General features: G+C 37.5%; 4 protein-coding genes and 2 pseudogenes across 12 annotated transcripts in view; 4 read left to right on the plus strand and 2 right to left on the minus strand.

The window, feature by feature from the left end:
• Window positions 1-24,213: 24,213 nt before the first annotated feature.
• Window positions 24,214-56,006, minus strand: ZMAT3 (zinc finger matrin-type 3). 4 transcript variants are annotated; one of them, XM_068546270.1, is made up of 8 exons: window positions 55,798-56,006; window positions 55,533-55,622; window positions 54,263-54,349; window positions 51,971-52,297; window positions 36,172-36,291; window positions 33,280-33,446; window positions 33,061-33,161; window positions 24,214-31,130 (listed from the first exon to the last, which is right to left on the minus strand). In XM_068546270.1, the coding sequence occupies exons 4-8, from the start codon at window positions 52,238-52,240 to the stop codon at window positions 30,922-30,924; spliced, it is 867 nt and encodes a 288-aa protein (XP_068402371.1). In that variant the 5' UTR covers window positions 52,241-52,297; window positions 54,263-54,349; window positions 55,533-55,622; window positions 55,798-56,006; the 3' UTR covers window positions 24,214-30,921. The 4 variants fall into 4 exon arrangements, with proteins under 4 accessions (XP_068402371.1, XP_068402368.1, XP_068402369.1 ...); XM_068546267.1 differs by having other exon boundaries at window positions 24,214-31,133; XM_068546268.1 differs by lacking the exon at window positions 54,263-54,349 and having other exon boundaries at window positions 24,214-31,133.
• Window positions 56,007-94,904: 38,898 nt separating this feature from the next.
• PIK3CA (phosphatidylinositol-4,5-bisphosphate 3-kinase catalytic subunit alpha) lies at window positions 94,905-196,972 on the plus strand. 2 transcript variants are annotated; one of them, XM_068546272.1, is made up of 22 exons: window positions 94,905-95,374; window positions 153,165-153,283; window positions 162,742-163,169; window positions 163,706-163,915; window positions 166,799-167,049; window positions 168,784-169,029; window positions 169,756-169,841; window positions 173,827-173,932; window positions 174,411-174,563; window positions 174,660-174,794; window positions 180,433-180,557; window positions 181,462-181,543; window positions 182,375-182,539; window positions 182,757-182,860; window positions 184,326-184,497; window positions 186,632-186,738; window positions 187,253-187,374; window positions 188,211-188,289; window positions 191,491-191,661; window positions 192,273-192,390; window positions 192,796-192,947; window positions 193,766-196,972. In XM_068546272.1, exons 3-22 carry the CDS (start codon window positions 162,818-162,820, stop codon window positions 194,034-194,036), a joined length of 3,207 nt encoding a protein of 1,068 aa, XP_068402373.1. In that variant the 5' UTR covers window positions 94,905-95,374; window positions 153,165-153,283; window positions 162,742-162,817; the 3' UTR covers window positions 194,037-196,972. The 2 variants fall into 2 exon arrangements, with proteins under 2 accessions (XP_068402373.1, XP_068402372.1); XM_068546271.1 differs by lacking the exon at window positions 153,165-153,283.
• LOC137766846 (U6 spliceosomal RNA) lies at window positions 149,881-149,976 on the plus strand (annotated as a pseudogene).
• Window positions 196,973-198,096: 1,124 nt separating the features above from the next.
• KCNMB3 (potassium calcium-activated channel subfamily M regulatory beta subunit 3) lies at window positions 198,097-221,098 on the minus strand. The gene is given in 5 exon segments (XM_068545643.1): window positions 198,097-199,866; window positions 204,238-204,368; window positions 204,371-204,435; window positions 207,713-207,904; window positions 220,992-221,098. Coding segments are annotated over 5 exon segments (663 nt in total). The 3' UTR covers window positions 198,097-199,698.
• A 44,122-nt stretch (window positions 221,099-265,220) lies between these two features.
• LOC137765632 (protein CEBPZOS pseudogene) lies at window positions 265,221-265,456 on the plus strand (annotated as a pseudogene).
• A 13,513-nt stretch (window positions 265,457-278,969) lies between these two features.
• The window catches only part of ZNF639 (zinc finger protein 639), a 12,964-nt gene continuing 3,575 nt past the window's right edge, over window positions 278,970-288,358 (plus strand). The window contains exons 1-6 of one of the 5 annotated variants that reach the window (XM_068546275.1): window positions 278,970-279,217; window positions 279,584-279,686; window positions 280,004-280,090; window positions 282,939-283,011; window positions 283,652-283,720; window positions 284,849-284,959. In XM_068546275.1, the coding sequence (XP_068402376.1) occupies window positions 283,663-283,720; window positions 284,849-284,959 (169 nt within the window). In that variant the 5' untranslated portion in view covers window positions 278,970-279,217; window positions 279,584-279,686; window positions 280,004-280,090; window positions 282,939-283,011; window positions 283,652-283,662. The other 4 variants (XM_068546273.1, XM_068546274.1, XM_068546278.1 and 1 more) reach the window with 4 other exon arrangements.

Here is a 288,358-nt window from a genome sequence, read left to right on the forward strand (position 1 = left end):
GCCCTGGTCTGGGAAGATCCCACATGCCGCAGAGCAACTAAGCCCGTGTGCCACAACTACTGAGCCTGCGCGTCTGGAGCCTGTGCTCCGCAACGGGAGAGGCCGCGACAGTGAGAGGCCCGCGCACCGCGATGAAGAGTGGCCCCCGCTCGCCACAGCTGGAGAAAGCCCTCGCACAGAAACGAAGACCAACACAGCCAAAAATAAATAAATAAATTTTTTTTTTTTTTTAATGGGGAGACAAAATAGAAACTAAGAGGGCTATTTGATTATCCTTCACCCAGTTCTCTTCACTTAATGCCCTTTGTCTAACCCCTATAGGCATTTGAATTTGTGATCTTCCCTTTTCGTTCCTAGATTAAAACCAAATAATCTCTTGAAATAGAAATAATTCAAGATTGTGGGGCTCTTGCTTATCAGGTTGGCCTATGCCAGAAGGTAGTCCAGAAGCTGTCCAAAAGTCAATTGATTGCATAGTATAGTGGTTACATGCCTAGATCCTAGAGCCAGATTACTTGAGTTCAAATCCTGACTTTGCCACTATAGATTTTGTGACCTTGGGCAAATTACTTAAAGTCTCTGAGATTCAGTTGTCCTGCCTGTAAAATGGGGATAATAATAGCATCCACCTTGTAAGGTCATTTGAGGGTGAAATTAAGTGCTCAGAACTGTGCCGGGTAAGTGGTAAATGCTATATACATCTTTGCTATTATTCTTATAGAAAAGCAACCACCCCTATAAGCACTCCCACATTGTCGAGTGTCAGTGGAAACAATCATGCTTTGTAAAATTAATCTATCCCCAGGACACATATAAACATTTTTATGAAATTATGGCTACACAATTAAAATTGGTTAGAGAACAAAGCAATTATCTAATAAATTGAACTAATGTAGACAGTTAATTTGCCTGGATAATTCAGGTCCTAATTTTTTTCACCTTTCAAAGCAACTAGTAGAGCTTGGATCCTGAAATGTCTAAATATCTACATCAAATCTCCAAATTACTCACTTTGCCTACATATTCCTAGTTGGTTTGTTTTTTAAGTAACTTGTTTAAAAATAATAACAATTATGTCTTCAACAAAAAGTTGAAGTTCTACAAATATTAATGTCCCATCTAAGTACAAGTCCCTTGAGCTCCCTACTCTAGCTCTGAATTTTTCCTTTCTGAAAGGAGGTGCTTACAACTCAACTTCCTTCCCATTGTCCTCAGAACCTCTGCTTGGACAGTTAGAGATTTATGGTAATCTGAGGCAAGGAAAGGAAAGGAAAGTAAAAATGTACCTAATTCAAAGGAATACACAAAGCATCATTTATAGTTTAACAAAAATAGACCAAAGGCAGCTGTTAGATTCCAATATATGCATTCCATTAATGCAGTAAGGGGAAAATATAAGGGCATGAATACCACTGAATAACACAGAGTGAGTCTTAATTATCTGTCCTGGAAGCAACCTATTCGCTGAAACATTGCCCAGCAAGACAGTGAGATCCCTGCACTTCAGCCCTAACTAGAACATGAAATCTGTAGTCCCAGGAAGGACCCATCCTAGGCCATTCTGGTTAAGGCTCTTCTTTCAACTTCAGAGTAATTTATGATGTCCACTGGAGACTCCCAGGGCAAAACTAGACATTATGTTGGTGGATTTGATCAACCAAATCAAAATAGCTACATCAAAATGTAAAAGATTTTTTTAAATTACCAAGTAATGTGTGCTACAAACATTCCTCATCTTTACCCCAATCCTGGAGTTCAGGGATAGAGGGTCAGCTTCAGGAATGATACGTCTCACATGACAAGGAATTTTCTTTTCCTGCAAGTTTAATGTTCTCAGAAAATGACCAACTTGGATGTTCTAGACGCTCTCATAGAAATAGAGAGGACGCTACAAAGGGCCGGTTTCAAGTTTCAAATGGGGCCACTTACGAAGACGTTAATAAAGCAATGAATACCAGGTTCTGACCATACAATAAGTATTTTAAAAGTCCAGGGGTCAAATCTGGAGCTAACTTTTCCTGCCCCATCTGTCCAACAGCTCCTCCCTGCTTTCAAACTCACTTTGCCTTCACTAAATTAATTATTTCATAAAACGGAATTAAGCACTGCCAGGTGAAACAATTTGGACTCCTGGAAAAGAGGCAAAATATATTCTCCTGCAAAGTGTTCATCTAGAGAATCAAACTACCCACAACACTATAAAACACAGACAAACAATATATATGCATGAGCAGAGCAATTTAAGGGCCCCATGTATTTTTGGATCAATGCAAGCTTTGGACCAAGCAAGACTGAGGGAAAAGAACAGTGAACTAAAAGGTCAAAGAATGGGCTGTAATCCTGAACGCTTACACAACACGCACTGCCTGTGTAACCCTGCACAGAACATGGTTCCTCTCTGGCACCAGTGAGTGAAGTGACCAGATTAGATAGAAAAGTTCCCTTTTAAGGAAATTAATTTTACAATTTTCTTTGAAAGTAACTTATCATGTGTTTTCTAATTATTTTCTTTTCTGAGATGTCTTTATATTCTCACTTTTTGCCTTGTTTTACATTACATTTCATTATTTTGTGGTTCTGTTAGCTTGATAATTTATACTTTCCAAAAGTAGCCTTTTAGTGAATGCCTTAGATTCTACACATACCTCTGATTTTTTTTAAAAAATTATAAATAGATGATCTGAAGTCACTTTCTTTCATACTGAAGTACCCCAGCAAGTGTGCTGCTAAAAATAACTTTCAATTTTCCCAAAAGACATTACTATTTTCAAATAATATTTATAAATGATATACAGAAGTGGTTAAAATTTTTTTCTTTATATATAGATATCCAATTGTTGTAGTACCATCTTTGAAATCACTTTTATTTCTCTATTAAAGTACCTTGGTACATTTGTTGAAAATAAATTGAACATGTATGCATGAAAAAAAAAAAAAAAAGAAAGAAAAGTTCCCTTTCGGCTCTGACTAGGACTTAATACGAAGAATACCAAAGACCTTCAAAAGGCTTGTTGCTGTATTCCATAATGGTATGGTTTAAATTATCAGGAAAATCCTGAGCTTTTCAGTTCAGTGGTGTTATCTTATAACAGGCTTTGTCCAAGATATCATAAACTGAGCCTTTAAATACACACAGAGCGTAGAGTAAAGAACCAGTTAGTATAAAGTAGAATTAAACATGGAAACTCCCTAGGGGCATAATCTATGAAAGAAAGTAGACAGTATGTTTAAAACTACAAATCTCCCCCAGAAAAAAAATACACAAACATGCATTTTGCATACAATTTTAGAAGACTCACTGACCCTTAGAAAGTTTTGAGAAAAACTGGAATCTGAACATGAGAAATTAAGGGGACAGAGGAGGGTGACCTAATGAGGGCTACCTAGCCAGTGTGGGAGAAGGGTATTCATGTGATACTTTGCTTAAAGTCTAAATGCGTTGTATTTGACAGCTACTTTATAATATAAAAAGCTTATTATGACTAGTCTTCAGCTAGAAGGCAAATACGGCAGTTTTAGTCACATTCCAGCTTTTGAAAACGTTAACATAATATTTTCATTCATTCATCCCGAAAAGGAAACGCTGTTCATTTTCATTCAAAGACCAGTTTCCTTTTCATTCTTAAAAAAAATAAATAAATCTGACAAAAGGCATGATGAGATGCCCTCTTCTGTTTCTAAACAGGTAATGCAGGGTTACTGAGTCCAAGCAATTTTTGGAGGATTTCATATTAAACTGTGAACACAGCAGGATTTTAAAATCCTAAAGTACTCTATTGACCTCCAGCAATTGGAATATCTCCTCATGCAGCAGAAGTTCCTCTTTGCCAATTAAAGAGTCCTCATTCCTCTCTGTGTAATAGTATACCCTGTTCCTGGCTGAGAAGAAAATAAAATTAACCTTGGGCTGGCGGCCGTGTGCCTGATTTCCCTGGGCGAGTGAATGAGCTCACCAAATGTATAAATAATGTGCCCAAGTCCCCTTGTTGCTCAGTTTTTTTATATTCACTGCCCACAGCCTTGAGCACAATTCCAAACTGTTAATGTGTTAAATATTTTCATTAGGGCTTGATTCCAGTTGCTGAAAAACCAATAAGATAACAGTAAACCCAGAAGGGCAGCCCAAACTTCCTGTTCTTTGTTGGCAGAGTTTTGCTGTGCAACTTGCAAAGTTTGACAAATTATGCAAAGAACCAAATGTAAAAGGACAGTTCCGAGATCCACATCGAGGTGCTGGAGCACAGTTGTTTTAGTGGAACTGCTTCTGGGCCGCTGCCAGTAGCATCTGGGCAGGAAGGAAATGCAAATTAAAAGGAAAAATTAGGCCATTTTAGAGCAAAGCCATTTTTCAGCAAACACTCAGTGCTAACACTAAAGAATAAAGAAGGCATTATGTAGTTTTAAATTGAATTGATTGATTCTTTTCCTGGGTTCTTCTAAACTGCTTCTTTCCCTCTTCCTTGGAGGCACTGAGGGGTTTTGATAAGAGCAGCGGCTGTTCTCATCCTTGGTACTTCATACAACCTCTTCTCATCTCATTCAACTACAGAAAGTGAGTTTGTCCTTATGTAAGATGTGTAACCTTTGCTGAAATCAAAGCTATTCGCTTTTTTTTTTTTTTTTTTTTGTCTTTTAATCATCTTCAAAACTAAACAAATAACTCTAATCTAGAAAACTAGACTTTGGAATCAGAAGTGAATTTTAGACACCTCTCTACTACTTACCAGTCCTTTGAACTTGAGATTCCTTGTAAGATTCAGAAATAGATCTGTTTCCTGTTACACTGTCAAGTGGCTGTTGAGATAAAATGAGATTATATATGGAAATTCACTTTAACACTATTCTTTGCCCTTTATATTTATTAACTCATTTAATCCTCGCAACAGCTTTACAAAGTGAAGACTATTTTATTCCTATGTTACAGATAAGAAAACTGAGATAGAGAAATTAAGTATTTTGCCTAAGTCCTCCCAGCTACTAATGTCAGAATCTCTGACACTCAGACCCCGGTAGTCTGGCTCAGACTTTTTACAACTACGCACACCGCCTTCCAGTACGGATGTCAAGGGTTGTCATTCATTCATTTATTCAGCAGATATTTATTGGCCATCTACCATGTGCCACACACTCTTTGATTATAACTGAAAAATGATCAGATCAATGAGATTTTTATTACTTTTCATTTTCACTTTCTTCACCCTACAGAAAATGAACAAAACACAGAAGGAGAAGAAGAAAGAACCCATCACTGAGACCCTTTTCAAGATAGTCTCCTAGAACCTCACGATGCTACCGTTCCGAGGCTCTCCTCGGAGGCGCAAACTCAGTTACTGCTGATAAGAGGGGCTGCGGGTGGGGGAGACAATGGTGCACAGCAGACAGCCTCCCCCTCCGCAGCAGGTGCAGAGGGGGGAAGGCCACAGAAGCACAGGCAAGCTAAATCGGGACCAGGATTTCCTGCTCACTGAACAGCAGAATCACTAAGCAGCAAACCCCAGAGCCCCACTAATCTTCAGCCTGCTTCACTACGTTCTAGAAGATCCAGGGAGACAACGTGAACCGGGAACACACTTGCTGGACGGAAAGCGCTTACGGTGTTAGATGTAATGACCCGGCGACCTGTAGTGAGTGACCCCCACCTCAGCAAGGACTCCAAAATTGGCAGCTCTGTACAGGAGACATAGATGTAGTATTTAATTTGTAAAATGAGGGAAAGGAGATTCAAGTCCCAGAATTTACTTATAACCATCTAGAAAAAAAAATCATTAGAAAACGGATAATTAATAGTTTTAACGCTAATAAGGCTTTCTCTTCCAAAGTAATCAAGAACGTCAAATAAGTTTAGCTTCATTAGTCAATCACCTTCCCCTGTAGTAAGTTATCATTGCTATTATTTACCCTACTTTTAAGAAAGGGAAAATTTAAATGATCAAGAATAAATAGGATTGTGATATTGTGACATAATAAGAGATATATTTGGACTTCATCCCTGATTACTGGCACAGAGTTCCTAAAACCCTTCTAATTTCCTAAGTCGTAGGGGTGAGAGGAGTGTCTTTTGCTGTTCATGATAAGCCCCTTTCGACCCCACCTGAGTTTATGCTAATGAGGTGACACTCAGCGGACTGCTAGATACTTTCAGGATGGGGCTGGTAACCAGAGTAACCAACAGTGTGATTAGAAGGTTGCAACTTTCAGCCCCACCCCTGACCTCCAAGGCAAAGAGAGGGACTGGAAATTGAGTTAATCACCAATGGCCAATGATTTAATCAGTCATACCTACATAATAGAACCTCCATAGAAACCCTAACCAACAGCGTTTAGAGAGCTTCTGGGTTGGTGAATGCATCCATGTGCCAAGATGGGGGCCTATCCCAAATTCCATGAGGACAGAAGCTCCTGCGCCCTTTCAATCTCACCCTATATACTTCTTCATCTGGCTGTTCATTTGCATCCTTCATAATATCCTTTATAATAAACCAATAATAGTAAGTAAAATGTTTTCCTTAGTCCTCTGAGCTGTTAAGCTCAGGACTAAGTGTGGGTTCTAAGACCCACACTTGAGCCCCTCCTCAGGCAAATTATCGAGCCTGAGGAGGGGCTCAGGGGAACCTCCAATTTGTAGCCAAGTCAGACAGAAGTGTGGTTTACCTGAGGGCCCACTACGTGCAATTGGCTTCTGAAGTGAGGGGCAGTGTTATGGGACTGAGTCCTTAACCTCAGGGTTCTCTAACTCTGGGTAGTTATTGTCAAATTGAATTCAATTGTAGGACAGCCCTACTGGAGTCCACAGAGAATTGGAGAATTGCTTGGTGTGGAAAACCTACACATTTGGTGCCAGAATTGTTGGCAGTAAAAACAGTTAATAGCAGAGACATTTAGGCATTCCTACAGGAAGCTACAAAGTGTCACCTGCCAGGAAAAAGATTCTCCTATCAGGGAACATGCACACTTTCTTCACTTGAAAATGTCGATTCCTTTTTGAAAATGCTGGCTAAGTATGGGCTCTGTCCTCTCCCATAATCTGCCCTTCTGATGAATATTAACAGTATTAACTTGGAAAGTGCAACATCCCTCTCTCACCATACTTTTTGCCCCATCTTCTAGGACATGTAGGAAGAGAAGGATCTTGGAGACCGTTGTTGTCAATCAGTTCTCTATCACACTACACACACACACACACACACAGAGTGTGTGAGTGCATATACACCAACCTGACGCTGAACAAGCTGGTAATCTTCAAAGACACAGGTGGAATGCGTAAGAGGTGCACTAAGTTCACAGAGGCCAGTCAAGCGGTCCAAGGGTAACCCTGGGCCCCGGAGTTAAGACATTTACTCAAAACAACACATCAAAATCATCTCAGAAAAGTGAAAGAGTAGACAGAAATAACTACAGATATTTTTCAAAAGCAAACTGAGGGGTTAAAGGTGTGGGTGATTATAAAATGGAGAAGAGTGAGGCTTCATTGTCAGTGGTGCTTTTCTGCTGAGGAGGGCCGTCATTTAAGAAGCAGAAGGAAAACAGAAAGCATCCATGACACTGTGATGCCTGGAAACTTTTCAAATTCAGCTTTAGATAGAGGTTTGGGGTCCGAAGGAGGCTCAACATATCAAGAGGGATTTAGGTCTCATCTTTAAAAAGCACCTGAAAAGAGAGAGCAGTTAACACACTGGTAACCAAGGGTTAACAAAAGAAGATGTGAATTCTGTAGATTTTTGGAACACACATTTTTCCAAAGGCAGAAGAACCAATTAAATGACATAGGATCACAGATTCCTGGAAAATGTTTTAGAGATGTAGACCCTTGTTCCACTCCATGTGATTCTGTAGCCTTTGACTGAAAATTTTTCTTTGTTCATTGGGATGAAATTTGCCTCCATATAACTCACATTTACTGATCCTAGGAGTAGTGAGAATAAGTCTCTGTGACAGTTCTTTAAAAATGAAGGCAGTTATCAATCCCTCTCCAAGCCTGCTCTTCTCCAAACCAAATAGCTACAGTTCCCTTTGAAAGCCAGATGACATGGCTCCTAGGGTCTCTCAAAACCCTAGGAGCTGCCAATGCAGAGGACACGGGTTCGAGCCCTGGTCTGGGAAGATCCCACATGCCGCGGAGCAATTGGGCCTGTGAGCCACAATTACTGAGCCTGCGCGTCTGGAGCCTGTGCTCCGCAACAAGAGAGGCCGCGACAGTGAGAGGCCCGCGCACCGCGATGAAGAGTGGCCCCCGCTTGCCGCAACTAGAGAAAGCCCTCGCACAGAAACGAAGACCCAACGCAGCCAAAAATAAATAAATTAATTAATTAATTAAAAACAAAACAAAACAAAAAACCCTAGGAGCTCTGTTTTGGCGTCAAACTTCGGGGCCTAAGAATCACCTGGAATGCTTGTAAAGATGAGAGGAAGCCTGCCAGCCACACCCCACCCCCATGTTCTGTTGTAGTCAGAATATCTAGGATGGGACCTGAATCAGAATGTTTAGGTCTCCCTTCCTGATGCAGGTGGCCTAAGACCCACACTTGAGAAACTGCTAGTATATTCTTGCCACATTAAAGTGTGATGTCACAAACTGGATGTGGCACTTCAAACTCCCTCCTACTAATTCAAGGTCGAGTGAAACAATAACCCTCTCTGATCTGGACACACAAGCCTATTTTCAAAGCCTCACCTCTTTTGGATAAAATATTTTGTCAATTCTGTCCTTTGGGAATATAACTACAAAACACATTAACTTTAATGTCTAAGTGAATATGTTTTATATGACCCAAATCATAACTGTGGAAGTTGTATTTGGAGTTTTATTATGATGGGAGCAGATATAATTCAAAAACAGTCTTTTCAGTCCTGACCCTGGTCCTGCCTGACAGGAAAGATCCTGACAGCCTAAGAGTATTCTTACACACTGATCTCTTTTTAGTTGAAACGTTTTTACTATTATTATAGCCTTTGGAGAATTATTTACTATTCTAAAACTCAATCATTTGATGTGCCTATTCTTACTTTTGATCCGAGACCACCCGGTCAGTATTCTTCATAAGTCCCCAGTGTCATAGGATCTGTGAACAATTATAAGAGCTCCTTCTCGGAAAAACAAAGGACAGAACAGACTCCATTTTCAGTTGGGGATAAATGGGTGGAGACACAATGTCCTACCCAGCAGAACAGTGAAGTGGAAAGTAGCAACTCCCGGTTCAGGTATGAATCAGGAACAAGGCATGAAGCAACGTCCTGGCCATACATCTGATATGCCCAGTAGGAGCGAGGCCTGCCCGTGAACAGAGACAAGTCCCCATATCAGATTTCAGGTGTGACAAGAGAATAGAGGCTTCTCTTGTCCCTGATCTAAACAGAGAAACTTTGAAAGAAACTAGTGTAAGAGCCAGACTGGTTCAGACACCCCAAAAGAATTATGTTTATGAAAATAAAACAGAAGATACCGATTATCCATGTTTACAAAATAGTTCAGAGAGGTGCCATCAGCCAGTTTCCCCTACTAGTAACAATTTATATAACTACAGTACACTATCAAAATCAAGAAATTAACATGGGTACAATCCACAGACCTTATTCAGATTTCACCTGCTTTATATGTGCTCCTTTGTATGTGTTTCTATCTGGGTATATAGTTCTCTGCAATTTTATCACATATGGAGATTCATGTAATATTATAATATTATGATATATTATCATGATATTATGATACCATATCATACCATAATAATATTATCATGCTTTAAATTGGAACATGATGATTTATTTTTTAAGCTTCCATGTTGTTGGTGAAGTTATTGAACTAGTATTGTAATGAAGTTCAACCTCACTATTAATCAAAGAAATCCTGTGTAAAATTTTAAAATACTCTTTTTTCCTTTTAAATCAGCAAATTTTCCTAACTGATAATATTCAACGTTAGAGTATAGTAAGTCTGGCGTTCTCATGGTCTGCTTCTAGGAGTCAAAATCAGTACAACTGTTCTGGAAACAAATATATATCAAGGGCCTTTTAATTTTTTTCTCCTTCTGATCTAGCAACTCCCCTTCTAAAAATATATACTAAGAAAATAATCAGATTATTGGACAGTTATCAGGAAAATATGTTTACGTAATGTTATCTACACTAGTGAAAAACTGAAAACAGACTAAATGTCACAAAAAGGCCATTGAAGCAACGCTATGTTATACAATGATTAAAAGTGGTGGGGCTTCCCTTGTGGCACAGGGGTTAAGAATCCGCCTGCCAACGCAGGGGACACGAGTTCGAGCCCTGGTCAGTGAAGATCCCACATGCTGCGGAGCAACTAAGCCTGTGCACCACAACTACTGAAGCCCGCGCCTAGAGCCTGTACTCCGAAACAAGAGAAGCCACCGCAATGAGAAGCCCGCGCACTGCAGTGAAGAGTAGCCCCCGCTCATCGCAACTAGAGAAAGCCCGCGCACAGCAACAAAGACCCAAGGCAGCCAAAAATAAATAAAAATAAAATAAATAAATTTATTTTTTAAAAAGTGGTGCTTTTCAGGGGCTTATAGCCGAAAGAGAATCCCTATAATAAAATATTAAGTAGAAATAGTAGCTATAACTCATAGCTCACATTAGTTTTGTGGAGATGTATTTTTAGAGCACTGGGCTTCTGCTTCTGGGAAGGTGGGGAGGGTGTACTTTTCTCTAGTCCTCCTGCTAAGTAAAATGTTATATGTAAGACAATCATAGGAATAATCAGAAAGGTGGAGAAAGGAAGGCAGAATGGCTAGGGACCTCAAGATGCAAGGAATGATATGGTCGTGAGTACCCTGGATTTTCTGTTTGCCTCATATATCCCAGACTTGTACAATAGCTAAGGAAGCCAGCTACTCAGCAAATAAGTGCAGATTTTTAAAAAGCTCTGACAAAAGCCTGCTGTCTCTAGCCAAAGGACTAGGAGAGGGGGAGCCAAGCAAGATAGTAAACGTTTAGACAAAAACAGCTATACTCTAGGCAAATACCACAGAAAAACCTGTGGTTCCCAACCCCACCCATGCCAGCAAAGGCTGAGTGGGGAGCTAGACTTCCACCCTCACCAGGCACCCCAACACCCCTGCCAGGGTTGCATCTGAGAAGGCCAAGTAGAGAACCTGGACTTGCATTCCCATCAGCCAGTAATGAGCTCCCACTCTAGCAGTGTCATTGGAGATCACATGGGAGCCTGGACTTCCATCTCCACTTAGTGCCCCCTGACATCCCCAGTGGCATGGATCAGAGGAGGCCTACTGATGAGTCAGGATCCTCACCACTGCCCAGCAGTGATGAGGCCACTCTCCCCTCAGGGTGTCAGTTGAGGCTATCTGGGGAGCAATAACAAGGCACTCCAACCCCTTCCAGCCAGGCAGGTGTCAGTGGAGGCCAAATGGGGAGCCAGAATTCCCACCCCTGAAAGGCAGTAATAAAGAGCCTCCTCTTGAATGTCAATAGATGCCAAGTGGGAAACCTGAACTTCCAGCCTCACTTGGCTGTCACAATGTTCTGCCGCCATTTCCCTGCTGGAGCAGGGCTTCAGGAATCCAGCTGATACAGAAGGTTTAACTAAGATGCAAGGTCTCATAACAAAATACTACCCAAATGTCCAGATTTTGATAGAAAGTCATCTGTCATACTAAGAAACAGGAAGATCTCAAATGGAATAAAAAAAGACAATTAATAGATGCCAACATTGAGATGACAGAATTATCTGACAAACATTTTAAATTATCACAAAAATGTTCAATGAGCAATAATTAACACACTTGAAACAAATGAAAAAAATTGAAAGCCTCAACAAAGAAATAGAAGATATAAAGAAGAGTGAAATGGAAATTTTAGAAATGAAAAATACAATAACCAAAATAAAAAACTCAGTGAATGGGCTCAAGAGCAGAATGAAAGGGACAGAGGAAAGAATCAGTGAAATAGAAGATAGAACGATAGAAATTACCCAACCTGAACAACCAGAAAGAAATGTATACTTTTAAGAAATGAACGTAGCCTCAGGGCCTCGCGGGATGATAACAACAGATTGAACATTCGTGTCATCAGAATTCTAAAAAGGGAGGAGAAAGAGGAAGGGGCTGAGAAAGGACTCAAAGAAATAATGGTGAAAACTTCCCAAATTTGGCAGAAAACATAAACCTACAGATTCAGTTTGGGAGAAAATCCCAAATAAGGAAATCCAAAGAAATCCATACCAAAACACATTATAGTCAAACCTCTGAAAATGAAGGACAAAGAAAAACTCTTAAAAGCAGTAAGAGAGAAATGACATGCCATCCATAGGAACAAGCTATTTGAATGAAAGTGTATTGCTCATTCGAAAGCACAGAGGCCAGAAGGAAGTGGCACAACATTTTTCAAGTGCTGAAAGAAAGAACTGTCAACTCGGAATCCTATATCTAGCAAAAATAACCTTTAGGAAGGAAGAGAAAAACAGTACATTCCCAGATGAATGAAAACTATGAGAATCTGTCACCAGCATACCTACCCTAAAAGAATAGCTAAAGAAAGTTCTCGAAACAAAAAGGAAATGATAATAGTAGGAACCTTGGAAATACAAGGACCAAAAATATGGGTAAATACAATAGACTTTCCTTCTGCTCTTCAGTTTTCTAAATTATGTTTGAGAGTTGAAGCAAAAATTATTACACTGTCTGACATGGTTCTAAATGTATGTGGAGGAAATAGTTAAGACAATTATAAGGAGGCAAGGGTAAAGGAAAGTAACAGGGGTAAGGTTTCTACACTTCATTTGAAATAGTAAAAGGACAACACTAGTAAACGGTGACGTTAGGTATACATAATGTAATACCTAGAGCAACCATTTAAAATGTTATAAAAACAGATACCACCAAAACACTATAGATAAATCAAAATGAAGTCTAAACAATGTTCAAGTAACCCCCAGGAGGGTAGGAAAAAGAAAACAGAAACAAAAAGCAGAGAGAACAGAAAACAAAAAATAAAATAAAATGGCAGTTTTAAGTCCTAACATATCAATAATTACATGGAAATGGTTTAAATACAATAATTAAAAGACACAGGTTGGCAGAGTGGATTAAAAATCATGACATAACTATATGATGTCTATGAGAAACTCACTTTATTTTCATTTTTTTACTTTTTCTTTTTTTATTGGGCTATAGTTGTTTTACGTTGTGTTAAGAAACTCATTTTAAACATAGCAATATAAGCATGTTGAAAGTAAAAGGATGGAAAATGGTGTACCATGAAAACATTCATTTAAAAAGCAGTAGTGGCTATATGAATATCCGATAAACAAGTCTTCAGAGCAAAGAAAATTACTAGAGACATTATGTAATAATAAAGGGATCAATCCACCAAGCAGATATAGCAGTCCTAAATTTAGATACACCAAATAATAAAGTTCAAAATATGTGATGCAAAAATGATGAAACTGAAAGGAGAAATAGACAAATTCACAATTACAGTCGAAGACTTCAACACTCCTTTCTCAACAATTACCAGAACAACTAGATAGAAAATCAGCAAGGATATAGAACTCAAAAACTTATCAATCAACATGATCTACTAATTCATAGAATATTCCATGCAACAGCAGAATACATATTTTTTTCAAGTTCCCAAAGAATATATTCCAAAATAGACCATATTCTGTGCCATAAAACAAACCTCGACAAATTTTTAAAAATTGAAATCAAGCAGGGAATTCCCTGACAGTCCAGTGGTTAGCAGTCCGTGCTTTCACTGCCAAGGGTGTGGGTTTGATCCCTGCTCAGGGAACTAAGATCCCACAAGCCATGCAGCACAGCCAAAAAAAAAAAAAAAAAGAAATCAGGCATCATTCTTTGACCACAGGGGAATCAAACTAGAAGTCAAAAATAGGAAAATCTAAAAAAAAAAAAAAAAAAAAAGGAAAATCTCCAAACGTTTGGAAGTTAAGCAACACGCTCATCACTCTTAAATCATCCACGTCAAAGAGGAAGTCTCAAGGGAAATTTTAAAAAATATATTAAACTGAATAAAGTGAAAACACCACACATTAGCACTAAAGCTGTGCTGAGAGTGAAATTTACAGTGCTAAATGCATAATTAGATACAAAGAAAAATCTTGAATTGATAATCCAAGCACTTGCCTCAACATTCTAGAAAAAGAAGAGCAAAATAAACGCAAAGCAAGCCTAAGGAAGGAAATACTAAAGAGAAGAGATCAGTGAAATTGAAAACAGAAAAACAATAGAGAAAAATCAATCGAACGCAGAAGTAATTCTCTGAAAAGATCAATAAAACCAACGAATCTCTAGCAAGACTGACAAAGATTAAAAAGAGAAAAGACACATATTACAAATAAAATGGAGCTAGCACTACAGATTCTGCAGCCAACAAAAGGATGATAAGGGAATACTATGCATTTGAAATAGTACATATAACAAACATTGACAGTTTAGGCAAACTCAACCAAGTATCGAGATTTTGCTAGGTTACTCATTTTAATAATAATCCCAGCAATAAGTTAATTGAAGCTTGAAAACAATACTTTCTTTTCATTTTCTTATCTTTTAAAACAAAAACATTCCCTCTAAACCACTGTGGGCACTGCCCCCCAATCAGGTTCACCATAGGTACTTGTTCAAAATGCAGATTTCTGGGTTCAAGCCCAGGTTTACTTAATCCAGACCGCTGAAGGTGGGGCTAAAGAACCAGCACCCCAGGGATTCTAGTGCACACTGAAGCTTGAGAACTCCAGCCTCACCTCAAGAAGCCCTGAGGTGAAAACAGCCTGATTGGTTTCAGAATGTTACCTTTTATTCTTCATTCTTGTTCTATCTTTTGTTACCATCCCGTGAGTGGAAAATAATTGCCACAACTAAAGGGCTTTTAGCCTTGCTCCGTAAAGCAAAGATGATGATGCAAACAAGATTTTCACAAAACTAAATATGGAAAAACCAGCCTCAATGGGAAAATGCAATTTCCCTTTCCCACATTATTTTTCCCATTACTTTACCCATATATGCATCCACACTTTTGGTTGTTTGCTTTGTTTACTTCGATTTAGGCTCCTGACTAAATTTGTTAAATGTAGTTAAGTTGAGTGTTACATCCCTGAATCAGGCGTATCATCCTTCCATCACTCCATGCAGCTATATTCCTGCCTGTGTTGTGGTGAATCAGTTGTGCATGTCTTCACAGGATGGTTATGAGATAATGGAAAGATTCCCACAGACATCAAGCATGTGACATTTATTTAATGGCAAGGATGTGAAAACTTTGAAGATGGTTGTGTAAAGCAGGCAATAACACAAATAGAAGCAAAACTTCCCAGGTCCCCACACATTCCACAGGGAGATGCACGGCTGTGGATAAACCACCCTTCTGGGCATGAGAACTTGCTGGGCAGGAGACATCTTTTCCATTCTCCTGGAGACTGGTGCCACTCTGTTCTGGAAACCACCCAGACTATGCCAGACTACAAAACACCCCCAAATCCTTCTTAGGTGTTTACAGCAATTCTGGGGAAAGCAAAGGTACTTTTTCCAGCAGCATGTTCCCCTATGTTCTGGACAGTCTGAGGTCCATTCCTGTATCATTTCCAAAATATGTCAGAGCCTCAAGCACTGTGGTTTCTGGAAGTGCCACGAGGAAAACCAACAACAGAGGAATGGTGCCATTTGGCAAAAGTCGAAGTTTAGTTGCCAAGAACTTGACAATGTTCTAAGAGGCAGGCACAGTGTTACTCATATTTTAGGAGCTTTTGAAAAACAAGACCAAGACCAATTTACTCTTCCTTCTTTTTCTCACTTTCTAATCAAATTCAAACAGGGTCACCACCTCCTACAATCACACTAGCTGGCTTTGTCTCCTGCTCCATTGAGAAAATTTAGGTCAACTAACATGACCCATCTCAGCTTTCTTTTCCCTAAGTATGTATTTTCTACATTAGCTTCCCTTAAGAAACCATAAGACATAGTGGTAACGAGCATGAACTTTGAAACCAGACTACCTAGCAATCTGACTACGTACCAGCTGTGTGATCTTGAGTAGTTACTTAACCTTTCTGTGCCTCAATTTTCTAATCTGTAAAATGGGGATAATAATAATACATACCTCACAGGATACAAGAGTCCTTGTGAGGAAGAAAGGCTTACACTTGTTAAATACTTTGAAAACACTCAGAACGTGCCAGGCACATAGTAGATAGTTTTTTGGCTATCATTACTCCTATCTCAGAGAATGAAGAATCCTTCACCTTTTAGAGGTGAGCACCTGCATCTGCACCCCTGATGCCCTTCCCATCATCTCCAACAAGAGCGGGCTCCATCAGTGTCTTCTTCCTCTATCTGCAATCTCTCCCTCTCTCCTAGCTCTTTCTCCTCAGCCTTTAAAGATGCTCGAGCGTGGAGGAGTTAGGTCAGGGTCCACAGAGGAATCTAAACTGAAGCTGGCCTTGAAGGCTGAGTAGGAATTTGCTGATGCAAGGAGGGGAGCAGGGAATCGGCATAGGGCTGCAGGAGTGGGGTTTTAAGCAAAGGAAACAGCACTAGCAAAGGGCTTTGATGTTGCATTGGAGTGCCTGAGGACTTGCTCTGGGTGGTCATGGTGTAGAATACCTGGAGTGAGTCGCTAAAGGAGAGTCTCTAGGACAGGGTCACAACTGCAAAGGCCTGCAGAACCAGGAAGGTAAACTGAACGAGTCAAGTGGGCTGGTTAAGAAAATTGGGAATGGAGGAGGTCTTAGCCTCGGTGCCCACCAAGCAGAGCCTGCGACAGGGGCTTAAATACAAGCAGTTTATCTTAAGGAGGTCTTCCCAAAGAATGAGAGTGAGGGACTGGAAAGAGTGAAAACGAGGAGAGAAAACCAATCCAAGGGTGAAGGTGATCTGGTTACTGCGGGTGGAAAACTGCAGCTCTGTTCCACTGGGGACTCTCCAGGAGCTATGGAGAATTACTACATGGAACACAGCTTGCAATTATTCCCCCAAGACATAAAAATAGGGCGTATTTATCAGCTGGTTCTTGATCCTCATCACCAAAGGGCTGCCACATAGGTTATTAACACCTTGACGCTTACAGGTTTGCACCTATAACAGAAAGGTTAGAGTTCCTTCCTGCTTTCCATCCTGCAGCAGCAGAGGAGCTGTGGGGCAGAGAGCAGGCTTGTAGTTCCAGAAGCCCCAGAGGAGTACAGAAATACTGCCCAATATGGCCAGAAATCCAAATTTTTATGGTAAATCCATTGGCTTTACTCTCTTGGGAACTAATTCTAATTTTTCTAAAACACTGTGGGGCCAGAGAAAATATATCTGCAAGACAAATTCAGCCTTAGGCTGCTGGTTTGTGAGCTCTGCTTTAAGAAGACTTTGATTTAATTCTATGACAATAGGGAAGCAGTGAAGGTTTTAAAGGCAAAGAATGACATGGCCAGATTTGACTTAGGCTCCTTCCTCAACTCAGATGCTTGGCTTTTACTCTTCAGGGCATCAGTCTATGAATTCCAAAAGTGGCAACTAGGGCTTCCCTGGTGGCGCAGTGGTTGAGAGTCTGCCTGCCAATGCAGGGGACATGGGTTCGAGCCCTTGTCTGGGAGGATCCCACGTGCCGCGGAGCGACTAAGCCCGTGAGCCACAATTGCTGAGCCTGCGTGTCTGGAGCCTGTGCTCCGCAACAAGAGAGGCTGCAAAAGGGAGAGGCCCGCACACCGCGATGAAGAGTGGCCCCCGCTTGCCGCAACTAGAGAAAGCCCTCGCACAGAAACGAAGACCAAAAACAACCAAAAATAAATATTAATTAATTAATTAATTAATTTTTTTTAAAAAAAAAGCGGCAACCACCTGTGATAGGGCAATTACAAGGTAGCACATAAATCCAGCACGGGCCACAGTTTTTCTAACTGGCAGTGACTCTGTAGAGTCCTTGAACCCAAAGATGAATTCCTGTTTTCCTCGCCAGCTACCAAGTGATCAAATGGTGATCACACGCAAAGAAACATGAAGCTGCTCATTCTCTTTCCTCGGTCCACTAAGAAGGACTTGGCAGGAGGGCATGTGGATGAAGTATACGGCGGCATCAGGCAACAGCCATTCTGAGAGTGCCCATCTGCAGAACACAATGAGCATTTCCTAAGGCCTTTGCTTAGGAACCCATTGGGGGGATACTGTGCTGCCAGCAATCAAAGAGAATTCCTAAGGAACAAATTTCATCATCCTCCTGCACAGGTGGAGGAAGGGAACAGAGGAAAAACAGCACCACACTCAGCAAATGAAAATCCCCCAGGCTGCTGACTGCGAGCCACTGGCACCAGAGGAAAGCAATAGTGAGTCCTCATGCAGAAATAGAGGCACAGTTCTCGTCCCAGGGAAAGGTTTTGCCTTATATAGTTTTATCCGTCCAAAACAGGAAACATATAACTAAGGTGTCGCTGCTTGCCTTTTAAAACACAATTCTGCTACAGCAGTGAACTCTTCAGCTTTGGTCACTTGTTTTAATTCTCTAGAGTGTATTTTTAAGCTGTAACGGGGGTGAATAAATTCATATCTAGTGTAACACATGGAAGAATTTAGCAAATCTGGGATAGAGATGAGAACATATGGTTAAATAAGAAGCATTATAACAGATACTAAAAGTAAAGGGCTTAGAAAACTTCTCCAGTAAAACATAAAAGCTACATACTTAGAGATACAGTGAAATAGGTTGGAAGGATGCACATGATGCTAGTAGTACGAGTTACCCCTAGGAAGGGAAAAGTGGGGTTGGGGAAATGGGGATTTTAAGGAGCATTTTCCCTTTTCAAAAGTGTTGGAATATTTGACAGTGAAAATGTTTGTAGGTCTACTTACGTGATTAAACATGAACTTAAGTAATGGGAAAAAACAAATTTCTGAGAAAGTTCCTTCAGGTCACACAAATACACTTCAAAATAGCTGATCCAGTTGTGATTTAATGCTCTGTTCTACAACTTATTTGCAAAAACGCAGCGTAACTGGATAGGTGAATAATTATTCCCAAGACTCCACTGAAGGTCAGAAATTTTTCCAATTTTAGTGTTGGGCGGAAAAGCCCACATCACTAAAGGGACAATGTCCCAAGTTCTCTTTCTTTGGGAAGCGGCAGTTTTTATGCACTCAAATCCTATGCTCTGTCCAGTAAGTGGGTGGCAGCTTCCCCCAGGAAGGGCCCCAGACTGGATGCTGAAAGTGGAGTGCTTCACAGCCCGCTGAGCACAAAGCGCAGAGCCTCCGCGTCCTGCAGTGCGTTCTTTCTTAGGACTAACGTATTCTGACTTTCTGTCAAACTGCACTTTTTCACTCAAAATTTCAAAGTTTTCTTAAGCGGAAAGGAAATTTTGCAACAAATTTTAAGAGGGATAACATTAATAAAGTGCTCTTTAGAAGATTATCTGATATATAGTTAGTGCCTTACAAGTGTGAGTTAAGCAAATTAAACTCTATGGACTAAGAACTAATTGTACTTAAAATAGGACAAAGCATTTGCTCAAGTGTTTTGAAAATTTCCTGCATTAGAAGTTCCATCATAATATCTACCTGTCTGCTCTAGCCCTTTGTTGGTAAAACTGCCCTTTCTAAAGAGGCATCCCAGTAAAAGCTAAGCGACACACACAATGCAGCCATGGCTGTTTTGGTCCAAGCAGTCATTCTAAATCTTGGCTACATATTAGAATCACCTAAGAAGCTTTAGAAGTCCCTGGAGACTCAGGCACATCCTAGAGCAATTAAATCAATTAAATCAAAATCTTTGGGGCATGACCCAGGCATAAGTTTGCTGTTATTGTTATTGCTGTTGGCTTTAACTCCCCAGGGGATTCAACTGTGGGACTAAGTTTGAGGACAACTGCTCAAACTTTAATATGCCTACAAATCCCCTGGGGATCTTGCATAAAGATAGGTTCTAATTCAGTAGGTCTGGAGTGGAGTCTGGGATGCTGCATTTGTAACAAGTTCTGAGGTGATGAAGCAAGGATCCAGTTTCTAGAGTCTATGGAGATAAATTTTTAAAATCCACTGCAGTATTGTTTTTGAAAAGGAAATATTGAAAAACCACCTAGATGTTCATCAGCAAAAGGATGAATTCAGACAGTGGGACACTATATAGTATTTAAAATGAATGAATTATAGCTAAATGTATATTGATAAAGCTCAAAAACAATGATGAGAAAAAACGAAAAATAGAGATATCTGCATATTGTGATGCCATTTATATTAATTTTGAAAGCATAAACAATACTATATATTGTTTATGGTACATATGATATTAATATAGTAATGTACGTGGAATAATAAATACCAAGTTCAAGATGAGGGTTTATCTGGGGAGAGATGAGATTAGAATTGGGAAAATGTGCACAGTGGGCTTCAGCTGAATCTGTACTTCAAAATATCAGAATAAAATATGGCAAAATGTTAGGATTTGATAGTGCTGGCAAGCTTTGTGATGAGTATATGTACGTCTGTTTGGTTTTCCTCTATATTGCATATATGAAATAATTCATAATTTTAAAAGTTTAAAATTTTTGTACACCCATGTTCATAGCAGCATTATTCACAATAGCCAAAAGGTAGAAGCAGCCCAAATGTCCATCAACAGATGAATGGATAAACCAAATGCAGTATATACATACAATGAAATATTATTTGGCCTATAAAGGAAAGGAATTCTGACACATGCTACAACATGGACGAACCTTGAGGACATTATGCTAAATGAAATAAGACAGTCACAAGAAGACAAATACTGTATGATTCCACTTACATGTGGTACCAAGAATAGTCAAATTCATAAAGACAGAGAGTAGAATGGTGATTGCCATACTCAGGGTGGGGTGGGGGGTGGGAAAGAGTGTTTTTTAATGAGTTAAAGAGTTTCAGTTTAGGAAGAAGAAAACAGTTCTGGAGTTGGAGGTTGGTGATAGTTGCACAACAATGTGAATATACTTAATGCCACTGAACTGTAGACTTAAAAATGGTTAAAATGATACATTTTGTTATGTATATTTTACTACGATTTTTAAAGGTTTTTAAACTTAAACAAATCACAAGAATATATACATCCATCAGTAGAGGACCAATCAAAGAAATTTTGGAAATTATACAAGGGAACACCACACTGTCAAAAAGAATGAGATCCACATGTGTTGGTATAGAATGACTGCCAAGGCACATTGGTCACTGGAAAAAGTGTATGAAATGCCACCATTCATATTGCATAGAATATCTCTGGGAAAATAGCTAAGAAACTGGTAACTGTGATTGCCTCTCGGGAAGGAAACAGGGAAGCATGAGTTCAGGGGTGAGATCAAGACTTATCTATTCAAAAAACTCAACTGATTTTTAAATGATCAATTCTCTAAATTATCCATACTACTAAGAGGGATGAAAATAAATAACTGGAATTCACACCTAATACCCCAATTCTGAGTAACTGAATTTTAGAGAGGTTAAGTGACATGCCCAAGAGCACACAGGTGACAGAACTGGAACCAGTTATCTTAGTATGTACTTTTTCTAAACGTTTGAAATATTTAATAAAAGACTTAAAAATATGTCTCTTTATGTACTGCTAGCTTACTGAGGCAGAAAACATTATGTTCTCCAAAATAAATTATGTTTGAGAAAACCTCAGTATTATCTAGTTTAGTTTGTATATTGTCAGTATGATTTACACATGTCTGTTAACATTTGTCCCTGTATATAATTTTTAAAATTTTCAACAATCTTCTTTGATGAAAGATTTTTCTAGTCCTTTCCTTCTAGTTTGGGACTTTTGTTGACCATTTTAATGTAGTTTCCATGTTTGTTGTTCACATACCCAAAAATGTATGGATAATGGATTCTTTAAAGCAAAATAGACATTTTTAAAACATCACAAAAAAATCATAGACCCATAGGCATATATATACAGACATATACATACATATGTATCCTGAATCCAGATCCGCCACTTTTCCCACTCTGTACACTTTAGCAGCTAAAGCTGTAAAAGAATACACTCCTCAGTATCTCCCAAAGACATATCTGCCTCTGTTTTATTTACGGATAAAAAGTCCTTTCCACCACTAGGTGTCTTTTAGCCAAAGATCCTGCTTCAAAGGTAGTGTACCAACCACATTCAAACTGCTAACTGCAAGATTTAGAGAGTCCACAGGGTGGCACTAGATACCTTTGGTCAAAGTCCATAACCTGGTAAGCTGTTTCCAGAAAACAAGGATAGAGAAGAGCCTCTAGCATCAGCAAAGATTAAAAAATTGAGGCTAATATGAAAGATATCTTGTTCCTGTCTGGAGGGATGGCTGCCAGCCAAAACACATTTGAAGCTCCAATTACATACTTAAAAACTTATCCAAAATGCCAAGCAGAAGTTATAGACTGCCCGTGGTGGAGCATATTTCTTCCAGTGGCAAATTTCCATCTGTTCCTTTGGACATACTTCATTACAAGTATTTGATCATCTTAAACATATTTCCATCTTTCCATCTACTCCCCCCAATACACATCTCTCTCTCTCTCTCTCTCTCTCTCTCACACACACACACACACACACACACTATGGAGTGTATTTTCAGGTGACTTGTTTTCTGATACAGGGTAAGAACACATAATCACATCTCTATTAAATAATATTTATACTTCAAAATAGTTACCTATCTTTATCTTTTTCTAAGTTCCCAATTTTCAACAGTTTATGAATGTCTCACAAATAGGAATAAGACTTGGTGGGCTAAGTTTCAACTCAGATGATAAAAATCTTAAAACTTATCACAAAAAGATCTATTTCTGATCTTAACAATCTTGTATCAATTTATAACAGACTGGGAAAGTTCAGTGTTAGTCTTTTCCATGTAGGCAATTTTAAAAGATAACACCCCATGCTTGACCTTGAATAGATTTTCAGCAAACACCTAAGCCTCAGAAATGCCTGAAGAAAGAAAATCTGACAAGCTCAAGTGGTTTAAACCTCTATTTTTATGCCCATTATCGTGGCTTTCTTTTAAGCTAAAAATCTCTTGAAGATGATTTAATAAAATGTGCCGATGCCTTGAGTATTTTACAACAGAGACAGATTCAATGCAATCTGTTCACTTCATTCAGAAACATTTTTTCTGTGCAGACACAAGAATTTTTCCCACGACAGTAAGCGTATGTGTCTTGCATCCCCATTTAAAAAACCACAACAGCACCTTCCAGGCCTATAATCTTCTTTGTAAAATAAGCATTCAAATTCAAAAGCACATTGCATACAGTTAACCAGAGTGCTTAAAAGACCATACCCCAATAATATATTGTTTATATAAGCTGATTATATTTGCAAGAGTATTTTATATGTAAGATACACAAAAGATTAGCAGGCATATATGCCTTCTAATGTGTGTTTATTTCCAGAAGCAGCAGTTATGGTCCCGCTAAGCAACTTTTCTCAGAATTTGAAGGAAAGATAAACTTTAAAATACATCAACAAAATTTAGAACTCGCTTCAGTCCCAGGCGAACTCCAGCGATGGGGGAAAGGGGTAGGTAGTGTGGGCAGCTGGGTCAATTCTACTGCAAGCCTAAGTAGCTGACAATACTCTGCATGAGTTCAAGAAGCAGGTGGCAGAGTACGTGCAGACTGATGAATGGTGAATCTACAGCCATCAACCATCTGCATCAAAAATAACACCTCAGCACCTCAGTGCTGACCGTGTACCTTCTTTCCTTGATCTCCAACTCATAAGCAAATGATTTGCAGACAAGACTCAGAAACTCTTTTATTAAATTGAACACAAAATGACTGTTATAATAACGTCAAGCCTTTATCAGAAATCAATACATAAGTGAGGATACACAGCCAAAATGAGCCATCAACATAAGCAGTGTAAATTTTAAATAACTTTCAGATTTCTCTATCCAATATGCTGAAGAAAATAAAACCAAAAGAGCAATTTCAGTTTCACAATTCACAGTTGAGTGGTTTTAATCCCATGACACTTTTGTCATTTATGTAGCCTCAGAACACAAACAGATTTCCGAAGTGGTGACTGGCACATAGCATATACAGCATATACAGATGTTAAACCCCTGTATGACATTTAGGGAAAATTGTAGGAAACAATCCCAATTTCATACAGTTTTGGCTGGCATTTTTTAGCTATATCCTTTACCAGAGACATTGTCCTAGTGAAATAGTAAAAGCAGTTTTAAAAGTTTGCCATGCCATTAAATGAAGGGTTCTAAAGTCTCCGTTGGTTTTCCACAATTTTATTCTCTATTTTAAAACAATGACTGCGCTAAAATGCAACATTAACAGTGAAAGCAAAATCAGTTTTGCTTCTGGATCTAGAGCATACATCCAAGAGAGGCAACTTATTGTCCTAGCAGATACATGAAATGCTTTAGAGCAGGGTCTGACATACTCTAGTAAGGCATTTCAAAGCAGACACACCATACCCAAAGTAAATTATTACGGCAGCCGAGGATACCACAAGGTGAACACCAATTGATACAGAATAACATGAAATTCTTACAAAATGACACACTAATTTACAAAACCACAGAAAGGTGCTCAGTTACCAAAAGAAGGCAAAACAATGACCAGCCACTCTGAAAGAGTTTTGTTCCCATAAATGCCAGATTTTTCAGAGTAGAAATAAACTGCTTTATATGTGCTTTGCCCTAGGGTAATATCGTTCATCCAGACACATGGGGTTACTTTTCCTTAAAAAAATATATCATGTAGAGAATATACATATAATCAGCGATATAGAACATTTATTTTCACTAGTGAGGGGGTCACTTAAGCACTTACATAGAAAGAGTTATGAATGAATCAAGAAGGTTATATAATGCAAAAGGAAATCTGATAAAACCTGTATTGTTAGTGAGATTTTTAGCAGTTGCATTGACTTAATGAGGAACTGACCATGGAAAAATCTTGACGTTCAAAGAATTGTGAAATGTCTAAAAATGAAAGTCTAATTAGTAAAAATACATATTTTCATTTTAAGGGCCCCAAAGGAAGTGTTACTTTGAAAGCCATGAATTTTATCAAGCAAGCACAGCACATGCATCAGGAGTACTGACGTTTCAGTTCTGACTTACCCGCTGAATCTTCATGACCTGCAATAAGTCACTTAAATTCTTCCGATTTGGTCCACAAAAAAATTGGCGTAAAAATAAAGGCGTATGTCAAAACTTTTCCCTAAACAGTACTAGAGTAAAGCTGAAGATGGTTACTAAGGCTCACAATTTCAACAACTCATCGTACAGTACAGTCATTTTTAATCCTGCTAATTATGGCTAAGAGAAAGCATGGGCAATTACAATTCTCAGGGAAGTCAAAGGCTTTAGATAAATTAGTGGTTTCTACTTTCTAAACTACTCAATCTGTTCCTGTAGAGTTGATTAAAACAGCTAATAGTCTATGGGGTTGACTCTTTACTCCTCTCTACTTTCTGGTAGAACATGTGAAAGTAGTAAAAGAAGTGATACCATGGAGAAAAGCAGCAGATTGAAATGAGGTATAAGCTGATTTAATAAACCCCAATCAGTAATTTACAGTTTTCTAAAGAAGCTGCATAGTTCAGCAAAAATACATCATAAGAGGAGGGGTAAAGAAAAAATTCTTGTCATGAAGCTTTAAAATGTATGACAATTAGCATTTAAAACGACCAACACCAGAAAACTTCAGTTTGAAAAGGAGTCGTCTTCCCTCACTCTAAGCACGTACAGAAACTGAAAGGGGAAAGCTAAAGTCCACAGGAGAAAAGGACATATGTTAATTGGCTCAGGTTTTCAACTTCATACACAGCTTTTTAAAAGATGTTAATATGCAGACAAATATTAAACTACAGTTAATGCCACCTATGCCGAAGTGTTTAAGGGAACTGTCTGAAATTTACATTAAAATGTGTGTTTTTTAAAAGTCCATTGTTTGATGGATAAATAGAGGGATAGACAGATATGCAGTAATACAAGTACTGGAAAATGTTGATGGTAGAATCTAGTGGTAGTGTATTGTAAAATTCTTCAACTCTATGTTTAAAATTTTTCATAATGTCAAGAAAAATGTTAATATTTCTACAACAAAATTAATTTAGCAGTGTGTTTTAAAGACTCAAAGTACTCAGGCAAGTTAAAATTTTAAATTAATTGAAGTAAGGAAAATTTTGCTTTAAAATACCTTGAACCTGATTTGTGAAGATGCCTGTTTTTAATGTAGAGATGAACTAGCACAATTAATAAGTATTGTGAAGACAGTCTCTCCACACACTTCATTTGCAAATACATAATTCTATCCTCTCTACAGTATTAGATAAGTTTGAAAAAGACACTGGAATAAAGTTTTTCCAGACTTCAATATCAAACTCTCCCAATCCACCACACTACTATTCACTAAATATAAATGTAACACAGATCAAGGTGACAAAAAAAGATCAATGACTGTTGCCAGCCTGGGACAACTGGATTCATTTTCAGCATGTATGGTTCCTGATCAATAATGATACAGTCTTACTCAATATCAAATTGAGATTGCATAAAGAAAAAAAAAAAAAGATGTAGAACACAGAATGCACATAAAGCTTTGTTATTCCAAGCTCCTGTTTTATGAATCGTGATTAATGGCAATAATTCTATCATCTCTCCTCTCTGTGAAATGCTAAAACTTGCTAAAGGCACTCATATTCTGGGCTTATCAAAGACAGGGTCACATGGTACCATAAGCCAGTATTTTTTTTGGTAGCTACCCAGAAAGGGAGTTGATAAATGATCCTCCCATTCATAACAAGAAGGCAAAGTCAAACAGCTATCAGTAGAAATGTCATATGAGAAGCTATTTACACAGCTATTTGTCCATTCAGTTAGATTGATAGTAATAGCTCACAATGGCAGGGGTCCACCACCAAAAAACTAAAGCAACAACAAAACATTCTTTATTATGCCTGAAGCTCCTGAAGGGTGATTTGGCTGGTTAAAAAAAAAAAAAAAAAAAAAGTTGGTAAGGTGGAGTATTTTTAAAATATTTGTTCAAAAGCCTGCATTAAACTTTTGCCTATACTGACAAAACATTTCTCTATCTCTAAAGCAGCTCTGTTGTCTTTAGTACATGTCCCACCAAGTTTTTTTAGAAGGTACTTCCAGCCTATGTTCTGACACTGAGGAAACAAAACAGATTAGGTTCCAAATCCATCACTCCTAGGCCTCTCTGTAGAGGATATTATGCAGAACAGTTACCTGTCTCCCCTGACACGAGCAAGACTCGTTTCACATGGGTCACTGGATAGTCCTCAAACGGTCGTTGCTCATAATCCCAGCCAATTCAGGAGTGAAGGAATCATTAATCCCACCACTAATCCTTCGAGTCTATCTACAGAGGAAGATTTAACCAGATATAGATATATACATATATCCTTTTATCCTTTTTCAAAGTGTAGATAGTGTAGCTACAAGCAAGCACACCAGTACTGGAGAACAGCTCTGTAAAATAAAGTGGAAGATCTCATGCTTTACTTTTAGCTGTTTAAGTAAGAGGGACATGGGGATGATCTCTGATAGCCATGATTCTTCATTCAACCTCAGGGTTTCAAAAACTCTAAATGGTTTTCTAAGTTTACCAACGAATGAAAAGGGGCAATAGGGAGGAGGAGTTGGAGGCGGAACTTTTTCTAAATGAATGGTATAAAACAAGTATTCACCTTGCAGAATTCAGTGCAATAAGAGACAAGCAGACAAACGTCATAAACAACATGCACATATTTACAAGTTGTAGTACGTGATATACAAAGACAAGACCAACAAAGTGTTTTCAATGTGGGGTCCAAAGGATTACATGGCATGCTTGGTTCTGTAGCTGAACATTTTTGAAAAAACACTTCGAAGGCATAAGCAATCCAACCTTTTAATTGGAACACCAAAATTTTTCCTTCACAACTTCTTGCCCTCAGTATCTTAGAAGAGTTTCTAATTGTTATCTTCGAACACTGATTTTTGAATGACAACTTACACAAAGATATTCACAGAGAAAAGAGACTTTGATGCTCTGAGTTCTTCTTGCAGATGATTACTGGAATCTACTTATTTGACTAAAGGTTTTCCATTGGTTAGGGCTCTGTCCGTCCTTATGTACAGAATATAAAAAGATACTAACATGATTCCTGGGGAGCACAGGGTGCAAATTCTAAAGCACAATAAAGAGCAGGGCTCGATTTCACTAAATGAAACCAAATGAGTATCACTGACTGCAGTAGTAACAACAGCCTTCTTTGACAGGGGAAAAAAAAACACTGTCTGTAAGGAATGCATGAGTATGAGAAATTGTACCATGAAGAGATGTATTTATTTAGGCATTTCCTTTCTGACACCTCTGTCACCCTTTGTTTCACCTATGGAACACAGGAGAATACTGCAAGGTAACAAGTTCAAAACATAACCCACTGTCACAGAGATGTGTGATTTTTTTTGGACGTGTCTGTAACCTTTATAAATGATCATAGAAGTTATTTATCAACTTCCTAGAGTTTGGAAATTAAGGAGCAAACCCAGCTATTGTAGGCAATATGGTATCTAAAGTGTCATATAAAACAAACACATCACTCTTTTTTAGTGCAAAGAAATATAACAAGTAAGAATTAACACTATAAATCTAACTTTTTTCTTTAAAAGAAAATGCGTTTATGGATTCATAACATCCATTAAGGGCACTGAGAGATGAGAAACCTGAATATGCAAGGCCAGGAAAAACATTAAGGCCTTAAGTCCACTGCTGTTATATATATATAATGAAATTGTTATGTGGGGAGAGTAGAGGGAATCCTTCCTTTAATTTTATTTGTAAAGGAAAAACCGAAAGTGGATGCATGCCACTTTTATAAAATGTAAATTCTTATCCACAATCTTTTACTGTTATCTAAGGATTCAATGAAATCTTCTCTATGGTATCACATAAAGCTATATGTACATAGTTTTATACATATATGTGTGTGTATATATATATATAAATATATATATATATACACACACATACCTATACATGTGTATACGTATATATAGTCACACATACAGAGAGAGAGGGGGAAAAAATGAGATTTTTAAATAATCACAGAACCATGTGGCCAGAACTGTCATATTAAAATCTACCAAAAAATTATACTTAGCAGCAAAATGAGTAACCTACTGACCAATAAGATAAGCTCTAAACTGCCCTAAAATAATCAATTATACTTTATAGATTACTACAAAAAGGGTTATTATACTAAGAGTCACAGGTCTAGACAGAACCTCAACAGAATATTATTCCATTCTTCTGTTTCTGGAAGAAAATAAAATTACTAAGCAATTTTACTTTTCAAAAAACCACCACTTCAACAGAAGGGCAACTTGGTGGTGTACCAGAGGTTAATCACAAAACTTAATTTTAAATATGGGTCTAGCATTTAAAAATTGTTCAGAAGTACTAAAGGAGAGGAATGATGATAATTTTCCTTCTCCTCATCTCTTTGCCTACAGAATTTTCAAGGAAAAATAGGAGTTTTATTTTTAATTAATAATATAAGCAATCAAAAGTGAATTTACCATAGTGCAAAGATACTGCTCAATACAAACTACCTGGTGAACATGGCCTTTCAAAAGAAGTATGGATGAGCACCAGTCTTATGCATGTAAATATAGTAAATAGGTAAAATATGGTTAATGAAAGTTCATAGAATCCTCCATTATTTAATCTAGATATAACACTAGAGCTTCTCATTTTAAAAACAAAGAACAAAAATAATAATACTGTTGAAATTATCAGATATGAAAGTAATCTATAATATATTTTTATTATCTTCAAGGAAGCTAGATTATAAAGAATAATGCCAAAGTTCAGGTATTTTTCTATTGGAAATGATGATACTAAAATTTGATTAACTTTTTAAAAAAATTCTTCTCTATCTCAGAAATAGTAAAGGTGTGGTATTTTTCAGGACAGTCAACAAAGTAGCAAGACAAAGAAGAATGTAAGTAAAACGTAAGGATCTGTTTACCTAAAAAGTCTACCAAAACAAACATCAAGGGATCTGAACTTACAGTTGAGACCATCATATAAGTACATGTTATTATCATCAAGTAACTCTAAATTGAAATATCAAACACATTTCATTTCCTAAAACCAACTGAAGAAAATGTATTTTTTTTTTTTAAATCACATCTATTCTAAACTCATTGGATATTCAAATGTGGGGCTTGGAAAACCCACAACATAGCTGGGGCATGAAAATGAGCTTATTGGATAAGCTAATTCAACTGGTGGAAAAAAAGAGGCGGGAAGAAGGTGAATTTAAATTTGTGAAATTCACAACCAGAAATGAAGTTTCACTGTTTGGAAGTACACAAGCACATTAGAACTGTCTGAATCCAAGAAAACCTGCATTTCAATAATTGGAGGACTTGATAAAGAGAAAAACTGTCCTGGGAAGGACTCTAATGCAGTTTTACATAGTATATCCTACTGACAATGCATTGAGTTGAGGTGGTGATTCCAAAGAAGCCTTGGGAAACTAAAATCTTTGCTTACCTGTTTTTACTATGATCTGAAGCAAGAACTCAATAAAATTATTTATTTAGCAGTACATAACACTAAAACTGCAAAAAAAGATGAAGCTTTTAAATAGTTAAAGCTCTAAGTGGTCAGGCTACTAGTTGACCAGAACTTGGTCAAGATAAAAAGTTATTTCTCATGGGGTAGGTAGGTCACAGGCTTTAAGCAGCTCAACACAACTGACCTGAAAAAGTATCATGACTTAAGCACGTTCTCTTCCTTCCCCAGTTTTGACACCTCGTGGTACCACTGCAGGTTACGTGTATTAACATTAAGCAGAGGAATGTACTCATATCAAAAGAACCACAAAGCAGAACATGTTGACAGAAGGCAAACAACAGGCAGGACAAGCTGCTCTATCTGAATATGACAATCACTATACATATCCCAGATTCTCCATCTCATTCCTGTACCGCTGTTCAGACACCTTGCTTTTATGTTGCTTGCTCTCTAAATGCTGCCGGAATTCCATTTCTTCGCCGGCCCCAACATTACACATGGAGCAGTAAAACTGGCCACTTGGAGTAACGCACATGGCCAGATCACGTGGAATTCTCTGCCGAGAGCGGGGATTGAAGTAAGGACCTGCTAAAGCAAGAGGCAAAAGTAATGTATTCACTTCAACATACTAAGTGAATGGTGGTCTGACCAATTATCACTGTAATTTGTAATTCTAAGCTCAAAGTATAAAATTCACAGATTCCTAGCTTTAAAAGAATGTAAAGTTAATGGGTTTTTTAAATTACAATTTTATACAGATTCAATCTAAAAGGCTAAAATGATTCCTCCAACTATCGTCAGAAATGTTACTGTAGAGCCAGACCCAAACTCTAAATGGCAATGTCTCTAAAAAGTAAATATAATTTAAAAAATACTTTCATTTCCAAGCATTATATCAAAATCTGTATAATTATGCTAATTCTTTAATCCAAAAATTCTACTTCTAAGAATTATACTAAGAAAATGTTGAGAATTTTTGCATAGAGATTTATGAGCAAGGACATTTATTTCATCAGAGTTTATAAAAGCTTTTTTGGGAGGGTGAGGGGAAAGGAAAGATCCAAAAATATAACTCGAAAAATCATGGTAATGAATACAATGAAAAACTATACAGTCACTAAAAACAATGTTATAGAAAACTCTTTAGTAACAATATTTGATTATAATATGCTATTAAGTAAAATAAGAATATCACAAAATATGATTACATTTCCATTTTACAGAAGTAACATACACAAAGAATTGGAATGACGTATACAAAAATAGTGGAATTATTGATAATTTTTTTCTTTACGTAACTGACTTATTGAGTTGGAGCATTAGCTCAATAATTTTCTGCTTTTCCTTTCTACTACAATAATAAACATTTAAGGCTTTTCTCAAAATGTTACTTTAACTGCATGCTACAAATATTGATGTATTTTTATTACTATCTGGGTCTAAGAATTCTCCATCACCAGTATGATTTCTTCTTTGGCCCATGAGTTATTTAGAAATGTTTAAAAACTTCCAAACACATAAAAATTTTGTTTACTTTTTTATATTTTTATTATTGACATCTCATTTAATTGTACTCTGATCAGAGAACATAAGTCTAAACCACCTTCTACCCTAAAGTTTTTTTTATCTAATATTAAGATAGCTATCTGAGCTTCCTTCATTTCAGCTGAATATTTTTTACCTAATCTTAAAATCTTTGTCTTTTAACTGGGACTTTAGTAAGTTTACATTTATTGCAATTACTGATATATGTTTAGATTTTCATTGTGCTTTCTATATGTCCCTTTTTTCTATGCTTCTCTTGCCTTTCCAATTAGCTTTTTGTTGTTGTTTGTTTTACTTTTCACATGAGTGACCTCTGCTCATATGTGTATGCATTGGAGGCTGGGGTAGGTAAAGGATGAGGGACTGCTCAGTCCTACTCTCCCTACTGAAGGTAATCAGAAAATGCAGTAAATATTCCTATAAACTAGTAATTCTGAACTGAAGGTATATATCAGAATCACTGCTGAAGCATTTTCAAAACACACATATGTCTGAGTACCACTCTAAATTTACTGATTGAAAATCTCTAAGTCATGGTTCAGCCATGTGTATTTTACAAAAACTCCCCAGATAATCTGAGTCACTACCCTGGTTAAACACCACTGCTATAATTTTTATTTTTCCCAATAAATGGGGATTTAATATGGTGCAACTTTAAACCAAATAGCCCATTTTTATAATGCATTTAAATGTCTCAGCTGACAAATACCAGAAGAAACATAAAGGTACTGTGATAAGAGACCTTAAAACATAGACTTGGTTTAAAATCAAAATAAATAATACACTAAATAGGAAATAAATAAATAAATAAGACCTGAAATAAACACCAGCTTGAAAAACCACTAGACCAATTCCACAAAACAACAGCTAACCCCAAATTCTCAGGGCTATCTATTACCATTAAAGGAAATAAAAATAGAGAAGACCATTTGCAGAACATAGTGAAGGTATGTGGAAATCCACAGAATACCTGAATTATTCTGTACTGCATACATATTTCTCCTATTAGGCATCATCTTATATTCATTCCCTTCTTTCCGGGTCCGCCGTTGACCAACCTCTGAGGATTCTCTGGAGAAGAGAAATTTTAAAAGAGTGAGACTTCTAAACAAGGATCCCTTTCAACTCTTTTCTCTCTAGAGACATTCTCACATAACACGCTGGCCTAAGAGAAAACAGCAATACCTACGAGAATGAGTTACTCTGAGCTTCCGCCAGCCGCAGCCTCTTGGCATGATTCTTCCCTTGATAGTGAGCCTGGGCCACAGCCGGAGAACTGAAGGAGGCATCACAGAGCTTACAGTAATCATTCTCTGTGGCCAGAATCACTCTGCCTCCTGGCTTAAAGGAGCTCATCTGACAGCAAAGATACGAGAAACAAGGTTTTAAAATGTGCACTTTATTCTCTTCTTCTCCTCAAAGTTCCTTCCTTCTAAGAGTTGAAAAATAACCGAACGTTATGGCATGACCACGAACACTCAGCTTTATAAGGACAGGAAATAATTCATTCCAGAAAGAAAAAGAAAAAAGAAAAAATGGCTGGGAGACAATCATTGTTTTGCATTACAATCACCTGTGTACCAAACTGATGAATGCCTCATTGCTATCTCCATTGAAGAAATTTTAGAAAAGAAGTTTAAAAACCCAATATGGAAGATTTAGGGCAGTACAGGTAAGGCCTAAAATCACATTACCAGAAAGAATGAAGTCCTCCCAGAATCCATCAACAAGTATTTACTGAATGCCTACTGTTTATAGGGCTTGCTACCTAATGCAAAAGTGATATACAGACATGTATTTAGAAAATGAGCCCCTGTCCTCAGAGTCTATAAATTAGCTACAGATATAATATAATTAGGGGGGAAATAACCAGCAGATCCAGACAATTGTATTCAGGTTGGGAAACAGTGAGTTAAGGGAAACCTAACACAGTGCCTGGAAAATAGTGTGAACTCAGTAAGTATTGCTGGGTTAACAAAACATGACACATTAGATTTTGGCTAAAGAAGAATAAAATATACAATAAAGAATCTGGAAAGCATATCATATCAGGACCAGCTGAAGGAAATAGCACTGTTTCACCTGGAAGGGAAGATTTTTCCGGGGACAGGATAACTGTTTTCAAAAATCACAAAGGGCTATGCTATGAAAGAAGCCTAAGGCTGTTTTCCCAGGAGGGTGGAGCCAGCTGAAAACAGTCCCTAACAGGAAGCAGCTGTCCATTTTTAGAGCAGACTTCAGGTATTAGCACTGAGACAACTACTCAGCCTGAAGATCTCTCTGCGTATTTTCCTGTCCTCTGATTCTGTTTTTAACATATCTCATTTTCCCCACAAATTCATGAGGACAGAGGAACAGCTGATATTGCTATCTACACTGTAAGTACTGAAAAACTGACACTCAGAAAAGTAAAATTATACCATGGTGTTTAGGAGTAAAGGTCTAAGATCAAGAGAAATCATTGCTCCACCACTTTATAAAATTTGTAACACGATGGACAAGTTACTTAGTTTACCTGGGCTTTTAATAAACTTCTGGGTGAAACCAATGCTGCTGGCCCATGGATCATACTTTGAGAAATAAGGTCAATACCTCTGAGTTGTTGCAAGCATTAAATGAAGTCAGGACCCAGGCCAGGAATGAGGCAAGGGAGGCACTTGCCATGGGCACACAATTTAAGGGAGCATCAAAAAACTCAGCAATCAGGATTAAAAATACTTAATGGGGGGCTTCCCTTGTGGCACAGCAGTTAAGAATCTGTCTGCCACTGCAGGGGACACGGGTTTGAGCCCTAGTCCGGGAAGATCATACATGCTGTGGAGCAGCTAAGCCTGAATGCCACAACTACTGAGCCTGTGCTCTAGAGCCCACGAGCCACAACTACTGAGCCCACGAGCCACAGCTACTGAAGCCCGCGTGCCTAGAGCCCGTGCTCCGCAACAAGAGAGGCCACCGCAATGAGAAGCCTGCACACCGCAACGAAGAGTAGCCCCTGCTCACTCCAACTAGAGAAAGCCCGCGTGTGGCAACGAAGACCCAAAATTAATAAATAGAAATTTAAAAAAATAAATAAATAGAATAAAAAAAATACTTAATGGAATATTTTTACCAATCAAACTTACTGCAAAAAAATCAATGAGGAACAAAATATCAAAATTTAAAAAAAAAGACAGGATCAGCAACAGTGCCATGTCAAGCCACATTGCTGCTTATGGCAAAAGGAAAATTAATAATACTTATCCTGTCTTTAAGTTTTTGACATTTTGTTCACCATTGACTTTTTCACGTTAATTTTGAATTTTTAAAATATCACATTATTTATCTTGATTACTGAGTATTTTGGATCCCTCTTAAATTCTGTGCCTAAGTCAACTGCATCCCTCATCTCACCCTAGGCCCAGCTCTGAATGAAGTAATGCATGAAAAGCGCTTAGCAGAGTACCTGGCATAGTAAGTACTCAATTAAAGTGATTATTATTTATTATTATTTATGACCTATAGAAAAATAATACTTCAAAGACAGAGTAGCATCCATATTTCAGAGGCTATTAAAGTACAGGAATATCTTGCCTCAAAGCACCTGATCTATCTCCCAAAGAGTGAAAGGAACTTGGCTCTCAAGTGTGTGTCATGATACCAAAGTCCAGAAAGAGTTTATACAGGCTCTCTGCATAGAGGTAAGAAAAGGGCAGCCTCAAGAAACTGATCTTGCTGGAAGGCAAAATATAAAGTCAATGGGATTAACTGCAATAGAGATATAAATGTTTAAAAATCTCTCATTCAGGGCTTCGCCTAGACATTCAGAGCCATTTAACCCAGAATTTTGAGAAATGCATAGAGAAGGACTCATGAAATAATTTTGTTTCATCATTTCATGCACCAAAGCCAATGAGAAATCTTGGGATTCATGGATTTTTGCATGCATTAAATCCAGCACCACGGAGTTCAAGGAGTTAAAAGCACTAAGTAGGACCTTTTAGGAATACTTGCTCAACTGTACCTTGATGGGCACATAGACAACAAATTTTATCCATGACCATCTGTGCATAGGACAGCTCCCACCTTGACACACGTGTCTCACCTGCGGAGGGACTGGAACAGCTGGAGTAGCCACAGGTTCCACTGCGTTGCTCATTCTGGCAGGAGGAGGACAGCTGTTTGCTGCATAGTAATTTCGGAGTTTCTTACCATGATTTTTACCCTAGATGTAAAATGAAATGAGAAATCACTGTGAGGAAAATTTGTCAAATTGAGTTAATGTATTCACTGAAAAATAAATAAATAAATAAATTTTATTCTTTCAGAGATATGCAGCAGTGGGATAAACAGACCACTAGCTAGATTTGATTATTACACCTTAAAGCAGAAGAGTCTACTCTTTGATTCTAACAGAATGATTTTTTTTAACATCTTTATTGAAGTATAATTGCTTTACAATGGTGTGTTAGTTTCTGCTTTATAACAAAGTGAATCAGTTATACATATACATATGTTCCCATATCTCTTCCCTCTTGCATCTCCCTCCCTCCCACCCTCCCTATCCCACCCCTCTAGGTGGTCACAAAGCACCGAGCTGATCTCCCTGTGCTATGCGGCTGCTTCCCACTAGCTATCTATTTTACATTTGGTAGTGTATATATGTCCATGCCACTCTCTCACTTTGTCACATCTTACCCTTCTCCCTCCCCATATCCTCAAGTCCCTTCTCTAGTAGGTCTGTGTCTTTATTCCCGTCTTGCCACTAGGTTCTTCATGCTCTTTTTTTTTTTTTTCCTTAGATTCCATATATATGTGTTAGCATACTGTATTTAACAGAATGATTAAATTTATCTGGGAACGATAAGAGAACAAAGCCAAAAGACATTAATTTCCTATATATTTCTGGAAAAGCACCACACTTTCCAGATCTGTGTCCTCTCCCAACTTGTTGCCATTCATATGCCACCGCCTAAATATGAATTTTATGACACTCTGATCTAATCTACTTTATAAGTCAGTAATGAAATGGATAATCCAATTAGTTTTACAAAAATAGCACTTGCAGAGCATCTTTTTACTTACAAAGAACTCTCATATGCATTAGCTCATTTGCCACTCACAAAAATCCTGTAAGAGGAATTTGTTAATGTTATCCACATGTGACAGCTGAGAAACTGCAATCCAGAGAGTGTGGGGAACTTGCCCCCAACACCTTCAGGAGGCCTAGCAATGAGGCCGGAGCTTGAGGCAGGCCTTCTGAATCCAAAGCAAGGCCCTTTTTCAGTACAGCATGACGGCTTCAGGATACACTGTGAACCTCTATTAAAATGGCTTTCCTCCCTCATGTTTCATTTAATTTATTATTCACAAGTTTATGGCTGAGCTGATACAAACTGGTGGGAAAGGTCAGTGGTCTAAAAGCATTCTAAATGAGGGTAAAACCGTATATTATTCTTTAAACTGCACTGTAAAATCCAAACCTGTAGACAAATATTTATTCACCATCTACTACATGCTAAGCCCTAGAAATAAATAGGACTAGCATATGGTCTAGAGGAGGAGACAGATATGTAAGCAGTTAAAGGAATGAGCTAAGTTCCACTTTTTGGCCACTGGAATGCTGTAAAGGTGCTTTTACCGTGGTCACAGTGATCTCCAGGAGTCAAATACAACAGTCACGTCTGTGCCATCATTATGCTCTAACTCTAAGAAGCACCATACTATTCATACTCCCTCCTTCTATTGTCTTCTATGACTACCTCTTACCTCCCTACCTCTCATTCTCTAAATGCTGCAGCGTCCAATGCACTACCCTCAGCCCTCTTTTATCTCCATCTATACGCAAACTCTAGGTTGTTTTACCCAGTCTCACAGCTTTAAAATATAATCAATAAGTTGGTGACTCCCAAAATTACCTATCTCCATCCCTGTTATGGGCTGATTGCTTGTGTCCCTCCAAAATTCCTATTTTGAAATCTAATCCCAATGGGATGGTATCTGGAGGTGGGACCTTTGGGAGGTAATTAGGTCATGAGGGTAAAGCCTAATTAGTGCCCTTTAAAGAAGAGGCCAGAGAGCTCCCCGGCCCTCTTTTCACCATGTAAGGATATAAGGAGATATCCTTATATCCTTACATATAAGGATATAAGGCTGTCTGCAATCTGGAAGAGGACTTCGCCAGAACCCACGCGTGCCAGCTCTCCGATCTCAGACTTCCAGCCTTTAGAACTGTGAGAAATAAATGTTTGTTGTTTAAGCCACCCAGCCTATGTAATTTTAAAGCAGCCCCAACAGACTAAGACAATCCCTGAGCTTCAGAGCCATATACCCAACTGCCTTCGTGCGATCCACACATTGCATTCTTAAGAGGCATATCCAACTTAAAACATCTAAAACATAAATTTGGGTTCCCTCCCCACCAAAGAACTTTCTCATCAGTGCCACCACCACTATTCATCCACATGTCAGTAAATGGCACTACTCTCCACCCAGTTACTCAAGAAAAGCCGAGGGGTCCTTTTCTTGAGTCCATCCCTCCTTAAAGCCAACACATGCAATCCATCGGCAAGTCTTGTCAGCCTACCTCCAAAATATATTTCCTAAGTCATTCCATTTCTTTCCATGGACACTCAAATGCCACAGTAATCCAAGCTACCAACTTTTTTCACTTGTAGTGGGCAGCACCTCCCAATGGTCTCTGCTCTACACTCTCATCCCCCTAGCATTCTCCTCATATAAGCCATACTGACAACTCTAGACATAAATCACATCTTGTCACCTCTCACTTAAAATCTTCCAATGGCCTCCCACTACACATAAACTAAAATCCACAACTCTTACCTGTAGGTCCTATTTGATCTGGTCCTGTCTCTTTTCGGATTTGATTTCACACAGCACCCCTTCCTCCTCATCACGTTCCTGCCTCACAGCCCGTCATGCTGTTCCTTAAACATGCCAAACAGATGGACTCTAGGGCCTTTGTACTCGCTATTCCTTCTGCTTAGAATGTTCTTTCCAATCTCTGCATGGCTGGCTCCTTCTTATCTTTCAGGTCCCAACTCAAACAGCATCTCACTCAACCTGAGGTGTCACCCCCATCGCCCAAACCCCACTCCCCACACACACTCTCCGTCACACCGCCACACTGTCTGCTTTCACTTTATCATAGTGCTACTCATCACTATCCGAAATAATGTTTGCTTATATTTGTCTCTTTCCTACCCTCTGGAATGTAGACTCCTTGAAAATAAGGGCCTTGTCTGTCTTGTATAGCCCCAATTTCTAGAACAGTTTCTAACATATAGCAGGCAATCAATAAATATTTGTTAGATAAATGAATCACTATTATAGTGGAGATAAGGAACAAACTGCTAGGAGAACACAGAGAAGGAATGGCTTACTTCTGCCTGAGTGTGTCAGGGAAAGCTTCCCTGAAAAGGGGACATGTGAGTTATCTTTTAAAATAAGCAAGTTTACTAGGCAGGTAGGGAGTGAGGGGAAAGAAAATTGGGAAAGAGGAAATAGTGTGAGCAAAGGCCCAGTCTGCTGGAGAGATGGTCTTCAGGATCCTTTGGAAAAGAGGTAGGAGTTGATATACACAGGGAGCTAATTATTCGTGGCTTTGTCCATGATACAGAACTCAGACTTCAGAGGCAGTAGGGGGCCCTCTGAACGACTTTAAGCAAAGCAGTTACATGACTGGATTGCATTTGATAAAGATCATAGGAAATGTGAAGATAGAGAAGAGAGCCAAAGACAAAGCCCTAGGATGATACAATATAGTGCAGTAGAGAATGAGGATCCAGAAAAATGAGATTGAGAATGCCTGGTTTATGAAGTAAAATGAAAACTCAGAGAAGTGTGGCATTATGGAAGTCTAGAACAAGGTGTTTCAAAAGAAGAGTCTAGGTATATACATTATTAACCCAGGAACTTTTACTTCCAGATATCACAAAACAGAAACACACATATAAGGAGGTACCTATAATAAATGTTCCCAGAAGGACGGTTTGTAACCACTGAAAAGTGGAAACAACTTAAGTGTCCAACTACAGGATAATGGATAAACTGTTCATACAATGTAACACTTACTACAGGATAATGGATAAACTGTTCATACAATGTAACACTATACTGTAGTGAAAGTACACATCCTAGGCCGTGCGTGTCAACATAAATGATTCTCATAACAAAATGCTGAATAAAAAGAACATGTTGGAAAAGAAGATATGTAAGAATAATCACTTTAATCTGGGGGTTAAAATATGAAAACCACTACATTTTTTATAGGAAGATACATATGTAGCAAAAGTACAAAAAAGTGTGGGGCGGGGACAATAAACACCAACTTAGTATAGTGGCTACATCTGGGAGCATAGGAGCAGCTACTGTTGGGAAAGGACACAGCTTCAATTGAATTGATAATTTTCAATCTTGAAGCTAAATGGCAAATACACATGTTCATTATATTATTTTAAATACTTTCTATGTCTGAGGGGCTTCAAAATGATTTTAAAACACCAATAACAAAAAAAGGAGTGGTTCACCAGGTCAGGACAGAGAAGTAATACTTGGATTTGAAAAGACACAGGTCAAGAATAACTTTGGTAAGAACCACTTCAGTAGAGTAGCAGGGGATAAAAGGTCATATGAAGTGGCTTAGAGAGAGAATGGGAGATGTGAAAATGGAGACAACCAATATAGGCAGCTATACAGAAGAGTTCTACCATGACAGGAAGCAGAGAAATAGGGTACAGAGTTAGAAGGGGAAATGGGTCAACAGAAGATTTTCTTTAAGATGGCTTAGGCTTGTTTGCATGACAACAGGAGGAAGTCAATAAAAACAAAAGAACAGATGATGCAGGAGCTACAGCATAGCTATAGAAGCATAGCCCATAAAAAGGCAGAAGAAGATGAGGTGCACAGGACTACGGGAGGGATCAACTTCAGATAGTGTCAAGCATTTTATTTCCAAAGCAGTATCCACAGTAGTATTCGAGCAGATATTGCATCCATACATAACGACAATAATGGCAATTAACAATTTTGAGCACTTATGTGACAGGCAGTATATAAACACTTCATAAATATTATCTCATTTAACCTTCATAAAATCCCTATCAAGTAGGTATAATTATTATCCCTATTTTACATATGAGGAAACTAAGTTCAGAGAGTTAAAAATTTGCCCAAGAGCTTTCAGATACCTAGGTAGAGGCTGCCCAGATTTGCATTTCTACATATATCCTCTATGAACAATATAGAACAATAAGAAAAACAAATAAAACTGCACAAAAACCATGTCCTCCATACAACTAGAAGCCACAGAATGCCCAGACTCCAAAATAACTGTAAGTGAAAAAGAAAAAACATCAAATCCCAGGGAGTAATCACTCATGCTCCTGCCATAAGCCTTCACAGTAAGCAAGAGCAGTCCAACAAAAACTGAAGGACAGAGAAAAGAGGGAGCTAGCAGTAGGCCTAAAATTGCTTTATAACCACTACCAGAAAAAGTAAATCCCTTAATTTTATAAATACTAAAACATGATCCAGTCACTGACTGCTGGAGAGGGACTTAAATGTACACATGATCTGAAGTGGGTATCTTCAAAGTGGCTTCTAGAGTAGAAAAAAGGCAAAAAGGAAGGGAGAGGCACCCTTTGGCAACTGGCAGGTGAAGGGGAAAAGAAGCAAAACAGGAAAAGTTAGCGTCCTTCAGGCCAAAACAGAACAAAGCAAAAATCAGAGGACATGCAAACACTCTCCTGACCACTGTAAAAAAAAAAAAAAAACTCACAAATTATTAAAGAACTGGACTTTGATACAGTGATAGAAGAGGTTGCCATTGAATTAAGAATCTCATAAACTACCCAAAATCCACATAATGAATAGACAAAAACAAATCAATTCTATACAAAGTTACTACCAAAAAAATCAATACATCTCAGCAAATGAAACACCCCTCAAAAAAAAAAAAAAACCAGAAGAAAACAACACTCCAAACTGAATTAAATATAGTATTCAAACAAAACTTTGAGGATATAAAAAATCACCTTGAATCAGGAATTCAAAATGTACAAAGAAAAACGGGCAAAACGTAATGAGAAATGAAAAGAAGGAAAATTAAACTCAGGAAAGAAAAATATAATTATGTCAAAAATGCGGAGTAAATACAAGTGTCAAAGAAGAATAGACTCAAATGAAAATGTAATAAGAGGCATTGAAGAAAGACAGAAAAGCAGTCAAGAAAATAAAAATGATACAAAGAAAAAATTTTAATGGGTCAGAGAGGAAGCAATGGAAGTGAAGACAAGTAAAGAAGGAATAACTTATGTAAAACTGGAGTCCCTGAAGAAGAAAAGCAAAACAATCAAACAGAACTAATATTTGAGGGACTTCCCTGGTGGTCCAGTAGTTAAGACTCCGCACTTCCAGTGCCGGGGGTGCAGGTTCAATCCCTGGGTGGTGAACTGAGGTCCCACATGCCACTCAGCATGGCCAAAAAAAAAAAAGAAAAACTAGTATTTGAAACTGTAATTGTCCAAAATTGTCTAAAATTGTCCAAAAGTAAATGAAGATCTGAATCTACATACTGCAAAGGCATACCAGGTATCTGAACAATCAAATCTGGGGTAGATCTTTTAAAAGGTATGAGACTTCAAAGAAAAAGAAAAAAGTCCTCAAGCTCTCCAGGCAAAAAGATCAAATAACTTACAAAGGCAAAAGAATTAGAAAGGCATCCACAATATGCGAAACAAGACAATAACGGAGCAGCAGTTTTAAAAAAATAAAGTGTGAAACAAGGATTTTATGTCCAGCCAACTCTTCCTGTATCAAGTGTCAAGACTATAGAAAAACATTTTTAAATATATAAGACCTTAGGAATTCAATACTTAAAAGTCACTCTTGAGAAATCTATTAGAGCTTCATTCAACAAAGAAATGACTGGGAAAACTTCAGCAAAAGGGCTGATGGTAAGTATTTTCATATGTCTCATTGTATCAAAGACTAAATAAAAGGTGAAGATGAGGGTGAAAGATCAATGTTCAAATATTATACATTATGATACAATGGAAATAAGGCAAAAAAAATGGGAAGAAAAAGGAAAGAGGAAAGTAGAATAAGCTATTGATTCTGCAATAGGCAACTGTTGGGATACCATTTAAAACTGACAAACCAGACAGTAAAACATTAAATAACCAAACAGGCTGGTAAAATCATTTTAAATAGTATAAACAATAAGAGAATGAAAATGGACTACAAAGGATGGTATGGTGTGACACTTTTCTAAATATACCTTTATGTATGATTCTGACTTTTAGAACTATGTTAACATTTTACAGACTTAGAAAAAGAATCAAAGCCAACAAGAATTGGGGAAGACCCAAAATGAAATACATACAAACAGAAATAAGCCTAACTATATGAAAAAATAAATAACATAACCACACTGAAGGCGAAGTGAAGAAAAAAACTATTCACATATTCACATAGTCTCAAAGTATCTCCCCCATGATACTTATTAAGCACAAAAAGAAAAATAGTAACTTTACGAAGGACAAAGCTAGCAGGTAGCACCTTTATAAACTAAGTAACTTTGTAAAACAGTACTTTAACTACACACTGTAATGCTAAAGACAAAAAGAACAATGCACAAATATTTCCTTCTCATTAGTAGGCTTGTTTTTCAAAAGGACATAGATTATCAATCCCTGAACTACTTTATGTGTACTGTGAGTGAGTGTGTGTCTGTGTTGTGAATAATGAAAGTCCAGGTTTCTCACTATCAAAGAAAGGAGTTAAACATTAAGATAAGATGGAAAGCTGGAATGAACACTGTCATGTTGTATTGAAATTTTAAGCATCAGCCTGAACTCAGTTTTCAATATGTGTACATACAGATAAATACAAATGTATGTATACATACATGTATATTACTAGCTCTGTCATGAGAAGATCTAGTAGCAATGACACTCCAGTACCAAAGGGCACACCTAACACTTAGATTTTGGTTTCTAAATACCATTCTCCAATAAAAGAAACCTCCTTGAAGAAATGGTTGGCATGGGGAAGGTACAACAAAATCCTGGAGTATTTTGTATTGTCAGAAAGTAAGGAACTATGCAAAAAATTATGGAGACATATCAAAAGAACATAAGCAGCAGCCCGAAGGGACACACACTGGTCAAATGTGAGACAGTTAAAACATCAAAATAAATTATAGTAAATGTTTATATCCCTGGAATAAAATAATAATCCATAGTGATATTAATTAATTAATTAACTAATTAAGAAGAAAAAAGTCCTTCTTTAAAGTAAAATTCTAACTATAAATGTAGAAAGAATGATTAAAACAGAAAAATCACCATTCGGCAAACACCACAGTAATAATCGTTGCAGGGAAAAATCATCAATAGATGCTAAAATCACTGAGTAAAAATATAATGAGAAATATTCACGTAGCCTCAAAGTACCCCCCCATATGATACTTATTAAACATGAGAAGAAAAATAATAACTTTACAAAGGAGAACCCTGGCAGGCACCACATTAACCAGTGATCAAAGTTAACAGCACCAGTGATGCAAAATATTCACATCATGTCCTTCCCAATATGAGGAACTGGGAAGGACACAACCTTGGTCCTGTGGTATTCCTGTCCAAAAAACCACATAACCTGAATTTAATCATGAGAAAACAACAAACAAACCCAAAATGGGACATTCTACAAAACAACTCTTCAAAAACTGCAAGATGGTAAAGAGCATAGAAAAACGTAAGTCAACCAGATTAAAGAATACATAACAACTACATGCAAAATTTTATCCTGGATTGGATCCTGGAATCAGAAAAAGTACATTAGTAGACAATTGGTGAAATGTAAACAGTCTGTGGATTAGATAATATTGTTGTTATCAGTGTTGATTTCCTGATTTTGCTAATTGCACTGCAGTTACATAAAATATCAAATTTGGAGAATCTGATGAGGTGCATGTAGAAATTTTTTAGAAGCGTTTTGTAAGTTAAAAGTTACTCAAATTAAAAAGTTAATAAAATAAAATAAAACTTGCCCAAAGCCACAAGTAAATGCCAGAGCTGGGAACACTCTTGTTACAGACCCCATACCAACATGCTCCACTGCACCTTAGGACAACTAAACACAATTAAAGACTAACTCAGGTACCAGGAACTGTCCTAAATGTCTTAAACATACTAACTTGCAGGTATTATAAGTATCATCATTATCATCATCATCTTCATGAGGCATAGAAAAATGAGGAAATATTTCCAATATCATACATCTAGTAAGTAGTAAGACTACAACTTGAACACTAGTCTAACCCCAAAGTCCATGATTTCATGTTCTTAACTAATATCCTATAAAACAGATGCTAGAAAAGAAAACAATAAGAAATCAAGAGATCCTTACAAATTAAAGATATGATTGTCAAAATAAAAAAAAATCAACATAGCATTAGAATTTAAGAATATCTCTCAGAAATTAAAGAAATAAGAGAGAAGAGATAAGTAGTATGAAGAATCAATCCAGCTAATCCAAGATAGAGCTAACAGAATTACTGGGGAAAAAAAAAGAGAGAAAATAGAGAGAAGAATATTATCAAGGAAATAATATCAAAGAAAATTCCCCAGAGTTCAAGAGAAACAGGAGTATGCAAACTGAAAGGATCCACTAGTGCTGACAGGGACAAATGAATAAAGACCCAGACCTAGACACATCCATCATTGTGAAATTTCAGATACCAAGGATAAAAAGGAAAGCCTAAAAACTTCCAGAAAAAAAAAACTCCAAATTAAAGTGGGTCACCCACAAGAATAAGAACCTGAATAAGATTTCTCTTCAGCAACACTAGGAAGACAAAAAAACAAAACAAATCAAAACAATACACACACATACACAAACACAAAAAAATGCAGTATAGCCTTTAACATTCTTAGGAAAATAATTTTCAGCCTGGAACTGAACTGTCAAATATGAAGATATAATACAGACATTTTTAGAAACACAAAGGCTCAGAAAAATTTATTTCCCATTCATTACTCCATCACTTTTTTATTTTTATTTTTTGATGTGGACCATTTTTAAAGTCTTTATTGAACTTGTTACAGTATTGTTTCTGTTTTATGTTTTGGTTTTTTGGCTGCAAGGCATGTGGGATCTTAGCTCCCCGACCAGGGATCAAACCCGCACCCCCTGCATTGGAAGGTGAAGTCTTAACCAGTGGACCTCCAGGGAAGTCCCTCCCTCGCTTTAAAGAGAGAGATGTGTTGTAATATAAATTTATATTTATCCTTTCTTCCTTCAAGTAAGGTGAAGATGTACTCCAACAAACAAGATTAAAAAAAAAAAAGAAAACATGTATATTTAGAAATAGTAGCCTAAGCCATAGAGTAATGAAGAGAAGTTCAAAATTAACAGCTGTGCAGCAAAGCCAGAGGGCAACCAGTTGAGACTGGAGCAAGAAGATAGAGGGATCTGGAAGGCGGGGTGGGGGGTGGGGTGGCAGGGAGGATCCCACACAATAGACAGAGTGATCAAGAGTTGGAGGGGAAAATGAGGATATGATAAAAATACATTATGTAAGAAAAAGAAAGGAGAAAAGAAAAGCAATGAAAAACTATAGGGAATACAAAAATCTACAAAATGAAGTCATGATCCAAATGTAAAATATCTAGTCCAAATTAGAACAGGAAATCAGTGGGTTTCATGAAGATAAGTGAAATGGACTGTAAACAATAAACAGAAAGATTAAGAAACTAGTAGATTTTTTTAAGGCATAAGATTCTTCGCTGTATATTTTTTAAAAGTGTGAGAAACACAAAGAAAAACAAAAAGCTATTTCAAAGTTATAATCCACATATGAAGCAAACTAAAATGGACATGATTTTGCATAACTGGTGACTTAAAAGAAAGGGCTACCCATCTGAACACCTCTTTTAAGTAGCATGGAATCATGACATTGGAAACAAGGAGAAAGAAACAGCTTTGCAGTGAATATTTCCGTACTGTTAATAATGCAAAAGCTGAATATCAATTTTCAACAGTCGGAATCAACCTGCAAATATGAAGCATGGGAAACTTAATTTGATTATAAACAAAAATGTGATAAACCTTGATAGTGTCAAAATAAAACTACAGCCAACCCAAGATGGGAGGTAGAAAGAAGAATGGAGAAGAAAGAAAAGGTAGGGGATGGATAAGGAAGGGAGAACCGGTGATTACTGCTTTTCATTACAAGTACTTTGTTCTATAGGCATTATTTTGCGAAAAATATCTTTTAATGTTTTAAGGAGAAAGCTGTTACCAGTGCAAATGCTACAAAGAGGTCAAGTGAGAAAGAGCTAGATTTGGCCTGTTAAATCACGGATGATCTTGAAAAGACCATTTCTCTAGAATATTGGAATGGAAACCAGAGTACGGTGGGCTGGGAAATGAATGGGAAATGAAGACCTGAAGAGGACAAGTATACCCAGCAGAACTCTAAGGACAGGAGAGAAGAAAAGAAAGGTTGCTAACAAGAAGAATTAAAAAGAAAGGGAAGGTTGTTGTTGCTATTTTTATTTACATGGGGAAAAAACCTGAGCATGTTTTTAATTTGACTAAGGTAAAGAAGAGATGACAGGTGATGAAATCCAGAGTACAGGATGAGGAATCAGCCTTGTACAGAAGAAGGGATATCTATTCTTCTGAAATACAAAGAAATGAGGTAGGGATGGATTCAGTTTGGGAGGCAGAAAGGTGGTGAGATCCAGCTAACAGGATCACAAAGAGCTTCTATCCACGAATGAAGTGTATTTTGACCATTCTCAGTACACTGCAAGTTCCTATGAAAAACAATCAGATGGGAAATTTTTGAAAACATAAAAATTAGCTGAAATTAGAGATTATGCTATCCAAAGCTGGGTGATCAATGTGAAAATGTATGTGCCAAAATCAGTACTTTAAATTTGGGGATAACATCAGTTGCATTCTCTTTATTATGAATTAAGATCACTACCTTCAGTATTACAATTCTAGAGCTACTTTTTCCCCGTGTTCTATCTCTCTTTCTTTCTTTTTTTTTTTTTTATTTTTTGGCTGCATTGGGTCTTCGTTGCTGTGCGCGGGCTTTCTCTAGTTGTGGCGAGCAGGGGCTACTCTTCATTGAGGTGCGCAGGCTTCTCATTGCGGTGGCTTGTCTTTGTTGCAGAACACAGGCTCTAGGCACGCGGGCTTCAGTAGTTGTGGCACACGGGCTCAGCAGTTGTGACTTGTGGGCTCTAGAGCACAGGCTCAGTAGTTGTGGCACACGGGCTTAGTTGCTCCACAGCAATGTGGGATCTTCCAGGACCAGGGCTCGACCCTGTGTCCCCTGCATTGGCAGGCGGATTCTTAACTACTGCACCACCAGGGAAGTCCCTGTCTCTCTTTCAAATTAACCTGATTACTATGATAGGTTATTATTTGGCTACTAAATATTACAAATAGAAATCTATGTTTATGACAGATTTTAAAAATTTACCTTGAGTAACTAGTTCTTTTTCAAAAGAGTACAGGAATTAACAGAAAAAAAAAATGGTTGACTTTATTTTAAAATGTAGATGCTTTAGCAAAATTTATCCATGCTTTTCGCTTTCTAAATTTCTGTTAATGACCTTCCATCCTAAAGTGGTTCTTCCTCTGGGCATTTATGCTGCTGAAACAGTGTTATGTTACTCCATGCCAGGCTTACCCTAAGTAATCTGAAGCCTGCAGACAAATTTTAATAAAATGAAGACATGTTTTTCCTCCAAAGATTTTACTTTAAATTATAACTAAAGCCATAATTTTGAGACCACAAAAATATGTACCCTCATTAAAAATAAAACAACAGCTAAGGGTATCTTGAAGCAAGCTGACTGGGTTAAAAAGTCCTGGGAATAAAACTAAATCTGTGATGACCACTGATACTCATGGGTCATTGCTAAGGCAGCCCCAACTTAAGAACACAAGGATGGCAGGGAAAGATCGCAGTGAGCTTAAAGGGAAGTATTTATTGAGTGGTTTCCATTGTGTGTCCTGGATTACTGGAACATGATATGGTCAGACTCTAGTGTAACACCACTCAAACCAGACTAGAGGTTGTTTACAATACCCTGGGCAATTTGAAACTCTGAGATTTCAACAATGGCATCAACTAACTAAAACATTTTGAGTAATGTAATCAACTGTGATTTATTACCTCACATGAATGTGTTTCTAGCTTATAAATAAGCTACCACTGACCCCTTTTATCTCACACATAATTGAAATAATGAATTTGTAGTCTTGGTATCACTCTGTATTAAAAATTACAAAGCAAGTTTTTAGAGTCGAAATAAAACTTTACTCCCACCATCTCATCAGCCATTAGCTTTATTAGTCTACAATCATTGCCATTCTGCCTATTTCTGGTTCGCAATAAGACTTACTTATTAGTCTTACTCTTGTCTTTAGCAGCCTTTTAAAATCACAGCCTATTCATGTACCCTTGGTGTAGTCTTTGATGCATCTTTCAGGCCAACATTTCTATGCTTTCCTTCTATGTTGGTTCACCCACCTCTAGGTTGTGTTCATGTTCTGATTGTTTATTATTCTGATTTACTCTTTGATCCACACTCTCTCATCCTGACATTTCTATCTCGTTGAAATCCAGATTTCACATCTAAATTAGCTTTCGTCTATGCTATACTAATGAAATTGCTCTGTACTTGTATATATCAACTACTTTGCTTTGTTTCTCTGCAGAAAACTTCTTCTTCTTTAAGAATTACCAGTGACATTGGTTTCATTAAAATCTTTGCTTCTAAGCTCTTAGGAACCGGCTTTTATTACACCCGAACTTTTCATTTTCCATTAGGTTCCACTCTCTTGATACCTGCTTGCTTCTTCTCTACTCTAACCCTCCTTAGTTTTTGGCTGCTTAAATTGTTTCTATGACAGTCTGTCCTTTTCCTCCAACTTTTCCACTTAAAAATTCTGATTATTGAGAAATTTATCTAAAACTTACTTCCATTTTCTTCTATTTTCTAATTTATATATTCACTGTATCACTGAGGGAGCTGAAATTAAGTATATATTACTCGTCAGCTAAAAAGTTCAGAGCGCACACACACACAAATGTAGAAGAAAAGAAAAAACCTAAATAAATGTTGATTCTCTTTCTTATCTAGTTTAAGCCTTAGAATCCAATGACCCTGCTCAAACTGAATTCTCTCTATGCATAACCAGAAGCATCCATCACTGTCTATAAAGTCACAAAGTGATATTAGGAGAAAAAAAGGCAGGAGGTGTATGCACAATCCATGCACACATATTAGAATTACACATTGCCCGAGAGTTTTCCCTCCTAAAAGTAAACAACTCTTCTGTAAAGAGTAATTATATGTTTGTATGACACACAAGTGGGTTTGCTCCCAAGTTAATGGTTTACTAGGGGCTTTACACAGCTAAAAATCAAAACTTTAGAACACAGGCTTGATTTTTCATAGTGAGTCGTAGGCCATAAAACCGAATATTCCACAGGAACAAATGAAGACAAAAACTAGCACTGTGTCTTGGATTTGAGATAGATCATCCATCCTAACAGACTCCAACTGAATGGCAAAACAGGCAAAGGAAGACCCTGTATAAAACCATCATCGAGGGGAGTGGTACACAGAGAGAATAAGAGTAGGGGTTGGGGAAAAGGAAAAAAATGTAAACTAAAACCAGAAGAGGCCTTTATGAACCAATAATGACACGTGCCAAGATTTGGGCGATAATCAACTCAACTTTTTGCACCAGAGGGCAAAACAAACCCAAACAACGGGAACTCCAGAGAAGTAACATATGTTTTCCCCTAAATCTCAGAGAAAACAATTCACCACCAAAATGTTTCTGATGTACAATCACAAAGTGACACAATTATCAGTCTTCAAGATCAAAACAAAACAAAAAAGACTTACACCCAGAGTAAATAAAAACTTTAAGTTGGAGAAAGTTATAGAGGCACAATAGAAGAAACATCTTTGTAACAGTCATCTTTCTACCATACTGTCTTATTATTTTAGATATTCATGCAGAGAATAGATAGTCAAATCAATGATGACCCAGAAGATACACTTTCATTCAATAGCTTGGCCTCAATTGCTTCTTTGAGCTCTTTTCTCAAAAAAAGGATATAATTTTATATACAGAGAACAATCTAGAATAAAAAGAAATACTGTACTCTTTCTAGCCAAAATTTAATTTTCCATTTGTTCTTAGGTAATAACATCCTTTAAAATTGTCCTTTCCACTAGTTATTCTACATGGAGGTGGAAGCTTTACATCTTAGAAATAAGTAACAGCTCATACTAAAGGCTAAAAGGAGTCAGAGTATGATTATTAAAAATGAAGAACAGGGCTCAATACTGCAATGTCATTTTATTCTCACTACAGAAAGATACCTGTGTTTTCCTTAGCAGTGACAGAGGCCAACAGGAAAAGCATAAGATTCATAGACAGAGAATACCCTGAACTGATACAAACTGTATTAGCTAGAAGAGAATATTTATAAAACTAATTCTTCTAAACAATTTTGACACTGGATTGAGTTTGGTACACCATGTTTCAAACAGCTGTTCTCCTTAGGATCACAGGTTCAAACGCGCATAGACGATTTACATTTAACAACTGGTAAGCAATCAAATGCCACACAGCTAAGTGTAGGAGGTTGAGAGAGACGCCATTCTATGAAAAGTGATGCTTTCTTTTAAAGTAGGAACATTGTGCTTTTAGCCAAACAAATACTTAGCCATCTTATAATTCCAGGCACAACTGGTCATTTCAGAGACAACTCTGAATTGGGCAGAGCCCTGAAATGTTCTCCCACTAAATGCCTGATTTTTCTTTTCCTCCCTTACCTGATAATGAGCCTGGGCTTGCTGTGCTGAGTTCAAGGTGACATTGCAGAGCTTGCAGTACAGGGGCTTACATAGCTCCTCCAGGGCAGTGTCTTGCTCCCCTCCCTTAGGTAACTCTTCTTCCCCTGCCAGAGGCAAGGAAGCCTCCTGCCCAAAAGGCTTCTGCGGCGGAAGCGGCAAGGTTCCTGTAGACCTGGCGACCACTGACATAGGAGGAGAGGATGAGGGCCGCTTAGGCAGAGGAAGCCCGGCGTGTTGCAAGAGGATCATTGGGTAGGAAAGACTTGGGCATAATCCAGTGGGTGACGAGAAGTCGGGTCTTCAGATCTGAATCAACAGCAAAAAAATACTTGAAAATGTGTCCTCTGCGATATGACGTGTAAATGACCACACCATCTGCCCCTTCCTCTACTTCTCCAAACCATCTTTAGGACTCCTTTCCTTTTACCTCATCCAGCAGACTGCCCCTGTGTGTTAATCCACACTGACACAGTGCTCTTCCACTGAGAACAGCTTTATAGATCTGGCTTGATTTTGCTTGGCACAGCTCCAAATGCAGTCCCTCTGGCCCAGGAACATTACTAACAGTATTGCATCCGTGGCTAATTAAATCTAAAAATCACATGGCTGAAATGGACATCAAAGGTCACCCAGTCCAGACCCCTTCCCTCAGGCACACTTAAACACTCCTGATGATAATAATGCATAGACAAAAAAAAAAAAAACACCACCAGCAAAGAACCTTAGCAAATATCTCCTTTCCGTGCAAACTAGTCTCTCTATCCAAATGATATCAAAAAGAATGAAATAAAGAGTGTCACTGCTCAGATTACTGCAAGCACTTCTAGAACTAGCTAAAATATCAAGGAACTCTGGGAAAAAAATCTGAGTTACCATGTGACAAAAATAAATAAAAGTGTACCTTCTGATCAACTAGTAATATTTAAATAATTGAGCCAATGACTCCTCAGAGCAGAGGCTGCAAGCAGACAACCTATACGCCACATGCAGTCACAGATGTGCTCTGTTTGGAATATACAGTGTTTTGTTTTGCTTTCATTTTTAAATTGAATTAAAGTCAACATTGAAAAATCAAGATTTGTGGCTCCTCTTGATAAAAGGGTGATCTGGCAACACTTGGTCCATGGTCCTACATGGGCAATAATTAGCTAGTTAGTGCTGAGAGGCACTGTCCTGGGGTAGCCAAGCTTGCATTCTCTAGGCCACCTCAGTCCCCACTCAGCCTGCTCCCCGCAGGCTTGAGTTTAAGACCCCACCTCATACAGGCTTAGACGGTATTCATGAGTCCACTATAAAATCAGAGTATTTTCTCTCCCTCTAGAGGTAAATTACCTACATGAAATAGTGTATCAAGTAAATGTCCAATGGCGTACTGAATCACACTACCACAAGCCCCAATATAATTCTAGTTCCTCAGTCTTTCGACTACTTGCTTTCCCCTTCTTATTAAATAACTGATAGTCTCTATTCTGTTTCCCTCAGAAAAGACCCAGTATGTTCCAATCCCACTTCAATTTTATCGATACGATTTCTCCGGCCTCCCACCCAGATGGCAACTTCTAACCCTGAGTATCTCAAAATGAACCACAGTATGCACTTTGAGTTCCCACGATTCTAATTAACCCAAATTAAAATCCTTATTTCAAAATCCTCTATTCTTTTCACTCTCAATACTATTAAAACCTCTTTTCTTGGTCAATAGAATATGGCTATTTTAAGCTGCTGAAATTTTCCACCTGCAATAGAAATGTGTACATTTTATGACAATAATAGATTTACTAAAATTAACCAAGAACATTTTGAAAAGTTAAAAGTCTCTCTTACCACATTTAATAAGTACATACACATGGAAATTGCAACCAAGTAACAGCTTTTATACTAAATTCAGGGTCTTGGGGCAGCAAAGGACATCAGTGCAATGGGAAAATAATATAGTAAAGGACAAAGTACATAAATTATTAGTCATAGTACTTAACAATACTTCTCATTAAACATGATATTTAGAAAAACAACAATATTATTTTATTCTCAAGCAGAAGTATGCTGTCCATGTCTCTGAGAATATTTTTTTAAAAAGCAATACAGATTTAGAACATTTAAAAAGTCAGGGTCTCTATAACCATATTATTTCTCTCAATTAAATCAAAGACATTCAGAAAGCAAAGGCAGACATGGATATTTTGAAAAGGGAAACTAAGGAGACAAAGACCACTTTTTTTAAGTTCAACTACCTAATTATAATAATTCATAAAATTAAAAAACTACACATACCACCTGTACAGAGGCATACTGATACCAAAGTGCCAACGACAAGCTGCCAGTTCAGAAGAGAAATGGTGGAGGAGGGTGTCAAAACATCTGGATAAAGGAAATCAGCAATATAAACAGAAAATCAAATGCTACCAAATGCCTAGACATGTCTGGACTTGTTTTATGAAAGTTTACTCCCACTTGAGGAAATACCATCATGTGTCTCCCCCAGTGTTGTCTACAGGTTTCCATCAAAATAAAGGCCTGATAAAACCCCCTGAATTGAAGAAAAAATTCTCACCAAGTACAGACTTACCCATCATTGCATCTTACCTTTATAATGTTTAAAGAACAGCTAGATAGTCCAAAATTCTTTCTTGTAATATTTAACAATCGAAACAATGTCAACTCCCCCCAAAAGCATCTGTGCATGACAATTACATCAGGTATTTCTATACTTGCAAAAAAAAAAAAAAAAACTAGCGTAAAATAAAAATCTAAAAGAAATACTAAAACGAAGACTTCAGTGAAAGCAGGAATGGTGGAATATAAAGAGACTCAAAGCACTTGCGACTCAGATCTGCTCAACTACCGCATTAGATTAAAAGAAACTAACTTGATAGCTGATGTAAATAAAATATTCCTCGGATCATAAAAGCCATTCAATTTGATGCTTGAAGTGGCATAAATGAAGGTTTTATGGTGGTTAATATCCCGGTTGGGAAGGGGTTGAGGGGACAATAAAGAAAATCAAAGCCTCAGTGTACCCTATTTAAAGAAAACGAATGATCATATAGCATAGTTTTCATGATCGGACTGGGGCCTACTCTTCACTTACTGTATTAAAGGCAACCACTTTCTCATTTGGAGAAATCTTCTTAGGAAAGGGAACACAATAAAGGAACAGGTTACTGGCACCTCAGCAAACTAGGGAAGTCTGTAATTGGGAATTCTGGAAACGAGGGAAAGACGGTGAGCATTATTCAAAGGTCATCAGAACGCAGCGAGAAGGAATGAGAGAGAGGAAAATAGAAAAATAATCAGTTGAGGTAAGGTATATCACATAAGGAAGACCCAAAAGAACGGAAGAATCTGGGGGGAGAAGAGGCCTTGGTGGACTGGCGAATGTTTTCTAGGCTCAGCTATGACGGTTCCTAATCCTAGGGAACCTTTCACGTTATTTTAATCAAAGCTACATATACTTCAGCATCGCCCACATATACCTTACATTCTTAAAATGTGCATGCATACACACGAGCGCGCACGCACATACATACACATACACACGCACCTCAATCCCGTAAGGATGCCATCACGAAAGATGGAATCCCCGGTCTCCCACGGGGCGGGGGCAAGCGCGAGGGCCAAGGCAGCTGCACGCCTAAAATGATCCAAACAGTACACGTGAAATGCTTATAAACAAACAGATAAATAAACGCAGCGCAAGCCTGTCACGTGGAGGGCAGGTGGAACGACGGCACCGGAAAGGAACTCCTTGTCCCGTCGCTCCTGTGCTCTTCCTAAATGCCCCAAGGCTCGCGATCGCCCACACTTACCGGAACCCCCGGAACGCGCCGGGAGTCTGGGCGCCGCGTCTGCTCGGGACGCCCGCCGCCGTCTGTCCTACGCACCCCGCTCGGCCCGGTTCAACTCCGGCTCCCTCCCCGCAACTTTCTCGCTGGTCCCGCCGAGCCCCCTCCGCAGCTAAAGGCTGACTGTCAAAAGTCAGTCCAACCGGACCCACAGGGAAACAGCTGCAGGAAGTGACTGCGGAACCGGGAGGCGGCGGAGGAGGAGACTGAAGGCGCCGGCCCGGCGTCGCCAGTGCGCATGTGCCTGGTGGAGCAGGCCCCGTGGCGGCGGCAACTACAGCGGCGGCGGAGGCTCCAGCCCCGGGCTGGTGGGGCGCGCGCCCGGCAGGTGCGGGGACTGTGAGCGCAGGGGCGCTGAGCAGGAGCGGCGAACCAAGGCACGAGTCAGAGGGGGGATGCACCATCGCGAGTCCTAAGACCTGTTCATCATATAACCTGGAAAGTTGATCCAGAGCAGAAACCTGGGCAGAGTTTTTGCAACTTTCATCTGCTGTCATTGAGATCCAAACCTTTTTCATTCCAGCCCCACCCTCAGTCCGCTGATTGCCGGCTAAGGCGGCAGAGTGGAGTGGCCAAAATATCCAGGATCTTTTAACCTGCTGCGACAGACCTTTAAATTGCACCTTTCCCCAGGAAGGAGGAAGACTAGTGCGGCTGCCTACTCAGTGGTCTCCAATCACACAAGAAAACACGGAGGCAGAGGGAGAGAGAGAGAGAGACAGACACAGACAGGCAGACAGACTTGCCCTCTCCCCAGCATCAAAGTGGGCAAGGGATAGACAAGACCTTCTCTTGCGCGCGCGCGCGCGCACACACACACACACGCACGCACACACAGACGCACACACACACACACACACCAGCCTCGCCTGCAAAACAGGAAAGGCTAGGAAGAGACTGGCTAAGGCCAAAATGTCACATCCTCTCATAGTCAACCTCCACACTTTCAGGGTTGACATTGAGAGATGAGCTGAGAAAATTCCAGCTCTAAAATTCTGTTAACTTGTAAATTATCCCATAGGAATATTTCGGGGGGGGGGAGGCATGTAAACTATGCATAACATAAATTTACCATTTTCACCATTTTAAGTGTTCAGTTCAGTGCCATTAAGTACATTCACAACGTTGTGTACTTATTTTTTAATCATTAATTAAAATGTCAAGGAGACCTACTTATAGAAAGATGTGCCCTAGTAGTAGGCAAACTACTGCAGGAAATTAAAGCTGTTTCTTTGGTTGAAACACACCATCCAATGCTACCACCAACACACCAAACTGACTGTTTTCTAGAAATGACTTAATAAATACATTGACTGTTTAGCAATCACACCCACAGCTAGTGTACACAGGCCATTTGGGGAGAGTAATCCATCATGCTTAGGTAGAAAACAAATTGTTTTTCTGAACTAATTTTCTGTTTGTATATACATACTTTATATGTCAAGTTTTTAAATGGCCACATTGTTTTTAAGTAATCTGGTTTGATTCTTCCATATGAAACTGTCCAGTTTCCCCAACACCATTTATTGAAGAGGCTGTCTTTTCCGCATTGTATATTCTTGCCTCTTTTGTCATCGATTAATTGACTATATAAGTATGAGTTTATTTCTGGGGTCTCTATCCTGTTTCATTGATCTGTCTGTTTTTTTGCCAGTACCATGCTGCTTTGATTACTGTAGTTTTGTAGTATAGTCTGAAGACAGGGAGCATGATGCCTGCAGCTCTGTTCTTCTTTCTCAAGATTGTTTTGGCTGCTCAGGGTCTTTGTGTTTCCATACAAATTTAGAATTATTTGTTCTAGTTTGTGAAAATGCCATTGGTATTTTGATAGGGATTGCATTAAATCTGTAGGTTGCCAGGGGTATTATTGTCATTTTAACAATACTGATTCTTCCAATCCATGAACACAGTATATCTTTCCATCTGTCTGTGTCATCTTCAATTTCTTTCATCAGTGTCATAGTTTTCTGAGTACAGGTCTTTTACCTCATTAGGTAGGTTTATTCCTAGGCATTTTATCCTTTTTGATATTATGGTAAATGGAATCGTTTCCTTAATTTCTCTTTCTGATAGTTTGTTGTTAGTGTATAAAATTGCAACAGATTCCTGTATAATAATTTTGTATCCTGCAACTTTACCAAATTCATTGATGAGTTCCAATAGTTCTTTGGTGGCATCTTTAGGATTTTCTATGTATAGTATTGTGTCATCTGCAAACAGTGACAGTTTTACTTCTTCCTTTCCAATTTGGATTCCTTTTATTTCCTTTTCTTCTCTGATGGCTGTGGCTAGGGTTTCCAGTACTATGTTGAATAAAAGTGGCAAGAGTGGACATTCTTGTCTTGTTCCTGATCTTAGAGGAAATGCTTTCAGCTTTTCACCATTGAGTATGATGTTGGCTATAGGTTTGTCATATATGGCCCTTATTATATTGAGGTATATGCCCTCTGTACCCACTTTGTTGAGAGTTTTTTATCATAAATGGATATTGAATTTTGTCAAATGCTTTTTCTGCATCTGTGGGGTGATCATGTGATTTTTATCCTCCCTTTTGTTAATGTGGTGTATCATGTTGATTGATTTACAAATACTGAACCATCCTTGCATCCCTAGGATAAATCCCACTATATCAAGGTACATGATACTTTTAACATATTGCTGAATTTCGTTTGCTAATATTTTGTTGAGGATTTTTGCATCTACATTCTGTGATATTGGCCTATAATTTTCTTTTCTTGCAGTGTCCTTGGCTGATTTTAGTATCAGCGTGAAGCTGACTTTGCAGAGTAAGTTCAGAAGCATTCCTTCCTCTTCAATTTTTTGGAATAGTCTGAAAAGGACAGAATTTCTTTAAATGTTTGGCAGAATTCATCTGTGAAGCTGTCTAGTCCTGGACTTTTTTTGTTTGGAGTTTTTTAGATTACTAATTTAATTTCATTGCTGGTAATTGGTCTGTTCATATTTTCTATTTCTTCCTGATTCAGTCTTTGGAAATTGTGCATTTCTAGGAATTTATCCATTCTTTCTACATTGTCCATTTTATTGGCATGTGTTTGTTTGTAGTGATCTTTTATGTAATTCTGTGGTGTTAGTTGTAACCTCTTTCATTTATGATTTTACTTATTTAATTTTTAATTGTTTTCTTGATGAGTCTGGCAAAAGCATTATCAATTTTGTTTATCTTTTCGGGACTTCTCTGGTGGCTCAGTGGTTAAGAATCCGCCTGCCAATGCAGGGGACACGGGTTTGATCCCTGGTTCGAGAAGATCCCACACGCCGCGGAGCAACTAAGCCCTTGTGTCACAACTACTGAGCCTGCGCTCTAGAGCCTGTGAGCCACAACTACTGAGCCCACGTGCCACAACTACTGAAGCCCACATGCCTAGAGCCCATGCTCCACAACAAGAGAAGCCACCACAACAAGAAGTCTGGGCACCGCAACAAAGAGTAGCCCCCACTCGCCGCAACTAGAGAAAGCCCATGCGCAGCAACGAAGACCCAATGCAGCCAAAAATAAATAAATAAATTTTTTAAAAATGTTTTATCTTTTCAAAAGTAAGCTCTTAGTTAAATTGATCTTTTCTGTTTTTTAAGTCTCTATTTCATTTACTTCTGTTCTGATCTATATTATTTCTTTCCTTCTACTAACTTTTGGTTTTGTTTGTTCTTCTTTTTCTAGTTCCATTAGGTGTAAGGTTTTGTTATCCACTTCATGTGAATGCAAATGTTCATGATCCTCTTTCCTCACTGGCATGGAAAAGAGTTTATTTACCAAAATCAGTGACCACAAATAATGTACCTGAAGCCACATTCATCTGTTCTAACAAAAATACTACACCCAGCATGACTACTGCAGTGAGGCTATTACTTGAGGTAGTCTACAGTTATTCTGCAGGATCTATATGGCTTCTGCAGAGGCCAGTGCAGTGGATTAAATCGAGATTATCATCTTTGCATCTTTTAGATATTTAAGGGATGCACTCCACTGTCTTCTCTGGGATGCAACATTGTTTTTGATTTACTATTTTGGCTAGGGGTGAGGGTGAGAAGTTTCAAAGGCTTCCACTTAGTTTTCCCTGGTATGGTATTTCTTACCTCACAAACCAAGACCCATTATGGGGCTATGACACGCTTGACATAACCAAGAATATCATTCCCAATTTAGCAACATGAAAATGAACACCAGGTGGGTCTGCAGTCTAATGGACCAATGGGAACTCACACTTTGATCAGGACTCTATTCATTACCTGCCCCACCATGTGCTTCCAAACTAATAGGGCATATTATGGACTGAATGTTGGTGTCCCTTAAAAATTCATATATTGAAGACCTAGCCTCCAGTGTAGCTGTATTTGGAAATGAGTCTTGTAAAGACATAAGTAATTAAGTAATTAAGGTTAAGTGAGATCATAAGGGTGGGGACTTGATCCAATAGGACTGGTGCCCTTATAAGAAGAGACAACAGAGAGTTCATTCTTTCTCTCTTCACATGTGCACATAGAAGACGTCATGTGAGCATACAGGGAGATGGTGACCACCTACAAGTGAAGAGAAGAGGCCTCAGAATAAAACCTACCTTGACATCACCTTGATCTTGGACTTCCCAACCTCCAGAACTGTGAGAAATAAATTTCTGTTGTTTAATCCATCCAGTCTGTAGTATTTTGTTATGGCAACCCAAGCAGACTAATATAGGGGGCATTATGACACTTTGGGTTTCTGTTATCAATGTCAACTTATTTCCTGCAGCATCTAATAGTCTTCAACATGTCTGGACAGTTCCCTTTCCTCAGTGAACAGAACTGTCACCTGAATAAATGGCCATAGGTCCCTTAGGGCAAAGACTGAGGCTACCATCAGGGCATGTACTTCCTGTGGTATTTCAGAGAACTTCCTCTTGGGAATCTAGCTACCTCTTCATGTAGCAGGTTCTGAACCTGAGCACTGACTCTGGTCTGGGCAAGGGATCATCTCTTTTCAAATTAAGGTAAAATTTACATAGCACAAAATTCATCATTTTAACCACTTTAGAGTGTACAATTTAGTGATTTTTAGTACATTCACAGTGTTGTACAATTATCACCCCTATCTAATTCCAAAACATTTTATTACCTCTAAAAAGAAAATCTGTACCTATTACATAGTTGTCACTATTCTCTATCTCACCAACCCCCCACCAGCCCCTGACAACTACTAATCTACTTTCTATCTCTATGGATTTGCCTATTCTAGACATTTCATATAAACAGAATCATATGTCACCTTTAATCTTTACTTTTTAATGGAAGATAACCCTCAGTTTCCTGCTCATCCATTGCCACTTTCTTTTGATTATATGTAGTAAACAGCACCCTCATTGCCTGCTCATCTCTTTTGTCTCTAGGGATGCCATGCTCTGTTAACCATCTTCACAACGCTATGTGGTTCAAGCCTGCCTCTATGAACCGAATGTTTGTGTCCCCACAAAAGCCATACATTTAAAGCCTTAATCCACAATGTGATGATATTTGGAGGTGGAGCCTTTGGGGAGTAACTAAATTCAGATGAGATCATGATGGTAGTACCTCCATGATGAGATTAGCATCCTTGTAAGAAGAGGTGGGGACCAGAGCTTCTTCTCTCTACCATGTGAGGATACAGCAAGAAGGCTGCTGTTTATAAACCAGGGCGAGGGCCCTCACCAGAAACCACCACACGTGCTGGCAACTTGATCTCTGACTTTCAGCCTCCAGACCTGTGAGAAATAAATTTCTGCTGCGTAAGCCACCGAATGTATGATATTTGTTATAACAGCCCAAGCTGACTAAGACAGCTGCCATTCCAGCCCCTCTGGACATTACAATAATTGCAACCCCCTGGCTTCTGGCAGATAAGCATCACCCTCTGGCCTCTATAACTTTGGGGTCCCATTGTTCCCATTGCTATCATGAGCCAAGCTCTGTGACAACTTCTCCTTCCATCGGTTATAACCTACAAAGGAGAGCCACCAGTGACCTTGTTAGTTATTCCCCTCTCACTTATGCACTCATGATGGTCTTGGTAATGATATGTCCTCTGGGTCTTGGGCTATAATTCCCTGGTGGGTTTTCTGGTGGTGCATAATATAAAAATTTTGGCATGCCCAATCCCTAAGCCTTTTAATCCCTTCTTCCACCATCAGTCATGGTAGTTCAGGCATTTAAATTTCATTCAGCCTGGGCCATTGCTTTCTCCAAGCTTCTAAGAGTCATCCTAGCTCTGAGTTTGCACCATCCTCTGGCATCCTTGTCAGGATGTTAAATCTCATATCCCAAGAAAGTGGCCCCAAGTCAATAACCTCTTCCTTAACCAGTCTTAAATTTTAGTCACTTTGATCAAGAACCTTCCCTGGCTCCTGTCAGTACATGCTGACCCATTTTTGCAGCTCCTTTGGGGTATGGTCACTTTCTTTCCATGTCCAGTCCAGCATGTCCTTGGATGGGTTATGTTGTGACTTAATCTTAGTTATTGGCCTGGAAGCCAGAAGAGGAAGCAAGGACAGATCTTGAGGGAGTCTCCATTGCTTTGCAGAAGAGCGTCCTCTGTAGTGTCTTCCCCCATGGAGAACAGAAGATAGGAGTACTAGCTCTTAATACAGAGGGGCGGGATATCTCTGCAGGCTCTGACGGTTCAGAGGAATCTGGGATTCAAAATCTTTGAGGTTATCCACACAAATATCCTCATCCCATACATCAGGGACCCGAGTTTTCCAACCAAAGCCCTCACCTTGACATAGAAGTCCTGCCTTAGCTAAGAAGTCAATTGTCTTTGAAGACCGGTGACTCAAACTAAGTACTGAGTATGGTTTTCAGCAATTTCTGTTCTCTCATTGCAGGAGATAAAGGCCTTTTGTAATTACCAAGGAGGTCTTACGACCTTCACACTTAGTTTTCAAAGGTTTGTTAAATGCCCTCAACATTTCTTTAGCCCCCTGTAAAGCATCAATGCAACTTACTTAATATCAGTCAGCAAATTTCATGTCATTGTTTTCATTGTTCACCCACTACCACCCTGGCACTTTTCAAAAGCTTGAATTATTGTACCAGTCAAGGCATTCTCCACCAGAACATTTTCCCAAATCATCATTGGTGAAAGTGTAAACAACTTGGCTGCCATCTTGTGCTAGAAACTATCTTTGCCACACATACCACTTGGGATGCCAGCCAAATGGTGAATGATCCAGTTCATAATCTTCACTGCTGGTGCCTTACTGCGTCACTTCAGGTCCTTGAGTAAGCAGACACTAAGGTAGTATTAGGAGTGCAAGAGTTTTATTGGAGGGTGAGATCTATCAAAGTTAGAGGGAATAAAGCAGGATTAGGCAGGAAAAGTCATCAAAAACCAATGCAGAGGGGCTTCCCTGGTGGCGCAGTGGTTAGGAACCTGCCTGCCAATGCAGGGAACACGGGTTCGAGCCCTGGTCCAGGAAGATCCCACATGCCGTGGAACAACTAAGCCCGTGCGCCACAGCTACTGAGCCTGCGCTCTGGAGCCTGCGAGCCACAGCTGCTGAGCCCACGTGCTGCAGCTGCTGAAGCCCGCACGGCCTGGAGCCCGTGCTCCGCAACGGGAGAAGTCACTGCAATGGGAAGCCTACGCACCGCAACGAAGAGTGGCCCCCGCTCACCGCAACTAGAGAAAGCCCGCGCGCAGCAACGAAGACCCAATGCAACCAAATATAACTAATAAATTAATTAATAAAAAAAAAAAACATTGTAGATCTGACAGTCTTGGCATACCCAGTGGGGATCTCCAGAATAAAAAAAGTCTATTAGAACTCTTGTATCCTACTTTATATGTTTGTTTGAATATAGAAACAATGTTTTGAATTAGTCACTGCTAGGGAAAATTTTAGTAAAAGCATGTCTTGTGGTAAATTGACAGAATTCTGTAACAGTGAATACCAGTTTGAAAAATTGGATTCAAGCAAGCTCCTACCAAACATATTTTCAATTTCTTGTCAATTTTCTCTATTCTCTTGAGATAACAATATTTTGGAGACCCAGAACCCCATAAATGTGTAGGTAGAGATAACAAGAGGTTTGTTTGTATGTGTTTGTTTTTACTACATTTCGAGCTATGAAGGGAAATCATCAAGAGGAGGCACTCAGAATGTAGCTACTAAGATAAGTGGGTGCAAGCAGAAACATCAGGCTAATGTTAGACATTCTGTAAGAACAAGTCACTAGTAACATAAGAAAGACTGATAGGCTCCTTAATCCAGGGTCAGTATATTTTACAATTTGGGGATTACTTGTCAAAAGACATTTTCAATGAAGAAAGTGAGATTTTTACCATTAAAGCTATAATTTTCAATCACATGTATATTTAACAGTCTCAAATGGTTCATGATCCTCAAGATCAACCTTCTTCTTCAATCCTCAAGATCTACCCTCAAAGTTCATTTTTCATTGAAGCAACACTATTGTTTTAAGTAAAAACATTCACAATTTATCATTTTTATCATCCTGTGAAATGTTCTCAACGAATTCTACAGTATTAGCTAATAAATTCAGGAGATAAGCACCTCCCAACTTTATATGTGATAGATTTCACCACATTTATTAATTTTTTCAGTTTCTATTCTGTTCACTAAAAACTCATCATCTTGTTGAAAATATTTTTGTTTGTACTTTGCAAATAAACATGAATTCACAAATATTCTCATTGTAAACAATAGTAAACAAAAATCAATGAGAAGCTAGATCAATAATGTTTGTCATCAACATGTTTGCACACATGTTTTGAGCATATAAAAATGTGCCCTTCAACAGTATAGTTCAGAAAGGTCAATTGTTTCAGCTTGGATACCAATTTTTGAGGCAAAACATATTTTAGCTAAATCTACAGTACCAAATCTTCTCCAGACTTTCTCCCATTCACTAGCATCATTGGCCACAAGAATTCTGAAAATAATTTCAAAGGCAGCTTTAATTATTTCATTTTTGTTTAAAATTTTTAGTGATATTCTTCATAATTTGTGTGGTTGGTTTTTAAAAACCACTGAAAGATGGGTCATTTTATGTAGGTACTCTGACTTTATCCCCATAAGTCACGCTAAGGTTCAAGCTATTTTGCACCTCCATAATAATAAGACTCATGCTTGAAGAAGCACCAATGGTAGAGTCCTGTACTCCTCACCAAATATACATGTGCTACTCCACATTTCCTTAGACACTTGCAGTTAGATAAGCCTGTGTGACTAGCTTTGGGTTGGGAAAGAAAATAATGTGTGTCATTTCTAACTCAAAGCTTTTAAGAGCCAGTATGTGATCTTCCAATCTGGAAGCCAGGTTTTGAGATAACAGTCACAATATGGAAGCAAACTAGATTCTTGAGTCCCTGTTTGGAACAGAGCTGCCCTGATGAGCAACTGGACCCACAATTGACTGGTCAAGTGAAAAATAGCCACTGTACTATTAAGCCACTAAGATTTTGAGGTTAATTTGTTAACCTAGCATAACCTAGCATCTGAGTACACTCTACAATTTTTGATTACTGCTGACTCTCCCTACTGTGATTGGAGTAATGTTAATTCTTTTATTTTCTGCCAGTGAGGTAGTCTTCAGGTAAAATGCCACTCGCTCACAACCTTTGATCATTTCAGTTATTTTCTTTATTCAAGTATGAACAATTTACATATTCATAGGTTTTAAGCTTATATTGTACATCAAAATTTTCATTTGCCACTACCCATGGGTGGCCCTAGTTGAAAATACAATTTTAAATGTATAATATTACATTTTTAAGAGGAAAAAGAGAGGCATTACAGTAATTTTTAAAGCAGAATTTCAGGTATATTTGTATTACAAGGGAACTCACCGCCAAGGAAAGTAAAACTAAGTAAAGATTCATATTTATAAACAAAAGATTTAATTATGGGAAATTATGTTAGGAAGTTGAGCTGATTTGTGAGAAAATTATTTTCTACAATCTAAATCATATATAAACAAATACACAAACAAATGTATGCAGGGGTTTGAAAAGAGGCTACCTTTTCAAAATACTAAACGTGTGAGCCTCCGCAGGGTGACTGAAAAATCACATGGTCTAGATCTAGGGGGCAGAGGATGAATAATAGAGTGGAAGTGGGTTCACAGCAAAAATGTACCCAATTGGGAGGGGGCAAAGGGGCAAATAAACGAGGTTTCCTTAATGATACAAAAGTCCAAATTTCCCAGTAATTCCCGGTATATAAAAATATTAAAACGTATAAAAATTGAACAAATGTAAAACATAAAACTGGTAAAAGACATAAAAACACAAGATAACTACTGATTTTTCTTGTGGACTTATGTGACAAAATGTTTTAATAAAAAATATTCACAACTTTCCCCCAAAATCTTCACATAAATTTAATGCTTCAGAAAGATGGGACATGTTAATTCTTTGGTTTTAAGTATCCCCAGTACACTGATATATATCATCCCAGGGACAGAATTACCTCAATTTGAGAAACATCACTCCAATTTCCCTAAAGATTGTCCTTATATTACGCTAGTACATCTGAACACTTTCAATTTTGAGTGTGTAGATTTTTCATATCAGTGCTTTCACTTAGTGATATTTTGTTTCTATGCCACCAGTTTACATTAAGGGGTACCAGATAGTTCAGGTTGCTACAATAGAATATCATAGCCTGGGTAGATTAAACAACAGAAATTTATTTCTCGCAGTTCTGGAGGCTGGGAAATCCAAGATCGAAGTGCTGGCATATTCAGTGTCTGGTGAAAGCACTCTCTTCCTGATTGGCATATGGCCATCTTCTTGCTGTACCATCACGTGGCAGAAAGAGAGAGAGAGGGAGAGAGAGAAAAGGAGAGAAAGCGAACGCTCTTAAGTCTCTTCCTATGAGGACACAAAATTCCCACGGTGAGGACCCCGCCCCCCATGACCTCATGACCTCATCTAAATTTAATTACCTCCCCAAAGCCTCACTTCCCAATATCATATAACATATATATGATAAAATTTGGAACATAAAAAAGATATTCATATGTAACTCATACTAGAGCTCTTTTAGATATATTGTTGAGAGCATTTTCTATGATTTCATATAATGTTCTCTTTATGCAGTTCCATGAAATAAATTAAATTTCTTTCATATCTCAGTCTGGAGGAGGGGATAGGAAACAATTTTCTTTTTCCCACAAAACTGCTTCGTTTTTTAAATTAATAATGCTGAATCTTTTAATTGGATTGTGGTGAAGCCGTTTGCCAAGACGGCCCCCAGTGATCCCCAATGATTACATTCTTGAGTAGTTGCATCTCACAATGTAATAGGGTTGGTCTGTGTGACCAACAAAATACTACAGAAGTAATTGTATGTCATTTCCAAAACTAGATCACAGAAGGCAACATGGCTTCCTCTCTTGCCTTCTCGCTTAAATCAGTCACTCTGGGAAATCCAGCTGTCATATCATAAGGACACCCAGGCAGCCCTGTGGAGAGGCATGGTGAAAAATCAACGCCTTCTGCCAACAGCCAGCCAAGAACCAAGACCATCAGCCTGAGCCAACAGCCATGTGATGAACTATCTTGGAAATGGATCCTGCAGCCCCAGCTGACATCTTAACTTCAGCCTTAGGAGAGACCTTGAGCCAAAAGCAGCCAGCTACACCCCTCCTAGATTCCTGACCCTCAGAGATAATAAATGTTTGCTATTTTAAACAGCTAGGTTTTGAGGTAATTTGTTATACAGTAATAGATCATTTATCAATCTGCTTCCCTCTTTCTTTTGACTGTTAGGAATCCTAGATTCAAATATGAGACTCACCTCTAAAATTTATACAGGACTCTCAGCATGTATGTTTGTGTTCTAACATTATTTCCTTATTTTTATTTTTCCCTTATCTCAATTTCCTCTTCTAGTTATATACTTTTATTACAATATATGCTAAAGCCACCTCAAATAGTTTTTATGGGAATAAGGCAAAGTATTTTTTATGACAAAATGAAGAAAAATAACCAGAGGAGGATAACGAGATATAAGTAAAGAAGTTACTATTCCATGCTAGGCCTAAGTTTAAAGCTTTCTTCAACATGGAAGAAACAAAGCTATTATCTGAGGCTTTCTTGAAGGATTTGAATGTAAGTTCTAGATAGGAAAAAATAAAAATATTCAACAGAAGTATAAGCTATTTGAAATGAAGTTTATGCTTTTATCCTCTGAGTAGGGATTCTGAACCACTACTCCACAAAGATAATTTCACCAGTCTGCTAGAAAATAAAAATAAGGGCAATGCAGTCAATTTTCCATTAAATTAAATTTATTTAACTTAAATTCGGCTGTTTATATTGAGATTATGTTCTTTCTAATCTTGATGTATCTTCTTTTAGAATATGGTAATGATAGTGTATTGTGGGTTTTTTTAAATGTTCTTAATCACACAACTTCCCCATTTCTCCTAATATTTATGTGTTTTTGTTTCATTGTATCTTATTAAATGTTCCCTGTGCATGAAACCACTAAGTGCAGAAACCACTGCTCCTAGAGAAGTATTGAGGGATGGTGGTGGAGGCGGCAGGGCAGTGCACAGGTCTCAAGGCAAGGCCATGTTTGAGGGAGAAAAACATACATACTTTCAGTATACACTTTGTTTTCATAACACGAACTCCAGACAAAAAAGCTCAACCAACGTGCACCTCAGGCCCTCCCCCCACCCCAACCTGGTTGAGCTTCAGTGTTCCAGAGCAGTAGATAGACAGCTTCCTACTTTTGCCCCTTGGCCTGTGGAGATAATACAAGAGATTACACAACACTTTTGCTCACTTAACATTACCTACAGTCTGAAGAATGTCTCCAGATAATATGTGTACAGTAAGTCCCCTACATATGAATGAGTTCCATTCCAAGAGCACATTTGTAAGTCCAATTTGATGTAAATCCAACAAAGTTAGCCTAGGTACCCAACTAACACAATTGGCTATATAGTACCGTACTGTAATAGGCTTACAATGCTTTTCACACAAATAACACATAAAAAACAAACACACAAAAATAAAGAAAACATTTTTAATCTTACAGTACGGTACCTTGAAAAGTACATTAGTACAGTACAACAGCTGGCATACAGGGGCTGGCATCGAGTGAACAGGCAAGAAGAGTTACTGACTGGAAGAGGGAGAGGAGGTGGGAGATGGTAGAGCTGAAGGATCATTAACAATAGGAGACGGAGGGCAAGCTGCAAGTTCACTCACGCCTGATGTTGATGGCACAGGTTCTGGCTCCTTGCTGGATTCAATTCTATCTACCCTCTTGAAAAACGATCCAGTGATGTCTGGGTAGTAGCTGTTTTTCTCATTGTAGATGACATGGTAGCACTGGATTGTATTCTGAATGACTGCTGCAAACTTTGTGTAGTGTTCTATGCTTGGGTCCTGTGCCTCAAAAACTAACAGTGCCTCCTCTGATAAAGAAAATCCCCTTGCCATTTCCTGCATCATGAATCTGTTCGGTTCTTCAGTTACTTCTTCCTCTTGTCTCTCTTTGCCCTTTCTCTGGGCCTCCAATTCCATCAGGTCTTCATTAGTAAGCTGCACAATGTAAGTACACAAAAGCACAACCACTTGCAGAGGATGCATGCACGTGACAATGTACGCGAGACATGTGAACTAACGTATGTGATTGGATGTGAAAAGGCACGTTCGCATCTTTGAAAGTTTGCAACTTGTAGGGGACTTGTACTATGTTTCAAATGCATAGAACTGCTAGGCATAACTAATCAAATTCTATTAAAAGTGGTCTAAATTTATGGCAGGTTTTTATATATGTGTCATCTTCTAATTACTAGATACAAAAATATAATTTCAATGAGATGGGCATCATAAATTTTTTAATGTTTTTAACAAGGGGCCCTTGCAATAGTGGGAAACTGGTGCTAAACAAATGTTTTTGAATAGGTTAGAGGGGCTTGAAAGCAGAATATAGAAAAGAAAGAAGTGCTTGAATCTTCTTTCCCATAATACAAGCTCCTGGGAAAAGTTCTTAACAGTGATAAACTCTCAATCTGACACATAACTTTTTATTTTTTTCATAAGGTTAAGTGATTCCTTGCTGCTATCCCCAAATGAAGTAAAATTGCCTCACTTTTAAAAAAAAGGTGAAATTCTTTCTTTTTTCAGATTATCTGAAGAATGTGTTCAAGTCTAATATCCTATTTATGAGATAATAATAAGACCAATTCCATAAACCACCCTAGAAAATCAGTAATTTCTTCATGAAAAAGAGCTCTAGTTTCCACAAGTAATATAAGCAGATGGCTACAGCCTGCAACTTGTCATAGAGGAGTCAAGATATTCTGCATCTCCTATGTGTTTTGAATATTTAAACATGCTTCCAGTACTTACTGTACCTTCCATTCCATTTTCTCTCCCCTCAGCTTTAGGTTTCTTTGTGATAAACTGCATATTGTAAACCTACATCTTTCCCAATACTGGATATTGAATCCTTTTAATAATAGAAACATGTTCAGACTTAATCTTCTGGATTTTTTTAAATTGTGAGAGGATGAGGATATGTCTGAAACAATTCTGCTACCTTTTAGCAGATGGAATTAAGAGAAGAATGGCAACCAGTTAACTTTCCTTATTGCTCCAAAAATTCTTTCACTATAATCCCCCACCCTTCAGGAATGGTTTTCTAATCAAGGTTTGCATTCCCCTCAAAACTGGAGAATAAATAAAGCTCAGCAAAGTAAATAGCAAGAAAAATCACTGCATCTTAGAGACTGAAAGATAAAAACAAAACAAAAATCTAAACTCAAGGCTTGAATTTATAACAGAGGAAAGTAAGGCCCATGTGTCTTGATTCACGTCACACCACCACTTCCAACAGGAGCCAGAATTAGAATTCAGGTCTCCTGGCATCGGCTTAGAGTTTCTTCTATTTAGGAATTCATGGTGTTGATGGTACAACTGGATAGAGAATTGGGGAAAAGGAGAAAGATAAAATATTCTAATAAATCATTCCAATTCTAATTTGGTACTTCTCAGAGGAAACTTCAAGGGCCCCTAAGCCTGGAAAGGCAGGATGTCCTCCTTCCGGAGTCTCTTCCATCACAGCAAGTACTGGCTTCAAAAACAACTTAATTTTACATTTGCCTTGAAAGTCGTGATGATGTCATGGCTGACCTACCCAGCCAACTCTCCTTCAGGACCACATGTTTTCTAAAAATGAAATAAAAACCAAAGCAGTATTTTCCTCTGCACAGAATAAAAAAGAAAGGGGATGGGGTGGAGGGAGAAAGAGAGAATGACACTGTGATAGGCATATGACAAATTAAAGCCAGTGAATAAATTAAATGGCATTTTCTGACCTTAATTTACTTAGGGTTTTTTTAATTATCAAGAAATGATAAGATACACATCATTTTAAACATTAAAAATCATCAAAAGGAAAACATTAATGAACTTTCAGCAGATGGAGTACATGAACCCAGGAGAGAGCAACATTGGACAGAGGGTATTCCAAATTGCACTACATCCACTGCACTACCTCCTAGTGTTAATTTTTAAAATTATATGAGTTACCTTTTGTACCCACAATTCCTTGAATTTTATATCAGGTTCTTTCACTGACTTAGCTTTAATCCCACTGTTGGTGGTATTGTAAATTGAGACAGCCACTATGCAAAACAGTATGGAGGACCTTCAAAAAATTAAAAATAGAACTACCATATGATCCAGCAATTCCACTCCTGGGAGTATATCCAAAGGAAACAAAAGACACTAATTCAAAAAGATACCTGCTCCCCCACATTCATAGCAGCATTATTTACAACAGCCAAGACGTGGAAACAGCCTAAGTGTCCACTGATGGATGAATGGATAAAGAAGTTGTGAGATATGTAACGAGGAAATCCTACAATTTGTGACAACATGCATGGACCATGAAGGCATTATACTAAGTGAAAAAAGTCAGAGAGAGAAAGACAAATACTGTACGATCTCACTTATATGTGGTATCTTCAAGAAACAAACAAACAAAAAACCCAAACTCCTAGAAAAAGAGATCAGACTTTGATAACCATAGGTGGAGGGTATGGGGAAGGGGAATTGGAGGAAGGTGGTCAAAATGTACAAACTTCCAGTTATAAGATAAATAAGTACTAGTGATGTAATATACAACAGGATGACTATAGCTAACACTGCTGTTCAATTTATAGGACTGTTGTTTAGACAATAAATCCTAAGAGTTCTCATCACAGCAGATTTTTTTCTTTTCTTCTTTCTTTCCTTTTTATTGTATTTATATGGGAAGATGGATGTTAGCTGAACTTATTGTGGTAATTATTTCACAATATTTTAGATTAAACCATCATGCTGTATGCCTTAAACTTACACACTGATGTATGTCAATTAGTTTTCAATAAAACTGGGGGAAAAATTACAACATCAACTTTATTACACTAGATGGCAGCAAATAATTAGAAGGGCCAAATAAAACATTTGAGTATCACATAAATATTGAAGCGCTGGAGTGAGTAGAGACAGAATGGTAATATTTGAGAAAGAAAAACAAAACCTGGCTGACTCATAAACATTCTTTAAGATTTATCATTTACTTATTCTTTCATTCAACATTAACAAATTATTAAACAAAAATTTAGACTACTACAAAGTACTATGGGAGTACTTCCTCTATGCTGATTCTATAATTCTTAGATACCACACGAGGACTTACTTTGTTGCTCTTGTACAAAGAGCTATGTTTTGGTGTTTGAAGACTCCCCATTTACTGTATAGCTTTGATACATAGTGGGTTCTCAGATTTTACATTCAGTTACTTACTAGTTTCCAGTCACAACATGCACTCTCATACCTCTGTAGTTTTTCATATGTTGTTCTCTATATCTGGAATTATGCCCAACTCCCCACCACACACACACACACACACACACACACACACACACACACACACCACCCCTTTCAAGTGCTTTCTCTTTGCCTGGCCTTCAGTGACTATCATAAGCATATCAGAGCTCACTCTTCTAAGTTCCCACAGCATCCTGAGAATGCCTACAATAGTGGGGAGTTCTGTGTTATATTTGACTGTCTTCTCCACTAGACTATGAGCAGTGTGTCACATTTTTATATAGTCACCACCCAGCACAGCTTCTCTTACAGAGGAGGACTTCTGTAAAATTTTGTTGAGTGATTTAGCTGTGTTACAGGAAATCAAGCTTCTGTGTTAGAGGTCTGCTTATGACTAACACATGTAAGTGCCAATATCTTATAATTTGTTGTGGTACCATAAGGATAAGACTTGTAAAAGTGGTCAGTAGACCAGAATTCCCTCCAAAACAGATTCAAGGTTCATGATGACACATTGTTACATAATACTAATACAGGCACATGTCCAAGATATTGCACGTTCGGTTCTAGACCATCTCAATAAAGCGAGTATCACAATAAAGTGAGTCACATGAACTTCTTGGTTTCCCAGTACATATAAAAGTTTAGTTTACATGTAATGCTATATTACGAGTGCAATAGCATTATGTCTAAAAAAGCATATATATCTTAATTTAAAAATACTTTATTGCTAAAAATTGGTAAGCATCATCTGAGCCTTCAGTGAGTAGTAATCTTTGTGCTGGTGGAGGGTCTTGCCTTGATGTTCTGATGGCTGCTGACTGATCAGGGTGGTGATCGCTGAAGTTTGGGGCGGCTGGGGCAATTTCTTAAAATAAGACAACAGTGAAGTGTGCCACGTCTATTGACTCTTCCTTTCACAAATGATTTCTCTGTAGCATGAAGTGCTGTTTGATAGCATTTTACCCACAGTAGAGCTTCTTTCAAAATTGGACAATCCTTTCAAAGCCTGCCACTGCTTTATCAACTAAGTTTACATAATATTCTAAATTCTTTGTTGTCATTTCAACAATCTTCACAGTATTTTCACCCGGAGTAGACTCCATCACAAGAAACCACTTTCTTTGCTTATCCATAAAAGGCAGCTCCTCATGCTTATAGTTTTATCATGACATTGCAGCAATGCAGTCACATTATTAGGCTCCACTTCTAATTCTAGTTTTCTCACTATTTTCACCACATCTGCAATTAAATCCTCCTCTAAAGTATTGAACCCCTCAAAGTCGTCCATAAGGATCGGAATCAACTTCTTCCGAACTCCTACTAATGTTGATATGTTGACCTCTTCCGATGAATCTCAAATGTTCTTAATGGTATCTAGAATGATAAATCCTTTCCAGAAGATTTTCTATTTACTTTGCTCAGATTCATCAGAGGAATCACTATCTATGGCAGTTATAGCCTTTAAAAAATATATTTCTTTTTAAAAAAAATTATTTATTTTATTTATTTATTTTTGGCTGCGTTGGGTCTTCATTTCTGCACGCGGGCTTTCTCTAGTTGTGGCAAGTGGGGGCTACTCTTCATTGGCGGTGCGCGGGCTTCTTATTGCGGTGGCTTCTCTTATTGTGGAGCACGGGCTCTAGGTGCGGGTTTCAGTAGTTGCAGCACACAGGCTCAGTAGTTGAGGCATGTGGGCCCTTGAGCCCGCGGGCTTCAGTAATTGCGGTGGGTGGGCTCAGTAGTTGTGGCTTGCAGGCTCTAGAGTGCAGGCTCAGTAGTTGTGGTGCACGGGCTTAGTTGCTCATGACATGTGGGATCTTCCTGGACCAGGGATCAAACCCGTGTCCCCTGCATTAGCAAGCAGATTCTTAACCACTGTGCCACCAGGGAAGTCCCTGAAAAATATATTTCTTAAATAATAAGACTTGAGCGCTTCCCTGGTGGTACAGTGGTTAAGAATCCGCCTGCCAATGCAGGGAACACGGGTTCAAGCCCTGGTCTGGGAAGATACTACATGCCACAGAGCAACTAAGCCCGTGCACCACAACTACTGATCCTGAGCTCTAGAGCCTGTGAGCCACAACTACTGAAGCCTGCACACCACAACTACTAAAGCCCACGCACCTAGAGCCCATGCTCCACAACAAGAGAAGCCACTGCAGTGAGAAGCTGCGCACCACAACAGAGTAGCCCCTGCCGGCCGCAACTAAAGAAAGCCCGCGCACAGCATCGGAGATCCAACACAGCCAAAAATATATACATAAATTTATAAAACAATAATAATAATAAGACTTAAAAGCTGAAATTACTCCTTAATCCATGGGCTGCAGAATGGATGCTGTGTTATCAGACATGGAAACATTACTCTGTTGCACATCTCCATTGGAGCTCTTGGGTAATCAGGTGCATTGTCAATGAGCAGTATTATTTTGAAAGAAATCTTTTTTTCTGAAGAGCAGGTTACAACAGTGGTCTTAAAATATTCAGTAAATCATGTTGTAAACAGATGTGCTGTCATCCAGGCTTTGTTGTTCCATATATAGAGCACAGGCAGATTATATTTATCATAATTCTTAAGGGCCCTAGGATTTGGGGAATGGTAAATGAGCACTGGCTTCAACTTAAAGTTACCAGCTGCATAGCCTCTAACAAGAGAATCACTGTGTTCTTGGAAGCTTTGAAGCCAGGCATTGACTTCTCCTCTCAAGCTATGAAAATCCTAAATGGCATAGTCTTCCAATATAAAGCTGTTTTATCTACATTGAAAATCTGTTTAGAATAGCCACCTTCACGGATCTTCTGGATAACTTGCTACAGCTTCTGCATCAGCACTTGAGGCTTCACCTTGCACTTTTATGTTATGGAGGTGGACCCTTAAACCTCTTCTAGATTCAAACTTTTCCTTTGCAGCTTCCTTACCTCTCTCAGCCTTCATAGAATTGAAGAGAGTTAGGGCCTTGCTCTGGATTAAGCTTTGACTTAAGGGAGTGTTGTGGCTGGTTTGATCTTCTATCCAGACTGCTAAAACTTTCCACATATCAGCAATAAGACTATTTTACTTTCTTATCATGCATGTGTTCACCGGAGTAGCACTTTTAATTTCCTTCAAGAACTTTTTCACAACTTGGCTAACTGGCACAAGAGGCCTAGCTTTTGGCCTATCCTGACTATCAACATGCCTCTCTCACTAAGCTTAATCATTTCTAGCTTTTGATATAGAGTGAGAAACATGCAACTCTTCCTTTCACTTGAGCACTTAGAGGCCATTGTAGGGTTATTAATTGGCCTAATTTCAATATTATTGTGTCTTAGGGAATAGAGAGGCCTGAGGAGAGGGAGAGAGACTAGGGAATGGCCAGTCCATGGAACAGTCAGAATACATACAACATTTATCCATTAAGTTTGTCGTCTTATATGGGCATGGTTCGTGGTGCCCCAAAACAATTACAGTAGTATCATCGAAGATCACTGATCACAGATCACCACAACAAATATAATAATAATAATAAATTTTGAAATATTGTGAAAATTACCAAAATGTGACACTGAGACACGGAGTGAGCCAATGCTATTGGAAAAATAGCGCCAATAGACTTGCTTGACACAGAGTTGTCACAAACCTTCAATTTGTAAAAAATGCAATGCCTGCAAAGTGCAATAAAATGATATATGCCTGTAATAAGGAGAAATATGAGGTGGAGAAAGAGAAGCAGAAAAGGAAGAAAAGAACGAGAAGAGAAGAAAGGAGAGAAGAAGGGGAAGCAGATGGAGAATAAGAGGAAAAAAGGGAACAGGGTGCCAGGTGCTCTTCTAAGCAACTTATCTCATTAAATCTTTATAATACCCCAGGGTAGGGTCTATTATTATTCCCATTTGACAAAAGAGGCTCTTAACATATGAAAAACATACTCAAGGTGACAGACAGTAGGTGATGGAGTCTACAATGATTCCATTGACCTTTAGTTTTGTCTGAAACCTACCATCAGACTAACTCAACACTCAATCCACTAGTTATACAAACAATATGTAGGTTTTCTTAACACAGCCTTATAACACCTTGGTTTATCTATCATACAGCTTTAGGAATAGAAGAATTCAATTCAAGCAAAACAGTAAAGAGGCACCACTGAGTACTTCTAACCTACACTATATTAGAAATCTTTGCCAAAGATGCTGTGGATTAAGGAATCTGAGTACTGATGATAGTTGATGATATCATGAGCAAAACAAACAAACACCTCTAAAATACATTCATACATCTCTTTCTCTTACAGGCTATTTAAGTTTTTCCTTTTACTTTGTTTTTCTTGATTCCTGTAGCAGATGTTAGCTGTTTGTTTGCCTCCTCTCCTGTGACCTCATGTCCAGAATCTGTACCCCCTTCTATCTCTTTGGTTTTTTTGTCAACTATCCTGAATCCAAAAAAAAGAAATTCAAAGGAATTAGAGACAATGTAGTAAGGAAAAGAAAACTTAAAATAAGCAAATAAAGATTACTAATATCCTATGAAATGACAGAAGATAGGGCATCTGAAACAAGAACAGGATGCTATAAAAAGAAACATTCAGAGGCAAGATATGTTAGTTATCTACTGCTGCATGACAAATTATCCCCAAACTAAGCAACTTACAACAAACATTTACTATCTTACACAGTTTCTGTGGGTCATGAATCTGGGAGGAAATTAGCAGCATGGTCTGGCTCAGAGTCTCTCATGAGATTGCAGTCAAGCTGTCAGCTGGGGCTGCAGTTTTCTGAAGACTTGACAGGGGCTGGAAGATTCACATGACTCATTATATAGCTGTTGGCAGGAGACCTTAGTTTCTCACTACATGGAACTCTCTGTAACACTATTGTGTGTTCTCACAACATGGCAACTGGCTTCCCCCAGAACAAGTAATCCAAAGAAAGAGCAATAAGAAAGCCACATTGCCCTTTATGACCTGGTATGCAAAAATCACACACTCTCACTTGCACTTTTTTTTATAATCATTAGAAGCAAGTCACTAAGTCTAGCCCATACTCAAAGGGAGGATAATTAGGCTTTCCTTTTAGATGGGTGCATCAAAGAATTTGTGGAAATACTTTAACCCACCACACAAGAAGAAAAATAGCTCTAGGAAATTATAAATATGATCAAAGCATGACCATCAAAATAAAAATTTAGTAGGCACATTAAAAGGTAAAGTTAAGAAAAGTTGACAAAAAGTCAGAGATGGTTACTCTCAGAAAAATGGTAAGAAAAACACAGTTTTAATCCAGATGCTCAAATTCCCAAATAATTGGAATTTCAGGAAGAGAAAACAAAGAAAATAAAAGGGGAAATAATTAAATTAAAAATTTTCCCCGAATTGAAAGACACATCTCTAACTTCTTAAAAGAACTTCCCCACTGCCTAGCACAAAGCGTGAAAAATGACCCAAACCAAAACATGATAACACTAGAAATAAAAAGGAGATCCTAAAATCTTCCAGAGTGGATTATTTTTTTAAATTACAAGTTTCCAAGCACTACCCTTCTGGTAATCAAATTCAATACATTTGCATGGGACCAAAAATCTTTATAGTTCCCCAAGTGTTTTTAAAAATTAGTCAAGGGACTTCCCTGGTGGCATATTGGTTGAGAATCTGCCTGCCAATTCAGGGGACACGGGTTTGAGCCCTGATCCAGGAAGATCCTACATGCCGCGGGGCAACTAAACCTGTGCACCATAGCTACTGAGCCTGTGCTCTAGAGCCCGCGAGCCACAACTACTGAAGCCCGTGAGCCACAACTACTGAAGCTGTGTGCCACAACTACTGAAGCCTGTGTGCCACAACTACTGAAGCCCCGTGCCTAGAGCCTATGCTCTACAACAAGAGAAGCCACCGCAATGAGAAGCCCACGCACTGCAACGAACAGTAGCCCCCACTCGCCGCAACTAGAGAAAGCCCACATGCAGCAACGAAGACCCAAAGCAGCCAAAAATAAATAAGTAAAATAAATAAATTTATAAAAAATAAAAAAATAAAAATTAGTCAAGTTTGGAAACCATTGGTTTAAAGAGTTCTGAGGAGAGCGAGGTAAACATTTTCATATTGAAGTATCACTTTTCTAAAATTGTTGGACATATTTTTCCAATATTCTGCTATAAATAAATCCACTTTTTTGGGGTGCAGTGGTTAAGAATCCACCTGCCAATGCAGGGGACACGGGTATGAGCCCTGGTCCGGGAAGGTCCCACATGCCGCAGAGCAACTAAGCCCGTGCACCACAACTACTGAGCCTGCACTCTAGAGCCCGTAAGCCACAACTACTGAGCCCACGTGCCACAACTACGGAAGCCCGCAAGCCTAGAGCCTGTGCTCCACAACAAGAGAAACCACTGCAATGAGAAGCCCACGCACCACAACGAAGAATAGCCCCGCTCACCGCAACTAGAGAAAGCCCGCACGCAGCAACGAAGACCCAACGCAGCCAAAAATAAATAAATAAATAAACAAAATAAATAAATCCACTTTTTTTTGTGGGTGGCAGAATTATCCTCATTTTATAGAATCATAGTGGAAAGAGGAAAGAAGAATTTCTAAAGCACACCTTAAACTAAATTTTAGTTCCATGTAACTTCTCAGATTTATACACAAGGAATGGAAACCTATTTTCTAACAGCATTAAAGAAAGAATAAAAGGAAATGACTTAAACTACAGCAAAATAGCCTTAGGGTAAGGAAGTTTCCTGACATTGAGATTTGTCAAACACTAACATGGGTTTCTAGGGATGTTATGAAATATTCACCTTGGAGAGTTTTTAGAAAATGTTTCCCATCGGTCTGAGTTTAGAGAATAAGCCTGAAGGAAAGAAGATGGTTGAGAAGATTAAATATATTTGTTTACTCAGTAAGTTCTTGTTGAACTACTGCTAAGTGTCTGGCACTGTGCTAGGTGTTGGTGGGTATTTTAAGACAGCATTTTCAAATTTATTTGATCATGGAATACTTCTCAAATGAAAGTTTGTGAATAGGTCTCCATCAAAAGGAACTTCTAACATATAATGCTTATTTGCATAAAAAGAAAACAGAAAAAAAACTCACAGATTAACTGCTACAAGAAAATAAAAAGTAATAATTATTAACAAAATTTACCAAGCTTAATAAAACAGCTTTCATTTCATATTCTTGTTATAAAATGATACACATTTATTAATTACATTTATACACACTTACATAAAAATATCAACTATACTTTTTCAGAACTTGCAGTTCATCAAAGTGATCAGTACAAGATACAAATCTGTTCTATAATCAATTAGAAATGTAATGGGGGTAGTTGGAGTAGGGGGTTATTCCACAGAGCAATCAAAAAGATGAAATATCTATCAGTACAATTACAGGAAACAGGACACAGACAAGCTTTATAAGAAGAACCTGAGAGTAATTTACTGAAACATATCAAAGAACCCTTGAATAAATGGAGAATGGAAGATTCAGTATTGTAGAAATATCAGTTCCTCTCAAATTAACCTATAGATTCAATGTAATTTTATATAAATTTCCGTGTGTGGACGGGTAGGTGAGTTAGTATAACATGGAAACTGATTGTAAGTTCATCAGGAAGAATAAATACATTAAAATGGACAGAAACGGATGGCACATTGATCATAGATGTTTAGTTCCTCTTCTTCCAGTCCCACCTAAAAATGACATTAAATGGATTCTTGAAAAAGATAAATAAACTCCCAGGGAAAAGGAGGACCATGGCAAACGATATCAGCAAATTTTGGGAAGATGGAAAACAAATAGAAATGATAACAGAAAAGAAGAGGATGCAATAAGGTAAGATGCCTATCAAAGAGAAGCATGTTGATTTACCTCACTGAATCCCTGACAAGCTCAAAATATGGATGAGTCAAACCCTAGTTGTGAGGATGAGAGGCAGGGATGAAAACAGAGAAATTCGTCAAAAGTTTGCATGCAGAATGACTGGAATAACAGGTTCTCTCCTCAATTCAGCACAGCCAAATCACTATCCTCTCTGAAGAAACTGAAATCAGAAAGTCTCTGTGCTTAGACAAAACAGGCACAGCAAAGAGTAGGAGAGAAGTACGTTGTAAAAACCTGAATTCTGAGTGGTGAGGAGCCAGGATCCTTCCTTCATCCTAGGAATCCCAATGATCAGACACATATCTCACAAGCAGAAGACTAGAGGATCTTTTTTTAAAAAGAAACTGAGCGGCTCTGGGACAATTACTTACTAGCATCTAATACTAATGTCTAGGGATTCTAACAGCTGAATCACCCTACCGTGAAGCCTACCACTCAGCCTTTTTAGTACCTCATTCTAAAATACAAATGGACAGTCTGGGTCACCAAACATTTGAGGAAAGTCTCTAACATGTAATACTGAAACAAACAAAACAGGGGTGGAGAGTGAGTGAGGGGGAAGGAACCCCAATCCAGAAGCAAGAAAATATACAAATGAAAACATCCAGACATTTTGTTATGCTCATTGGCTGGGTACAGGGAAAACATTTTTTTAAAGGACAGGATTTTATTTTAAGTAACAATCAGAGAATAAGAAATAGCTCTGGAAATTTTGGAACATAATCATAAAAACTAAAAATTCAATAGAGGGATCAGATTGATATGTTCCAGATGGTACAGCAAAGGAAAGGTTAAAGAGACAGACTATAGTGCAGATAATATTAACAAAAACCAAAAGAAGAATGATACAGGAGGTATAAATATATGACTAAAAAGAATTCCAAAAGAAGAAAATGGAAGAAAGAAAACAATCAAAAGTTTTCCAAAGGACAAGAATTCCCGGATTAAAAGAATCTACTGAGTACCTAGGAATATGAATAAAGAAAAACTACACCAGTATCATTAAACCCTAGTACCAAAAATCATAAAATTATGGTACACTTAGAATAGAGAGTTTAGAATTCTCAGAGAGAAAAACAGATCACTTAAAAGTAAATGCGGACTTCCCTGGTGGTGCAGTGTCTAAGAATCCGCCTGCCAATGCAGGGGACACGGGTTCGAGCCCTGGTCCGGGAAGATCCCACATGCCGTGGAGCAACTAAGCCTATGTGCCACAACTACTGAAGCCCACGCGCCTAGAGCCCATGCTCCACAACAAGAGAAGCTACCGCAATGAGAAGCCCGCGCACTGCAACAGAGTAGCCCCCGCTCTCCGCAACTGGAGAAACCCCGCGCGCAGCAACAAAGTCCCAACGTAGCCGAAAGTCAATTAATTAATTAATTTTTAAAAAGTAAATGCAACAATTAATTTAGATCATTTTAAAATGGTGACAATTGAGTCAGGCAAGAATCGACAAAAATTCTAAAACTGGTAGGTGAAGTAATTTGAGAACAGAATAATTATATAGTCAAGAATTTCCACATACTTTATTTATTAATTATAAAAGGAAAAATAGTAAGTTATAGTGGAGCAATTTGACAGATACCATTTTAACCAAGTGATCAAAGTTAGTATTACATGGTGGTTGCCAAGGGGAAGCGGGGGTTGGGGGAGGGATGGAGTGGGAGGCTGGGGTTAGCAGATGTGAGCTTTTATATAGAGAATGGATAAACAACAAGGTCCTACTGTATAGCACAGAGAACTATACTCAATATCCTATGATAAACCATAATGGAGAAGAATATAAAAAAAGAATGTGTATATATATATATGTATGTATGTATAACTGAATCACTGCTGTTCAGCGGTAATTAACACAACATTGTAGAACAACTATACTTCAATAAAAAAAGTTAATATCACAAATAATAGGGCAAATTGACATCATGTACCTCCTGATAAAATGTACTGAAAAGAACACAACAACATTTATGCAGTATTCCTGCCAAAAATGTATAACCTGAATCTAAGCATGACAAAACATCAGACAACCCCAAATTGAGGGACATTCTACAAAATAACTGGCCTGTTTTTTTCAAAAACGTCAATGACATAAAAGACAAAGAAAGTCTGAGGAACTGTTCAATATTACAGAGACATAAAAACTTGGAAACTGAATGCAGTGCATGACCCTGGATTGGATCCTGGTCATTTTTTAAATGTTTCAAAGGACATTATTAGGATAAATGGTGAACTTTTAATAAAATCTGTGGATGAAAGTATTATAACAAAGTTAAATTTCCAGATTTTTATAATTTCACTATTGTTATTTAAGTGAATGTCTTTGTTCTTATGAAATACACACTTGAATATTTAATGGTAAAGGGATGTGTTCTGTGAAATTTACTCACAAATGGCTCCAAAAAGATGGGGATTAGAATGGTATCTAATTTCATGATAGCAACATAGTTACAAGCCAATGGAGCAATGCTCCTAAAATTCATAGGGAACATGATTTCCCTCCCAGAATACTACACTCAGCTGTATTATCAGTTTTCTATTGCTATAGAGCAAATTACCGTAATCTCAGTCACCCATTTATTATCTCATAGTTTCTGTGGGTTAGAAGTCTGAGCAGCGTAGTTGGGTTTCTTGTTCAGGGTCTTACAAAGCTGCAGTGTCAGCTAAAGATGTGCTGTCATCTGGAACTTAAAGTCCTCTTCCAATCTCATCTGAGTTGTTGGCAGAAGTCAGTTCCTTGAAGCTGTATGACAGAAGACCTTGTTTTCTTGCTGTCAGCCTGGGACTGTTCTCAGCTGCTAATGGCTTCCCCTCATGTCATTGCCATATGGCTCCCTCCTCTCCCAACATAGCAATTTGCTTCGTCTTCAAGGCCAACAGGAGAACATCTCTCTGATGCTTTACCTTCTCTTTAAGGATTCACCTAATAACGTAAGAGCCAGTCAGGATAATCCCTCTTTTTATTAACTCAGAGTCAACTTATTAGTAAGTTATTCATGGACTAATACCCCATCATATGTACTAGTACCATCCACACTCAATAGAAGTGTATTATGCATCAGGGAAAGGAAATCTTGAGGACCATGTTAGAATTTGGCCTGCCACATCCAGCTAAACCTTCATTTCGAGTTTGCGAAAATCTGGTTTTCAACCCCAGCATCACATTAGAATCTCCTGGAGAACTATTAAATCCTAGTATCAGAATTCTCATTTAGTTGGTTTGAGGCAGGGTCTGAGAAGATTTTGCTTTTAAGCCTCTCCCATGTAATTCCAATATGCAATCAGGGTCGAAAACCACTAGAATACAATGAAAACCTTTTCAGATATACGAGCTCTCAAAGAATCTACTTCCCATTCACCCTTTCTCAGGAAGCTACTGGAGGAGCACTCCTGTGAAATGAGGAGGTAATCAAGGAAGAGGAAAGCACAGGATCCAGAAAATGACTCTAAAATAGGGAATAGCAGAGGGATGTCCCAGACGACAGACTGCAGGAGCCTAGGAAGTAACCATTCTGGACTGGAACAGGAGGATGAAGGGCTCCAGGATGAGGGTCTCTGAGAAAACACAAGTGGAATTAATAGACTAGCTGATATTTCTGAGCATTGGATGAAAAGAACTAGTATTAGGCACATGACAGAATTGATATGTAATTGGAAAAAATAGTAAGAATAGGTACATAGAAAAATACACATTTGATACATGATGCAATTATTTTCTTAAGGAAAATTAAAAGCTTTTCAAGACAGAAAAGCACACACTACTTAGCTATGAAGTTAACAATATTAATGTAGTCATAATGTAAATACTGATCCTTAACTGAAAATTATAATTACACTGAGTCTATAAAAGGAGGGGAAGCAAGGGTGTATATGTGTCTATGTAAAAGAGCTAAATCAAGAAATTGCAAAATAGACCTTTAATACAAATTATAGGATAGAAGGAATGGGGAACTACTGTTTCCTATATAATCTTTTCAGTATTATATTTTTTAACTATGTGCATGTATTAACTGTGTTAAAATTTTTAAAAAAAGAGCAAAAGGAAGCTCATGAATAATAATGTTAAAAGAAAATAAATTGATAATGGAATGTCAGTTTTTACTCAACAGATTAGAAAAGTTAAAAATTCTTACATGATAAATTGCTACAAAAGATAAGGGGAAATTCACAACTGGTAGGATGGTAAATTGGAATAGCAACTGGGGAAAGCAATTTAGCAGTTCAACAAAATTGAAAACATGGGCACACTACTACCTAGAAATTCACATTCATGCATGAGCCATACAAGGATATCCAATGCAGTATTGCTTGTAATTTGGAAAAATTGGAAATAACCTGACCATTGATTGGCATATCACTAAAATGCATTGGTTCATTCAATAAATATTTATTGAGTGGCTGCTATGTGCCAAGCACTGTTCTGACAACTGGAAACATAGCAGTTACTAATACACACAAAAATCCTTGCCTTCATGTAGTTTACATTCTTGTAGAAGGAGATATATAATAAACAAACAAAGAAGTACATAATATGTTTGATGGTAATAGGAGCTATGGAGAAAAACAAAGCTGGGAAGGGCTAACAGGAGCCCTGGGAGAGAGTGTGTGTGTGTGATTTTTAAAAGGATGGTCAAGGAAATCCATACTGACATTTGAATAAAGATTTGAAAGAAGTAAGCAAGCAAGCCAAGTGAATACAGGAGTTGGGAGTGGAGAGAAGAGTGTGCCAGGCCTTTAAAATAAATAAACTAGATCAACATATACCAACATAGATAGATCTCAAAAAGATAAAGTTGAGTACAAAAAGGCTAAAAATGTACCAAAACACTATTTTTTAAAATAATTTTAAAATAATAATACTATTTCTTGTTCCTAGATATAGGTAGGTAAAGTATGAAAATGCAGAACTTTAGAATAAAACTAAGAAGGAAAAATACCAAATTAAAAATAGTGGTTCATTCTGGGGAAGAAAGGATTAGAAGGCAGCTTGGGTATGGGGTCAGATAATACTTAGCTTTACTGCAATATTTTATTTATTTGATGTGAAACAATAAATTTCACTCAGACATAACAGACTGTTAGATAATTGTTAATTCTGGGTAGAAGGAAAATGGGTGTTATATAATTTTTTGTATTTTTCTGAATTTAAAATTTCTCAAAAAGATTAGCCGATACATTTTTTAAAATTATTTATTTATTTATTTGGTTGCACCAGGTCTTAGTTGCGGCAGGTGGGCTCCTTAGTTGGGGCATGCATGTGGGATATAGTTCCCTGAACAGGGATCGAACCCCAGCCCGCTGCACTGGGAGCATGGAGTCTTAACCACTGTGACACCGGGGAAGTCGCTAGCCAATACATTTCTGAAGAGAATAATGAGAGCAAAATTGATCTATCAGATATCAAAATGAATAATAAAGCTACCATGATTCAAATACTGCCATGCTAGAATAGTCAGAGAGATTAATGGAACCGAGTAAAGTTCAGAAATAGATTCAGAGGTATACAGGAATTTATTACATGATAAATATGGCATTTCAAGTAAGTGAAAAGACTAGAAAAATGGCAAAGAGGTAGAATAAGTCATTTACTAAAGAAGATGAATCTCAGTCTTCATCCAAGTTGTGTGTATCAGCAGTTTGTTCTTTTTTACTGCTGAGTAGTATTACATGTCATGGGTGTACCAGTTTCTTTAACTATTCATTTATTGAAGGACATCTAAGGTAGTTGTAATTTTTGGCTATTTTGTAAAATAATTTTTGTGTGTATATATATCAGGGAAAAAAGACTAGAAGATGTATACCAAAGTAAAAATAACCATCTTTTACCTTTTGGGAGACTTAATTTTTTTCCTTTAAACATTTCTTTAATGTTATTTTTGTTTGTTTGTTTGTTTGTTTTTTGACCATGCTGCATGGCAGGCATGTGGGATCTTAGTTCCCAGACCAGGGATCAAACCCGTGCCCCCTGCAGTGGAAGCACAGTGTCTTAACCACTGGACCGCCAGGGAAGTCCTATTGTCATGTATTATTTTTAAAGAGTAAAAATAACTTTTGAGTGAAGCAGCTTTTATAAAATTACATTTGCCAACATTTAAATGAGAACAGTGGTTTTTGCCTTATTATCATATAACACCCACTAACTATTAGGATGATGTCATTGAAATGGATACTCTTACTACAAAATCAAATCTCTTTCTACAATTTGTTTTTATTGCAGCACAATGTAAAATTTTTGTTTCACATGAGAATCGTACACCAAAGTGAAGAAGAAAATGAACTGCACATTTTTCAACATTCAGGTATCCCTGAGTTAGGGTGCACTGAAAATCACTTAGCTATATTAAAAGATTTATTTTACCCAACATTGAAATGTCCCTTCTATTAGAACCTCATGACCCTACCCTTCTAACACCCTGATATTTAACTAATATAAGGGGTTCCAAACACAAATATTCCTGTTGTTTCTTAGGCAGAAATATTTTAACAAAATAGTATGTAAATCCGTAGACTATACAATGGCACTGAAAATATATTTGGCAACCACAGAATTAGTTTTAACCATAGCTATTGAGTATAAGAAAATTGTTCTTTCTTGTGGTCTACATGCAAAATTTTTTTAACAATGTTGAATTTTTTAAAATGCAGTAAAACTGATTATTTTTCCTTTAAGAGCTGTTTCTCCCAATTGAACTTCATAAAAATACCTGCAAGGTATATTAGTAGCTATGCTCCCTGAGGTAAAGACAAAGATTTGAAATGAATGGGAAAATACAGGTTCTTAGCAGAGAAATAGAAATCATAAAAAAGAGCCAATTAGAAAATTAAAAATTGAAAAATACAATATCTGAAATTTTAAAATTCCCTTGGTGGGCTCAAAAGCAGAAATGGATATAAAAGATAAAAGTAAGTGCACTGGAAGACAGATCAATAGAAATTATCCAATGCAAACAAGAGACAGAAAAAAGACTGAAACAATGAACAGAGCCTTAGAGAGATGGAGGACAATATCAAAACGTCTTAACATTCTCGTCATTGGATTCCCAGAAACGGAGAAGGAAATTGGGCAGGAAAATACATGAAGAAACAACTGCTGAAAACTTCCCAAATTTAGTGAATTATATAAATTTTCAAATTCAGGCCCTCAGCAAACCCAAACAGAATAAACTCAAAGAAAAACAAAACAAAACAAACAAACAAACAAAAAACCCTCAACACATAATCAAACCATTGGAACAAAAAATGTCAAAACTTGAAATAATCTAGAGAGAATTTTCAAGACAAATTACATACAGGGAAAAAACTATTTGAATGATCATAGATAGGGAAGAGAGTAGAACAACATCTTTAAAGCCATAGGGGAAAAATCCTGTTAACTCAGAATTCTATGACCAGTGAATATATCCCTTAGGAATAAAAACAAAATAAAAATATTCTCGAATGAAGGAAAACTAAGAGACTGTGTCAACAGCAGACTTGCTCTAAAAGAAATACTAATTGAAATTCTTTAGGCTAAAAGGAAATGATACCAGAAGGAAACATGGGTTTTCAGGTATGAAAGAAGACAAATGGAAATGGAAAATGGATGTGTAAACTTAAAAGATTAGTTTTTTCCACTTAGGTTCTCTAAAATATGTACAGGAATACCTTAGAGATATTGCAGATTCAGTTCCAGACCACCTCAATAAAGCAAATATCACAATAAAGCAAGTCAAATAATTTTTTTGGTTTCCCAGTGCATATAAAAGTTATGTTTACACTATATTGTAGTCTATTAAATGTGCAATAGCATTATGTCAAAAAATGTAAATAACTTAATTTTAAAATACTTTTTTGCTAAAAAATGCTAACCATTATCTGAGCCTTCAACAAGTCATAGTAGTAACAAGAAAGATCACTTATCACAGATCAACAGAGCAAATATAGTAATATTGAAAAAGTTTGAAATATCATGAGAATTACCAAAATGTGACACAGAGACATGAAGTAAGCAAATGTTGTTGTAAAAATGGCACCAATATACGTGTTTGACTCAGGGTTGTCACAAACCTTCAATTTGCAAAAAAAATGAAATGTCTGCAAAGTGCAATAAAGTGAAACATGATAAAATAAGGTATGCCTGTATAACTGTTGAAAGCAAAAATTATAAAATTGTCTAATGGGGTTTCCATATATATCAATATAATACATATACCAACTATACCATAAAGGTCAGTGAGTGGTAGGGAGAGGGACCTATATGGCTGCAAGGTGTCTTTCCACATTTTACTTGAAGTGATGTAATACACTCAGTAGACTGTGAAAGTTTATGTATATATATTGTAAGCCATAGAGCAACTATAAAAAAATATGAAGATATAACCAAAAAGATAATACATAAATTAATTAAAATGTAATATTAAAATACTCAAATAATCTGCAAGAAGGCAGGAAAGTAGGAACAAAAAAAATTTTTTTTAAAAACATGAGGAACCAACAGAAAATAAATAATAAAATAGTAGGCCTAAAGGCAATCATATCAATAACTACATTAAATGTAAATAATCTAAACACAGTGATTAAAAAAAGAGAACATCATATTGGATTAAAAAAGAGAGACCTCAGACTTCCCTGGTGGTCCAGTGGTTAAGAATTCGCCTTCCAAAGCAGGGGACGTGGGTTCGATCCCTGGTCAGGGAACTAAGATCCCACATGCAGCAGGGCAACCAAGCCCGTGCACTGCAACTACTGAGTCTGCACACCACAACTATAGAGAAGCCCACATGCCGCAATGAAGAGCCTATGCACCACAACTAAGACCTGATGCAGCCAAAAATAAATAAATAAGTAAATAAACATTTAAATATAAAAAAATAAAAAACAGAGACCTATGTATTGTCTACAAGTAACCCATTTTAAATATAACAATATAGATAGATAAATAAAAAGATAGGAAAATATATATCATACAAATACTAATTAAAGAAAGGTGGAGTAACTACATTAATATTAGAAAAAGTAGATTTCAGAACAGGGATATCACAAGGGACAAAGACAGTACATAATGATAAAAAGAGGCAATTCATCAAAAACACATAACTCTAAATGTGTTTACAGCTAACAAGAGAGCTTCAAGATACGTAAAGCAAAAATACACAGGAACGAAAGGAAATATAGACAAGTCCACAATTATAGTTGGAGACATCAATGCTCCTCTCCCAGAAATCGATAGAACTACAGGAGAAAACCAGTAAGGATATAGAAGATCTAACATTATCAACCAACTTGATATGATTAACATAGAACATTCCACCCAATAACACACATGAAATGTTCTATTATAGGGGCACATAGGACATTTACCAAGATATTCTGGAGCAAAATAAACCTTAACAAATGGAAAACAACTGAAAACTTAAAAGTATGTTTTCTGGGACTTCCCTGGTGGCACAGTGGTTAAGAATCTGTCTGCCATGAATTCTATCAAACATTTAGAGAAGAGCTAACACCTATCCTTCTAAAACTCTTCCAAAATATAGCAGAGGGAAGAACACTCCCAAACTCATTCTACGAGGCCAGCATCACCCTGATACCAAAACCAGACAAAGATGTCACAAAAAAAGAAAACTACAGACCAACATCACTGAAGAACATAGATGCAAAAATCCTCAACAAAATACTAGCAAACAGAATCCACCAGCACATTAAAAGGATCATAAAACATGATCAAGTGGGGTTTATCCCAGGAATGCAAGGATTCTTAAATATATGCAAATCAATCAATGTGATAAACCATATTAACAAATTGAAAGAGAAAAACCATATGATCATCTCAATAGATGCAGAAAAAGCTTTTTTTTTAAAACATCTTTATTGGAGTATAACTGCTTTACAATGGTGTGTTAGTTTCTGCATTATAACAAAGTGAATCAGCTATACATATACATATATCCCCATATCGCCTCCCTCTTGCATCTACCTCCCACCAGAAAAAGCTTTTGACAAAATTCAACACCCATTTATGATAAAAACTCTCCAAAAAGTAGGCATAGAGGGAACTTACCTCAACATAATGAAGGCCATATATGACAAACCCACAGACAACATCATTGCCAATGGTGAAAAACTGAAAACATTTCCTCTAAAATCAGGAACAAGAAAAGGATGTCCACTCTCACCCCTATTATTCAACATAGTTCTGGAAGTTTTAGCCACAGCAATCAGAGAAGAAAAAGAAATAAAAGGAATGCAAATCGGAAAAGAAGAAGTAAAACTGTCACTGTTTGCAGATGCCATGATACTACACATAGAGAATCCTAAAGATGCTACCAGAAAACTACTAGAGCTAATCAATGAATTTGGTAAACTAGCAGGATACAAAATTATGCACAGAAATCTCTTGCATTCCTATACACTAACGATGAAAAATCTGAAAGAGAAATTAAGGAAACACTCCCATTTACCATTGTAACAAATAGAATAAAATACCTAGGAATAAACCTACCTAAGGAGACAAAAGATCTGTATGCAGAAAACTATAAGACACTGATGAAAGAAATTAAAGATGATACCAACAGATGGAGAGATACACCATGTTCTTGGATTGGAAGAATCAACATTGTGAAAATGACTATACTACCCAAAGCAATCTTCAGATTCAATGCAATCCCTATCAAACTACCAATGGCATTTTTCACAGACCTAGAACAAAAAATTTCACAATTTCTATGGAAACACAAAAGACCCCAAATAGCCAACACAACCCTGAGAAAGAAAAACGGAGCTGGAGGACAGGCTCCCTGACTTCAGACTATACTACAAAGCTACAGCAATCAAGACAATATGGTACTGGCATAAAAACAGAAATATAAATCAATGGAACAGGACAGAAAGCCCAGAAATAAACCCACACACATACGGTCACCTTATCTTTGATAAAAGAGGCAAGAATATACAATGGAGAAAAGACAACCTCTTCAATAAGTGGTGCTGGGAAAAGTGGAGAGCTACATGGAAAAGAATGAAATTAGAACATTTCAAACACCATACACAGAAATAAACTCAAAATGGATGAAAGACCTAAATGTAAGGCCAGACACTATAAAACTCTTAGAGGAAAACATAGGCAGAACACTCTATGACATAAATCACAGCAAGATCCTTTGTGACCCACCTCCTAGAGAAATGGAAATAAAAACAAAACTAAACAAATGGGACCTAATGAAACTTAAAAGCTTTGGCACAGCAAAGGAAACTATAAACAAGACGAAAGGACAACCCTCAGAATGGGAGAAAATATTTGCAAATGAAGCAACTGACAAAGGATTGATCTCCAAAATATACAAGCAGCTCATGCAGTTCAATATCAAAAAAAAAAAAACCCAATCCAAAAAAGGGCAGAAGATCTAAATAGACATTTCTCCAAAGAAGATATACAGATTGCCAACAGACACATGAAAGGATGCTCAACATCACTAATCATTAGAGAAATGCAAATCAAAACTACAATGAGGTATCACCTCACACCAGTCAGAATGGCCATCATCAAAAAATCTACAAACAATAAATGCTGGAAAGGGTATGGAGAAAAGGGAACCCTCTTCCACTGTTGGTGGGAATGTAAATTGATACAGCCACTATGGAGAACAGTATGGAGGTTCCTTTAAAAACTAAAAATAGAACTACCATATGACCCAGCAATCCCACTACTGGGCATATACCCTGAGAAAAACATAATTGTGGTACATGACTCCTCCAAAAGGAGTCATGTACCACAATGTTCATTGCAGCTCTATTTACAATAGCCAGGTCATGGAAGCAACCTAAGTGTCCAACGACAGATGAATGGATAAAGAAGATGCAGCACATATATACAATGGAATATTACTCAGCCATAAAAAGAAATGAAATTGAGTTATTTGTAGCGAGGTGGATGGACCCAGAGACTGTCATATAGAGTGAAGTACGTCAGAAAGAGAAAAACTAATACTGTATGCTAACCCATATATATGGAATCTAAAAAAAAAAAAAAAAAAGGTTCTGAAGAACGTAGGGTAAGGACAGGAATAAAGATGCAGACATAGAGAATGCACTTGAGGACACGGGGAGGGGGAAGGGTAAGCTGGGACGAAGTGAGAGAGTGGTATGATATACACTACCAAATGTAAAACAGATAGCTAATGGGAAGCAGCCGCATAGCACAGGGAGATCAGCTGGGTGCTTTGTGACCACCTAGAGGGGTGGGATAGGGAGGGTGGAAGGGAGACACAAGAGGGAGGGGATATTGGGGTATATGTATATGTATAGCTGATTCACTTTGCTATACAGCAGAAACTAACACACCATTGTAAAGCAATTATACTCCAATAAAGATGTTAAAAAAAAAAAGTATGTTTGAGACAACTTCAAACTTCCATACTTTCTGGATTAAAGTCAAGGCAGAACAGCCTGAGACTGCCTGAAAAGCCTGCTTCCATTTCCAACATCCTATCTTTGTGAAGCAGGGTTTTCTGCAGTGACAGCAACCAAAACGAGATTATGGAGTTGACTGGACATAAGCAACACACTTCGGGTGTCACTGTCTCCCATCACCCCCAGATGGGACCATCTAGTTGCAAGAAAACAAGCTCAGGGCCTCCCACTGATTCTGCATTATGGTGAGTTGTATAATTATTTCATTATATATTGCAATGTAATAATAATAGAAATAAAGTGTACAGTAAATGTTATGCGCTTGAATCACCCTGAAACCATCCCCCCCCACCCCGGTCCATGGAAAAATTGTCTTCCATGAAACCCGTCCCTGGTGCCAAAAAGGTTGGGGACTGCTGATACAGATGCCTAACATATTCTAAACACTGAATTACAGTGCAAACACCTTCGGAAGCAAGATAAAACACATGACAGATCAATGGTCACCAAATAAACCAAATACATCAGTCGTGAATTGGGCAGTAAATGCTAATCCTGCACCTCTGAGTAATCATACATTCAAGTACCAGTTATGGCATTTTCTGCTGTGACACATGGTTTCTTAAAGGCAGATTATCACATAACAAAAATCATATAGAGTAATTAGCATTTTTCTATTAAAATTAATTTTAGAAAAATTATATACCTAGCATAATTTTTCCCAACTAAGGACTATCTATTAATATCTCACTAAACTCTGGGCCTGGAAACACAATATGGGAAATGCTGCCTTAAGCTTGCTTTTTTTTTTTTAAATTACCTTCTTTTGAGTAACACAGTGTTCTGAAAGTGCTGAAAAACACTGGTTCAAGAAAAATATTTATAAACTTAGACCCCTGAAATGTGAGATAAAAACCAGAGCTTAAGAAAAGAGAGAAAGCACAGGCTATACAGAAACAGAAATACAGTCAAATGAAACTATGACCACATATAGGAATGGATCTTATTTAAGATTGGGTATGGATGTGTGCTCCAGCAAAAACTGGTTATTGGTTAGCTTTTTGCTCTGGATGACAAGTTGGACTGTAACATCTCTAGAGTGGGTCACTTCCAAAGTTCAAGGGAGAGCCCTAGTTTGAGGACTTGTATCACAGATTTCTACTAATCACCGTTCCTACGCCTTTTCAATACAATGAAAGGCCACTAGGGGGAGAAACACGCAGAAAAGCGCATCCTTATCAGCAGTGATCTCAAAAGGCAACAGATCCTATTACTCTCAGAGAGGTTTCTATGGTACGCAGAACCAAAACACCTTGCATCTAATCTGCAACCGAAATGGTTTTTCTTAAGTCTCCGTGGGCACTACGCGAAAAAAGCACGTATTCTGAATAGTCAGAAATGAATCCTACAAGCTGACTCAAATCTGAAAAAAAAGGACATTTCAAAAGGTCTCCCCGAGTGAGTCAAAGAATTGCGGTGGGATGTGGCAGTGCATTCCTCTTTCCGGATGGGCTATAACTTAACCTTACGTTGGCAGAAGGACGCGTAGCAACGTTTTGTAAAAGGCCTTGTTTCTAGTATTGATATCCAATTCTGGTTAGCCACTGACAGAGGCGGTTAGCCACCACATCCCCTTCCCTCGCCCCTAAACGAGAGGAAATCTCATTTCCTCTACGGGCGTAAAAGTGAACGGACCCGCTTCCTCCCAATCCTCCTTTCTGTATCTCTCGCTCGTACAAACAGATGTACGACACATATGCCGCCATAGGATGACGAAACAGCCTCACTACTGCAAAAGACAACAGCATTAAATACCAGCGCGCCAGAAAAGCACCCATAACGCCACCCCAACTTCAGGCACAACACCAAAGCGCAAGCGCACTGGCACACTGTTACCGGATTTGCCCACTTCCCACTCCTGGTCTCCGCAGTTTCACTTCCCCTCATTTGCACATCTGCTTCCGGGCCATAGTAGGCTCGGCCCCTCCTCAGCTCTTACCCTCCTCTACCCGAGGAGGGGGGAGTCGAGGGGGTGGGGAAGAGTTCGTTGTTTGTTTACACGATGTGAGCGGAAAAAGAGACCAATAAAGTTTATTCTGGAAACAAAAGGAAAAAAACAGGGGTGACAGAGAAAGGAGACGGGGGCGGGGGCGTGTGGCTGGGGCTAGCGAGGAGAGGCAACGAGAAGGAGAAAGCGGCAGTTCCGGTGCCGCCGCTGCGGCCGCTGAGGTCTCGGGCTGCTGCCGCCGGGCCGCTGGGGCTGGGGCCGCCGGCGAGGCAGGGCTCGGGCCCGGCCGGGCAGCTCCGGAGCGGCGGGGGAGAGGGGCCGGGAGGCGGGGGCTGTGCCGCCCGCTCTCCTCTCCCTCGGCGCCGCCGCCGCCGCCGCCGCCGCCGCCGCCGCCCGCGGGGCTGGGACCCGATGCGGTTAGAGCCGCGGAGCCTCGAGGAGCCCCAAGCGTGAGTAGAACGCGGACTGGCCGGGAGCGGGCGCGGTCGGGATGGGGCCGGGTGGGTGCTCGTCTTGGGCTGGGGCTGCCTGCCGGTCGTTTCTCCCAGCGTCGGCCCTCATCGGAGTTCGCCTGCGATCGCTGCTCCCTCTCCCCCGCCTGCTGCTGGCCTCACCCAGATGTAGAGGCGAGGGTTCGCCGCTCCCTCTTTTCTCCCTCTGGCCGCCGCCTCGCTCCTCGTTTCCTTCCTCTCCCATTTTTGGGGATGGGGCGGCTAGGACTGAGGAAGTGCGCCCAGGGCCGTCGCTCCGGCCGCGGTGGCTCGGTCCCCCGCGCCCTTGCACATCCACCCGGCCCGCGAGCACCGCGGCGTGAGGGATCCCGGCGCCGAGCCGCGAGCTGTTCCTGAGGGGCTGTCACGCCCGAGGACTCCGGCCCCGCCAGCCCGGCGACCCTGCGTTTGCCTCATACTGGGTTTAAATCGCCCGGCTGGGGCTTGGAAGGAAAACCTCCCCCCACCCCGCAGTTCTCCTCCCACCCTTCCTCTCGAAGTTGTTTTTTTCGTCTTAACCGAGACAGTCAAACGTATTGGATCTTTCATTCATAGACCTGAGACGTTGTCTCGTGATTTGTGCCTTTACTAATTCTGTTATGTGGTGCCTGCTTCATAGCTCCTAAGTGGCTCGGAAAGGTAGGGTAGCGCCCAGGATTGGGCTGTGTAAACACCAGACGTTCGGCCAGTGTGTTTTGATCGCGGCTTGAGGGGTTTATTTTAGGATGCAAAAGGAATAGTGGTGATGGTGGCTAGTTACCAGACTTAGGAATCGAAAGCTCTTTTCTTGGATGTCAGTAATTGGGGAGCTGTTTACGTAGTTATATAAAGGGTAAGGGGAGCGCAACAAGAGGGGCCTCTGTAAAAACAACCTACATATTCTTTAGTGAAGTAGAGTTGTGATTTTGTTTGGTGAAGCTTCCTCATTCCAGCACTGCGCCTTTGTGCACATGCAGGACATGGGTTTGCGAGACGATGTTTTGAATCGTAGTTTGTGAGGCCTGGGAGAACCCCTAGAAAACTTGGGTAGGTGAACTCCTGGTAACTCAAGTCGTCGGTAGTTACTGCGGCCACATTTGAACCACTGTGGGCAGTACTGATCGCATGTTTTCCTGATCAGAAGATGGGTTCTCTAGGTATTTGCTTACATTGCACCGTACAAAATTTATTTGCTGAATTGCGTGTTGTTAAGGAAAGACCTGCAAAATACTTAAGGTACCATGTTGCTAATTTAATTTGTATAAATCAGAACACGTCTTTATTAATGGACTCCAGAAGCAATTGCAGTGTAAGAATTTGTTAATATATCTGTGTATTCAAGTTTTAACATTTTTTAACTGAAGCATTGAATTCTGGTTGACAGCATAGATCTCTATCTAAACATCACATGTTCTGGAAAATTTTAATTATCAGATTAACTGTTCTGCAGTGTCATCAGCCAAAATTATCTGAAGAGGGCCAAGTGTGTGTGTGTGTGTGTGTGTGTGTGTGTTGGTGTTTTGTTTGGTTTTCTAAGTTTTCTCATTTCACGTTTTTGGATAAAATTAAATTTCATCCATGACTTTTTTCAAAAGTTTCTTGTGGGTTTTTCATCATTGTAAAATAGAGTGCTTTCCTATTAAAATCACAAAATAGGTCATTGAAAGAAGTGATAGCACATCGTAATGGTAATAGCATCATGAAATGAAAGTGAATGAATATTAGCTTAATAGTTTATCATTGACTATGAATATAAAGTTTGAAAGGCATTCCTATCAGTTTCAGTTGAAGAGTTAGAAATGAACCACATATAAATGCAGAACAGTGTTTTTGTATGTCTAAAGTTTTTTGTTTTCAATTTTAAGTAAATTGGGTAGAGCATTAAAGAGATATCACTAAATACAAATGCTGTACTTACACCCAAAAATTACTGCATGAAAGTGTATATTCTCATGGGCAAGATATATGTGAAAGGGAGACTATAAAAGAGCAGTGGCTTTGCCTTGCTCTGGATGGAACAGCCCTTCTTGAGGCAGAGCTTCCTTCCTGTCAGGGGAAGATCCTCTCCATCCCAAATAAGTATTCCCTTAAAAAAAAAAAAGTAAATTTATAAATTAAATACATATATGATAAGGTAGATCATACATTTCCTAAAACAGTTTACTTTGTGTATAGCTTTCCTTATTAGTGCCCTTTACTGAATAAAGAATTTTTAACATTAGCTATTACCATTTAAAGGGCATTTGCTCTGTTGATCTGTTTATTTGAAAAGGGCTAACTTAATCCCGTTTGATCTCTTTAGAAACTAAAATAGTATTAAAAGGATCAGTTCTCTATTTTATTATTTAAATATCTTGAACTTCAAGGTAGGGGTGATTCTTTAAATGAAATGTGTTTCTTAAGCATCATAAAAGATTTTATCTCTGGTGAAAATATTTATAATCTTTAAAATTGTGCAACTTTAGAAGCATAAATCTTGGAAAACCATGGTTTATATTTTATTAGCATAGTTATTGAGCTGTTTTATTAAATATATTTATCTTGAGCTACACAACAGCCCTGTAGAGAAGGCAGTATTACTGTCTCTGAGAAATGACATTTTAATCTAAGGTCAGACAGGTGTCAGGTGACAACTCATTGACAAAACTAATGCTTTGTGACTCCTTTCATTTTATCATGCTACCTCTAACCTGCTCCAGCCTGCTTTTTAATAGGTAAAGAAACTAGGGCCCAGAGATACTAAGATCACCTTTTCCCTTATTTGCAGTAATAAATGTATATGTTTAATTCCCCATATAGCTTAAACAGTGGTTTTTGATCCTGGCCACATATTAGAATCATCTAGTTAGCTTTTTAAAAATATCAGTGCCGGGGTCTCATTCCTAGAGATTCTGATTTAATTGGTCTAAGAGGGAGCCCAAACATCTGTTTATTTATTTTTAAGTTCCCCAGGTAATTCTAATAGACACGATTGTAAAGCCCTTGCTTTCGAAGACCTGTATGATTTGTTTCTTGCTTCTCTCTCTAGGTTCATCTCTTCCTCCTCCTCCTCCGGCTCCCTTGGCCTTTTCCTGCTTGATGTGCAAATGCTGTTTGCTTTTCCTGAAACATTTGCATATTTCATACCCTTTCCTTAACTGGCTGACTCCTACTCATCTTTCATATCAACTCCTTTGAATAGTCTAGTCTGGGTTAGGTGCCCTTGCTTCCTGTTCCCATAATATCTTGTACTCCTCTGTCATAGCATTGACTTACTGCATTGGTAATTGCCAATTTATTTGTTGGTATCCTCCACCAAGATGTAAATCATGAGAAGGATAGGGGCTCTATCTTATATACAGTTGTATTCTCATTGCCAAGCACAGTAGCCAGTACATAATAGGCAGTTATTCACTGAATAAATAAATATATTGACAACAGACTTCTTTACAACATGTAATAATTTATAAATGCCAATTAAGCTTTTATTCTTGCCAAACACATTTATTATTTTTGGTCACTAAAAATATACATCCCTGCACCTGCCACACATATGAATTTTATTTGGAGACAGTTGAGATGTTCTAAATTAAATATAAATTATATCAAGAGTGATACTCAACCCCAAACACACACACACACACACAAATAATTATACACAGAACTGTGCTGGAAATCAGGAGATATGAATTCAAATCCCAGCCTCATCACAAGTGTGTGACCTTGGGCAAGTCTCAATCTTTTTGGACCTCAGTTTCCTTATCTGTAACATAGAGGAATTGTACTGAATGTTCTACATGGTACTCAGTGATCTTGCCTTAAAATCCTATGAGTACTAAAAATATTGACTTTGGAAAATCTGAACCTGCTTGGATCAAAACCTGGCTTCTATACTTACTGGCAGGATTACTTTGGACAGATTTCCTAATGTGTATAATGGGAGTAATTACTACTCAGCAGAGTTGTTGTTGTTGTTGTTGAATTAAATGAGATAATATAGATCCAAGAAAGTTTTTGTCCTGGATCAGATGTTTAATACATGTTCATTTCATTTCCCCTTAAAAGGTGTTAGATCTCATGATTGGACTTATCTGAGATATGAAAAAAGGCACAGTTTATGTAATAAATCCTGTTTTCCACTTTGCTGACTGCTAGCTTTACAGGTGTGACTAGGGACCAAACACCACGGTGGCTTTTAGTTTCATTTTCTTAGAACCTTATTCCACTGTCAAACATCCAGGTGTTAGTCATCCTGCTTGGGAAAGAATTATGCCTAGAAGTTTGAACCACGACGGGATAGCAAGTGTCAAGCTATCTATACATCCATAATACATAATATGGAGGAAGGGAGAATCTAAACTGATGACCTTATGCCATCTCCAAAGATAAGTAAAATCAGACTTGACCATTCCAAAAGAATGGACAGATTAAAACTAAGGATGATTTACAAAAGAAGACCCAGAGATTTTGGTGAAATCTCTGTTTGCCAGACCTTAAAATTCAGGAACATTTATTTAGTAATTTCTAGGAGATACAGGGAGTATACCTCTGCTCAGGACCAATTTCAGAATATTGTTCTCAATATCAGATGTGGTTACAGATATCAGTTAGCAGACTAAAGTTATTGATATCTTTCTCTATTTGGGAGCCATGTATCTTAATTTTATATGGTTATTTTAACCTTCATTTATTTGGTAATAGAGAGTTACCTTACACACAATGTAATAGTATCTCTGCTGAAGTTTCTGGATACCAGTCTTATTTTTGTGTAAAGCAAATTGACTTGTCTGAGTTCTCCCTTAAGTTTATGTTTAAAGAGAAATTTATTATCTTTTTAGAAAAAGTACTGTAATAAAAATTAAGAATAGCGGGTAGGAGAAACTGAAGTCTTAAGGGTGTAAAAAAAGAAGCATGGGGCAACACACAGTGGAGTCTGAGGATTCGACTTAAAGGCTGGAGATTTCCATCATTCAGAAAGGTTATTCAACCTTAGATATACTGATAATGTTTTATAGACATTTATATTATTCACATTTAATCCTTTATTAACATGAATCAATTGATGCTGGTTAAGGAATTTTTAGATGTTCTCTATCCCTCTCCTCAGCTATACAGTTTGGGGAGTTTAAAGTTAAAATGCTTCAATAAAAAGTTTATAAACTTGTAGTAAAAGTGGTGGCTTAGAGTTTTTTCTTCAAGTTTAATATTTCTTACAGTGGAACTGTTTTTAGTATGGATTATGGTGCTGTGGTCTGGATGGCTGAAAGACTAAATTCCAATCCCAAACTGCTACTTTGTATTTGTGTAAGGGGGAGAGGAGACAGACTATATCACATCTTTGCCTCTCTTTCTGCAATGATACAATAGGAATTATAATATGTTGCTTGCTAATAATTCATATAATTGAGGTAATTCAAATGATCCAAATTGCATAAAATTATTCATGGGAAAATGTATACATATTAATCATTATTTTAAATTTATACCTAGTACAAGAATAACATGTTTCATATTTGGTCTGACAATTAAACACTCATTTCTTCTGTATCATTTTGCTAGTTAGCTTGATAGTTTATCTGAATTGCACTCATTTATAAGAGGTTAAGTTTTAGTAACTTTTAGTATATAATTGGAATTGTTACAAAGGAGTCTCTGTATCAGGGCCAGCATTGCCATTTGAAATAAGTGTGGGATTTAAAAAAAAAAAAAGTAAGAATATTTACAGGCCATACTTATCTGCTACACTTCAGATTTTAAATATTTGTGTAGTGGAAGCCAAAGAAGTCAGTGTTGTGATGTGAAAAAAGCTACATAAGGATAGAATCATTCTGTTCTGATCATAACTCTCTTGCCAAACTCACCAAGAGTTAGTAAGATTCAGTGTAGAGATACATCTTATAAAGTACTGTAGAGATTTAAAGCAATATTATGAAGATAATTTTAAGCATAAATTTTTTAACAGGAGGAGACCATGTTTGTGTTCATTCTTATATCCTCAGCACATAGCATAGTACCCAAAAGTAGGTGATCAGTAAGTGATATTTTTGCAGTAGAATCATAATTGGGAATCAAAACACTTTTCTTATCTTTCTATCAGTTAGTAGCTATATATTTTAAACTATCTGAAAACTATATAAATTGCTGTGCCAGTCGTAGTTGATCATTTACTGAGTATAGATTTGAAGTAGGTAGGAAACACATTTCTATAAGTTGTTAACTAGTGCATATTTCTACTGATGTTTGTAGACATTTTTAACAAAGATTGATAGATTAGGAGAAGCTGTGTCCTAAAAGAACATTGGGTCAAGAGTCTGAAAATCTAGGTTCTATATTGAACTGTTAACTAGCTCTTTGGCGTTAGATCTTGACCTTTTAGCACTTTTCTTTACCTGCAAAATTTCTAAGGTTCTTTACAATTCCAAAATTCTATGAGATTCCTAGCATTTTAAAGTCTGCTCCTTTTTTTTTTTTTAATTTTTTAATTTATTTTTTTGGCTGTGTTGGGTCTTTGTTGCTGCACGTGGGCTTTCTCTAGTTGCGGCGAGTGGGGGCTACTCTTCGTTGCGGTGCACGGGCTTCTCATTGCAGTGGCTTCTTTTGTTGTGGAGCACAGGCCCTAGGCGCACGGGCTTCAGTAGTTGCGGCACAAGGGCTCAGTAGTTGTGGATCGCGGGCTCTAGAGCGCAGGCTCAGTAGATGTGGCGCAGGGGCTTAGGTGCTCCGTGGCATGTGGGATCTTCCCGGACCAGGGATTGAGCCCGTGTCCCCTGCATTGGCAGGCGGATTCTTAACCACTACGCCACCAGGGAAGTCCTAAAGCCTATTTCTGATTTCAGGGAAGAGTAAGTTAAGCCATTCCCTAGAGGGAAGATGGTCCTATCTCAGTTTGTTGTATCTTCAGAAGCAAAAATCTTTTTTTCTGCCTTTTTATAAATTCGCACATATTTGAAGGCCCTTTGTGAAATTCTGTGACAGAGAAAAGCTGCCATCAGAAAAGAATGGACTGGAAAGATTTTCTTTCTTTCTTTCTGAAACCTTCAGTGACTTTGGAGGATCAAAGTTGTACAGGCATGGCCATTTTGGTTACTGGCAAAGGTATTGCCAGTAAGCGACTGACAGGCATTGAGAGTAGATCATCCATTGCACACCAGTTGCCAGGGTTAAGAAGGCCAAAAAACCTGTCACAGCACCCTTAATAGCCATTGGCAACCATCTTTACTTTAGTTAAAGACTTCTAGGAAAATATGTTCCATACTTTCCTTTTGTAACCCATCCCACTAGATGGTTTTCAGAAAATATGTTCTAATCTTAGAAACATAATTCCAGAGGCATAGTAACCCTCTTTTTTCTAGATGTATCCTCTGTTGTGCAGACAAATATATGAAAAGATGACAAAAATAATTGTCCTTGTCAGAAAGCAATGGTGTGTATGCTATTGATTTGTTGTTTCTATGAATATTCAAATTACCTTCAACTTTTGAATAGTTTTTAACCAGCAAACTGTTCAGGTAATGAGATATTATTTAGAGTTATTTTGAGTATGTACTCATTTTTCAACAAGCTAAGCAGATTTCTGTGGCTTTTCTTTGACAGATCATGCTTTTCCAAGTACTTTTCTGATGGACTAACTGCAGGTCTAGACCTGAAAGTACTATTGCATTTTGAAACAATTGGCTGCCTTTAGCCTAAAAGCAAGTGAATTGTGTATGTGTGTTTTGAGTTTTTCCTTAGGAGGTTAACTTCTTGACAAGTACAAAAACCTTGGAGTTTTCTGCTAAATAAGCTGCTCTTCTGGAATATAGATTTATGGGGCATGTTACCAAAAGAAAAGCAGCATTAATGGGAAAAATTGTCGGGAAAATGATTGAAATTAGGCACAACTATAAAGTCGATCTGAAATCAAATCATATATGACAGCAAAGAAAGGAAAAATTATATTTTCACACTGTCATTTTTATATTTATTGTAAACATTAGTAGTAACATCATTTTAAAGTTATTTTTCCTATAAAGATTTCCTTAAAATCTAATGGCTATTATTTGCAATTGAGGCCTTGATAGGCAGCATCTTTCAGTATTTATGAAAGTGATATTTGTACTCTTTTTCTCTAACTATATACCAGTTGTAAAAGTTGAACATGACTTTATCAAAGCAGTTTCTGTACTAGTCTTGATAATTACAATGGTAGTAAAATTCAAAGCAATTTATAATATTAGTGATTTTATGGTTCAGAGACTGGTAGTTTGTTTTCACTAGAAGTGACCAACTTTCAAATTTCTTAGTGATATTGTAGGACTTAAGATTTCCTCAAAATCACTGTGAATAATTTTGACAATTTCTATGAAGTGAAATGGCTCTTTTTGCAGCCATGTGTTGTTCACAGACACTACTAATACACAGCTAAATGATCTACTAATGAACAACGACTAAAGCACAGCTAAACGTATCATGCGATGGTGTTTTGTTGAGTTTAAATATCAGATATATAAATTTGTTATGTACATTCCTCCTTCAAATAATTTTTTTCCCCAGCCAAAATGGGATCAAGTAATCTGACAATGGTATGGAATATTTGAAGTCAGAACAGTCTTAGAAAATCCACAAAATATGGTCAGTGTATGTAGGCTTCTTTAATTTTTCTTTTCCTAAATATATGTCACAATGGTTAAGAGCATGTGCTCCCAAGCCAGACTGTCAAAATTTCTAGTTTTGTAATTGAGGGCAAATTATTTAACCTGTCTGGGTTAAATATTCTCTGGGTTAATACGTATTTTCTCATTTGTAGAAAAGGGATAATAGCAATACTACATCATAATATTATAATGAAGGTTAAATGCCGAATACATGAAAGCATTTAGAACAGTGCCTAGTACGTTGTAAGCACTTAATAAATATCTGTATGCTACTTGAGAGCACTAACCATGTCATATTCATCGATTTATTTGGGGGCTTTAACATTTTGTAGTGAATTGAATCCTGTCCATTTTGAGGATTTACTAATGAATCCTTTCTCTGGAGAGTGAACAGTAAAGTTCCTTTTTAACAAGCTTCTTGACATTACTGCTTGCTTTTTGTTCTATTATAACTTTTTAAAGTTTCATTCTTACTCTGGGAATTTGAATTCTATTTCATACCTAGTCTTAATAGAAGTTAACATATAGAGATTTAGCATGATTGGAATGAAGGTTTAGTGGACAGAAAGGAATTAAGTAAATGGACATACATTTTTCACACCTAGTCTGAGCTTCCTATGGATTGTTTTCCCCTGTCCATTCCTGGAATCTCAGAATCCTCAGCAGATGTCCTTTTTCTTTTTCATTTTTATTGAAGTATGGTTGATTTATAATATTAAATTAGTTTCAGGTGTACAACATAGTGATTCAGTATTTTTCTAGACTATACTCCATTTAAAGTTATTATAAAATATTGGCTATCTCCCATGTGCTGTACAACATATCCTTGTAGCCTATTTATTTTATACTTATTAATTTGTACCTCTTAATCTCCTACCTCTATATTTTCCCTCCACTTCCCTCTCCCCGCTGGTAACCACTAGTTTGTTCTCAATATTTGTGAGTCTGTTTTTGTTCTGTTATATTCACTCATTTATTTTTTAGATTCCACATGTAAGTGATAACATACAGTATTTGTCTTTCTCTGTCTGACTGATTTCACTAAGCATAATACTCTTGAGGTTCATCAATTTTGTTGCAGATGGCAAAATTTCATTCCTTTTTATGGCTGAGTAATATTCCATTGTATACATATATACCACATCTTCTTTATCTGTTTATCTGTTGGTGGACGCTTAGGTTGCTTCCATATCTTGGCAATTGTAAATAATGCTGCTATGAACGTTAGGGTGCTTGTATCTTTTTGAACTAGTGTTTTCGTTTTCTTTGGCTATATATCTAGGAGTTGAATTGCTGGATCATATGGTAATTCTATTTTTAGTTTTTTGAGGAACCTCCATACTGCTTTCCACAGTGGCTGCACCAGTTAACATTCCCACCAACAGTGTACAAGGGTTCCCTTTACTCCACATCCTCACCAACATTTGTTATTTATGGTCTTTTTGATGATAGCCATTCTGACAGTTGTGAGGTGGTATCTCATTGTGGTTTTAATTCGCATTTCTCTGGTGATTAACAAGCTTGAGCATCTTTTTGTGTGCCTGTTGGCTGTCTGTATGTCTTCTTTGGGAAAGTGTCTATTTAGTCTAATGCACACTTCTCAATTGGGTTGTTTGTTTTTTTGGTGTTGAGTTGTGTGACCTCTTCATATATTTTGGATATTACTCCTTATCAGTCATATCATTTGCTGATATTTTCTCCCATTCTTTAGGTTGTCTTTTCATTTTGTTGATGGTTTCCTTTGCTTTGTAAAAGCTTTTAAGTTTAATTAGGTCTCACTTGTTTATTTTTGCTTTTGTTTCCTTTGCCTTAGGAGACAGAGCCAAAAAAACATTGCTAAGATTTATGTCAGAGAGTGTTCTGCCTATGTTTTCTTCTAGGAGTTTTATGTTTTCCAGTCTTAGTTAGGTCTTTAATTTATTTTGAGCTTATTTTTGTATATGGTATGAGAAAATGTTCTAATTCCAGTCTTTTACATGCAACTGTCCAGTTTTCCCAGCACCGCTTGTTGAAGAGACTGTCTTTTCTCCATTGTATATTCTTGCCTCCTTTGTCGTAGATTAATAATTGACCATAGGCGCAAGGGTTTATTTCTGGGCTCTCTATTCTGTCCAAGGATCTGTCTGTTTTTGTGCCAATGCCATAGTGTTTTGATAACTGTAGCTTTGTAGTGTAGTCTGAAGTCAGGGAATGTAATACCTCCAGCTTTGTTCTTTTTTCTCAAGATTGTTTTGGCTATTCGAGGTCTTTTGTGGTTCCATATAAATTTTAGGATTGTTTGTTCTAGTTCTGTGGAAGATGTCATGGGTATTTTGGTAGGGATTGCCTTAAATCTGTAGATTGCTTTGGGTAGTATGGATATTTTAACAACATTAATTCTTCTAGTCCATGAACACAAGATATCGTTCCATTTCTTTGTGTCATCTTCAATGTTCTTCATCAGTGTTTTAGAGTTTTCAGAGTGTAGGTGTTTCACCTCCTTGGTTAAGTGTATTCCTAGGTATTTTATTCTTTTTGATGTGATTTTAAATGGGATTGTTTTCTTACTTTCTCTTTCTGGTAGTTCATTATTAGTGTATAAAAAAAGCAGCAGATTCCTGTAAACTAATCTTGTATCCTGCAACTTTCCTGAATTCATTTATTAGTTCTAATAGTTTTGGTGTGGAGACTTTAGGGTTTTCTATATACAGTATCACATCATCTGCAAATAGTGACAGTTTTACTTTTTCCCTTCTAATTTGGATGCCTTTTATTTCTTTCTCTTGTCTGATTTCTGTGGCTAGGATTTCCAGTACTGTGTTAAATAGAAGTGGCAAGAGTGGGCATCCTTGTCTTGTTCCTGGTTTTAGAGGAAAAGCTTTCAGCATTTCACCATTGAGTATGATATTAGCTGTGGGTTTGTCATAAATGGCCTTTATTATGTTGAGATATGTTCCCTCTATACCAACTTTACTGAGGGTTTTTATCATGAATGGATGTCAAATTTTGTCAAATGCTGTATCTGCATCTATTGAGATGATCATGTAGTTTTTATCCTTCCTTTTGTTAATGTGGTGTTTCACATTGATTTGCAGATACTGAATCATCTTTGCATCCCTGGAATAAATCCCACTTGATCATGGTATATGATCCTTTTTATATATTGATAAATTCTGTTTGCTAATATTTTGTCAAGGATTTTTGCATCTATATTCATCAGAGATACTGGCCTGTAATTTTCTTTTTTTGTAGTATCTTTGTCTGATTTTAGTATCAGGGTAATGGTGGCCTCATAGAATGAATTTGAGGGTTTTCTGTCCTCTTCAATTTTTTGGAATAGTCTGAGAAGGATGGGTGTTAGCTCTCCTTTATATGTTTGGTAGAATTCCTCTGTGAAGCCCTCTGGTCCTGGACTTCTGTTTGCCTCCAGCAGCTGTCTTAATAGCACTCTGCCATTGAAGCAGTACTTGTTTCATTTACTAGGTATTTCCTTTCCCTGTCTTTCTCTATGCACTAAGTGGTAATTGTGTCATATTGTCACATAGTTGCTATGTTACATGGCTTTTGTAGAATTCTCATGTCATGTTTTAAAGCTACTTGTCTTTCACTTCTCTATTATACTTGCTATGAAGTCTTAATGAATACAGATTTAACTTTTTTGTTATTATTCTGTTTGGTATCTAGTTTACACTGACTGGGCATTGTGTAAACCTTACAAGTCATTTACGTGCAAATAAGGAAAGCAGCCATGTATGCTGAATATTTTCATCAGTTCAGTCTCTTAAGTCTTTGACTTAATCACTAATGATGCTACCTGGCATCACTGATGCAAGTTTCTATGGCATCATCTACAGTAAGTCCCCTACACACGAACCTTCAAGTTGGAAACTTTCAAATGTGAGAACGTGCATTCGCATGTCTAATCACATAGGTTAGTTCACGTGTCTGGCATACATTGTCACGTGTGTGTGGTTGTGCTTTTCTGTACTTTACAGTACTGTATAGAGTACAGTAGTACAGTATCTTTATTTCAAGGCCAGGATTTCCGGAAGCAAGCGTAAAAGCAGCAGTGATGTAGCTGGTACTATACTGTACTTTTCAAGGTACTGTACTGTAAGATTAAAAATGTTTTCTTCATTTTTTGTTTGTTTTTTACATATTATTTGTGTGAAAAGTATTATAAACCTAATACGGTACGATACTATATAGCCGATTGTGTTAGTTGGGTACCTAGGCTGACTTTGTTGGACTTACTCTTGGAACAGAACTCGTTTGTATATAAGGGACTTACTGTACCTGGTTTCGGTACTGTGGTTGGCACCTTATATAAATGAGACTATTAGTTCATATTTAAGTTTTTGGTAACTATATGTGAATTTATGTTTTCTTACCTCTTACCTTGTAACAGTTTTCACCAGACTGCTCTTGATGGTCATACAAGGTAACATTTTTCTCACGCTGATGATCCCATAGTCTATACCTCTCATGTACCAGGTTAATAATAACAATAAAACCCACACACTTCTTTTGTTTTTGTTTTTTTAACATCTTTATTAGAGTATAATTGCTTTACAATGGTGTGTTAGTTTCTGCATTAAAACAGATTGAATCAGTTATACATATACATATGTCCCCATATCTCTTCCCTCTTGCATCTCCCTCCCTCCCACCCTCCCTATCCCACCCCTCCAGGTGGTCACAAAGCAACGAGCTGATCTCCCTGTGCTATGTGGCTCCTTCCCACTAGCTATCTATTTTATGTTTGGTAGTGTATATATGTCCATGCCACTCTCTCACTTAGTCCCAGCTTACCCTTCCCCCTCCGCGTATCCTCAAGTCCATTCTCTAGTAGGTCTGCATCTTTATTCGCGTCTTGCCCCCAGGTTCTTCTGACATTGTTTTTTCTTTTCTTTTTCTTAGATTCCATATATATGTGTTAGCATACGATATTTGTTTTTCTGTTTCTGACTTACTTCACTCTGTATGACAGTCTCTAGGTCCGTCCACCTCACTACAAATGACTCAGTTTCGTACCTTTTTGTGGCTGAGTAATATTCCATTGTATATATGTGCCACATCTTCTTTATTCATTCATCTGTTGATGGACACTTAGGTTGCTTCCATGTCCTAGCTATTGTAAATAGCACTGCAATGAACATTTTGGTACATGACTCTTTTTGAATTATGGTTTTCTCAGGGTATATGCCCAGTAGTGGGATTGCTGGGTCGTATGGTAGTTCTATTTTTAGTTTTTTAAGGAACCTCAATACTGCTCTCCATAGTGGCTGTATCAATTTACATTCCCACCAACAGTGGAAGACGGTTCCCTTTTCTCCACACCCTCTCCAGCATTTATTGTTTGTAGATTTTTTGATGATGGCCATTCTGACCGGTGTGGGATGATATCTCATTGTAGTTTTCATTTGCATTTCTCTAATGATTAATGATGTTGAGCATCCTTTCATGTGTTTGTTGGCAATCTGTATATGTTCTTTGGAGAAATGTCTATTTGGGTCTCCTGCCCATTTTTGCATTGGGTTGTTTGTTTTTTTGATATTGAGCTGCATGAGTTGCTTTTATGTTTTGGAGATTAATCCTTTGTCAGTTGCTTCATTTGCAAATATATTCTCCCGTTCTGAGGGTTGTCTTATCATCTTGTTTATGGTTTCCTTTGCTGTGCAAAAGCTTTGAAGTTTCATTAGGTCCCATTTGTTTATTTTTGGTTTTATTTCCATTTCCCTAGAAGGTGGGTCAAAAAGGATCTTGCTGTGATTTATGTCATAGAGTGTTCTGCCTATGTTTTCCTCTAAGAGTTTGATGGTGTCTGGCCTTACATTTAGGTCTTTAATCCATTTTGAGTTTATTTATGTGTATGGTGTTAGGGAGTGTTCTACTTTCATTCTTTTACATATAGCTGTCCAGTTTTCCCAGCACCACTTGTTGAAGAGGCTGTCTTTTCTCCACTGTATATTCTTGCCTCCTTTATCACAGATAAGGTGACCATATGTGCGTGTGTTTATCTATGGGCTTTCTATCCTGTTCCATTGATCTATATTTCTGTTTTTGTGCCAGTAGCATACTGTCTTGATTACTGTAGCTTTGTAGTATAGTCTGAAGTCAGGGAGCCTGATTCCTCCAGCTCCGTTTTTCCTTCTCAAGATTGTTTTGACTATTCGGTGTCTTTCGTGTTTCCATACAAATTGCGAAATTTTTTGTTCTACTTCTGTGAAAAATGCCATTGGTAGTTTGATAGGGATTGCATTGAATCTGTAGATTGCTTTGGGTAGTAGAGTCATTTGCACAATGTTGATTCTTCCAATCCAAGAACATGGTATATCTCTCCATCTGTTTGTATCATCTTTAATTTCTTTCATCAGTGTCTTATAATTTTCTGCATACAGGTCTTTTGTCTCTTTAGGTAGGTTTATTCCTAGATATTTTATTCTTTTTGTTGCAATGGTAAACGGGAGTATTTTCTTAATTTCACTTTCAGATTTTTCATCATTAGTGTATAGGAATGCAAGAGATTTCTGTGCATTAATTTTGTATTCTGCTACTTTACCAGATTCATTGATCAGCTCTAGTAGTTTTCTAGTAGCATCTTTAGGATTCTCTATGTATAGTATCATGTTATCTGCAAACAGTGACAGCTTTACTTCTTCTTTTCCAGTTTGGATTGCTTTTATTTCTTTTTCTTCTCTGACTGCTGTGGCTAAAACTTCCAAAAGTATGTTGAATACTAGTGGTGAGAGGGGGCAACCTTGTCTTGTTCCTGATCTTAGTGGAAATGGTTTCAGTTTTTCACCACTGAGGACAATGTTGGCTGTGGGTTTGTCATATATGGCCTTTATTATGTTAAGGAAAGTTCCCTCTTTGCCTACTACCTGGACGGTTTTTATCATAAATGGGTGTTGAATTTGTCGAAAGCTTTCTCTGCATCTATTGAGATGATCATATGGTTTTTCTCCTTCAGTTTGTTAATATGGTGTATCATGTTGATTGATTTGTGTATATTGAAGAATCCTTGCATTGCTGGGCTAAACCCCACTTGATCATAGTGTATGATCCTTTTAATGTGCTGTTGGATTCTGTTTGCTAGTATTTTGTTGAGGATCTTTGCATCTATGTTCATCAGTGATATTGGCCTGTAGTTTTCTTTCTTTGTGACATCTTTGTCTGGTTTTGGTATCAGAGTGATGGTAGCCTCGTAGAATGAGTTTGGGAGTGTTCCTCTCTCTGCTATATTTTAGAAGAGTTTTAGAAGGATAGGTGTTAGCTCTTCTCTAAATGTTTGACAGAATTCACCTGTGAAGCCATCAGGTCCTGGGCTTTTGTTTGTTGGAAGATTTTTAATCACAGTCTCAATTTCAGTGCTTGTGATTGGTCTGTTCATATTTTCTATTTCTTTGCGGTTCAGTCTCAGAAGGTTGTGCTTTTCTAAGAATTTGTTCATTTCTTCCAGGTTGTCCATTTTATTGGCATATAGTTGCTTGTAGTAATCTCTCATGATCCTTTGTATTTTTGCAGTGTCAGTTGTTACTTCTCCTTTTTCATTTCTAATTCTATTGATCTGAGTTTTCTCCCTTTTTTTCTTGATAAGTCTGGCTAATGGTTTATCAATTTTGTTTATCTTCTCAAAGAACCAGCTTTTACATCCTTGCTGTCGTTTCCTTCATTTCTTTTTCGTTTATTTCTGATCTGATCTTTATGATTTCTTTCCTTCTGCTAACTTTGGGGGTGTTTTTGTTCTTTCTCTAATTGCTTTAGGTGTAAGGTTAGGTTGTTTATTTGAGATGTTTCTTGTTTCTTGAGGTAGGATTGTATTGCTATGTAACTTCCCTCTTAGAACTGCTTTTGCTGCATCCCATAGGTTTTGGGTCGTTGTGTTTTCATTGTCATTTTTTTCTAGGTATTTTTTGATTTCCTCTTTGATTTCTTCAGTGGTCTCTTGGTTATTTAGTAGTGTATTGTTTAGCCTCTATATGTTTGTATTTCTTACAGATTTTTTCCTGTAATTGATATCTAGTCTCATAGCTTGTGGTCAGAAAAGATACTTGATATGATTTCAGTTTTCTTAAATTTACCAAGGCTTGATTTGTGACCTAAGATATGATCTATCCTGGAGAATGTTCCATGAGCACTTGAGAAGAATGTGCATTCTGTTGTTTTTGGATGGAATGTCCTATAAATATCAATTAAGTCCATCTTGTTTAATGTGTCATTTAAAGCTTGTGTTTCCTTATTTATTTTCATTTTGGATGATCTGTCCATTGGTGAAAGTGGGGTGTTAAAGTCCCCTACTATGATTGTGTTACTGTCGATCTACCCTTTTATGGTCTTTAGTATGTGCCTTATGTATTGAGGTGCTCCTATGTTGGGTGCATAAATATTTACAATTGTTATATCTTCTTCTTGGATTGATCTCTTGCTCGTTATGTAGTGTCCTTCTTTGCCTCTTGTAGTAGTCTTTATTTTAAAGTCTATTTTGTCTGATAGGAGAATTGCTACTCCAGCTTTCTTTTGAATTCCATTTGTATGGAATATGTTTTTCCATCCCCTCACTTTCAGTCTGTATGTGTCCCTAGGTCTGAAATGGGTCTCTTGTAGACAGCATATATAAGGGTCTTGTTTTTGTATGCATTCAGCCAGTGTATGTCTTTTGGTTGGAGCATGTAATCCATTTACATTTAAGGTAGTTATCGACATGTATCATCCTATTACCATTTTCTTAACTGTTTTGGGATTGTTATTGTAGGTCTTTTCCTTCTCTTGTGTTTCCTGCCTAGAGAAGTTCCTTTAGCATTTGTTGTAAAGCTGGTTTGGTGGTGCTGAATTCTCTTAGCTTTTGCTTGTCTGTAAAGGTTTTAATTTCTCTGTCGAATCTGAATGAGATCCATGCTGGGTAGAGTAATCTTGGTTGTAGGTTTTTCACTTTCATCACTTTAAATATGTCCTGCCACTCCCTTCTGGCTTGCAGAGTTTCTGCTGAAAGATCAGCTGTTAATCTTATGGGGATTCCCTTGTATGTTATTTGTTGTTTTTCCCTTGCTGCTTTTAATATTTGTTCTATGTATTTAATTTTTGATAATTTGATTAATATGTGTCTTGGCGTGTTTCTCCTTGGATTTATCCTATATGGGACTCTCTGTGCTTCCTGAACTTGATTAACTATTTCCTTTCCCATATTAAGGAAGTTTTCAACTATAATCTCTTCAAATATTTTCGCAGTCCCTTTCTTTTTCTCTTCTTCTTCTGGGACCCCTATAATTTGAATGTTGGTGCGTTTAATATTGTCCCAGAGGTCTGTGAGACTGTCCTCAGTTCTTTTCATTCTTTTATCTTTATTCTGCTCGCAGGAGTTATTTCTGCTATTTTACCTTCCAGGTCACTTATTCCGTTCTTCTGCCTCAGTTATTCTGCTCTTGATCCCTTCTAGAGAATTTTTAATTTCATTTATTGTGTTGTTCATCACTGTTTTTTTTTTTGCTCTTTAGTTCTTCTAGGTCCTTGTTAAGCATTTCTTGTATTTTCTCCATTCTATTTTGAAGGTTTTGGATCATTTTTACTATCATTTTGAATTCTTTTTCAGGTAGACTGCCTATTTCCTCTTCATTTGTTAGGTCTGGTGGGTTTTTGCCTTGCTCCTTCATCTGCTGTGTTTTTCTCTGTCTTCTCATTTCGCTTAACTTACTGTGTTTGGGGTCTCCTCTTCGCAGGCTGCAGGTTCGTAGTTTCCGTTGTTTTTGGTGTCTGTCCCCAGTGGCTAAGGTTGGTTCAGTGGGTTTGTAGGCTTCCTGGTGGAGGGGACCAGTGCCTGTGTTCTGGTGGATGAGGCTGGATTTTGTCTTTCTGGTGGGTAGGTCCACGTCTGGTGGTGTGTTTTGGGGTGTCTCTGGCCTTACGATTTTAGGCAGCCTCTGTGCTAATGGATGGAGTTGTGTTCCTGTCTTGCTAGTTGCTTGGCATAGCGTGTCCTGCACTGTAGCTTGCTGGTCATTGAGTGGAGCTGCGTCTTGGCGTTGAGATGGAGATCTCGCGGAGATTTTTGCCGTTTGATATTACATGGAACTGGGAGGTTTCTTTTGCACCAGTGTCCTGACCTTGGCTCTCCCACCTCAGTGGACGCCTGGCTGGAGCACCAAGAGGCTGTCCTCCATACGGCCAGGTACGTGGGGAGTTTCTTGCCTTTTGGGAGGTCTGAGGTCTTCTGCCAGTGTTCAGTAGGTGTTCTGTAAGAGTTGTTCCACATGTAGATGTATTTCTGATGTATTTATGGGGAGGAAGGTGATCTCCCTGTCTTACTCTTCCGCCATCTTGAAGCTCCTCTCCCCCACACACTTTTAAATACATATATTATTATTATAATTAATTTATATGGAGATTGCTTTAGAAAGTATCTAATTTTTGGTATAATTGTTCAACATTTTTCATTTTTACTTGCTTTTAAAGAATTGTTATCATACTCCCAAACATTTTTGTTAATAGATCTTCATTGGAGTATAATTGCATCACAAAACTGTGTTAGTTTCTGTTGTACAACAAAGTGAATCAACCATATGCATACCTATATCCCCATATCCCTTCCCTCTTGAGCCTCCCTCCCACCCTCCCTATCTCACATCTCTAGGTCATCGCAAAGCACCCAGCTGATCTCCCTGTGCTATGCTGCTGCTGTGTGTTAGCATATTGTATTTGTTTTTCTCTTTCTGACTTACTTCACTCTGTATGACAGACTCTAGATCCATCCATCTCACTACAAATAACTCAACTTCGTTTCTTTTTATGGCTGAGTAATATTCCATTGTATATATGTGCCACATCTTCTTTATCCATTCATCTGTCGTTGGACATTAGGTTGGTTTCATGTCCTGGTTATTGTGAATAGTACTGCAGTGAACATTGCGGTACATGTCTCTTTTTGAATTATGGCAAAACATTTTTTAAAATTAATTATTTTAATTTTTGGCTGCATTGAGTCTTCTTTGCTGCACGCTGGCTTTCTCTAGTTGCGGAGGGCGGGGGCTACTCTTCGTTGAGGTACACGGGCTTCTCATTGCGGTGGCTTCTCTTGTTGCAGAGCGCCGGCTCTAGGGCATGCGGGCTTCAGTAGGTGTGGCGCACAGGCTCAGTAGTTGTGGCTCGCAGACTCTAGAGTGCAGGCTCAGTAGTTGTGGCGCACGGACTTAGCTGCTCTGCAGCATGTGGGATCTTCCCAGACCAGGGATCGAACCCGTGTCCCCTGCATTGGCAGGCGGATTCTCAACCACTGCGCCACCAGGGAAGCCGCCAAACATTTCTTATGCATGTAAAACTGTATAGAATTTTGTATCTTTTGGGAGGGGGATGATATCCATAATGAAAAAAACCCAACACAACAGTGGACTGCCCTTGAACTGACAAAGAATTTATTGACAGAATGTGGGAGAAAATTTCCTCTATTTTCTAACTGTACCTGTTAGTGTGTGTTTGTGTGTGTGTACATATATATATATATTTTTTGAGTTACTGCAAACCAAACTTTAAATCTCATGAATCTGGGAAAGGGGAATGTTACGGAGTTTGTATATGTTATATCCCTTAATCTTCACAGTAACACTTCAATACACATCACCTCTCCGTCTCACAGATTAGGAAACTGAAGTTCCACATGTATTCAGTACAGTGGAGTCCCGTCACATTTAATTTACAAGAATTCAGTTACATATACCCAGCCAAAAGTAAAAACGTGGCAAAAGTAATCATTTAAATATTGCAATCACATCCCACCACTGAGCATTTGCTTTAAAGTAGATGTGAGATTAAAGATGTGAATTTGCCGTCACCTCAACAGGTCTCAGTGTGTAGGTATGAACTCACTGTGTTGAGTATGATTCTGTTATTCAGACATATGTAATGTTCATACAACATGGCCTCCAATACCAATTCTCTAGTGCTGAACTAAAGAAACAGCAGTTTGTTCTAGTGTTGGAAGAAAAACTGCTGTTTTAGACTGTTTGAGCAATTGTGGTGATTTCCAAGGTGGCCTTGCAGTTGTGCCCACAAGAATCTATGCATGTGCATTCTCTCTGGTACATACCTGCACCTGCATAAATCCACACCATTTTAAATACCACATATATTTTATATATTCCATATATAAATTTATTGTATTCTAGATTGCTGTATATATATTATATCTTTACACAAAATATATTTCTATACAAGGTGGTATACAAAAAATGTACATTGTAATTTTGGGGGGATTTAAGAGATTTTTTCTAGGAAAATGTTGACTGTAAATCTGCAGACTATGTATGTGTTGTTTGCCACTATATACCCAGAGTCTAGCATGTAACCAAGCACAAGGTTTATTGAATAAATGGGCAAAAAAAGTTTAATCATTCAGCTACATATTTTTTTTAAATACAAATATACATATGGTGATCACATTTTCTAAGCCCAGATTTTGAAGGCACTTTTGAAAAATCTGCTTTATTCCCCAGATGGATTAATCTTAAGTCATATTAGAACAATGCAGAAAATAGAGTATTAGAAATAACAACTATCTCACATTTGGTCCTAATGTGACCACTTGACTTACTGTTATTTATGTTTCTTTCCTTTCTCCTATCTGTTCTTTTATATGTATATGGATTTGCTAAAGGAAATACAATTATACTAGGCAAAATTTATTTTATGAAAACTCTGAATGGGTTTCTGCTCTTTCACCTAAAGAACTGGAAAGACTGAAGGATAGAAAATGTAAATAAGGTGACAGATCTACATGTTATTCTTGCCTCTTTATGTAATATTTATTCCCTTTGTACAAATATTTTTTGAATTCCCATCTGATTTGTAGGGAAAGAGAACTTCCCCTAGGTCCCTGGAAAGAGCTGAGCTGCCATGTGGTGGGGGAGGAAAGGTTTGATGCAGTGAAACAGGTCATTTGCTTATAATTCTAGATCAGAACCAGAATATCTAACCTGCCTGCTAACTACGTGACACTGAATGAGCCACTTATGTTTTATAAGCCTGAAAAGTTGATACTGGATGGCTAGTGACTGAAAGAGATGTTTCCAGGGTACTGTGTTCCAGAAATGAGCTTATGCAAACAAACTTTAAGAATGTAGAACTCAAATAAGAATGTAGAATTCAAATAAAATAGCAACTCTAAATAAAATAGGAGCAAGAGTAATTCAACAGTATATTAAGTCTATTTTATGATTACCAAGTAAGAACTATTCTAAGAATGCAAAGATGGCTTAATATGAAATTTTATAAAGCATAGAGCAATAAATCCAATAAGGGAAATAAAGATCATATGAGTAAATATGGAAAAGAAATTAATAATTGCCTTTTGTCTCTTTAAAACCAGGAACAAAGAGAATTTTCTTGAAAAGTATATCAAACTGAAAGCTAAAATAATGGTTAATGGTAAAAAAGTAACCATTTTTTAAAATTTGGAAACCCATTATCACTATATTATTACATAGCATTTTTCTGGAAGTTCTGACTGATAAAATAAGACATGAATTAGAAAGAAGAGGAATAAATACTGAAAAAGAAGCTGTACAGTCCCATTTTCAGTGTTACATAATTGCATTCATAGGAAAACCAACTGAGAAATTACTAGAATTAATAAGAATGTAGAGTAACTAGATTTAAGACAAATAGTTTAAAATCACTAGTTCTTTATGGTAGCAATAATTGTTTAGCAAATATAATAGAAAAGAAATCATTTTTAACAGTATACAGAAAAAGGTTAAATTACGTTCATAAGAAATGTGTGAACCCATGTGAAGAAACCTAAAAACTATTAGGATATGGACAGAGTACGGGTGTAATGAGGACCATGTCATGTTCCTATGAGGGAAGTCCAACTATTACAAATATCAGTTTTTCTCAAGTTAACTTACAGATTTAACATAGTCCTAACTTTTAAAAAACATGTTTGAGAAATTAACAAGATAATTCTTGATTTTGTCCAAGAGACTAAACAGGTAAAATGGGATAACTTTTAAGTGAAAAATCAAGAACAGTGTCAGAGAGCTAACCCTGTAGCCCTATCAGATATCAAAACATACTATAAAATTATAGTGAATCAAGGAGTTGGATACTGGTATAAGCATAGATAGGAAAGTCGGTAAAAGGGAATAGAGATCCCAGAAACAGACATTCTAAATATAAAAAAGGAGTTCAAAAATCAGTAGAAAAAGGAAGACATTCAATAAATGTTTTTGAGAGCATTAAATAGTTACAAAAACAAAATCAATTTGATATTTAGCTCATCTTCTGTACCAAAATAAATTCTGGATAAATTGAAGAGTTAAGTGGAATACAGTAAATATTCTTATGCTAATCTCATTTAAGAAATATATTTGTCTGGATGGGGAAATAACTTCCAAACATAAAAGAATTGGAAGGGGAAAGTTTATTACATTTGACTCTCAAATAAAACATTGGCATTCATTCTGTCTACTTCTCCCACCTCCCCTCCTACTCCCCTTCCCAATACAAGTGAACAAACTAAAAGATGTGCAAACCAGGATTATAAATTTGCAAAAATGTAATATACAGATGTTTAAGTTTTAAGATGTTCATACAAATACTTCTAAAAAAACCATGACCCATGTAAATGAATGAGCAAAGAACTTGAAAAAACAGGTTCGTTTACTAAAGGAAAAATAAAAGCATATGGGAAAATGTTTTTCCCAGAAAGATAAAGAAGTGAAACTGTAAGATACAGTGATATATTTTTACTTTTTGAGTTAGCAAGAAATTTTTTCTCACGTTGTTGCTGGTAAAGGTGCTGTGAAATGTCCTTGCTTGTGTATTTCTATTGGCAGTCTTAATTGATTCAACCCTTCTGGAAAGCAAGTCAAAGATTTTTTTTTCCATTAAAATTAACATACCTTTTGATCTCTTAATTCCATCTGTGGCATTAAAATAATAACGTAAATTTTATTTTTATTTTAATTTTTTTAATTTATTTTTTTAAACAACTTTATTGGAGTGTAATTGCTTTATAGTGGTGCATTAGTTTCTGCTTTATAACAGAGTGAATTACCTATACATATACATATATCCCCATATCTCCTCCCTCTTGCGTCTCCCTCCCACCCTCCCTATCCCACCCCTCTAGGTGGTCAAAAGGACCCAGCTGATCTCCCTGTGCTATGTGGCTGCTTCCCACTAGCTAGCTATTTTACATTTGGTAGTGTATATATGTCCATGCCACTCTCTCACTTCATCCAGCTTCCCCTTCCCCCTCCCCGTGTCCTCAAGTCCATTCTCTACGTCTGCGTCTTTATTCCTGTCCTGTCCCTAGGTTCTTCAGAACCTTTTTTTTTTTTTTTTTTACATTCCATATATATTTGTTAGCATACGGTATTTGTTTTTCTCTTTCTGACTTAACTTCACTCTGTATGACAGACTCTAGGTCCATCCACCTCACTACAAATAACTCACTTTCGTTTCTTTTTATGGCTGAGAAATATTCCATTGTATATATAAGCCACATCTTCTTTATCCATTCATCTGTCGATGGACACTTAGGTTGCTTCCATATCCTGGCTGTTGTAAATAGAGCTGCAAGGAACATTGTGGTACAGGACTCTTTTTGAATTATGGTTTTCTCAGGTTATATGCCCAGGAGTGGGATTGCTGGGTCATATGGTAGTTCTATTTTTAGTTTTTTAAGGAACCTCCATACTGTTCTCCATAGTGGCTATATCAATTTACATTCCCACCAACAGTGCAAGAGGGTTTACTTTTCTCCACACCCTCTCCAGCATTTATTGTTTGTAGATATTTGATGATGGCCATTCTGACTGGTGTGAGGTGATACCTCATTGTACCTTTGATTTGCATCTCTCTAGTGATTAGTGATGTTGAGCATCCTTTCATGTGTTTGTTGGCAATCTGTATATCTTCTTTGGAGAAATGTCTATTTAGGTCTTCTGCCCATTTTTGGATTGGGTTGTTTGATTTTTTTATATTGAGCTGCATGAGCTGCTCGTGTATTTTTGAGATTAATCCTTTGTCAGTTGCTTCATTTGCAAATATTTTCTCCCGTTCTGAGGGTTGTCTTTTTGTCTTGTTTATGGTTTCCTTTACTGTGCAAAAGCTTTGAAGTTTCATTAGGTCCCATTTGTTTATTTTTGGTTTTATTTCCATTTCTCTAGGAGATGGGTCAAAAAGGATCTTGCTGTGATTTATGTCATAGAGTGTTCTGCCTATGTTTTCCTCTAAGAGTTTGATGGTATCTGGCCTTACATTTAGGTCTTTAATCCATTTTGAGTTTATTTTTGTGTATGGTGTTAGGGAGTGTTCTAATTTCACTCTTTTACATGTAGCTGTCCAGTTTTGCCAGCACCATTTATTGAAGAGGTTGTTTTTCTCCATTGTATATTCTTGGCTCCTTTATCAAAAATAAGGTGACCATATGTGCATGGGTTTATCTCTGGGCTTTCTATCCTGTTCCATTGATCTATATTTCTGTTTTTTGTGCCAGTAGCATACTGTCTTGATTACTGTAGTTTTGTAGTATAGTCTGAAGTCCAGGAGCCTGATTCCTCCAGCTCCACTTTTCTTTCTCAATATTGCTTTGGCTATTCGGGGTCTTCTGTGTTTCCATACAAATTGTGAAATTTTTTGTTTTAGTTCTGTGAAAAATGCCACTGGTAGTTTGATAGGGATTGCATTGAATCTGAAGATTACCTTGGGTAGTATAGTCATTTTCACAATGTTGATTCTTCCAGTCCAAGAACATGGTATATCTCTTCATCTGTTTGTATCATCTTTAACTTCTTTCATCAGTGTCTTATAGTTTTCTGCATACAGGTCTTTGGTCTACTTAGGTAGTTTTATTCCTAGGTATTTTATCCTTTTTCTTGCAAGGGTAAATGGGAGTGTTTCCTTAACTTCTCTTTCAGATTTTTCGTTGTTTCTGTATAGGAATGCAAGAAATTTCTGTGCATTAATTTTGTATCCTGCTACTTTACCAAATTCATTGATTAGCTCTAGTAGTTTTCTGGTAGCATTTTTAGGATTCTCTATGTATAGTGTCATATTATCTGCAGTGACAGCTTTACTTCTTCTTTTCCAATTTGGATTCCTTTTATTTCTTTTTCTTCTCTGATTTCTGTGGCTAGAACTTCCAGAAGTATGTTGAATAATAGTGGTGGGAGTGGACTGCCTTGTCTTGTTCCTGATCTTAGAGAAAATGGTTTCAGTCTTTCACAATTGAGAACAATGTTGTCTGTTGGTTTGTCATATATGGCCTTTATTATGTGAGGTAAGTTCCCTCTGTGCCTACTTTCTGGAGGGTTTTTGTCATCAGTGGCTGTTGAATTTTGTCAAAAGGTTTTTCTGCATCTATTGAGATGATCATATAGGGTTTTTCTCCTTCAGTTTGTTAATATGTTTTATCACATTGATTGATTTGTGTATATTGAAGAATCCTTGCATTCCTGGGATGAATCCCACTTGATCATGGTGTATGATCTTCTTAATATGCTTTTGGATTCTGTTTGCTAGTATTTTGTTGAGGATTTTTGCATCTATGTTCATCAGTTATGTTGGCCTGTAGTTTTACTTCTTTGTGACATCTTCTTCTGATTTTGGTATCAGGGTGATGGTGGCCTCATAGAATAAGTTTGGGAGTGTTCCTCCCTCTGCTATATTTTGGAAGAGTTTGAGAAGGATAGGTGTTAGGTCTTCTGTAAATGTTTGATAGAATTCACCTGTGAAGCCATCAGGTCCTGGGCTTTTGTTTGTTGGAAGATTTTTAATCACAGTCTCAATTTCAGTGCTTGTGATTGGTCTGTTTATATTTTCTATTTCAAATTCTTTTCTAAGAATTTGTCCATTTCTTCCAGGTTGTCCATTTTATTGGCATATAGTTGCTTGTAGTAATCTCTCATGATCCTTTGTCTTTCTGCAGTGTCAGTTGTTACTTCTCCTTTTTCATTTCTAATTCTGTTGATTTGATTCTTCTCCCTTTTTTTCTTGATGAGTCTGGCTAATGGTTTATCAATTTTGTTTATCTTCTCAAAGAACCAGCTTTTACTTTTATTGATCTTTGCTATCATTTCCTTCATTTCTTTTTCATTTATTTCTGGTCTGATTTTCATGATTTCTTTTCTTCTGCTAACTTTGGGGGTTTTTTTGTTCTTCTTTCTCTAATTGCTTTAGGTGTAAGGTTGGCTTGTTTATTTGAGATGTTTCTTGTTTCTTGAGGTAGGATTGTATTGCTATAAACTTCCCTCTTAGAAGTGCTTTTGCTGCATCCCATAGGTTTTGGTTCATCATGTTTTCATTGTCATTTGTTTCTAGGTATTTTTTGATTTCCTCTTTAATTTCTTCAGTGATCTCTTGGTTATTTAGTAGTATATTGTTTAGCCTCCATGTGTTTGTATCTTTTACAGATTTTTTCCTTTAATTGATATCTTGTCTCATAGCGTTGTGGTCGGAAAAGATACTTGATATGATTTCAGTTTTCTTAAATTTACCAAGGCTTGATTTATGACCCAAGATATGATCTATCCTGGAGAATATTCCATGAGCACTTGAGAAGAATGTGCATTCTGTTGTTTTCGGATGGAACGTCCTATAAATATCAATTAAGTCCATCTTGTTTAATGTGTCATTTAAAGCTTGTGTTTCCTTATTTATTTTCATTTTGGATGATCTGTCCATTGGTGAATGTGGGGTGTTAAAGTCCCCTACTATGATTGTGTTACTGTCGATCTACCCTTTTATGGTCATTAGTATGTGCCTTATGTATTGAGGTGCTCCTATGTTGGGTGCATAAATATTTACAATTGTTATATCTTGGATTGATCTCTTGCTCATTATGTAGTGTCCTTCTTTGCCTCTTGTAGTAGTCTTTATTTTAAAGTCTATTTTGTCTGATAGGAGAATTGCTACTCCAGCTTTCTTTTGAATTCCATTTGTATGGAATATGTTTTTCCATCCCCTCACTTTCAGTCTGTATGTGTCCCTAGGTCTGAAATGGGTCTCTTGTAGACAGCATATATAAGGGTCTTGTTTTTGTATGCATTCAGCCAGTGTATGTCTTTTGGTTGGAGCATGTAATCCATTTACATTTAAGGTAGTTATCGACATGTATCATCCTATTACCATTTTCTTAACTGTTTTGGGATTGTTATTGTAGGTCTTTTCCTTCTCTTGTGTTTCCTGCCTAGAGAAGTTCCTTTAGCATTTGTTGTAAAGCTGGTTTGGTGGTGCTGAATTCTCTTAGCTTTTGCTTGTCTGTAAAGGTTTTAATTTCTCTGTCGAATCTGAATGAGATCCTTGCTGGGTAGAGTAATCTTGGTTGTAGGTTTTTCACTTTCATCACTTTAAATATGTCCTGCCACTCCCTTCTGGCTTGCAGAGTTTCTGCTGAAAGATCAGCTGTTAATCTTATGGGGATTCCCTTGTATGTTATTTGTTGTTTTCCCCTTGCAGCTTTTAGTATTTTTTCTTTGTATTTAATTTTTGATAGTTTGATTAATATGTGTCTTGACGTGTTTCTCCTTGGATTTATCCTGTATGGGACTCTCTGCGCTTCCTCGACTTGATTTACTATTTCCTTTCCCATATTAAGGAAGTTTTCAACGATAATCTCTTCAAATATTTTCTCTGTCCGTTTCTTTTTCTCTTCTTCTTCTGGGACCCCTATAATTCCAATGTTGGTGCGTTAAATGTTGTCCCAGAGGTCTCTGAGACTGTCCTCAATTCTTTTCATTCTTTTTTCTATATTCTGCTTTGCTGTAGTTATTTCCACTATTTTATCTTCCCAGTTACTCTTCCATTCTTCTGCTTCAGGTATTCTGCTATTGATTCCTTCTAGAGCATTTTTAATTTCATTTTTTGTGGTGTTCATCATTGTTTGTTTGCTGTTTAGTTCTCCTAGGTTCTTGTTAAACGTTTCTTCTATTTTCTCCAGTCTGTTTCCATGATTTTGGATCATCTTTACTATCATTACTCTGAATTCTTTTTCAGGTAGACTGTCTATTTCCTCTTCATTTGTTTGGTCTGTTGGGTTTTTGCCTTACTCCTTCATCTGCTCTGTGCTTCTCTGTCTTCTCATTTTGCTTAACTTACTGTGTTTGGGGTCTCCTTTTCACAGCCTGCGGTTTCATAATTCCCATTGTTTTTCGTGTCTGCCCCCAGTGGCTAAGGTTGTGTGTTTCGGGGGTTGTGTAGGCTTCCTGGTGGACGGGACTGTTTCCTGTGTTCTGGTGGATGAGGCTGGATCTTGTCTTTCTGGTGGGCAGGACCACGTCCGCTGGTGTGTTTTGGGGTGTCTGTGACCTTATTATGATTTTAGGCAGCCTCTATGCTAATGGGTGGGGTTGTGTTCTTTTCTTGCTAGTTGCTTGGCATGGGGTGTCCAGCACTGTAGCTTGCTGGTCGTTGAGTGGAGCTGGCTCTTAGTGTTCAGATGGAGATCTCTGGGAGGACTTTTGCCATTTGATATTACATGGAGCCGGGAGGTCCCTGGTGGACCAATGTCCTGAACTTGGCTCTCCCACCTCAGAAGCACAGGCCTGACACCTGGCCGGAGCACCAAGACTGTGTCAGCCACACGGCTCAGAAGAAAAGGAAGAAAGAACGGAAGGAAGGAAGGAAGGAAAAAAAGAAAGAAAAGAAAAAGTTATGAAGATAAGAAGTTAAAATATTATTAAAAGTAAAAAAACATTAGAAAGTAATAAAATAAAAAGAAAAAAAGAAAGAAGAGAGCCACCAAACCAAAAAACAAATCCACCAATGGTAACGAGTGCTAAAAACTATACTAAGAAAACAGACAGAACCGTAGCACAAATGGTAAAAGCAAAGCTATACAGACAAAATCACACAATGTCCCCTGCCTCAATTTTGGGATGATTCGTTGTCTAGTCAGGTATTCCACAGATGCAGGGTACATCAAGTTGATTGTCTAGATTTAATCTGCTACTCCTGAGGCTGCTGGGAGAGATTTCCCTTTCTCTTCTTTGTTTGCACAGCTCCTGGGGTTCAGCTTTGGATTTGGCCCCGCCTCTGCATGTAGGTCGCCTGAGGGTGTCTGTTCCTGCTCAGACAGGACGGGGTTAAAGTAGCAGCTGATTAGGGGGCTCTGGCTCACTAAGGCCGGGGGGAGCGAGGGGTACGGAATGCGGGGCAAGCCTGCGGCGACAGAGGCCGGCATGACGTTGCAACAGCCCGAGGCGCGCCATGTGTTCTGCTGGGGAAGTTGTCCCTGGATCACAGGACCCTGGCGGTGGCGGGCCGCACAGCCTCCCGGGAGGGGAGGTGTGGATAGTGACCTGTGCTCGCACACAGGCTTCTTGGTGGCTGCACCATCAGCCTTAGCGTTTCATGCCCATCTCTGGTGTCCACACTGATAGCTGTGGCTCCCGCCCATCTCTGGAACTCATTTAGGCAGTGCTCTGAATCCCCTCTCCTTGTGCACCCCTAAACCATGGTCTCTTGCTTCTTAGGCGGGTCCAGACTTTTTCCCGGACTCCCTCCCGGCTAGCTGTGGTGCACTAGCCCCCTTCAGGCTGTGTTCATGCAGCCAACCCCTGTCCTCTCCCTGGGATCTGACCTCCAAAGCCAGAGCCTCAGCTCCCAGCCCCCACCCGTCCCGGCGGGTGAGCAGACAAGCCTCTCGGGCTGGTGAGTGCTGGTCGGCCCCGATCCTCTGTGGGGGAATCTCTCTGCTTTGCCCTCTGCACCCCTGTTACCGCCCTCTCCTTCGTGACTGCAGAGCTTTCCCCCCCTGCCACCTGCTGTCTCCGCCAGTGAAGGGGCTTCCTAGTGTGTGGATACTTTTCCTCCTTCACGGCTCCCTCCCAGAAGTGCAGGTCCCATGCATATTCTTTTGTCTCTGTTTTTCCTTTTTTTTTTGCCCTACCCAGGTACGTGGGGAGTTTCTTGCCTTTTGAGAAGTCTGAGGTCTTCTGCCTGCGTTCAGTAGGTGTTCTGTAGGAGTTGTTCCACGTATAGATGTATTTCTGGTGTATTTGTGGGGAGGAAGGTGATATCCAGGTCTTACTCCTCTGCCATCTTGAAGGTCTCTTAGTAATGTAAATTTAAAAACAGCTGAAGTATACAAGTAAACTGTGCTATATCTTTCATAGAAATGGGCAGTCAGAAGGCTATTGTTTATGAAGAATTTACAAAAATTTGAGGAAATTTTTTGAAGTGAAAAAAGCAAGATACAAAATCATATGAGCACAACTATATAAACCAAAGAAGTAAACTAAAAATATGCGTATTAAAAATCTGTAAGAGACTACATCGAAAAATGGTAATAATAGTTGTCTTAGGTACATTTTTCTCTGTTTTGTTTTCCTCATTTGTTCATGTACCCCTGTAGTTCGAGTATGTACAGAGCACAGTCCCAGGTTCTTACTAGACACTTCAGTCAGTATTTAAGTGAATGAACTTCTATAATAAGCGTGAGTTACTTTTACTTTGAAAGAAATATGAATACAATCCACATCTAAGTTAAGGAGAGTGTGGGAAGTGTTCTAAAAAGGAACCTGGTTCTATTTTATGTGATCCTTTTCTGTTAATAACATCACTACTTGCCTAAGTTAGAAATTTCTGTTAACTTTGGACTCTGACCTATCAAATCCAACTGATCACCAAATCTTGGATATTTTTCTTTGAAATGCCTCTTGATTTCATCTCTATCTGTTCTCATAGTCACTGCCTTAGTTTAGTCCTTTCCTGTGTCACTGAAGTATCCCAACAAGTCTCTTCACTTTTCTACTCCTCTCTGTTTTACTTTCCACACTGCCGCCAGAATTATCAGACATGTAAATAATCAGCAGAATTTCGTGTATGTGCTATAATAAATAGGTTTTATGGAAGAAAGCAGGGGAGAGATTGACACTGCCAAAATATCACCCTAAAATACAAAATTGATCTGCTTAAAGCTTAGTAATCTTTGTGACCTACGTTGCTGCTTCTCGAGCTTTAGGTGTATTAGAATCACCAGGGGGAACTTGTTAAAATATGAATTACCCAAAGCCTAGAAATTCTGATTGGGTGGATCTGTGGGCCTGGGAACATGCATTTTAACAAGCCTTTCTGCTCTTGAGCCTCCTGCATGTGATCCCAAGACAAGATTTTAAGGAACGCTGACCTCAAAATAAAGTGCAGTCTCATTCATCTACTGTAATTCTCACAATTTGGCGCCATCCCACTTTTCGTACACATTTTCTACACTGTCCCTTGTGAACATCTTGCAATCTAGCCATTTGGAACTGCCTCAGAGTCACCTAGGCCTTTCTGGACTCCTGTGCTTGTGCTCATGCTGTTCCTCCTGCTCAGAGCTCCTTTTGCTATGGTTGCTTCTACCCAATAACTTGTTGACCTGGCACACTCTCTTCAGCTTCTGTGTAAAGTATTCCTGGGCTCAACACTCCTAGGCAGAGTAGACCGCTCCCTCCTTTGTACTTCCATAGCCTCTACTCATTGCAACACACACATACTAAGTTATGCTTATTTATTTACATATCTGTCTTCCTCAGTAGACTATGCGCCTCTTGAGGTCAGAGATGTCATTTTTTTTTGGCTGCATTGGGTCTTCATTGCTGCGCGTGGGCTTTCTCTAGTTGCGGCGAGCAGGGGCTACTCTTCGTTGTGGTGCACGGGCTTCTCATTGCAGTGGCTTTTCTTGCTGCGGAGCACGGGCTCTAGGCACGCAGGCTTCAGTAGTTGCAGTACATGGGCTCAGTAGTTGCGGCGCACAGGCTCTAGGGCGCATGGGCTTCAGTAGTTGTGGTGCGTGGGCTCAATAGTTATGGCTCGTGGGCTCTAGAGCTCAGGCTCAGTAGTTGTGGCACACAGGCTAAGTTGCTCTGCGGCATGTGGGATCTTCCCGGACCAGGGATCGAACCCGTGTCCCGTGCATTGGCAGGCGGATTCTTAACCACTGCACCACCAGGAAAGTCCCAAAGGGATGTCGTTTTATTTATCTTGTACCTCTAGCATAAGCCTGGTACATAATTGCTTAATAAATGTTTGTCATGTGAATAACAGTCCAGTTTGAAGGCAGGGGAGGATTGATTAGTCCCACTTTTCAGTGAGAAAAATGAAGTCTTAAAAAGTTAAATATTTGCTTACAGTTACCTAGCTTGTTAGTACTATAGACTTGAGATTTGCCCCCAAGATATTTGGCTGCTTTTCTGGTTTTAGTCTTTACAGGAAAGTTAGACAGACTGTCACTGTAAAATTACACACACACACACACACACACACACACACACACACACACACACACACAGCCTTTTAAGCATTTTTTCCTGCTTATGTATTAGTTGATCTTTTATCACGTTAGGGGGAGAAGGCGTTTTAATAAACTTTTTCATCATATGTCACAATTTATAAATAATATCTATTCCTCTAGGGCAAGAACTGATTACTGGATATTAAGCTGTTGTCTCTCAGTGTCACGTCCAATCTCCTATCCTCTGCTTTTTGATGCTTTGTATCCCTTTCAGAAACCATATTATAGTACCTAATGGGGTATCCACAAATACTTGTTTAATTAAATGCAGCTGACATTTATGTAGTTAGCATTTTATTCCGCAGTAATTAAGACAAAAACTATATATATAAATAAATACATACACACATATATAATACATAGATAAGTATTCAAGTGGGTTTGCGTTGTATTTTTTAAAGTTCAATTTTCAAAGTTTAGTTGTGTTTAGCCTTGCTATAGATTTCAGTCTTGATGTGTTGATGGAAATCAACGACCAGCTGCAAAGTTCAGATCCAGTATGCCATAGAATACATCTAGCTATGGCTTAAACCAAATGTTAGCAATGAAATATTTAGTAGCAACTGTTCTTTTAAAAGAAACATTTTAGATAATTAGAGTCATCTTGTAATATCCTTACACCCAGCTGTCAGCTTTTTACTTTTTCTGCCAATATTTCTGGAACTGAAATCAAGAAAATGGAAATTAGGGTACCACACTTTGAAATACACTAAACACTTGAAAAACGGTTATATCTTATAAAGATTTCCGAGTTCCTCAGTGTCTCAAAACATTTTATAGAAAGGAAGAATGTATAATAACCTCCAAGATTAAGCTGAAATACAATACATTAGTAAATAATAGCATTTGAGAAGTTGAAGAATTGCCTTTCTTAATAGTCACTGGACATGAAGATTATTAAAGTAAATTTGAGCATTTTAATTTCATTTTAAAAATTTCCTGCTACTGTTAATTTTGTTACCTGTTTAATCAGCATCTCACTATCCTTCCATTCTCTCTTTCTTTAGTTTTTGTTGTTACTTTCTGCTTTTAATATACTCAAATGTCCATTTTCTATCACATCAACTTTTAATATTCCTGATATCCCACCGTTAGACAGTGGTAATAGTACCCTATTTTCCTTTCAAGTTTTGTCCCACTCTTCCACAGCACGTTATATATACAGTTACTTATATTGTCAAGTAATGGTAACTTTTACATTCTATTCTATCAGTATGACCATACTTAAATCCTCTTCTGTTTTGACTATAGGAGGATTTTAATAGCTTACGCTAGTAGTATTTACATTAATATGATTATTTAAAAATGTTTCACTCCATGACCATGTAGAGTGCTAAGATTAGATGTCTTTATATGTTCAGCATCATGAACCACACAGAGAATATTCTTAGCATTTAGATCACATGGTTACTCTTTTTATACACTCCACAAGTTGCTGAAAATTGTGCTGTTTTGCTTCATATTTTGAGCATGATTTTATTATACATTTTTGTTGTTTTTCCCCCTAAAGTTTCAAATTGCGTATTTTTTTTCCTGTTGTGAAAATAAGCATGTACATTCTTCAGCATGCCATTAATACTTCGTGACTCCTCAGTTCCTTTATCTGCTGCTTAGAAGCTGTTGTATTCTTTTTTCTGAATACTTTTTACTTTGGCCACACAGATTTCATTCTGGTTTGGGCTTATTACTTTCTATGATTGATGTAAAACTTTTCCTAGGATTGCTTTTTCTTATAATAAATAAGATTTATTTATTTACGTGATTTGGCCTCTGAGTCAGTTCTACCATCTCTAGCATATATCTTCCTCTTTCTTGACCTCCATTTTTGGTTGGCTTGAGTAATAACTCACATGCCTTAGAATTGGTTCATGGGAGGTAAAACCCATAGAAATACTTTATATTTTCTTTACATATGATAATTTGCTGGGTATAAAATTCCTGGTCAAAACACTTTCCAACAGATTCTAATTACTGCCTAATTTTTCACTCCTATTGTTGTTGATGAGAAGAGTTGTCGTCAGATAATCGTTCATTTCCATATTACCTATTTTCCCCCCCTCTGAAAGCCTTTAGGCTCTTATCTTTATCTTTTATTGTCCAGTATAGTTTTTTTTTTTTACACCTATTCTGCTCAGTGGTCCCTTTTAATCTGAATATGTAAGTCTCTCCAGCTCAGAAATATTTTTGTTTTATTTCTTTAATTTCCTTTCTTCCATTTTTCTCTTATTCTAAAATAAGAAGTATTTGGTTATTGGACATCTCATGTCTTCCCCCTCCCCCCGCCCCTTGTTTTCAATGTATGTCTTTTCGCTGTATGTTCTAGCAGTTTTTTTTTAATTTTGAAATTCCAGTGTTTTATCATTTAATTTGCATTTTATTATGAATAAAGATGAGTAATTTTCATAAGTTTATTAACTATTTGTGTTTCTTTTTCTATGAACTCTCAGTTCATATCTTTTGTCCATTTTATATTGAATTGTTTTTATTTATACAGTAGGGATTTCTCCCTCTGTCAGTTATATGAATAGCAGATAGTTTTTACTACTTTTTCTTTTGTCTTTCCCTCTGGTATTTTTTTCCTACATACAGGAATTTTTGTTTCTTATATAGTTGTATTTATCAGTCTTTTCTTTTTATGGCATCTGTATTTTACTGAGAAAAAACTTACACTAATTAAAAACAATCATCCTATATTTTCTTGTACTTTTATGGTTTTATTTTTACATTATGTTTGTTATTCTAAGTAGAATTTATTTAATGTAAGTTGTAAATTGGGAACCCACTCTTACTTTTTTTCAAGTTTCCAGATACTTGTTCCAAATTGTCTTTTCCCTATTAATTTGAAGTGACACCTTTATCTTATAATACATTCTTTGTCTATTTTTAAATTTTCTGTTCTTTGGTTTTTAATTTTATTTATTTTTGGCTGGGTTGGGTCTTTGTTGCTGCACGCGGGCTTTCTCTAGTTGTGGCAAGCAGGGGCTAATCTTTGTTGCGGTGCGTGGGCTTCTCCTTGCGGTGGCTTCTCTTGTTGCGGAGCACGGGCTCTAGGCGTGCAGGCTTCAGTAGTTGTGGAGTGCTGGCTCAGTAGTTGTGGCTCTCAGGCTCTAGAGCACAGGCTCAGTAGTTGTGGCACACAGGCTTAGTTGCTTTGTGGCATGTGGAATCTTCCTGGACCAGGGATTGAACCTGGGTCTCCTGCATTGGCAGGTGGATTCTTAACCAGTGCACCACCAGGGAAGTCCCTTCTGTTCTATTCTGTTAATCTGACTGTTCATGAGCTGTATCTTACCATTTTAATTATTGTAGTTTTATTGTATGTTTTAATGTCTGGTAGGGCTAGACCCTTCTCTCCCCCTGATTTTTCCCATCCCCAGATTTTTCCTGGGTTTCCTGCTATTTTTATTTTTTTTTACATTATAGTCAGCATGATTAATTCTATACATATGAATCATATTGATACTTTATTGGTATCATGTTCAGTGTACAGATTATTTAAGCGACAATTGACATCTTTATGAATTTGAGTCTTCTTTACTAAGTATGTGGTATTTTTTTCCATTTCTTCAAGTCTTTTATGTTTCTCAGGAACATTCTAAAGTTTTCTTTATATATCTTAAAGTAAGGCAGTAAAAATTCAACTTTATTTTTCCTTCCAAGTGGCTGGTCACTTCTACCAGGACCATTTATTAAGTAATTCATCCTAGTACCCTAACTAGAGATTCTGAGTTCTTTCCTATACAAAATTGCAGCAATGACTAGGGTTCATTTCTGAACTCAGTTCTGTTCCTTGGGTCTACATAGGCCAATACTATATATACTATTTTTGTTACTGAGGCTTTGATGTCTAGTAAGGCTAGTCTCTTCTCATTATTCTTCTTTCAAATATTCAGTATATTAAAAGCTATAGTAAAATTTGTTAAACTGTTTTGGAGCCACACACACACACAAAGAAAATTACAGACCATTCTCATTTCAAGTATTTATTCTAAATAAAGTATTAGCTAACAGATTCAAAGTTTGTTAAAACATACACATACATGTACACATGCACGCACACCCCACAATCAAATGGCATTTATTCTAGAAATACAGGGGTCATTTTAATGTTAGGAAATCTGTAGCACTTATAAACACACATATTCTTTCCTTTTCTCTCCCTCCCTCCCTCTCTTTCTCTCTCTCTCTCTCTCTCTCTGTCTCACACACACACACACACACACACACACAACCTTAGTAAAGTAGTAATAGAAAGCTGTTCCTTGATGTATTAAATAATAGCTGTCCCAAGCCAGAAGCTTTGCTCAAGCTCAATAATGAAAGATTCACATTCCATTCATGTTATGAATAACATAAGGAACAATCAGCTATTTTCTCACCTTTTTTTGTGTTGGTGTACAATACTGGTACAGTTAAATGAGGGAAAGAAAACAAGTATAATGAAAGGAGAAGACAAATTATTATTTGCAAATTTTACTTTATTCATTTCTGTCTGTCCTCACTGCCTACTCATATCCTGTCCTCAAAGTGTAGCCAATGTTAATAACGTGGTTAATTTTAGGGGGGAACATGGGAGGGGATATAGGAATATATATTTATGTAAAATACTTTTTAATCCAGGTTTTTAGTTTTATTAGTATACAATTATAATCAACATTTTTTTTCCAAATATCTTCTGAGTCTGTCGTTGTATTCCCCTTTTATTTATTTATTTATTTTTATTTATTTTATTTTAGGCTGTGTTGGGTCTTCATCGCTGCGTGTAGGCTTTCTCTAGTTGCGGCGAGTGAGGGCTACTCTTCGTTGTGGTGTGTGAGCTTCTCATTGCAGTGGCTTCTCTTGTTGCGGAGCATGGGCTGTAGGTGCTCAAGCTTCAGTAGTTGTGGCTCTCAGGCTCTAGAGCACAGGCTCAGTAGCTGTGGTGCATGGGCTTAGTTGCTCCGCACATGTGGGATCTTCCCAGACCAGGGCTTGAACCCGTGTCCCCTGCCTTGGCAGGCGGATTCTTAACCACTGCCCCACCAGGGAAGCCCTGTATTCCCCTTTTAAGTTTTTAATTTTCATCATCAAAATAAATGTATCTTCCAGTAATGACAGTGTGAAGAGGTTGGGTGATTCCCCTTCGTAGAAAATAAGTATAAGAATGCTGGAGTAACTATATTAATATCAGCCAATATATTTTAAAACAAAGAGTAATACTAGAGATAAATTATAAAATGAACACAGCAGAAAAATATGAAATTCTAAATATATGTGCACTTGACAACAGAGGCACAAAATCCATGAAATAAAAACTGTCAGAATCAAAAATAGAAATAGGCAATTAAACATTTAGAGTTGCAGATTTCAGTGCTCTTGTCTCAACAGTTGGTAGATTAAGTAGGCAGAAAAACAGGATATATAGAAGACTTGAATAAGGCAATCAACCAATTTTACCTAACTGACATCTACAGAATACCACACCCACCAACACATTCAAAGTGCATTAGAAACATTCATCAGGATGAGCCATATAATGGCCCACAAACATAAAATTTGTTGGTAAATATGAAAGGATTGAAATTACAGTGTGTTGAAATTATGCAGTGTGAATTAAATTAAGGGAATTAAAAGTCAATACAGAAAGAAATAAGGAAAATTCCCAAATATGGGGAAATTGAATTATGTGTTTCTGAGTAACCTATGGGTGAAAGAAGAATTCACAGGGGAAGTTAGAAAATATTTTTAACTGAATGAAGAAAATATTTTAAGCTGAATGAAAATAAAAATACAGCATATCAGAATATTTGGTATGTAGCTAAAGCAGTGCTAAGAAATTAATTTATAGCTTTAAGTGCTTATATACTAGAAAAGAAGAAAGGTGTAAAATCAGTTATCTAAGCTCCTGCCTTAAAAAGCTAGAAAAGAAATAGTAAGTTAAGCCCAAAATAAATAGAAGAAAGGAAATAATAAAGATCAGAGCAGAACTCAGGTAAGTAGAAAACAGAGAAAACCAATGAGATGAAAATCTCAATCAAGTTCAGTAAAATTGATAAACCTTTAACTAGAATAATTAAGAAAAAAATGTAAATTAACAGTATTAGGAATGAGATGTTATTACAGATACATAGATACTTAACAAGATAATAAAAGAATATTATGAACAACTTTACACCAACCAGTTTGACAACTTAGGTGAAATGGACAAATTCCCTGAAAAATACAAATGACCAAAAACTGACTCAAGAAGAAATAGAAAATCTAAATAGACCTATATAGAATAAGGAAATTCAGTTAGTAATTAAAAACCTTCCAACAACAAAAAAATTCAGGCCAGTGGCATAATTGGTAATTCTGTCAAACACTGAAGAAAGAAAAAATATAATTCCTATCCAGATTTTCAGAAAATATAGGTGTAAGGAGAACATCACAACTCATTTTATGAGGCCAGTATTACCTGGATACCAAAGCCAAAGAAAGACATTGCAAGAAAAGAAAACTAGCAGCGAATATTCCTCATGAACATAGACACAGAAATCCTTAACAAAATATTAGCATATTAAATCTAGCAATATGTGAAAAGGATAATACATCATGGCCATGTGGGATTTATCCCAACAATGAAAGACTGGTTTAACTTAAAAAAATCAATTCAGGGTAATACATAATGCTAATAAGATAAAGTTGAAAAACTGTATGATCATCTCAGTGGATGCAGAAAAAGTATTTGATAAAATTCAACATAAACACATAATAAAGTCAGCAAACTGGGATGAAGGCAACTTTTTCAACTTGATAAAGAACATCTATGAAAACACAACTAAAATCATACCTTATGGTGAATGATTTTGTTTTTCCAATTAAGATCAAGAACAAGGCAAGGATGTTGCTCTCACCACTTGTATTCAGCATTATACTAGAGGTCCTAGCTGATGCAATAAGAAAAAGAAATGAAAGGACATACAGAATAGAAAGGAAGAAGTAAAACTGTTTTATTCACAGCTGGCACGTGTGTAGAAAGTTCTAAGGGATCTGCATTAAAAAAATTATAGAACTAATGCATCAATTTAGCAAGGCTGTAGGATACAAGATAATTAACAAGGATTAATTATATTCCTATATACTAGTAACGAACAATCCAAAAATGAAATTAAAAAACAAAACCACATTAGCATTATGCAATTACTTAGAAATAAATTTAACAAAAGATATGCAAAACCTGTGCACTACAAATTTTTGCTGACAGAAATTAAAGAAGACCTAAATTAATTGAGAGTTACATCATGTTCTTGAATTGGAAGACTGAATATTGTTAGGATGGCAGTTCTTATGAAATTGATCTATAGAGTCAATGCAGTTTCAATCAAAATCTTGTCAGTCTTTCATAGAAATTGAAAACCTGGTTCCAAAATTTATATGGAAGTGCAAGGACATAAAGCAGCCAAAAAAAATTTTTTTTTAAGTATGAAATCTGAGGACTTACAGTACCTGACTTTTTGGACTTGCTGTAAAGCTACAGTAGTCAATATAGTACAGTATCGGCATAAGGATTGACATATAGATGGATGGGGAGGAAATGAGAGTCTAGAAATAGAACCATGCTTAATGTAATTGATTTTTTACAAAGACACCAAGGTAATTCAAGGAGGAAGGAATAATCTTTTCAAAAAATGGTGCTAGGATGACTAGATATCCATATGGAGGAATTTTTAAAATTCTTAACACTGTCTTCACACTAAACCCAAAAATTTATTCGAAATGGATCCTAGACCTAAACATAAATGATAAAAAAATAATCATGCTAAGTGAAAGAAGCTAGACACAAAAGATTACATACTGTATGATTCCATTTATATAAATCTCTAGAATAAGCAAAGCTATCGTGACAGAAACCAGGTTATTAGTTACCGAGGACCTGGGGTAGGAGTGGAGATGGACTGTAAAGTAAGAAAACTTTTCAGGATGAGTAATTAAAGTGTTTTTAACTTGATTGTGGTGGTAGTTTTCGCAACTGTGTACATTTGCCAAGACTCATCGAATTGAATTTTAAGTTATACCTCAAATAAAGCTGAAATAAAAATAATACAATCATGTATTTTTAAAATACTATGAAAAGTTAATAAAAACAGCAGTTTACTACCCCTCGTTTCTCCTGTCCTGTCCCCCTAACCTGTCTTGTCCCATGTCATTCTTCAGAAAAACCATTTTCAACTGTTTTATCTACTTCTTCTATTTACCACCTTATAATAATGGGGTATATATACTCATATCTCTTGGTCCACCAATATTTAACATACATTGATTTCCTCTTATAACATGATTTTAACTCTCAATGCCTTTCTTCACCTTATCTTGTCATCCTGATGTATTTAATTATTACTGGTTAACCATACCTAGTGTTTTCATTATTATGACAATAAAAGTATTGTTCAACAGTGAAGCAAACAACGCATATGATTATGTCTTTTCTGGTACAACTTTTGTTGTTGATGCTGTTTTAATTAAATAATTACCTCAGTTTAAAATTTTGCTTAGTTAAGGTTGCATCCGAGTCTGTCTTCTCAGAGGCTTCAAACCATCTTTGTAATAATAACTTTCACCTGTAGGATAAGTAGCTTGGTTATTTTCCTAAGATACCTTCCTAGAGCCTTCAATTTTTCTGATTTAATCTTCACTGCCCTCTAGGTCTGTTTCACAGCTGTTGTCTTATGACTTCTCTTTGCTCTTATCCTGGAAATTCCCTACCCCTGCTTCCTGTGTTGGAGGCTTGATTTCCCATGTCCCATACCTTCATGGTGTACCCTCTCATTTACAGTACCATACCCTCTAGTGGCTTCCTGAAAACGGATAACTGAAGGGTAAATTGTTTGAGATTTTACATACCTGAATATGTCATAGTCTACTCCTGTTGTTATGTGGATACTTTTGGTGAGCATAGAATTCTAGATTGAAAATCATTTTTACTCAGAATGTTTAAAGTATTGCAGCTATAATATATTCTGGCGTCCCGTTTTGCTATTGCATGATCTAGTGCCATTCTGGCTCCTGATCTTTTATTTGGCTTGTGTGGGGGGTTGGGGGGTAGGGGGGTGTCTTTAGAAGTTATTATTATCTTCCCTTCAGGCCTGGTGTTCTGAAATTTTATGGCACTGTATCTTGGTGTGGGTCTCTTCCTTTATTGTGCTATGCACTCAGTAGGTCCTTGCTTTCTGCAGACTTACATCCTTCAGTTCTTGGACATTTTCTTGCCTTTCTTTTTTGATATTTTCTCTCTTCTGTTTTCATTGTTGTTTCTGGAATTCCTACAAGTCAGATATTACACTTCCTGAATTGCTCTTTCTGGTTTTTTACCTTTCCCCCCTATTACTCATCTCTTTCTTTTTATTCTGCCTTCTGGAAAATTGCCTTGACTTTAAACTTTTATTGAATTTTTTTTTCAGCTCTTATTCTCTGATTCTTTTTTTCTTACTGGTTCCTCTTCTGGTTAATGATGCAATATTTTCTCTTATCTGAGAATATTTTAATTAGTTTCTTTGACATTTTCTTCTGTCCCATCATTCTCTTTGTTTCTCAGCACTCCTGTTTTGTTTTGGTCTCTGTCTTTAATATTGGAAGCTTCCTCAAAAGCATAAAGATCCTTGGCTGTCATTCATATTTAAAAAGTATTAAAAGCTGATAAAAAGCTCTGAGTTTGAGGGCAGAGCTCTTGTCTGTTAGTGGACTGTGCTGTAGGAAATCCTTAAATGTCATGATCTTTTTCTATGTTGGTCAGTTTTGGCTTCTTTTCTGGAGAAAAATCTACCATCTCTTATGTGGGGCTGCTTATATGTTCTAGAGGTTTACTGAAGAAAGGGGCTTTGAATCTCATTAGACTTTCAAGTAATCCTCTGGTTTTAGTCACAACTTTACCCTTTGCTATTTCTGTGTCTATTTAAGTCCAAAGATTTTGAGGTTTAGTTTTTCCAGAAACTATGCCTTCTGATTTCTGAAGGATTGGGAAGTCATTGACTACGCTAAGAGGAGTTGGAGACCTGAAGTTCTAATAGTTCCAGGTATTTCCTTGTCCTGAACCTTTCTTTCTTTTTTTTTTTTAATAGATCTTTATTGGAGTATAATTGCTTCACAGTACTGTGTTAGTTTCTGTTGTACAACAAAGTGAATCAGCCATATGCATATACATGTCCCCATATCCCCTCCCTCTTGAACCTCCCTCCTGTCCTCCCTATCCCACCCCTCTAGGAGGTCACAAAGCACCGAGCTGATCTCCCTGTGCTACGCGGCTGCTTCCCACTAGCTATCTATTTTACATTTGGTAGTATATGTAAGTCCATGCCACTCTCTCACTTCCTCCCAGCTTACCCTTCCCCCTCCCCGTGTCCTCAAGTCCATTCTCTACATCTGCGTCTTTATTCCTGCCCTGCCACTAGGTTCATCAGTACCGTTTTTTTTTTTTTAATTCCATATATGTGTGTTAACATATGTTACTTGTTTTCCTCTTTCTGACTTACTTCACTCTGTATTACAGTCTCTAGGTCCATCCACCTCACTACAAATAACTCAGTTTTGTTTCTTTTTATGGCTGAGTAATATTCCATTGTATACATGTGCCACATCTTCTTATCCATTCCTCTGTCGATGGACACTTAGGTTGCTTCCATCACCTGGCTATTGTAAATAGAGCTGCAATGAACATTGCGGTACATGACTCCTTTTGAATTATGGTTTTCTCAGGGTATATGCCCAGTAGTGGGATGGCTGGGTCATATAGTAGTTCTATTTTTAGATTTTTAAGGAACCTCCACACTGTTCTCCTTAGTGGCTGTATCAATTTACATTCCCACCAACAGTGCAAGAGGGTTCCCTTTTCCCCACACGCTTTCCAGCATTTATTGTTTGTAGATATTTTGATAATGGCCATTCTGACCAGTGTGAGGTGATACCTTATTGTAGTTTTGATTTGCATTTCTCTAATAATTAGTGATGTTGAGCATCTTTTCATGTGCCTCTTGGCCATCTGTATGTCTTCCTCGGTGAAATGTCTATTTAGGTCTTCTGCCCATTTTTTAATTGAATTGTTTGTTTTTTTGATATTGAGCTCCATGAGCTGTTCATATATTTTGGAGATTAATCCTTTGTCCATTGTTTCATTTGCAAATATTTTCTCCCATTCTGAGGGTTGTCTTTTCGTCTTGTTTATGGTTTCCTTTGCCGTGCCAAAGCTTTGAAGTTTAATTAGGTCCCATTTGTTTCTTTTTGTTTTTATTTCCATTACTCTAGGAGGTGGGTCAAAAAAGATCTTGCTGTGGTTTATGTCAAAGAGTGTTTTTCCTCTAAGAGTTATATAGTGTCTGGTCTTACATTTAGGTCTTTAATCCATTTTGAGTTTATTTTTGTGTATGGTGTTAGAGAGTCTTCTAATTTCATTCTTTTACATGTAGCTGTCATTTTCCCAGCACCACTTATTGAAGAGGCTGTCTTTTCTCCATTGTATGTTCTTGCCTCCTTTGTCATAAATTAGGTGACCATATGTGTGTGGGTTTATCTCTCGGCTTTCTATCCTGTACCATTGATCTATATTTCTATTTTTGTGCCAGTACCATACTGTCTTGATTACTGTAGCTTTGTAGTATAGTTTGAAGTTGGGGAGCCTGATTCCTCCAGCTCCGTTTTTCTTTCTGAAGATTGCTTTGGCTATTCAGGGTCGTTTGTGTTTCCATATGAATTGTAAAATTTGTTCTAATTCTGTGAAGAATGTCATTGGTAGCTTGATAGGGATTGCATTGAATCTGTAGATTGCTTTGGGTAGTATAGTCATTTTCACAGTATTGATTCTTTCAATCCAATAACATGGTATATTTCTCCACCTGTTTATATCATCTTTGCTTTCTTTCATCAGTGTTTTATAGTTTTCTGAGTACAAGTCTTTCGCCTCCTTAGGTAGGTTTATTCCTAGGTATTTTATTCTTTTTGTTGCGATGGTAAATGGGATTGTTTCCTTAATTTCTGTTTCTGATTTTTTGTCGTTAGTGTATAGGAATGCCAGAGATTCCTGGCATTAATTTTGAATCTTGCAACCTTACCAAATTCATTGATTAGTTCTAGTAGTTTTCTGGTGGCATCTTTAGGATTTTCTGTGTATAGTATCATGTCATCTGCAAACAGGACAGTTTTACTTCTTCTTTTCCAATTTGTATTCCTTTTATTTCTTTTTTTTTCTCTGATTGCCATGGCTGGGACTTCCAGAAATATGTTGAATAAGAGTGGCGAGAGTGGACATCCTTGTCTTGTTCCTGATCTTAGTGGAAATGCTTTCAGTTTTTCACCATTGAGTATGATGTTTGCTGTGGGTTTGTCATATATGGCCTTTATTATGTTGAGGTAGGTTCCCTCTATGCCCAATTTCTGGAGAGTTTTGATCATAAATGGGTGTTGAATTTTGTCAAAAGCTTTTTCTGTGTCTATTGAGATAATCATATATGGTTTTTATTTCTTAATTTGTTAATATGGTATATCACATTGATTGATTTGCGTGTACTGAAGAATCCTTGCACCCCTGGGAGAAATCCCACTTGACCATGGTGTATGATCCTTTTAATATGCTGTTGGATTCTGTTTGCTAGTATTTTGTTCAGGAATTTTGCCTTTATGTTCATCAGTGATATTGGTCTATAATTTTCTTTTTTTGTGATATCTTTGTCTGGTTTTGGTATCAGGGTGATGGTGGCTTCATAGAATGAATTTGGGAGTGTTCCTTCCTCTGCAATTTTTTGGAAGAGTTTGAGAAGGATGGGTGTTAGCTCTTCTTGAAATGGTTGGTAGAATTCGCCTGTGAAGTCATCTAGTCCTGGACTTCTGTTTGTTGGAAGACTTTAAATTACAGTTTCAATTTCATTACTTGTGATAGGTCTGTGTATATTTTCTGCTTCTTCCTGGTTCAGTCTTGGAAAATTGTAACTTTCCAAGATTTGTCCTTTTCTTCGTGGTTGTCCATTTTATTGGCATATAGTTGTTTGTGGTAGTTTCTTATAATCCTTTGTATTTCTGCGGTGTCAGTTGTGATTTCTCCTTTTCCATTTCTAATTTTATTGATTTGCGTCCTCTCCCTTTTTTTCTTGATGAGTCTGGATAAGGGTTTACCAGTTTTGTTTATCTTCTCAAAAAACCAGCTTTTAGCTTTATTGATCTTTGCTATTGCTTTCTTCATTTCTATTGCATTTATTCCTGCTCTGATCTTTATGATATTTTTCCTTCTACTGACTTTGGGTTTTCTTTGTTCTTCTTTCTCTACTTGCTTTAGGTGTAGGGTTAAATTGTTTATTTGAGGTTTTTCTTGTTTCTTGAGGTGAGATTGATTGCTGTAAACTTCCCTCTTAGAACTGCTTTTGCTGCATCCCATAGGTTTTGGGTCCTTGTGTTTTCCTTGTCATTTGTTTCTATGTATTTTTTAATTTCTTCTTTGATTTCTTCAGTGATCTCTTGGTTATTTAGCAGCACACTGTTCAGCCTCCATGTATTTGTGTTTTTTACAGGTTTTTTTCCTGTAATTGATTTCCAATCTCATAACGTTGTGGTCAGAAAAGATGCTTGATACAATTCCAATTTTCTTAAATTTTCTGAGGCTTGATTTGTGACCCAAGATGTGATCTATCCTGGAGAATGTTCCGTGTGCACTTCAGAAGAAAGTGTATTCTGCCATTTTCAGGTGGAATGTTCTATAGATATCAATTAAATCTATCTGGTCTATTGTGTCATTTAAAGCTTGTGTTTCCTTATTTATTTTCTGTTTGGATGATCTGTCCATTGGTGTAAGTGGGGTGTTAAAGTCCCCTACTATGATTGTGTTACTGTCGATTTCCCCTTTCATGGTTGTTAGCATTTGTCTTATGTATTGAGGTGCTCCTATGTTGGGTGCATAAACATTTGTAATTGTTGTATCTTCTTCTTGGATTGATCCCTTGATCATTATGTAGTGTCCTTCCTTATCTTTTGTAACAGTCTTTATTTGAAAGTCTATTTTATCTGATATGACTATTGCTACTCTAGCTCTCTTTTGATTTCCATTTGCATGAAATATCTTTTTCTATCCCTTCATTTCAGTCTGTATGTGTCCCTAGGTCTGAAGTGGGTCTCTTGTAGACAGCATATATAGGGGTCTTGTTTTTGTATCCGTTCCCCCAGTCTGTGTCTTTTGGTTGTGGCATGTAATCCATTTACATTCAAGGTTATTACCAACATGTATGTTTCTATTACCATTTTCTTAATTGTTTTGGTTTTGTTTTTGTGGGTCTTTTTCTTCTCTTGTGTTTCTCGCCTAGAGAAGTTTCTTTAGCATTTGTTGTAAAGCTGGTTTAGTGGTGCTGAATTCTCTTCGCTTTTGTTTGTCTGAAAAGCTTTTGATTTCTCCTTCGAATCTGAGTGAGCTCCTTGCTAGGTAGAGTAATTTTGGTTTTAGGTTTTTCTCTTTCATCACTTTAAGTATATCCTGCCACTCCCTTCTGGCCTGCAGAGTTTCTGCTGAAAAATCAGCTGATAACCTTATGGGGATTCGTTTGTATGGTTTTTTTTGCTTTTCCCTGGCTGCTTTTAATATTTTTTGTTGGAATTTAATTTTTGTTAGTTTGATTAATATGTGTCTTGGTGTGTTTCTCCTAGGGTTTATCCTGTATGGGACTCTCTGTGCTTCCTGGACTTGGGTAACTATTTCCTTTCCCGTGTTAGAGAAGTTTTCCACTATAATCTCTTCAAATATTTTCTCAGACCCCTTCTTTTTCTCTTCTGCTTCCGGGACCCCTATAATTCGAATGTTGGTGCATTTAGTGTTGTCCCATAGGTCTCTGAGATTGTCTTCAATTCTTTTCATTCTTTTTCTTTATTCTTCTCTTCTACAGTTATTTCCACCATTTTGTCTTCCAGCTCACTTATTCATTCTTCTGCCTCATTAATTATGTTATTGATTCCTTCTAGTGTATTTTTCATTACAGTTATTGTATTGTTCATCTCTGTCTCTTTGTTCTTTAGTTCTTCTAGATCTTTGTTAAACATTTTTTGTATTTTCTCAATCCGTGCCTCCATTCTATTTCCGAGATTCTGGATCATCTTTACTCTCATTACTCTGAATTCTCTTTCAGGTAGATTGCCTATTTCCTCTTCATTTATTTGGTCTTGTAGGTTTTTACCTTGCTCCTTCATCTGTGACATATTTTTTTGCCATCTCATTGTTTTTTTTCCTTTTTTTTATGAGTGGGATTGTGTTCCTGTCTTACTGGTTGTTTGGCCTGAGGCTTCCAACGCTGCAGTTCGTAGGCTGTTGCGTAGAGCTATGTCTTGGTGCTGAGATGAGGACCTCTGGGAGACCTCACTCCGATGACTATTCCCTGGGGTCTGAGGTTCTCTGTTAGTCCAGTGGTTCAGACTCGGAGCTCCCACTGCAGGAGCTTCGGCCTGACCACTGGCTTGTGCACCAAGATCCCACAAGCTACCCGGGGTGGTTTGCTTGGGGGTTCTTCCTATCTCCTCGGGCATCGGGGTCCCCCACCAGCATCCAGCAGGCACCCTAGTTGTGGCGAGATGTGAGCTCTGCGTCTTTCCACACTGCCATCTTGACTCCGCCCCTCCCTGGTCCTGAACCTTTCTGAGGTTCTGTGGGAATTGGCTTGCTTATTATCTATAGACACTTAAAGTTAATATTCCTTACTTGACTTACCATTCTTTTTTCCCCTGTCTGAGCTATTTGTAAATTACAAAAAAAAAAAAAAAATTAGCTCTTTGTCATATATGTTGCAAATATATCTTCCCAGTTTGCCAATGGTCTTACAATTTGGTTTATGGTACTTTTGCCAAAAATCTTTGACTTTTTAGTCATATTTCTCTATCTTTTTCTGTATGACTTCTCGGTATTGTAGCATTAATATATAAATAAACCATAGTTTTCCTTTATATGAACAATAACCAATTATATAATGGAAAAGAAGAACCCATTCACAAAATTAACAAAAAGATCACTTATCAGCAAACAGTTATCTGTTTTAACATTTACCTGTTAATAAACCATAACAGAACTTACATAAAGAAATCTTTTAAAATTCTACTGAGAAGGCAAAAATTTCTTTGACAGGATACAGAAAGCACTAATCATAAAAGAAAATTAGATAAATAGGACTATCAAAGTTAACATTTTTTGCTTATCAAAAGACAACAGGAAGATGAGTAGACATGCCACAGAATGGAAAAAAATATTCTTAGTACTTGTAAGTGACAAAAAAACTTATTTCCTGAATATATAAAGAACCTGAAATCAACATTTAAAAAAATCAACTACTAAATAAAAATGGATAAAAGACACAAATAGGCATTTCACAGAAGATATACAAATGGCCAATAACACATGAAAAGATTTTCAACATCATTAGTCATTAGTAAATGCAAATTAAAACAATAGTGTTTTAATTTGTGGAGGTATCACTACCTACCCAGTACAATAGCTAAAATTAAAAACTGATACCACTAAATAGTTATGAGGATGTAGGGCATCTGAAACTCTCTTTTATTGCTGGTGGGAATACAAAATGATCAACCACTTTGGAGAACTGGTAGACAGTTTCTTATAAAGTTGAACATGACGTTTACCTTATGTATCAGGCATTTACTAAGACCAGGTTCGATGATTTGCTAGGAGGACTCACAGGACTCAGCATGTAGTCATACTCATTGCTGTGATTTATTACAACAAAAGATACAAAGCTCAGTCAGCAAACGGAAAAGGTTCATTGGGAGAAATCCGGGGGAGACCAGGTGCAAGCTTCCAAGGGTCCTCTCCCAGTATAGTCATGCAAGGTACATTTAATTTCCCCAGCAAGGAGTTGTGACAACATGTGAAATGTAGCCAATCAGGAAAGCTTGTTAGAGATTCAGTGCTGCGCAAGTATAGCTTTAGAGGCTGATCCCTCTGCCCAGCACATACCCAAATTCCAGAAGGAAAGCAGGCATTAGACGTAAACCATATTGTTTCCAATGAACAGTTCAGGTACAGTGAGCCACTCTTATCAGTTAGGGGGTGGGAATCCTCCCAGTATCCAACATCCAAATTCCCAGACACTAACCAAGGGCTAGCTTTGCAAGCAGAACTTTCTAAGCATAAGCAGTCAGTCTATACTCTGTAGAACCCAGCATTTCACTCCTAAGTATTCACCAAGAGAAATAAAAGTATATGTCCACTAAAACAAAAACAATAAAAACTGATGTAAGAATGTCCATAGCCAAAACTGGGAATACCTCCAACAACTGGAGACTGGATAAACAAGTTGTAGTATATTTTGGAATGCTACTTGGTGATTTAAAGGAACTGATTAGTGATACATTAACAATGTGGATAAATCTCAAAAATAATGAAGGAAAAGAAGCCAAATACAAAAGAGTATGTACTGTGTGATTTGATTTACATGAAGTCAAGAACCAGAAATACTAATCTATAATTACAGAAATCAAAATGTGATTGGGGCATAGAGAGAAGTTAATTGGAAAGGAGCATGAGGGGACATTCTGGGGTAATAGAAATGTTCTATATCTTGTGTGGTGGTTACATAGGTGTAAAAAGTTATTAAAAGTTATCAAACTTAACATTTACGATATAAGCAGTTCATCGTATGTTAATTATAATTCAATTTAAAAATAACTACTGAGGAACACTGAAAAATAGATGTGGAAATACATACTTGAATAGGAAGATTATTTTGTAAAAATGTCAGTTCTATCTCAGCATAAATCAGGTGTTCTTAATCAAAAATATGACCAAGTTTTGCTTTGAGCTGTTTTTGAACTTAACAAAATGATTCTAAAGTTCATCTGGAATTGAAAGTCGAGTTTAATGAGACTGTGAGGGACTAGAGGGAAGGCATTTGGGTTGAATTTAAAGAATGATTGAAATGGCAATGAATAGGAATGGAGATTGAAGGAAGATCATGGACCCTATTTACAAATGCAAAGAAGACTGAAGAGAAAAGATTGATCCAATGGGATTAGAGTTTGGAGTGTGGGTGGGGAGGGGGAGAGTAAAGGCAGACCATTGTTGTAATGGTTCATGAGGCTTTTGAGTTTGAGCTATATTTTGTAGATACTAGAGAGTCATCATATTATTTTAATTGAGTAACGGTATAATTAGATGTGTGTTTTAGGTAGCCACTTCTAGTGACACTGTGGATAATGAATTGGGAAGGGGAAAAATTAAATAGTGTATGCTTTCAGGGCTATTTGCCTTAGTTTATACTGCCCACTTAACCTGCTGTGCCCTCTGTACCTGCCAGAAATCCTTTTCATTTCATCTTATAGAAAGCAATTGCTTAATGAATGCTTGTTGAATTATAAACAAGTCATTGTTCCATGTGAGAACTCTTTAGGACCTAATAGTGATAGAGAAGATGGCCAAAAAAAAAAAAAGGATGAATTTGAGGGCAGTTTAGTGGGTGGAAGTGACATCATGCAAGAGGAGTTGAGAATTCCAAAGGTTCTAACCTTGGAGATTGAGAGAGTGGTGATGTCATGAAAAATCCCCACATTTGAGTAGTAAGCAGAGTAAGAGGTACCAACAAAAGAAGCAATTAAAGGAGGCCAGAAAAATATCACAGAAAGATTATTTTGACTTTTTATTGAGGAAACTTTGGGGAAAAACTTTAAATCATTTATAATATTAATAGTTCCTTACCTTTGTAATTTTAATTTTTTAATTTTGAAGGTATTTTAACATGAGACATAACATATGAACCTGAGAACTTTTTGACATTTACCATTGTAGAAATATCCACTTTTAGAATGTTCTCTATGTATACTGTATTGTAGTGACTTTGTAATAGGTGCTCAAATAGCGAGAGAGAAGTAGAGAATGTGTGAGTGACACATGTGTGTATGTGTCTGTATTTTGTCCTGGGAAAATGACATCCTGACAGGACAGAAGAACAAAAGAACAGTATTGAAAATAGCTAGAGTAAAGGTTGTTTTTCTGTCACCACACAGCAGATATGGAGAGTGGTAAAAGCAGACAGATGGACAGCTGTGCTAGTTTTGGAGTGTTCTAATAGAGAAAAGAAACATTCTGTTCCTTTTATTCAGAAAATGAATTTCTAGGCTAAATTACTAGTTTCAGTAATAAGTTTCATATTCTGACCAAAGAAACATTTTTTTTTACCCTGGGGATAATGACTCATGCTCTTCTCAGAGTTTTGCTTTTGTGGAAACTAAAGTGCAGTCATAAATACAGCACTGTTATTTGGATCTTAGTGTTAATGATACTATTGTGAGTAGACTAGTGATGGGTAAGAACACTAGTATTGTAAGGCCAATTGTAACAAAGGAACCAAGCACAGGCTTTAATTAGCTGATTCCTAGAGATGTAAAAGTCGATTAAAAATAAAAACTAATAAGCTAGTTATCATGATTTTGTTGATTATGCTATACAAATAGAACATACTTTTATCTTTTTTAAAAAAAATACTTCATTGTTTTAAAGACTTTGTGACAGAAGGTAAATTTCTGACTTCCAGTAGTGACAGTGGAGATACTTTATTTTCTTCTGTGCATTTTTTTCTTATATCACTCAAAATTGGTATGAGAGTATCAAATTATAATCACATAGACCATAAAGTAACTATCAAATAATAGAGATTATTAGTATTGACTAGATAACTTAAAAGTTTATGTTCCAGTTTTAGTTTAACCTTAATCTTGTAATTTAAGAAATAGAGGTTTAAACGTGCTCTTTATGTGCCGTAATAGAAGCTCTCATGCTGAATTTTCACCACATCAGGATTCTCCAATGTGTCCATTCCTGTAATAACCATTATTGAGCACATACACAAAAGTCTCTGTTAATATCCCCCACAGTGTCTCTCTTCAACCTAGGAACTTTCCCGTATCTCTTCACTTTAATCTTTGCAATCATTCTCTTTCTTGAGATACTACTCCCTAGTGAAGGTTTAGAATTTTAGCTCTTTAAGTTCCCTTTTTCAAACTTTCTTATGGCTCCCTCTGTGCATTTATTTTGATTTCAGCAAAATTAACTAATGAATCATAATGTGTGAAGCAGTTGTTGGGATAATAATTTAATGACTTACATTCAATAACCAGTTTTAAAGTTTTTGTCAGTTGATACATATTAAAGAAGCACTTTAACTTATTGAATTATAAGGTAATTTATTGTTTAACTTTATGCCTTAGGTGGTCAACTGATGACATATTAAGCAGCAGTGGATAAAATGGAAATATTCTACTTACTGATCACTTATTTTGCTGTTTATACACAGTTACACCCATTTCAGTTTGTCATTCTCATTGCTCTCATGTTAAGGTATAGTAACCATGATTTCCCAGATACTTGGTACATTGTACTGTATCAAGTATACATGAATAGTAAGTGTTTGAAAAGGCAAAGTGAAACCCATCTACTAATATTTCTCTTCCATCATTAAATGGATTCGAAAGTATCTTACTCATATTGTGTTGGCTAAAAAATTGAGTTTTTAAAAAAATATCTATGCTTACATGACTCCACATTGTTGTTGTTATCATTCGTAGGACTGCTTCTCTTCACATCTTGACTAGGTGATGCTTGTGCTGCAGTTAAGCTACCCTCTCTGTGATTGCGCTTCTGGGAGATCTGCATTCCTTTGCTTGCCAGACAGCTATCCTGTATTACTCCAAATTTTGCTTTAGTGAAGTAGCCCGTTTTACCAGATATCAAATACTGAAGTATGATAAATCACTATTAAATTTGGTCAATAATTGCTTGCAGGGGAGTTTTTCACCATTACAGTAAGTATAATACTAAAGTATTCTGTTATTGCCAGAAAATGGAGCAGATGGCAAGGAGTTACATCAGAATATAATATTACTGTTTGGTCTTTATCATTGAAAAAGCAAAATTTTTAAATCAAGTTTCTACTGTATTTCATGTCTTTCATCCAGTGTTGTAGCATCCCTCTTGAACTGTATTGTTACCTGTAGATAGACTTGGGTGGCACTCATTGAACAAATAATACAGTATCTTACATTAATTAGAGTATAGTTTGAAGAAAATGGAACATTTTCAGTTAACTCTCTATAGGTTTATTTGATTAAGTTCAGTAAAACTAGGGACTGCTTGTTTTGGCCAATAAATTTGGCATGTGAAATAAGCAGATTAAAAATAGACATTATATGATCATCTTAAGTGAAATTTAATGAAGTAAAATGTGAGTGCCCTATGCATTCTATGCTTTGTATCTATTCGTAGAATGCCAGTAATATATCAATAGATATGACATAAAAGAAAGAATACTTGAAGAGATTACTATAATGGCCTCTAAGAAGGGTAACCAGTTCAAGGAAAAGGGTGAGATTGTGATATTGGGACAAAAGGATAATAGCAAGGGTAGATAAATAACTAGACAAAAATGTCAGGGACCTATGTATTGATATGATAACCAAGGTTGTGCAGTACATCTTCGGCCAGATTTCCCCAGTCTAATCTAAATTAAAAACTAAAATATATTTTCATGACACTGTATTATACTGATGCTTAATTTTGTAATACAGCCATTGGGGACTATGCCTTAGGATGAATGAAACTAAAGGTAAGACCCTTCTAGTATTTTTAGTAAAAGTTCATTGGATAGTACCTGTTTCCACAGAAAATATACTAAAATTAGAATGACAGCAGACTAGCATGGTCCCTATGTAAGGCTAATACACACATTCAAGAAGTACTCCATATTTTTAAGTTAATGTTTTTATTTGACTCACCAGCAGGCTGTTTTCCTGCCATAAAGGAAATTGGTGGAGTCCAGTTGTACTTTCTCCTTAGCCTGTGAGTATTCCCAGAATCACCACCATGATCATTGCAGCACATTCCAGACCTTGTCATTCAATTTTTAAAATATTATCCTTGCAGCAGCCAGTTACAGCAATGATATATAAATATATGCTTTGTTCATTATTTGTGTGTGGTAGTATGTAATAATAGTTACAGACACCATAGCTTAAGTTTAATGACACTGCATAAAACTCAGGAAGTAGAGAAATCCATTGGAAACTGTAGACCATAATGAAGCTTTATGATTGGCCCCTCATCCTCTCTCCTAGATAAGTTTGGCCTTGTGGCAGATAGTACAATCTATAAACTTTGGAATGTTAAGTTGGTCAAAAATGGAAATAATACTACCAAAGTAAAGAGACTTTCTATGAAATATATCTGGATGCAATTAGGTGAATATATTATGTCTGCTAGTACCCCTAGTCAAAGTTGCTAGCTCCAACTTCATTGGGTCAAACTAGAGTGAAAATTTACTATTTTGGTATTTAGGTTGTTTTTTTCCTTTCTCTATGGATACTAACTACTTGTTCTGTACAAGGAGGACAGAGCAACTCATTCTACTGAGAAATCTGTAGCTGACACAAGTTTTACTTTGTTTATCATGATAGCATAAGACTTGTTATGCAAGGACTCATCTTTTCATCATTGTCAGGAAAGACCATAAGGTTAATCAGTGGGGTGCAGACAAGTTTCAATACATCTAGACACTAGAGAGGTACCACCAGAAGGAATAGTAATTGACTAGAAGTCCCAATAGTGACCAAATTGTCTTCATCCTATGACGTAAGGAAATAAGGTGGCTGTTCATTCTTGATAAAGAGAAGAAAAGACAAAGAACAGTGTGAAGCAAATGTTTTCCAAAAGTTCATCTGCCCTCACCCATAGTAGCAGGAGAACTTGAAAGATGACTGTTGAGATATTCAAATCCATGGAAAGGCTTATGAGGGCATTATGCTAAACCAGAAAGAAACAAAAATAAAAGAGGAAAAGCCATTTGTAAACTTCAGGAAGAGAAGTTCTCATTCCTGATGACTTTCAGAAACATCTTGCCTTCAGCTTATTACAGGTCTTTAAAAGAATCAAGTCAAGTGAGCTAGAAAACACATTGCTAGTGTTACCTTTTTCTAGATGTTTTAACTTAATTAAGATGTTTACTCTAGATATTCTTAAACTCTTTAATGAATTTATCTAGATGCGCCCTGGATGAGGTACTCTTTTGTCTCTTCAAAAGAGTACATCCAAGTCCCGGATAGGTGTTAGCTTCATTAGCGTAAGAAAGAGTGAAGTTATGTTTTGTGAAGCCCCCAGGCTTTTGGAAGAAAAAGAGGGGAGGGGCTTCCCTGGTGGTGCAGTGGTTGAGAATCCGCCTGCCAATGCAGGGGACACGGGTTCGAGCCCTGGTCTGGGAGGATCCCACATGCCGCGGAGCAGCTGGGCCCGTGAGCCACAGCTACTGAGCCTGCGCGTCTGGAGCCTGTGCTCCGCGACAAGAGAGGCCCGCGCACCGCGATGAGGAGTGGCCCCCGCTTGCCACAACTAGAGAAAGCCCTCGCACAGAAATGAAGACCCAACACAGCCAAAAATAAATAAATAAATTTAAAAAAGAAAAGATGACTACTATCTTTAAAAAAAAAAAAAAAAATGAACCCATCAATCAAGAAAGGAACAGTGTGTAGTTAGCATCATCTATATAACTCCAAGTAATAAACAGACTTTATTTCTGAAATATATGGGACATGAGCCTCATTTGTAAAGGGGAATTAGAAAGGACTGTGAGCCCTATTTTTTGGTTATCATCAGTAATAAGTTTGGTTATAAACTTTGACTTGTAAGAGATTAAGCTTTCAGGACCTTTTCTCTTCATCTTCCATGGGAGCTAAAATTTTTGCGTAGCAGGAAATTGGAGTAACATTTCAAGAACTGCTCCATATTTTGCATTTCTTTGTAGTAGGCCATGCTTCCTTACTGGGCTGTTCCCTTCATTGATCTCACATTGGTTAAATTTTCATGGAGGCAATCAGGTGCATAATTAGGCTTCTGTTTTCACTGTTGTGTTGAAGTATACTCTTGACCCTTAAATGTAAATACAGCTGCCAAACTTAAATATCATAGAGTTGTTTCTCTCTTTATATAAAAGATACTACTTTGTAACCATTTTTCAAGGAATGTATCTTTTTTCTCATTAAAAAATTACCCTTTACATTATACCAAATTTCCTTTAAGTATTGCTTCTGTGAACTAAATAGTATCTTACTAAATGTACATTAGCTATGTTGTTGGTTTTTAGCCCAAAAAGATCATGGATCATCACTGCTTATTTCCAGTCAATCCAGATATGATTAAAAGGCATTTATTTTAACATGAAGAGAAAGTTGGTAGTATGGTCTATTTCATTCCCCTTTACTTCTTGCTTTTCCTCACTGGTCGTTTTTTTTTTTTTCAGTCCAAAGAGCCAAAAATGCTTGTTACCATGACTTTGCATTTTTATTTCTATTATTCATTGCAATTTTCCCCCTTTTTCTTTAGATGAGAAAAACCAATAGAATCTCATGTGTAAACTTAAAGAAGTAGATTTTACAAATTATGTATAGCATAATTCTAAAATAAGAATTTTTGTATTTCCGTCTGCTTTTGTCTTATGTCTCGTGTTTTATCATTATTGAAATATGTTAGATGACCATTTGATGCTTATGCTCTGCTGAGAATGTACGGACTGAGTTAGACACAGGCCTCATCCTTTAGGAATTTCATGTTTCAGTAAGAATACAGAGACAAATACAAAGATGAGGACAGAGACATCTGTACAGATATCAAATATGTCAATAAAATATTCTGCATCAAAAATATTTTTTTAAATCATTTTTAAAAATATCTTTCATCTCCTTACAATAGGCCTGAAACAATAAAGTTCTGTCCCTTTCTGAACACATGGATCTAGATAGCATTGATCCAATAGATAAGAGAGAGGGAACCTTTATTGAATTTTTATGCTCCAAGCACTATACTAAGGATTTTTTTACATGTATTATCTCATTTAATTCTTATACCATCACTATGAGGTAGTAACTTTTTTTTTCACTTTGTGCAAATAAGGAAACTGCCTGAAATTTCCTCTCCTGGGGAAGTCTTAATAATTGCAGAGTTCTTCATAGAGTCAGCAGAGCTGAGGGTGATGGAGCGAGCAGTGATGTGAACCAAAGCAAAACCCTCAGGTTAGACCATTTCTGCTCTGCCATTAAAATAAGACTGTTTTCATATATGCTACTAAATACTGAATAATACCATAATTGAAAAAACGTAGAGGTTTCTAAAACGTTTTCAGGTTCCTTGGTTATTCATTTGTAACAAGTGTTAAGATGTTAAAGCTTAAGTCACTGGTTAGATTCTCTTTATGGAATGGTTAGCTTTGTTCGTTTCTTTGGGCAGAAAGAGGCACCCTTAACCGTGTCCACCTGTGTTAGCAATGCTTGCTATTAGTCACAAGGTGGCCTGGTTAAAAAAGAGGAATCGAAGAATTGGAATTTACTACTCTTTTCTACAAATAGAAAAATAAGGCAAACTATTAATGTATTTTTTATTTGAAGTATTAGTCATTCTTTTAGTTCTGTATTTTGAAATCATAATTTACCAAATACTGCCATCTTGATCTGAAAAAGTAAATGGGAATTCTAGAGTTACCTGATTTACAGTTTACTTCTGACTGCCTGCTGCCTGATTTATATGAAGCTGTGATAATCTGTCTTGACTCCCTCACAAAGATGAGAAAAATATTTTCTGGAAAACTATGTCAGTGTGGAATCATTTGTCCTGTTAAATTGTGTGATACTATGAAATATCTCTTATTGTATTTTCCACATTAACTATATTTACTTCATAATCCTGTCCTTCCAATTTTCACCTCTATTAATATTTAGGCCCCTTTGAGCTTAAATTTTAAGAAATTTTAATTTATCCTATCACACAGTAAAATTTGAATTTTTATAAGTTCAAATTGGGAAAATTAGTGACTATATTTTGAGATTTGGTATGTTTTCTTTATGTATCTATATAAAATATGAAAGTTAAATTTAAAATTTAATAATCTAAGATCAAATATTTATTCATCTATATTTCACCTTATTAATGACTTATGTTTGTTTACCACATTTTTTTTTAGTTAAGCGTTTTTTTATTAATTCATTTATTTGGCTGCGGCGGGTCTTAGTTGCGGCACGTGGGCTCTTCGTTGCGGCGCTCAGGCTTCTCTTCTGGTTGTGGCGCGCAGGCTCTAGAGTGCACGGGCTCAGTAGTTGCAGCGCGGACTTAGTTGCCGCATGGCATGTGGGATCTTAGTTCCCCAACCAGGGATCAAACCCATGTCCCCTGCGTTGGAAGGTGGATTCTTAACTGTTGGACCACTAGGGAAGTCCCTGTTTACCACATTTGATTCTGCTGCACATTTGTTCACATTTATTGATAATCAAAAATCTGTCAGTAGAGGGACCTCCCTGGTGGTGCAGTGGTTAAGAATACGCCTGCCAATGCAGGGGACACGGGTTTGAGCCCTGGTCCGGGAAGATCCCACATGCCGCGGAGCAACTAAGCCCATGCGCCACAACTACTGAGCCTGAACTCTAAAGCCCGTGAGCCACAACTGCTGAGCCTGAGTGCCACAACTGCTGAGCCCTAGAGCCACAATTACTGAGGCTGTGTCCCACAACTACTGAAGCCCGCATGCCTAAAGCCCATGCTCCGCAACAAGAGAAGCCCATGCACCACAACAAAGAGTACCCCCGCTCTCTGCAACTAGAGAAAGCCCACGTGCAGCAACAAAGACCCAACACAGCCAAAAATAAATAAATAAATAAATTTATTTTTTAAAAAAATCAGTATAAACATTGCTGACCTAGACCTTAATTGTCATTATTTTAAAAATCCATTAGCAAGACCCTTCCTAAGCCCATCTATGGACCTCATGTTAGGGAATGCTTATGTTATATAATGCATTAAATCTCTGAAATGTATTTTCATAACACCTTTTTTATAGCACTACAAATTTAATAGTGAAAAAGAATTGCATCACCTTCTAAAGGAATTTAAATTTTCTATATACTGGTCATGAGAACTTGATTTTCCAACCGGAAGTTGTTAAGGTCTGCTGTCTGAATCACTAAAAGAATGAGTTAAATCTGTTTTCTCATGATATGCTTGTAAAGGTTAGTGAAGGACAGCACTTTGAAAGAAATGGATAATACGCATCCTTCCAGAGCTCGTGTATATTACAGCTGTCTGTTTGGACTCACTCCAACAACAGCTCAGTGACTCTTAGAGGAAGAGAATTTTAGAGGCCCTAACTGGGGCTCAGAATAATTGTACTGAAAGACACTTGCTTCCCATGCATAACCACTGCAGTGAAATTTGTTTAAAATGGTTTCTTATCCCTTAAATCCAATAGGTCTCTCACTGCTTTTGATTTTCCTTTACAAGGTATCTTTGTCTGTCTCTTTTCTTGCTTATTACTGTTGCTACCACTCTTTTGTTCAGGGCCTTGTTACATTTTCCCTGGGATAATTTCAACAAATTAGTTTTCCTACTTACTCATTTATGCTGTAGGATTATAGTGACCCAAATAAAGACCCTATCCTGGAAAAGTTCACAGTCTATCAGGAAGTCAAACATGGATGTAGATAATATAATAATAACGTATTAAGGTACAATTATAGAAATACATATAAGACGCTGGGTAACATTAAGAAAGGAAGTAATTAACTCTGGAAATAAATATTAAAGAGATTAATCAGACCATGGAATTATTGAGATTTAAATCATGTTATTTCTGTAGTAAGTGTAGAGGCAAGTTTTTGTTCTCTTGTTCTAAATAAACTAAAGATTCATTTGTAATTTTTTAAAAAAACAGAAAAGTTTATTTTCTAGTTAATGAGCAAACAGATGCAGCTGAGATGCAATGGTGGCAACTGAGTTAGCCACAAAACTACTTTAATGTTTTCCTGTTGACCTATCTGAGAATGAGGGTAGAAAATATCTTGTCAACATATGTCTAAATATATATACATTTGTAAATGTGTCAGTGAAATCAGATAACATTTGTTAAATGTATCAGTTAAATAAAAAAATGGTGTTTGTAAAACCTTTGGTCATTCAACAAACATTTATGCAGCTTCTATGTTTGTGGGACATATATCTAGAAAATACAAGGTGCTTATTTTAGCAAATTGTGGCTGTTTGGGGTGATTAAGCTGCAATCGAGTCAGTATAGATATCCCCTAAATTTGCAAGGGTACACTTAAAAATAGCTTTCTTATTTTTAATGACTTTCTGATGCAGATGTAATATTGATATTTTAGAAACAACTATTTTAAACATAATATACTTCTGAAATTAAAATCTGAATTAAAAATATATAAGATATGCTTTATGTATATTTTAAAGTAATCAAGTTAGAAAAAGTCTCTGCTGTCTTAGCCTGTGTTTACAGAGACTCATAATCCACAGTCAACTAATAGTTTTCTGTACTCTGCCTTGGTGATATTGACTCTAGAGTATTGTACTAGATTTTGGTTGCTGCATTTTGAGATGAATATTATTAGCAAAAGAACACATCCAGTGATGGCAAAGAAGATGACAACAAACTATCTCACCTGAATTATGGTTAAAGGAATTGGGGTTAAAAAACCTAGGGAAAATTCTAATCTCTGTCAATGTGTGAAGAGATAGAGAAGGCAGAACTGTTGGAATAAAGAAGTTTAGGAATAACAACCTTTAGGAATAACTTTAGAAGTGCTTCACAAAAACTTCTACATCAGATAGTGAGCTCCTAACACTGAAAATATTTAAGTGACTTATGAGATACTTGAGCATTTGAAGATTTTAACTTCACTGGCTTAAAATTAATGTCTTTGTTTTTGTTTTCAAAGTACTTAGATTGAAAGTATAGGGTTGTGGTTGAAAAGGCAGGGTTGGGATGACTTATTAGCCAGTGTGCATTTAGAAAATTCTCCAGTTGCTATCAAGTAATTCTGATACCTTTTCAGAGGTAGCAAACTTTTTCTGTAAAAAGCCAGATAGTAAATATTTTAGGTTTTGCAGGCCACATGGTCTCTGTAGCACCTGCTCAACTCTACTGTTGTAGTGCAAAAGCATCGTTGACAATACGTAAACACGGTTTATTGGCTGTGTTCCAATTAAACTTTATTTACAAAAGCAGGTGGTGAGTTGGATTTGGCCTGTGGGCCATAGTTTGACAACCCTTGCCTTAAATGATGAAATCGGGAAATAACATTCTAATAATATAAATGGAGAAAGGCTTTCAATTTAGGAGTTAAAAACAAATTGTCAAAATGTCATTGTCTTTTTGGGCTGAAAGAGTGCACACTAAGTGTTCAAAATACTGAGTTGCCCATTGAAGTAAGAAACCTTTCACTATAAAAGTCAAGTGACAGTGGAGAGTCTGAGACTATTTTCTACTGTTCATTTCTGCTGCATATTTTGTCCTTAAAGGTGCGTTTACTCCTGCTGAGCAATATCATCCATCCCGCATGGACTGCTAATGCAGACAGACCCAACTCCTACCAAGACATAAATGCAGGTTCAGGCCTTCTAAGAACAAAAAAGACTTTCAGTGCCTCCTGCCTAAGCACAGTAATTTTTAACAGTAATTTTAATACCAGAACAAGGAAGTAAACAGAAGTCTCTGATCAGCAAGGTATCTGTTACATGTTTTGTTCTAACCTCATAAAGCAGAGGTTCTCATATCATTTGGTCTGTTGGCCTTTAGCTAATAGGCTGTTAGAAAATGATGGTCAAATGTGCATGCTGACTAGAAATGAATAACAGAAGAACAGGAGGCTACTCTCATAAGGCAGTCTGGCCACAGCTGAGAAGTGACCATTGACTGCTAGAAAACCACGGGGTGAGAGCGTTTTTAAATCACAGTCTCCAACCTGGGGTCATTGGTTTTAGGGTCAGAAATACCCTCAGACTCCTCAGTAATACTGAAAAGCTTTGCTATCTTGTGTTTTAGTATAGCACAGCAATTCATTTTATAATGAGGACTGTAATTCATCAAGAAAAGGGTAAGTTGTGAAATATATTTATATATACTCTTTTAGGAAAACAGAACTGCTCCAGTTGAAATAACTTATTAGATATATTTAAAAATTAGGATAAGCAAAACCAATTTATTTCCTAACAGTTCTGAATAATTGTGATTTGTCAGTATGTGACTATTTAGTCCTGGCATTCTGAACTCAAAAGCCCAATAGAGTAGTTCCTTGACTCTTAAAGTGTTTTCTTTTTAGCAAATACATTTTTGTCGCCTCAGACCTCCAAATTGCATAGATTCATATTTTAAATATTAATCTTAGAGTGATTTATCCCCCTCTACTGCTTTTCAAATAAGTTTTTTTTTGTAAATAGGTTATGCCCTTAAGTTTGGATAATTCCACCTTCTTTATCAACATTTAATTTTTTCTATAGTGTAAAGGCCATTTATTTAAAACGTTATATACTCTGATTTCTTAACTTTAGGGATTTTCCTCCAAATTTGGGAAATTGAGAAGATTAAGTTTTTATACCTTGGTTTAATGTTTATTTGATTATATCCTATATTTAAAAACAAATTTTTAAAGAAATCTGAATTTAAAAATCATGAAAAATATGTCATGTCATTCTCATGTTCAAAATACTTCAGAGACTCCCTTTTACTTAGAGTATACTACATAAAATTCAAACTCCTTAAAATGGAGTCTGCCCACCTTTCTGGCCCCTGCCTACCTCTCACCCCTCCTTCTTTATCACGTATCCTACCTATTCTCATGCACTTCAAGTAATAAAAACAACTTGTATTGCTGGTAAAAGGTGCATTCTTTCATGGTCTGTGACTTTGCACACATACTCTTGTGGCAGTCTAAAACACCCTTCTCATCTAGCTCTCCCATGTCCAAGCCACCTCTTCTCTGCAAAATCCCTACTAATCTGTAATACTCAGACTTCACCTCTGTGATGCCTTCCCTAGCCTCCTCAGGCAGTCGGAGATTTCCTGTGACTTTTCCAAAGTTCATATTCTGCCTTATAACAATTTTCCATTGTTAAAGTTGTTCCTGTGTCTTGTCTTTCCCCAGTAAACTCAACAACCAAAGAGAAAGCATCTATTTACCATTGTTTTCATACTATTTAACCTAGAACCTGGCACAAGCAAGTATTTCTCCAAAAAGGAGGATTCCTCACACCTAAGCCATAAATAGCTGTACCAATTAAATAGGGATACTAGGGGTTTGGGGAACTAGAAGCAGCTGCAAAAGTACCAGCATCTGAGCCACATTCTAAACTCATCTGTGAGCCTTGCAATACCAGTGCTACCTTCAAGTTTCAGCACTTGACACTGGCGCTGCTTTATGAAGCTGAAGCTCCTTATTTACTTGCCTCCCTCTGTAAAAGAACCCAAGCCCCTTTTTCCCATCCCTAACTGATGCCAGTCCTGAATAACTCATAATAGCTTGAAAAGACAATATGGGTATACTTAACAGGTTTATTAATAATGTTTAACATTTTTGAGTGCTTACAGTGTGCCAGTCTCTTTGCTTACATGTTTTTCATATATTACCTCATCTAATACCACAGTCTGATGAAGTATATGCCATTATCCCAACTTAACAAATTGGGGCAGGGGGCGGCAGGGGTGGGGAGTGATATAAGGTGCCGTGAGATGAATTAAACTGCTCAAGGCCATGCAACTGTTGACTAAGGCAGACAGAATGTGAATCCAGTATAACTTCAGAGCCCATTCTCTTATTTACCACCAGTGAATATTCCTGCCATAACTGAAGTCCAAATAGCAGCATGGTTATAATGTACACTTTGAAATCATCTAGACCTGGATTCAAAATCCGTATCTAACATTTACTGGTGGCAAATTACTTCTCTGACCTTCGGTTTTCTCATATGTAAAATGGTTATTACCTACACCAAAAGGGTTATTGCCTGCATAAGTGCAAGATATATACTAAATACTAAGTGTTAGCTCCATTTGCCTCTTCTACACTTCTGTTCTTGTGAGCTCTGAGGGAATGGTTTGAACAGAATAAGGCCTGGCAGAAGAAGACAAATAAAGTTAGCTTCCTCTTTCTTCTGTATAGTACTACCAGAGTGTCGACCAGTGCCTGCCTTCCAGGATCGCCAAGTGTCTTATAGCTGTGATTGAATTTATTCTCTTAATGAGAAGGGCGTGTCTTGAGTATTTACTAGTTGTTAATTGCCCATAAATATACTATAGTAGAATAAGGATTAGAATCAGTGATCTCCTGTTGTACTAGACTTCTCTTTTGCTAATTCTTAGGAAACATATGGGACTCTGGGGGTTGTTATTTATTATATATAAAATAGTTGCCTACATGATTCCGTAACATAGATCAGTTAGTGCCATTGAACAAAGAAAACTATAAACACAGCTGCTGTTTTAGTGTGGTTTGTGGTTTGGTTTTGTTTTTGTTTGAACTTTTTTGTGCAGGCAGATCATCATTTAAAAGTAGTCATTTGGCATTTTCCCTTGCATTCTTCAAATTTTTTTGTATGTTTTTAAAAAGCTTAGCTTAAGTCACTTTATAATTATGCACTCAAATTGATCCATCTGGTCTTTTTGCTAGCCAATGAATTTTCTTTTAAAAATATAGAAAATAGGATAATTATATTTTAAATCCTATAACTTCAGTGAGTCCCTTTTATAAATTTGAAGAAAATATTTTCAAGTATTAAAAAATAATTTTTTATTCCTTATTGTTTTTCAATTGATTTCTGTATTTCCAGAGGTAGGGAGAGGGCTTGAAATTTCTCCTATTTCTACTCCTCACCTCCTTCATATGTTATAACTCTGAAGCATACCATAAACACTTGTTTGCAACTGAGAAGGGGTACAGCAGAAATGTGTGATCAAAATAGGTCCTATTGTTCTCTCTAGGTTGCACTGGCTGTGAGGAGAAAGATGGATTGTAGGGGGCAAATGTAGATGTAGTAAGACCATTTAGGCCTTTGCAGTGGTCCAGACAAGAAATAGTAGTGGCCTGACCCAAGGTACTAAGAGATTCAGGATATGGAATTAACGGAATTTGTTGATGGATTAGATGTTGGCGAGTATGACATAAAGGAGTCAGAGATAGGTTTCTGGATTAGATATATCATGCTCTTCACCTCTTTCTCACTGTGTTTGTTCAACTTCTGCTTATCCCTAAAGAATTTAGTTTATATGTTACCTCCTATGGAAAACTTTCCCACTCCAACTTCCATTAAGTTAGGTGACCACTCCATGTGCTTTTATAGCACCTGGCACTTCATGAGAACATTTTTTTTCTGTTTTGTACCTGTGAATTTATTATCCCACACCCATATACACATAACCTTCACACTCTTGACTTTGTCTTGTGAGGGCAAGGGCCATGCCTGTCTTACTTATCATCATATTCCCAGCACCTAACATGGTCCTAGGGACAACACCAATACATTTTTGGTGAATAAACAAAGTGTTATTTATAGCTATTGTCTACAGTGCCTGATAGAGTAATTGAATACGTAAGTTATCTGGGCTCTTTTTTGATTCATTCCTCTTGCTTAACTTTTATTTCTTTTTTATTTTCTTAATATCTCAGACCTTATTTTTTCTTACATCTTTACAGTTTAGCTTACTGAATAAAAGAAAATATAAACAGCAAGAAATAAAATTTTGCTTTATGGGTTTTGACAGTATCTTCCAAAGGAACCCCTAAGGTTGTTGACATCTAAAATAAGTGAGGGCTTCAGATTGTAATAATACTTAATATTTTTCAAAATATTATAAGTGCTTAACACAGTTTGTTGGAACATTATACTGACAAAAAGAGTAATTGGATGTGTAGATCAGTTCATTTCAATCAGAAGTATTAGCACTGGGTTATTTGATAAAAAGGATGGATCATTGCAAATTCATCATCATATCTCAAGGAAAATGCATTGATGACACTTTACATTATAGTGAATATATAACTAAATTATACTTAAAAGCTTATTATACTTAAGCTTTATACTTAAGTAAATTTAATTATACTTAAAATACTTAGATATGGTCTAAGATATCACTTAGACAATAATCAATACAAAAAAGGAAATTACAACGATTTTTCTTAAGAAAGAAAAAAAGACTAAGCTATGTAAGTTCTAGTTACCACAGGGTGGAGGGTAGGGGTGTAAAAGGAAAAGGATTTGACTTCTGTAGCCTTTACTTTACTCATCTTTAAAATAAAAACAATGGACACATGATCTAAAAGAGCCTTTCCAGCCCAAATTCTGTTGCTCCATAAAATAGAAAAGAATGATATATTATGGGAATTTTGGTTTCAGTTGCAACTTACTATTTATTCTCTCCATAGCCCCAGCTCTGTCTTGATAAGAACTGACTTTAAAAATCCATTCAAATAAAACTTTTTTTATTGAATGAATTTATTAAATACAAGTGATTTTTTTTCTAATTTCTGCTTTGGAATCAATTCTTTTAGCCTAATTAGGAGCAACAATCTAAGATGAATTGTAATTACTTACCCTAATCATTTCAAACTACAGAAAATGAATTTTTGCATTTAGTTATGCCATAAATGTATTCTTCGATGGTTGTTTCTCTTTTAACATATGTTTTCTTTCTTTGGTTTAGATTTCTGCTTTGGGACAGCCACGCATCTAATTCCTTAAAGTACTTTTATATGTAAAACTTGTAAAGGATCAGAACAATGCCTCCAAGACCATCATCAGGTGAACTGTGGGGCATCCACTTGATGCCCCCAAGAATCCTAGTAGAATGTTTACTACCAAATGGGATGATAGTGACTTTAGAATGCCTCCGTGAGGCTACATTAATAACTATAAAGCATGAACTATTTAAAGAAGCGAGAAAATACCCTCTCCATCAACTTCTTCAAGATGAATCTTCTTACATTTTCGTAAGTGTTACCCAAGAAGCAGAAAGGGAAGAATTTTTTGATGAAACAAGACGACTTTGTGACCTTCGGCTTTTTCAACCCTTTTTAAAAGTAATTGAACCAGTAGGCAACCGTGAAGAAAAGATCCTCAATCGAGAAATTGGTATGATAAAATTTTGAAATGGCCTTGTCATCCCATTCTAAATGCAAATAACTTTGAAGCTTAACTGTTTTCTCATTAGTAAAATATTTTGTCTGAACTGGTTAATTACCTTTGTAATCTTAAATAAATAGATTTCAAAATAAAAATCATTACAAATCTAAAGTTTTTTTGACTGTTAGGCTGAGGAACTATTTTTAACACCTTGGTATTATTCTGTAAAGTTTTCTTTAAGAAGTATCATTTGTAGGGATGATTTATATTTGTGATATCCCAGTTTTGTTTTGTCTTTTAAAAAATAATTGATATGAATAATGTTTGCTACCTTTGCTCCAAATTGCCGAACAGATCATATTTTATATATTAAAAATATTTGAGATCTTGTCAATTCTTACTGTATGTATTCATCAAAAATTTTATTAACAAAGAGAAACTTCTTTATTGTGATCTTCCATATCTACCAAGTTCCCTATTTACAATAAACATGGTCTTACTGTGTGTTTAACAGAATGTTATATTCTCTATATAATTTTTTTAAGGTTTTGCAATCGGCATGCCAGTGTGTGAATTCGATATGGTTAAAGATCCAGAAGTACAGGACTTCCGAAGAAATATTCTCAATGTTTGTAAAGAAGCTGTGGATCTTAGGGATCTCAATTCACCGCATAGTAGAGCAATGTATGTCTATCCTCCAAACGTAGAATCTTCACCAGAACTGCCAAAGCACATATATAATAAATTGGATAAAGGTAAGAAAATTGTAAATCTACCATAATTGGTCGCTGTAGTGAAAACTTCTATCTGTGCGTATATCTTTGTACAGTCTTTTTATCCTAGCTAGATGATAAGCTTCTTGAAGGCAGGGAATGCTTTACTGACAAGATATAGTTGAGTACCAAGTACACAACTTTTTTTTTTTAAATCTTGAATTATTTTATTTGTGTGTGTCCTCATGAAATGTGTAATACTTTGTGTGCTGTATTTTCTTTATAATTGAATTTATTTACTTATTTATTTTTTATTGGGGTATAGTTGTTTTACAATGTTGTGTTAGTTTCTGCTGTACAGCAAAGTGAAGTAGAGTTTCCTGTGCTATACAGCAAGTTCTTATTAGTTATCTATTTTATACATATTAGTGTATATATGTCAATCATAATCTCTCAGTTCATCCCACTCTCATCCCCCACTTTCCCCCCTTGGCATCCATACATTTGTCCTCTACATCTGTGTCTCTATTTCTGCCTTGCAAACTGGTTCTTCGGTACCATTTTTCTAGATTCTGCATATATGCGTTGATATACAATATTTGTTTTTCTCTTTCTGACTTACTTCACCCTGTATGACAGTCTCTAGGTCCATCCAGGTCTCTACAAATGACCCAATTTCATTCCTTTTTATGGCTGAGTAATATTCCATTGTATATATATACCACATCTTCTTTATCCATTCGTCTGTCGATGGACATTTAGGTTGCTTCCATGACCTGGCTATTGTAAATAGTGCTGCAATGAACATTGGGGTGCATGTGTCTTTTTGAATTATGGTTTTCTCTGGGTATATGCCAGATTGCTGGGTCATATGGTAATTCTTTCTTTAGTTTTTTATGGAACCTCCATACTGTTCTCCATAGTAGCTGTATCAATTTACATTCCTACCAACAGTGCAAGAGGATTCCCTTTTCTCTGCACCCTCTCCAGCATTTATTGTTTGTTGATTTTCTGATGATGCCCATTCTAACCAGTGTGAGGTGATACCTCATTGTAGTTTTGATTTGCATTTCTCTAATAATTAGTGATGTTGAGCATCTTTTCATGTGCCTCTTGGCCACCTGTATGTCTTCTTTGGTGAAATGTCTATTTAGATCTTCTGCCCATTTTTGGATTGGGTTGTTTGCTTTTTTGATATTGAGCTGCATGAGCTGTTTGTATATTTTGGAGATTAATCCTTTGTCCATTGATTTGTTTGCAAGTATTTTCTCCCATTCTGAGGGTTGTCATTTTTTCCAGGTACACAACTTGTGTGCAGTAAGTAGTGATTGATTGAATGAATGTGTGCATATGGTGCTGATCCCTTGGTGAATTGTTTATCTCAGAATAAAACTGAAAAAAAAAAAAAACATTGAGTTTGAAATTCACTGTTACAGAATTATAGCTGATTATCTTTTTACAAATAAAAATAAATAGAAATAGAAATATTTTATGAAATTTTGGGGAAACGTCACACATTCTTACTATATACAACGAAAAAGTAAATTTCCTAATCTTAATGTTAGATGCAGTATTTAACTCTGATCATAGTGAGTGATAATATATAAGTTGACTTTTGACAATATAGCAATTTCTAGAATTAAGTGTACGTGAGAATATATAAACTAATTGTTTTAGAAATGAAAATATCATTGTGTCAGATAAATGTTTGTATTTTTCAGGATAACAAAGTGAAGTTTTTAATTGAAAGTTATAGAATAAGTTAACTTAATACACTATTAAATATAATATTCACTCAGTAGAATAAATTAAGACATCTTATTACTATTTTAGCCATATTTTTCAAAGTAGTGTAATGCTTATATAACATAAGGTCTTCATCAAAAGTTCATTTCTGGGCTTCCCTGGTGGTGCAGTGGTTGAGAATCCGCCTGCCAATGCAGGGGACATGGGTTCAAGCCCTGGTCCGGGAAGATCCCACATGCTGTGGAGCAGCTGGGCCCGTGTGCCACAACTGCTGAGCCTGCGCTCTGGAGCCCGCAGGCCACAGCTGCTGAGCCCCACGTGCTGCAAGTGCTGAAGCCTGTGTGCCTGGAGCCTGTGCTCCACGAGAGGGGCCACTGCAGTGAGAGGCCTGCGCACCACAACGAAGAGTGGTCCCCGCTCGCTGCAACTAGAGAAAGCCCATGCACAGAGCAAAGACCCAACGCAGCCAAAAATAAATAAATAAAATAAATAAATTAAAAAAAAATTCATTTCTACTTTAACATACTTTTTAAAATGGAATGCTCTTTTTATTTTTCCCCACTACTCTTTATGAACTATTTCCAACATATAGAAAATTTGAAAGAATTTTACTATGGATACCTACACCACTCTAACATAGTTTTAATCTTTTCATTTTCATTATTTTTTTTTTTTGGTCCCCCAGCTTAAAGCTTAATTATTCTTCTTAAAAGGAAAAAAAATAGAAAATTTATTTTTTTCCCCTTCCTCCCCCATCTTTTCTCTCATTCTGATTCAGCATCTTTCTTTAAGTCTCCATGATTCTTTCCCACAGTTTCCAGAAACTCTTCTACTTAGGGTACTATTGAATATTGAACCTTTGATGCCATCATGAGTCACTCTTCACAGGGGTTGTATCTATGAAGTATGTCATGTAGTTTAGAATGGAAATTAGCTTGCTCTCAGGTAATTGAGACACACAGTAGTCACAGTTTTGTGTGCTTGCCTTAAAACATGAGATTTGGGCATGGTTTGGCAGCCCTATCAGATTTGAAGATTTGGTCGTTCTACCTGATATTTACCTGTATTTAATTAAGGTTGATTATAAGTCATTATGGTTAGTGCATACTTTTTGAAATTTGTCTCTTGAAGAATGAAATATATGTGGTGACTGCATCTAATATTATTTTCCTATTATAGGGCAAATAATAGTGGTGATTTGGGTAATAGTTTCTCCAAATAATGACAAGCAGAAGTATACTCTGAAAATCAACCATGACTGTGTGCCAGAACAAGTAATTGCTGAAGCAATCAGGAAAAAAACTCGAAGTATGTTGCTATCATCTGAACAACTAAAACTCTGTGTTTTAGAATATCAGGGCAAGTATATTTTAAAAGTGTGTGGATGTGACGAATACTTCCTAGAAAAATATCCTCTGAGTCAGTATAAGGTGAGTAACAAATTTCAAAGATCTTAATTTTAAATTTAAAAGGTAAATCTCATTGGGAACTGGTATCTGTATTTAGGACATAGTTTTTGAAAATCGAAAAAAATTTTTTTTGGCCATGCTGCACAGCTTACGGGATCTTAGTTCCCCCATCAGGGATTGAACCCGTGCTCCAGCAGTGAAAGCGCCAAGTCCTAACCGCTGGACTGCCAGGGAATTCCCAAAATTAAATAATTAATATTAGTAAATAGCATTAATAAGTTTATTTTTTACACTATATTTAATTTGAGAGACTGATGAATTTGAGACAACTGATGCTATTCTTTTAGATTTTATATAATTAATATTTGGGGACCTGACTACATATATGGGTAAGCTGATTAATGTTTTACAGTTGTAACAATAGTTATATCATTATTCAGATACAAACATTTGATTTGGTGACTGTTTAATTGTGCCATGAGGTAAGATATAATAATGTTTCAGGTATTCTACATGCAAAAAATGCATCGTGTGCTTTTCTGGATAGGTCCAGTTCTATAGTGGGAATACTTTTATAGCCAATAGGAATTTTAAATAACATGGAACTTGCTCAAAAGGCTTTTCATGTGCCTTACTTTTTTAAAAAAGTGTTTGTTGTATTCATTTGAATAGGCAGTGTAAGCAATAAGGTAAATGTGTTCTTTGTCAAAAAAAAAAAAAAAAGTTCGCAGTTATACTAATCCCCATATATGGGGTATTTAATGATTTTTATCCCCTCCCAAGCAGTGGCACTAGAAGGAATTAAAATAAACATTTCAAAAAATCCATGATCTATAGTTAATTAAGGTATACTGTAAATACTTCCCTACTCTCTATTTCTATTCATTAAATAAATACCTATAAGAAGCAACTGTATTTGTACCAAGCATATGTCAAGTACTGATTTACAATACCAAGCAAGACATGGTTCTGGCTTTTAGGTTGCTTACAGTATAGTAGGGCTTATGGGTAAGAAAATAGGTTTTTGTAATATGTGTACAGTTGCTTAAAAATCTCTATCCTAACTACCATTTCAGAGTTCAAACCAATGCATTTTAATATTTTTTAAAACATATTCCATAATTTTATTAGTCTCCTCTCTTTGTGGTTTTTGGGTGTTTTTGTTCTGTTTTTTTTTTTTTTTAACAAAACAAATATTTCTCAAGAAATGTTGGGACAGAAGAACAAGTGGGCAGCAATTCTTGGATTTGACATCAGTATGACTTAATAGATTGAATGGCAGAGGCTTTCTAAATGATGTTGCTTTTCCTTTAAAAAGCACCTGCATTATGTTTTCAGTTGGCTAGAAAACATCTACCTCAGCTTATAGTCCTTTTCTGTAATTCTAATATCTAGTGTTTTCATAATGAGTATCTTCTTATCCTTATTTTTAATTCCATTTTTCTTTTCTTTCTTTTTCCTTCCAGTTAAAGGTAGAGCTACAGTCTAAAAAGCTGACCTTTGTTTTTCTCTTCTTTTATACAATTTATATTTCAAGATGTGTTTGGTTTATCTGTGCTATAGCCTAACTCCCAAATGTTAGTTTTTTAAATGTTATAAATATAGCAACTGCTAGGAAATGTGTCTGTAATGTTTGATTTTTTAATTACTTTTGCAGATTAGTATGTAAATTCTCATAGTACTCTTATATGTTGCCTTTAAAATGAAAAACCTTACAAGAAATGGCTTCTCTCCTCCCACCTTAATCTCTTACAGTATATAAGAAGCTGTATAATGCTTGGGAGGATGCCCAATTTGATGCTAATGGCTAAAGAAAGCCTCTACTCTCAACTGCCAATGGACTGTTTTACAATGCCATCTTATTCCAGACGCATCTCCACAGCTACACCATATATGAATGGAGAAACATCTACAAAATCCCTTTGGGTTATAAATAGTGCACTTAGAATAAAAATTCTTTGTGCAACCTATGTAAATGTAAATATTCGAGACATTGACAAGGTAAGGTCAAGTGTTGATGTTTATTATTGTATATAAATTATTTTATATAAATCTTTTTTATTGAAGTGTATAATGATCTGTTGGCCTGCAGTATGTTTTCAGTTGGCTAGAAAACATCTACCTCAGCTTACAGTCATTTTCTGTAATTCTAATATCCCTAATTCTAATAATTCTAATACCCATAATTCCAAGCTCTTAAAACCAAACTTTTACAGAATTCATTTGGCAGGAAAACCTGACCTAACCTGAAGCGAGGTTTTTTACAGTCTTTATTTATCCCACTTAGTGTAAATATCCATATGTTTTGTTGCAGAAATATTAATTTCTTTATGGAGCGCTGCTTTAACTGCTAAGAGTACTAAGTAATATTTAGTATGTGTACCAATTTATCTTTCTAAAATATGAAAAACTCTGAATTACATACCTGGCCTAAAGGGATTGTGGGCCTATCTTGATTTTTAATAGTGTAATGTCCACCTGAAGGCAGCAGTACATTTTGGTGAAGAATCTGCATCAATATTAATTTACTACACATGTGAAGAAAAAGAGAACAGAAAAGCTACATCTGAACAGAAACTTTAATTGATTCTCTCATTCATATCAGTTACATTGTTTGGATAATGTTTAATATTGGTCTGGTCTAGTATGTATGTGTGCATGTGTATATATATATATATATATATATATATATGTATGTATATACACATAACTTTTTATTTTCCTTAGATCTATGTTCGAACAGGTATCTACCATGGAGGAGAACCCTTATGTGATAATGTGAACACTCAAAGAGTACCTTGTTCCAATCCCAGGTAAGGAAGTATATATGAGTTTATATTTCCAAAAGTCATATTAGTGTTTAGCAGTATAATAAATAAAAGTAGTATAGTTTACATCATTAGTTTGCTACAAGTCATATATAATTACCAGACATTTACATATAGAACATGAGGACATTCCGTCTAATGAGTATCAATCACAGGATCACTTTATTGATTCTCCCTAAAATGTTATCGGAAGGGTTTTTCTGATCCTCTCTTCTCATTGTGTCAAGGAGAGAACAGAATGTGGTTATAGTTTTGTGCTGATGATTCCTTACATTAGATCCATAAACCTAGCATTTTATTCCTTTTTTATCTCCATTTGCATTTCCATTAATAAGTGAGAGTTGGCAAACAACTTTAGAGCTGGACTACTCTGAGTCAGTTTCCTTTACAGTACTCCCAAGAATACATATTTATGACATTCAAATAAAGAATCTTGGGGAACAAACCAGTTTCTTAGTGGGAGGGGGTGTTATTGGGAACATTTTTAAATGATTACTGCCTAGATAAAATGAAAAAATAAAAGATAGTGTAATTCAACAGCTTGACATCCTGCCATTTCTTTGCTTCTCTGTATAGAATCATTTGGGGATAAAAGTTTATTCTTGAAATTAATAGTAATATTTTAAGAGAACTCAAACTGGAATTAAATGTTAAAGATGGACTTTTTAGACTAGCAATAGAGCTAACTAGTGGATCTTCCAGAAGTAAATTTCATAATCAATTCAGACTGAGTTCTAGGAGAGTCAAGAAAAAGTTCTGGTGTTGTAATTAAATTGATAGAGGTGAGAGAGCCTATGTAAAGTTCAAAGAGACGGTAGCCTTCTCTACCAGGAGGAAGGGAAATAGTTCCCCGCCCTGCCTGAACCATCATAGGTCAGAAAGTATCAATACATCGTTCTGGATAGAAGTTATGCTGTGGCAACAGACCACACCAGAATCTTCTAAATTTTTTGTTAGAACAACAAATGTTTATTTCCCACTCACACAGCATATCTGTCACAGGTTAGGTGGGTGGTTGTGCAAGGAGCAGAAAAACAATATTTGAGGAAATAATAGCCAGAATTTTCCAAATTTGGTGAAAACTATAAAACCAACAATCTAAGGAGTTCAACAATCCCCAAGCAAAGACCCCAAAATAATGTTGGATAGATTTATCCTAGTTCTTTCAAGTACCAAGAATAAACAGGCTTTGGAAAAGTAAAAGGTAAATTTATTTAATAAATTATTATAAATAATAATAATAATTATTATTATTATTATAAATTATTATGTCAAAATTTTAATATCTTAAAGTAGCTATTCATAAAGGACTTATATTTTATTGTCTTTCCTTTAAGAATATCTGTAAGGTAAAATCCCTGTGGTAGTAGTATAAAGATTTAAGTAAATTTTAAAACTTTTCTGCATTTACAAAAAAGATCAGAGGTAAAAGTATATGAAGTTATTAGAAAGATAGAATCTTAAAAATTCTTACTGAGATTAAGTGATTGTTCTAAATCTGTTCTTTCTATATGCTAAATAAATTAGATACTTTATGATTTCCTTATAAATGTTACCAGTTATTTCCCAATGTCAAAATCAATTTGGAATATATATATAAAACCATTGCCAAAATAAAGAACTTAATTGGGTATGGGTGTGTGTGTGTGTGAAAGGAACATGCTTTATTCGGTTAGCATAAGACTGAACTACATTAATAAGACACAGTTCTCTTAGAAAGTGTGTAGAAAATTTCTCACTAATTATGAGCACTTCTAAAAATTTCAGAGTAGTAAAAAGTACTAGGTACATTTGAGATACAGCTTCTAATTTTTCTTGAATTACTGTGGACTTATCAAATCTCACAGTATTTCTTTTCCCTGCATTTGTTGTCTCCTTTCCCTTTCGATTTCCTTCTAGCTAAGTTCCCCCATTTTAAATGTAAGTCTTCTCTGTATAAAAGGACAATATATTTCTTTTTATCTTTGCCCACACTCAAGCAAAGATACTAGAATAAATAGAACTTATTTTACTGATGGTTTTATACCTTAGTCTGACTAATTAAAAGTAGAATTCTTATACTGTTTTGTTAATTAAGTCTTGTTTTATTTATAATCAGAAAACAGAACAGAATTATAAAGAAGCCATTTGAAAAGTTTTCAAAGTTAATATCTAGCACTCGAGCTTTTAACATGGACCAGTTACTGTTCTAAGTGCTTTACTTATGTTATCTCATTTAACCTTCAAAACAACTTTCTGAGAGTAGGTACTATTATTAGTCCCATTTCACAGATGAAAAAACAGACAAAGCGAGGGTTACACATATAGTAAAATAGTAGAAACAAGATTTTACTCCAGGTAGTCTGACTTCTGAGTCCAAACTTTTAGCCATTACTATAATGTTTTTCAATTAAAAAAAAAAAACACTACTACTTATTATACTTGGCTCTTTACAAGTATGTTTACCAAATATAGACATAATTTCGCATGTAACATCCAATAAATTGAAGGGAATTTATCATAAAAGTTTGAATAATTTTTATCATCACTTGTTGTAGTAGCTTCTTATGCTTTCCTTATTATGAATGTCAAGTTTTATTACCTCTTGTGAAGTAGTTAGTTACTCTAAAATTTACGTACTTTCTCCTTACATATCCTTTATTTTATTTACATACTGACTTATTTAAATTAATAGGCCCTTCTGAATGAAACTACATCATATATAAAAGTAATTAAATATAATTTTAATCATAATAGGAAATCTAATTTTATCTTATTTAGTTTCCCTTTTCTCTTTGCCTCTTCTGTAAGCTAATTTGTTTTTTATTTTTACTGAAATATAGCACAAATGCATGAATTATAATTGCACAGTTCAGTGAATTATCACAAGGTGAATACCTATATAGCCACTGTGCTGGTCAAGAATTAGAACATTTACCAGCATTCCAAAAACCCCTCCTCACACTCCTTCCCAATCCATTAATCTTCTCTCCTCCCCAAAGATAACTACTATCTTGATTTCTAACACTATTGGTTAGTTTTGGTTGTTCCTGAATTTTATATAAATGGACTGAAGGAGTAGATATTCTTTTGTGTCTAGCTTCTTACACTCAATATTGTGTTTGTAAGATTTCATCCATATTGTAAATAACTGGTGTTCATTTCTGTTGATATATAGTATGCCATTATATGAATATACTACCATTTATTCTACTGTTGGTCATTTGAATTTTTTGAAGTTTGGGGATACTGTAAATAATTCTATTAACATTCTGTGCAAAAATGCATACATTTCTGTGGTTTTATACCTAGAGGTGGAGCTGAGTCATGGTTCAGTTTTAATAGATTATGCTTTCCAAATTGGTTGTACAAATTACACCTCCCCTAGCATGTATGAGATTTCCTGTTACTGTACCTCCTTACCACCCCTTAGTATCATCAGTCTTTATAGTTTTAGCCATTCTCTTTTATAGTGATATCTTTTATTTTGCATTTTTTGAATGACATGATATTGACTACTTTCTTTTTTTTAAGATTTATTTATTTATTTATTTATTTATTTATTTATTTATTTTTGGCTGCGTCAGGTCTTAGTTGTAGCGCGCAGGCTTCTCTCTAGTTGTGTCGTGAGGGTTTTCTCTTCTCTAGTTGTGGCGCGCAGGCTCCAGGGCACGCGAGCTCAGTAGTTGTGGCGGGCGGGCTTAGTTGCCCTGCGGCATGTGGGATCTTAGTTCCCTGACCAGGTTCGGACCCATGTCCCCTGCATTGTAAGGCAGATTCTTTACCACTGGACTACCAGGGAGGTCCTGATATTGGCTACTTTTTCATGTGTATTAGCCATTTAAATATGACCTTGTGAACTCTTTGTTCCAGTCAGTCTCTGGCTTGGTTTTCATTTGATTTATCTTTTTCTTGATGATTTATGGGAGTCATTTATATACTCTAGATAAAGTCTTTTTTGGTAAATTATTTTTTTCTTAACTTTTCATAGGTGGAATGAATGGCTGAATTACGATATATACATTCCTGATCTTCCTCGTGCTGCTCGACTTTGCCTTTCTATTTGTTCTGTTAAAGGCCGAAAGGGTGCTAAAGAGGTAAAGTATTTCAAAAGGAACAATCATTCACCTCTAAAAACTCCTAATTATACTGCTGATTGAATTTTTTCAAGAAATTGATATTTTTTCTTTGTTTAAAAACTTAATAAACATTTTAAAATAATATATTTATTTAAAGAAGAATAGCTTGGTAGAGCTTCCAGAATTTATTTTATGATGAATATGTCCTGAGTTCATACTGATAAAATTTTTAAACTTGCAGAGTGACTACATACAAATGTCTGTCTTGCTTGCTTTGGTTCATATTTCCTATTTATAATTTTAAAATACATGTAATTTCAAATGGGAAAAAGGAAAGAAACTATTTATACTTTGAAAAAATTAATGTGACTTGTTATAGATACCATGAAAAAGACAGTTGTTGATTTCTCCTTTCTGGGAAAGAAAAGTATCAATATTTTGAAATGCATTTTATAATTTAATCTACAGAGTAGTGAACATTTTTCTGTTTTTTAAGGAACACTGTCCATTGGCCTGGGGAAATATAAACTTGTTTGATTACACAGATACTCTAGTATCTGGAAAAATGGCTTTGAATCTTTGGCCAGTACCTCATGGACTAGAAGATTTGCTGAACCCTATTGGTGTTACTGGATCAAATCCAAATAAAGTAAGCTTTTTATTATCATAAATTAGATTTTTTTTCTTTTGTGTGTGTGTGACAGTCAAGTGTAATATGTATAATAACTTTTATTCCATCTCTTAGGAAACTCCATGTTTAGAGTTGGAGTTTGACTGGTTCAGCAGTGTGGTAAAGTTTCCAGATATGTCAGTGATTGAAGAGCATGCCAATTGGTCTGTATCCCGAGAAGCAGGATTTAGTTATTCCCATGCAGGACTGGTAAGGCAAATCACTGAGTCTTCCTTAAGTATCAGTCATAATCAGTGCCTTTGGCTACATACTGTTACTCTTTGTATAGAAAAGGTTTCATGTGTTTTAGTCACACTGGCATAGATACTTCAGGCTCTAGAACAGTATTGCAATATAATAAAATTCTGTATGCTAATATTTTTACTGCAGCTCTGCCTCTTCTTAGTTTAGCCTGCCTCATTTAACAAATATTTATTGAATACTGACTATATGTATATATTTATTATACAATAGGTACCAGGTAATAAAGTTGTGACCTAAAGAGACCTCCACTGATTTACAGTCTAATGGTGAAAATAGGCCTGAAACTGGTAAAAGCAGAAATATAAGATCATAAATCATGGTGAGTGCCATGAAGGAAACAATAGTGTGTCAAGAATGACTAACATAGGGTTTTGGGGAGAAAGGCTAATGTATTTTGGGTTCAGGAAAGACCTCTCTGGGATAATAACCTTGAACTTGAAACCAAGATATAAGTATGTTGTTAGTTGAGCAAGGAAGCAGAGGAAATAGCATACCAGTATAGTCCAGACATGCTAGAAAAGAATATATATAAAATGGAGTTTAAATATTGATCTATTTGTCTGATCTTGGCTGTAACTTTTGAACCACAGTATAACTGCGTTCAAAGATCATAAACTCTCCTCGGTGCTTTGTGTCCACCTAGAGGGGTGGGATAGGGAGGGTGGGAGGGAGACACAAGAGGGAGGAGATATGGGGATATATGTTTATGTATAGCTGATTCACTTTGTTATACAGCAGAAACTAACACACCATTGTAAAGCAATGCTACTCCAATAAAGATGTTAAAAAAATAAATAAGATCATAAACTCTCCCTTATTTCTCAAGGGCAAAAGTGTCAGTACTGAGAGAAGAGGGTATTTTTGTTCTTTGCTGTCTCTTTCCCCAGTTTTCTAATTTATCACCATTTTCTTTGGCCTAATTGAAGGTTATAGATAGACCATTCAATGAATGTGGTTCCTGAGATAAGCCTACCCCCAGTAACAGTAATATTAGCACCCTGGGGTAGCCTGGAATCCTATGCTTAGGAACTTTATTAGTTTAACTTTATTAGTTGTATTCTCAGTAAGGAGTTTACCAATCCCTTTTGTAAACAGAATAATAATAATAGTAATAATAATCTTCCTGCCTGTTTACTTGCAGAACTATGTAGAAGATATTTTGTTAAGTAGAAATTAATTTAAAATCATTACTGAATTCTGTCATTTACTGAAGGTACAATTAGCTTTTTTGACATTAAAAAGGGATTCTCTTTCTTGAAAAACCCTACTCTGTAAGTTTAGTTCTTTGAATATACCTAACATTTATTAAGTGCTTACCATATACCAAATGCCATACCAATTACTTTTCATGTATTACCTCATTTAATCTTAAAAGCAGTCTCTATGAGGGTAGGTGCTATTATAATTCGTATTTTACCAGTAAGGAAAAGGCTTAAGGAGTTGAAATAAGTTATCCAGTGTCACTGTTTAATTAGTATGAAGTCTTTTACTCTTAACCATTCTAACTAGACAGGAATTCCTTACTTTTGAAATTGGGGGTAAAATACTGATGAGCATTTCCATAAAATGTCCATAACCCTATCCAATTAGTTACACCTTTAAACTAACTGAATTACAAGAGTCAAGTCACATACTTGGAAACTCATTTATTTCCTATTTTATTCATAAATTCAGCCATTGAACTCAGTTTGCCATCAAACATCCAACATCATTGGCTTGTTGGAGCAAATTTTAGCTTTTGAGTTTCCTTTTTGAGCAGTTCTAACTCTGTAAGGATTGATATTTTATGACTTTTTCTTCCTTAGAAGAATTTTTTTTATTTCAAAAAGAAAAAAGAAAAACTTTTTTTTTTTTAATAACAAGTGTTGGTGAGGATGTGGAGAAATTGGAACCCTTATCCATTGTTTTTTTTTTTTAAATTTATTTATATTTAGGCTGCGTTGGGTCTTTGTTGCTGCGCGCTGGCTTTCTCTAGTTTCAGTGAGCGGGGGCTACTCTTCGTTGTGGTGCGTGGGCTTCTCATTGCGGTGGCTTCTCTTGTGGAGCACGGCCTCTAGGCACGTGGGCTTCAGTAGATGTGGTGCGCGGGCTCAGTAGTTTTGGCGCACGGGCTTAGTTGTTCCGCGGCATGTGGGATCTTCCCGGACCAGGGCTCGAACCCGTGTCCCCTGCATTGGCAGGCAGATTCATAGCCACTGCACCGCCAGGGAAGTCCCTGTTTATTTTTATAATAGAATAAAACTGACTCTATCTTTCAATTACCTTTGGATCTATTGAAAACTTTTATAACTCTTAGAAATAATAATAGGATCTTAGTTTTCCTGTATCTTAAAACATTTTACTATTTCATCATTATTCATGAATTAATTCCAACTATGCTAAAAAAAAAAAAGACTAAAATAATATAAAAATATAAAAGGATGAAATAGCCTAGAAGGATGATACAGTAGTGAGATAAATCATCACTATTACATCATCCTTCAGTCTTCTCATTGCATAGCCCAGTGTTTTGCATCATATTTCCAGATGTATAAAGGAAGTCTGCAAACACCATCTTTGTAGTGTTTTGTTGTTGTTATTTTTTAGGCTTTAATTGAACACTGTTAATAATTCAGAATTTTTCCCTTTCCACTGATAATGCCAAAGAGAAGAAAATTGACAGAGGAAAATATTTCACAATTATTAGCAAATCAGAGTATGAATACAAAGAGACAGATAATAGCACTTTAAAGCAAAGTTTCTCAGCCTCGACATTGCTGACATTTTGGGCCAAAAACTCCTTTGTTGTAGGGGCTGTTGTGTGCATTACAGGATGTTCAGCAGTGTCCCTGGCCTCCACCCTCTAGCTGCCAGCACCACCACCGCCACAAGCTGTGACGATCAAAAATGTGTCCACACAGTATCAAAGGTTCCTCTTAGAAGGGGCAGAATCACCCCAGTTGAGAACCACTATTCCAGGCTTGAATGATGATGTTAAAATTGATCATGTAAGTGAAATATCAGATGACGATATCCTAGATGAATTTTTCTCAAACTCAGGAAACGATGAGTGAACAGTATATCTCCAAGGACAAAAAATGACTAACATCAGTTAGTCATTCTGCAGGAATGACTTTATCACACAGTATTTCTTCTTTTTTTTTTTTTTTTTTCCACACAGTATTTCTTAACAAGAACCCAGCCCACACCTCATCTTTTGCAGTATTCTTTCCATCTTTTATGATGTTGTGCATCAGAATTTACTTAGTAAGTAGATAAATGCTGCAGGCAGTTATGTATAAAAATGACTGGAAGGGGCTTCCCTGGTGGCACAGTGGTTAAGAATTCGCCCGCCAGTGCGGGGGACACGGGTTCGAGCCCTGGTCCGGGAAGATCCCACATGCCATGGAGCGACTAGGCCCATGTGCCACAACTACTGACGCTCTTGAGCCCGTGAGCCACAACTACTGAACCTGTGTGCCACAACTACTGAAGGCCATGCGCCTAGAGCCGGTCCTCCACAACAGGAGAGACCACCGCAATGTGAAGCCCGTGCACCGCAACGAAGGGTAGCCTCCGCTCACCACAACTAGAGAAAGCCCGCGGGCAGAAACAACCCAACACAGCCAAAAATAAATTAAAAAAAAAAAAAAATGACTGGAAGGAAAAAGGTGATGTAGAAATTTTTTAAATCCTTGGATTGATTATTCTGATTGATATCTGTAAGTATAAAAAATAGAAATGTTTTGCAGTTATGAAGCAAAGAAGATGGCTGTCCTTTCTTCAACAAAATTATGAGTCATCAAAGTTTTCAAAAGTATTTTGACAATGCAAGTGTGAGAAGAAAAACCAGAAGTAATGATAAACTAGAACTTACTAGATATGTATTTGAAATCTGGAATCAGTATTCACAAGATGGATATATTCAGGCTCACACATGACAGCTGATGAGCAAGTTTGTTGCATTCAACATATGTTGCCCATTTTGGATTATAAATTTGGTTTTACTGTGTTTATATTCTTATTAAGATGTCTAATAAAATTGTTTTTCACCATCACTTTATTCTTTAAATTATTTTGTATTAAAAATATAAACAAAAATCAGTAAGTAAAAGAACTCAGAGTCCATTGGAACCCAGATGATAAGTTTTAATGACTACTTTTTCTGATGAGTTGAGGGTTAAGTATTCTCTTACCTGGACTATTGCAGTAGCCTCCTAACTGGTCTCCTGCTTTCCCCAAAGCAACCAGAACAATACTTATAAAAGATCAATCAAGTAATAGTATTCATCCTTTAAACAGCTTTCGCTAAAAGTAAAATCCAGACCTTTCACCCTGACCTGCAGATTTTACATGCTCTGAACATGACCTCCTGTCACTCCTCTCCCTCATCTACTGGACTTCAGATGCCCTGGTCTTCTTCCTGTTCCTCCTTCACACCAAACTCATTCTTTCCTTGGGGCACTTTCACTGTTTCCTTCATCTGCAGTAGTCTTTCCCTGGTCTTAGTGTGGATGGTTCTTTCTTGTCATTTGGATCACAAATTTAATATTACCTTCTCAAAGGCCATTCCTGAACACCCAGTCTAAAGTAGCCACTCAGTCCTTCTCTGTCACAGCACCCAGAGTATCTTATCTATATCTACTCCAGTATTTTTATTTGTTCATTTAATTTCCCACTGTAATAGAGGCTCTGTTAATACAGGGTGTTTTACTATTTTCTGAGCCCAACAGTAAGAACAGGACAAGGTACACAGTACATGTATTAATAAAGGTTTGTTGAGTGAATATATGCCAGTAATATTTCTTTATGCTGTTGGATAAATTAACAATATTTAAATGTATAAAAACCAAGTAGCATGGATGTCTGCTTTCATTTTTAGCCAATAGGAATATGTGTAACTCATCCTAAGGGGTGTGTGTTTTGCATGATACATTAACATGTGTTCATAATTATTCACTATGTGGTTAATATATTTGTATTTAAAGGGAATAAATATATTACTTGGAATCTTGGAATTACACCAAAAGTTATGATATTTTCTTTTTAGTTTCCAAACATTCAATGTGCAGTGTTTTAATGTGGATGGGTTTTTTTTCTCCTTTTTTCCCGTATTTTTACTTTTAAAATTAGAAAGCCTTGCAAGTGATTATAAGGATATTTTCAGGGAAGGATTATGAAAGAATTTATATTTTTATTTTATTATTTTACTTTTTAATTTTCTCTCTTATTCCAGAAACATTAGCAGATTAGTTAATAGGATACTAGGAAGGGTCCTCATCAGGAAGAGAAGTAAATTGTTCACTACCACCCCCTAGTATCCAAATCTAGCCTTATCCCTGACTAATTTTGGCACTTAACTGTTCTTTGGTTGGTGGTAATGTTAACCAAGTAAATTATTGGATTTGTTCCAAAAATAACTGTCTTAAGTGTGTTCTCCCCATCCCTGAAAATAAAGTCTTGTAATGAGAATAAACTGTTTTTTAACAGTTAATAAGCAATGTAAAGTTTATTGAAAATTAATTTTCTTTTTTTGCAGATCAGTCATGAATCGGGGGGGGGGTATGGCAAAGAAAATTATATAAGATATTACTTTATTTTACAGAGTAACAGACTAGCTAGAGATAATGAATTAAGAGAAAATGATAAAGAACAGCTCCGAGCAATTTGTACACGAGATCCTCTATCTGAAATCACTGAGCAAGAGAAAGATTTTCTGTGGAGCCACAGGTAAGTGTTAAGATAGAGAGTCTCTGTTCCTTCCATTTCAGAAGAAAGAACTGACTTTGGCTGATCTTGCCATGCTTCTGCCATTACCTATTAGAGTAAATAAAGCATAATTTACATGATTTTAAATTACAAACATTATCCTTTTTTGAACTGTGGGTATAGATCAGTATTTCTAGAAAATCATGCTGCATTGGTAATAACCTTGCAGATTGAAGGCTTTTTTAAAATTCTGAATCCTTGACATGACATTTTTTAGGATTTGGCTTTTTGGTTTGTTTTCAAATAAAATTTAAGATCCAAAAACAAAAAACAAAACCTTAGTTTTAGATCAGTTTAGCTGTGATTTAATTGGTCTAGATATTTTCATTTTTAGGAGTTCCTTCCATTTTTCATTTTTTCTTACACTTCCTTAAAGTAATACTGTAATGCCTTATTTTCACTTCTGAAGAAATTATCCTGCAACTTAGTAAGTGTACCCTGGTTTACTTAAATAAGGCAGTTGCAGTGCATTTCTGCAGGAAGTTCATTTAAACATAAATTTTGTCCAGTGACCACAGTAGAAGTGGTAACTCTTCTCATGGTTCATGCCGAATAAGTAGATGAATAATAGGAGCTATATAAAGAGTGCTATAACATAAATTCATAATTTTTCCTAAGTACCTGTCCTCCATTTGGATTTTCCTTTAGTCTTCCATGCCATTATAACTGTATCTATGTACATATATGTGCAGCTATAGTGTTAAACACAGGTTTGTTTTGATTTTAAAGAAGGCTAGTAATGGTAAGAAGTTTTAAAAGTGTTTGGAACTTCTTAAAGATTGCATAGTCACAAATTTAGACATCTAGGCCTTTTGAATAATATGTAAGAATGTTTTTTTTGTTTTGTTTTGTCTTTTCCACGCAGACACTATTGTGTAACTATCCCTGAAATTCTACCCAAATTGCTTCTGTCTGTTAAATGGAATTCTAGAGATGAAGTAGCTCAGGTAAATGCATGTTTGAGATTACTGAATAACTGTTGCACAAATTTGGTATGTCATTCAAATTGTTTTTTCTCAGAAAGTCTGCATAAGTATAAGAAATGAAATAGACTATGTTTTAAATTAATTAATAATGATAATACAGATGGTCCTCGACTTACCATGGTTCAGCTTAAGACATTATTACTTTACAATGGTGAGAAAGTGAGATGCATTAGGTAGAAACTATACTTCACATTTCGAATTTTGATCTTTTCTCAGGCTAGCAATATGTGGTAAAATAGTCTCTCCTGATACTGGGCAGCAGTAGCGAGCCACAGCTCCCAGTCAGCCGGATGATCGTGAGGGTAAACAAACAGTATCCTTACAACTATTCTGTACCCATACAGCCATTCTCCTTTTCACGTTCAGTACAGTGTTCAACAAATTGCATGAGATATTCAACACTTTTTTATAAAATAGGCTTTGTGTTAAATGATTTTGCCCAGCTGTGGGCTAAAGTAAGCGTTCTGAGTATGTTTAAGGTAGTCTAGGCTAAGCTATGATGTTCAGTAGATTATGTGTATTAAGTGCATTTTTGACTTGAGATATTTTCAACTTATGATAGGCTTATCAAGACATAAGCCCACTGTAAGTCGAGGAAGATCTGTATAGTAGAGAAAAATACTGTTTACATAACTTCCACTGATTAATTAGAACTAAACATTTTAAGCACTGAATTCATAAGGGGGGCTTTTATCTAATTTTAAAATAAGAAATTAAGATAATGTCTTAAGAGGGTTCACTCACAACTATCTTTGGTTTTTAAATATGATCTATTATCTCACTCATACACAGATGTACTGCTTGGTAAAAGATTGGCCTCCAATCAAACCTGAACAGGCTATGGAGCTTCTGGACTGTAATTACCCAGATCCTATGGTTCGAGGTTTTGCTGTTCGATGCTTAGAAAAATATTTAACAGATGACAAACTTTCTCAGTACCTAATTCAGCTAGTACAGGTAAAATAGAAAAATAATGTTTTATTCTAAATCCATGCACCTTCCAACACCTACTGTACTAGCTGGTTTTATGCATTTTTAAAAGTCAGTTTTATTACCAGTAGTATCTATTTTCTTCCTAAAAAATTTTTCTTTAAATCCAACCATGCAGAAACTGACCTTGATTGATGTAGAGTTGTTTTTATTTTTGTTTGTTTGTTTGTTTTTAATCACATAGGTCCTAAAATATGAACAGTATTTGGATAACCTACTTGTGAGGTTTTTACTCAAAAAAGCATTGACTAATCAAAGGATTGGGCACTTTTTCTTTTGGCATTTAAAGTAAGTCAAATTATTTTCCCATTTAATTCTTTATATATATATTACTTGTATTCTCAGTTGATGTATAAATATGTATTACTTATATACTGTTGTTTTTGTTTGTCTAGAAGAGTTTTCCATACTGAAAGTATATTGTACCAGTGATGAACTTCCCTCAGCTTTTTCTCTTTAACCTTAAGTAAGCAGTAAAATTAAAACTAAATTTTATACAGGAATGAGAGCTGAAATATTTTTAAAGATTTTGATTCTACTTTAAGCAAAGTAAAATTTGCTAGGTCCAGATTAATGTTGCAATTGATTTCACCGTATGTGTGGATTAAGATATCCCCCCACCCCCAAAAAATCTTGCCTTGGAATTCAGAACAATAATGACAAAACCCCAAGTTTCTTACTAGAAAATAAGCTAATTAAGAATAAAAAATATTTTGCAGAATATGCTATATCTAATACACAAAGTTAGAGGTCATAAACCATGCACTTTTTTATAAATTTAGAAACAGATTTGTAATTAACATGATTTTTTAAATGTTAAAATAAATTTAAAATGGAATCTAGAAGCTAGGTTTAAAATAACTTAAATTCAGGGACTTCCCTGGTGGCACAGTGGTTAAGAATCCGCCTGCCAATGCAGGGAACACGAGTTCGATCCCTGGTCTGAGAAGATCCCTCATGCCATGGAGCAACTAAGCCCGTGTGCCACAACTATTGAGCCTGCGCTCTAGAGCCCGAGAGCCACAACTACTGAGCCCTCGTGCCACAGCTACTGAGCCCTCGTGCCACAGCTACTGAAACCCACGCATCTAGAGCCCATGCTCTGCAACAAGAGAAGCCACCGCAATGAGAAGCTTGCCTACTGCAATGAAGAGTAGCCCCCACTCTCCACAGCTAGAGAAAGCCTGTGCACAGCAACAAAGAACCAATGTAGCCAAAAATAAATTTAAGAATAACTTAAATTCAGACACAGTACAGAAAAGGGACATGTATGCCAGAAGAGTCAAATAGTGTTCACTGAGCTCTTCACTCCCTCTCTATTCATTGTATTATTTTTGTGCCTAATTTCCTTTTTTCATGTTTATGTATTTTGTGCTAAGATTAGTAAATGAAAAGTAGTTGAAATAAACCTAAAATCTAGTTTTTTTTAAATTTATATTTCCAGAAACTACCTGAAACTCTTAATTGTTTTGCTTCTAAATGATAGGTTTTAAATGATTTAAAGCCTATCATTCGTTAGTATGATTGTATTAGTTAGTATTAGTTACATGATTATAACATTTTTTGAATTTAGAAAATGGGTTTCTTAAAAAAGGTTATGTGTATACTACTCATTTGAATCTCCCTCTCTCTCTCTCTCTCTCCCTCTCTCTCCCTCTCTCTCCCTCTCCCTCTCTCTCTCTCTCTCTCTCTCTCTCTCTCTCTCTCTCTCTCTCTCTCCCTCTCCCCCCCCCCCCCCCCACTGACCTTTTAGATCTGAGATGCACAATAAAACAGTTAGTCAGAGGTTTGGCCTGCTTTTGGAGTCCTATTGCCGTGCATGTGGGATGTATTTGAAGCACCTGAATAGGCAGGTTGAGGCTATGGAAAAGCTCATTAACTTAACTGACATTCTCAAACAAGAGAAGAAGGATGAAACACAAAAGGTATGTGACTCTTCAGTTTGTTTTTCAGACTCCTTCATTGCAGTGGGGCAGGGTTATTTGAGAGCCCAGTATATATGCAGATCATGGGCCTTAGAATTAGGCAGATTAAGATTTGGATCCAAGCAATGTAATGTTAGACACATTATTTAGTCTCTTGAGATTCATTTTCCTCATCTGTAAAATGGGAATAATAACTTTCCTCATAGGGTTGATGTGAGAATTAAATCATACAAGATATGCAAAGCACCTCTCATAGTCCCTAGAACATAGGAGGTGCCCAGCAAATGTTAGTTCCCTCCTCTTTCCCTTCCTTTCTCTTTTATATAGCCCTAAGTCTTTTTAAAAAAAATTTTTTTATTGAAGTATAGTTGATTTACAGTATTGTGCTAATCTCTGCTGTATAGCAAAGTGACTCAGTTATATACATATATACATTCTTTTTTTATATTCTTTTCCATTATGGTTTATCACAGGATATTGAATATAGTTTCCGTGCTATACATTAGGACCTTGTTTAGCTCTAAGTCTTTTTTTTGGCTGTGTTGGGTCTTCGTTGTGGTGTGTGGGCTTCTCATTGCAGCGGCTTCTCTTGTTGCGGAGCATGGGCTTTAGGCAGGCAGGCTCAGTAGTTGTGGCTCGCGAGCTCTAGAGTGCAGGCTCAGTAGTTGTGGCGCATGGGCTTAGTTGCACCACGGCATGTGGGATCTTTCCGGACCAGGGCTCGAATCCGTGTCCCTTGCATTGGCAGGCAGATTCTTAACCACTGCGCCACCAGGGAAGTCCCGGCCCTAAGTCTTAAAAATGATTTCTCCTTACTCTGTGTCTTTTCTTTTCTTTTAGTAATGACCTTGAAAATGAGTGGAAAGAAATTAGTTTCTGTATTTCTAAGTTTAAAATGGACTCTTAGTCACACAGTAAATATATCACACACTTGAGTCACCTGCAGTCTTGCTTAGTGTACCTGAGGAACATGAAATGTAAAGGTTTTCATGACCTTTTCCTACTCCTTATCCTTTATTCAGTCCAACACACCCTACAGTAAAAAGTGAGATCATTCCTCACCTCTAGTGAAATGAAAAAAGAAAATCCCAGTTTATTAGTGAGTCCCCAAAGGACAGACAATGTAAATTAGTAGTACTGAATAAATTTTTTCAACATTTTCATTAATATTGCTTGAAGAAAAAAACAACTTTAAAAGAAAGTTATTGTATTAATCTAAATGTCATACAGTATGTGACTGAGTTGATTTTATTGAAATTGTGGTATGTAAGTTCAAATACAGGTTATTAGAAAATAATGGTATTGTTTCTGCTGCTGGAATTGTGAGCAAGAGGAAATTAGACTGCTTTGAAATAATAAAATTTATTCTATTGTAAGTAAGGTAAGAAAAAAGAAATTAGATATTAGTTAAATTTGTAAATATAAGCATTTCTTCTAAAGTGAAGTTTTCATATCACAGATTGGCTGTGATACAGTGGATTAAAAAAGTGATTAAAAAAGGATGTTTCTTTCCACTTATGTACTAGAACCTTGAGTATAGTATGAGACTTTCCCCAACCATTTCTTTTAGACTCACTAGACCTTTTTTATTGAACAGAGAATGTGGTGTTTTCTGAAAAGCTTAAAAGTAAGGTTATTAAGCTAACGTGATGTCTCCAAAGTTTTTCCTCTAGAACAAAGGTCAGCAAACTTTTTCTTAAAAGGCTAGATAGTAAATATTTTAGACTTGGTAGGCCATGCAGTTTGTCGTAACTACTCAGCTCTGCTATTCTAGTGTGAAAGCACCAATATCTAAGTGAATGGGCATGACTATATTCCAAGGCAATTTGACTTACAAAAACTGGCAACTGACTTACAAGCCATAGTTGACCAAGCCCTGCTCTAGAGCCAGAACACTGCCTCTGTCAGCATGCAGAGCTTTTCTCACAGGAAGGTACACAGTACTGTCACTCTCACCTCTCTGTCTGAGTTGTGCAGCTCTGTGTTATAGAAACCCTTCTAATTAGAATGCGGCCAATCCAGGATATGGATTCAAAGACTACACAGTAATGAGGTTCCAGTGTATAAAAGAGATTAGCAATTAGTTTTACCTTTATCAAATCAACTTCTAACCATGATTATGCTCATTTATCAGGTACAGATGAAATTTTTAGTTGAGCAAATGCGGCGACCAGATTTCATGGATGCTCTACAGGGCTTTCTATCGCCTCTAAACCCTGCTCATCAGCTGGGAAATCTCAGGTAAGGTACTTTATTGGAAGTTTTATTGATACATTTAAACAAGTACTTTCTCTGGAGAAAATCTTGAAAAAGTCAGAATGTCATTGTGTTCAATAATATATGCTTCTCTCTCCCCTTTTCCTACCCTGCAAAATAAGAGTAGTAAAATTTTCTTAAGTTCAGAGCTGCATTTATTCAGAATGAGTTTTTACTACTTTAATAATAGAATTTAAAACTTTTTATGGCCAGAATTTCTGGTATCATTGGATAAGAAATGGAATGCAATATCTGTAAAACAAATGAGATGTCCCTATATTTGTGGAAAATTCATATTCCATTTATAAGAAATTTTTAAGCTTAATATGTATTTTTTCTTTATACTACCTCAGAAATTAATTCATAAATAAAACTGAGGAGAAAGTTTAAAATTGTTATAACACTTCAAAAAGTTGTACAGTATATGTATTTTAAAATAAATTGAGGCTACAAAGAATAACAGCCAAGGTGCCTAGTAAATTTTTCAACTATTTTAAAGGCTTGAAGAGTGTCGAATTATGTCCTCTGCAAAAAGGCCACTGTGGTTGAATTGGGAGAACCCAGACATCATGTCAGAATTACTCTTTCAGAACAATGAGATCATCTTTAAAAATGGGGATGGTAAGGAAGAATATTAATGGACTTATGATGCATGAATTTAGTTATATTTTTATACACAGGATATTTATGAACCATGAAGATTATTGAAAGCCATTTAAGGAATATGCATGTGGTAAAATATATAATATTAAGCAAATGTCTTAACCTTTAGAATATGTATTTATAATTACTGAAAAGGAAAGAAGTACTAGGTTTAGAGTCAGAAGGCCTGAAAATCATTTTGTTCAGCTGTGTATCCATTCACTCCATAAATATTTGACATGCTAGGCCCTGAAGTTGTAAGAGTACACAAAACAGAATCCCTGCCCTCTTAGAGTTTACAGTCTAGCAGGGAAAAGAGACATTAAACAAATAACTACAAAAACAAAATTACAACCCTGGTACAAAGGAAAAGTGTAGTCTGCTAAGGAATCATAAAAGAAGGTCCTAATTTATTTGGAGAACAGGCTGTGGGGGAATACATTTTTATATACTAAACAAATGTATCATTGATGGGTTTTCATTAGGAAATGACCTTTCAGCACTGAATTCTGTTAATCCAAATATTTTAATATAAACATGTTCAAGTTTAAGGATTCAGAAAAATAAGTAGTTTAAATATTTTAATTTAATTTTTTTGTGAAATACATGCCACCTTATCCTACATTGTTATACAGATGTGTTTATGCAGATACTTTAGAAATGGGTTAAAGACAAAGATTATTGCTGCCTTACAGATTATTTTGAAGAGCAAACATAGTTCTGTATATTTTCTGTTTGAAAACATTATGATGATGTGATACTCAAATTTGTGCTTGTGGCATTAAGTGTTGGTATACATATTCTTTGAATTTCAGATTTACGGCAAGATATGCTAACACTTCAAATTATTCGCATTATGGAAAATATCTGGCAAAATCAAGGTCTTGATCTTCGGTAGGTAACCAATAAGACAACATGTATGCTGAAAGTTATCCTGAAAAAGTAAACCATTAGTAAATATTAATTGTAAAATATATTAATTATAAACAATATAGAGGCATATATCTATAAATAAATGTATGGAGTAATAATTAACACTAGTTGATTACACTGTGGTACTTTCTATTTGTCCTCTTCTTCCTTGGCTTAGAATAGCTAATGAGATTCAGCTAGGTAAGAAGAGCTATCTCCAGTAAGCTGGTGAAGACTCTGCAACTGGTCACTAACAATCTTCCCTTGGTATCTGCAGGGGATTGGTTCCAGGACCCCCGCCAGTACCAGAGTCCATGGATGCTCAAGTCCCTTATATAAAATGGCATAGTATTTGCATATAAGCTATGCACATCCTCCTGTATACTTTGTCATCTGTAGGTTACTTATAATACCTAGTGCAATGTAAAGCCTATGTAAATAGTTACCAGTGCACAGCAAATTCAAATTTTGCTTTTTGGAACTTTCTCGATTTTTTTCCCCAAATATTTTCCATCTGCAGTTGGTTGAATCCGAGTATCCAGAACCCTCAGTTATAGAGGGCCAACTGTATTTAGGAACAGGACATAGGAGACACGAGACACAAAAGGCCCCATTTTTCATTTACAAGTTAAGAGTTTAAAAGAAGGTTTCTTTCATTATATAAGTTTTCTAATTCTAAAACTTTATAAATTCTCTAATCGTGAGTCAGTTTTTCAGCAAAATTTATGAAAGCAACTAATCTTAAAATTTTTGCCATTTTGTTGGTTTCTGCCCAACCTTCCCAGTTATCAGCATCATCTCCAAGTTTTCTATCCTGCCACATCTTCTCCTAGTCATTTTTCTGTCTAATATTTTATCCTTCTCTTACTTGTCCCTTTGCAAATTCAGAGTTATTCAGGCAAAGCCCACCCTCTTCAAAAGTACTTTTGTCTGTAACTCTGGTAATTACAATATTTAATTGTAAATTAGTGGCTATGCAAAAAAGCATCTAAAGTTAAACGAGCTAGATCGTTGGAAAGTAAGTTGGATCTTTGGAAAGTTGTTACATTTTTTAACTTAAGTAAATTTAAATTAAAATTTTATTTAAAGTTTAATTTTTTTAAATAATAAGCCTGTAGGACTATGTAACGCTTTAAACTATGAGCATGTTCAACAGTTATAAAATTAAGAGAAAATGCTCGGGAGTACCACCTTAAGAAATTCCTGTATTTACCAGAGCAGATAGAAGAAAAGATTCCACAAGAAAAATGGTCAAAAGGGTAGGAAGACCAGAGTAAGTGATTCACAGAACCCAGAAGAGGGGAGAGATTCACAAACAGTTTACAGTATCAGGTGCTTCAGGAGTTTAAGAGCATGAGGACTATGAAAAAGGCCTTGGATTTGATGATTCATGGTTAGCTTTAAGAAGAGTTGAGTCAGTAGAGTGATAGAAATTAAGCTACAAGGAATTAAGTGAGAAAATAAAAATAAGTTTAGACTGTTACTCTTTTAGGAATTTAGGAAGTAAAGGAAAGGTGGAAAGAATGGACAGTAGCATATGAGAACAAGAGAGCAAGAAAAACCATACTTCAGTACTTATGTGCCAATGGGCGTATTAGGTGCTTTTTTTTCATTGTCTCTTTAAATCCTCACATCTCTACCCTTGATTACATGTCCTTTTTAATATTGCATGTGATGAATGGGAAATACCCATAAAGCACTTCAACTGCACACCAAAGTATGGTTGTATCAAGGAAAAAGCATTGGTGGGTTATTTGAGTTGTGGGCTAACCTAACTGCTTTTATCATGGAACATCATTTTTACTTAAAGAATAACTAACAGACAAGCTATGATTATTCAGACATGGATATTTGGTAGACATTTTCTTGAAAATGAACAATATGAGACTCTTCAGGGAGAACAACTGACAGTATTTGTTGTCAAAAATCAAATTTAAGCTTTCAAGTAAAAATTAGAATTTTGAAAACCTTGTATCTACTGCTATGAGCTTCCCCCAAATTAAAGACTTTTCTGATGAGATCAGTGATAATGTTAACAATTGTGATTTTTTTTAGTTGGTATAATGAAAAGTATCAACATTTGGAAGATCTCCATAACGCAGTGAACTAATATCTTCCAAATGACCAATATAGGATATTATAAAGTCATATATGGGTAGAAATTCCATTCAGAGGCAAGATAAACAAATGGGTCTTCATGTAACAGTGTATGAAAAGTTTACTGTTATGGTTTCACATTCCATATTGCAACTTAAGAAACTATCTCTTGTCAAGTTTTGGAACAGTAGGAAAGAAAAATATGTACAATTATCTGAAAAGGCTATTACTCCCTTTTCCAAATACATATCTGTGCGAGGCCAGATTTTCTTCATATGCTTCAGTCAAAACATTGCATTAGATTGAATACAAAAGCATTCATGAGACGCCAGCTCCATACTATTAAGCCAGACATTAAAGAAATTTGAAAAAATGGGAAACAATGTCACTCTTCTAAGTTTTTGTTTGTTTGTTTTTAGGATTTTTGTTTTGTAAAAGATAGTATTTTTTATATAAATGAGTATAAATATTACTTTAAATGAATTAATAAATATTTTAAGTTTAAAATTTTCTCCATTTTAATTTCTAATGTCAATAGATCTAACCCACATAAATAAAAGCTCTTTGGTATCCTTGATAATTTTTAAGAGTTTAAAGGAGTTCTGAAACCAAAAACTTGAGAACTGCTACCCTAAGGTATTGTTTAGATGTCAGTTAAACATCTTTAAATTCACCCATTATTTTTAAAGTCATAAATGTTTATAAACTTTGAATTGCCACAATAATTTTCTTCATGCTTTTCTCATGTACAGTTAAATGCTTTCACAGTTGAAGGTTATAATAAATGATGGCAGATAATTTGATGATTTTTCTAGGAATGTTTGTCATGTTGTAATAAAAGAAAAGTAAAACTAGGTTAAAGGAGTAAAGGTCATGCATGAAAAATTTGCAAATAGAATATTCCTGTATTAGCCTATTAAAATACTTGCTATTTTAGGGAGCGCCCTTCGAGTTGCTAGATGGAATGATGCTCGATTCATGAATCTCCTAATAAAACCAATTAGATCTTCACATTTAAAAAAAGATAAAATATTTGCTGTTTTAAAATCCCATCATTTAACTGCAGATGTCTTGTTCCTTTTTCAGAATGTTACCTTATGGTTGTCTGTCCATTGGTGACTGTGTGGGACTTATTGAGGTGGTGAGAAATTCTCACACTATTATGCAAATTCAGTGTAAAGGAGGCCTGAAAGGTGCCCTGCAGTTCAACAGCCACACACTGCATCAGTGGCTCAAAGACAAGAACAAGGGAGAAATGTGAGTTTATTATTCTTTTCTTTCTATGCTAGTAGAAGTTTGTGTCTGATAGACAAGATTTTTAATGGTTGTGTATATTTCTTTGAGTTAGACCAGAAAAGAAAAAAAAAAACTGTATTTAATTTGGAAAAAGATATGTTCAACCTTTGAAATATTTGAGATTATTGAGTTTAAATGATCAGAATTGCTTATAATTTGGTGAAATCCTGTACATTCACCTTAAGAATCTAAAATGTATTTTTCTTAATGCTTATTCTTTTTTTTAAAGTTATGGTTAAATTAATAAAAATTAAAATTAAAAATTTTACTAATTCATTGTTAAAATGATTAGAAAAAATTTATTTTAATGACATAAGTATTTTTTCACTATAATAAGAATTATGCTTTGGTCAGAGAATATCTAGAAATTTTCTTAGAAACCTTTGAACACTTCAGAATCCCAAAGTTCCTCAGATCTTCAAACATAATTACTTCCTCCCCCTAATGTCAGTGATTGTTTTCATTGTTTTAATACAGACTTTACTAAAAGACTTTGACCATCTTTTTCCAGTTTGGACTGGATCATTCTGTATTTCCATACTAACTCAAAGTTGTTTATTTCTTCTTTGTAGATATGATGCAGCCATCGATCTATTTACACGTTCATGTGCTGGATATTGTGTTGCTACCTTCATTTTGGGAATTGGAGATCGTCACAATAGTAACATCATGGTTAAAGATGATGGACAAGTAATAGCTTCCTCTTTTAAATGTGTCAACATTCTTTTTTTTTAATTTTTTTTTTTTTTTTACTTATTTATTTGGCTGCACTGGGTCTTAGTTGTGGCATGTGGGATCTTCGTTGCGGCACGTGGGATCTTTTAGTTGCGGCATGCAGGATCTTCAGTTGCGGCATGTGGGATCCTTTAGTTGTGGCATGCAGGATCTTTAGTTGCGGCATGAGGGATCTTTTAGTTGTGGCATGTGGGATCTAGTTCCTTGACCAGGGATCGAACCCGGGTCCCCTGCATTAGGAGTATGGAATCTTAGCCACTGGACCACCAGGGAAGTCCCTCGACATTCTTAAATTTACTAATTCAGGACATTGTATTTCTGCATTTGTCAAACTATAACATAATTTCTTATTTTTGAAAGCTGTTTCATATAGATTTTGGACACTTTTTGGATCACAAGAAGAAAAAATTTGGTTATAAACGAGAGCGTGTGCCATTTGTTTTGACACAAGATTTCTTAATAGTGATTAGTAAAGGAGCCCAAGAATGCACAAAGACAAGAGAATTTGAGAGGTAAGTTCAAGAAATCAAAAGCACAAAATAAAGAATTCTTGCTGCTCTACCAAAGCAATCGATATTTTTCAAGCAATTTAAAAATAAATGTTTTATTAACATCATAGCATAAACTGGATATTTTAATGTGTTTATTTTTATTTATTTATTGTGTAATGCTGTGAAGGAAATGGAAAGAAAAACCAGTTTAATTTATTGAGTTAGTTAAGGCCTAAAAAGGAAGTGATCCTTAAACTTCATAGTACATTAAAAGTTTTTGTTCACTGCCGTTTAAAAATTGGATTCCACCTTCTCTTTATTAACAAATCATGTATAGTGCTTCAAACAACACTTTTTGGTCATACAATCTGAGGAATTCAGTCAACCATAAAAAATGAAACCAGAAGAAAATTCATAATTTTTCTTACCACCATATGGGGTATCATTAGTCTATCTTAAACCTTAAAGTACTTTTAAAAACCTTTTATAAAATTCTCTTTTATCTATAACTCAGTCCTGGCCCTAACCTAATCCCTAGAGGCTTTAGTATGGACTAGTTCATACATTTAATAAATCCTTATTAAATTGCTAATGTGCCAGGCATTCTTTTAGGGGCTGGTGATAGAGCAGTAAACAAAGTCCTTATGGACTCACAGAGTTCACATTCTGGTGTCAGGTAAAGGGAATAGAAAGTGTTGGTAAGAGGAGTAGGGAGAAGAATGCTGTATTTTATAGTTTTGTCCAAGAAGGCCTCTCTAACTTTGTGACATTTGAGCAGAGACCTGAAGGTGTTAACACGATTTACTCCATACTAACCAAACTGTTCTTATTACTTGTAGGTTTCAGGAGATGTGTTACAAGGCTTATCTAGCTATTCGGCAGCATGCCAATCTCTTCATAAATCTTTTCTCAATGATGCTTGGCTCTGGAATGCCAGAACTACAATCTTTTGATGATATTGCATACATTCGAAAGACCTTAGCTTTAGATAAAACTGAGCAGGAGGCTTTGGAATATTTCATGAAACAAATGAATGATGCACACCATGGTGGCTGGACGACAAAAATGGATTGGATCTTCCACACAATTAAGCAGCATGCTTTGAACTGAAATGATTAAGAAACTGAAAGCTCAGTATCTGGATTCTATACTGCACTGTTAATAACTGTCAACAGGCAAAGACTGATTGCATAGGAATTGCACAATCCATGAACAGCATTAGAATTTACAACAGGAACAGAAAGAAAATACTATATAATTTAAATAATGTAAACGCAAACAGGGTTCGATAGCACTAAACTAGTTCATTTCAAAATTAAGCTTTAGAATAATGCGCAATTTCATGTTATGCCTTAAGTCCAAAAAAGGTAAACTTTAAAGATTGTTTGTATCTTTTTTTAAAAAACAAAACAAAACAAAAAAACCCCCAAAATATATAGAAATGATGGAGAAGGAAAAAGAATGATGTTCTTTTTTTGTCTTGCAAATGTTTTATGTTTTGAAATGTGGACACAACAAAATCTATTATTGCATTAGGTCCAAGTAAACTGGAGTTTGATGTTAAATTACACTAAGATTGGAAAATAATGAAAATTTTTATTTTTCCATTGCTGTTCAACTTATAGTTTGAAGTGGGTTTTTGACTCCTTGTTTGATGAAGGAAAATGCTTGGGGTGTAAGGGACTCTTGAGATTTCATCAGAGACTTTTCCTTTTTAATAAATCAAACCTTTTGATGATTTGGGGTCTTATCTGCAAAGTTTGGGAAGCAGTCACAAATGAGACCTGTTATAAGGTGGTGTTTTGGGGTTTTTCTTCTGGACAGTATTTACAAGAATCTGATTCTTATTTCCCAGGGAAATTCTGGGCTCCCACAAAGTAAATAATCATCATAGAGAAAGAACGAGCAGGAATAATTCTTGCTCCAGAATTGTACAGTATTCACCTTAGACTGATTTTTTTTCTCCTTTTGCAATGAATTGAATACATTTTTCATGCATGTGTTCCAGAAAATAGAAGTGAGTATTAATGTTATTAAAAAGATTATTTTTTTTATTAAAGGCTATTTATATTATAGAAACTATCATTAATATATATTCTTTATTTACATGATCTGTCCCATAGTCATGCATTGTTTTGCACCCCAAATTTTTTATCGTTTGTAGCAGCATGGTCAGCTTTTCTCTTGATCTGTGGGTGAGGCTCAGGCACTATCCCATTTATACCAATGACTAGTGTATAACTACTTAAGGAAAACAGATGAAAGTTCCTCCTCTTTCCTTTTATTTTCTTCTGTTTTCACTTGAATCCCCCATCTTCCATCCTCTTTTATAGTTGAGAATGCCTCAACCATATGAAATTGGTTACCAAAATTAACACAATTTAGGCTATCTTCCTGATTGCTTAACCCCTCTACCAAGGTATGTTCATGAATAATACTTTGTAATAGGGGGAATAGAAACCATGAACTTTTTACCTTTTTAGGCTATTTATTCAATATCTCCATAATAAAATTAGGGCCTTAAACCATTTTAAGATCATGTCCCATTTCCGAGTTGTCAGGGCTCACTCTCCAACTTTATTAAATTGCATTTGAGCACAGGATACATTCTTAAACATTTTGAAAAACATTAACCCAAGATGTAGGGGCTAAGGCTAGTTATCACTCTACAATCTGATATTTTACTCAGTAATTGAAATGAATGATTAATGCCCTAGGACATAGCTTTAGCAAATGTCCAGGTGCCACACCAGAAAAAGTGCAATAATTTACTGACAGTTTTCTAGACTAGGCATATTATTGGAGTACAACTTTATGAAGAGTGCACATTTTATACAGCATCACTTAAAAAACATTCATTTATGAAATCAGTTACCTATAGTAGAAGTCTTGAATAGTGAACGGGACTCTAATACAAATACTCTTAATATTTGACTATTTTAGAACCCTTAAAGGGCATAATTATTGGAGATTTAGGTACCTCACGAAAGCATGTACATAATATTGCCAACAAGAAAAATAAATTTGGGAACTTATTTAGGGAACTTACTTCCCTAAACTGTCTTAGAATAGTTAAGAAGAATTTAAACTTTGTTTTAAGCAGGAGACGAGATAGATTCTTTTGCAGATATAGATTTCATAACATTAAAATTTCATGATTAACAATTTGTGTCTTTTAGATTTATTCAGTTAATACATACTAACATCCCAGTATTTTCTATATGAGGGATTAATTACAGGAAAACTCAGTGAAATGGTACAAATCTGAAGCTTTGATGGTGGAAACTGAAGTTTTTAACAGAGAACTGTGTTTTACTGAGTGCCAAAAAAGCTTTGAGCTTCCTTGCACAAAGTTTATACAATTTTTGCATTTTTCACATCAGTCCAGATAGTCCCCCTTGCCCTAGGACCTCTCCACCATTAAAACACAAGCCACATAACTTATTTTATCATTTACGTTTATTTTTAAGTTATTACAACCAAATTAATTCCATTTGAAGAAATGTAGACAAATTCTATAAAGAATATACATTAAATGAACTAGCTAAATGCAAAGTACATTTCAAACAAATCCAAGCAGAGTTTATGTAAACAACCTTAAAAATAAGGGAAAAGGGATAGGTAGTACTCAGAAGGCAAGGAACCAGAAATTGAATTAAATGCTACAGGGGGTGACTAGGCTATGTTTCCAAGTCAGTGATAATATAGCTACTTCCAGGTACTTCAGTATCAGAGATCAGTTCCAGTTGGTCAGTTTCTGTGGCTGACCATCCTTGTCATTGAATGTGGTATAACTGAGTATTGGCTCAACAATTTCATCTGGTCACTTGAGCAATATTTCCTTCAATGACTCTTTTGGAGAAAAGAAGAAAAGCAGGTTTAAAGAAAATAAAACCTAATTTAAACACATTCTAGCAAGAAATAATCAACTATTTGAAAATCATGCTTTAACTTTTTATCATTCTCAGCTATATAAAATCATTTATTTTGAAGATTTTTAGAATGCTGTTAATTTAAAGTCTGTTACTCATATTGTGGAATTTGGTTTTTTAAAAAGATGTTTCTAATTGGGTTTTTTAAAGAAGAATGGAATTTGGTCACTATTTTACGATAGAACCTAAGCTTTTTGTGGTTCTTAGTGTCCTCTGTAAAACTTAGTGTCAAAGTAATCAACTTTGAGGTTTTCCCTTCTAATCTGCTTTATATTACAAGCCCTTTAGGAAATGGGAACCTGGTGAATATACAATGAATTGTAAAATATTTTAATGTGTAACTTTTTCAACTGTGAACTATGACTATTGGTTTTTTGAAGAAAACAGCTGCTGATAAAGTATTTTGTGTAAAGTGTAGTTCTTATTAATTAGGAAAATAATCAATTACTTGATTAGAATGTATATACCCTCTTGGATTTTATTTTAAATGGATTGGTGATTTTCAAATAGGTAAAAACACAGTCCATCTGTATTTTTTTTTCCATCAAAAATCTAGTGATTTGGCATTTATTAAAAAAATTATGAGCAGCCTATTTTAAAGGCACCATGGAAATTTCACAGTACATAAACTTGGGTTTCTTAATGATTTGTAAATCCATTTAATTCATATCATGACCAATAGCTCATGCTTGCCAACTTTTGAAGAAATTTAATTTCCAGCATTATTTTAAAATCAGCAAGTTAACATTTTCTGAATGTTGTAAGTTCCTTTTGTTTCTATATCTGCACAAACTGCAGACCTGGGCTGGACCCACACATTCAAAATCCACCGTAAAAATTGATTTTGATGTCCAAGACATCACTAAAATACTTCAGTTTAAAGACCATATGTGGTGTTATGGATTGTGGTGCTTCTACTATTTAAAAACAACTTTCATACTTCAGATGTTTTTGAGAAGAGGGGAATGTGGAGGGAGGGGGCAGGACAGGGAGGAGTTGCTTGAATGAATTACATCCTTCATATCCATCCTGCTCAGATCGGGCACTAAGAGATGGCTGGAAGTTGTGAGAGTATATTGTGCATACCATGAGGGAATTAACTCTTCATCAAGGATGGGATTGTGAAGCCTGAACTATATAATTTAGCACTGATAGAATCCTCAGACAATATCAATAATTCTTGGTGACAGAGAATAATACAGCTGGGCTGTTTTTTAAAATATAAAGACAAACCATTTTTATTTTTTAATTATTACATTAAAAATTGTAAATGTATCTTATGTGCCATGGCCTGGGAAGCCTTTTTTCTTTTCTCTTAAAAGTTATTTTCACTTTCTGAAACGAATATAGTGTATAGCTCAAGATAACTATGGTCCTGATAAAATTGGATGGGTAACTCTACCTCAGAAGGTTAATAAGGAAAAAAAATAGATGAGTCAAAATCTCAGTACTTCCGGCTCTGATACGACAGAAATTTGCAGGGCACTGTATTTTAGATTTATAAAGTCAGAGTTGGCATGCCTTGTTTTTAGTGGCATTGGAGACATTAAGAAAAAATTTGTGTTAAAATTTAATCATTGCTCCAACCATTAGGAAAAGGCAGTAGTGCCAGGAGGTTCATGGTACTAGGTTCTTGAATTCGGCATTTGAAATTAGTTTTGTTTTCTTTATTATTAGTGAAATTGGTGTGTGTATATTTGCAGACATTTCTATTTGTATACACAGTGCTTGCTAGCCCTAGTCAAGAGGCATCTTTTATAAAAGGTGAAAACATCAAGGTTCTAAAATTCAGAAGAGTTTAAAATTGATTAGGAGTTTCCCAAGTTGGGATGTTAGTTTTTAAACAAGCTTATTTCCTTCAAGTACTCCACTTGAGTAAGGTTTTGCACTTTTTATCAGTGCAGCGCCATTCCTTTTGCTTGGTTTTAGATATGTTCATATTTCAGCCATGCTAGTTAGCATAAAGTGATAGTTACGAGCCATAAGAAAATCGTACAACTTAATTTTTACACAACTACACTTAAGAGTTTTAGCAGGGAAGAAAAAAGTAAAATCAGTCCACTGTACATATTAGTGTAGTTTGGTAGCTGATTTTCACTACCAACAGTAGACTCCAGTCCTCATGTTGGTAAGTATGGGGAGGGTAATGCATTTTGTAAGCATTAAATTAAGTTTATGAATCTATCTAAAACATTATTTAATCTCTCACTACAATAATTTTGTGGTTATGCTAAGAGCCATGTATACTTTTAGGTGATTCTTACTTTTGTTAATCCTTCTAGGATAGCAAGGAGGCAGAAAACCTTCAATGTTTTATTATTTTCTCAGAATATCTTTAATAAGACTAAACTTAATTCTAGTATAAATTTCCAAATGTGGTCACTATCCATTGATTTCATAAGAAAAATCCTCTTACCAGATTTATGTTCCTAAGAGTTTTGGACAGCTTGGCCTTCATCTGATTTGTAGAAATGTTTTTGGCTATGGAACCAAAGTTTCAAATGCAGTTAATGGTTTCAATGTGACTCAGTCCTCAGACTTTATTGGATTGAATAAAATCTAAAAGAATGTATGCTTTTAGAACGTAACACTTTAACATCTTGGGAACGTGGCACTACCAAAATTAGACTACTGATACATCAAATGTTGACTTTGGAAGCTTCAAAAAGGAGTTCCCATCACCCTCTTTAGCCCGATTTATTGTAGCAAATCTATTTCACTATATTTTGTCATTCAATGAGTTGGAGTCCTGTGGTAGACTGCATTAGTTAGGAGGAAAATGTTTTTAAATGTTCTTTTAATGATGGCCCAAAAAGTATTTGGCACAGCAAGTGCATGTGTTATTGTACTGAGAATATAGAATAATACAGTGTCACTAAATTTAAGACCTCTCCCCATTCTTGCTGTTCCTGGCAAGAAGTTTGGCCTGTGACTGCACTTAACTGTTTGTGCTCACCAGAAACTGTCAATGTCTGCTTTACTTTAACTTTGCAGTCTGTAACGTCACGCTGTTTATTAAAAAAAAATATTACTTTGACTTGTGTCCAAACAATCCTTAGTGTACTATATGTTAAACAAAAAACTGTGATAATTATATTTTGCCACTTCTTTTTAATACTTAACAGCAAACCAGTGTTGCTAATAATCAAAATTTAGCTGAATTTGAGTTCTTGTCAATAATGACTAAGTATAGTTGACTAAAAACCTGAAACTATTATGCCTTAAAAGCCAATTTTTCTGTCCCAGTAAAGTGATGAATATTAGAGAAATACCTGTTTAAATATTAACTAACTTCCTTTAAGCATGAAGAATTATGTGCTTGTATTTTAAGCAGAAATATATGTGTACACATACATGTATGAATGTGTTTGTATGTGTGGACAGACTTTTTCCCAAGTCAGTTGATGACTAGAACCTAAAAGTGAAGTTCGGCTAGAAGCAAACTGGTTTTGCATTCAGCTATCATAAACCTTGCAAAAGGTAAGTCTGGGCTTTTCTTGGACCAGTAATGCACATGGGCATTGATATTTAGTACTTCTAAGCAATTCACAGCAAATAATTGCTAAAATTTTGTTTATCTGCCATATGGTTAGAGTGACTGAGTTAACATTGTTGTAAACTGACTTTGTTCTTCAAGCATAATGTCCCTCTTTCCTGAGATGAACCAAGTAGCCACTATATAAATGGAAAATTGTAGTATTTGAAACACTTTAGGTTTCACACTTTCATACACTTCAGGTTTCAGACTGTTTTGAATTTTTTAGAAGAAAAATCCAAAGAACTGCATATTGTTAGATGGGTGTCAAACTTACTAAGAAATGGAATAGATATGTGCCCTTAATTTAAGAAATCTAGAGAATCTCAATTTACAGAATGATTTAAAGTGTGTACGCATACATATATTTTATTACGGGGAAGTCTTTGGCATACAAAATAATTTATTACGACCTTTTAAACAGCATGTTCTGGACCTTAAATGCATATGATATTTAGCCAAGAGAAGGTGGGGAGGAATCCTTTCCTGCAGCTCCCTACCCCAGCCCCTATACCCAGCTGTCCAACAAAAGGTACCAAGACCGAATGAATTTATTTTTAATAAGAATTGTGTATACTTAAGGTTCACAATATGATGATTTGATATACGTATACATAGTGAAATGATTGCTACAGTCAAGCCAATTAACGTATCATCTCACATAGTTACCTTTTGTGTGTGTGCGTGATGAGAGCACCTAAACTCTATTCTCTTAGCAAATTTCCAGTATTCAATACAGTATTATTAACTATAGTCATCATGCTGTAAATTAGATCTCGACATTTATTCATCTTGTAACAAAGTTTGTACCCTTTAACCAACATCTCCCCAATTTCCCCCACCTCCCCACCCCTGGTAACCAGCATTCTGCTCTCTGCTTTCTATGTATTTGACTTTTTTAGATTCTACATATAAGTGAAATGCAGTTTTTTCCTTTCTGTGTCTGAATTATTTTACTTAGCACAATGCCCTCCAGGTTCATCCATGTTGTTGCAAATGGCAGGATCTCCTTTTTTTTAAGGCTGAAAAATATTCCATTGCATGTATTTATACACTATATATATATATATATATATATATATATATCACAATTTATTCATCTGTTGATGGACACTTAGGTTGTTTCCATATCTTGGCTGTTGTGAATAGAGCTGCAGTGAACATGGGCATGCAGATATTTCTTGGAGGTACTGATTTCATTTCCTTTGGGTATATACCCAGAAGAGGGATAAGGCCGACTGAAAACTGAAACTTAGCAAAAGTTTTGTTACCTACTAACATTTTTGAGCACCTCTACTACGTACCAGAAACTAAGCTAGGTGTTTTACATACTCTTCCTTGTTTCTTCCCTAAAAATAACCTCATGAAAGAAGAGATCATCCCCATTTAATAGATAAGAGTGGCTCAAACTGTTCAGCTGAATTGCCCAAGGATACATATCTGAAAAGTTGTAATTATGGCCTACAAATGCAAAAAAATTGTACTCTGAGATACATGTTCTCTCCACTATTCCACACTAGAAAGAGGAGAAAACACCAAAATTGTTCACTGCTGGTGAAGTCAATAGTGCTCTATTATTCAGTTTATTTAATAATGTGTGACTTGCACTTATTTGCTAAAAGGAATTAAATTGGCTTAGAGTCAAAGTTTCTGTTTTGACTACATCTACGTATAAAAGTTGTTTCAAAAGTCATTCTTTCTATTGTCCATGATGTACAATTTTTTTAGTAAAATTGTAAAGATACTTTGAGGAACACTGGTTTCAGAACGAACTCTGTTTTCAACTCATATTCAGCTTAACCTGGAAAGCACTTGTTGGGAGAGTCTTGTGACAGTATTTAATAACCATGGTTGATTCATTAATTAAAGTACGGACAACTGTTGACTATCCATGTGGGACTTTTCTGTGATGCGGATTACCTGAGGTGAATGTTAAATTCCATCCAGTACAGCTTCTCCCTACTTCATAACACATTTCTAGCTATCTCTCCCACTCCCTCCAGAATGTACACGAAGAACAAAATGCGCTTACGGAAAGCATAATTAGAAAAACTTGTCGCTCAAAGAAAAATCACATGGTACACGGCAAGGTTAAGTACAAATAAGGCTAAGCTTAGTGAATTTCCTAGGCAGCGGCTTTCCTCCTTTCTCATGGATGGTGAGGTAAAACAGTAGGTCCACATTTTCTGAAATTATCAGATTATTATCTTCCTACAGTGAATGAACTGCTCTTCACTAAGACTTCTTTGAGAAATGTTTTAATGTGAACTATGTTGCATAGAACTAGACTGGCTGTTCAGTGCTCAATAGGTTAGAAACCCTCATCATTTATTTCCATGATGACGAGTTCTAGCTAGAGCTGATACTAGAGGAAGCACAGTGACTGTGAGCTCAGTTTGCCCTGTGGAAACAAAACGTGCTTCCCTGGCTGACGTGGAGAGATTTGGAGTAAAAAAACATGGTGAATTTATATGTACTTATAGAATAAATAAATACATAATGAGACTTCTTAATGAGATTTGTCTTTCCCACATGAAATGTCATACCTTGCTTCTACATGGTTAGTTTGCAAGCAGGCATAATTAGGTCCTCAAGTGCAGAAATTGCAGGTATCTGAAGGCCCAGACTTTAATTTGGCCACCAGCTTAAGATTTCTCTGCTCCTTCCTTTGCTCCTCCCAGCACTCCACAGTTTGAATTGATGCGGTGCCATGTAAGGAACTTTGTCACTTTCCTCGTCTCTGAGCGCAGTGCTATATTCTTCACATCAGAGGGACGGGTATTGTGTTAATCTCACCATGCCAACTGTCAGGGCGCCATCTATCAGTCATGAAGGCCAAAATAAACAGTGGAAGATAACCATTTGGTCATGTTTTTTATGAGAATGACGTCTTCGGATTGGCTGTCTGGAGTGTGGAAGCATGAAAAGGGGGTCCCATTTTGTGATCAAAGAATTCCTCTAGGTTCAGAGCACTGTCGAGCAAATCATTTCTATCCCAGTAGCACTTAGGTGTACAGAAGCACTAGGAATATGGAGGAGGGAGAAAGGTGAGGGCACTGTCTCCGAAAACAAGCGCTTAAACAAAAGTTTAAATTCTGAAATCGCTTTAGACTGAAGCTGTGAGGAGTTTTAATCTCAGAAGGTGACGAAACCTATTACATAGCTCATGGGGAAGGGTTGCCAGGAGGGCAAATAGTGAAATGGCCATTTCTGAGCACTAAACAGGATGTGGGAATAAAGACGTTGAGGTTTATCGCCATATCCACTAAGCACTCACAACACTGTGCCAAGGGCCCACAAAACTGTTTGAGACCTTAAAGATTATTGCATCCGAAATAGAAAACCAAACTCATCAGATTGAAATTAGTGCTTAAGTAAACACAACACTGTAAAATGTCAACTAATCTAATACAACTCAACTTTTATAGTTATGTGAAAATGTATCCTTTAAATCATATGAACCTGTTCAGTACCCTTTAAAGGATAATCTTTTAATTTCTTTGATAAGAAAAATTATTTGTTTGATTTAAGGTGGACTGTAAGTACATTTTAACCTTTTCGATATGATGGGGAATGGGACCTCCAAAAATAAGAATTATAAATAACTCTGTTCATTGGCCCAGTCTTTAAATTCCAGACACCAATGTGACCTCTCTTTTCTATATACCCCATTTTTCCTCCAAGAATGCTTTTAGCTTCATTTATCCTGATTGGGTCATTGTCACAATGTTCACTGGAAGAAAACAGATTTATCTAGAGATGGCTACTGCACCTTGCTAGGGACAGTCTGCCATGGAAAAGCTGCCATAATTAGAACTGTTTCATTGCATGAACTTTACGCTACCTTGGAATTTATCTGGACAGCCTCTTCATTATAATGTAGGAGCACTTTCTGACCTGAAGGGGTGAGGTTCACAAACACCTGCAGACACGGGTACTTGCCCTGACATCGGCAGTCCACACCACAGGTGAAAGACAGTCCATCCGGTCGTCCAAGATGTACGTGTGGATGATAGTGCAGTTAGATTCTTCTCTCTGGGTGCTTCAATTTGGAAAAAAATAAATGATTTTCACCCCTAGAAAATTTAGTCCTATATTTCTAATGTGGTAACCCAAGGCATCTATTTCAAAGCAACGTAGGATGATTACAGAAGGCATCTAATGATTTGAGAGCATGGAGAACCTTGCAATGGGACAAACAGCAGCAAAGTGCCAAGTTCCATCTCAATTATGACCCTCCTTGCATATTTCTCACTATAGATCAATGGTTTTCAAACTTCAGAATCACCTGAGTGGGTTTCTTAGAATGAAGAATTTGTTAAAACGTGGGTTCGATGACTTCACTCCCAGGGATTTGGGTTCAGTTGATCCAAGTTGAGGCCCAGGAATCTGTATATTTAATAGTATTTAAGTTGCAGGTATTTGGAGAACCACACTTTGAGCAATATTATCCTAAATACCATAACCACAAAGATTCACACTCAGAAATCTTATCTCTCCTGCCTCATCATCTCAAGATGCACCCACTGGCTTGTCCTGGTGAAAACGTGCCTTTGGAAGGAGTCCAACCACAGGGCTCTTAGACAACATAGCCTCCGAAAGCTGTGGTAACAAGGTACAATTCCACTCTACTTCCAAAGAGGCAAATGCAAATCATATGGGGAATCTCTCATTAGAAAACTTGCCATGTTTTTACTATTAGTAATTTCCTTAAGGTCAAGAACTATATCCTATTCGTCTTTATGTTCCTCAAAGCATAAAGCACAATGCCTCTCACACAGTAGAGGCTCAATACGTGTTGTACTGAATTAAATTTTACTTGGAAAACATTCCTTGAGAATTTGCACATGCACTGCATATACAGGATGTCACAGGGGCAGTGAGACGGGGTAGACAAAATTCCTGCCCATGAAGACTTTGCGGTGGTGTTGAAGAGAAAGGACACTTGTGTATAAAATAGTTAGAGAACAGGTCCAAGATAAAGTAAACGAGAGTGAGAGGAAAGGCTCTGATTGAATGCACAGGTCCACCTCCTCATGTATCCTCACACTCACATCTAGGTGAGTCTTTGTGTTTATTTCCCTGTGCCTTAAACACAAGAAGTTAGATTAGCAAATTCTAAAGCCAGAATGTTTGAAAAGCATTGTTTAGCTAGGTTCAGACTGCACTCTCATTAAGATCTTGGACTGTATGTAATCATTTTTCTTTATTAACATAACAAACCCGTGACACACAGTGCATTTTAACATGATCTCAAGGCCCAGGGCATAAAAAAAAAAATCACTAGATATGGACTTAGAAGGATAAAATACTGGGCAAGTGAAAATACAAAAATGGAAAATAAGGTCCTTTCACAGGTTTAGCACTGACCTGATTTTCACAAAATTAATTTCTCTACTTATTTAGACCAGGCATCTTAAAGTATTTAGAGCTGTCTGCCTTTCTGTGTTAGAACTTAAAACTCTAAATCCTAACCAAGTGCCAAACAGAGTTTGATTTGAACCTTCCTTGAAGATTTCAGGAAGCTCCAATATAGAGAGTGGGATATTCTTTCCTATGTACAAGGGCCAGGCCAGAGGCTTTCAGGTAGAACCAGGAATGTATTTAAGGCTGAAACATTCAGCATGTTCTTTCAATAGTATTGTGCGTCTATTTGTCTACAAATAGACAAATTCCATCGTTTGACTGAGAAATGAGGGTATGAGGGAGTGGGGATAGGTATGAGCTACCCAAGCCTCTCAACTTTTATGAAGCAAAACTTTCATCTTTTATGAAGCAAAACTATTCTCTGGTGGCACAAGATCACAAGGCAAGAGAGATGAGAACTCACCACTCTTAAACATTCCCTTAATTACTTCCAGCAAACTATTTCCAGAAATGCGTAGAAAAGTAAGTTTTAAATATGAGTAACAGTTTGGTACTAGCTTACAGAAGGTAACTTCAAACCATCTCCCAAATATATCACATATCACATTTAAAAAACATAATCTGACCTGCACACACTCACACATTTATTGAACTTATGTAGATGTATATAATGCAGATATAGATATATAGATGGAAAATGGAGTAACAGGAAAAGGAAGGTAGAAAGCTAGAATGAAGGCAAGAGTGAGGTACAAACATGTAGCCTCCAGACCATAAGATCCCCTATAGTTATAAAAGCTGGGCCACAAATTTGGCTCTGAGCTTCCTAGCAGCCAAAGCAATGAAGGAAACACAACCAGATAAAAGATTCCTGGTGTCCACTGAATAAAAGCAAACTGGTTGATCAGCAGCAGAACAGATTCTCCTGCTGCTAATATCAGAGAGACAATTCCCCTGGAATCCTTCTAATGGTGGCACTGGGTGCTACAGTGGAGGATAACCTCCATATTATTGCCCTAACAATGGTAACCCAGGAGTGGTGGGAGATGAATCTGATATCAGAATAACAAAAGCAGGCCACACAGTTCCTTTTCTATGACCCTTTTTCTTCACTGAACTCCTAGGCCTCCCTCTTCCCGTATCCCCGGGCCTTCTGTTGCTCTTTGGCTAGCCAAAGGGGAGGTATACCTTGCTTACCCCCTACCCAGTGCCGCCCTCCTCCAAAGTACCCCATGTTGTGTGAGCCAGTCTCCAAAATTAAACAGCTCCTCTACAGCCCTAATCAACACTCCCATCCTCCTCACTGCAGCAAACTTCAGTTAAGTATCAGGAGGCAAGCAGCCTTATATCAGAATGAATAGGCAGATTCTTTACTGGCTATATGACCTTGGGTATTCTACTTGGCCTTTCTGAGCCTCAGCTTTCTCATTCATAAAATGAAAGTTAAGTAATAAAATAACGCTTCCATCATGGACTTGCTACAGGTTTAAATAGGATAAAATATAATATATATTTGACATATAATATGTATTTAATAAATGGTAACTTATTACATGTATTTACTAAGGAAACTACTTAAAAGGAAGAAAACTAATATTTATTGAGCAACTACTATGTGCCAGGTAGATATTATCAAACTCAAAAAACTTCTGTTATGCTCATGCAAAAGCTCATGCTCATCCCCTTCCCTGTGATACCTACATGTTAAAGAAAGACTTTACTACCTACAGAAATATCTAATATGTGGACCATTGTTGAAAGAATTTTGAGATTGGAGGAGGGGAGCGGCAAAGGAGTATCTTCCACTTTCCTACCACCTCCTCCTCCACACTCAGCACTGAGAGAGGAACAGGGATTCTGGAGAAACCAAAGCCAGCCTCCCCTCCCCTCCTCTACCACTGTGCTTGCACCTGATTTGAACTGGAAATTCTACGTCTCTCTCTGTTTCTTACCTGAGCATGAAGGGCTTTAGAATGGTTATTCCAAGCAAGAAGAACATTAGGACAGAGAAGCCTATCATTGCAAACCCTAGCAGCATGGCTCGGTCCTCTGCACCACTGGATGGCAGCTTCCTGTGCACATCTGGCGGGTCTCCGTCATTGTGGTCTATGTTTCTCTTCCTCCCTGAGGTAGAAAAGGCTGTCCTTTGTGGGAAGAGGGAAGGAGATATTTCAGTAAGCTCATAAAGAATTGGGAACAGTGGTGATTATTCTGTAGAATATAGAAATATTGAATCACTATGTTGTGCACCTGGAACTAGCATAGTGTTGTAGGTCAATTATACTTCAATTTTAAAAATTAAGCAAATAAGCTATTTGTTTTTAAAAGCCTAAGTTTAAATTCTAACATTTCTAGAAGAAAACAAATCCTTTATGATCTTGGTTTAGGCAAATATTTCTTAGATACAACACACAAGCACAATCTGAAAGAGAACAAACTGGTAAATTGGACTTCATCAAAATTTAAAATTTCTGCTCTTCAAAAGACACTGTTAAAAGAATGAAAAACAAGCCCAGACAGGAAGAAAATATTGGCAAATCATTTATCTGATAAAGGACTTGAATCCAGAACACATAAAGAACTCTCAAACTCAGTAATGCCACACAATCCAGTTAACGATTTCAACAGCCACTTCAAAGAAGTTACATAAAGAGCAAATAAGCACATAAAAAGATGCTCATTAGTAACTTGTACATTAAAACCACACGGAGATACCATATCACCCCCACTAGAATGGGTTTAACCAAAAAGACAGACAATACCAAGTGTTGGAGATGATGTGAAGGAACTGGAACTCTCCTACACTACTGATGGGCATATAAAACAGTATAACCACCTTGGAAAACAGTTGGTATTTCCTAAAAAAGTTAAACATATATGGGACCCTATGACCCAGGTGTTCCATTCCTACGTATTTATTTACCAAGCAAAATGAAAGCGTATGATCATACAAAGACTTGTACACCGATGTTCATGGCACCCCATTTGTAAGGAGCCCAAAACTGAAAACAACCCAAATTTTTATCGACAAGTATAAACTCTTACATTCATACAATGGAATAATACTCAGCAAGAGAACTGATAAACACAGTACCCATGATGAACCTCAAAATAATTATGCTGAGTGAAAAAAGCCAAACAAAAGAGGCCACACTGTATGATTCCATTCCTACAAAATTCTAGAAAATGCAAACTTATCTTTAGTGACAGAAAGCAGATTAGCGGTTACCTGGGGGTTGGAAGAGGATGCAAAAGGAAACTTTCATGGTAGTAGGTGATGGATATATTTTTTACCTTGATTGTGTGATGATTTCACTGGTATACACATATGTCAAAACTTACCAAATGGCACACTTTAAATATGTGCCATTTGTCCTATTTCAGTCATAAAGCGTTTTTTGACAAATGTTAAAAAAAAAAATGGGAACATTTACCAACCCATGGGGGATGGAGGGATGATCCCGCTTGCCGCCCACCTGAGGGTTGTAAGCAGGCTTGATGCAACACAATGAGATCTTATATTCAGAGCATGGTTAAAAGTCCATCTAAACAAGCTAAAATGATGTTATAAATTTTTTTTTTTCATGTAACAAAACTAAGGAATGTTGCCTGGGTTAAGTCTTTAGAGATCTGTTTAATCAATGACTAGGAAAGAATTACCTATAAGTAGCTTTCATTCATTTTATGTAAATAGTGTTATAAACTTACTTATCTTCCAGGGAAATTGCATATTTCCCCTGAAAATATTTTTTACATTCTTTTATGAATTCCATATGGAAAGAATGACTCCGCAAGCTCACATTTGGAATTAATAGCATCCTGAAGTAGGATCTGACTTGTTCTTTCATATCCAGCTGTTGAGAAGGCAGCACATCCACCACATGGCTTTCTGGCCCAGGGCCCGGTCCGTTCAGAACAGTGAGGGCCTCGCTGCTGGCGTCTCCCTCGCCCACCTCTCCTCTGTCCTCATACAGCTCCACTCAAGTGGCCCTACGCCTCTTCTCTCCCTCTCTCTGTTCTGCTCTAGCAAAGGAGGTGATAAATTCTTTCACAAGGGGGCGTCCAGGGATCAAAGTCCAAAACAAAGGTTGCCAACTGGTGACCCATGGACAGTATCCAGCCCACAGATGTGTTCTGTTTGGCCTTTTCTGTGTGTGTGGTTTGTTTTTTTTTTTAATGTGGGATTTGTTGCTAACACTTTAAAAATCATGAAATTTCTCACAAAAATGCTGATTTCTACTTTTTTTAAAAAATAAATTTATTCATTTATTTTTGGCTGTGTTGGGTCTTCGTTGCTGCACGCAGTCTAGTTGCGGCGAGCAGGGGCTACTGTTCGTTGCAGTGTGCGGGCTTCTCATTGCAGTGGCTTCTCTTGATGCAGAGCACGGCCTCTAAGCACGCGGGCTCAGTAGTTGTGGCGCACGGGCTTAGTTGCTCTGCGGCATGTGGGATCTTCCCAGACCAGGGATCGAACGCATGTCCCCTGCATTGGCAGGTGGATTCTTAACCACTGCGCCACCAGGGAAGCCCACACAGCTATACTTTCATTGTTGTAATAATAATAGTCTTCTATGAAATTAGAACACTCCCTGACACCATGCACAAAAATAAACTCAAAATGGATTAAAGACCTAAGTGTAAGGGCAGACACTATCAAACTCTTAGAGGAAAACATAGGCAGAACACTCTATGACATACATCACAGCAAGATTCTTTTTGACCCAGCTCCCAGAGAAATGGAAATAAGAACACAAATAAACAAATGGGACCTAATGAAACTTAAAAGCTTTTGCACAGCAAAGGAAACCATAAACAAGACCAAAAGACAACCATCAGAATGGGAGAAAATATTTGCAAATGAAGCAACTGACAAAGGATTAATCTCCAAGATTTACAAGCAGCTCATGCAGCTCAATAACAAAAAAACCAACAACCCAATCCAAAAATGGGCAGAAGACCTAAATAGACATTTCTCCAAAGAAGATATACAGATGGCCTACAGACACATGAAAGAATGCTCAACATCATTAATCATTAGAGAAATGCAAATCAAAACTACAATGAGATATCATCTCACGCCGGTCAGAATGGCCATCATCAAAAAATCTAGAAACAATAAATGCTGGAGAGGGTGTAGAGGAAAGGGAACACTCTTGCACTGTTGGTGGGAATGTAAATTGATACAGCCACTATGGAGAACAGTATGGAGGTTCATGAAAAAACTACAAATAGAACTACCATACGACCCAGCAATCCCAATACTGGGCATATACCCTGAGAAAACCATAGGTCAAAAAGAGTCATGTACCAAAATGTTCATTGCAGCTCTATTTACAATAGCCAGGACATGGAAGCAACCTAAATGTCCATCGACAGATGAATGGATAAAGAAGATGTGGCACATATATACAATGGAATATTACTCAGCCATAAAAAGAAATGAAATGGAGGTATTTGTAATGAGGTGGATGGAGTTAGAGTCTGTCATACAGAGTGAAGTAAGTCAGAAAGAGAAAAACAAATACAGTATGCTAACACATATATACGGAATCTAAGGAAAAAAAAAAAAAAAAAAAAAAGGCCATGAAGAACCTAGTGGCAAGACGGGAATAAAGACACAGACCTACTAGAGAATGGACTTGAGGATATGGGGAGGGGGTGGGGTGAGATGTGACAGGGTAAGAGAGTGTCATGGACATATATACACTACCAAATGTAAAATAGATAACTAGTGGGAAGCAGCCGCATAGCACAGGGAGATCAGCTCGGTGCTTTTTGACCACCTAGAGGGGTGGGATGGGGAGGGTGGGAGGGAGGGAGATGCAAGAGGGAAGAGAAATGGGAACATATTGTATATGTATAACTGATTCACTTTGTTATAAAGCAGAAGCTAACACACCATTGTAAGGCAATTATACTTCAATAAAGATGTTTAAAAAAAAAAAATAAATAAAAAAAAAAAAATAAAGAAGAGAAATATTCAAACCAAAAAAAAAAAAAAAAAAAAAAAAATAGTCTTCTATTTCTCCAGCAAAATGGACTAGATACGCACTTTAACTGTAAACAATAAAAATTCTGGTCAAAGCTTAAAAAACGAGTTTAAAATACTCAAAGGACAAAAACTATGTGAAAGTAGGAACCCAGAAGGGAAAGTAGACTGGAGCAAATTTTAACCTTGAGGACATCTGCAGAACTTGGTGACCTTGAGCTTCAGTCTCACAGTTTCGGGGTTGGGGGAGACACAGGGACAGAAGACAATGCCCAGGGCCTATCAAAGGTGTGGGAGGTAATGCTCTCAACGAGCGCTGGGACCCATAAGACCTCGTACTCAGTGTAAGGCTGAATTGGAAGTAGCCACCTCCCTCCCACACACAACTCCCTAGGAGACTGCAAGGAAAATGCCTTACTCTAACCTGACACTGAGTACAGGAGGAAAACTATAATCTCCCCTGAGATTTCATAACCTTAAGGTGATCCTTAAGAGAGTTTATAGCCAGAATTCACACTACCTGGGAAATCTAAAACCCTCAAGCTAAGAATTTCACTTAATCTTATCTCAAGTAGTTAGTGCCTTCGGGCAGCTAGCAGAAGCAAAGACATAAATTCTCTGGAGGAGATCACCTTCAACCTAGGTCTCGAAGGAATCCTATAAAGTTTCAAGGAGTATGTACTCTCATTCTAAAGTCATAAAGCACACAATAAGGACATTGGAGTGAGAAAAAGTAGCAACAGAATCAGATCCAAAAACAAACTTCCGATATTGGACAATATATAAAAATATATCTACAATATGCTTGAAGAAATAAAGGAGGAATTGGATATCAGAAAGAGCAAAAGACTCTAAAACATGACCAAGGCAATATTAAAAAGAACCAAACAGAATTTCTAGAAATAAAAAATAAAATAATTGACATAAAAAGCTCAATGAACACCAAGGACCTACTGTAGAGCACAGGAAACTATATTCAATATCTTGTAATAACTTATAATGGAAAAGAATTTGAAAAAGAATATATACATATAATATATATATTATATATATGTGAATCACTTTGCTGTACACCTAAAACGTTGTAAATCAATTATACTTCAATAAAAAAATCAATGGACGGATTTACCAGTTAGATTAGATACATCTGAAAAGATAATTAGTAAATAGATGGACCTGCAAAATAAATAAAGTATATTGCTAAATATACTTTAGCTAAAGTATAATACAGAGATTTCTTTAATGGAAAATATTGAAGAAAGGTTAAGAAGCATGGAAGATAGATAGAAAGGGTCTAACATAAAGTCTGTTCAGAATTCCAGAAAAAGAAGAGAAGAAAGCCAAGCAATATTTTTAAAAAAATAATAAAATTACAGAATTGATGAAGACCCAGTCCACAGATTCCAGAAGCCAAGTGGGATAAAATAAAATGAAACCCACACCTATATACATCACAGAGATATTGCACAGACACCAAGACAAGAGAAATTCTTAAAAGCAGCCAGAGAAAAAGACAGATTAAGTTCAAAGGAATGACAATTAGGCTGAAAGCTTACTTCTCTATAACAAGAAAAGAAGCCAGAAGACAGGAATATTGTCAATATGCTGAGACAGCATGTCAACTCTATACTCAGCAAAAACCTCTCAAGAATAAGTATGAAATAAAGGCATTTCAGACACACTCAAGGCTGAGTTTGCCATCAACAGACCCTCACTAAAGAAAAAGGTCAAGAATTTACTTCAGGCAGAGGGAGAACAATCCAGGTAGAAGAGCTGAGATTTAGTCAAAAATGAAGAGCAATTACAGCAGTAAATAGATAAGTAAAGATACAAACCTTACAAAATAACAATAATAATAAAACTTCAATAGTTAAATATTTAAATTTTAAATTTTTTAAATTAAAATGATGATGATAATGGTGATGATGTCGTCTTGTGGGGTTAAAAGACAAATACATTATAAGAGCACGTACCTTATAGGAGGTGACAGTGTTATTGTGTTCTAAATTACTAATATTTTTTGAGGAGATGATAAAGATATTGATTTCACTTTTTAAGTTCAAGTCTGCATGCTAAAATTGCTGGAGTATCCACTAAAAGAGTACAAAGAGGTGATATAACTTCCAAACCAGTAGAGAGAGAAAGAATGAAAGGGGGAAAAAATCAATCCAAAAGAAAGCAAGGAAGAAGGGGAAAAAGAAAAACTCATGGAAAAGACAAGACAGATAGAAAGCACAAAAACATGATAAAATAAATCTAAGTACACCAGTAATTACAATAAATCAAAATGGATTAAATGATCCAGTTAAAAGATAAAGGTTGTCCGACTGGATTTAAATATATGTTTTTACATCTAAAACACACAGATGGGGAGGATCTTCAAGATGGCGGAGGAGTAAGACATGGAGATCACCTTCCTCTCCACAAATACATCAAAAATACATCTACATGTGGAACAACTCCTACAGAATACCTACTGAACACTGGCAGAAGACCTCAGACTTCCCAAAAGGCAAGAAACTCCCCACATATCTGGATGTGTGGCTGACAGGGTTTTCGTGCTCTTGCTGGGTGTCAGCCCTGAGCCTCTGAGGTGGGAGAGCCGAGTTCAGGACACTGGACCACCAGAGACCTCCTGGCCCCATGTAATATCAAACAGTGAAAGCTCTCCCAGAGATCTCCGTCTCAACGCTAAGACCCAGCTCCACTCAACGACCAGCAAGCTCCAGTGCTGGACACCGCATGCCAAACACCTAGCAAGACAGGAACACAACTCCACCCATTAGCAGAGAGGTTGCCTAAAATCATAATAAGACACCCCAAAGCACACCACCGGACGCGGTCCTGCCCATCAGAAAGACAAGATCCAGCCTTATCCACCAGAACACAGGCACCAGTCCCCTCCACCAGAAAGCCTACACAACCCACTGAACCAACCTTAGCCACTGGGGGCAGACAACAAAAACAACAGGAACTACTAACCTGCAGCCTGCGAAAAGGAGACCCCAAACACAGTAAGTTAAAAAAAATGAGATGACAGAAATACACAGCAGATGAAGGAGCAAGGTAAGAACCCACCAGGCCAAACAAATGAAGAGGAAATAGGCAGTCTGCCTGAAAAAGAATTCAGAGTAATGATAGTAAAGATGATCCAAAAACTTGGAAATACAATGGAGAAAAATCCAAGAAATGTTTAACAAGGGCCTAGAAGAACTAAAGAGCAAACAAACAATGATGAACAACACAATAAATGAAATTAAAAATTCTCTAGAAGGAATCAATAGCAGAATAACTGACGCAGAAGAACAGAGAAGTGACCTGGAAGATAAAATAGTGGAAATAACTACCGCAGAAGAACAAAAAAACCCCGAAGTTAGCAGAAGGAAAGAAATCATAAAGGTCAGATCAGAAATAAATGAAAAAGAAATGAAGGAAACAATAGCAAAGATCAATAAAACTAAAAGCTGGGTCTTTGAGAAGATAAACAAAATTGATAAACCAGTAGCCAGACTCATTAAGAAAAAAGGGGGGAAGACTCAAATCAACAGAATTAGAAATGAAAAAAGAGAAGTAACAACTGACACTGCAGAAATACAAAGAATCATAAGAGATTACTACAAGCAATTATATCCCAATAAAATGGACAACCTGGAAGAAATGGACAGATTCTTAGAAAAGCACAATCTTCTGAGACTGAACCAGGAAGAAACAGAAAATATGAACAGACCAATCACAAGCACTGAAATTGAAACAGTGATTAAAAATCTTCCAACAAACAAAAGCCCAGGACCAGATGGCTTCACAGGCGAATACTATCAATCATTTAGAGAAGAGCTAACACCTATCCTTCTCAAAATCTTCCAAAATATAGCAGAGGGAGGAACACTCCCAAACTCATTCTACGAGGTCACCATCACCCTCATACCAAAACCAGACAAACATGTCACAAAGAAAGAAAACTACAGGCCAATATCACTGATGAACACAGATGCAAAAATCCTCAACAAAACACTAGCAAACAGAATCCAACAACACATTAAAAGGATCATACACCATGATCAAGTGGGGTTTATCCCAGGAATGAAAGGATTCTTCAATATATGCAAATCAATTAATGTGATACACCATATTAACAAATTGAAGGATAAAAACCATATGATAATCTCAACAGATGCAGACAAAGCTTTTGACAAAACTCAACACCGATTTATGATAAAAACCCTCCAGAAAGTAGGCATAGAGGAAACTTACCTCAACATAATAAAGGCCATATATGACAAACCCACAGCCAACATTGTCCTCAATGGTGAAAAACTGAAACCATTTCTACCAAGATCAAGAACAGGACAAGGTTGCCCACTCTCACCACTATTATTCAACATAGTTTTGGAAGTTTTAGCCACAGCAATCAGAGAAGAAAAAGAAATAAAAGGAATCCAAATCGGAAAAGAAGAAGTAAAACTGTCACTGTTTGCAGATGACATGATACTATACATAGAGAATCCTAAAGATGCCACCAGAAAACTACTAGGACTAATCAATGAATTTGGTAAAGTAGCAGGATACAAAATTAATGCACAGAAATCTCTTGTATTCCTATACACTAATGATGAAAAATCTGAAAGAAAAATTAAGGAAACACTCTCATTTACCATTGCAACAAAAAGAATAAAATACCTAGGAATAAACCTACCTAAGGAGACAGAAGATCTATATGCAGAAAACTATAAGACACTGTTGAAAGAAATTAAAGATGACACAAACAGATGAAGAGATATACCATACTCTTGGATTGGAAGAATCAACTTTGTGAAAATGACTATACTCCCCAAAGCAATCTACAGATTCAATGCAATCCATATCAAACTACCAATGACATTTTTCACAGAACTAGAACAAAAAAGTTCACAATTTGTATGGAAACACAAAAGACCCCAAATAACCAAAGCAATCTTGAGAAAGAAAAACGGAGCTGGAGGAATCAGGCTCCCAGACTTCAGACTATACTACAAAGCGACAGTAATCAAGACAGTATGGTACTGGCATAAAAACAGAAATATAGAACAATGGAACAGGATAGAAAGCTCAGAGATAAACCCACGCACATATGGTCACCTTATCTTTGATAAAGGAGGCAAAAATATACAATGGAGAAAAGACAGCCTCTTCAATAAGTGGTGCTGAGAAAACTGGACAGCTACATGTAAAAGAATGAAATCAGAACACTCCCTAACACCATATACAAAAATAAACTCAAAATGGATTAAAGACCTAAATGTAAGGCCAGACACTATCAAACTCTTAGATGAAAACATAGGCAGAACACACTATGACATAAATCACAACAAGATCCTTTTTGACCCACCTCCCAGAGGAAGGGAAATAAAAACAAAAATAAACAAATGGGACCTAATGAAACTTCAAAGCTTTGGCACAGCAAAGGAAACCATAAACAAGACGAAAAGACAACCCTCAGAATGGGAGAAAATATCTGCAAACGAAGCAACTGACAAAGGATTGATCTCCAAAATATACAAGCAGCTCATGCAGCTCAATATCAAAAAAAACAAACAACCCAATCCAAAAATGGGCAGAAGACCTAAATAGACATTTCTCCAAAGAAGATATACAGATTGCCAACACACACATGAAAGGATGCTCAACATCACTAATTATTAGAGCAATGCAAATCAAAACTACAATGAGGTATCACCTCACACCAGTTAGAATGGGCATCATCAGAAAATCTACAAACAACAAATGCTGGAGAGGGTGTGGAGAAAAGGGAACCCTCTTGCACTGTTGGTGGGAATGTAAATTGATACAGCCACTATGGAGAACAGTATGGAGGTTCCTTAAAAAACTAAAAATAGAATTACCATATGACCCAGCAATCCCACTACTGGGCATATACCCAGAGAAAACCATAATTCAAAAAGAGTCACGTACCACAATGTTCATTGCAGCACTATTTACAATAGCCAGGATATGGAAGCAACCTAAGTGTCCATCGACAGATGAATGGATAAAGAAGATGTGGCTTATATACAATGGAATATTACTCAGCCATAAAAAGAAGCGAAACTGAGTTATCTGTAGTGAGGTGGATGGACCTAGAGTCTGTCATACAGAGTGAAGTAAGTCAGAAAGAGAAAAACAAATACCATATGCTAACACATATATATGGAATCTAAAAAAAATAATGGCTCTGAAAAACCTAGGGGCAGGACAGGAATAAAGACGCAGGCATAGAGAATGGACTTGCGGACAAGGGGAGGGGGAAGGGTAAGCTGGGAGGAAGTGAGAGAGTGGCATGGACTTATATACACTACCAAATGTAAAATATATAGCTAGTGGGAAGCAGCCGCATAGCACAGGGAGATCAGCTCGGTGCTTTGTGACCACCTAGAGGGGTGGGATAGGGAGGGTGGGAGGGAAACGCAAGAGGGAGGAGATATGGGGATATATGTATATGTATAGCTGATTCACTTTGTTATACAGCAGCAACTAACACAACAATGTGAAGCAATTATACTCCAATAAAGATGTTAAAAAAATAAATAAAACACACTGATATACAGAAAGGTTGAAATTTGTTAGGCAAAGTCTAATGAAAAGCAAGGTGATATGAACGTTAAGGTTAAAAAGCTTTATTAGAAGTAAAGAAGGTAATGACATTGATTTAAGGTTCAATTCACCTGGAAGATATAATGATACTAATTTATATGTACCTGATAGCATTGCCTCACTGACAGAACGATAGGAATAGACAAAATCCACTATCAGACTGACATATTTTTACATACTCCCCCAGTAATTGATAGCTCAACCAGACAAATCAGTAAGGAAATAGATTTGAGCAAAGCAATTAACAAGCTTTTTCTAAATGATAAAGGTAGAATATAGTCCCCTACAGAATATATATTCTTCTCAAACATACATGAAATATTTGAGACCTAACCACAAACTAAGCCATAAAGAAAGCATCAATAAATGTCAAAGGATTTGTAACAGTAATGAACTTATTTTGTATGCTCATTTTATGAAACTTTGAAAATATGGGTAAGTCTAGAGAAGAGAATAAAAATCGCCTACAGTTCTACCACTCAGAGAGAATTATTATTCACTTACTGGGTTATTCCCCTCGTCTATATTGTTTTAAATAGAATGAGATCACACTGGATATATATATATATTTTTTTTTTTTTAAGCTTGTATTTTTCAGTTAACATAATAACCACTTTCCCACGTTGGTAGCAATTCTCTGTAACCCTTCTGTTGGCTACATAATATTCCATGAATTGGATATACCATAATTTCCTTAACCATTTCCTTATAGTTGAATATTAGGTTTTTTCCAGTTTTCTGAGGCCATAAACAGTCCTGTAATTAAGTTTGTGGTATTTACAAGCACCTTTCATCAAAGGACCTCAAAGTGCTTAAGAGTGATCTAATTTTGTTCTCCAGCCAGTGAGATGAGTGAATAACACTTTCATTCCTCTTTGCCAGCAATAATCTTCACTTCTAACCAATGTGTTACCTGGAGGCATTACCCACCCCTTCCTGTTGCTCCCCTGCAGACAGAACTGACTTTCCCACCAGCCCTGACTACCGCAGTCGCTACAGGTGCCTTCTGGCTTAGCATGAGGCAAACTCAATTTCAAAGAGCTTGAACATGTTCATCTGGGTGTGATCCCTGCGGAAGCCCACAGCCTCTCCCTCCAACACTGTAACTTGGGCAGAGTGTTCCTTAGAAGGATGACGCAGTTGATCAAAGCTTGATAATTCAGCTGACATTCATTTCACATGTGTATGTAATTTCTAAGTGCTGGGTATGTTAAATAAATATTTCCCTGTAATTTGTTTGTGTTGCAGGTATTTGGGTAATTATTTTTACCCTTCTATTTTTTAATTACAAAATTATTTAACAACTTCTTTTGAAACAGCAAAGGAGGTTGAGAAAAGTCGACATGGTTCATGAAGTTCAGCAAGAGGCAAGGTGGGTGATCCAACTGTGCATTTCAGAAGTGAAAATGGCATGCTGTATTGCTTTGGGGAGAACACAATTGCTCTGATAGCTAGTTAATTATGTTACGAATGGGGCATTAAAAAGTGTTCCCTTGCATGTTTGTCATTTGATCTTCTGCCATACAATGGCTCACTTTGATTGTCTTCTCACAAAAGCATTAGTTCACTTGTAGGAGAGAAATGTTTTTGCCTCTATCTCTTTCTTCGGTTTGTTCCTTCCTCCTCCAGCCCCAACCTCCATCCAAACCCCTACCTCTCACTCTCCTGCATTCTTTCTCCCAAATACATAAAGACCCATGAGTGTAGTTAAAGAACAATGGGAGTGGGCAATGTGATGACCATTATGATCTTTACTGTTTCCACTTTCTCAGCTCCCAGCTCCACTTGAGCCACTAACAAACCATCCAGGTTTCCAGATAGAGTGAGTGAACTTAGCTGTGAAAATGTACCCTCCCAGGAGTAAGCTGGCAAGTTTTAATATCTCATTCTTCAAACACCCTCAGGCATCGCTCTTCTCTCCATGTTGGTGCCCACTTCTCAGTGCCCCACTGCCCCACGCCTGGGGGCAGGCAGAAGTACAGCCCCTCTGCTTTGCATTCCCCTGCTCCTCAAGATAACCTGTCTCACTTCCCCATTAAATAGTAGAGGCTGGTGGTTAATAACCACAGCTAAAATGTGAAATGGAATAGTATAGAAAGTAGTACATAGAGAGTATGCTAAGGCATGCAGAGACCATTACTATCTCCATCAGCAGACAAGGGGATGGGGCAGAGAGAGGCTAAGTGACTTGCCCACAGTCATACAGCTATTTAAGTGATGGAGCTGGATTTGAACCCAGGCTGTGACTCCAAGACCCAAGCAGATTTCACCAATGCGACAAATGCTGGTAGTAATTTCATTTAACCAACAGACATTGGTTGAGCACCAACTATGTGCTGGGCCATGTTCTACTGCTGGGGAGCCACAGAGGAGTTTAAAAAGATCCCTAGCCTCCAAAAACTTGCAGCCTAGATGAGGAAGCCAACAAGAAAGGATGCAACCCCTGGATAGCAGTGCTGCTTCGGAAGCCTCCAGGGTCCCCTGGGAGGCATGACAAGTGGACACCCTCAGAGGATGAAGACCAAACTCAACCCCCAAACTCCTTATGGCCGCTCTTCTAGCCACTTGTTCAGCGAGACGCCCATGAAAGCTGAGAGATTCCGGTGGTGACGTACCTCCCCTGGCGTCTCCAGCCGCCCTGGAGTGTAATTTGCACGGGGATGCTGAACAGCTGCATGAGACCAGGGGGCTGGGCAAAATGGACTCCTCCCACCTGAGCCATAGCCTCTGAGGGCTCCAGAAGGGTGAAGTTTAAACAGCAACAGAAGTGGGGTCCCAGGGGAGCCGCCAGTCCCCGGCGCAGGCAGCCATCGGAAGCACGTGCGCCTCCAGAGCTGCCACCTGGTGGTGTGCGGTGCCCACTCTCCTGGGGAGGTGGGGGGTTAGGGCAGGCCTGTCTGGGGGTTCTGCAGATTCCTGGCAGGGCGGTCCGTCCAAAAGACTCAAGGCCCTAAGTGGTTTTCTGCAGCCCGACCTTCTCCCCGTGGTCGCCCAATGCCTGCCGCCGCCTTATCACCTGGGTTCTGCTTCAGCAGCCGGTGCATCGCCATTGAGACCTACACGCTTGTGGAAAGTTCTGAGGCCCAAGGGACCCTGTATAATTTGCGAAGGACATACGCAGTTCATGGTTTATAAAAAGAGGAAATGTTTTGCCCTGGCCACGTTTCCTTTTTCATAAATTTTCTGTTAGAGTGCAAGCTCAGAGGATGGATTTTTTCTGGTTAATTGCATGTTCTGATTAAGAGAATTCGTTTCTGGGCTTCCCTGGTGGCGCAGTGGTTGAGAATCTGCCTGCCAATGCAGGGTACACGGGCTCGAGCCCTGGTCTGGGAGGATCCCACATGCCGCGGAGCAACTGGGCCCGTGAGCCACAATTACTGAGCCTGTGCGTCTGGAGCCTGTGCTCCGCAACAAGAGAGGCCGCGATAGTGAGAGGCCCGCGCACCACGATGAAGAGTGGCCCCCGCTTGCCACAACTGGAGAAAGCCCTCGCACAGAGACGAGGACACAACACAGCCATAAATTAATTAATTAATTAATTATTTTTAAAAAAGAGAATTCGTTTCTATACCATATGTGATCTCCCAAATTTTCAAGACTCAAAGGATCATAAAATAACTCACCATTAAAACTCTAACAAGGAGGCAAAGATATACAATGGAGAAAAGACAGTCTCTTCAATAAGTGGTGCTGGGAAAACTGGACAGCTACATGTAAAAGAATGAAATTAGAATACTCCCTAACACCATACACAAAAATAAACTCAAAATGGATTAGAGACCTAAATATAAGACTGGACACTATAAAACTCTTAGAGGAAAACATAGGAAGAACACTCTTTGACATAAATCACAGCAAGATCTTTTTTGATCCACCTCCTAGAGTAATGGAAATAAAAACAAAAATAAACAAATGGGACCTAATGAAACTTCAAAGCTTTTGCACAGCAAAGGAAACCATAAACAAGACGAAAAGACAACCCTCAGAATGGGAGAAAATATTTGCAAACGAATCAACGGACAAAGGATTAATCTCCAAAATATATAAACAGCTCATTCAGCTCAATATTAAAGAAACAAACACCCCAATCCAAAAATGGGCAGAAGACCTAAATAGACATTTCTCCAAAGAAGACATACAGATGGCCACGAAGCACATGAAAAGATGCTCAACATCACTAATTATTAGAGAAATGCAAATCAAAACTACAATGAGGTATCACCTCACTCCTGTTAGAATGGGCATCATCAGAAAATCAACAAACAACAAATGCTGGAGAGGGTGTGGAGAAAAGGGAACCCTCTTGCACTGTTGGTGGGAATGTAAATTGATACAGCCACTATGGAGAACAATATGGAGGTTCCTTAAAAAACTAAAAATAGAATTACCATATGACCCAGCAATCCCACTACTGGGCATATACCCAGAGAAAACCGTAATTCAAAAAGACACATGCACCCGAATGTTCATTGCAGCACTATTTACAATAGCCAGGTCATGGAAGCAACCTAAATGCCCATCAACAGACGAATGGATAAAGAAGATGTGGTACATATATACAATGGAATATTACTCAGCCATAAAAAGGAACGAAATTGAGTCATTTGTTGAGAAGTGGATGGATCTAGAGACTGTCATACAGAGTGAAGTAAGTCCGAAAGAGAAAAACAAATATCGTATATTAATGCATGTATGTGGAACCTAGAAAAATGGTACAGATGAGCCAGTTTGCAGGGCAGAGGTTGAGACACAGATGTAGAGAATGGACATATGGACACCAAGGGGGGAAAACTGCGGTGGGGTGGGGATGGTGGTGTGCTGAATTGGGCGATTGGGATTGACATGTATACACTGATGTGTATAAAATTGATGCCTAATAAGAACCTGCAGTATAAAACAACAAACAAACAAACAAAAAACTCTAACAAAGTTTAAAAAAACTGTATCAAATGATATTTTATCTTTCTTTGATAACTAAAAGACATTTGGGGGATCTTTCGATACCACGAAATCATGAACATAAATTACTATTATATTGTAGCTTACCGAAATGATGATAGAATGTTAGGTAGACTACTTTTGCTGCATGTTTTTTAGTAAAGGTAATATTATCTTAACATTTTCCAAAACATTGGTGTTAGCAAGAAGGTAAGCATAATCTCATCTATAAACATCATATATATACAGCCATATTTATTAACTGTTACTTGCAGCTGTATTAATATCACTTAATGAAAAAAACATACTTATATACTTATGATTTGTATTAATTTTCTATTAGAGTTATGGACTAGTTCCTTTGTAAATTATTTGTTTTTAATGAACTGATGCAATTTGGAATAAAAACTGATACCAACTAGAATTTTTTCCTTCTGCTTCCTACTTGTAACAGCCTTATAAATATATAATAATCTTCTTTTTCAGATTTAGATGTGCTAATAAATTCCCCTGCAATTTGGTATGTAAACTCTCTTTGAAGAAATTAGTGGTTTTCTGTTATTTTTATGTATTTGATTCAACCTCAGAAATAGGGTACTTTCTGAGCCCCTAAGACCCCCTACTTGAATTTGCACTCGCCTTTACTGGGGCTTCCCATTTCATAATTCTAGTTCCACCTAAGTGAAAATAGTCATGCAGAATCTTTAAAAATTCATTTTAAGAAGGTGTGAACAAAGAAAGTGAGTTATTTTAAATTACTTTTAGTCCCAATTCAAAAGTTCTGATAGATCCAGACAGATTTATTTTGGGTCCTGGACAAGTCTGGGTCTGGTATGTCTCAGAAGTAGCTGGCACAGTTGGCCATCTGAGATTGACCTCAGACCCAGTCTATGCTTGGTTTTTTCTTCCTTTTTACAGAGGGTCATCATGGTAAGTGGGAAGGAGTAACTTAACCTGTTACCCTTTGATTTTCTTCCTGGTGCCCCTTCACTTGGTAACTGACTGGCCTCTCTGACCACCAATAGCAGACCACTCCCCTCTCACCCTAACAACAAGTGCCCGACACACACACACTCCACTCAAGGCTCAGAGCCTACCTCTCAAGAAGAACCTAGAGTGGTTGCTATGAATTGCAATCCCAATGCATCCATTCAGGAACACACAAGCTAAGCCAGAAGGAGTGTGGTGGTAAGAGACGCCAGGTGCACGGACCTTCACTGTACATCAGGATCTCTGATCCCCACCCTTGGTCCCTCAGACCGTCCCTGAGTCCCCAGCTTACTCTTTCCTCTCAGAGCTGCTGGAAATCACTTCCTACTCCACAAAAGCCATGAGTCAACCATCAAGCCCACCATTTGGGCCCCCTCCCTCTCTGGGCCAGAGGATTTGGGTACTGGGTTCAAATCTCAGGTTTGTAACTTCAGGTAACACTTTATACATTCCCTGCCCTGGTTTTCCTTAGCAAAAAGAAAGTAAATAAAATTCAGTGTGAGTTGTGTGAGTGTGATGTAGTGAGCGTGATTAGTGCCCATAAACTGTTGTGAGATCTGAAGATGAAAGGGGATGTTACTGTAAAATGCTGGCATCATGGATTCTTGGCTCCACATTTTCTTTTGCACTGAACAGATGCTTTACTCAAGGGAAAAAAGAACCATCTCTCCCTTTCACCAGGCTAGAGAAACCACTTCCTCACTCATTTTCATATTCTCTCAATTACATACTACTTATTAGAGCTACGAATTCTTTGGTAGCTGAAATTCTCCATGTTCATGAGAACTGTATCTCTCTTCAAATTTGGAGATGAACAAATCATATACAACAACCTAAAAAGTATACAACAGCTTATGTTCTTTGTCTGTCTCTGTTATTTGTAGGAGAATAAATAAACCTCTAACTGAACAATCATCCTGGTATGAGTAGTTTTTGCTGGTGCAAGCAGCAATTTAAACTGTCAAAAGTAGAGTAATACGTGATCTTACATTCTCTTTGCAGGAAAAACAAACAATAAGGGAGTATGATTTGTGCTACACGTTTACAGAGTCTTAGATGGTATCTTCCTTTTCCTTTATCATAATGACTAACTCCAGACATCTTTGCTAATCAAATGGACACTGACCCTATATGACCTAGGCTCATGTCAGAGAAACCAGTGTCACCTCTCTGCAGATGGTCTCCCTGCTCTGATGAGTGATAATACTAATGACTAACGTTTACTGAGTACTTACCATGAGCCAGTCATGGTTCTAAGGCTTTACATGCATTAATTCACTTCTTGGGCATTTTTAAGAGCAGAGAGCTACACTGAGTTACAAAACCTCACAAGAGCCACAGAACTGGTCCAACCTGGCATAGCAAAAGCTCATTGGATAATTGAAGCAGAAACGAATAGAAACAATAGCTGAAATTGTTAGATAGTTCAAGAGCCCTTGATTTATGGTCCCGTTTGAAATCCACTGTGACCAAGTCTTCACCAGGTGGCACTGGGCACAGACATACTTTATAATAATGTAAGTCAAGGTAACTGATCACTGCTTGAATGGTACTTGATTCCAAGTGTGACCTATTCAATACAGATTCCCAGGCCCCATCTTTAGAGATTCCGATCAAACAGTTGGGGTGTAGCATACAGGAACATGCATTTTGAAAAGCTCCTCATGTGATCCTAATACAGGTCGTCCTACATTCATACATTGGAAAACCCTGGGTCATGTTATGGGTTTAATAGGTCTTGGAGGCCTGGTCCTTGGGATCCTAAACTGTTTCTAGTCCCAGATCACTAGACCTCTCTGGAACTCAGCTTATTCCTCTATGCAATGAGGGGGTTGGAACAGATGTTTAATGTACTTTCCATCTTTAAGATCCAATAAAGTATATGAAACCATAAGTTAGTTTGCAAGGAAAAGTTATCTCCTCTCCTGGAGTGACAATAATGCAAGAACACCCCACCTCAGCTGCTGAGTGACAGTGCTCACCTAGAAAAAAGAGAACCCAACCAACCGCCCTCAACCTACTTCTCCTAGAGAAGTAATAACAATTTAGGCACCCTGAGCGACCCTGCGCCGGGTGTCGTGCTCAGTGCCTTGGGAACGTTATTTCCCTTAGTCACATAACCCAAGGAGGTAGGCATTCACTCATTTTGCAGATGAGGACACAGAGACCCAAATCACAAAGCCACAGCAAGAAGGGGCAGGTCCAGGACTCCAGAAGAGATCAGATTCAAAGCCCAGCTTTTACTAATAGTCTGCCTTCTCACTCAGTGGCTTGGGACATGTGCCTTATCCTCAAGGTTTGCCCAGGAATGTTGGTGGCCAGGTCTTCGCAGAGACAGGATGTTCATAAGTTTTGATAGGTCCGGGTGTCTTAGTTACTTTTAGATAAATTCTTGTTTCTGATTTGACCAAGCCCTCATTTCTTGTCAAGTGATATGTGGTCATTAATTCTAATGCATCCTTTAAAATGATAGAATAACTCTGTTAACAAAAAACTCAATCAGAATTCTCAATTAACTAAAAGTTGTTTTGTTTTGTTTCCTGTTTCTCTTTCCAAGGAGAAGACAACGAAGTATACGAAAATGAACTTATATGAGACACTTAATTTTTTAAAATTCCAGGAGAGTTCCTAGGTTAGTAGAGATACAGATCACTCTCCCTGTTCAGGTAATTTTTGGCTAGTGGACTCCTGATCCCACTGCAGACACCTTTAATGTCCATTCCCCGTGAGCTGAAAAATTTAGCTCCGTGAGGGTCTGAGTCTGTCTGTTTTATTCATTACTGTACCACCAGCTCCTAGAACAGTGCCTAGCACAGATGCCCGGGATATAGTTCCTGAATGACTGAACAAGCTGGACACTATCTCAGAAATTATTCTGTGGATGGCGTTAAAGGCAACCACTTCCAACCAGTTGGGATAGGCTTGCAAGTTTGAAGCATTTGGCTATTCCTGTCTACATCTTCCATTTATATCTACAGCCTTTCCATGGTGTGACTTAAAGTTCAAAATGATGGTTGTGAGGATCTGCAAGATTCTTAGTCATTCTATCCAACAAGCATTTAGTGAGCTTCTCTTAGTGTAGAGTTCAATTATAGTCACATATTACACAGCAGTGATTCTCAAAGGGGATGGGGCCACCCCCTGGTGGACATTTTGGAAACCTGTTGGGTGTTTCTTGGTTGTCACCATGATTGGAGTGGACAGCCAGATGTGGCAGATGTCCTGCAGTTTGCAGGAAAGTCCCACACAACAAACAATTGCCCTGAGTGCCATGGAACTTTCCACGTTCCCGCTGGACATTCATGTAGATGAAAAGTCTGTTAATAATGATCTGAGCTAAAATCAAACACCGTTTTACATACGAACACAAAATATCTTGTGTTTGACTGGCTTTGGCATTTTTCAATATTTGTTGAATTTTCCAAAATGCACCCACTGTGAAAATTGAGAGAAATGTGTATTTGTTTTGTTCAGAACTTTATCAAAATTTCTTCACCATTTTGGAAACGTATATCACCATCAGCAAAGCTGCACGTGGTATCTGAGTTACCAATATAATAAAACCCAAATCAGCCTATGTTTTCAGCTGTCACATCCAACGTGACTATCCATATAAATGTCAGCATGTGTACTTCACTGTACCACTGATGTGGCCATGCCTAAGAATTCGCATGGAGAATTACATACTAAATGGGAATTTACTCAACTTTTATTTCTTCTATATAACACAGTTAGGGTATTATATTTTTTAAACATGTGTAGGTAGGTTATATCATCTATGGATCTCATTTCAGAATAGTAAAGTATTGATATTTGCTATGAAGAGGACATTGGGTCTGAAAGGATTGAACACTACTGTCCTCCTTGTTAAGAAAGTGGAGGGACTTCCCTGGTGGTGCAGTGGTTAAGAATCCGCCTGCCAATGCAGGGGACACGGGTTCAAGCTCTGGTCTGGGAAGATCCCACATGCCATGGAGCAACTAAGCCTGTGCGCCACAACTACTGGGCCTGCGCTCTAGAGCCCATGATCCACAACTACTGAGCCCACGCGCCTAGAGCCTGTGAGCCACTACGGAAGCCCGTGCACCTAGAGTCCGAGCTCTGCAACAAGAGCCACTGCGATGAGAAGTCTGCGCACCGCAACAAAGAGTAGCCCCCGCTTGATGCAACTGGAGAAAGCCTGCGCACAGCAACTAAGACCCAACGCAGCCAAAATATAACTTAATTAATTAAAAAAAAAAAAAAGAAATTGGATAATTATGTTTCAGGAGTTTTTTTAAAACTTGACTCAACATATTCTTTTTTTTTTTCCCCAACATATTCTTTTCCAGGCTTTTTGATACAGTGTGCCAGTATCTTTCTTGGGCCAAATGGGACACGTCTACTCAAGTAGATTCATAGTCCCATCTCAATCAGCTCATCTGGGGAAATAAGCAGGTGTCAACACACCCATGCAAATAGAAACCCACATGATTCCTGCCCTGGAAACACCCAGCCTTCTCTGAGTTGCTAAGTTCACACACCATGCACAAGAAGAGGTGAACTGTGCTTTTCTCCCTCATCCCTCCACACCCCCCACTGCCCCGTACCACCCTCAGCATGAGGACCTCCCTGGTCTGGGACCTGCCACACAGTAGGCTCAAAATAAAAGGTCTGAATGAATAAATGACCCTTGAAAGTATCTGTGCCAGAGGTAATGCAGTAAAAAAAAAAGAGGAGAAGCAGGGAGGTGACACAGTAAGGAGGCTGCCTATATTTTTATTCAGATAGGATGACTGGTACCAATTTATTTTAACCAAAAATGTGGCTTTTGTGCATCAAATGCTGTTGGCACTTGAAACATTTTATGCAATTCTCACCTTGCCTCTTTCTTCGCAGAGAAGAGGAGTGAGGGTTCTTACCCTTGTCTCCTTCAGCTTCCCTCCTCCCTCTCAAAATGTCTCTGTTGCCAAATCACCTCTATACTGGCTCAGCCTCTCCTTCCTTCCCCTCCACACCAGAGGAAAGGGGTCCTCCTCCTTTCCAAGAAACACTTTCAGCTGATGCTTTTGCTCCCCCCTCCCCTTCTATTTTCTACAGGATCTTGATCTATCTCCACTTTTGCAATTTCAGCCTTCTGCCCTCCCAACCAAAGTGTCCAGATCTACCCTATCTGCTCACATTGCACGAGGCACTATGCTAAGTGCTGTGTGCGTGTGCATGCGTGTGTATGTGTAAAACCTTCACTCATGGTTTCATTTGATTTTCCTAACCAACCTCTAAGGCAGCTAATATTATTCTTGCCTTACAGTTAGGAATCCAGGGGACTCAGAAACTTTCCCAAGTCCCACAGTTAATCAGCTAGTGAGTAGAGGGGTCAGGGTTCTCCCAGAAAACAGCTTCTAGTCTTTGGCCTCCACTCCCCGTTTTTCTGTCCTCTTAACCCTTCGTGGTCTGACTTCTCTGTGCCATCACTAGAAAGTTGCTTTCTTTATGGCTAATATCCTCCTAATGCTCAAATCTATTCTAGCACATCTTATTTATAATAGAAAATCTTAATTACTTGTTTCACACTATTTTGTTTTTAATTCACTAATTAACTCTACTAGTGGTTCTCAATCCTTGCTACATCTGGATCATCCATGGAGATTTTTTAAATTTCCACATTTATTTTGTAATAGGTAATGTGTAACCATGGTTCACCACTTTACAGTGAAGAGCCTTCCTCCTGTCTCTGTCACAGAGTCACCCAGGACCTCGCCCCAGAGGTAGACAATATTACCAGTTTCCTATGTATCCACGAGCTACAGACTGCCCTCCAGGAAACTCAGATTTAATAGGTCAGTATTTTGAAAAACAAAGGTAAGTCTTTTTTTTTTTTTTTTTTGGCTGCATTGGTTCTTTGTTGCTGCGCGTGGGCTTTCTCTAGTTGCGGCGAGCAGGGGCTACTCTTTGTTGCGGTACGTGGGCTCCTCATTACTATGGCTTCTCTTGTTGCGAGGCACGGGCTCTAAGTACGCAGACTTCAGTAGTTGTGGCTCGCGGGCTCTAGAGCGCAGGCTCAGTAGTTGCGGCGCACGGGCTTAGTTGCTCAGCGGCATGTGGGATCTTCCCGGACCAGAGCTTGAACCCGTGCCCCCTGCATTGGCAGGCAGATTCTTAACCACTGCGCCACCGGGGAAGCCCAGGTAAGTCTTATGCACTGGTAAGGCTGAAGATCCCTCAACTCTTTCTAAAGCTTCTGACCATTTTTGAGTCACCAGGATGACAAAGTACGTTTCCTGCCATTTGGAAAATTAAACTTGACCATATCTCTCCTCAGTTGAGAACCCTTCAATGGTTCCCCACGCTAAAACGAGTGAATGAGTGATCTGTGAAAAAACCGTCCTGTGGTCAAACCCATTTAGGAAATGCCCTATGACTATGTCCAACATCAGGAAATGCAAAAAGCACCCAGCATACTGCCCCAATTAGCTTTGTTTAAACGTAATAATGATTGTGAAGCCCTTAGCCCAATGTCTGGCTAATAGCATGGGCTAAAAGAATGTTAATTCTTGTTCTTATTAACCTCTTAGCTTATATCCTATAACACGAACTCCTTTCTGGGATGTTCCTACTTGTATAGACTTAAGAAATCATTTGTAGCCATTTACCTAACTCCTGTCTTCCTCATTGGCCTACAAGCCCCACGAGCACGGGACCGCATATATTGTTCCCCTCTGTCCCCCTCGCCTGTCACAGGATGGTGCACAGCACTCGAGAAAAACAGGAACCAACTGAACAGTATTAATACTGTCCTTTAAATCAGTGTTCCCCAAATTTGGTTAACCAGGAAACCCTTTTACCATGCAAGAGCAATTATCATCACACAGAACAAGTATTCCTTCAAATACGTTTTGAAAAACACTGGTCTACAGGGTAAAATTCAAGTGCCTTACGGGGTCCAGAGACGGCTCTGGTTTGGTCTCATGCCACTCCCAGTCCACGCTTTCCTGTTTTTTGTTCTTGCTATTCCCTCCCTGCTCTCTATCCTTTATCTGACCTGCTTGTACTCATCCCCCAAGACTTTACCCTACCGTGGCCCTCACCAAATGAGACTGAAAGCATCTGCCCTCTTGTCTTGCATCACCCTTTAGACTATCTGCTCCTCAAAGACAAGGACGCATCATACTCATCCTTGTCCTCAAACCCTAGCACAATGCCTGCAATGCAACACGCAACTTAAAAATGGTTGGTGAATAAACAACTAATTTTCTTTCACAGTGAAAATTTCATCTCAGGGGTGACATTACATAAAATTACCAAATGAATTATGTCTTTAGGTCTTAAATCTGCGATAACACAGTGAGCCAAGTACAGAGTAAACCCATCAATGAATCAAAAGTGAAAAGAACGAGCCTGAGCTAACCCTCATGTTGTGCATCATTAATCTACACGTGGGCAGGATGAGGTGGGCGCCTCCCCTGCACAGATGCTTTTATGATTAATGAGGCTGAGACTCTCAAGAGCTAGTGACTACAACTCAGGTTAGATGAAAATAGAGCTGTTCAAGAGCTGAGAACGTCACAGCCATGACTCTGGAGTTACCTCCAGTGGGTCAGGACACGATTCTGAATTTCTATTCTAGGCTTATGAATAGGAGCATGTGATTGGAGAATGGCTCAGATGGACTTAATTTGACACAATGATGATGACTTGAGCTCTTCTGCACATGACTGGCCAAAGTTTCAAAGGTTTTTCAGTGACACTGTTTTTGGATAAATGGCTGTTAATTACTTGATTTTATTATTGCATGACTAACCCTGACTTATCTCTTGCATATCAGATTCATACATCCAGTTTATTAACCCACTCACCAACTTATATATTCCCACACAAATAACTGTGGAATTGAATTGTAACTCTATATGAGACACCAGGTCCAAAGACAAACCCCACAGAATTCCTGCTGGCGAAAAGGTCACAGTCTAACTGGGGAGGAATACAGTTAAGCAAACAAGTATACAATGCCGTGCGACAGGTGGATAATTAAAGGTTGGAAAGAGGTGCTCCCAGAGCAAGGAAGAAGAGGTGCCTAGTGCTGCTTTGGGAGTCAGGGCAAGGGAAGGTTTGTGAGAGGGCAATTCCAAGCTGAATCTAGGAGTCTGCCTGACAGACCAGGTGGACAGTTCCCGGCAGAGAGCATTAGACAGCTCCAAGTGGACAGTCCTCCAATTCGGCCTGCACAAAATCCATCGCATCTTCTCCCACTGGTATAGACCAGACATGATATAAGCTCAGCAGTCAAGAATCATTCAGTAACATTCCATAAGTAGTTCCTTGAGCACCTCCTGTATCACAGGGCCTGTTCCAGGTCTTCCAATATAACAGTGAACATAAGAGGGGAGATCCCTGCCTTCCAGGAGCTTTGATTCTAATGAGGAAACAGATAAGAAGCAAAGACCCAAATAAAAGAATTCCAAATATATACTGTGATGAGGAACAAGAAATGGCGTGAGGATCTAGGAAGAGATGGGAAGAGGGCAGGCAACACTGAATAGGAACATGACGTTTAAGCTCAATCTGAATGGCAAGGAAAAGCCGACCAGACTAGGGAGCAGAGCACTGCCGACAGTGGGGCAGCCAGGGCAAAAGCTCCAAGGTGGGAAGAGTCTGATCAGCAAAGGGAACAGGAATAGACCTAATACCTCTGGCAGGGACACCAACATGGGGAAGCAGCATCTAAGACTCTTGGAAGAGGTAAGCCCAGTGGCCCCCGGCCAGGTAGATAGTCCAGCAGAGCAGTGCTCTGGGACATCCACACTGTGGCCAATATTCAGGAGTCAGGATGACAGATCATCCCTGAGGGATATTTGTCCATGTGAGGTATGGCCGTAACCAACATGCCAGGAAATCAGACAGAAGGGGATTGCAAGAGTTGAGTAGGACACCAAGGCTCAGCCACTGGACAGGTCCTCAAGCAGCACTGGAGTGCTAAGACTAAGGAGGGGAAACTGAGGTAGCTTATTGTGTGCTGAAACTCAGGCCACCCAATCACCAGGATTCACTCTCAGGGTCCCTTTGGCAGCAAAGGAGCCTGAGTCCTGGAGAACTCTGAGAGAAGACATACAGGCCAGACCACTAGACCACCGTAAAAGCCAAATCTAGCCAGACCACTGGATCCCAGGCCTAGAAGAAGGAGCCCCACCAGATAGGGGAGGGTATAGGGAAAAGGGAGGTGGTCATCTCATGGGTGTCATCAGGAATGGCTCGAGAACTGAAGTGGGGAGGGGGGCTGCGCCTGAGAAGCTGGGGATCATCTCAGCCTGTGAGCTCTATCTGAATTAATGGCATCTCAGCCTGTGAGCTCTATCTGAATTAATGGCATCTCAGCCTGTGAGCTCTATCTGAATTAATGGCAGCAGCCTCACCCCACCTGCCACCCAAGCTGCAGGCTGAGTCACCTCCTCTCCTTCACCTCCACCTACCATCAGTGAGTCACCAGATTCTACTGCTAACAGCTCCTCTGAACTATCTGTTGAATCTGTGCCCTGCTCCTATTCACACTGGAATGGCTTTCCATGAGCCGTCTTTCTCTCTCACAGGGCAGGGTGGAAAATGCAAGGGCTGTAGGGTCAGCCTGGGTTTGAGCACTGGCTCCTCTGGTTGCTAGTTGTGCAGTGTGGGGTTAGTTAACTTTTCTGTACCTTAGTTTCCTCACCTGTAGAATGGGAATAGTTACAAACTCCATGGGGTTGTTATTAGGATTGGGGGAAGAACTCTGTAAAATCAAAAACACTCTCTAAATATAGGGATTTGTAACCAGGGTAAACATATGTTTCCTTAGGTTTCAATATAGTGTCACATAAAAAACAAATCCAACCTCCAAAGGTTTAGACAGTAAGTGCAAGCTGTTATTGAAGTCTCTTCATAGTTTTTGTTTCAGCTAGCCAACCTCTGTTCTCCCTCTGCCAGTGCCCCAATTTCCTTGCGGCACCCCCACCCCCCTTCACTCTCAGTTCTTGTCCTATGTCTCTGTCTCCAGAGCTGACACAGGTGACTCAGGCCTGGCCAATCAGAGCACCACATCCCCTTGGTCAGGTGTGTGATTCAGGGTTGGCCATGTGACTGAATTACAGCCAATTAGACATAAAGGAACTTTTTCTGGGTTTAGGACCTGCCATTTCCACCTCAGGGATGAGCACTTGGACAGACTCTCCAGTTCACGTGTACCTACCCCCGGTCACAAGGACTAGTTCAAAGATGAACTCATGGCCCAAGCACAGCAAATGAGCACTTTCTCTGAGGGCAATGTCAGGACAATGGAAGAGACACGTTCTATTTTCACTCAGGGTTGCTAAGCGGGAAAGTATGGGCCTAGGGCTACTGTCACCCATCTTGCCTACCACATGAAGGGGACCTGCCTAAAGAACAGACAAGGACAGACAAAAAGGTAGAGAGAGGTAAGTGGCCTGGATGATAATGTTTGAACCCCTAGATCCAGCTGTGCCTGAAGCTAATCCACTGCTGGCTGCATTTTCCTGTTATATGAGTGAATAAATTCACTTTTTTGCTCAAGGTAGATGGAGTTGAGTTTCTGTCATCTGTCTCTGAAAAAAAGAGTCAATTTCTAAGCCATTCAGTAAAAGGAAAAAGTTTCACCAGAATATTAAAGTAAGTATTCCTATTCTCTGCTCTCCTTGATAGAAAACCTGACTCAGTCACGTGGAAACGTGGAAAGATGATGAAGAGAGCAGTACACATCAACTCACCCATTTGAAATGCCGAAGGATCTATGAAGGAGCAAATAGGCTAGAAAATCAAATTTTCTCTTTGTGCCAATTATTAATCATAAATTAAAGCCAATAAGTATCTACCAATATAGGCAAAGTTAAATTACCAGCCATCCGTCATTTTGGCAGCAAGGAAACCAACCTCCCTTTTAAAAGGACGTGTTACACCATGATTATTTCCAGAGCACACAATTAGGTGCCTGGCTTTGCAGCCACATGGAGCAAAAACGATCAGCAATTCCATGGATCACCCCATCTGGTTCATCCAAGCTGAAATATCTAGGCCACATTTCCCTGCCAAGTTAAAAAGAAAAAAGAAAAAAGCTGAAAAGGAAACCCCATGTCACAATCCTGGACTGGATCCTAAGCACCAAATGCAAAGATTTGTTTCCCCTTTTCCAAATTGTGTTTTATAGCACGGCCTGTCAGTTCTTACAAAGCCTTATATTAATTAGCTCGATTTATTTCCATTTGCTCCTCACAAAGAGAATTATAGAAGCTTGATTTCACAAACCTGGTATGTGCCCTGCTATGCTTCCATTGTCGGGGAAGTAAGTGAAATGGGTAGAGTGAGGGGTCACATGTAAGACAACAGCACAAACTGCCTGGGAAATTTGAGAGAAAACCATATCCTCATGTCCTAACACTTGGTACTGGGTTTCTTTCCATTTTCCGCATGAAATATTTTCTGTCCTCTGGGAAGCTGAGGATTTGTGAAGCTTCTTGTCTCAACATGAATTCTGTTATCACAGGAAGCATTTTTAAAATATATTAATGGATTTTCCTGTTTTGCATCTCCATATGTGTGATCTTCTCTCTAGTCAGGCAGAGACATACAACTCTCTGGGGTACCTGGGCAGAGAGAAGGGGATAGGATTTTCCCAGCAGGAATGTCAAGAGAAGAAGACTCCATATTCAGTTCCTGACACCCAAAAATGTGACTTTAGGGTCTGCAGCAGCACAACAGATTTTGAAAAGCAGGCTTGGTCAGGAAAAAAGGGTTTCCTACATGTCTTTATGTTCCTTTTTAACAATCAAGAAGTAGATCAGGGACTTCCCTGGTGGTGCAGTGGTTAAGAATCTGCCGGCCAATGCAGGGGACACGGGTTTGAGCCCTGGTCTGGGAAGATCCCACATGCCGCAGAGCAACTAAGCCTGTGCACCACAACTACTGAGCCTGCTCTCTAGAGCCCGTGAGCCACAACTACTGAACCTGCATGCCACAACTACTGAAGCCCGTGTGCCTAGAGCCTGTGCTCTGCAACAAGAGAAGCCACCAAAATGAGAAGCCTGTGCACTGCAACGAAGAGTAGCCCCTGCTCGCCGCAACTAGAGAAAGCCCGTGTGCAGCAATGAAGACCCAATGCAGCCAAAAATAAATAAATGTATTTTTAAAAAAAGAAGAAGCAAATCAGGTGAACTCAGGTCTGGGCAGCTCCGTTTCTTCAAAACCATAAAAAGGATATGTTTTCTTCTCCCCTAGGACACGATGCTGGCAGTGCGCAATGAAAGGACCTGGGGGGAAGTAACTGTCCCGGCCACCCCAGGCCTGACACACAGTGAGTGCCCCGTGACTGTTTATCCACCTGAACTGGACAGGCTTTTCCATCCTGGTACTGTTAGCATTCTGGGCTAAATTTCTCCTCACTGAAGTATGAATTCAAGCAATCAGAAGAATCCAAGACAGATAATCCACCCACAATCTCCGCCCCCCCCCCCGCCAACCAGCTCCACACTCCAAATTAGGAAAATGGATCAAATTCATCCCCACTTTGTTTACGTATTGTTTATCTGTTTCTGGTTGATTTTGCTGCAGCTGTGACCCAAACTCAATGCTATTATATGCTGAAAATATAAACTCAGTTTCTTTTCCAGAGCCATATCTGTGACATTGAAAATGAGGCCAGAAGGTCACTGAGTTGTTCCTCAGCATTGAAAGTGGGTGGAGCATGGACCAAATGGGCCCTGCAGGCCCAGTCACCCCAGCAGTCAAGACCCCAGCGGCACCAAGCAGCCTGAACACACCCAGCTCCTCCACAGTGAGCTCACCTCTCTAGAAGTTCTGCTGGATGCACAAGAAACATCAATAACATCAATCCTTTAAAGCTGAAGCACTTTCCTAGATGGAGGGGGCAGGAATCTCATAATAATAAGATAATTGTCTAGATGAAAAGATCCACATATTAGGAAAATGGATCAACTCAACTTAAAATAAATTGTAAGACCAGTGTCATTCATTCAAAAAATATTTGTTGAGTACCTACCATGTACCAGATGCCAGGAAAAAAATGTACAGGGCCAATTTGCTAACAACCCACTCCACCCCATCCCCAGGCAGAGCCCCTGCGCTACGGAGGGGCTGCTCAGGCTAGATGTGGCACACCTCTAGGCAGTGCCATTCACACCAGCTACTGTGTGAATGGGGTTCCTGGGAGTTTACCACTCTGCCAGAGGCATTCATATTCCCATCAGTGACAGTGCTATAAAGGAATAACTATGTGTGACAGGTGCAGGAATAAAGGTAGGGGCGAGGGGCCATGGGAACCTGGCCAAGTAATGAGGTGGCTCTATCCACCTAACTTTGGTAGGACTACATTTCACTTAAATGGTTGAAAATGTAGCGTCCTTACTGGGATATGATGCAAATGTAAACTACATCATATTTCAAAGACAATATGAAAAAGAGTGTAAAATATCTCATGAATAGTTTTCTGTATTGGTTACATGCTGAAATGATAATATTTTTAATATATTAGGTTAAATAAAATATCTTACTTTAAAAATTTCACCTGTCTCTTTTTTACTTTTTATAATGTGACTACTAGAAAAATTTGAATTACATATAAAGCTCACTTTTGGACAGCTAGATGATCTCAATTACATCTTCCAACAATAAAGCCTATTGTTCTAGGTAGCTATTGTGAAATTTCAGCTCTGAGGGGCTTTGAGCACGAATTTTAAAGTAGAGAGTGTGAATTATAAGGCCACTTGATAGCTGTGTGATTTTGGACAAGTTATTTAACCTCATTGGGCCTCAGTTTCCTCATCTGAGGAACAGAGATAAACACATCTACCTCACAGAGTTGATGAAAGGGTTAAATGAAATAGTCTATGCAAGGTGCCAGGCAAAGTGCCTGTGACCATGTTGAAATAAATTCTCTCCGATCTTCTTGTCTCTTTGATTGTAACTTTTAATACCCATGAGGACCAAAAGAGGAAACCGGGACATGAGGGTTTTAGCACAAGCACCAGTCTTATTAAGACCCAAAGTGAGCAGAGGTCTAGGCGGTCATGGGAAACATGTAGCTTTGTTACCATGAATCAGCCATGTTCAGGTCTGATCCTTGATGTGATCCACTGGCCCACTTTCTAGCCAGACATGCTTATGTCTCATTTTTCTCTTCCCCTTCTGCCCTCACAGTCTTTCTAATTAGATATATTCCAGGCTTTTGAAGCTTCCTGCTCTCAGGAAGTAGGTATGTTGGAAGACATAATTCAGACTGTTTGGGAAAGAAGACATGTCCCCTTCCCTTCCTGGGTATCACTGTGGACCATGGACGTTTCTAGGACGCAGGTGAGAAAAAACACTTTGCAGCAGGTGTCAATGTTGTCTTACTTGGTATGGGCTCCTCATATCCACCCCATCACCCTAACTCCCAAGAAAGGTCCCCAGACAGGATGATGAAACATAAAAAGGGCAAGGTCTATAGAAAACTTGCTTTAGGAAATGGGGCAATCCCAAGTGTCAAGGATAACAAATGTATGGCATACAATAGTTTTATTTGATCAATATTTATTCATCACAAGTTTTAGTTTGCTTATTGATTATTCATAGTGATGAGGAGAATAAGCTCTGGGGTCGGAAAAAACCTGGATTTGAATGTTAGTCCTGATACCACTGTGTATTATTGGAAATTCTTCTAACTTCTCTGAGTCAATTTCCTGGTTTCCTCTTTTGGTCCTCATGGGTATTAAAAGTTACAATCAAAGAGACAAGAAGATCGGAGAGAATTTATTTCAACATGGTCACAGGCACTTTGCCTGGCACCTTGCATAGACTATTTCATTTAACCCTTTCATCAACTCTGTGAGGTAGATGTGTGTATCTCTGTTCCTCAGATGAGGAAACTGAGGCCCAATGAGGTTAAATAACTTGTCCAAAATCACACAGCTATCAAGTGGCCTTATAATTCACACTCTCTACTTTAAAATTCGTGCTCAAAGCCCCTCAGAGCTGAAATTTCACAATAGCTACCTAGAACAATAGGCTTTATTGTTGGAAGATGTAATTGAGATCATCTAGCTGTCCAAAAGTGAGCTTTATATGTAATTCAAATTTTTCTAGTAGTCACATTATAAAAAGTAAAAAAGAGACAGGTGAAATTTTTAAAGTAAGATATTTTATTTAACCTAATATATTCAAAACATTATCATTTCAGCATGTAACCAATACAGAAAACTATTCATGAGATATTTTACACTCTTTTTCATATTGCCTTTGATATATGGTGTAGTTTACATTTACAACATATCCCAATAAGGACACTACATTTTCAACCATTTAAGTGAAATGCAGTCCTACCAAAGTTATAATGTTCTGTTTAAGAGAAAAATATTTTACACTGCTCCCGTTTTTAAATTTAAATTCAAATTCATTTAAATTAAATTAAAATGTCGGCTCCTCATCAATTGCATTAGCCACATTTCAAGTGCTCAATAGCCCCATGTGGCTGTCAGCTACTGTTTTTGGACAGTATAGATCTAGCCCAATCCCCCTGGACTTACAAAGAAACTGAAGCTCAGAAAGGGTAAGTGACTTGTTCAGGGTTATTGCCAGTTAGTAGTTGAGCCAGAATGAACCCAAGCTTCTCAACACTGACCTTTCTACCACACCAAGGTAGTGAGGCACTGTTGAACTGATGGGCTGCTGTAGCTGATTTGCTGGCATTTTGGGGGGGTCATCCCTCAAACTAACACATGTCTATCCCAGCTCTTTCCCTTCTTGGACAAGTTCACCATGGTGACTCCTGCTTCCTCACCATGATTCACTCTGTAAACATCAGCCACTGAGTGCCCCAAAGCCAGGTCCCACACAGCCCTATTTGTAAAGAAAGCTAGAAGTATGAATAAAGATTTAAAACAAAAATGAAAAACAATATGACAGTGACTCAAAGTTACTCACCTTTACACTATTTCTTTTCAGGGACAATTTAATATTTACATGCCAAGAATCTTTAAGCATACCTCATTCTTCAACAGGAAGAATATGGTAAATTTCCCTTGTTAACATTATTTTATGGGTAGAAAAATGAGATACTAAGAAGTTGGGCAATTTACCTAAGATTATATAAGGATTCTGAAGCAGACTTCAGGTTGGGACACTTTCTATTCCTGTTCTGGGTCTGTCTCTCTAAGTCATAACACTTCTCTTAAACTACTTGCATTTTCCAAACAAGGGATGAGGTCTAAATTTAAAAGAGAAAAGATTGATGTGTAATAGCCCAATAACTGAGATTTTATCATCCAAACAAAAATCCAGGTAAAACTAATATATTTAATCCAAGATATCATGCATGTTAACAATAAGGTAATACACAAATAATACCAAGGGCAACAGACACACCACTGTCTATAGAGACTAATTTTTCATGCTGATTTGTGAGGAGTCCTTAGCAATATGACACTCATCAGGAGCAATGCTGTGGAGGTTTAGGTAGTCCCAAAATTGATTTATGCTTTACCTCAGGTCTTAGATCTCATTTTTATGGGCAAAGGTAGAACCATATATTGCTCTTAACTGACTGTAGCCATGGAATCCTAAGCCTTGAATTATGCATGTCATGGCCCAGAGAGAATCATCATTCCCCAGAAAGTAGATATGCTGATAGAAACCTGGAGTTTTCTGATCCTGCTGAATCAGGGAACTCATACAGTGAACCTTGGAGAAAATAAGGGAATAAATAATAGGGGGGAAGGAGGTATACCATAAAGATGCCCTGGAAAAAAATAAAACCAGAAAAGGAATGCAACTTTTTTCTCTTCCAGGTTTTGGTTTTAAGATGGTGTTGTTCCTCTGCTGACGTGTGACAAATAAAAATCTGCCTATTGGAAGCACCCACATAGTGTATTCATTTGGCCCTCCTTCTGCTACAGGTTAGGCCTTCCAATATCCAAAGACAGCAATCTTGCCAGCTCCCCAAAGACTTCTCCTTCTCCAAGTTAGTCATTCTTAATGCCCTCAACTCTTCTTCACAGGATTTACTCATGCAACATGACCAAGTCCTATCCCAGGTGACATGCACTGAGAACACCAAGACAAATATGCTGCTGCCCCACCCATACACTTCCTGATTCAGAGCTTATTTCCTACAAGCAAAAATGCTGCAAAGAATGTGTTGATTTGCAATGAATTAAATTCTAATTCCAGGTAAACTGTGTTGAAACAATATTTACCCTTTGCATACTTATTTGAGAACCTTCTGTGTACAGAGCCTATATTAGGCATTTCTAAGTCAGAAGATTCTTAAGAAATAAAAGAGGAGAAAAACAGTTTTTGCCCTCAAAAACTAAGACCTTACCTTTAAGTTTATTGGTTGTGTTTTACGACTATTCTCATGCTCGTTAGTTATTTATATGCATTATCTTCCTAAGGGCAGAAATTTTGCATCTTTTTCCCTGTAAAGTCATAAATATAGTCAAACTAAAGTAGTGAGTGTGTTCACATAATAATAAGCATCATCTTTGTTTCCTTCTGTTATTAGGCTATCAGCTTTCAACATCCATCACCTATTCATCCATTTATTCAATGAATATTTGAGGGCCTGCCATGTAACAGGCACTGCTCTATCCTCCGGAAAAAACAATGGTGAATACAAGAGACCCAAATCTCTGCCCCTGTGGAGCTTAGCAAAAGCTACAATTACATTTTTTATTTAAGAAATGATGCCTTGCAAAATTACAACCAGCCCAAGTATTATTTTAATAAAATTCTCAATAAGTTAATCCTCTGGGTAGAAAAAATGTTCAAATGTAGAAATTATCAGTCATTATATTGCAGGGACAGTGCATCAGCTCTATTAAAATTACGTTTAGAGGGCAGACAGTAGAAGCAAGAAGAACTACAATCCTGCAGCCTGTGGAACAAAAACCACATTCACAGAACGGTAGGAAAGATGAAAAGGCAGAGGGCTATGTACCAGATGAAGAAACAAGATAAAACCCCAGAAAAACAACTAAATGAAGTGGAGATAGGCAACCTTCCAGAAAAAAGAATTCAGAATAATGATAGTGAAGATGATCCAGGACCTCGGAAAAAGAATGGAGGCAAAGATCGAGAAGATGCAAGAAATGTTTAACAAAGATCTAGAAGAATTAAAGAACAAACAAACAGAGATGAACAATACAGTAACTGAAATGAAAAATACACTAGAAGGAATCAATAGCAGAATAACTGAGGCAGAAGAACGGGTAAGTGACCTGGAAGACAGAATGGCGGAATTCACTGCTGCGGAACAGACTAAACAAAAAAAGAATGAAAAGAAATGACGACAGCCTAAGAGACCTCTGGAACAACATTAAACGCAACAACATTTGCATTATAGGGGTCCCAGAAGGAGAACAGAGGGAGAAAGAACCCGAGAAAATATTTGAAGAGATTATAGTCGAAAACTTCCCTAACATGGGAAAGGAAATAGCCACCCAAGTCCAGGAAGCGCAGAGAGTCCCATACAGGATAAACGCAGGGGAAACATGCTGAGACACATAGTAATCAAATTGGCAAAAATTAAAGACAAAGAAAAATTATTGAAAGCAGCAGGGGAAAAACGACAAATAACATACAAGGGAACTCCCATAAGGTTAACAGCTGATTTCTCAGCAGAAACTCTACAAGCCAGAAGGGAGTGCCATGATATACTTACAGTGATGAAAGGGAAGACTCTACAGCCAAGATTACTCTACACAGCAAGGATCATTCAGATTCGATGGAGAAATCAAAAGCTTTACAGACAAGCAAAAGCTAAGAGAATTCAGCACCACCAAACCAGCTCTACAACAAACGCTAAAGGAACTTCTCTAAGTGGGAAACACAAGAGAAGAAAAGGAACTACAAAAACAAACCCAAAACAATAAAGAAAATGGTAATAGGAACATACATATCGATAATTACCTTAAACGTGAATGGATTAAATGCTCCAACCAAAAGACACAGGCTCACTGAATGGATACAAAAACAAGACCCATATATATGCTGTCTACAAGAGACCCACTTCAGACCTAGGGACACATTCAGACTGAAAGTGAGGGGATGGAAAAAGATATTCCATGCAAATGGAAATCAAAAGAAAGCTGGAGTAGCTATACTCATATCAGATAAAATAGACTTTAAAATAAAGAATGTTACAAGAGACAAGGAAGGATACTACATAATGATCAAGGGATCAATCCAAGAAGAAGATATAACAATTATAAATATATATGCACCCAACATAGGAGCACCTCAATACATAAGGCAACTGCTAACAGCTATAAAAGAGGAAATCACAATAATAGTGGGGGACTCTAACACTTCACTTACACCAATGGACAGATCATCCAAACAAAAAATTAATACGGAAACACATGCTTTAAATGACACAATAGACCAGATAGATTTAATTGATATTTATAGGGCATTCCATCCAAAAACAGCAGATTACACTTTCTTCTCAAGTGCACACGGAACATTCTCCAGGATAGATCACATCTTGGGTCACAAATCAAGCTTCAGTAAATTTAAGAAAATTGAAATCATACCAAGCATCTTTTCTGACCACAACGCTATAAGATTAGAAATGAATTACAGGGAAAAAAACGTAAAAAAACACAAACACAAGGAGGCTAAACAATACGTTACTAAATAACCAAGAGATCACTGAAGAAATCAAACAGGAAATCAAAAAATACCTAGAGACAAATGATAATGAAAACATGACAATCCAAACCTATGGGATGCAGCAAAAGCAGTTCTAAGAGGGAAGTTTATAGCTATACAAGCCTACCTCAAGAAACAAGAAAAATCTCAAATAAACAATCTAACCTTACACTTAAAGGAACTAGAGAAAGAAGAACAAACAAAACCCAAAGTTAGCAGAAGGAAAGAAATCATAAAGATCAGAGCAGAAATAAATGAAATAGAAACAAAGAAAACAATAGCAAGGATCAATAAAACTAAAAGCTGGTTCTTTGAGAAGATAAACAAAATCGATAAACCATTAGCCAGACTCATCACGAAAAAGAGGGAGAGGACTCAAATCAATAAAATTAAAAATGAAAAAGGAGAAGTTACAACAGACACCGCAGAAATACAAAGCATCCTAAGAGACTACTACAAGCAACTCTATGCCAATAAAATGGACAACCTGGAAGAAATGGACAAATTCGTAGAAAGGTATAACCTTTCAAGACTGAATCAGGAAGAAATAGAAAATATGAACAGACAAATCACAAGTAATGAAACTGAAACTGTGATTTAAAAACTTCCAACAAACAAAAGCCCAGGACCAGATGGCTTCACAGATGAATTCTATCAAACATTTAGAGAAGAACTAACACCCATCCTTCTCAAACTCTTCCAAAAAATTGCAGAGGAAGGAACACTCCCAAACTCATTCTATGAGGCCACCATCACCCTGATACCAAAACCAGACAAAGATACTACAAAAAGAGAAAATTACAGACAAATATCACTGAATATAGATGCAAAAATCCTCAACAAAATACTAGCAAACAGAATCCAACAACACATTAAAAGGATCATACACCATGATCAAGTGGGATTTATTCCAGGGATGCAAGGATTCTTCAATATATGCAAATCAATCAATGTGATACACCATATTAACAAATTGAAGAATAAAAACCATATGATCATCTCAATAGATGCAGAAAAAGCTTTTGACAAAATTCAACACCCATTTATGATAAAAACTCTCCAGAAAGTGGGCATAGAGGGAACCTACCTCAACATAATAAAGGCCATATATGACAAACCCACAGCAAACATCATTCTCAATGGTGAAAAACTGAAAGCATTTCCTCTAAGATCAGGAACAAGACAAGCATGTCCACTCTCACCACTATTATTCAACATAGTTTTTGAAGTCCTAGCCACGGCAGTCAGAGAAGAAAAAGAATAAAAGGAATACAAATTGGAAAAGAAGAAGTAAAACTGTCACTGTTTGCAGATGACATGATACTATACATAGAGAATCCTTAAGATGCCACCAGAAAACTACTAGAGCTAATCAATGAATTTGGTAAAGTAGCAGTATACAAAATTAATGCACAGAAATCTCTTGCATTCCTATACACTAATGACGAAAAATCTGAAAGAGAAATTAAGGAAACACTCATTTACCATTGCAACAAAAAGAATGAAATACCTAGGAATAAACCTACCTAGGGAGACAAAAGACCTGTATGCAGAAAACTATAAGACACTGTTGAAAGAAATTAAAGATGATACCAACAGATGGAGAGATATACCATGTTCTTGGATTGGAAGAATCAATATTGTGAAAATGACTATACTACCCAAAGCAATCTACAGATTCAATGCAATCCCTATCAAATTACCAATGGCACTTTTTACAGAACTAGAACAAAAAAATCTTAAAATTTGTGTGGAAACACAAAAGACCCCGAATAGCCAAAGCAGTCTTGAGGGAAAAAACGGAGCTGGAGGAATCAGGCTCCTGGACTTCAGACTATACTACAAAGCTACAGTAATCAAGATAATATGGTACTGACACAAAAACAGAAATATAGATCAATGAAACAGGATAGAAAGCCCAGAGATAAACCCACACACCTATGATCAACTAATCCGTGACAAAGGAGGCAAGGATATACAATGGAGAAAAGACAGTCTCTTCAATAAGTGGCGCCGGGAAACTGGACAGCTACATGTAAAAGAATGAAATTAGAACACTCCCTAACACCATACACAAAAATAAACTCAAAATGGATTAGAGACCTAAATGTAAGACCAGACACTATAAAACTCTTAGAGGAAAACATAGGAAGAACACTCTTTGACATAAATCACAGCAAAATCTTTTTTGATCCACCTCCTAGAGTAATGGAAATAAAAACAGAAATAAACAAATGGGACCTAATGAAACTTAAAAGCTTTTGCAAAGCAAAGGAAACTACAAAGAAGACGAAAAGACAACCTTCAGAATGGGAAAAAATATTTGCGAACGAATCAACGGACAAAGGATTAATCTCCAAAATATATAAACAGCTCATGTGGCTCAATATTAAAAAAACAAACAACCCAATCCAAAAATGGGCAGAAGACCTGAACAGACATTTCTCCAAAGAGGACATACAGATGGCCAAGAAGCACATGAAAAGCTGCTCAACATCACTAATTATTAGAGAAATGCAAATCAAAACTACAATGAGGTATCACCTCACACCAGTTAGAATGGGCATCATCAGAAAATCTACAAACAACAAATGCTGGAGAGGGTGTGGAGAAAAGGGAACCCTCTTGCACTGTTGGTGGGAATGCAAATTGATACAGCCACTATGGAGAACAGTATGGAGGTTCCTTAAAAAACTAAAAATAGAATCACCATATGACCCAGCAATCCCACTACTGTGCATATACCCAGAGAAAACCATAATTCAAAAAGACACATGCATGCCAATGTTCATTGCAGCACTATTTACAATAGCCAGGTCATGGAAGCAACCTAAATGCCCATCAACAGATGAATGGATAAAGAAGTTGTGGTACATATATACAATGGAATATTACTCAGCCATAACAAGTAACGAAATTGGGTCATTTGTAGAGACGTGGATGAATCTAGAGACCGTCATACAGAGTGAAGTAAGTCAGAAAGAGAAAAACAAATATCGCACATTAACGCATATATGTGGAACCTAGAAAAATGGTACAGATGAACCGGTTTGCAGGGCAGAATTGAGACACAGATGTAGAGAACAAATGTATGGACACCAAGGGGGGAAAGCAGCAGCAGGTGGTGGTGGTGGTGTGATGAATTGGGAGATTGGGATTGACATGTATACACTGATGTGTATAAAATGGATGACTAATAAGAACCTGCTGTATAAAAAAATAAATAAAATTAAATTTTAAAAAAATTAGGTTTAAAGACATGCAGCCATGCTCCAGCAGCTTATTTATCAGAAGTTGCAAGTAACTTTCTCCTACTTTCTTCACTTTATCTTTACTTAAGGGTAGTGAAGACACATTCCTCTAGAGGATTGTTTCAGAGAATCCCCTTCTTATTTGTCTCATTTCCAAGTAAACATTAGTTTCCAGATGAACTAATGGGTCTAACAGGAATTTAAAGGTCTTCAAAGCACTGATTAAAGGGGACTGACCAGTTCAGGGGATTGACCAGACCATGTTCTGCTCTCTACTTCTAGGTAATGATTAACCGGAGACCTTCCCCAAGCAATGGACATCCTTTGATGTCCTCTATTAAGTGATCTCCTGATTGGGGTTGGGGGTAGGGCGTATTCCTGTGCCCTCCCTTGATGGCGCTTACTCAAATCTTACCAAGCATCTCTTGCCCAGACTCCAGGGCAGAAAACTCACGAACTGCCTGGAGGTAACATGTGAAAAGAAGAACTGACTCAATAAACCTCCTGCATATGCACGCACGCACATGCACACACACACACACACACACACACAATAACTTAAACTCCATTTGGCAGTTTTCTAAAAGGTAGGATATGACCACATAACTCCACTCTCTATCAACATCCACCTATATTACTCACAAAAGGAAAGACAAACCAAATCTATTGAGAAAAAGGCACACAATTCAATTAAAAAAAAGACTTAAGTAGTTGCTTCACAAAACAGGAAATCCTAATTGCCAATGAAAAAGTACTAAATCTCTTTAGCCATCATGAAAGTGCCAATTTCAACCACAAGGATATATACTATACTGGTACTGGAATAGAAAGGAAAGAAGGAAGGGAGGGAGGGGGTGAGGGAGGAGGAAGGAAAGGAAAGGAAAAGAAAAGAAAGGAAAAAGGAGAAAGAAAATACCAAATGTTGATAGAGATGCAGAACAACTGGAATGCTCATACACTGCTCGTGAAGTTGTAAATCAGTATAACCACTTTGGAAAACAACTTGATAGTATCTAGTAAAGATGAAGATATACATACCCAGTGATGTAGCAGTTATATTCCTGGGCATATATACTAGAGAAATGTGTATACATACAAACCAGAATATGTATATGAAAATGTCCATAGGAAGCAATCTATTTTCAATAGAATGGATAAAAATATAGAGTATATTCATACAGGAATGTCATACAACAACAAAATTAATGAATTTCAACTACATGCAATAATATGAGTGACTTACGACGTAATCTTGAGGAAAAAAGAAAAAAGCAAGATACAAAAGAATATATACAGTCTGATTTATATAAAGTTCTAAAACAGGCAAACACAACACAACATTGTTTAAAGATACTGCACACATATATGGTATAGCTATAAAGAAAAGCAAGAAAACAAAAAGAAAAGTAAAAGAAAGGTAACAGTTACATTTTGGGAGAGGAGAGGAGTTGGAATCAGAAATTGATACATGGATTGGGATGAAGTGCTCATGATGTTTAATTTCTTAACCTTAGTACCACTTACATGGGTGTTTGCTTTATAGTAAATACTTGTTAAACTGTGCCAATAAGCTGATGCATATTTATGAAAAAATGTGCTATCTTTTACAATAATACTGTTTTAGGGACTTCCCTGGTGGTGCAGTGGTTAAGAATTTTCCTGCCAATGCAGGGGACATGGGTCCAAGCCCTGGTCCAGGAAGATCCCACATACCGTGGAGCAACTAAGTCCGTGTGCCACAACTACTGAGCCTGCGCTCTAGAGCCCGCGAGCCACAACTACTGAAGCCTGTGCACCTAGAGCCCATGCTCTGCAACAAGAGAAGCCACTGAAATGAGAAGCCTGCACACCTCAACGAAGGGTAACGCCCGCTCGTCGTAACTAGAGAAAGCCCGCCCACAGCAACGAAGACCCAATGGAGCCAAAAATAAATAAATTTATAAAAAACTTAAAAATAAAACTGTTTTAAAAGGTTGGGAGGAGCGGCAAGCTAAATAACACCACTGATCGTCTCCCTCAACCTCCCACCCAGATCGTTTATTTATTTTGATGTTTATTACTTAGAATACCATTTCTTATCTGGGGAGTGCTGTCTTTGACAAGAAATAAGAACTTTAGAGGTGATTTTTATCTAATAGATTTCCTATACATTTAGAGGAAAGCAGAAAGAAAGAGAGCTTAGCAGAATAAAAAAAAGAATTAATTCTATTATTGTGCAGCCTAAACATTCTAATGCTCAGTTCACTGCAAAGTCTACGACGTAATACATACCTATGTTCTCTGAGTCTCCATTACTGGCCGTAAGGGAAGATAAGTAACTGCCTTACCTCACCTAGGTGGGGAGGGAACACATGCAAGTAAGGCATCCAGAGCATGTACAGCTTCATTCAAATCTTGTCTGAAAACAAAATTTCATAAAAAAAGGAAACTATGTAGAAAAAAAAGACACAAAATGTCTTTGTCACTGTCAAAAACTGTATTACTCATTTATATCAGGGACTCAAATAAACCATCACTCATTCATTCATTTGTTCATTCATTTAATAACATTTATTGAGCCTCTGCTACTGTTTGGCATTGTGGGAACTGAGTTAGACAAGGCTGCTGTTCTGAAAGGGCTTATAATTGAGTATAGAAGAGAACATCTGCACACACTTCTCTACTTAGCTCTCAACTGTTGAAACTTAACCAAGTGCCAACCACTAAATGCCAAATCACTGTTATCTCATTTAATCCTCATATCAGTTCTTTCATGAGTATTGCAGATGTGGAAACAGACACAGAGAAATTAATAAATTTACCCCAGGGAAAACACCCTGTAGGCTAGAATCTGGGCTTGTCTATCCGACCCCAAAGCTCATGCACTACACAGGGTATACTGCTTCTCCATACAGAACACAAGAGAGAAGAAGCTAAATGCTGTAACATACAAACCAGATATTGAAGGATATTTGCTTCCTCAGTGCTGAAATTTGTTACTACAGCATGTATTACTTAAGTAATTTTTAATGAAAAAAAATTGTAATGCTTTGGGACATTGGTCCAACTTCAGTTTTGATTACCTTAACCTGAGAAATAATTTTCCAAAATCTTAATTTAGGAACATTTAGAGTGGGGAGATAAATTCAACTAAAACAATTCTTGAATCGTCAAGTTTTTGTAAAAGATAAAATTTGGGATGCTACGATTGCACACTCTCACCAAGAGATTATCATCACACTAAGTGAAGTAAGTCAAACAGAGAAAGACTAATACCATATATCACTTATACATGGAATCTAGAAAAATGATACAAGTGAACTTATTTACATAACAGAAACAGACTCACAGACGTAGAAAACAAATAAATGGTTACCAAAGAGGCAAACAGGGGCGGAAAGGGGGATAAATTAGGAGTTTGGGATTAGCAGATACAAACTACTATACATAAAATAGATAAACGACAAGATCCTACTGTATATAGCACAGGGAACTATACTCGATATCTTGTAATAACCTACAATGAAAAAGAATATGAAAAAGAATGCATGTATATTTATATATAACTGAATCACTTTGCTGTACACCAGAAACTAACACAACATTGTAAATTAACTATACTTCAATTTTTTAAAAATTGCACACTTGACATACTTCAAATTTTCTTTCTGATTCCTGAGTAGGGTTTTGTATTCCTGCTTCCCCTGTTGGAGTTCTCAAATTTTAAAACTAACACATGTGGGGCTTCCCTGGTGGCGCAGTGGTTGAGAATCTGCCTGCCAATGCAGAGGACACGGGTTCGAGCCCTGGTCTGGGAAGATCCCACATGCCACGGAGCAACTAGGCCCATGAGCCACAATTACTGAGCCTGCGCGTCTGGAGCCTGTGCTCCACAACAAGAGAGGCCGCGATAGTGAGAGGCCCATGCACCGCGATGAAGAGTGGCCCCTGCTTGCCACAACTAGAGAAAGCCCTCAAACAGAAACGAAGACCCAACACAGCCAAAAATAAATAAATAAACAAAGTAAACAATGCGTTAAAAAAAAATTCTTAAAAAAAAAAATTTAAAACTAACACATGTGATTAAGGACAAATAATTAGGTCCCTCTTTTGCTTTATTACCACCACCTGCAAAGTGCCCTTGAAGCCTGCGTGAAGGAAAAGGAGACTCTAGGCCACGCAATCCAAGGGGCAGTCCTCCTGCCACCTTGGACTTGGCAGTCCGGACCTCTCTCTGGTCCGGGAGGGACCCGCAGCCTCCTCCCACCAGGCGCAAGTGGCACAGCCTGAGGCTGGCAGCTGACAGTGTGGGAGGACTCATGGCCTAGGAACGGTCTCTGTGTGCCTGCTGTCCCACTCACTCCAAAAAAGGGGAGCTTGTACAGCTGACATCTAGAATCTTGTCCACTCACCCCTGGCTTTCTCTCGCCATGTCTCGTTGGTCCAGCCTGACCTTGATGGTCAGATTCTAGAAGCACACTATCCAACATACGAACATTCCCACAAACAGCTTAAGTAAAACAAAACATACAAGTGTTCTCTCAACTCTTTCCCCCACCAAAAAAAAGTCATTTTGACTATATTTCGCACATATTTTTCAGTAATTAAGAAGAGAGGGTGAAAACAATTAAAAGGAGGCAACCTGAAAAATAAGAAGATGGGGGGAGGAGAGGCAAGGTCTTCCCCATATTCTATCATAATTGAGCACTTAGAAGATTGAGCAAAAATATTATGGGAATTGAGGAGGTAGAGATGGAAGGAAGAGGCGTTTCACTTGGACTTTTGAAGATTGGGCATGGCAGGCAGGAGGGGGCATGGAGGCATTACAACAAGAAAGGAAAGTACAAGGCCTGTTTGAGAAACCTTGAAAAGTCCAGTTTGGCTGTGACCTAGTACAGGGGGGAGAATAAACAGAAATAAAACTAAAGTCTGAACAGAGGAGGAGCCCTAATGGTAGATACTGAAAACCAGCCTAAGGCACTCAAAAGAACTCAGAAAGTCATTTTTCAGAAGTGCACAATCTAGTGGCTTTTAGTACATTTACAAAGTTGGGCATCCATAACAACAATTAATTTTAGAACATTTTCATTGCCCTAAAAGGAAACCCACATCCCTAACCATTACCTCCTCAATACTTCTTCCCCCTCCAGCCTTAGATGACCACTAATCTACTGTCTGACTACAGATTTGCCTATTTTGAACATTTCATATAAACGGAATCATACAATATATGGTCATTTGGAACTGTCTTCTTTCACTTAGCACAATGTTTTCAAAGTTCATCCATGTTGTAGCATGTATCAGTACGTCATTTCTTTTTATTGATGAATAACACTCCATTGTGTGCATATACCAAATTCTATTTATCCATTCATCAGTTGATGGACATTTGGATTGTTTCCACATTTTGGCTATTGTGAATAATGCTGCTCTGAACACTGGGATACAAGTTTTTGTGTAGGTGCAGGTTTTCAATTCTCTTGGGTATGTATACCTAGGAGTAGAATTGCTGGGTCATATAGCTCCATGTTTCTTTTTGAGAAACTGCCAGAACATGTTCCAAAGCTATTTCACTATTTTACATTCCCACAAACAATGTATGAGGGTTCCAGTTTCTCCATAACCTCACCAACATTTATCTTTTTATTATTATTATAACCATCCTAGTAGGTATAAAGTGATATTTCATTGTGGTTTTGATTTGCGTTTCCCTGACGACTAATGATGTTGAGCATCTTTTCATGTGCTTATTGAGTATGGTGTATCTCCTTTGGAGAAATGCCTCTTCTTTGCCTGTTTTAAACTGGGCTATTTGTCTTTTTATTATTAAGTTGTAATAGCTCTTTTTATATTCTAGATACTAGTCTCTTATCAGTTGTATATTTGAAAAAGTTTTTTTCCAGTCTGTGATAAACGGGATGTCTTTGAGGCACAAAAGTTTTTAACTTTAATGATGCCCAATTTATCTAGTTCTTCTTTTATTTCTTGTACTTTTATCTAAGAAACCATTGTCTAATCCAAAGTCACAAAGTTTACACCTATGTTTTCCTCTAAGAACTTTATAGTTTTAGCTCTTACATGTAAGTCTTTGATCTTTCTTTTTTTTTGGCTGTGCTGCACGACTTCCGGGATCTTAATTCCCCAACCAGGGACTGAACCCGCCCTCTCAGTAGTGAAAGCACAGAGTCCTAACCACTGGACCGCCAGGGAATTCCCATCTTTGATCCATTTTGAGTTAATTTTTGCTCATGGTATGAAGAGGCAGGTCATTTTTTATCTTTAATCTTTTAAATTCATCAAGATGGGTTTTAGACAGAGTAACCTGTCAGGAATATGTAGAATGGATTAGTTTGGTAGGAGACTAAAGGTGGGGAGGCTACTGGAGAAGTCCAAATACATGGTAATAAAAGCAGCATAAATTAAAGACCTGAAGTAGGGGCCTAAGCATCAATTTTTTTTTTAAAGCTCACAGATGATTCTAATGTGCAGTCAGCTCTTAAAGGAAGAGGTAGGAAAATATATTGGAGAACAATGAATGATAGACAAGTGCAAGAGGGTCCTTCTAAGTGGCTGTGTCTAAGCAAGGTTAGTCCTGGGGTCACTCTGGTCTGGACCGACTACACTCCTGGGAAAAGAAGAGGTGCAGCAGGACCTCTTAGAGAAGGGCTGGAAATGCCCATCAGTGAGTGAGCATACTCTGCTGAAATTTTAGAAAAAGCACCTCAGAATTTAATAAAGTTGAGTCCCTGCTTTAAATTACCTGTAAAGCACAATTTTCTCTTTTGTAATAGGTGAGAAGCGCTCATGCGTTGGACATCATCCTTATTTCATAAACAAGCACTATCGCCACACATTCCCATCAGATGCATCTCTCACTACACTAAGTGGTTTTCAACTTGGCGGAACTAGTCATGGAAATTCACCTGATGAGATGATGAAGTTTGATTAGGAAGTTCAGTCACAAAGGAAAGAACTGTCTTTTGGGAAATGCTTTCTCCATTCAGAAACAGGAAACTAATTGTAAGAAAACACCTTAGCAGATTAAACTGAGGCATTAACATATTGGGTAAATTAGCATTTCCACCCTGAGGAAGCTCAAAGTAGTTTCAGCTGACCTTTGCGAACTTGGTTAACCAACTCTGCATAGACTTTAATCCTACAAAGTCTAATTTAAAGGTTGCTTAGAATACATTGTAGACTAATTGAGTGACCCTGAACCCTGGTCTCTCATTTAGAACTATTTGTTGAGTTGTATGTATTTATTTTATTTTATTATTTTTTAAATTAATTTTATTGGAGTATAGTTGCTTTACAATGTTGTGTTAGTTTCTGCGGTACAGCAAAGTGAATCAGTTATATGTATACATATAGCCACTCTTTTTTAGATTTCCTTCCCATTTAGGTCACCACAGATCACTGAGGAGGGCTCCCCGTGCTAAACAGTAGGTTCTCATTAGTTATCTGTTTTATACATAGTAGTGTGTATATGTCAATCCCAATCTCCCAATTTGTCCCATCCCCCTCCTTCCCCCCTTGGTAACCGTAAGTTTGTTCTCTACATCTGTGTCTCTATTTCTGCTTTGCCATTACGTTCATCTGTACCATTTTTCCAAATTCCACATATAAGCAATATTATAAGATATTTGTTTTTCTCTTTCTGACTTACTTCACTCTGTATGACAATCTCTAGGTCCACCCATGTCTCTGCAAATGGCACTATTTCGTTCCTTTTTATGACCGAGTAATATTTCATTGTATATATGTATCACATCTTCTTTATCCATTCCATGTCAATGGTTTATTTTATTTTAAATGCTCATTCCCTAGCCCTTATCTGAGAATTCTTTGATGAAACATATTTGAGGTGGGGCACATGTTTGTACTTTTAGAAAGCATGATAAGTGATTCCTATGCCAACTAGGATTTAGAATCAGAGACTTGAGTTGGAATGAAGAAATCTGCTCCTAACCAGGTCTGCCATAACTTGCTACTTTAATCTTGAGCAATTTCCTGAAATCTACCTGAGCCTCTGTTCCTCGGTAAGAAAAGGGGGATAGTAATGACTATAACTACCTCCCAATATCTCATGTAGAGAAAAAAACCTGACATTCCAAATTTTATAAAAGTGCTCCAGGGACTTCCCTGGTGGTCCAGGGGCTAAGACTCTGAGCTCCCAGTGCAGGGGGCCCAGGTTTGATCCCTGGTCAGGAACTAGATCCCACATGCCACAACTAAAAGTCCTCATGCTGCAACTAAAGATCCTGCATGCCGCAACTAAAGATCTCACACAATGCCAAGAAGATTCCACGTGCCGCAACTAAGACCCAGCACAGCCAAATAAATTTTTTTTTTAAAAGTGCTCCAAAAATGTGTCATATAAACAATGAGTTATTGTTATTATCAAATCCAATGGTCACCTTATTTTACTCAACAGTTTACCAGTGTTAGACTCATTTGGCCTCTCCCTTTTTGAAACACTGTCTTCTCATGGCTTCTCTGACATGACACTCCCCTGGTTCTCTCACCTCAGGGACTGCTCCTCTTCCATGTTGTTTTCTGGTTTCCCCCGCACTGTTGGGGCTTTAAATGTTGGACCATCCAGGGCTCGGTCATGGTTCCCCTTGTTTTCTCTATATACACTCTCTCCCTTGGCAATCCCATCCAATTTCACGAGATCTATGATTTAACATAAGCATCTCTGTAGTCATGACTCCCAAAATTTACATCTCTAGCCCTTGTGTCTATTAGCTAAGTGCCTACCTGACCTCTCCATTTGGAGGTCTAAACTATCTCAAACTGAACACGTCCGAAAGAGAATTCCTGATTTGCCCTCCCCAAATTGTTGCTCCCACTAATCCTTTCCATTTCAGTATGTACGTGCGTGTGTGATTTATGACAAGGAATTAGCTTATCTAACTATGAAGGCTGTCTAAGCAAGTCCAAAATCCATGGGACAGGCAGTCAGGAAGGGAAGAACTGGCAGGCTCACACTTCGAACTTCATAGACACAAGTGAAGGCATTATGTTCTCTCTCTTTCTTTTAATTTTATTTACTTTTTTAATTTTTTGGCCACACCATGTGGCATGCGGGATCTTATTTTCCCTGACCAGGGATCAAACCTGCGCCCCCTGCAGTGGAAGCACAGAGTCTTAACAGCTGGACGGCCAAGGAAGTCCCCTCTCTCTTTCTCAAGCCATCTGACAATGGGCCAATAATCAAGTCAGTCCATGGACATTCCATGCTCCCTACCATCCGATATTGTCAAGCACGGGAACAACCTCCTCAGAAAATCTACTCAAAGATTTCTGAGTCTATCTCCCTCAGTTTCTTCTGGGCCACAGACTTTAGTAAGGTAGCTTGGTCAGTGAATATGGCTGTCCCCAGACAGAGATTTTCTTTTTCACATATGATTTGAGTTGCATGGATAGAGAGGGCCACAATAGACCGAAAATTTTCCTGTTGCAGTTAATTTGCCTCTCTGAATTATTCACATGGTTCCCTTGGCTCCCAATTGCATAAGATACTGTTTTAAAGACAAAACTCTTTTTTCTTTACAATCCATGAGTTGTGGGATTTTTTCCCTGTAAGACTCTTATCCTAAAATGCTTTCTTGAGTTAAAAAAAAAAAAGAAGAAAGACTTCAAATACAATTTTCTCTCTTGAGACACAATTTAAGATACAAAATGCTTAACAATATCTCTAAGGAAAAGACTTTTTACTGAGATAAAATTGACATATAATAATTCTATATTAGTTTCAGGTGTACACATAATGATTCAAAATATGTAAATATTGCAAAATGATTACCACAATAAGTCTAGTTAAAATCCATCACGGGACTTCCCTGGTGGTCCAGCAGTTAAGACTCTGTGCTTCCACTGCAGGGGGCACAGGTTTGATCCCTGGTCAGGGAACTAAGATCCCACATGCTGCATGGTGCGCCAAAAAAAAAACAAAAAAATCCATCACAAGACATAGCGACAAATTTTTTCTTATGATAGAAACTTTTAAGATCTACCCTCTTCGCGGGACTTCCCTGGCAGCTCAGTGGTTAAGAATCCACCTGCCAATGCAGGGGACACGGGTTTGATCCCTGGTCCGGGAAGATCCCACATGCCGTGGAGCAACTAAGCCCGTGAGCCACAACTACTGAGCCTGCGCTCTAGAGCCCGTAAGCCACAACTACTGAAGCCTGTGCGCTCTAGAGCCCATGTGCCACAACTACTGAGATCACGTGCTGCAACTACTGAAACCCGAGCACCTAGAGCCCGTGCTCCACAACAAGAGAAGCCACCACAATGAAAAGCCCATGCACCGCAACAAAGAGTGGCCCCTGCTCGCTGCAACTAGAGAAAGCCCACACCCAGCAACGAACACCCAATGCAGCCAAAAAAAAAAAAAAAAGATCTACTCTCTTAGCAACTTTCAAATATACAGTACAGTATTATTAACTATAGTCATTTAAGTCCCCAGGACTTATTTCTTTTATAACATGAAATTTATACCTTTTTACCACCTTTACTATTCCACCCACCCTTCAATCTTCTCATATGTAAAGAGAGAATAATAATATATATCTCACAGGGTTATTAAGAGGCTTAGAAGAGTACAATGTCTAGCATTTGGTAGGTGCATAATAATGATAACTGTTAATAATAAATGATTTTTGCAGAATTTGCAATTCTATTTTATTTATTTATTTATTTATTTATTTATTTTTAGGCTGCACCGTGCAGCATGTGGGATCTTAGTTCCCTGACCAGGGATTGAACCCATGCCCCCTGCATTGGGAGCATAGAGTCTTAACTACTGGACCACCAAGGGAAGTCCCAGAATTTGCAATTTTAGAAATCCTTGATGTACATGAGAATTATCTGGGAAACTTTTAAAAGTTGTTGATGCCTGGGCTTCACCCTGGAGATCGATTTACTTAGTCTGGAGCCTGGGCCTTTTTTAAAATTTTTACCCAATTTATGCACATGATTATTCACAGTAGATTCCTTTCTGATAGCCAAAACTGGAAACAAGCAACTAGCAATGCATGAGTGGTTACACAAACTGTGGTATCTCCATAACATGGAACACCACTCAGCAATAAAAAGGAACAATCTACTGTTAACATGCAGCAACTTGAATGGACCTCAAGAACATTATGCTGAGTGAAACAAAGCCAATCTCAGAAGGTTACTATACTACTCAAAATAACTATACAGTACTCCCCAAGGTAATCTACAGATTTAGTGCAATCCATATCAAAATACCCGTGACATTTTTCAGAGAACTAGAACAAATAATCCTAAAATTTATATGGAACCACAAAAGACCCAGAATTGCCAAAGCAATCCTGAGAAAAAAGAACAAAGCTGGAGGTATAACCCTTCCAAACTTCAGACTATACTACAAAGTGACAGTAATCAAAACACTGTGGTATTGGCATACAGACATATAAATCAATGGAACAGAATAAAGAGTCCAAAAATAAACCCACACACCTACAGTCAATCTACGACAAAGGACACAAGAATATAGAATGGAGAAAAGACAATCTCTTCAACAAGTGGCGTTGAGAAGCCTGGACAGCTACATGTAAAGGAATGAAAGTAGAACATTTTCTCACACCACATACAAAAATAAGCTCAGAATGGATTAAAGACCAAAGTGGAAGACATGACACCATAAAACTCCTAGAATAAAATATAGGCAAAACATTCTTTGACATAAATCTTAGCAATATCTTCTTAGATCAGTCTCCCAAAGCAAAAGAAGTAAAAATAAACAAATGAAACCTAATCAAACTTAAAAGCTTTCGCACAGCAAAGGAAACCATCAACAAAACAAAAAACAACCTATGGAATGGGAGACAATATTTGCAAATGATGTGACTGATAAGGGGTTAATACCCAAAATATACAAAAAACTCATACAACTCAATAACAAAAAAACAACCACCCAATCAAAAAATGGGCAGAAGACCTAAATAGACATTTCTCCAAAGATGACACACAGATGACCAACAGGCACATGAAAAGATGCTCAACATCACTAATTATTAGAGAAATGCAAATCAAAACCACAAGGAGGTATCACCTCACACAGTCAGAATGGCTATCATCAAAAAGTCTACAAACAATATATGCTGGAGAAGGTGTGGAAAAAAGGGAACTCTTGTACACTGTTGGTGGGAATGTAAATTGGTGCAGTAACTGTGGAAAACAGTATGGAGGTTCCTCAAAAAACTAAAATAGAACTACCACATGATCCAGCAATTCCACTCCTGGGTACATAGCCGAAGAAAACAAAAACACTAATTTGAAAAGATACACACACCCCAGTGTCACAGCAGCATTGTTTACATTTGCCAAGATATGGACCTAAGTGTCTACCAACAGATGAATGGATAATGAAAATGTGATATATATACATATATATATGTATATAATGGAATATTACTCAGCCATAAAAAAGAATGAAATTTTGCCATTTGCAACAACATGGATGGACCTGGAGGGTATTATGCTTAGTGAAATAAGTCAGACAGAGAAAGACAAATACTGTATGATATCACTTATATGTGGAATCTAAAAATATAAAACGAATGAATATAACAAAACAAATAGACTCAAAACAAACTAGTAGTTATCAGTGGAAAGAGGGAAGGGGGAAGAGGCATTATTGGGGCAGGGGATTAAGAGACACAAACTATTATGTACAAGCTACAAGGATATATTGTACAGCACAGGGAATATAGCCAATACTTTATAATAAATTCAAATGGAGTATAACCTTAAAAAATAAAATAAAATTTCAAGAGGGAAAAATATTGCATAGAACTACACACAGGCACAAGCATGCACAAAGGAGTGTAAATAAAACTGACAAAATCTGAATAAGGTCTGTGGATAGCACCTTTTGATATTATACTATAATTATCTAAGATGGTACCATGGGGAAAACAGGGTGAAAGGTACACAGGGTTTCTCTGTACTGCTTTTGCCATATCCTGTGAATTTATAATTATTTCAAAATAAGAAGTGAAAAAAAACAAAAACTCTTTTGCACGCAACAACTTGGATAGATCTTAAGGGCATTATGCAGAATGAGGAAAACAATCTCAAAAGACCACATATTGTATGATTCCATGTATATAAAATTCTCAAGGGACTTCCCTGGTGGCACAGTGGTTAAGACTCTGTGCTCCCAATGCAGGGGGCCCACGTTCAATCCCTGGTCAGGGAACTAGATCACACATGCATGCTGCAACTAAGAGTTCACATGCCACAACTAAGGAGCCTGCATGCCGCAACTAAGGAGCCCTAGAACTGCAACTAAGACCCGGCAGAACCAAATAAATAAATAAATAAATAATTTTTAAATTCTCAAAATGACAACAATATAGAGATGCAACACAGACAAGTGGTTTTCAGAGGCTAAATGTTAAGTTGGGGGGGGGGAAAGGGGTACATGTGATTTTAGGAAGGTAGCATGTGGGGGATCTATATGGTTATGGAATAGTTCTGTATTTTGATTGCAGTTATGGTGGTAGGAATGTCCATCGGTGATAAAATGTCATAGGGCTATACAAACACATTGTATCAATTTCCTGATTTGGATATTGTACTAAATTTAACCAAAAATGTAACCACTGGGAGATACTGAGTAAAGGGTACACAGGACCTCTCTATACTATGTTTGCAACTTTGCTGTGAATCTGTATTTCAAAATAGTTTTAAAAAAATAAGACCTCCAGGTGATTTATATGCATACACATTTTTGGAAATACTAACCCTTTTTGCTAACTCAGTCGGATATATTAAATGAAGGGGAATAGAATTATGATTTGCTCAAATTGTTAGTTAACAATCTAGTCACCTGGGGAGCTAATTTTTTTTTTTTTTAAAGCCCAGGCTCCAAACTAACTAAATTAGATTCTGACACAATGATTCTCAGATTCTGGGGCCTGAGAGTCTGCATTTATAACGCGATGTCAGGTGAGTAGCAAAGAACAACTACTGTCAAGAAGGGAGCACCGCTACACTGAAATGATGTAGTACCACATAAGCAGATGCTTTTGTTAATATGTATAAGAAAACTCGTCATTAATCTACTTGTTTTCTTTTATCTCCTCACCAAAATAGCTACCAAACTACCATTGGAAAGCATTATGAGGTTCCAAGTTGTTCTGAAAAATGAAATACATTTGCAAATACAAGTAAATAAAATCTTTTACAAGTATTTCCATAATCACCAAGTATATCTGCACTGGGAGGAAGGGTCCTAAAGACACTAAACTAGCCTTCAGAGACACAGAAGGGAGCCATGGAGAGAAAAGTGTAAGTCATCCTTATACTAACGGGAGGTGGGAGGAAGAATCCTTTGCTCTAAATCAGCCAAGCTATGAGAATAATGAGAACTGCTAGGAGCTGTCTCTAGCTAACATGTGTCTGCTAGTAGCCACACCGCTCCCTAATCGCTCCATTCCCCTGCCCCTCACTCCACACCCATAACTCTGATCCATAGTGAGGGAAATGAGTCAGATGCACAGAGAGAAACAGGAGGGAGAGAAATTGAGAAATTGTTTAATTGTTCTAGTCATTTCCACCTATCCATCTTCCTGTCTCAGTTATCATGATTTTTAAAATAATGTTTTACTTAGATGAAAGTAATATATGTACTTTTTTTTAAGTTGAATTGTTTTATTAGGCTTCTCATACACAACAGCAGTTTTCTTGCTTTAGCCCTCCACATACCCAGTTTCTGGCCCCCAAGGCAATCCAACTCTTTTGGTCCTGATGCTTTCCTAGTTACTTTTTTATAGCTTCTTTTTTGTTTTCTATGTATTTCTAAACAGCATGATTATAGGGAAACCTCATTTTTCAAATTCAGTTATCTTTTATTGGCATTCTACTCTTGATCAAAAGTGTCTAGATGTCTTGTACCTCCATCTATTTCCAGGGAACAACTTCCCTCCACCACACACATACACACACACACACACACACACACACACAGACACACACACTCCCTCCCTACACAGTTTTTGTTTTGGGGGGGTATTTTTGGTTAAACAAGTATTTAGTATTTATATAACAACTTCGTAAATAACTATTACTCTCACCTGAGCCATTTCCTTTCTCAATGCACTTTTAATTTTCCCTGGAGTTAGTAAGTGCTTTTTGGGCTTCCCTGGTGGCACAGCGGTTGAGAATCTGCCTGCCAATGCAGGGGACACGGGTTCGAGTCCTGGTCCAGGAAGATCCCACATGCCGCGGAGCAACTAGGCCCGTGAGCCACAATTGCTGAGCCTGCGCGTCTGGAGCCTGTGCTCCGCAACAAGAGAGGCCGCGATGGTGAGAGGCCCGCGCGCCGCGATGAAGAGTGGCCCCCGCTTGCCGCAACTGGAGAAAGCCCTCGCACAGAAACGAAGACCCAACACAGACATAAGTAAATAAATAAATAAATAAATAAAATAAAATAAAAAAAAAATAAGTGCTTTCTTTGGCTTAATTTTCTAATTCCTTTCAAGTTCTATACCATAACTGCTTTAAAAAAAATAGCAGGTACTCTACTGGATTAACTATTTACTTACTTAATTTTTTTTTAATTATTTATTTTAAATGGATTTTTGGCTGTGCTGGGTCTTCGTTGCTGCACACAGGCTTTCTCTAGTTGCGGCAAGCGGGGGCTACTCTTCGTTGCAGTGTGCGGGCTTCTCATTGCGGTGACTTCTCTTGTTGAGGAGCATGGGCTCTAGGCGTGAGGGCTTCAGGAGTTGTGCCGCGTGAGCTCAGTAGTTGTGGTTTGAGGGCTTAGTTGCTCCTCGGCATGTGGGATCTTCCCGGATCAGGGATTGAACCCATGTCCCCTGCATTGGCAGGCGGATGCTTAACCACTGAGCCACCAGGGAAGTCCCTACTTACTTAATTTTTAAATGTAGACATGTCTGGGATCCTCCACTTTCCTGCTCTAATCTGGGTTATTTTTATTCTAGGCCTGCTACAATACTGTGTTCTGGGAATTACTTTTCCCATCATCCTGGGAATTCACACCTTTCTCTTATGTTGTGTTCCCTATTTACTGAGGCCCCTAAATTCCTTCTTTGATTCACTCCCTTATTTTAATGGAGTACATTCTCCAGAGCTTTCTGAAGAAGAGCACATTGGCATAAGGATTCTGAAGTCTTTCTTGTCTTCTACCCTCACATTTGATTGGTAGTACGGTAGCTATAGAATTCTAGACTGGATTTCAGTTTTCCTTGGAATTCTGAAGGCGTTGCTTTCAAAATTTCTAGCTTTCCTCTCCTTTGAATGTGATCTGTTCCCCCTCCCCAACCCTAGAGTTTTAGAATCTTCTCTTTAACGATAATATTCTAAAACCTCACAATGCTTTTTGTTTGTTTGTTTCATTCATTTCACTAGGCACTCAGTGAACCCTTTCAATCTGGAGACTCATGAACTTCTCTTCTGAGAAATCTTTATTTTTTTCCCCTTGATTATTTCCTCTCTTTTCTGTTCTTTTTGGACCTCCTTTATTTGAATATTGGACCTGCTCAAATGATTCTATGTTTTCTCTTCTTATTCAGTTCTCTTTTTTTCTACTTTGATGATGTCTTCAACTTTATCTCCCAAAGCTTCTATTAATTTATTTTTTTGTACAGCACAGGGAAATATAGCCATTATTTTATAATAACTTTAAATGGAGCATAATCTATAAAAATATTGGGGACGTCCCTGGCAGTCCAGTGGTTAAGACTCCAATGCAGGGGGCACAGGTTCGATCCCTGGTTGGGGAACTAAGATCCTACATGCTGCATGGCGCAGCCAAAAAAAAAAAAAAAAAAAAGTCGTATAAAAATATTGAATCACTATGTTGTACTTCTAAAAATAATATTGTAAATCAACTATACTTCAATAAAAAATTTAATTTTTAGTTTAACTAATACCTTTTTAATTTCCAAAAACTCTTCCTTGACTGCTGAATATTTATTTTTAGAGCATTTTTTTTCTCATTTCATAGATTCAATATCATCTTTTGCTCCTTGGATTATCTCTTTTCTTGTAAATTTTTTTAATGTTTGTTTTATTTTCTCTTTCATGTTAAATGCTTTTCCCAAATCTCTCATGATCCTTGGGTGCTGTCCATATTTAAGCGTAAGGCATGAAAAAGATAGTTGGAAGCTAAGCGTGGGCTTGTGATCAGGCTGGGACACAGGTGCTTCCCTGGGTGCCCACCTTCCCTACTGCCAATATCTGTAAGTTTTTTTCCTTGGATTAACTGGTTTCCCAAGAGAAGAACCATCCCATTTCTAAGCCTGAAAATCAGTCTTCTGACAGCTGTGTGAGGGAAAGAGGCTGGAGTCTAACCATTAACTCTGCAAACTTTCCCTCAGCTCCCACTCTCAGTTCAGGTGGACCTCCCTTCCCTTTGCTGTTTCTCATATTTCCAAATCCAGTCTCTGAGTCAACCTCTCTAAAGAGTAAACTTTCAATCCTAGAGGCTTGTCTTAGCCCACTCAGGCTGCTATAACAAAGATACCCTAAACTGAACGCTTTAAACAACAAACATTTATTTCTCACATTTCTTTTTTTTTCTTTAATTTATTTATTTATTCATTTTTGGCTGCATTGGGTCTTCGTTGATGCACACGGGCTTTCTCTAGTTGCAGCGAGTGGGGGCTACTCTTCGTTGCAGTGTGCAGGCTTCTCAAGGAGTGGCTTGTCTTTGTTGAGGAGCACGGGCTCTAGGCGTGTGGGCTTCAGTAGTTGTGGCACGTGGGCTCAGTAGTTGTGGCTCGTGGGCTCTAGAGCTCAGGCTCAGTAGTTGTGGTGCACGGGCTTAGTTGCTCCACGGCATGTGGGATCTATCCCAGACCAGGGCTTGATCCCGTGTCCCTTGCAATGGCAGGCGTATTCTTAACCACTGCGCCACCAAGGAAGTCCTTATTTCTCACATTTCTGGAGGCTGGGAAGTCTAAGATCTAGATGCCAGCTGACCCTTGCAAGTACACACCTCAGGATGGAGGCACTATGGATCCACTGGCAAAGAAGATCTTTAAAGGAGGTTTAGTAGCTGAACTTGTGGACATTTTTGGAGCATATATTTTGTTTAAAAAGATAAACACAAGCCAAGATTTCAGGCAAACAATGAGGAAGAAATTCCCCTTCATCTTGGAAGTTTATTACAAATCCATTGAACACTCTGGAATGTACGGAATCAGAGAGCAAGATCAAGAAAAGCGGCTGAACAGCAAAAATTAGGAATTTGACCATGATCAAGGTTTGCCCTATTTCACAGTATCAGGCAAAATTAAAATACCGAAGTTGACATGGATGCATTTTAGAATATTTAAGGTTAAATGTAAATTCTAACTAAGTCAGAGGTTTTGTTCTTTGGACTAACTGTTAAAAAACTGATGGAAGGTTTGTTTATTATGTTATAAACGAAGTTTTGTTTACTACTCAAAATAAAGTGGTTCTCCTTAAAAAAAAAAAAAAAAAAAAAGAAAAGATGCCAGCAGATTTGGTGTCTGGTGAGAGCCTACTTCCTGGTTCATAGATTATGTCTTCTCACACTGTGCCCTCACATGGTGGAAGAGACAAGGGAGCTCCCTTTGGGCACTAACCCCAAACATGAAGGCTCCACCCTCATGACCGAATCACTTCCCCAAGCCCCCACCTCCTCATAATATCATATTGGGGGTTTGGATTTTAACATATGAATTTGCGGGAGACACAAATGTTCAGTTCATAACAAGGCCTTAACTGCTTTCTTATGTAGACTTTCATGTTCATATAGACTTTCGCATATTTTCAGTCCCACTCATACCCATACCTGTTGTGTATATTTTGAGCCTTTCCAGGATACTGCTGTGAAAACTGGCCTGCTCCTTGGAATTACCCTCTTATAGGCAGTTAGATTTGAGAAAATGAAAAACAGCCCTGCTGGCAATCAGACAGTGATATTCCTCCAGAACTTAAACAATGTTTCCAAGGGACATGAAGAAGGTCACATAAACAGCATTTCTATACAAGGCGATACCACAGCTGCAAAAATGACTAACAATCTTTTCTTCTAAGTGGTTGCTGCATTGTTACCAATGACATCCCTGGTCTGGCTTTTTTCTTTCAGTTTCCTGAAAAAAAGATTTCTGAGATATCCAATTGATGAAAGGCCCACATTTCTCAACCATATCCCATCCAAAGATGGCACCTCACTTCCCTAATCCCTCTTTAGAATCATGCAGCAAAAACCCTACCCTATAAGAATTCTTTCCCAATTCTCCCTTCCTGAGATGCCTCCAATTTTCCTCTGGGGTGTGTTCTCCCTTGCTGCAGAAAACTAAACAAACATAACTTTAACTCCAGGTGTGTTCCTGATGATCTCTGGTGGGTGAACATTGACAGAATTCAGCTTTCTGTGGTCTGCTAAGTTAGTTAAGTCTTGTGTATCTAATTTCCAGGTTCTAAATATTGTTGTGCTCTCTCTCTGAGGCAGCCATAAGTTGGATCCCCCTTTTCCGCTTGCTGTGAGCCAACACTCTAGTGCCTAAAATTGTTTAAATTAGATTTCTATCAGTTGCAGCAAGTTCCTGAGAGTGTTAATGGCAGAAAATCCTCAAATGAATAAATCTGAGATAACATCTCCCACCCTCCGCATGTAAGCCACAACATTGAGTCCTGAGCATATAAGTGTATCTCCAGACCAAGTCCTTCTACAAAGCATTAATCTGCCTACCAAACTCCATCTGTATTGTCAAATTCAGCAATATCAAAACCTAATTCATCCTCCTTTGCCACCACACTTGCTCCCACTCCTGCATTCCCTATGCCAGTTAATCTACCATTTAATCAGACACTAGAAATTCATTCTATATTATAATATTTCCTTTTCTTCATCTCCAAACATCCTATTATCACCAGGTTCTGACAAATTCACCTCCTGAATACTTCTTGAATTTGTCCAGTTCCTCTGTCCTTAACACTACTGCCCTGTTTCAAAGTCTTTATCATCTGCCACCTAGAATAATACAGCTTCTAACTCTTTTCTCTACCTCCTGGGAAGCAACCCTTATTCCATACTGTTGTTGCTAGAAGTCACCATTAAAATGCAAATCTGATGTTTATGCTACCACTTATCAGTGGCTTCCTACTGGCTGCAGGATAAAGTCTAAGCTCCTTATCAAGATAAACAAAACCCTCCCAGATCTGGTCCCTGCCATTTTTCTAGTCTAAAAACACATTCAACTTCAAATTTAACGCTTTATTCCAGAAATACCAAACGTGTTGTTTCTCATCTCCTTTGTACATGCATTCCCTCTGGCCAACAAACTTCTCCTTCTTTGTCACATGGCTGATTCCTACTTATCTTCCAAGAAGCCCTGCCTACCCTGCACTCCCCAGCTTAGGTAACATTTGTTTAACCCAGAAGACTATCAGGTTCTCATGGGTAAGGGCTTTCTTTTATTCTACTTTGTATTTCCCAGTGAGTAGCATAAACACAGGCACATAATATGCATCCTATAGATAATTGTTATCACTTAAAATAGGATGTTATAACTATATGATATTTTATATAAGCCTCATGGTAACCAGAAAGGAAAAACCTGTAGTAGATACACAGAAGATTATGATAAAGGAGTCAAAGCACACTGCCATAAATATTTATCAAATCACAATGTAAGACAGCAAGAGAGGGCTCAAGGAACAAAGGATCTACAAAAGAGTCGGAAAACAATTAACAAAATGGAAATAGTAAGTTCTTACCTATCAGTAATTACTTTCAACATAAGTATATTAAATTCTCCAATCAAAAGACATGGAATGGGAGTTCCCTTGTGGCCTAGTGGTTAGGATTCCAGGCTTTCACTGCTGTGGCCCAGGTTCAATCCCTGGTAGGGGAACTGAGATCCCGTGAGCCACAAGAGTTTCACTTTAGCTTTAAGGACACACATAGGCTAAGAGTGAAGAGATAGAAAAAGATATTCTAAACAAATGGTAACCAAAAAAAAGCAGGGACAGACTTTAGATAAAATAGGCTGTAAGCTAAAAATGGTCAAAAGAGACAAAGATGGTTATTATATAAAGATAAAAGGGTCAATTCATCAAGGAGATACAGCGATATTAAATATTTATGCACCCAACATCAGAGCACCTAAATGTATAAAGCAAATACTAACTGAACTAAAATAGAAATAAACACAGCAATACAGTAATAGTTGGGGACTTTAATACCTAACTCTCAGCAGTGGATAATCCTGACAGAGAATCAATGAAGAAACAGCAGGTTTGAACAACACTGTAGAGAAAATATATACAGATACAGAACTTTCCATACAACAGCAGAATACACATTCTTCCCAAGTGCACATGGAACATTTTCTAGGATAAGATCATATGTTAAGCCACAAAACAAGTATCAACAAATTCAAGATAGAAATTATATCAAGTATCTTTTCCAACCATAATGGTATGAAACTAGAAATCAATAACACAAGGAAATCTGAAAAATTCACAAATACATGGAAATTAAACAACACATTCCTGAACAACCAATGGATTAAAGAAGAAATCAAATGAGAAATTTTAAAAAATCATGAGACAAACAAAATAGAAACACAATGTATCAAAATTTATGGGATGCAACAAAAGCAGTTCTAAGAGGAATGTTTATAGTTATTAATGCCTACCTTAAGAAAAAAAGAAAGATCTCAAATGAACAACTGAACAGTACCTCATGGAACTAGAAAAAGAAGAACAAACTAAGCCTAAATTTAGCAGAAGGAAATAATAAACATTAGAGCAGAAATAAATGAAATAGAGAATAGGAAAGCAATGCAAAAGATGAACAAAACTAACAGTTGATTCTTTGGAAAGATTAACAAAATTGACAAACCTTTAACTAGACTACATACTAACAATGAACTACCTAAAAAAAATAAAGAAAGAAAACAATCCCATTTACAATAGCATCAAAAATAATAAACTACTTAGGAATAAATTTAACCAATTTGAAAGATCTGTACACTGAAAACTCTAAGGCATTGATTAAAGGAATTGAAGAAGACACAAATAAATGGAAAGATACTCCATGTTCATGGATAAGAAGAATTAATACTGTTAAATGTCTATTCTGCCCAAAGCCATCTATAGATTCGACGCAATCCCTATCAAAATTCCAATGGCATTTTTTTTTTTTTACAGAAATAGAAAAAAAAACCCTAAAATTTGTATGGAACCATAAAAGAATAGACAAAGCAATCTTCAGAGAGAAGAACAAAGCTGGAGGCATTACACTTCCTTATTTCAAAGTATATTACAAAGTTGTAGTAATCAAAACAGTATGGTACCAGCATAAAAACAGACACATAGTTTCCTAATCTGTAGTATGAGGAAAGCAAAATCACCTATGGACTTGCTCTGAATACTAAATAAAGATTTTTTAGTACCTAGTATAAACAAACAAAAAACAGACACATAGACCAATGGAACATAATTGAGAGCCCAGAAATAAACCAATGCATTTACAGCCAACCTATATTTGACCAGGTAGTGAAGAATACTCACTAGGGAAGAGATAGTCTCTTCATTAAATGGTGTTGGGAAAACTGGATATTTACATTCAAAAGAATGAAACTGGACCCCTATCTTACAACAGTTGGAAAAACTACCTCAAAATGGATTGAAACTTAAATGTAAGGCCTGAAGTCATAAAACCCCTAGAAGAAAACAGGGAAAGCTCCTTGATATTGATCTTGGCAGTGATTTTTTTAGCTCTGACACCAAAAGCACAATCAAGAAAAGCTTAAATAAACAAGCGGAACTACATCAAACTAAAAAGCTTCTGTGCAACAAAAGAAATGATCAACAAAGTGAAAAGGCAATCTATGGAATGGGAGAAAATATGTGCAAACCATCTATCTAAAAAGGGGTTAATATCCAAAATATATAAGGAACTCCTACATCTCATGGCAAGAAACAAATAATCTAATTTTAAATGGGCAAAGGACCTGAATAAGTATTTTTCCAAATAAGATATACAAATGGCTAACAGGTACATGAAAACATGCTCAACATCACTAATCACTAGGGAAATGTAAATCAAAACTACAATGAGATATCACCTCACATCTGTTAGAATGGTTATTATCAAAAAGATAAGAGATAACAAGTGCTGGCCAGGATGTGGAGAAAAGTTGGTGGGAATGTAAATTGTTACAGCCATTCTGGATAACAGTATGGAGGGTCCTCAAAAAAATTAAAAATAAAACTACCATATGATCCAGTAATTCCACTTCTAGGTATATATCCAAAAGAAGTAAAATCACTATATCAAAGATATCTGCCCCTCTATGTTTACTGCAGCATTATTTGCAATAGTCAAGACATGGAAACAACTTAAATGTCCATCCATGGATAAATGGATAAAGAAATTGTGATAAATATATATATATATTTATATTTGTGATATATATATATGCATATATTTCAGTCATTAAAAAAGAAAGAAATCCTGCAATTTGCAATAACATGGATGAATTTTGAGTGTGTTATGGTAAGTGAAATTAAGTCAGAGAAAGACAAATACTGTATGATCTCACTTATACGTGGAATCTAAAAAAAAATGAACTCACAGAAACAGAGAATAGATTGATGGTTTCCAGGAGCCAGTGGGGAACTGGTAAGAGAAATGGGTGAAGGTGGTCAAAGGGTACAAACTACCATTTATAAGATGAATAAATCTGGGGATCTAATGTACAGCATGGTGACTATAGTTAACAATATGTGTTAACTAACCTTATTGTGGTAATCATTTTGTGATATATGTGTATGTCAAATCACCACATTGTACACCTTAAGCTTACACAATGTTATATGTCAATTATATCTCAATAAAGCTGAAATAAATAAATAAATAAAAGCTTTTTAAAGTGGATCAAGAGCTTCGGCAGAAAATAAAAATAATTTTGAAATTACGCTCTCCATAGAAATTTGGTAAGAAATATTGCTCACTATAAAAAATGTTAGTAAACGCTTACAAAGAAATCAAATAGATATCAATTTTGGCTATTTTACTTCTTCTTTCATTTTCAACCTACCTATGCCATTGAATTTGAAGTTTCTTGTAAGCAGCTATCATTGGATCAAATATTTTTTAATCAACACTGCCAATCTCCGTCTTTTAATGATGTATTTAGACCACTTACATTTAAAGTAAGTATTCATAAGTTAGGGCTTAAGTAGGTCATTTTGTTATTTGTTTTCTGTTTGTTTCCTGTTTCTCATTCCTATGCTTCTCTTTTCCTACCTTCTTGTGGATTTTTGGACACTTAGGATTCCATTTTTATTTATTTGAAGTGTTTTTTAGTACATTGCATTGTATAGTTTTCCTAGTATTTGCTCTACTTATTAGAATACACAAATGCAATTTACCATAGCCTACTGGTATGAATGTTTTACCACTTCAAGGGAAATGTAGAAGCCTAACTTTACTTAGGTCCCTTTACCCCCTCCACTTTTTAAACATAATAATCTCATGCATTTCCTCTATATACAATGAGCACATTATATAATGTTATAATTTTTGCTTCAACAATCAAATATGATTTAAGAAACTCAGGAGGTCTTCCCTGGTGGCGCAGTGGTTGGGAATCCACCTGCCAATGCAGGGGACACGGGTTCGAGCCCTGGTCTGGGAGGATCCCATATGCCATGCAGCAACTAAGCCCGTGTGCCACAACTACTGAAGCCTGCACGCCTAGAGCCCGTGCTCTGCAACAAGGGAAGCCACCACAATGAGAGGCCCGCGCACCACAACGAAGAGTAGCCCCCGCTCGCCGCAACTACAGAAAACCCGTGTGCAGCAACGAAGACCCAATGAAGCCAAAAATAAATAAAATAAAATAAATAAATTTATAAAAAGAAACTCAGGAAAAGGCTAAAACATACACACAAAGCTTGTGCATATGTGACTTCATATTTGCGCTGGTGTATTTTAAGCATAAATTTCTAGATGTGGGATTTATCAATTGAATGGTAAATTTACCTGTAATTTCGCTAATATTGTCAAAATCTTCCTCAGGGGTTGTACCATTTTGCATTCATGAAATCGCTGGTTTCCCTGCAACTTCTCCAAGAGTTTGTTGCCAAATTTTGGGATTTACACCAATCAGATAGTTAGAAATGATAGCTCAGCGCTGTGTGGCATGTGGAAGCTTAGTTCCCTGACCAGGGATCGAACATGCACCCCTTGCAGTGGAAGCATGGAGTCTTAACCATTGGAGCGTCAGGGAAGTCCCAGGGTAGTTTTAATTTGTATTTATATTAATAAGAATTAATTTGAGTATTTTTTTCATATGTTTAAGGGCCACTTCTATTTCTTTCTCTGTGAACTGTTTTGTCTCCATTTTTAAAAAGAAGCTTTCCTCATGTTCCCTCACAACTACCTCTGCCTACATCTCATTGGTTAGACCTGCGTCTTAATACCACCTCTATCTTCAAGGGAGGCTGGAAAACACAGTTTTTAAGTTGGACACATTTCAGTCTCAAGTAAGGATTTTGTTCATAAGGAAGATATATAGAGATAGAGAACTGGAAGTCTCAGTCTCAATGATTTTGATTTTAACCTTTAATTTTCAGAGGTCCTTACAGAAATAAAAATGAAACAGCCAAAGAAGCAAGAAGTGTTATAAGCTTGGAAAATGTGACTGAATTATTTAGCTGTACTCAATAATGTTTTGTTTCTCCTCAGAAAATGAGACCTCTGAATCTGTTTAATATTAACAGAGCCAAATAAATTAACAAAAACAGAGTAATTTCTCTCCCCCACCCCAGAAGCCTGGCTATTTTGTTTTGTACTTCTGCCTTCTTTTTGTAAGCTAGCAAAGACTAAGAGAAGCAAAATTCCTTAAAGTGCAAATCTTTAGAGTTCTGTTTGTAATAAAATTTAAAACATTGAAAGTAAAAAAATGTAAATTCATCTTCCACAATCAATGACATGAAAAAAGTGGGAAGGGGGTTTTTCCAGCTTAATTGCAACTAAAGAAACATAACAAATAGGTTTGACTATAGACCTTGCTTGGATCTTGTTTTGAAACAAACCAACTGAAAAAAGGACATGTGTAAGACAGAGAAATTTGTGTCTTTGATGATATTAAGGAATTAATGTTCTTTTTGTTAGGTATGAAAATTATGTGTGTTTATGTAAGAAAATATCCATATTTTATAGAGAATTGTGTAAGAGTGAAATGACCTGGGATTTTCTCAAAATGCTTGAAAAAGAGAAAAAAGAAGAAAAGGAAGGAGGGAGGGAAGGCGGGAGAGCAAAAGGAAAAAAACAAAAGGCAAGTATGGTTTGGTAATTATTGAAAATGGGATGATGGGTATATGAGGGTACATTTATTATTCTCTCTATTCTTATATACATTTGGAAAGTTTATAAAAGTCATGAAAATATCCAAAACGCACGCAGGTTAAAAATGAAAATGATAAATTTAGTGAGATTATTGTCCAAGTAAACTACCCTTTGAATATGCCGGACCTCATCATTTTTATGAGTAAATCAATGATACATAATCCATTTAAAAATTCTTAAAAGGATTTTACACCTGTGAAGGGCAATAAAATCATGACCGACATTCTTTTTGATGTTCCTCCTCAAATCTTTTTTCTTTTCTTAATGGCTTCAAAGAACCTGAAAATCTTGTAGCTTTTTAAGGGTAACTAAGCTAAGCTTGTTTTTTTGGTTTTTTGTTTTGTTTTGTTTTGATATTTATTTATTTATTTGGCTGCATCAGGTCTTAGTTGCAGCATGCAGGATCTTTGGTTGCAGCATGCGGGATCTCTTAGTTGCGGCATGTGGGATCTAGTTCCCTAACCAGGGATCGAACTCATGCCCCCTGCACTGGGAGCTCAGAGTCTTAACCACTGGACAACCAGGGAAGTCCCAAGCTAAGCCTGTTCTGGTGTTACCCTTCCCCTTAAGACTCCATATCAATTTTCCTATTTCAAAACAGATTTAATATTTCAAAACATATTTGGGGGGAAAATTGAATATGAGAGGAATGCCTACTAAGTAAATCTTTGCCATTAAACATACTTTGAACACACAAAACGGACTAAACCTTGTACGAATATTTACACTGTGGTAAGGATTTCATGCATCCTTTCATTTTGTGCTTCATTCATACAATAAATATTAGGTGGTCACTCTGTCAGCACTGTGCTAGGTAAGCTTTGGGGATTAGCAGTCAGCAAGACAGACTGATTTCTTACCTTCTCAAAGCAGACGGTCTACTTGGGAGACCCTGAGAGTCCCCATCCACTGCCTCCAGGAGGTGGTATTTCACTGTGATTAGTGATCATTATAAATAATTATGTCTTTCAGGTTTTTGACTGCCAACAGGAAAAGCAATGCTACTCAGTTTAGACTAGTCAAAGTTCGGAACAGGTAAACTCTGGATATTCCTGATCATCAAAAGCAGCTCCTGTTACCATTTACTACGGGGCACCACTTGGTATAAGACATGAGAACTGCTACATGAAAATACTCCAAGAAAATTAGAGTTCTAAGAGATTTACATAGATTTTCAGTGTGGCCTGATAAGGCTGCTATACAAGCAACTAAAAACATATTTTTGTATTGTCCCCTCCATAGTGGCTACCACAGTTATCTTGCAACTAGTAAGCTTTAATAAATGCTCGTTAAATGAATAAATAATTGAATTTAAAATCCAAAGACACACTAATGGAATATAGATTTTAATAGACTCTGTTCTTTAGTCTCACACCCTGGATGAAGGAATGTATAAATTTAGCCTTTGTCTTAGTCAGTGATGGAAAGTGATTTTTTTTAATCACAGTGGGTTTTTTTTTTAATGTTTCATTTATTTATTTATTTTATTTATTTTGGCTGCGCCGAGTAGCATGTGAGATGGTTCCCCCAACCTGGTCCTCCGCAGGTGAAAGCACCGAATCCTAACCACTAGGCCACCAGGGAACTCCCAGAGAGTGATTCTTCAATAACAAACAATCCCCAAAGCTTATCAATTTAACACAACAAAAGTGTTTCTTGCTCATGTCATGTCTGCTTTGTGTCCTGATAGCTCTCCAGACAGAGGAAGGGAGGGCTAGAGAAGCAAGCACTGGAATGAATTGCCTCCACCTAAGAGTGACACATAGCACTTCTATTGACATTTCAATGACCAAAGCAAGTCATGTGGCTCTACCCAACTTCAAACAGGACCGGGAGTAAAATCACCTGTATGGCTGAGAGTAGAGAGCACCAGAAACTGGATACTGTTGAACAGTAGTAATGCCTACCACAGACCTAACCAGTCAATGAGTTTTCTTCCTAGGGATATCAAACGTATGTATTTACTTCCTAGGGATATCAAATATACCTATTTACTTCCCAGGGATATCAAATATACCTATTTACTTCCCAGGGATATCAAATATACCTATTTACTTCCTAGGGATATCAAATATACCTATTTACTTCCTAGGGATATCAAATATACCTATTTACTTCCTAGGGATATCAAATATACCTATTTACTTCCTAGGGATATCAAATATACCTATTTACTTCTTTTCATCATCTATTAACCTCAGTTTCCCTTGACATGGTTTAGCCTTCAGATCCTCACAGGTATGAGTGTCTGAGTTCAAATTTATCAAATGGATACAACACTTGACCTTCCTTCCCAGATGCTATAAATAAAGTCAATACTCTAGAAAATGAAAAGTGTCACACAAACACTGTGGAAGGTATAATTAATATTCTAATAAAGAAGTCTAGCGCTTCCCTGGTGGCGCAGTGGTTGAGAGTCTGCCTGCCGGTGCAGGGGACACAGGTTCGAGCCCTGGTCTGGGAGGATCCCACATGCCGCGGAGCGGCCAAGCCCGTGAGCCACAGCTGCTGAGCCTGCGCATCTGGAGCCTGTGCTCCGCAACGGGAGAGGCTGCGACGGTGCACCGCGATGAAGAGTGGCCCCTGCTCGCCGCGGCTGGAGAAAGCCCTGGCACAGAAGCGAGGACCCAACACAGCCAAAAATAAATAAATAAAAATTTATTAAAAAAGAAGTCTAGTCTGATTTTATGTATCCATTCATTGATTCATCCAGTTAAAGAAACAATAAAGACTAATAGCAATTGAAAATTGAGCACTGAGTGAAAAAGTTTTATTGCCAAGAAGAGAACTTGACCTAGTACAGAGTCTAGGTAGACTCCCAGAGATGAGGTTCAGAGAAGAAGAAATGGAGTAAGACTTTTAGAGCCAAAAGACTATCTCTGCCTACTTTAAGGAAGCAAAGTGAGTGGACTGACTGGCTGGCTAGATGTGGGCTTGCTGGTTTTGAATGCACTAGGCTGGCTGCTTGGAAGACCTCTGCCGTGTAAATGGCTCAGAATTACGGAGTCCAGTTTCCTCTGTTGGGAATGTGAGGTCCCTGATGGAAGACTACGGCATTCCGTTGCCTCATGTTTGAGTCAGGACTATGGCGCCCAGTTAGGTCTACACTAGTGTCATCAGGCTAGGTAACCTGGATAGAGTTTATCAATTCATTCAACCAGCTGAATCCCTAGACTCTTTACCTGCCCCATCCTCCTTAGACCAAGCTAGGCACCTGTCATGAGCTCCCATACACTCTTTACTTACCTTATATATGTTTAGTCATTACATTCCAGTGCTGTTTCATTGCCTATCTTCTCTACTATAAGGACCAGCATGGCAAGGAACATGTCCATCTTGCTCATACTGTACCCCCAGTACCGAATACAGTGCTGGACATAAGATAGATATGCAATGACTATTTTATTGAGGCTCTATGCCTGTGCTAAGCAAGGAGATGGAACAGACTGGAATATAATAAAACTAGAATTCAAAGTCTGTGGACAGACAATATGATAAACAGGGGTGGAGCCAAATTTTGTGAGAACAGAAGCTTATGCCAACTGAGGGCACCAATTTAAGAAAAATAACAACAGTATAAATGCAAAATTAAGTACCTTATCCTAGAAGAGGTTCATGCACTTGCGGGGACTTGAAGCTTAAAGCTTCATTATCTCCACAGTAAATGCATCTTTGATGATAAGTGGACTAATGCACCAAATACTATAAAATCTCTGAAGAGTGATCAGAGATCTCCGCTAGGGAAAATCAAAGACTTCACAGAAGAGATAAACTGTGAGCTTGATCTTACAGACAGAAACAAAGGAAAGGAATTGCAGGTGGAAGAAACATACCGAAACACACAGATGAGAAAGAGCTGGAGCCTATCTGTGGAATAGTGAGAAGCATTGTACTATTTACCCAATGTCAGGTTGGGTGGGGAAAGCCTTAGGCTAGTGGTTCTCAAAGTGTGATCCTGGGACAGCAGCATCAGCATCGCCTGATGCTTAACAAGCCAATAAAGAAATAACATACTCCAAACCGAAGATAGATTAATTACACTACCGTTCCAGGCAGACGGGAGGTGTAAGAAAGTCCAAATTTAGTTGAGGTGTACCTTTTCTATAGTTGGTTCTCAGAAGAGTCGTCTTAGTCAACAGAGAGCTGATGTCCAGCTGCCAGCGCAAATCAAAAGTTCCTCGCTGCCAGGGCACAACGCTAGTGGAATGAAGGCGCCGGCGCTGGCGGGCAAAATGATCTCCTTCCCGGGCCCGCTGCACGGTTTCACCACTGCTGGCAAAGAGAAGCCTTCAGAATGGTTCCATAACACCCCCTAGTGGCTTCCACCGTATCAGGTCAAGAAACAGCCCAACTACCCAAGAGGAGGGAATGAAACATACTGTCCTTTACAAATTTCACAAACCTGTGTCAATTCCCTATTCCGTGCCATAACTTACTATACTAGGATTAAAAGGTGCCTCTAAATCTCTTCATACTTTATTCAGGCCATGCCAGCATTCATAAATAGTCGTTTATTTGGGCTTAACACACACATAAAAGTTATGAAATCGTAAAAAATCGAGACACACACTAGTGTCTCTTTCAAATATGACTTTATCTCCTGGGAGATAGTTGAAGGGGCCAGAGTAAAGTCTATGATAACTATCCGGTGGTTGGTTGGTTGGTTAGTATGTGGTAAGCAAGAAAAGCACAGTAGACGTATGGATAAAAAGACACAGATTGCAGTCCTGACTTTTAGAGTGACCTTGGGCACATGATGATCCGTATGGGCTTCATCATCCATTTAACAATTATTTGGACCGGGTGCTGAGGCTACAAAAATGAATAAAACCTAGTCTCTAGACCCTCACAAGCTCACTTTACTAATTTGTAAATTGGGACTAACAACCTTAACTCTTTGTCAAAAAGATTAAACATGTGACCACACCCTGTTCACAAGTTTATTTACGCTTACTTAATTTAATCCTCTCTACCTCTGCTCCTAGAAACTCAAGGTCGGAAAAGGAGTTAAATCATCTAATCCAATCCGCTATAATTTCACACTCATTCCACCAAGATTTTTTGAGTCAGGGAATCCGGCTAAAGCCTAACAATGATTCACGACCTTTTAAGAGCTTAACGCTCCTGCCCTGTGGACAGCTGCCCTTTTCGTCCCCAATAGGCTGCGGCCCCTCTTTGGGGTTTGAAACGCCACATGCCTTGCCTACCCCGAGCAAGACCATTCTGGCACGTCCCCAGGCGGAGCTTAGTGGGAAAAGGCCGCCTGGCGCGCGTCGCTTCTCCCACTTCTTCCGTGCGGGAGGGAGGGCCGGGGGCGGGCGGGGGAAAGTTCCCTCGGCAGCCTCGCCGGGAGCAATTCTAGAGGGTGGAATCGCCCGCTCGTTTCGGGAAGGGCGGTCCCCCGCCCGGAAGGGACCCGCCGCCGCGCGGAGGTGCCTGCCGGGGTGGGGGCGGGCCGCCGGGCCACCCCCGGCGCTTGAGGCCGGTGGTCCCTCCCAGGCTGGGTGTGCTGTGAGGCCAAGCCACCCGTTCCCCTGCCCCCACTCTCACCTAGTCCCCTCCCCGCCCTCTCGGCGGGCCCCTGAGGCGTGCGGCGCAGGCGCGGAGCGAGGCGGTGAGTGCGGCCGCCGAGCCTGGGCCGGGGGCCTGGCAGGCAGGGCATAGGGCGCGCGGGGAGGGAGTGGGGCTGGCCCGTCGGAGACCCCGGGAGCGTGAGGGCTAGAGCGGCGCCGCCCGCCGCCGTGCGCCCGAGAGCAGGGCTGCGCGGCCCCTCCGAACGTGCTCGGGTGCCTCGTCCGCCGCCTCGGAGCTGCGCCTGGGCTGGCCGGGCGGGGCCCGAGGACTGGTGAGTGTGAGGGCGGAGCGGCCTGGGCGCTGCACTGCTGCAGGGGCCGCGGGCGTGCGGGCGCAGCTTCCTGCGGGAGAGGGCAGGGAAGACCGGATGGCGTCTTTTAAACTGAAATCCTGCCTTCGTTTTCAGGCAGGATGGCGCTCCCCTCCCCCATCCCGAAGGCAGTTCCATCCCCTGTGGAGGACGCTTCCACCCTGGCTCGCCTCGGCCCCCCGCTGTTTTTTTCCGAAAGGTGCCTCTGGGGTCGGGGCTTGGGAGTTTCCGCTAGTCGCCGGGCCCGGGTGGGGCCGGTGCGTGGCGCCGGGGTGGGGGCGGCTGGGTCCCGGTGGCTCCTGCGGGGCTCCTCCGGGCGTCTGGGCCCGGGACACCCGTCGGTGCCACGCTGGCCCTCAGACCCTGCGGGTGACATCTTGACCCTCCGGCGGCGCGTCCCTTGACCGCGCCTCTAGCCTCAACCTTCAAGCCTCGGTCCCGGCTATAAGTCTCCAGCCAGTATAGCGTAAGCCACTTGTTAGGGTGCTTATAACTCCTTTCGGTCTTGTTTTTCAGTACAACCAAGGGACACGAGTGATTTGAGGCAGTTTATCTCTTAGCAAAGAGATAAAGCAAAGACTGACACTAAATTGGACATACAGTGTGGGTTCTAGTTCAAGTTTTCCTGTGGCATTTTTGTGTTTCATTTCTTTTAAAATCTGGAAAATATATACTTGTTTCAAAATGAAGGTGGAAAAGAACGTGCTTTTAAAACTCTTTAGAAGAAAACTGTAGCTTTTTATTGTAAATGCTTGTCTTACGTTTATACCAATTAGAAAGAGAATATTTACATTGCATGAAAGGCCTTAGAAAGGTTGAACCCTTTGATGTAAGTGCTGACTGCCTATTATCTGTAGTGTGTTTTGTACTTAGACGTTTTTATTGTTGAAAAAAAATGACAGGTGGAAAGATGCTGACGAGTGTCTTGTAAGTTGCTTTAAAAAAAAAATGTTTTGGATGGCGTGATTTTCTTTTTGTAAACGTAAAATATTTGTGAATACCTTAGCAGGAGAAAAATGTCTAGGTGTGTATGCACCAAAATGTTAACAGTGGTTTTTCTGGATGAATAGATTCTAAGTGATTCAATTCATTTTAATTTTTTTCTAATTTTGCTGCAGTGACGTATATTACATCTGTAGTTTGTTTTTAAGTGAGGAAGGGGAGTTGAGTTAAAAGGTGCATGTTCAGAATCTTCCCAATGAAAGGAGGACTGGTGAGCAAATGTGTATGTGACATACCTAAGTAAAAAAGCCAAACTTCTTCATCAGGGCAGTTATACATGCAAAAGACACTTAAAAACATTTGCTGAAATGAAGGATGGTTAGCATTTTTGGTCTTGATTGGGCATTTTACCATCTTGGCTTAAAGGAGGTCTGGTGAGCATTTGGATATTGTTTAGCCCTAAGTAGGAGTCAAACAATTGCTGATCAAGGTAATCTTATTCCTTCCACCTGACAGTCTGAATCCAGGCCAGCTTGCAACATTAATTCTAATGCCATGCTTCGTTTCCTTTTCTTGCTTTTTTGAAAGAATTTGAAGTATTTAACATGCTCGGCTGACAGTGTTCAGTGTTCTATCTGATACTTGTAGAACATTTAGAACATGAAGTATAAAGGTTTTAGCTGTGTAAATTCTGGAAGTGTACAAAAGGTATTAGGAATAAGTCTTGAGATTTTCGTTTATTACATAAATATGAAAACAGCTTTTCTTTTTTTTCTTTTTTAATGCACTTGATGGGGGTGGGCTCAAGGAATGCTATTTGTGTTGTTAGGTGAGGCATTGTATATATTGATACCATTTCTGTAAATCATGGTTGTCAGTTTCTTTGGGTGATTCCCTTCCCCTCCTCCCAGTTGGTGGCTGAGTAAGAACTGGAAGCAAGACGTAACTCTCTGGTAGCAGTGATTAGAAATGAAGATTTACTCACACAGTTAGTTGTTCAAAACCCAGAAGTCAGAAGACATGCTTTTTCATCTCTGGTTCTGCTACTTTGTTGACTTGACTTTCCCTGAGTTTGTTTCCTCATCAGTAAAATTGGAGTGGATTTGACAGTAGCCCTTCTATGTACTTCACAGGATTGTTGTGAAGATCAAATAAAATAAGGAAAATTTGCAATAAACTCAACAGCACTATAAGTGTAATATCACAGCACGTGTAGTGCTGATATACCCAGAACTTAGTGAAGCAGCAAAAACAGTATGTTCACCTCAAGTTCCTTACCACTAGAAATGAGATGGTCTTAGTAATGATGCCAAGTTCTACCTGCTATATGGTATATCACTGTGGTGATAAGAAAAGCAGTTTATAAGCTGGTAGAGAAGACTTCACAATGCATTTTTTTTCTTGACATTCCTTACTTTCCCACTGCTACAGGGGGAAGAACACTAATCTGAAATGGAGTAGGCAGTTCTGATTCTGACACTAATCTATTACTTGAATTGGGGTGATCACTTTATCTCCCTATTTGTTTCCACAACTAAAATAAAGGGATTGAAAGCATGGTCTTCAAAATCAGATCTTTGTTCAAATCCCAGCCCTGTCACTTATTAAGTATTCCACTGACTTAAATTTATGCCTCAGTTTCCTCATCAGTAACAAAGGGTAAAGAATAGTGATTTTGAGAGTGTTGTGGATTTTGCAAATCATAGGGTTAAATAAAATAATGTACACATCATGGTACATAATTGGTGCTCAAATGATTATTATTCTTTATTAAATAATCTATAAGGATTTAAACAGTTTAAAGTCTAATTTGGAGTTGGCCTGCATTATATTGGCTTTCACTGTGGCTGAATAAATTAATGAGATTTATATTCCTATTTTGGTGTTAAGATACAACTATAGCTTTAGAAGGTAAATTCATTTCAACAAAACGTGACACATATTTACATATAGTCACATATTTATGGATTTATACAAGTTTTAGTACTTAATACAGTATGTTCAAAAGAATATTGTACTTGAGTTAATTCTGTATAGCTTTCTAGTTGACTAAGATCTGGTACCATTGTATTCTTTTTTTTTTTTTTTAACTAATTTTATTTATTTATTTATTTAGGCTGCGTTTGGTCTTTGTTGTTGCACACAGGCTTTCTCTAGTTGCAGCGAGCGGGGGCTACTCTTCGTTGCAGTGTGCGGGCTTCTCACTGCAGTGGCTTCTCATGTTGTGGAGCATGGGCTCTAGGCGCACAGGCTTCAGTCGTTGTGGCACGCGGGCTCAGTAGTTGTGGCTCGAGGGCTCTAAGCGCAGGCTCAGTAGTTGTGGCACATGGGCTTAGTCGCTCCACAGCATGTGGGATCTTCCCGGACCTGGGCTCAAACCCATGTCCCCTGCATTGGCAGGCAGATTCTTTACCACTGCGCCACCAGGGAAGTCCACCATTGTATTCTTGAGTCTCAGAAATGAACTACATTTTTGCTCTTATGACTTTTGTCATGTTTTTTTCTACAGGCATTTTTTTTACCATCTGTGAAAACTTCCTGTAATTCATTTTTCCTCACTCCAGTATTAAGAATTATATCAAGTAAGTGGGATGTAGTAAAACTAATTAGTCAATTCTATAACAGTCTGTCGGAATTTAATCATTCAGTGGCTGCCGTACTCTTTCGTTCTCGACAGAATGTTGAATGTGACCTCATAAGTCAGAAAAGGATTTTTTTCTTGAAAATTATATTCTGAGCTTCTATACAATGAGTTTTGTTTTTTTTGTTTTTTTGTTTTTCCTGAAGCCAGGGCATCAATACAGATTTGTGACAGTATTTTTTTGAGGGATTGTATCTACCTGTGGTTTCAAAACTGTGTCAAAATATTCCCAACTGTAAGAAATGTACCTGTAAAACTCTTAATTTGGTGCCATAGGCACAATTTGTCTTCTATAAAAAATAATTTAAGCGTAAGGCTTATGTTATTATCCAGTTTTCACAATTGCATCCATATTTGAAAAGGAGTTCTCGACCTCAGTAAGAAAGAAAACAGAACTTGGTGTCCTGCATTTAAACTTGATCAGAAAAATAAATCCAAAATGTAAGCAGAAGGATTGTTTAACATTTCTTTTATGAAGTGGATTTTCATACTTCCTATTGCCAATAAATTATTTGGTTAGAAGAAAATTTTATAACAATATTAACAGTTGTGATATATTTGTTAAATTTTTCCATTTTTAGATTAAAAAGATATGAATGAATATCCTAAAAAAAGAAAAAGGAAGACTTTACACCCTTCTCGTTATTCAGGTCAGTGTGTGATTAAATTATTTAAAAGTTAGGCCGTGTATTCCCATGCAGTTGTGTTTCCATCATTTTCTCATAAATGATCTGATAAGAGTTAAATATCTGGGTCAACTTTTAGGTAAGAGTAAACTTTAAATAAATTGTCTGAAAATATATTTCTCAATGTCTGCCATGTGCTAGGCACACATCAGAACTTTGCAGACATTGTTTAATCCTCACAACTTCGTGGTTTATAGATATTTAAAATTAGATATCTGAGGTTACATACTTATACAGCATAATTGATATTTGCCTGTGTGATTCCCAAGCTTGTGCTTAAGGCACAGCAATAACCTTGGTGGAAGATATTTTGTATCATTGGGAAAATACTTTATCTTGTACATTATTTTCAGAAATATGAATTTCATTTTGATTGTGTAATTTTATATCCTTTCTTTGAGGTTGGCTCTGCTGTCTTAGCAAATAAGATGTCTTTGGCCATCTGTAACAAATGCAACCCACATGCATATACTTGGGGCAGTCTCAGGTATACCTGTTAACCAACCCAACTTACACATTTTTCATATCTGAGGAAATTAAGCCTGGTTTACTGCTTACTGGCACTTCCCAGGCAAGAGTTGAAATGACTGTATTCAGGGCCCTAACTGGTCCTCAAACTTTCTCCTATGTGTTATGCTTTTCCTACAGTACATGGCAGATCTTCTTGGTAGTTAATTCAGTTTTTTTTGGTTTGTTATTTTTGGGATTTTTTTTTTTTGTTTTTTTTTGTTTTTGTTTTTGTTTTTTTTGTTTTTTTGGGTTTTTTTGTTTTTTTTGTTTTTTTGTTTTTTTTTTTTTTTTTTTTTTTGCAATTAACACGTATATTGCATATTTATATTTTGTGGGATTCTGACCAAGGCAAATGTATCTTTGTGTGCTTCAAAGTATTATATTTTAAATTGTATAATTTATGGTTCTTTCAAAGCTCAAAGTCAGTGTCAGATCTGAATTATAAAAGCCTTGAGAATTGAGGGAAATGTTAATACTTTGTTACAAATACTATGAAATTTTATATATGTTGGATAAAGAGATGGGTGTCATTAAATGTATATATGTTCAGTATGCTTGAAATTTTTAAAATTTTGTTTTCAGATTCCTCTGGAATAAGCAGAATTGCAGATGGATTCAATGGCATTTTTTCTGATCATTGTTATAGTGTTTGTTCTATGAGACAACCAGACTTAAAATATTTTGACAACAAAGGTATATCTAAATTTTCCAAAATATTTTTCATTAAGTTGCTTTTATAATTTTTCATTTCTTTTTTGAAAATGTGGGTGAAAGTGATGATTTCAAAATGGGCAAGTGTTTAAACTTAAGAAAACAAAAGAGTTTTGTGTAAGAAAGTGAATTTTAATTTTTAACATTATTTCAGAGATATAAATCAAAAACAGATCCTCCTAAATCAATTTTAATCAGCTAGGAATCAGTGGCAAAGCAGGAATGACCCAGAGTTTGGACCATTTATGATGAAAGGTGAAGAATACTGTTACACACAGTTCTTCCACTCAGCTATACCTTTCAGTCTGGAGGGCTAATGGAAGGAAAGAACAGAGGGTGAAGGATTTGGTCATTTTCAATCTTGTATCTTCTATTGACTCCTCTTTTCTAGAGCATTAGATGAATAGTAACTTGCATTTGCTCTCTTCTTCCTCTGAAATAATCAAAACCCCCAGTTCCCGTGAGCTCCTATTATAGGCACAGAAACATAAATTATTTAAAGAACATGCAGAGATCTCCCTGGTGCTCTAGTGGTTAAGACTCCGTGCTCCCAGTGCAGGGGGCCCGGGTTCAATCCCTGGTCAGGAAACTAGATCCCACATGCTACAACTAAGAGGCTGCATGCTGCAACTAAAAGATCCCACGTACCGCAACTAAGACCCAGTGCAGCCAAATAAATAAATAAATAAATACTTTTTAAAAATAAATTTTAAAAAAAGAACATGCAGAGTCAGAGACATCAGTATGAACTCATGTTTGGCTTAATATACACACAAATGGTTACATACAGAAACATTTATGGGTATATCTATATATACATGGTAGTGTACATGCACGTATTTTTTGCTTTGTTAGCTGAGGGGGCCTAACAGAAATGACAGCCCAGTAACAATGAGCACATCCAGTGCCCAGATCTTGGTTTCTAATACCATTTTCCAATAAAAGGAACGAGGGCTTCTTGGAGAAATGGCTGATTTAAGGGAGAGGAAACAAATCTGTACAGAAGAATTCCAAATTATTTATGTAGATACTCCTCACTCAAGGAGGTGGAGCATAACTTTCCACTCCTTAAGTATGGACTGCACTTAGTGACTTAATTCCAAGCATAGAGTATGGAAAGTAAAAGAGTGACTTTACAGTGGAGAAACCTGATAAATACCCCGGTTATCAAGTTCAACGTCAGCAGTGATAAACCACGTTAATAGTATGTACTCTTGATATGATGCGATAAAAATGATAGTTTGCCTCTGTGTTTCCTTCCCAATGATCCATAATCACAGTCTAATCATGAAAAAAAACCAAAGTTCATTAGTGGGACATCCTGCAAAATACCTTACCAGTCTCCTCAAAATTGTCATGGTCTTCGAAAACAAGGGAAGTCTGAGAAACTACCACAGTTAACAGTAGCCTAGAGACATGACAACTAAATGGTATGTATCCTGGTTGGGAGCCTGGAACAGAAAAAGGAGGTTATGTAAAAACCAAGGATATCTGGATGAAGTATGGACTTTAGTTAATAACAACTTACCAGTATTGGTCATTAATTGTAACAAATATTAACGTAAGATGTTAATAGTGGAGAAACTGAATGCAGGATATATGGGAATTCTCTGTACTGTCTTTTTTTTTTTTTTTTCTATAAATCTGAAACTTCTAAAACATAAAGTCTGTTTAAGAAAGACCTGATGTTGAAGTGCAGTTTTCTCTATTGACTGGCATTTCAGCTTGTCCATGTTAACTTTAAAACATTGGGGCTTTAACAAATTGAAAAGAGAAAAATCATATCATCTCAATAGATGCAGAGAAAGCTTTCGACAAAATTCAACACCCATGTATGATAAAAACCCTCCAGAAAGTAGGCATAGAGGGAACTTTCCTCAACATAATAAAGGCCATATATGACAAACCCACAGCCAACATCGTCCTCAATGGTGAAAAACTGAAACCATTTCCACTAAGATCAGGAACAAGACAAGGTTGCCCACTCTCACCACTATTATTCAACATAGTTTTGGAAGTTTTAGCCACAGCAATCAGAGAAGAAAAAGAAATAAAAGGAATCCAAATCGGAAAAGAAGAAGTAAAGCTGTCACTGTTTGCAGATGACATACTATACATAGAGAATCCTAAAGATGCTACCAGAAAACTACTAGAGCTAATCAATGAATCTGGTGAAGTAGCAGGATACAAAATTAATGCACAGAAATCTCTTGCATTCCTATACACTAATGATGAAAAATCTGAAAGTGAAATTAAGAAAACACTTCCATTTACCATTACAACAAATAGAATAAAATACCTAGGAATAAACCTACCTAAGGAGACAAAAGACCTGTATGCAGAAAATTATAAGACACTGATGAAAGAAATTAAAGATGATACAAATAGGTGGAGAGAGATACCATATTCTTGGATTGGAAGAATCAACATTGTGAAAATGACTCTACTACCCAGAGCAATCTACAGATTCAATGCAATCTCTTTCAAACTACCACTGGCATTTTTCACAGAACTAGAACAAAAAATTTCACAATTTGTATGGAAACACAAAAGACCCCGAATAGCCAAAGCAATCTTGAGAAAGAAAAACAGAGCTGGAGGAATCAGGCTCCCAGACTTCAGACTATACTACCAAGCTACAGTAATCAAGACAGTATGGTACACAAAACAGAAATATAGATCAATGGAACAGGATAGAAAGCCCAGAGATAAACCCATGCACATATGGTCACCGTATCTTTGATAAAGGAGGCAAGAATACACAGTGGAGAAAAGACAGCCTCTTCAATAAGTGGTGCTGGTAAAACTGGACAGCTACATGTAAGAGAATGAAATTAGAACACTCCCTAACACCATACACAAAAATAAACTCAAAATGGATTAAAGACCTAAATGTAAGGCCAGACACTATCAAACTCTTAGAGGAAAACATAGGCAGAACACTCTGACATAAATCACAGCAAGATCCTTTTTGACCCACCTCCTAGAGAAATGGAAACAAAAACAAAAATAAACAAATGGGACCTAGTGAAACTTAAAAGCTTTTGCACAGCAAAGGAAACCATAAACAAGATGAAAAGACAGCCCTCAGAATGGGAGAAAATATTTGCAAATGAAACAACTGACAAAGGATTAATCTCCAAAATTTAAAAGCAGCTCATGCAGCTCAATATCAAAAAAAAACCCAATCCAAAAATGGGCAGAAGACCTAAATAGACATTTCTCCAAAGAAGCTATACAGATTGCCAACAAACACATGAAAGAATGCTCAACATCATTAATCATTAGAGAAATGCAAATCAAAACTACAATGTGATATCATCTCACACCGGTCAGAATGGCCATCATCAAAAAATGTACAAACAATAAATGCTGGAGAGG

Source organism: Eschrichtius robustus, chromosome 6 (assembly GCF_028021215.1).
Source record: "Eschrichtius robustus isolate mEscRob2 chromosome 6, mEscRob2.pri, whole genome shotgun sequence".
Lineage (NCBI taxonomy): Eukaryota > Metazoa > Chordata > Mammalia > Artiodactyla > Eschrichtiidae > Eschrichtius > Eschrichtius robustus.

What these genes read in the sequence shown, in the direction of transcription:
- ZMAT3 (XM_068546269.1), bottom strand. Translation starts at nt 52,240, where the DNA reads ATGATCCTCTTGCAACACGCCGGGCTTCCTCTGCCTAAGCGGCCCTCA. An exon ending in CTGTTCCAGTCCCTCCGCAG is followed by an intron (nt 33,447 to 36,171) that starts GTGAGACACGTG and finishes CTTTGCTGTCAG; the next exon opens with ATGAGCTCCTTTAAGCCAGG. An exon ending in GCTCAGAGTAACTCATTCTC is followed by an intron (nt 33,162 to 33,279) that starts GTAGGTATTGCT and finishes TCTCTTCTCCAG; the next exon opens with AGAATCCTCAGAGGTTGGTC.
- PIK3CA (XM_068546272.1), top strand. Translation starts at nt 162,818, where the DNA reads ATGCCTCCAAGACCATCATCAGGTGAACTGTGGGGCATCCACTTGATG. An exon ending in ATATAATAAATTGGATAAAG is followed by an intron (nt 163,916 to 166,798) that starts GTAAGAAAATTG and finishes TTCCTATTATAG; the next exon opens with GGCAAATAATAGTGGTGATT. An exon ending in AGAAGGATGAAACACAAAAG is followed by an intron (nt 184,498 to 186,631) that starts GTATGTGACTCT and finishes CTCATTTATCAG; the next exon opens with GTACAGATGAAATTTTTAGT.